General features: G+C 45.6%; 2 protein-coding genes and 2 long non-coding RNA genes across 7 annotated transcripts in view; 2 read left to right on the forward strand and 2 right to left on the reverse strand.

Annotated features, from left to right (window-relative positions):
- The window catches only part of LOC118238832, a 4,084-nt gene extending 2,162 nt beyond the window's left edge, over positions 1 to 1,922 (forward strand). Inside the window, exon 2 of the long non-coding RNA XR_004770065.1 lies at positions 1,837 to 1,922. This is a non-coding gene — a long non-coding RNA (uncharacterized LOC118238832). The remainder of the gene's footprint in view (positions 1 to 1,836) is intronic.
- Positions 1,923 to 47,508: 45,586 nt separating this feature from the next.
- On the reverse strand, positions 47,509 to 102,336 carry Lpgat1 (lysophosphatidylglycerol acyltransferase 1). Of its 3 annotated transcripts, none has more exons than XM_027416526.2 (8): positions 102,208 to 102,336; positions 100,531 to 100,795; positions 78,672 to 78,790; positions 74,281 to 74,376; positions 65,227 to 65,500; positions 62,081 to 62,207; positions 55,293 to 55,399; positions 47,509 to 53,424 (listed from the first exon to the last, which is right to left on the reverse strand). In XM_027416526.2, the coding sequence occupies exons 2-8, from the start codon at positions 100,766 to 100,768 to the stop codon at positions 53,273 to 53,275; spliced, it is 1,113 nt and encodes a 370-aa protein (XP_027272327.1). In that variant the 5' UTR covers positions 100,769 to 100,795; positions 102,208 to 102,336; the 3' UTR covers positions 47,509 to 53,272. The 3 variants fall into 3 exon arrangements, with proteins under 3 accessions (XP_027272327.1, XP_027272326.1, XP_027272328.1); XM_027416525.2 differs by lacking the exon at positions 102,208 to 102,336 and adding an exon at positions 101,815 to 102,106; XM_027416527.2 differs by lacking the exon at positions 102,208 to 102,336 and adding an exon at positions 101,815 to 101,876 and having other exon boundaries at positions 100,531 to 100,791.
- LOC118238813 lies at positions 101,353 to 151,317 on the forward strand. Of its 2 annotated transcripts, none has more exons than XR_004770008.1 (3): positions 101,353 to 101,448; positions 106,681 to 106,859; positions 150,247 to 151,317. It is a non-coding gene; the product is annotated as an uncharacterized LOC118238813 (long non-coding RNA). The 2 variants fall into 2 exon arrangements; XR_004770009.1 differs by lacking the exon at positions 150,247 to 151,317 and adding an exon at positions 145,775 to 146,207.
- A 22,989-nt stretch (positions 151,318 to 174,306) lies between these two features.
- Positions 174,307 to 224,422, reverse strand: Ints7 (integrator complex subunit 7). Its single transcript, XM_027416524.2, has 20 exons — positions 224,233 to 224,422; positions 217,292 to 217,421; positions 216,458 to 216,604; positions 212,511 to 212,648; positions 208,052 to 208,098; positions 207,233 to 207,432; positions 206,677 to 206,799; positions 198,381 to 198,498; positions 194,975 to 195,109; positions 193,580 to 193,677; positions 191,781 to 192,020; positions 187,839 to 187,976; positions 186,399 to 186,605; positions 184,166 to 184,360; positions 183,637 to 183,740; positions 182,281 to 182,349; positions 180,717 to 180,849; positions 178,634 to 178,732; positions 177,051 to 177,236; positions 174,307 to 175,628 (listed from the first exon to the last, which is right to left on the reverse strand). The coding sequence occupies exons 1-20, from the start codon at positions 224,324 to 224,326 to the stop codon at positions 175,332 to 175,334; spliced, it is 2,898 nt and encodes a 965-aa protein (XP_027272325.1). The 5' UTR covers positions 224,327 to 224,422; the 3' UTR covers positions 174,307 to 175,331.
- Positions 224,423 to 224,564: the final 142 nt, after the last annotated feature.

The following is a 224,564-nucleotide window of genomic DNA, read 5'->3' on the forward strand; positions in this document are numbered from 1 at the left end:
CGGGGGGGGGGAGACAGACACGCACACACATGGGGAGGGGAGACAGACACACACACACAGGGGGGGAGACAGACAGACAGACACCCAGGGAGAGGGGGAGAGAGAGGAGAGGAGACAGAGAGGGAATAAACCTGAGTTCCTTTTTCATGAGGAAATAGAAACTCGGGTTAACTCATTTGCTAGGCCCAACTGCCCAGAAAAGAATTGATTTTTTTTAATTTTTAAAAAGTAAAAAAAAAAATTGTAATGGCTATTCTTAATAATAACAGAGTAGACATGTGCGTTGTGGGCACAGTTACCACAGACTGTACCTCTGAACATTAGACTGAGAGACCCCCTTCAACATAGAAGAGTATCAAAACTTAAGGGCGGGGTATGGAAGCATCCATGACACACAAGGTCCACTGCCAAAACATCTGCCAAAAAAAAAAAAAAAACAAAAAAACATTGTTCCCAAATAGCCTATGTGGAGTACTAGATGCAGCTTACTGACTCCAGCTCGCCCGGCCAATGAAGCAGCCCCATTTCTACCTGGGAGAGGAGAGCTAAAGGCCCCCACCCAGGGCAGCTAGAGGTTAATGTTCGTGACCAGAAAGCTAATAATTTGGCGCACAAATGGGTCATTGTTCTTAAAATATCTGTTCATGGTTCGAGTGAAAAGAACCCAATGACCTGTTAGTAAGTATTAGAAGCCTCCTTATGTTAAAAATAAAGAATTTATTTCGTGCACTGAATTTAGTATCAACTAATTGGGATTGTCAGCCAGGAGAACTTTTAAATTAATGTTCAAGGACATGGCGTCACCTCACAGGGATAGGACGAATTTAGATCTTCAGAAGTTACATAAGGAGCTACGAATGGCCAAGGTGTGTGTATGTGTGTGTGTGTTCACGGGTGTTTGAGTTAAGCTCCTTGGCTAGCCTGCTTCACACCCAGCCCATCACCTTCTTTCTGAACACTGTGCTCTCACTCTTTGCTCCAAGCCCAGACACTTTCTCAGCTCCTCAGCACCACCCTGGCATCTGCTATTCCATTTGTCAGAAATTCCACAGGTACCCCCACCTCCATGCCTTACCCCATCATGGTTACTGTGGATTGCCAACCTGACAAGCTGTAGGATCACCTAGGAGACAAGCCTTTGGGCACACCGACAGGAGATGATTTAGATTAGGTTAGCCTCTGTGTTCGGCTATGAGGGTTTATCTTGACTGTGGTACATTAATTGAATTGAAAAGACACACCCTAAACGTGGGCAGCAACATCCCTTAGGCTTGGGTTCTTGCTCAGTTACCTTCCTACTGCTGTGAAGAGACACCATGACCAAGACAGCTTATAAAAGAAAGCATTTAAAGTGGGGGCTCAGCCAGGCAGTGGTGGCGCATGCCTTTAATCCCAGCACTCGGAAGGCAGAGGCAGGTGGATCTCTGTGAGTTCAAGACCAGCCTGGTCTACAGAGTGAGTTCCAGGACAGGCTCCAAAGCTACACAGAGAAACCCTGTCGGGCTCACAGTTTCAGAAGATGAGTCCATTATCATCATGGCAGGAAGCATGGTGGCAGGCAGGCAGGAAGGGTTGGCACTGGAGCAGTAGCCCAGAGCTTACATGTTGAGCTGACAACCAACAGGGCAAAGAGCAGGTGGGGAGAGAAGGAGACCAGGCCCACCCAAAGCCCACCCTCAGAGACTCACCCTCTCCAACAAGGCCATACCTCCTAATCGTTCCCAAAAATGTTCTACCAAGTGGGGACCAAACCTTCAAATCCAGGAGCCTATGGGGCCGTTGTCATTCAAACCACCACAGTCCTAGACTCATTTATCTTGTGTTTCCTGACTGCAGGTGCAGTGTGACCAGCTGCCTCAAGTTCCTGCTATCCCAGCTTGGTGAACTCGAATTTTGAGCCAAATAAACCCATCTTCCCCCAAGTTGCTTTTGTTGGGGAATTTTATCAAGGAAACAGGATGCCCCTCCATTATGCTTATCAAGAGGACACAACTTGTCCTACAAGATTGAATAACAGCTTTGTCATCTCTGTTCTGAGGGGCCTCATCCAAGATCTCAGAGACCACTGTGCATGCAAATCTATTGTTTCCCATCTGAACCCCAAACCACCTGTGGCCAGTATAAATCCTGGAATAGAGGAGGCTTAAAAAAAACGAAAAATTAACCAAGACCCAGTAAGGCTTCTTATGGAGACTAATGCAGAGATTTGTAGTGATCCCTGAAGTATCCAACCATCAAACACCCCCAGCTCTGAGGCTGAGCCTGCCTATCTTGGGGAAGCCATCCTGGGAGTATGGAGAGAGGCCCTAGGCAAGTGTGTGACAACAGTAATAGAGAGGGTGGTGTAGGGTTAGCATGGACAATCCTAGCCACTCCCATCACTGTGTGAGGGTGTTGTGTGGGGACTCCTCTCAGTGATAGGGGGTTTATCCAGCTAGCACAAGGCCATGAGTTCAGTCCCCAGCATGGGGGAGGGGTAGATCAAGAGAGGTCACACTGTGAAGATGTCTCTGTTTTACCTCACCTACCCAAGGCACCTCTGATTGGTCTAATATAGAGCTGAATGGCCAGTAGCTATGCAGGTGGGACTTTGGGAAGACAGAGGAACTTAGGAAAAGAATCAGAAAGGCAAAGATGCAACAGCCAGACAGAAGAAATCCATTGTAAAGTGCTGAGGGTTGGTACCAAGCCAAGTGGCAGAACATTGATTAATATAAAGGGAGTAATTTAGGTTTTAAGAGCTAGTTGAGAACAATGCTAAGACCAAGCATTCACACTTAGTAAGAAGTCTCCGTGTCATTATTCCGAAGCTAGTAGTCCAAAGAAAGACCTGCTGCAGAGAGATGAGCCTGCCCCTGCTCTGGGCAGCCCCCAGCCCCTGAGTGCTTGGGCTCACACTTTCCTTGCACAGCCCCTGAGTGCTTGGGCTCACACTTTCCTTGCACAATCTGCTGCTGCTGTCAGTTTCCATTAACAGTTGGTGCCTCTCAGGTGAGGGATCTGTGCTTGGGGCTCACAGTGCTGTTCCTGGAGGGCTCTGGGCTACTCTGCTGTGTCAGGTCCAGACTGTCTTGTCGTCCTCTTTTAAATTAGCGTCGGTTGGCTCAGTTCACTGCAGGGTCCCCAGAACCCAAGGCAGCAGCAGGCTGTCCTCCAGGAGATCCAGTGCACTGACATGGGCGGCCCACCAGAGAGCAGTACACGACCACACGAGCAGCACAGAGCCTGCAAACTCCAAGGTGGGCATTGGAGGGTGTCAGGTCAGACATTTTGTGAGTGAATCTTGTCTTGGGGATTAGTTGGGGCAGTTTGAAATCTATGACTATAGGCCAGGTGTTAGTGGTGCACGCCTTTAATCCCAGCACTCAGGAGGCAGAGGCAGGTGGATCTCTGTGAGTTCGAGGCCAGCCTGGTCTACAGAGAGAGTTCCCGGACAGGCTCCAAAGCTACACAGAGAAACCCTGTCTCAACAACAACAAACCCCTATCCCCCCAAAAAGGAAAGAAATCTATGACTATAGAAGATTTAGTAAAGATTTCTACAAAGAAAAATAAGGGGGAGTTTCTTTGTAACAATCAGAAGCTAAAAGATTAAAGGGAAAAAATGGCTGAGCCAAGAGTGGTGCAAGAAGTTGAGGATTCCAAGTTCAAGGCCAGCCTGGACAACATGGTGATACACTGTCTCAGAAACGAGAGGAGGTGCTCAGCCCACCTTCCCAGTACCTGCGGTGCCTGCCCCTCATCAGGAGGCCTCTCTACAGCAAATGGAGGCCATCACAGAAAACCATAACTAGACACAAAAGCAGAGATGAACAGATCATAGGATACGTGGATACGTCTCCTTCACCTTCACAACTCCTTCACCTGTGGCTCAGGAAACATTGAAGAAGAGGGAGCAGAAAGATTGTAGGAGTCAGAATACCAAGACGTTCCCCGTGAATCATCTCTCCTAGAAATGGCTTGTAAAGAGGAAGTGTCCAGTGGCAGTATCAGTGGACATGGTCACAGGGAAGAGAGAGAGAGTGGGCATGCTCACAGGGAAGAGAGAACGTTTCTCTGAGCACTACCTCTAGACAAAGAACTACAGGCCATTAATGGCTGCTGGGAGGAAAGTAAGCCCTTATTGGTTGTCCAGTGCAGAGGGGTCGTCCTTGCAGCCATTTACACACAAACAACAGAAAGACACTCAGAGATGGTATTTATATGTATTTGTGCATGCACATAAGTCTGTGTGTGTAAATGGAGGTTTTTTTTTGTCCCACCTACAAGTTCCCAAATTCTCTTCAGCTTAATATGAATTACAGTTGCTTGGCCAATGGTCCAGGCATATTACTGACTAGCTCTCACTCTTTCCATTAGTCTGTATTTTACCACAAGGCTCCTGGCTTGTTACCTCACTTCTTGCTTCCCCGGCAGCTACATGGCATCTCCTTGACTCTGCCTTCTTTCTCTCCCCATCTTTGTTTGAATTTCCCATCTGGCTCTATTCTGCCTGGCCATTGGCCAAATCAGCTTTATTTATCAACCAATAAAAGCATCACATTTGCAGCATTACAGCAGGCCATCATATATATATATATATATATATATAATATATATATATATATTCAAAGAAAAGGGGGCTATCAACTTGAAATTGGGGGCATGGGAAAGGGAGAAAGTGGTATAATTCTATTTCAATTCAAAATATTTTTTAAAGAGTTGGGCAGTGGTGGCACATGGGAGGCAGAAGTGAATTCGAGGCCACCAGAGTGAGTTCCAGGACAGCTGTGGCTACACAGAGACACCCTGTCTGGAAAAAGAAAATTAAGACTGTAAAACTTAAGACTGTAAAAATGGTAATTGCTCAATAAATGACCTGAGGAAAGTGTGCTGGGGAGATAAGTTGTAATGACAGTGACTGCAGGTGCTGCTAAAAGGACAGAATTGAGACTAGGGCTGAATGTGAACAGCAGCTATGGAAGACAAGATGGGAAGAACTGGGCTGGAAACCCCCCACATGCCATTAGAGCCTCACATGTGAACAGGGAGAGTTCCAGACTTGCACACAAGAACACAAGTCAAGCAGTTTAACACGGGATAACTTAGCCTTTCATAAATCATACATGTTTTGTTATCTATAATAAAACGTTTCAACAAATCCTTTGTGTGTATATGGCGGGGGGGGGGGGGGCGGTGCCCTTAGAGGTCAGAAGAGGGCTCAGATCTCCTGGAGCTGGAGGTATAGGCAGTTAAAAGAATGGAACTCTAATCCTCTTCAAGAACAGCAAAAACTCTGAACCACTGAGCCACTTTGCCAGGCCCTATTCTAAGAATATTAGTCATGTCAACTGGATACGAACATTAAAGCTAATCGCAGATGGCAAGGGCTGTTACAGTCTGAGATTGGATCTCTGCACCTCAGGTTCACATGCTGAAACCTGGCCCCAAGGTGAGGTGCCAAGAGCCTGGGCTTTGGGAGAATTGGGTCTCAAGGGCCCTGCCCTTGTGGTTGGGTTAGAGCCCTTATAAAAGAGAGTGAAGGAAAGGCTTGGCCCCTTGCACCCTGTCAGGACACATCAAAGTCATCAAGGAGGGCAGGCCCTCACCTTGATCACAGATTCCTTGGTTCAGTAACAGCTGTTATTTATGACATGACACCTTGTTTTAGCAGCCCAGAGTGTAGGCAGCAACTGATGTGTTTGCAGGAGTGTTCAAACCACCATGTGGGCGTTGTAACCCAAACCTGGGTCCTCTGGAAGTACTAGTGACTATCGAGGCATCTCTCAGCTGGGCCTGAAGAGGGCGACACTTCCATGTAGCACCATAGCACAATCTCAGCTGCCTTTAGACAATGCTTTCCAAGGCAAAGGCAAGGGAAACTTCCTGAAGCTGAAGCCTGGGGCTCTAAGCCCTGGGTTCCCCAGCCCTGAGGCCAGGTACTGGGTGGATGTCACTCCTTGCCACAGAAGCCTTGGGAATCAGAGAGAAACAAGAGTCCAGGTGTTACAGTGGCACAGGGTGATGAGTGGCCATGGGAAACTATGCCAGCTGAGGGCCTGTGGGGAGGAAGAGGCTTATGTGGTTTTCGGAGAGAATCCGAACAAAATCCAGCAATAAACCAGTTTCCTTGTTATCAGTGCCAAGAGGCCGGCGATTGCCCCCTGAGAGACCTCACCATCCTTGCTGGGCTTCTGAGCTCTTCCTCTCAGCCATACAGACCTCAGGCTTTGGCTCACCTCTGCTCCACAGCTGGACAAGACCAAAGTCAGCCACCCAGGTCTTCCTTAGGCCTGGGGGGGGGGCGGGGGAGACACACCTTCCCTGCCTACCGAGGTTCTGTGAGACACATTTTATTTCCTCTGGCTCGACTGCCCTGGCAAGCATCTCTTAAGCAAACATCCCCAGCTGGCCTGGCTTATCATCCAGCTTGGCTTGAGCTTACTTGATGGGCTCCTGAGACTGTCCTGGACCTTAACAGCTCTCCTGTCTGCCATCCTCTCCTCAGCAAAGCCAGAAGAGTGAGGCCAGGCATGAGTCTGCCTCCTCTCCTCACCCCTCTCATTTCCTCTCTCCTCTCCATCTCCCCACCCCCACCCCTCAGCTGCTTGTGTAGGTCAGAGGCTGTGGAGGGGAGGGAGCTAGAGAGCAAGGAGGCCTCTCTACCCGCCTGAAGGCCTAGTTCTTACCTTCACTGTGCTCAGGACTCCGTAGTGGAGTCCTTTTCTCTCTTTTTCTGGAAAGATCTAGAAACTCCTTGAAGGAGACCTGCCTCCCGCCAGAAAAGTTTCATTTGCTACCCCCCCCCCCGCCGCCTCTCCCTCCCTCTCCCCCTCCTCCCTCCTTTCCTCCTTCCCTCCTCTCCCTCCTCTAAAATTCTCAGCACAAAGAAACTAGAATGGAGCACAGAGAGTAACTGGGAAGGAGGCCTGTCTGTGGCACAAACCACTCAATGCCAATCTTCAAAAGCGCGATCGATTGAAACTTGACACAGTCTTTCTCTGGAGCCCAGGCTGGCCTTGAACTCACTCTGTAGTCCAAGCTGTCTTCTTGCTTGTGATCCTCACGCATCAGCCTTCCGAGTTTAGCGATTACAGATGTATAGTTCCACAGCAGGCTAAAAACATGTTCTTAGAGGCCGAAGAGTTAAGAGAGCTTGCTGTTCTTCACGAGGATCCAAGTTTGGTTCCTAAAACCTACATCAAGGGGCTCACCATCCCCTGTGACTCCAGCTCCAAGGGATCTGTTAACTTCTGAACTCTGTGGCACCCAAGTGCACATAGCATATACACACAGTCACATATACAGAGATGCACACAAATAAAAGTAAATTTTAAGTAATAAAAATGTAAAATATTTTTAACCCCTTGCACCTTTGTTTTGTGAGGTATTATAGTATATACAGAAATTTGAGGAGGTGACTGTCAAACATAGCTATTCAGGCCTCTCTAGACTGTGGCACCAAGGAGTTTCTTCTCACGGCCCTGGGCAGCCAGAGGGGAGGAGCCCAGAGAGCTGAGTCCACTTGTGACATGGTGGTGTGGCCTGCAGAGCTGCACAGCAAGAGCAGCTAAGGGCCACGGTTGAGTTATTGTTTGTTCCCATTTTCCAGGAAAGAAAAGCAAGGCTTGAAATGGTTAACTGACCCCCATGCTTCAGGCCCATATTGCCTCGAAAATGGAACAGAGAAAGCACATTCGAGACACCAATGCCAAGTGTTCCCAAGGGTTGGCTCCATGGGTTCTGAGGAAGCGCTGCTCAACGGGTGAGCTCCTCCAGAGGCTGCAGATGGGCCTGTGAGTGGGTGCGGGCAGGGGGGGGGAGGAAGAGGAGGGAGTGGGGGGATTTGCAGGTGAGGACCAGAGTCATTTGGACAAAAGTTGTAACCTCATAGCCCGCTCTGGCTTCACTGTTTACCACTGAAAAAGGGAAGCCATACAAAAAAAGAAACTGATGAACCATAGCAGTAGCAGGCCCCACCCAACAGGAAGCCAGGCAGGACTCACCTAGAGAAATGGAAACTATGCTCTGTTCACATCGTTCCTATAGACTTAAAACTCCTCAAAAACAAAGCTTGCAGGGTGCTCGCCAGGTGGCTCTGTGGGCAAACCCTTGCCTCTCAAGCCTGGCGCCCCCCGGAACCCGCCTAAAGTGCAGGAAGAGGAACTGAAATCCACAGAAGTATCCTCTAACCTCCTCACAGGAACTCCGGCATGCACTCACCCTTACACAACACCACACTCGCGTGCACATGCGTGAGTGCGCACGCGCACACACACACACACACACACACACACACACACACACACACACACGCACACACACACGCACACACATACACACACACGCATGCACTGGTACAAGATCATGTGGGATTAAGGATGCAGCTAAGTGGTAACAACATGCGTGAGGCCCTGGCCTCAATGCTGAGCACCCAAATTAAACAAAAAACATAAATGGGGCAGGGGAAGTGGAGAGAATCTACCCACAATTTCTGAGTAAACTTTATGAGCTGAAGACCAAATAGCTCTCTGATACATCTTTGCAAGTAGAGTTCTCTGGGGAGTCTCCAATGGCTAGCAATGAGTTTGAGACAAGTAGTCCCATACAGGAAAGCCTGCAGGCCTTCCCCAGGACACCTTCCCCCTGCAGGCTGGGCGAGGAAGAAAAGCTGACCTGGCTCCTGGGCTGGTCCAGGTTCAGCATCTGTAACAAGGATACCCAACCGTCAAAATAGGATTGCTAGGAAATGGAAGCGCTGGGCTGGCACTCAGCACGCCCGGACTGCAAAGCTCGAATCTCTGCTAAGGAAACGAAGGCACACTTATTTCCATCTGGTTTATAGGTCAAAAGCTTCCCTGGGCTCCACCCCCAGGGATATGATTTATTACAGCATCTCTGGATCCTACCTACCTGGGAAACCCAGGACCCCCAAGTTTTCAGACTCAAACCAGAGCAGGCCAAAGTATGGCTGCACTCCAGAGTGTGTGGTATTCCTGATGTGGTGTGCCCTTGTGGGGCAGCTGGAAAGCTTGCCTGACCTTTTGGAGTTGTACCCCCAGCACACACAGGGGGTACAAGGACAGGACAGGGATCACCAGGAGAGGCCCTTAGACATTCTCTCCAGCCACCTGGGCAGGAAGGCTAAGGTAACCTAAGTGCTGGCCTAGAACAATTGACAAGGAAATAGTGTCAAAGAAGCACAGGGGAGGTGGCTCAGTGAGAGAGCAGCTGCCTGGCTCGGGGGAGCTCCCGGCTTCTGTGACCAGCATGGGAAGAAAAAGAGTGAAGAGGAGGAAAAGGAGAAGGGAGGGAGAGGAAGCTACAGCGCATAGATGCAGGTGTGCAAATAAACTCCCAAGTGGACTGCACACGAGTGTGTCAGACGCTAATGGTCTGACAACTTGGATGGAAGAGAATGCCAAAGCCTGCTCATGTGGGAAGGCTTCTCCACGCCCTGTCTTCCCATTCAGGTCACAGCTCTCCAACTAAAAGCCCACTTTAGTCAACCATGAATTAGTACTTTGAAAGTACGCTCCCATGAGCCTAGTCTGACTGCCCTCATTGGTTTGAAAGCATGTTGAAGGAGAAGGCTTGTAGATTCAAAATACCTTTATTCAGATAAATGCCAGTCAAGCACAAGCCAGAGCGTGCCCAGAGCCAGCAAGGCAGGGAGGCCAGAGAGAAGGGGCCCCCACGTGTCTGTGGCCCCTTAAGAACCTAACACGAGTCATCCTGACCTCACCTTGACCATGTCCTGACAGGCGTGATCAAGCACACCTGTAGCCAGCCCTTAGGAGGCGTGGTTACGGTGTCTCCCTACAGCGCATGGGCTTAGTCTAGCTGCCCTGGGTGCCATGAGCATGTGTCCATGGGCTTAGTCTAGCTGCCCAGAGCACTTTGAGAGCACTTTCTCTGGACCACCAGAGTTTGAACACTTGTCCCCTCATAAGCACCCTTGAAACTTTCCCAGCTACCTGCTTCAGGGCTTCTCCTTACTGGGACATTGGTTATGCACAGTGACCAAGCAAGCATTTTGCTTTCCCCAAGACTGCTCCATATTGCCACACTAGAAGTTTGCATTCCAGGAAGCCCCTGAGGCCCAGGCAAAAGAGAGGTTCTGTTGTGTAAGCTCCTGACCCTGTCACAGGGGAGTGGTGCTGGACAGTGACCTGTGCCAGCCCTGCCATGTAGTCCTGGGAGAGCAGGCAGAGAAGGCTAACAATTGATCAATCGCACCTGCCCACCTCTGCCCTTCCTGGGATCTGAATATGTTTTGTTCCCTCTGAAAAGTTAACTGAACTCTAGGTACAAAGTATATTCTGAGGGTGGGAATTTAACCCAATGTTTGCTGGGGGCAGCAACTGTTTGGATGATGACCAAGATTTAGTGAGGTCATCAAAATGGACAGACAGACCAGAGATCACATGTCCATGCACAGACTTGCACATGAGCATGAACACACACACACACACACCTATTTTTTTCTCCACATGATACCCTGCCCTGCCTTGGAACTCTGGAAGCAAGGCAGCAGTCACTGGTTGATGGTCTTTAACTTTGTATCAGAACTAGGAGCCAAAATAACCCTTTTCTTTAAGGCTTACCCAGTGCTCCATCTGGGTTGTGGTTTCCAGATAGAGTCTTGCTATATTGTCCAGGTTGACCTTGAAGTCAGGGTCCTCCCATATCAACCTGGAGAAGCTGGGATAACAGGAACACACACCACACCAGATCTGTCCTGAAGATCTTGAGCTGGACCAAGGACCCAAACTGACGCAAAACAGATTAGCAGAAGAAATACTTGTATTAACACATGAGAGGGGAACCAGAGAGACTGCTCAGCAGTTAAGAGCAGTTGTTGCTCTTGCAGAGGACCTGGATTTGGTTCTCAGTGCCCTCATGGTGGCTCACAGACATCCATAATCCAGTTTGGATGCAGGCAAAACATTTACATACATAAAATATACATTTTTAAATGCATGGAGATCCTTGGAAGAGAGGGAAAACCAGGAAAAAAAAAAGGCCAAACAGAAGATTTTTATTGGTTCCACCAAAGATGCCAAATTGTGTTAAGTGATATGAAGGGCTGGAGAATCAGCTCCATGTGTAAGAGCACACACTGCCCTTCCAGAGGACTTGAGTTCCCTTAAGTGCGTTCACATCAGGGGGTCTGTAACTGCCTATAACTCCAGTTCCAAGGGATCTGGCATCCTCCTCCCGCCTCCACAGGTCCTCTCTCTCTCTCTCTCTCTCTCTCTCTCTCTCTCTCTCAAACACACACACACACGCACACACACACACACACACACAGAAATAAAAGTAAATCTTAACAACAACAAAGAAGAAACAACAGGACAACAGAGTCCAAGCACAGGACAGCACTTGCCTCAGGAGTCCTGGGTAGGAGGGGAGCGATGTCCCCTGCGGGCTTGGGCAGCGAGCTTCCACAGTGATAGTCATGTCTTGCTGCATGCAGAAAGAACAGTCCAGCCAGGCCTTTCTGTGAGTGGAGTTGCCCAAATGCTTCAACCTGATGTGGCCAATACATCAAGTTGGCATATCTGAGGGCAGATGGTGCTTCATCCTTTCAGCAGTGCCAGTGTTCTGGGCCCCTGTCAGAAATGCAGCTCAGGCCTGCCCTGGCAGCCCTCCGCCAAAGTCTGGCCCTCAGCGTGGTCCTGGGGAATCCCCTGCCAGTCAGCCACTCTGGAGGGGTGGCTTCCCGCCAAGGTACCCAATGTGGGCACCACCTTCTCTTGAGACACACTTCTAAGAGAGTTTTCTCCTTCAGCTTGGCCTTGCAATGCCCTGCCTGCCTTGGGACTCTGCCAGCCAGAAGGCTGCCACCACATGCAGCTCCTTCAACTTGGCCCAAAACTGTGAGCCAAAACAAACCTCCTTTCTTTCAAACTCACCCCTCTTTAACATTTGGTGTTTGGGAAGGCCAGTTGGAAGCTGTCCCGGCTGTGAGCAGACGCCAGCCTTGGTTGAGGGGATGCCCCTGGGAGCAGTGGGTTTGAAGAGCGCCAGGCAATGCAGCCATAGCTCTTCCTCACCGAGAGTACTGGGAAAGGGTCTTAGATAAGAGTGTTAGGCACGCTGCATGCTAAAGAGACAAATGGGTGGCAGGGGTACCAGCTGTAGCATTATTACCTAGAAGTTATTTTTGTGGGCAGTGGTGAAGCACACGCCTTTAATGCCAGCACTCAGGAGGCAGAGGTAGGCAAGATCTCTGAGTTTGAGACCAGCCCCATCTACAGAGTGAGTTCCAGTACAGCCAGGGCTGCACAAAGAGACCCTCTTGAATTCCTGCCTGCAACAGCTCACCTCCACTCTAGGGATAACCCTGAGCTTAGATTTGAGGGCAGGGGGTGGGGGGAACCTGGACTATGTCAGCCACCTCCTCATTTGGGGCCAATAGTGATGTCTGGGCTTCTGTAACTTGGGGAGGCCCCCTTGGGTGGGTCTGATGAACATCCAGGGACAAGACCATCAACAGAGGAGAGGACCTTGTGACCCTGGTCAGTCCAACTGGCTTTCTGTGTGATCACATGGGGTTGCCTGCATCTTCCAGGCACTGAAGGAGGAGACTGGAAATGGTTCAGAGATCTTTCAGTGGGCACACACACACACACACACACACACACACACACACACACACACACACACAGAGAGAGAGAGAGAGAGAGAGAGAGAGAGAGAGAGAGAGAGGAGAGCATGCATGATTGTCTAGGGATGTGAGGAGGGAGATTATGGATTATGAAACCCTGCAGAGGGAAAAACCCTCAGGAGCCTGGGAGTCTGCTCAGGGTCTGAATATAGAAAGGCTGACCCCATTTCTGGAGCAGTCTGAGAAAGCTGCTGTTCGTGGACAGAGATATCCCAGAAGGGGCTTTGGGATCCATGCTTGGGTTAGCTGGGAGGGTGTGTACCAAGTGCTTGTCCCTTTTCTTCCCCTCACCCACCATGAGCCCATAAAGGCAAAGCTGGAGCCCAGGGCCATGGGAGTCTCATGCTTGAAGGTCCCCCCAGACACATGGCAGAGGACACACTACAGAACTCCTCAATGTGCCCTGAGGGGTTTGCCAGAGCTTAGAGAAGGGCTAGCAGTGACCCCACATCAGGGAGGTCCCAGACTGAGAGAGTGGGGACAAGTCATGAGCCCCTCCTCCTAGCTGGGTGGTCCACCTCAGTTCTTTCCCTGGGCCATGAGTTAGCCCAGCCGGCCTCTGCGATGCTCCCCAGCTCACAAAGCCACAGTTTTCAGAGGAGTGTGTATCACTGCACACCACATGCCCTGACAGAGAACCACACAGGCCACTCTTACCAGGGGCCTGAGCCAGGCCAAAGTTGGGAAAGGCCCCTTTGCCTTCTCCCTTGATGAAGGAGCCAGGTATCCCCCCAAAAAGCAATGGGCGCAGCCTTAGGGAATGAGACTGCCACATAGCAGGTCCTACATGTCTGTCTCATCCTGTGAAGAAGCCGCTAGTTTGTTTCCTTTTTTAGCAGAAATTTTGATGTTGCCTTCACTTATCAAATGTACCGGATCCTGTCTGTGAGATGGTTCAGTAAGTTCCGGCATTGTGGCCAAGCCTGATGGCCTGAGTTCAGTTCCCAAGATCTACATGGTGGAGAGAGAGCTGAATACAGGCTAGTTCTCCTCCGACCTCCTCACATGAACTGTGGAATAAGCTTCCTCCAACCCCCACCCCACACACATACACATCTACACACAAGTATTTTATCTAATTAAGTCTACCAGGTCTCATGCTCAAGAACTGGTTTGCCTTAGTCCACTTTCGGAGGCTGTGACAGAATGCCACAGTCTGTACAAATTACTAACAACAGAGCCCTGTGGTGGTGGCGCACACCTTTAATCCCGCACTCGGGAGGCAGAGGCAGGTGGATCTCTGTGAGTTTGAGGCCAGCCTGGTCTACAGAGCTACACAGAGAAACCCTGTCTCGAACAAAAGCAAAAACAAAAATCCAAAATTACCAACAACGAAGTTCCTTTGGCTGGAGTTCTGGAGACTGGGAGGTAGGCGGCCAGGGGCCACATCTGGCCAGGACTTTTCTGCTTTTGACACTGTGGCTGAAGGGACAGGAAGGACAAGACTCCTCTAATCTGGGACTGGTGCATGACAGTAGTGAAAGCCGTACCTCATGACGTGTCTGTTAGCTCCAGCATCAGTCCTGTGGCTTCCATGTAGCTCACAAAACACCTATTATTTTTCCACTGAGAGTTAACAGGTCCCAGCTAAGCATGGTAGCTGATAACTGCAATCCCAGCACTCATGAGGCTCACCTTGAATTCCAGCCTGGGCTCCAGAGAGGGACCCTGTCTTATAATCTTAAGTGCTTGGATAGAGTCAGGGGAGCAGTAAGCTACTACCTGCCTCAGCAGTCAGGGAAAGCATCCTGGGAAGTGAGCCTTCAGTTGGGTTTTGAAGGTCAAGTAGGAGTTGTAAGAAATAAGTCAGGGGAGGAAAATGAAGGAATAGACCCAGTTTGATCTCAAAATGTTGAGAGCAGGCTTCATTGGTCTAAGAGACGGGTTCCCCAAACCCTGTCTGAGCATCTAAGGGCACAGGAGGAGAGCCGTGAGTCTGAGAGTCAGTGGGGAGGACCTGACTTTACCAGAATGTGAAAATTTGTTTTGTTTTGATAAAAAAAAAAAAAACAGTTGGGAGATAAATCCATTGCCTTTTTTTGTGACCTCAGGGATCAGGGACTGTGGTAAGGGTTGGAAATTTTTCAAAATACCATGGGTGGCAGGTTTTTTCAAGCCTCATGTACAAGGTGCCCTGCTGTGAAAAGTCCAGGCCTAGTGTGTTGACAGCCCACTGAAGACGGGCTTCCCTCTGTGGGCAGCTAGGGCAGTTCACAGATCTCAGGGGACTGAGCCAGGCTCTCTGGCTCACTATCAAGGGTGTAATCACAGAGAGGCATGGACAGGGAGAGCAGAACTTCCTTGTCCCCTCTGGAGACTTTACCCTGCTCCTGTGTTCAGACCCCAGTATGGGGCAGGTGTTGGGGTTGTCCTTCTATATATGTTTCCCTTATTGGTTGATGAATAAAGCACTGTTTGGCCAATAGAGGCAGGAAGATAGGCGGTCTAGGAGATGAGGAGAATTCTGGGAAAGATAGGCAGGCAGAGAGAGACCTTGAAGAGATGCCATGTAGCAGAGGAAGGAGTAACAGGTCAGGACCCTTCTCCTGTAAGATAAGACCATGTGGAAATACTTAGATTAATAGAAATGGGTTAATAATTAAGAGAGAGCTAGCCAATAAGAAGCCTAAGCTATTAGCCAACCGTTTATAAATTAAAATAGTGTCTGTGTGCTTATTTGGGGCTGAGAAGGGCAGCGGGACCTGGTGGGACAGGAAACTCCAGCAACAGGCAGGCTGAGGGCTCAGGTAGGCAGGTGTCAGGTTCAGGGGGTTTCCATTTACAGAGATTTATGATCCCTTCTTGGAGGTCACCGTGTGGATCTGAAAGGTTTAGTTGGAAGATAGAGGCAACCCACCTGAGATGGCCAGGGAAGGAAGGACATATGGAGAAAGGACTTGAAATGAGAGTTCCTGGCTCATTTGGCAGAGTACTTGCCTGGCATGCATGAAGCCCTCAGTCAATCTCCAGCATCACACAAACCAGGCATGGTGGCACAGACCTGAAACCCCAGCACTTGGGAGGTAGAGAAGTATAAACTATTCCAGGTCAAACAGTGAACTGGAGGCCAGCTGGGCTCCACAGACCTTGTCTCAAAGCAAAAACAAAATAAAAACCCACGAGCATCCTTAAAAACTAGAGAAATGACTCAGCAGTTAAGAGCACTGACTGCTCCTGTAGAGGACCCAGGCTCAGGTCCCAGACACAGACACCGGCTCACGACCGGCTGTAACTTAGGTTTCAGTGGATCTAACACCCTCTTCTGGCTTCTGTGGGCATTGCAGGCACACCGTAAACACCAATGCTTAGGTAGGACACTCATACATATTAAACAAACAAACAAATCCTTTTGCTAAGTGAGAAGAATAAAGGTGAAAGGAAATGAAGGAAAGGAACTTACCTGCTGCCGGAGTGACAGCAGTTGTCCAGCCTGGTGCAGGGAGACCTCCCCCAGAACCATGCTCTTCCTTCCTGTGCCTCAGGAAGGAGGTGGCGAGAGCACTGTACTCTTACCCATGATGGAAAGTTCCAGAAAAGCAAGTCTGATATTTGAGCATGGCTTCTTTCCCCGGTTGCTTTTGCTCTTGCCAGGGGTGCAGCATTCGGGAACAACAATGCAGCCACCTCCCCCAGGACTGGGCCTCCTACCTGTGGTATCAGCCTGGGGCTTCACTCTAGCCTTGTTGGCCCTCAGCTTTTCTCTCCCACTCTTAGGGGTGCCAGGGTGTGGGAGCCCACTGGCCCGGACACCTGACTTCTTTCTTCCCCGGTCTGAGGGACCACAGTCTCCAGAGATCTCCCCAGGTCCTCCCCTCACTAACGTCCAACACGTCTTCCTCCTTGATGTAAAAGTCTTGTCAACAGAAAAAGACTTATGGGAGTCCTGACCCCAGGACATGTGCCCTGACTCAGAACTGGGTTACTGCAGATGTGTTTAGTCAGATGGAGTTGCTTGACTGTTGCCTTTCTGTAGGGGAAGCTTATATTTTACCTTTATAATTGTTCATTTTGGATACTTTAAACTGTTAAGTTTTAATCCTCTTTTAGACTAAAAGGGGAATTGTATGGGAAGCTGTAGCCACGCCTACTTAGGGGCTGGCTACAGGTGTGCCTGACCACGCTTGTGAGGGCGTGGTCAGAGTGACGTAGGGTGACTGCGTTTGCTCTTTTCGGTTTCCCTTTGGGACTTGCTGTACAGACCCCTGCCATGCCGGCTGGCTAGGTCGCTCTGACCTGACTCTGTATTGGTAATTTCCCTCTATATCTTTCAGGAATGGTCACACGGAGAAGGAGCACACGTGAAGAAGGCAACATGGGGCTGAGGTAGCCGCAGGCCAGGTGTATGAAATATTTCTGTGCGGTTAAAATATACCTGACAAGCGCGACTTTAAGTATGGAAGGGCTCTTGCCTGGCTCTCGGTTTGAGAGTTCAGTCCCCCGTGGAGGGGGATGCATGGCAGCAGGAGAGCGAGGCTGCGGGGGCTTTGCATCTACAGTCAGGAACCAAAGACAGAGATGGATGTAGGTGCTCAGCTCGCCTTCACCTCTGCCCACGGAATGCTGCCCACATCCAGACTGTCTCCCACCGCCATTGAGCCAGTCTAGAGACTCTCTCTCAGACATATCTGGAGGCTTGTCTCCTGTGTGATTCAGGATTCTGCCAAGTTGATAGTCAATATTTGCCACCACAGAAGAGATGGCCCACAGAGTGCTGGAGGCTAGGGAGAAGCCTGGGATTCTCCCTCACTGTCCTTGTCAACCCTGCAGGCCCTGAGCCTCTGACTTTGAAGCCACACTGCTGTCGTGAAACCCTCCCCACTCCACCCACATTGGCAATGCTGTTAGAATAAACCCAGCAGACAGCTGAACGCGCCTCCAGCCAGATGAGCTTGAGGTTGGGACTCACAGGCCACACCTGTCACTTGCTCAGAGGGGTTGCATTTTAGAATGCAAGGGAGGGAGGGTTTCCCAGGAGCCACCACTGCATCCCAGCTCTAGTCAACCAGTCTCCCTCATCTCTTCCCAGGCACCTCCCCCTCCTCCCCCTTCTCCCCCTTTTTCCCCTCCTCCTCCTCCTCCTTTTTTTGGGGGGTGGGGGTTTGAGACAGGGTTTCTCTGTGTAGCTTTGGAGCCTATCCTGGCACTCGCTCTGGAGACCAGGCTGGCCTCAAACTCACAGAGATCCGCCTGCCTCTGCCTCCCGAGTGCTGGGATTAAAGGCGTGAGCCACCAATGCCCTGCCCCCTCCTCCTTTTCCTCTTTCTCCTCCTCTTCCTATTCTTTGGTGTTTTTTGTTTGTTTTGAGACAGGGTTTCTCTGTGTATCGAAGGCTGTCCTGGAACTCACTCTGTAGACATGGCTGGCCTAGAACTCAGAGAAACCTGCCAATCTCTGACTCCCAAGTGCTGCTCATCTCTTTTTTATATGTTCCTCTCTCTGTCCGTTTGTTTTCCCGTCCCCCTCATACATCCTGGCCACTATTCGAGGTGTTAGGCACACAGTGAGGGGACTGAAACAGACAAGAAAGAGCCTGGTTTAGAGGTGGGAACAGAGGGCATCTAGTCACTAACATAGGTGACAAGAGCTGCCATACTGGGTAGAGGTGCAGGACCATCTGTCTTATTTCCTGCTGAGCCCTGACCCTAGTGCACTTGAAAGCTGTGCTCAGTGAGGCCAGCTTGGCTCAAGTTAAGGCCAGAGTGCTGTTTAGTGTGTGTTGTCCAGGAAGCAGATTACTGAATGTGACCGTGGCTATGGATGTCCCCCTCCCCTTGAGCTCTCCCTGGCTTTGCTGGCCAGGTTTTCTGAATTAAGACCAAGAAATGACCATAGCAGAGGAGTGAGAGACCGAGGCAGTCTGCTGGAGGTTTGGGGTCCCATGTGCTGTGCAGGTCAGTGTACACAGAGGCTGGGCCCTGGAACAGCAGGCGTGCAAGGGAGCTTGTACGAGTTGCAGGCTCTGACCACATCCAGACCTGCCAAATCAGGAGCTCTGGAGCCCTGTCCAGTATTCAGTTTCTGCACCCCCTCCTGGGGAGGAAGATAGCCCTGGAGGCTGAGAACATTAGCAGTCAGAAGCACCAGTAGGGAACAAGCAGACATGATTGGGAATTAGCCCCTGGCTTACTGAGGCTTGGTTCTGTTTAATAACGGGTAAAAATAGCCCCAAATCTCAGCAATGATTTCTAAAAATTGTGGGGATGACATTTGGAAATGCAAGTCAAGTGCTGTGGCCTCGGAGCAAGAATCACAAACACCAGCTAGCGACAGGCTTTTATTTTTATTTTTTTAATGAGTGAACTTCCCTATCTACAGCATCAGGCGCTTAGGAGCTCATGGCTTCTGGGAAAATGGGACTTTGAACATGGAGCAGAACTTGTCAGGCCAAATGCTCTCTGACTCCTGGCATTCTGGACATGAGGGTTTATGGGGCAAAGGTTGTCAGGAATCTGGACTTCAACTTGGTCTAGGAGCAGTAGCCTGAGAGTTAAGTTGCACAGGCAATCGGCCACCAGGCGCCAGGAACACCATTGTCCCTGCCTTCTCTGAACAAGGAAGGGCTGAGTGGGCAAGCAGGGAGGAGAGGGACTCTAAGGGTGAGGTGAATGTCATCTGAATGCTTCCTGCTGTCTCGCTAATGGTCCCCTTAAGCATCCCAACTTGCCTGTCCAAATAAAAGATGGCTTTAAACAGTAGCAAAGCCTCTGAGCTTGAATCAGCTTGGCCATTGCTGCAGACAACTGCCCCAGCAGGTCAGACAGGCCAAGGGAGATTTGCAGACCCAGTGAGCTCATTTCCAGAACCTGTGTGTTCTGAGCAACTCCCCTGCCAGTAACTTCCAGGGGGTGGTACTGGAGGGAACCTCCCCTGTCATTGTGAGTGTGTGTGTTGGGGGGGTGAGTGGTGGGGGGGAGGGCAGTCTGCAACAGCAGTCAGTCTACCTCTCCTGCTACACAGGGACCAAGCCCAACCTTCACAGAGGATACAATATACAAGCTGTGTTTCCTCACCTCCTTCCAAGAATTCCCCCAGGCAGAGGTGGCTGAGTCACTGGCCCCTGTGTCAGAGCCAAGCTTTCCCAGGCCCAGTGTCAGAGACCCAGGCCAGTGTGGCTCCTGCATTCTAGGACGAGGCTCTGGGCAGGAAGGGATGGAGTTGTCTTCCCTAGGTCCTGGACCAACTTTCCTGGTTGGGTTTAGACAGGCTGCCCTGTGCAGTGGGCTCTGGACCCTCCCGCAGATAACCAGCAGGGCCTCCAACATATTCCCTCCAGTGCTCACCTGACCTCCGGACTAAGGCTCCCCTCGTGAGTAAGGAAGCCAGCATCCTGACAAGAGGAGTGTCAAGAGGAGGGGAAGGATAGCGTCCATTCTTGTGGAACTTTCATTTAGCCACACTTGTTCCCCGGTTCCTCTGACCAGTTCTACGTCACTGTCTGGATTCCTGGAAGCCCGCTAAAGTTCTTAGGAAGAAAGCAGGCTTCCTGAATGGTAGTCTGGCCGTGTGAACTCAGGGTGTGAACTGTGACTGTGTAGGAAGCCACCCACGTGCCAGGGCCCAGTCATAGCTAAGAATCACGGGAAGTTAGGGTGTTGGCGATGTGTCAGGTCCAGAAACTCCGGCTGTACATGTTTGGAAGAGGGTCAGATGCCACCGGGAGACAGCTCTTCCTTCCTGCGCCACGGGAAGCATTCCAGTCCCTCTCAGTCACGCCTCCGGCTGCTCCTTGCTCCACCTTCTGACATCTTCTGCAGGTCCCTGTCCCTTGCCCTCAGTCATCCCCAGGCTTCTAGGCACCCAGCCTCCCCGCCTCACTGTGACTTCCCCTTCCTTCCTTCCTTCCTTCCTTCCTTCCTTCCTTCCTTCCTTCCTCCCTCCCTCCTTCCCACAAGTATCCCCCAGCATATGTTCTCCTCTCCACAGAAAGCCAGGCGTATGTGGATGTCATGATGGACTGGTGGCCTCTACAGCTCTGTGACTTGTGCTCAGCCTCGCCAGGGAGCAGAATCCTTATTATCCGCAGGGAATGGGCTCTGCCACACGAAGCCCCGAGTCCCCACATCAATTGCCACTGTGTCTGTGTTACCTACACTCTTCCCGAATAGGCTAACCTCCTCTAGACTTATGTGCAATGCCTGCGCGGTGTAAATCTCTGTTCATGTCCAGGGAGTAATCATAAGAAAGAAGCTAGCCCAGGTGTAAACATACAGTGCAAATCAACATATAACATGTGAAAAAGAGTTTCCGTGTAGGGTGGGCTGAGTCTTTGGGTACAGACAGCCCATCACATAGTTGGGTTTTTTTGCTCTTTGGTGTCTGCCACCCAGCTCTCAAATAAACACACAGAGACTTATTCTTACTTATGAATTGTGGGCCTTAACTTGCCTTGTTTTTAGCCAGTTTTTCTCATTTGAAAAAAAAAATCCCGTTTCTCTTTAACTATGTTTTGCCTCTGGGCTTTTTAAACTTTCTTCATTCCATATATCTTTCTTTCCTTTTTGTTTGTTTGTTTGTTTTTCGAGACAGGGTTTCTCTGTGTAGCTTTGGAGCCTGTCCTGGAACTCACTCTGTAGACCAGGCTGGTCTTGAACTCACAGAGATCCACCTGCCTCTGCCTCCCGAGAGCTGGAATTAAAGACCTGTATCACCATGGCCTGGCCTTTCTTTACTTCTTACTCTGTGGCTGGCTGTATGGTTGGATGGGTGTGTGGTTGGATGGCTGTGTGGCTGGATGGCTGTGTGGCTATGTGGCTGTGTGGCTGTGTGGCTGTGTGGTTGGATGGCTGTGTGGCTGTGTGGCTGTATGGTTGGATGGCTGTTTGGCTGCGTGGCTGGATGCTGTGTGTGGCTGTGTAGCTGTGTGGCTGGATGGCTGTGTGGCTGTGTGGTTGGATGGCTGTGTGGCTGTGTGGCTGGATGGCTGTGTGGTTGGATGGCTGTGTGGCTGTGTGGCTGTGAGGCTGTGTGGCTGTGAGGCTATGTGGCTGGGTGGCTGGGCGGCTGTGTGGCTGGATGGCTGTGTGGCTGTGTAGCTGTGTGGTTGGATGGCTGTGTGGCTGTGTGGCTGTGAGGCTGTGTGGCTGGATGGCTATGTGGCTGTGTGGCTGGCGGCTGTGTGGCTGTGTGGTTGGCTGGCTGTGTGGCTGTGTGGCTGTGAGGCTGTGTGGCTGGATGGCTATGTGGCTGTGTGGCTGGGAGGCTGTGTGGCTGTGTGGCTGTGTGGCTGGATGGCTGTGTGGTTGGATGGCTGTGTGGCTGTGTGTCGGGCCCCTGGCATCCTCCTCTCCTTTTCCTTTTCTGGTCCTCTCTCTTCTCCTTCTTCTTATTTATTCTCTCTGCCTGGTGGCCCTTCCTATTTCTCTCTCCTGCCTTGCTGTTGGCCATTCAGCTCTGTATTAGACCAATCAGGTGTTTTAGGCAGGCAAAATAATAGCTTCACAGAGTTAAATAATGCAACATAAAAGACATGAGGAATGGAAACCACTGTGGGCAGAGTTTCCATATTGGAAGATGAAAAAGGATTTCCTGTAGGCATATAGGATCCACAAAAGAGTGGACACACTGGCACTGTCTACACCAAGAGTTGTTGGGTGGCTAGCAAATTGTGTATTACATTTATTTTTTCACAAGCAAACTTTTTTTTTTCAAAGGACTGACTGTAGCCCCACGGTGGAACACTTGCCTAGTGTGTGTGAGATGTGAGATCAGGAACACCACTCTCTTTTTATTCCTCATTTATAAAACAGAAATCATTGAAGTCTCCCCGCAGGAACACAGCAAGGGTGCAGTGGGTCAGATGATGCGCAAGAACATGCCATTCATGTATCTCATGTTGAGATCAGAAAGGGGTACAATCATGATGTGTTCCTGTGTAAGTAAGAGTCACCCAGGTGGTGCTGGGTTTGAAGGCTCGAAGGATTATGGAGAGCAGCTGAGGCTTTTCACTGTGTGGGAACATTAGTCCTTGTGAGTGGCTGGTGGTAAAGATACACCCAATCGCAGTGCAGACCCCAGCTGCAGTTGTGGAGAGGAGCTGGCCTGAGCCTGGAGACATGCTGTGAGTGTCATGGAAAGCTCCTGAGAGCCTAGGAGACTGTTACTTAGCCTTACACTGTTGGGCTTTGGTTTTGCAAGCTCTTGAGAGCCTAGGAGACTGTTACTTAGCCTTACACTGTTGGGCTTTGGTTTTGCTCTGATTTGAAAGTAACTGGATCCTGGTTCTTCCCTCTTAGAATTAGAAAGTAGGTAACTTATTTGCAATCATGAAGAGCCCAAACACAGAGAGTTTAGAATCTTAGAGAGACCTTAGATGCCTTAAAGATACTGGACTTTTAAAGTGTCTGAACTTTTAAAGACTATGGGACTTGAAAAGTTGGAATATTTTATTGTGACATCAATATTAATACTATGCTATCTTGGGGATGAACAAGAAGAGTCATCGCTCAGTAAGTATGTGTGTTTGTGTGTCAAGTTGAAAAGGGGACACGTGTGCTGGCTTATTTTTGTCAACTTGACACAACCTAGACATGGAGGAAGAGGGACTCCTGAGAAATGTCTCTGTGGGACTGGTCTGTAGGCAAGTCTGTGGGGCACTGCCTTGATTAATGATTGATGTGGGAGGGCCCAGATCACTGTGGACAGGGCCACGCTGCTTAAGTATCCTGAGTTGTATAAGAAAGCAGGGGGGGTGGCAGAGGAGGAAGGGAGGGAGAAGGGAACTGGGATCGTCATGTAATTCAATCTTGTTTCTAATTCAAATATATAAAAAAAAAAACAAGAGAAGGGAAGAAAAGGAAGGATGCAGAGGTCATGAGGGAGCAGAAAGGTTGAGTCAGGTGTAGATTAGAAGAAAGGACATATGACAGGTAGGATTTTAGTTGGGGGGGTGGTAGGGGAGGAAGAGAGGGAGAAGGGAACTGGGATTGTCATGTAATTCAATATTGTTTGTAATTCAAATATATAAAAAATAAAAAACTAAAAAAGAAAGAAAGAAAGAAAGAAAGAAAGAAAGAAAGAAAAGAAAGAAAGAAAGAAAGAGAGAAAGAAAGAAAGAGAGAAAGAAAGAAAGCACACTGAGCAAGTCACAAGAGCAAGCCAGTGAGCAGCCCTGCTCCACGGCATTACTTTAGTCTTACGTCCAGTTTCTGCCCTGACTTCCCCCACCAATGGAGCGTGACTTGTGTAATCTGAAATAAACCCTCTCCTCCCCAAATTGCCTTTAGTCATGGTGCTTCATCACAGCAATAGAAACTCTAAAATCCAAGGGGAGGAGACTGTTCCCTGGACCTTGTCAGCCATTTGCACTGAGAATCTGGGGGTTTTCTCAAGAGATTCTGCAGCCTTGCCCCCAACAATCCCTTCACAGATGTCTAGGAGGCAAGCCCAGAGCTTCTTCCAGAGGGTGAAGAGCCCACACACCAAAGGGCAGAGAGCAGGTGGGGGTTAGGAGGCCTTGCGGGCTGGTCAGGGGTTGCAGTCTATAGAGGCCTGGCAGGTTTTTCCAAAGCTTGATGACATGGGACTCCCTCCTTTCTAGAGAAACTTCCTGCTCTCTACCTGGACAATGTCCCTGGGGCTTGAGGACTGACTTTATCTGGAAGTTGTATCTAAGCCTGGATGTCTGATTTATCTCTAGGGTGACCCTTGGCACAGATTCCAGCTGGAGGCCTCCCCTGCTGCACATATGGTAACTAAAACTTGTGCTAGGTAGGATCCTGTCACCACATACAAAGCCTCATGATAGGACCTTGCCACTTAATGCAAATTAGGAATTGTCCCCAGGTTCTCCCAGTCCTATGTATTTCCTATACTCTGGACAAATGCTGAGCAGAGTCACCAAAGCTGTCTCCAGGAGGGCTGTCTCCGTCTTACCCAGCCCTGTTCCCTGCTTCTGCTTCCTCCACCCTTGTGGCCCAATGCAGCCAGCACCACAAGTGGGGATGGGATGGAGCCTGTGGGTCCATCCAGGCCTCTGGGTGAGTACAGATGGGGGTTCTAGAGTGGATGCAAAGGGGGTTCTAGAGCTGGGTATAGTGGGGGGTTCTGTTGCTGGGTATAGTGGGGGGTTCTGTTGCTGGGTATAGTTGGGGGTTCTGTTGCTGGGTGCAGATGAGGGTTCTGTTGCTGCCTGAGATTGGGGACCAGAGCATGTTGGTCCTAGGTCCACCCACCTCCACTGGTGTGCTGGGCCACCACACCAACGCTGGTGACTCTAGTGAGGTGTGGCTGATACAAGATAAGCGACGTGTATTTAACATGCATGCTTTCACAAGTTTTGACCTCTGAACACTTGAAGCTGGCACATGACAGAGAATCTGCGCTCCTCCCTCCATGGACCTCTCTGCGATCCCTTCCTCCTCCCCAGCCCTGACTCATAACCTCAGGACACTGATCTGCCTTTTGATACGGGAGACTCATCCTATAGCATTGATACTGGAAGGACTATCTTTTTTTTTTTTGGCTGGCATGATTATTCTGAGATTCAGCCAGGCAATGTTTGTCAGCATATTATCCCGCTGTGTTAGCCTATCCTCTCAATGAAGGTGGACATGTAGAGTTTGTTGCCATTCTGGATAAAGCCTCTCTGTGTCTGAGTCTTTGAATGGCCATGTGCCCACTTCCCTGGGACAAACCTCTCAGTGTGCAATAGCTGGGCCATCTGGTAGGTGTGACTGTTTTGGTCCCTACATATTGAAGATGGTCCAGCCGAACTGTCTACCCATGTCTATGTCTGCCTCCAGGCAGGTGTAAATCTCCCTCTCTTCCTAGGGATGGCATTACTAACTTGAAGAACATCCATAGATTGTATGTATGTGTACACACATATATTATATACATAAATAATTTATAAATACACACACACACACACACACACACACACACACACACACACACACACACACACGCATGTGGGATTTACAAGCCTGGCTTGGAGGACATAGTCTGGATAGCCCAACAATGGCTGTGTCTGAGAGCCTGGTAGTGAGAGCCCTGTAGCTGTTCAGCCCACAAGGCTGGGTTGGGCGTCTGGAGCTGGGGTCTTGAGGGATTCCTGAAGATCTGCTGGTTTACACTGTAATCCTGAAGAAATTGGGTTTATCACTGGCCACACACAGCACAGGACAGATGAAATTGCCAGTGAGAGCAAGGGCAAGCAGGCACAAAGCAAAGCCTCCTTTTATCTGGGCTGACCTCGGTCCAGATTAGGGTAGGTCTTCTTGCTGCAAGTAATCTAATGAAGAAAAGCCCTCAAAGGTGTGCAGAGCCACTTGGGTTTTAGTTGACTCCAGATGTAGCCAAACTGACAAGCCAGACGAGCCATCGTGACACAGAGACAGCTGCAACAGACTGGCTTCATTAGGATTTTCCTTGGAGTTTTCTGCCCTCACAGGCCCTCATACTGCTCTGTCCTTGGTCTTAGTTCTCCCATGATGACATCGCACAATGATGTCATCTACAAGTGTGTTGAGCAACGTCCACAGCATCACCTTCTGCGACGAAGGTGCCCACGGCCCACAGGGTAGACTGACTGAGGGTCTAAACTTCCTCGTTAAAATGTCTCTTAAGTGGATTTCTCACACTCACTGCTGAGAGAATTTTTCTTTCTTGAGATGGAGTTGTTTTTCCCACGTGCTGTATGTGAAAAATTGCTTTCCTAGGTGGGGTGGGAGAGAGGCAGGGATGCGGAGTGAGGTCAAAAGTCACTGGCTTTAGCCGGGCGTTGGTGGCGGCTTGGGAGGCAGAGGCAGGCGGATCTCTGTGAGTTCAAGGCCAGCCTGGTCTCCAGAGCGAGTGCCAGGATAGGCTCCAAAGCTACACAGAGAAACCCTGTCTCAAAAAACAAAAACAAAACAAAACAAGTCACTGGCTTTAAACGTTGTGGGTGCTGCGCGCCCCTGCCGTCACTGGCTGCTGGCTTCGACAGGGGGCTAAAGCGATGACTCAGCTGCTAAATGCTCTCATTCCCTTGCCGATGGTCCCAGTTTGGTCGTTGGCACCCTTATCTAGCAGCTCGAAATCCCTATTAACTCCCTATTAAGCTCAGGGGGTCTGATGCCTTCATCTGGCCTCCTTGGATGCGGTACTCGTGTGTACATTCTCAGTCATACACATCTGTACGGATAAACAAATAACTAGGCAAGGTGGTGTCTGCCTTTAATCTCATCGCTTGGGAGGTGGAGCCAGGCAAAGCTCTCTGTGAGATTGAGGTCAGCTAGGGCTACATAGTGAGCCCCTATCTCAAGTCAATAAATACATAATTACCAAATTTAAAAATAAAATCTTTTTGCTGATTTTAAAGGGTTAATTATTTATTATTGAGCCTGAGAATTTTTTAAAAAGATTTATTTATTTATCATGGATACAGTGTTCTGCTTACATGAATGCCTGCATTCCAGAAGAGAGCACCGGATCTCATTATAGATCGTTGTGAGCCACCATGTGGTTGCTGGGAATTGAACTCAGGACCTCTGGAAGAGCAGCCAGTGCTGTTAACCTCTGAACCATCTCTCCAGCCCAAGAATTTTAAAAAGTATATTGAAAATATAACTTCTTCATTCCACCTCTTCGTCTGTCAATTGCATTTTCATTCTTTCAGCAGTGACCCATAAAAAAGACTTTTAAGAAATTATTAAATTTATTTATTTTACATCCCAACTGCAGTTTCTTCTCCCATTTCCCCCCTCCCTCCTTTCCCTCTGCACCCCCCCCATCCATTCCTCCTCTGTTTTGGTTCAGAAAATGGACAGGTCTCCTACGAATATCAACAAAACATGGCATATCAAGTTTTGGTAAGACTAAGCACCTCCTATGTATTAAGGCTGCACAAGGTGACCCAGTACGAGGAATAGGCTCCCAAAAACTAGTAAGAGTCAGAGACAGCCCCTGCTCCTACTGTTACAAGTCCCACAAGAGGCCAAAGCTACACAAGTGTAACGTGTATGCAGAGTGCCTAGGTCAGTCCCATGAAGGCTTCCGGGCTGCGAACACCTATGAGTCCTGGTTAGTTGACTCTGTGGGTTTTCTTGTGGTGTCCATGGCCCCTCTGGCTCCTGCTTCCCTTTCTTGCCCAGAGACTTTTCATTTCAGAAGTCAGGTTGTTAAGGTTTTAAATTGCACGGCTCCTGCTTTGAGACTCTGTCCCAACAGGAAGGAACCAGGTTTTCTTGTAAGGTTCTGTGCCAGGGGACATGTAAAGTAGCAAGAGACATTCTGAGGCAGAGGCTTCTCAGAGCCTTGCCTGAGATTCACACCCATCAGTTCCTGGCACGCTGGAGGGCCCATCCCCTGGAGTCAATTGCCACCTCCTACTCCTCTGACATGGCCACCAACAGCTCTGCAAAATTTTTCATGGCTTTTTTTTGTTTTGTTTTGTTTTTCAAGACGAGGTTTCTCTGTGTAGGCTTAACTGTCCTGGAACTCGCTCCGTAGACCAGGATGGCTTCAAACTCACAGAGATCTGCCTGCCTCTGCCTCTTGAGTTTTGGGTTAAACCAGCTTTGTTTTTATACTTAGTGTTTTGTTTTGCTTTTTTTTCTTGTTTGCACGGTGGCTGATGTGGTATTCACATGGCAGCCCATGCTGGTTCTTGAGGGCGTGGTCAGGGGACGTAGGGTGACTGCGTTTGTGCTTTTGCTTTCACTTTGCTTCTTGCTGTACAGACTGCTGCCATGCCGGCTGGCTAGGTCTCTCTGTAAGTAAGGCTTTTCCCTATTAAATACCCTTATATCTCTACCTGACTCCGTATTGGTAATTTCCCACTTTATCTGGTGTCAGCTTTACACAGTGAGGTTTTGGAGAACAGATTAGGTCAGACCACAATTGTGCAGCAAGTGGAACAGAAATTGGATGATAAGCTTGGCTCTGTGTCCAATACACTAAAGACAGAGCTGTCTGATGAGATGCAGTGTATTTATGATAAGATAAACACAGAGAGATCCTCCATGTCTGAGGCCTTAGAGGCTAGGCTGTCAGAAGACCATGACCAGCTAAAGAATATCTGTAGCCAGCTAGAAACTCAGATAGGCAATGTTACTCATCAACTAGATGCAACGGTGCAAAATACCCAGCATAGGGTTGAAGAATTGGACAATGCCATTCAATCAGTTATTGAAGCATCCAAGGTAGCAGATCAGAAATTTGAGTCTAGATTTGAATGTTTGGAAGATAATTTACAGTACAAGGCTGACAGATTACATAGGTCCATACGGTCGATGGCTGAGGACTCAAAATCAGCAAATCATGACCTCGAATCTAGACTCCAATACCTAGAAGGCAGTTTCCATGCCATCCAGATGCTGCCTAAGGATGATTGTATTAAAGACCTAGAAAAATATGTAGATGAGCAGAGCAGTTAGAGCAATTTACAGATTCACTAACGTGCTTGGAATCTTTTATGATTAAGGAGATTGAAACTTTTCAAAAGGATATCATTGCTAGGCTTAAAGAACATTGGGATGCCTCAGAAGCAGAAACACTCCAATCCCAGGCACCTACTCCACCCAGGTATCGTGACTATTCTTCTAAGGTTGTTACTCGTACACCATTAGTGTACCCAGCTACCATGGTAGAAAAGCCAGCTTCTAAGAAGCACCCTCATGGATGGATGGCTTATGAATGGAAACCTATACAGCTGAAGGATCTTAAGAATATTAAAGAATCAGTTGTCACATATGGTCTCCATAGCCCATACGTAAAACAGCTATTACATTCATGGGCAACCTTTAACAGGGTGACACCCACAGATTGGGAATGATTGGTAGCAGCTGTACTTGAGAATTCATGCCAAATCCAGTGGAAGGCATTAGTAAGGGAAGAGGCAAAGCTCCTTGAGTGTCAGGGCAGAAAGGAAGGTTTTGAAGCCCCTCTGGATAAGCTTCTTGGTCAGGGTATTTATGCTGACCCACAGGTTCAGGCTGAATATGATGACGATATACTGTCTCTATGCAGGAAAGCAGCATTAAATGCCTGGGATAAGGTTCGTGAGCCAGGAGAATGCCTAGAAGCTTATACCAGAATAGAACAGGGGCCTACAGAACAGTTCCAGGATTTCTTACAAAGGTTAACTAGGGCAGTAGAATTACAGGTAACAGATCCAGAAACAAGACAATCAATTATATATACAATAGCTTATGAAAATGCAAACCCTATATGTAAAAGAACACTTTTGCCTTTAAAGATCAGATCAGCTCCACTAGAAGAATGGGTTTTGTATGCAGCCAATATTGACTATAATGTGCAAGATACTGGAGCTTGGGTAGGAGAAGCCATCTCCAAAGGTTTAAAACGGCAACAGGAAATTAAAAGGTCTAGAGGTGAGGATGTAAGGACTTGGCAAGGAGAAGCACCTTACAGAGGTCAACATAGATACCAAGAGGCTAGAGGTTACTACTACTATGAACCAGAACCTTGGGTAGGAAGAGCCTTCCCCTGGAGACCATGAAGGCTCCAGGAACCTAGATGTTTCAACTGTGGTAAAATGGGACATACTAAGAGAAATTGTAGACAAATGAATTCTAACAATGCCTCATATGGAAGGCCGCTGCCTTCTGGATTGTGCAGAAGATGTGGTAAGGGCAGACACTGGACCAATGAATGTAAATTGACCAGGGACACACAAGGAAACCCCTTAAGGTGGGGAAACCCCGAGGGGGGCCTCAAGAAGGCCCCCACATGGAGAAAGGTCGGGTCATTCCCAGTAGCAGTGGGAGACAATCTCTCACAGGAACAATAGATAGTTCTTTGCCTATTGTGAAAAATGATACTGCTCTAGATGGTAGTTTGAATAGTGATGAAGAATCAAGTGTGAATGGACAAAATGAGAAACGCATATTTTGGCAAGCTTCTATTAATGATAAAGGCCTCAGTTGAAAGTAAAAATTAATAATAAAGTTATTTCTGGCTTAGTAGACACTGGGGCGGATGTAACTATTATTACTCAAAAGTCTTGGCCTCAGAAATGGCCTCTTAGTGAGGCAAGTGTACAATTTTTAGGAATTGGAACTCTATCTAGAGTTCGACAGAGTGTTAACTCAGTGGTCTGCATTGGACCGGAAGGACAGAAAGGGATACTGAAACCATACGTGGCAGATATAGGTATAAATCTCTGGGGTCGTGATCTCTTACAGCAATGGAATACTCAGATTAATATTCCCCCAGTGTCAAATACAAATTATGTACAATCTTTAGATAGTATAAAAGATCTGGTAAGACGCTATGGAAAACGGTTACCAACCATCCCTGCTGTACAGAAACTAGGTACAAATGATGGACCTTCAGAGGAGCCAAAGGCCTTGCCATTGAAATGGCTTACAGATGAATCAGTTTGGGTAGGACAATGGCCTATGACCTCTGAGAAGCTAGAGGCTTTAGAAAAGTTAGTACAGGAATAGCTAGACCCTGGACATATAGAGGAATCTACCAGTCCTTGAAATTCTCCTGTATTTGTCATAAAAAAGAAGTCAGGTAAGTGGAGAATGCTGACAGACCTGAGAGTGATAAATAAGGTAATTCAACCAATGGGCTCTCTGCAACCTGGAATGCCATTACCTTCCTTAATACCTAAAGGATGACCTATCATAGTCATTGATCTAAAAGACTGTTTCTTCACAATACCGTTGCAGGAAAATGATAGAGAAAAATTTGCATTTACTGTACCAACTCTTAATAATTAACAGCCAGTTAGGAGATATCAGTGGAGGGTTTTGCCACAAGGAATGCTAAATAGCCCTACTTTGTGTCAACACTTTGTACAGCAACCTTTGGAAATAATTCGTAAGAAATTTTCACAATCTCTTGTTTATCATTACATGGATGATATTCTTTTATCAGATTCTAATAAGGAAACTTTGGAACGTATGTTTGAAATGGTGAAGGAAGTTCTGCCTCGTTGGGGATTACAGATTGCCCCAGAAAAGATACAAAGAGGAGATTCTATTAACTATTTAGGTTACAAGATAGACTTACAGAGAATCAGACCTCAAAAGGTACAAATTAGGAGAAATCGGTATCAAACTCTTAATTCTCTTCAGAAATTATTAGGGGAAATTTCTCAATTACAGACGATTATTGGTGTAGAAGGACATGACTTAAAGCATTTAAAAATGGCCCTTAAAGGTGATAAGGACCTAAACAGTCCGAGAATATTATCTGATGAGGCAGAAAAAGAGTTACAATGGGTAGAAAACAGAATATTGGATGCACATGTAGATCGGATAAACCTTGATTTAGACTGTATTCTGGTTATCTTGCCATCCAGAGAATACCCTTCTGGAATTCTGATGCAAAGGGAAGACACTATATTGGAATGGATATTTCTGCCACATAAACAGAATAAAAAATTAAAGACATATATAGAAAAGATTTCTGATTTGATTTTAAAGGGAAAATTAAGACTTTGTCAGCTGACTGGAAAAGATCCAGCAGAAATTATAGTACCTTTAACTAATGAAGAAATTTCTTCCTTATGGAAAGATAATGAATATTGGCAAATAGCTCTTACTGACTTTTTGTGAACAATTAGCAACAATTATCCCAAAACTGACAGAATTAAATTCATAAAAAAGACAGTCTGGATTCTTCCACGTATTGTAAGACAAACTCCTATTTCTGGAGTTCTTACCTTCTACACTGATGCCAACAAATCAGGTAAGGCAGGTTATAAAGCAGGTGAGGTAAGTAAAGTAGTTCAAAGTCCATATAAATCTGTACAGAAGGCAGAATTATATGCAATTCTCATGGTACTTAAGGATTTTACAGAACTTCTTAATATAGTTACTGATTCCCAATATGCAGAGAGAGTCGTGTTACACATTGAGACTGCAGAATTTGTTCCTGATAATACAGAATTAACTTCTCTGTTTTTATAATTACAGGAAACTATCAGAAACAGAAGTAATCCTATATACATTACACATATCAGATCCCATACAGGTCTGCCAGTCCCACTAGCACAAGGCAATGATGAAATTGATCGTTTATTAATTGGAAGTGTGCTAGAAGCCTCAGAATTTCATAAGAAACATCATGTAAATAGCAAAGGTTTGAAAAAGGACTTCTCCATCACTTGGCAACAAGCCAAGGAGATAGTGAAAAACTGTCCTACTTGTTCCTTTTATAGTCAAACTCCATTGCCAGCAGGTTGTAATCCTAAGGGCATTCGGAGAAATGAGGTTTGGCAGATGGATGTCTTTCACTTTGCAGAGTTTGGAAATTTGAAATATGTGCATCATACTATAGACACATTCTCAGGGTTCCAATGGGCTACTGCTCTTAACTCTGAAAAAGCTGATTCTGTTATTACACACCTGCTAGAGGTGATGGCAGTTATGGGTATACCTGCACAAATAAAAACTGACAATGCTCCAGCATATGTCTCTACAAAATTGGAACAATTTTTCAAATATTATAACATAAAGCATGTTACCGGTATACCACACAATCCTACAGGACAAGCAGTGGTTGAGCAATCTAATAGAACACTTAAGGAGATGCTCAACAAACAAACTTGGAAGACTAAACCCCCAAACATAGGTTGCATAATGCTTTATTAACACTAAACTTTCTTAATGCCAATGAAAAAGGACAAACAGCTGCAGAAAGACACTGGACTATGGAAAAAACTGCTGAACTCAATCAGCCGGCATACTTCAAAGATGTACTAACTTCTGAATGGAAACTAGGACATGTGTTACGTTGGAGTCGGGGTTTTGCATTGGTTTCTAAAGGAGAAGAAAAACTTTGGATACCATCAAAGTTGATCAAGATTCGAGTGGAAAAGGAAAAACCTGTCGACGAGGACAAATGACAGGTATTCTACTAAGGTATATCTTATAAACTAAATAGAAACCTCCCAAAGGAAAGGGAAGTGTTTTGCTTTTATCTTCACAGGAAAACTCATCTCCAGAAGGCAAAGGACATTGCATGGGTAGATACTTGGGAAGAAAAGGTAGCCATAACCATCAAACAAAAGGAACGTGCCATATGGTAAACTTTACAGCTGTCTCTCAGAGAACTATTTCTCTTTATTTCCTAGTCCCTATTCAATTAAACCAATGCTGGGTTTAGAGGTGGATTTGGCTTTCCTCCTCTAAAATCCAAGCACGTTATTTAACTAAACTTTAGTGTTTCTGTGTTGTATCAAGAAGCCAATTGATGTAATACAGAATAAAAGAAGAATTTGGGGACTGTCTTTGTCTCTTCTTGGATCTTTCTCTCCAGGTGTACACCCTTTCATAATTGTTATGCTCTCATGGTTGCATTCCGCAGCATGTGTACATACACAAGCAAACATTTCTCTGCTAATTGTTTATGTTTGAGTCCCACACAGCCAATGAAGACCTGCCTGACAGCAATCCCTGGACACCCTGGAAAGAAATTGGGCCACACCTTCTCGACTGCACTGGATCCAACTTGCTCCATTTCAATTGACACTCCGGCCAGAGGTTCGGGTACTGACTTCAATCAAGTTGAGGATTTCAAGCGAGATCTTCAATCAAGTGAATCCCATCTAACATGGACTGGATACAATCCATTCAAGACTTTCACTATACTAACATTTTCTTCCTACAGGACCCCACATGACTATCATCGTTCCATTTCAGCAGGAATAACTTGGAGAATGCTATGCCCCCTTTCCCCATTGTTGTCACTTAGGATAGTGTATATACCTAATTAGGAATAGCTTCCTATTGTTTATGGTTGGGATTGGAAGGAGGTGTTCAGGCTTGAACAACTCTTTCAGATGACTTTAGGGTTTAGTTAAAATAGATACTTAGGATGTGACATAAGCAGATTGTTGTATCTTCTTATATTTTACCTTTATGATTTTTAATTTTGGATACTTTAAACTGTTAAGTTTTAATCCCCTTTTAGACTAAAAGGGGAATTGTAGGGGAATCTGTAGCCACGCCTGCTTAGGGGCTGGCTACAGGTGTGCCTGACCACGCCCTCACAAGCCTTCGAGGGTGTGGTCAGGGGATGTAGGGTAACTGTGTTTGCACTTTCGCTTTCACTTTGCTTCTTGCTGTACAGACTGCTGCCACGCCGGCTGGCTAGGTCTCTCTGTAAGTGAGGCTTTTCCCTATTAAATACCCTTATATTTCTACCTGATTCTGTATTGGTAATTTCCCACTATAGGTTCTGAACTCTCTGTCACTCCTGCTTTAACCCCCCCTTCTGCCTGGGTCACGGGGATGCACCTGCAGGCCCAGCCACAGTTTTGCCTTTGCAGTCAACATTTTTCCTTTGTTTTGTGTTTGGCTGTTTATTTATGTGAGACAGGGGCTAGCAATGTAGCCCACAGCTGACCTTGAATTTATGGTTCTCCTGCCTGCCTCCTAAGGGTCAGGGTTACAGGCATATGCTACTACCCTGATTATGTTCAGGTTTCGACCCATTTTGAGTTTGTTTTGTGTATGTCAAAAGCTGTGGAAGAGTGTGTATTTGTCTGCGAGTGTGTCCCCTGCCCCTGCCCAGTCACCCACAGCCTTCTGTACTGAATTGCACTTGAACCTTTGTAAACACTGGGTTGTACATTGTCACATTCATCTCCTGTAGCCACTGAGACACATTTCCACAAACGTGGTAACCTAAGAAACAGGCCTAGTTTCTTTCCTAGTTTTGGAGCCAGAAGTGTGATCCCAAAGAAGGCTCTCCAGGTTCCTAGAGGAGATGCCACCAGCTCTGGCTGTGTCTCTGTGGAGGGGACCCTGCCCTCTCTGGCTGTGCCCCTGCCTCTAGGGTTGGCCCCTATGGTTTACCAGAGTCTGCCTTTGAGCAGCTGAGCAGATCTCAGGCCCTTTTCCATGACAAGTGTACGTTTCATGAAGACAGAAGCCATATCTTACTCATCTGCTTCTTAACCCAGGGTGGCTTGGGAGATACATGGCTGGTATGAGGATGGACAAACAGAAGAGGACTCACCACCACTCTTGCTGGGAAAGACTTTGTCACATCATGCAGTGTTGAAAGGGATGAAAGCAAGATGTGGTGTACACTTAACATAACTCCAGCTCGGTGGAGGTGGACACTGGATCCCTGCAGCTCTCTGGCCAGCTAACCTAACCTGTGGGCAAACTCCATGCCAACAGAGACTGTATTTCAACAACAACAACAAAAAAGGTAGATGGTATTTCTTAGCTGGCTTCTGGCCTCTGCATGTATGAACATGCAATCTCACAGGTGAAAAGATCACACACACACACAGAGTTCTTCAATGATATGTGGCCTATGAGTAAGGAAAGATAAAATTTGGACAGCAGAATGCGTACTTCAGTGCTGGACAAAGCCAGGGAGGTAGTTACCCTTGGTCCAATGACCAGTGCACTAAGCTGACGTCATTGAGCTCTGGACCTTAACACTGGAGAGTAAACGTTCAATACGCTTGCTAGAGTCCAGAGCATGAACACAATACCAGGTCGTATGTGCAGGGACCACTTGGGCAAATACGGGAGTTATCATAGGCGGCCATGCCCATGCAGATGTACAATTGTGCAAGTACGAAGACTTGTATAGTTGCACCTCAGGCCTGGTGGGTACACCTGAGAAGACCACACACACACACACACACTTTTGCAACATAGCTAGCTCTCTGTAACAGTGTAAGTCAAAAGTCAGGTGGCTGGAAGCCTGAGCAAATATGTGAGCTACTTCCAGATAAACAAAATCAAAGGAAGCCGGGAAACTGACTGAAAGCCTCTGGTCTCACCTCCTCCCACCTCTCTTCCAGATAGTAGCCCAGGACTTAAGGTGACAGGCAAGCAAGACCCTTGTAGCCACTGTTTTTTATAGCAACTGCAGGGTGCAGTGAAGACACTGAGCAGGCATCAAGATAGTTCCTAGAATGTTTTGCAAAGCTCTGCACTGGAGTATAGGGAGGTCTCAGGGGGGTGGGTACTAGTCCTGGGCCAGGTCCCAGTAGCAGCCTCCTGCTCAGTGTTTATGTCTTGCCTGGACCTTGTTATCATTGCTATCAATTACAGTGACAGGATATGTGTGTGGATACCTCTCTCTCTCTCTTTCTCTCTCTCTCTCTCTCTCTCTCTCTCTCTCTCTGTGTGTGTGTGTGTGTGTGTGTGTGTGTGTGTGTGTGTGTGTTCTGTCTACCCAGGAGCTTCCTGAGGGCAGGGTCAGGCCTCCCGCAGCAGACTAAATATCTTTCTAGATTTCTCTGCTGTGTTTCTATCCATGGGTCATCCCTTCCTCTCTGCAGATCTTTTGGGAACCCCTGGACAGGGCTTTCCAAAATGGGCTGCGATGAACCTCTAGACTCCAGGTTTCAATCTGTGGCAAGCTCTGAGTCCTGCTCAATCCCAGCTATAGCACCCAAGCGTCAAGTCCTCTCGGGTTTCCGGTGTAACAGACTCACTGGGGAATTGGTGAGAACCTGTGATTTCCTCAATAATTCATACCCGTGCTCCTCCCCCTGCAGCATCACATGGCCCTGAACAATGGGAGTGAACATTATCCTGAGGTAACTCTATCTCCTGGGTCGGTTTGAATGATCTCAAGAGTTACCTTGGACTCTGGCCAGCACCCTTGGAGAGCCAACCTAGCTGAAGGCCAATGACCTGGAAGGCCAAGTTAGCTGGCAATGGGTTCCACTGGGGAGAGCTGGAGGATAAACAAGCAAAGGAAACCGGAGGTCTGGGAGCTGTGGATATAGTGGCCTGTGTAGCCATCCACCAGCTCGAGGGGTGCTGGATGAGGCAAGCTCAGGTGTCCCTCCCTCCACTGTGTCTCTGGTCCTGTCTACACAGGGGCCTCTGTTGGTATTTCCTGTTACTTTTCCTTCTATGGGCGCTGCTTGCCCTATCCCACAATCTGGGCTCTCTTGCCCTTTAACCCCTTCTGTCTCCACATGCTGTTCTCTCAGAACACACTTAGGCTTTGATTCTGAAGGTAAGTCCCTGTTTGTCCCTCCAGTCACCACTGTACTTCTGTCTTTCCCTCCGGGGAGAAGGCGCTGGAGAGGCACCTGGTTCACAATTTGTTCCCTCATCTCCCACTGTCCATGGCCTTGACTGGTGATATATGGACCCAAAACACCCCACCAAAGGCAAACTGGGAGCCCACTGCTCATAAAGAGCTGGTGCACACCTTCTCTGGGCCAAGTGTGCTCTAGTCCAGTGATGGGAACAAGGGAGCAGGAGCTCAGCTCTGGACCATAAGGGACACAGACCCATAGTTTCTAGTGTGGCTACAACAGAGATGTGACAGGTACGAGAGGAACCAAGGATAGCATCCAACTGGGAAAGGAGGCAGTGCTGGTGAGCGAAGGCTTCCTGGAGGCTCTGGGTTAGGAGGAGCATTAGAGGGTGTATAGGAGGAGGGAAAAAGCAGCTGGGATTTAGGGCAATGGGACGTTCTTCTAGTGTCATTTCTGTTACTGTGATAAAATACCCTGACCAAGCAACTTTGGGAGAGAAAGGGTTTATTTGGGGTTACACATCCAGGTCACACAGTCCCTCATCGAGGGAAGTCAAGGTAGGAACTCAAGGAAGGAACCTGAAGAACGGCCTGCTTGCTACTCCACATGGCATTGCCTCTCCCCAACGAAACGCCCTTCACAGACAAGGTGACAACACGAACCATGAGGAGACGCTGGCTGGCTTATGCTCACCTACCTTATACAGTGTGGAAGCACCTGCCTGGAGAATGTGCCACCCACGGTGGGCTGGGCCCTTCTACCTCAGTTAACAGTCAAGATAATCCCTGCCCTCAGACACACTCACATTCTGAGAGGCAGTTTCTTGACTAAATTCTCTTTCCAGATAATTCTTGGTTTTGTCCAGTTGACAGTTAAGGCTAACTAACAAGGATAAAAAAATTTTTTTTGAGTCAATTTCTCAATATAGCTCAGGCTGGCCTTGAACTCACTATGACCTCTGGTCCTCCTGCCTCCACCTCCCCAGGGCTGGGATTGCAAGCTTTTGTTGCCATAGCTAGTTTGTTGCCTCAACAGACACAAGTCTCCCAGTATCTTCATATGACTCCATCCTGTGTTCAGGACTCTTCATCCAATGACCAATGTCCTAAGAAGAGAGGACACAGAGAGACTTGGGAAGAAAGGTACCTGAAGGTGAGGTAGAGAGTAGCACAGCGGGACCTCTGTGAGCCACCAGAAGCAAGGGGAGAAGAGCCAGCTTGCTAACACCATGATGTAGGACTTCTGGCTTCCCAATCTGTGTTGATATATTTCTTTTCTTTTCTTTCTTTCTTTCTTTCTTTCTTTCTTTCTTTCTTTCTTTCTTTTTATTTTTGAAGACAAGGTTTTTCTGTGTAGCTTTGGAGCCTATCCTGGCACTCACTCTGGAGACCAGGCTGGCCTTGAACTCACAGAGATCCACCTGCCTCTGCCTCCCAAGTGCTGGGATTAAAGGCGTGCGCCATCAACGCCTGGCATGTTGATACATTTCTATTGTTTGAAGCAGCCCTGTTTGGATCAATTGACTATGGAAGCCCCAGGAGATAAATATATTAGGTAAGATGAGATTTTTTAAAAAAAATACCCAGCACAGCAATGACACGGAACTAACATTGTGCCAGGATCTATCTGTCCCCATTATGTTCTTGTACTTAGGAATGCTAGGCTGCACCCCTCCACACAGGATCACTGGGGAGGCATTTTAGACAGCAAAATCACAGCGCGAAGAGTCCAACCGACGGTCACCCATCTCTGTGCATGTGTGTTCTGAAGCCCCGAGGTCCTCGGTGAACACACGGCTGGAAGTCAACAAGAGCTCCATACTTGCTGTAGCTACTACTGTGCTTTGGGGGCTTGACTCTTCCGCTGCCGTTGTTCCTAGCATGCCGATAGTGTTCTGTGTGCTGGCTCTGCCTCTACACATTCCGAGCAAGTGCAGCTTTTTAGTGGTTGAGCTTGAATCAAAGATCAAGTGGTCACAGTCAGTGCACCACCGTGTCCTGTCTTCCTGGGCATGGCTACCGCTAGTGCAATGTGCCATGTTATCCTACTGTCCTTGCCCCTGTCTAAGAGGATCACAGCGGGCAATGAAAGCCCACCATCTCTAGTCCCCGTCCTTGGACCAGCAACAGCTTTGGTCTCCTCAGTGGCTGTACAACCGCTCTAACAACAATCTTACATGGGAGAAATAACATAGTTGGGAACATGAAGCAGGTGTCACGAAGCTTGGGTGATTCACAACGAGGCCTGGCCTTGGAGGTGGCAGGCTACTTGAGAGAAGCTGGGTTCCTGTCAGATTCCTAGAACAGGGCTGCTGGTGCTGTGGGGCTCCTCCTCCACGGCTCAAGGCCAGTCACGGTCAGCCTAGGCTCCATAGTGAATTCTAGGCTAGCTTCTGCTACAACAAGCATCTCTCTCTCTCTCTCTCTCTCTCTCTCTCTCTCTCTCTCTCCCTCTCTCTCTCTTACACACACACACACACACACACACTCACTCACGCACGCGTGTGTGAGCAAGCGGAAAGGGGCTCAACCTTTCTCAGGAACCCACTCCCACAGTGACTAAGCCCTGTGACCAGCATTTACCCCTTTCAAGGGCAGCTCCCTCCCGACCCCATCACAGGTCCCACTTCTCCACATTGTTAATCTGGATGTTAATTGTTAATTTTCCAGTGTGCAGACTGGAGGGCAGGGGGGCTTCCCTACCGAGTCCCCTGGCTAAGTATTCATTCTCTGACTCTCAGATGTCCTAGAAAACATCTCAGCATCTCATCTTAGACCCAAGCCTACACTAGGCCTGGTGGACGGGTAGATGATGCCAAATCCAGTGAGAAAGATTATTCTTCTGATGAGTACCTTATGTTACTGTGACCATTGGATTCACCCTTGTGTACACACATTCCTGCCTAGATGACCCCCTGAGAACCCAGCAGGCAGGCAGACAACAGGCATAATAACTCCTTCTACCAGATAAGTCACAAGTTCAGAAAAAAGCAAGCATCTTCCCGGGGACTTGGAGCTCCTACGACGTGGACCTGAAGGAGAGTTTCTGGCTGTGACTCGGGTCAAGTGTCTTGACCAGTCACAATCAGCTTAGCAGGTCAGACTCCAGACAGTTTGCCAATCTAACAAGCTCCAAGAAACAAAGCGTGGATGTTCCGGGAGGAGAGCCGTGTGTGTGTGTGTGTGTGTGTGTGTGTGTGTGTGTGTGTGTGTGTGTGTGTGTGAGAGAGAGAGAGAGAGAGAGAGAGAGAGAGAGAGAGAGAGAGAGAAAGAGAGAGAGAGAAAGTGGAGGTCTGCACTTCAAGTTGATTTAGCTAGATGCTCCTCTTGTAGGCCTTGCTTCATCCATGCAGTGAACCTGCAAATGTGGAGGCTGGCATCTAGGATACTGGGTTGTGTCCCAGCGTGCCTGTCTCCTTAGCTCTGGTCATTTCCTCCCAGATAATGGATGCTCACAGGCTGGCTCCTCTGCTGGCTGTTCAGCTCTGGGCTGGGCAACTTGCCAACCAGTTCCTCAGAACAATGCCAGAAGCAACCAGGGCATAGGAAGCGTTTTCTAGGAAATGTGGCCCAAAGGAGAAAGTCTTAAGGAGGGAGAGCTTGGCGCTTGCTGTGTGAGCAGGCTGCTGAGAGCAGGCCAGGCACTGAGAGGAGCCTGAGGGAAGAGTGCTTCAGAAGAGCTGATCTTCTGCCAACTCGAAGTTCTGGATCCTTCCCCTCAGTTCCTCTCCTTCTTTAGGAAGTCTCCAAGGGTGACCCCTCCCCCAGCCCTTCATCCCAGTGAGGACTTGATTAGGAGCTAGACAGATTCAAGACAGGCAGACAGATGGATAAAAAAAGATGGCGCTGGGGGGTGGTGGCACATGCCTGTAGTTCCAGCACCTGGGTGGAAGAGGCAGGTGGATCTCCGATTTTGAGGCCAGTCTGGTCTGCAAAATGAGTTCCAGGACAGCCAGGGCTACACAGAGAAACCGTCTCGAAAGCAAGCAAGAAGGCATATTTCAAGCTTCCTCTTCTTCCTGACCCGAGATGAAGGCCTGGCAGGCCTTTTCTCCCACCAGCAGGCCCCACCCTCGATTCAAGCTGACTGCTGAATGGTCAGTATGTTCAAGGCTAATCCTGAACACATTTACAAGGAGCAGTGGACACATTAGCTTCTCTTCTTTTGCTTAAGCTGATTGCCCAAAATGAGGGGAAGTCCCAAGGCACCCAACACCCTAGCTTTCTAGGGGAAAATAGACCTCATCCCCTCTGCCCTGGGGGTCTTTCTGTGCACTTTGCTCTCTCTGTCTCTCACCCCCTTCTCTCTCTGTGTGTGCCTTGTTCTCTATGTGTGTGAGTGCTTGTGAGCTTCTTCACCTGTGACAAACTTTGTTACTTGTTGCTACCTGCTGTGTATGAGGTTTTTCCTGCCTTTTAATTGGCAGGGAAAATGAACCCAAGACCCCTAGATAGTAACAATGTCATCTGTGCTGTCCTCAGCAGCTGTCAAGGCCACATAGCCTGCCCGTTTTCTCTCTTTTCAGTAAACACATTAGGTATGCAACAGCTCGCTGGTCCCACCCAACTGCTCAGCTCTTCAGCTTCTGTGTTGGCCCTCGTAATGCAGGGATGGGAGAGAGGAACCACGGGTCTTGTCCTCTCCCCCACATTCTGTGGGGGGCTAAACCCAGGACACCCAGAAGCCCTGGTATAGGCGTGTGGTCCGCCATATCCCATGCGACTCACCTTGGGCAGCTTCCCACCTCAGACATATGGGCTTTGGACCTTGAAGCTGCTGCCATGCCAGGGGAACCATTTGTACCCATCTGGGGGCAGTCAGAAGCTGGCTGGGTGCCCTGTGTCTTGGGGCAGTTCTTGGGCCTTTACAGTTGAGCATTTTGTTCTTGCCCCTTCTGTCCTGGGGGCACCTAATTCATTGCATGGAGGAGCATCAGAGAGCAAACATTGAGGTCTCCTCAAGTGACCACCAAGCCCTCCTCTTGCCTCCCCGGAGCCTGGGCGCCACACTTCAGGGGTCCGACTCCTCACCCAGGCACCGGATTTCCTCCTTATTGGTCCTTATTGTGGGGCTGACATCTATACATCTATATTCTTTTTAATTAATTTTTTATACAATACATTTTGGTCATGTTTTCCCCTCCCAACCTTCCCCAGATTCTCTCTGTCTCCATGTTCTCTACCCAACTTCATGTTCTCTTTCTCAAATAAATAAAATCAATGAAAGTCAAAACAAAACCCCAACAAGACAAAAAAAAAAATGACAAAATGAAACAAAAATCCCACCCCCCCAAACTCAACAATGTTGAGTTTGCTTTGTGTTGGTTAAATCTGGGCATGGGGTCTGCCCTGGAGTAGGTTTGATATATCTACTGACACTCCATCAGAGAAAACGGATTTCCCCTTTGCTAGAGGGTTTCAGTTGCAAATAGCTTCTAGGCCAGTGTGTGTGTGTGTGTGTGTGTGTGTGTGTGTGTGTGTGTGTCTGTGTCTGTGTCTGTGTGTCTCTCTGTGTATGTGTGTGTCTCTGTGTGTGTGTCTCTGTGTGTGTGTGTGTCTGTGTGTGTCTCTGTGTGTGTGTGTGTGTGTGTGTGTGTGTGTGTCTACATAGCCTCTTAATGCTGGTACCCTGAGGACTGACATTTTGAGAGTGTGACCTCCATTTGCTTTAGTGTTCTGAACATTGCCATAACTCTTAACGCTTTGAACCAGGACCTTGGCAATTTTACTTTGCGCTGGGTCACACTGATGATGGCTGTTCCTGGTGGGCTCAGCTGGGAGAGGACACTACAGTGATGAGAGCAAGGGTTCGGCTGAGCTCACTGCTCCTCCCTCCCTAGAGAGCAACAGAAAAGCCAGCACAGTGGAGGCTTTTATCAGGCACCCAGTGACAAGGTTATGAGGACAGTGGGGGCAGGGAATAGGAACAGCTCTTCCCATCCTCCCCAGCTGGAGTCTCCCACCCATGCTCACCCTGGCACCAACTTGCCCGGCCTCTGGGTGATATCTTCCAGTGACAAGAGAGTGCCTGTCCCTGTGGACTCCATTCAAGTGCTCTTTGAGTGTTCTCTCCTCTAAGAAGCACGGTGGGCCTTCTCAGAACCATCAAACCTGCCAGAGCAGCCTTCTTCTCTCTGAAGCCGCCCTGGGCTTCTCACCTCATCTGGAAGTTTTCACTGGGCACAAAGGAAGTCATTTCTACTTTCTTGTGCTCAACTCTCTCCTCCCCCACTCCCCCACTCCCAAGTGCCTTTTTCTCGGATGTCCCAAGATGAAAGGAGTCCAAGTGGATTTTCCCTGTATGTGTAGACATCTGTATAAAGATGGAAGAACCAAGCTGGGTCCCGGAGTCTCCCTCAACCATTGCCCAAGGGCATAAATGCAGAAACTACAAAGTAAAAGCAACAGCAACTGCTCCAAACAGCCAGTCAGCAACATCAGTCACAGAAGGCAAGGGGGCTGTGGTGGCTGTGAAAAATGGCAGGCAAAGTAAAGGGCACAGAAGCTTCAAGGACCATGGGGTGTTTACCGCAGACCCACACTAGAGGGAACAGGGTCAACCAAAACATGAGCTCTACACCATTGCACTTGTGAGAGCCACTGGAAAGGCCAGTTCTTCATCCTGCTGTCCAGCACCGGCCGCCCAGTATCACCCTCCCCCAGTAAACATCAGCCAGACCCACCCCTGCACTGCCCTCAGAACTGAGCACCCAGCATAGCACTAAATAGTGGAAAGTGTCAAATCTCAAGGCAGGCTCAGGAACTTTTGGAACTAGACAGAATGGTTCTCAGGACTTCACTGACCTCTTTGAAGCTTTAAGGGCTCTGAATGCCACACTTACCATTCTAAGAGCTACAGAGAGGGGCCATGGCAGGAGAACAGCTTCCAAACACCAGAAATCATATTTCTTTCCCTTCTGATAAATAGTTCAAGGTCTGTACCACAGGTGACATCATGTCTCAGAAGCAAAAGCAGGTTTCTGTTAAGAGTATGTCATGTCTTCTGCCCAGCAGATCCGGTTTCCTTCTTATACTGCCGTCTCCCTGCCTTCCTAATTGCTTCTCCAACCTCAAAGCTCTTTCCTGCATTGGATAGTCTGTGTGGGGTCAGCGGTTTGTCTGTTAGAAACTCAAGGAACTCAAGGCTCTGGAAAATACTCCAGTGGACATCCATAGCCTTTGTGCATGAGAGAGGACATGTGGAGAGATGGGACACCTCGGACAGAAAGGCTTCACATCCTCCATTGAGCCTAACTGGGGCAGAACACACTCCCGACCGAGCCTTCAATACAGAGCACACCCATCCTATGGGTGTCCTGCACGATGTCTCATTAAACTGAAAATCATTCCTTGACCATTACCTATGTGACACATAAGGAGAGAGGCTGAAAAGAAAAATCGGTCAACGGGCAGAGTTGGGGTTCAACTCCAAGGTGGAGCCTCATATCCTGGCCCTCTTCTGTGGGCCCTGACTGTGATGGAAGGACACATGACACCAGGTGCTACTAGTTGCTCTCTGCCTGTTTCAGACCTAGAATTCTGAACAGAAGTATTATGGGATCAGAGTCTATTCCCTTCAGCGTGAAATGAAGGCATTCTCTCCCTCTACCACTGAACACAGCAAAACATGTCACCTCCACATGGAAAATGGCAAAGCCACAGACTTCAAACACTTTTTAGGTTAATGGTGTCTGTGCCAGAGCTAAGAAATCATCCTTTAGGGTTTGTAGCTATCATGCTCACTTCAAAATTGAGGAAAATGAAACTGCAGAGCTTTGAAATCCACCAGCCTTTCAACATGTGTACTTAATCCTCAGCATTCTGTACAAAAGAGAATTCTGTACTTAAAATTATGTTTGTCTGTGTAGGCTAGTGTAGGTACTACTGGGTTCAGAAGAACATATCTAATTCCCTGGCCTGGGAGACACAGGCGGCTGTGAGCTGCCCAACAAGGGTGCTGGGAATTGAACTTGGGTCCTCTGCAAGAACAGTATGTACTCTTAACTGCTGTAGCCATCTCTCCAGCTCTGACATTTTCTTATTTACTAAAACCAGAGGCTCCCACAGAAACCAACTTTCGATCTGGGGACCGAGAAACTGTTAGGTTCTCAGCTCTCTAAGCAGCTGGCGATGGTTGAAACTACACAAGGAAACCCACCGTCCCCAAAGAAGGAAATTCCAAAGTTCTCAGGAACTCTGAAACCTCAAAGGCCAGTGTGCTGTGTGCCGACCAGTGCCGCAAACCATGCAGACCGATCAACAAAATCTCTCTTCTGAGCTGAGTCTTACTCTAGCCTAGGTTGGTCTCCAACTCACCACTCTGTAATCCGGTCTAGGCTTGAACGTTCCCTCTTCCAGCTTCCGCCACCACCTGAGTTCCTAGGATTACAGATGCCCCACAATGTTTGGCAAAAACAATCTTTTTATTCTGCGGTTCTCAGGACTGAATCCAGGACTTGTGCATGCTAGGCACGAGCCAAAACCTCTTTGCTAAGTGCTCATTCATTTGGTTAGCATGACTTACACAAATGAGTGGCAGCATAACCTCTAAGTATTTGGGAACTCAAAGCATTTCCAACTGATATTGCTGGCAAATTTGCAAGCGTGAGAACTCTTCCACACCTAACTGATATCCCTTATTCAAGCAGCTGAGGAATGTTGTACGCTATGGCTCATTTTCAAAGATGACTTCTGACTCCTTCCATTCAGTATGGGAAGGTAATTTTTAGAACCTCCCATCCTGAACCTACACTAACTTTAACCAGAGAATATAGTGGTGAAAGTGATGTGGTGTTGTTCCTGAGATGGTCTTGTTGGCCTCTACTTGTGCTTTTGGAAGCCCCGACTTCCCATTGCCATTGTCTCACATTGGAAAATTCACAAGGTATCCAAGACAGATTCAAATCCTGGTGCCGCCCTTTGTCCTTACTGGAACACGCACATACCAGGGTAGACAAGAAGCTTTATTGTGGACTTAGATACTTTGGTTATAGCAAGGGCTTGAGTCGTCAGCATTGTGAACCGTCCCTTTGTTGGAACTCCTAATGACTTAAGCATGCCTTTGTCCTGTTTGGGGGACAGTCACCTAGAATGGGAGGTAGGTGTACATGAATGGCAGGCAGTCTTTAGGTTAGAGGTGATATGGAGGTTGACTTTCTAGTACTAACCTTCATTACAGTCCATGTATCTGGAGTGTGCACAGCTGCTGTGGACAGAGCACCTGGCCTTCCTTTTGTCACCCACTATCTGGGGTTCCTCTTCTCAGCACCACAATTCTTCTGATTGCTCTTTTTTTGGGGGTACCTATTTTCTGTATCCTCAACTGACTGCCAGCTGGTCCTGATACAGTATTACCTAATAGAAAATTGCAGATAAGACTTGGTGGTTTTGGGGCCCAAAGTGAAACAGAGGAATACAAGCCAGAAACTGGTAACTTGAGGGTATCATACTCAGTCCCATGTTTTCTCATTACTACCACGCAGGGCTGGACGGACGGCTCAGTGGTTAAGAGCACTGACTGGCTTCTCTTTCAGAGGACCCAGGTTTAATTCCTACCACCCAGATGGCAACTTAAAACTGTCTATAACTCCCGTACCAGGGGACCAGATGCCTCCTCTGGCCTCAGGGGCCACCATGTAGGGACATGGCACACAGTCAAACCTGCAGGTAAAAAAACACCCACACATAAAAATAAGAAATCCCCTGCTTCAACCAAACAAGTGCCTATCTCTACCCCCTAGAGCGTCTTCTGGGAGTGAGAACCACGGCAACTCCTTGGTTTCAGTTTCTTCCTTGTACACTGGCTTCATCTACCCACTGAGCACTGGCGGTCAGCCAGCCTCTCCCTACACCCCGGTTGCATTTGCAGGTTTGTTTCTGTGCATCCTGAACTGTGGGCCTTTAGGCTTTAAGTTAAGAACAAGGTCACCCGACTCCTGAGAGGTAAAAATTTATTGATTTCTATGACATCAGCATGTTATGATACGGTCACACCTGCTCATACAGCTGACTCCTCAGACCAAAAGAGGATTTGGTTTTTCCTTTTAAAAATACATTTTTCACCAGCAAGAAACAATTTTTAAAACAAACATTTTCATATTAAGTGGGAATTAAAAACAATGGCTTTTCCCCAACTCATGGGGAACAGGGCTGGTCAGCAACAGATCTCAAAGAGCCTCTAATCTGCTTTCAGGCCTCAGTCCCCCAGTCTGTTGTCTTCCACATAAAGTACTTCAGAGGGGAAATAAAACTGCTGCCCCACCCAACCAGCAGCCTAAATCCAGGAAAAGAAGAGGTAGACTGAACCATACGATTTAACTTATTTGGTAGGATTGTGCGAGACATTTTCATACATTAAAAGTTTTCATTGGGGTCAAAGGTATTTTACAAACAAGACACTAAACCATCAATGTTCTTAATGTTAAAAAACAAACAAACCGGTTTTTTTTTTTTGGTTTTTTTTTTTGGTGGGGATAGGCATACCACATTTACTCAGCTCTGAGAAACAAGGAGAGCTGGCCGCCGCTGTGCTTCCTGAAAACCTTGCTGTCCCCAGACTCCTCACAATCAGAAGCTACTTGGTCATGTTGATTTCGGAACTTTTCCCCACACTTTAAAACCTGCAAGTGTCAAGGATAGGATTTTTCTTGGACCAATAAGTAAATCAATTCTATGAATTTTATTCAATGTTAATAAATCAAATCAAAACATAAAAGGACCAGGACAGTGGTGTGATGAAGGTAGCTCAGACTTGCCTCCAAGAGCTTATCATTTAATTTGCTTTTGTTTTTGGTTTTTTTGAGACAGGGTTTCTCTGTGTAACAGCCCTGGCTGTCCTGGAACTCACTCTGTAGACCAGGCTGGCCTTGAACTCACATAGATCTGCCTGCCTCTGCCTCCTGAGTGCTGGGATTAAAGGTGTGAGCCACACCACCTCCTGGCTTCTGATCATTTCATTTTAGGGTGCTGATATAATTAAAAATAAATTATCTAAACTCCCAATTAATGCTGAAGCTACAAGGAGGCTAAGAGTTTAGCAATGAGCCATACACTAGACTAAATGATAGTGTGTGTGGAGATAGATGGTTAGTGTATCAGGACATATTGCCATCAATCAAATCATGGTTGATATTCAGGTTGGCTCTAAGGGTTCAATACAATGACAATCATATTATAAAAATCAATTATTTACATTTTATCATTTGCTAATTGCTTAAAATATCTGCTATCAGTAAAATTTATCACATATGTATGTGCACTTACATACATAATTCTTTCCAAGAGAGAGGACTGCTCAACATTTGCCAGAACACACCACATGGTAAGACTGGAGGAAGGCAAATCTTTTAAGTCCTGGGAGGAGCCGGATGGTTTTCTCACAGGCCAGGCCATTGGATGCTGAGCTCCAGGCATAAGCCGCAGCAGCAGGCGCTGAGCAACTCCAGGACAGCACAGACACCCACCCTACTATTAAGAATTAAAAGCATTGTTTTGGGGAAAAAAATTCAACTTTATTTTCTCTACATTAAAAAAAAAATAGAACCAGCTATTAATTTTTGCTGAGAAAATGCTTCTTTTGGTATTCACAATATTTAAATTTCTGAAAAGGTGATCTGGCAAAATCATCCAATGCATTCAGAAACCAGATCCACGTGTGACCAGCCCTTTACAAAAGTGAATGACAGTTACCACAGCCTTTACAGTCATTCTTAAAACACACATAGTGACATGCAGATCACAAAGAAAGCTCAACAAGCTGAAGTAAACATTACAGCATCATGAAAACAAAAATCCATCTGTAGAAAATAAATACAACTTTGTAATAATTGTAAAGAAAAAGAAAGCACTTAATAAAAAATAATGGCAGTTGGATGTATAACTGTCTCATTACCGAATCACAAAGGTTACTGTAAAGTGCATGGACTCCTTACATGTAAAGAGTTTGTACACCACAGTCGTGTTCAACAGTTTACATAATAAAAATAAAGTCATCCAAAGCGTTTGCATACTTTGCAACTATACATTTTTTTGCTCTTTAGACTTTTAAAAAAATATTACATGTAAAAATCCTCAGATGGAATTTCTGCAGAAAGCCCCAGATTGTATCTTTCACCTGACCATGGCCATAGTCCCCACCAGCTCAGAACCCGCAGCATACTCTCAGAGCCCACTTTGTAACTACTGAGGGCTGGTGCAGCACGGCCGCCAGACAGCACCAACCAGTGACGGCTTCAGGGTATGCCAGGCTCCTTTGTGATCCAGAAATTTCCAACTTGGGTGGTTTTGGTCCCAAACACATTAGTCTCTCCCCATCATGACGTGTGCTAGCATGACTGTGACTCAGAGCTCCTCTGATCCTCCTGCCTGCAGACAGAAGGCTTACATGACTTGCAGGACAAAATCCCATAGAAGACACCGTTATTATCCACCCTTTGTGGACCAGCACTGATACACTTTTTGTACTGGTAACTCTGGAGGGAAATCCTGTGTTCACTATTGTGCAGGGACTTCACAGAAAAGGATGAAAAACCGGAAAAATATCAGCTAACCCCTCCTGTTCAGTAGTGCAAACAAAACATAAACGGGATACAGAAGACCACCTACAATCAAAGACTACTTTCTGTGACTACACCCAGGACCTAAGTTGATAAAGAGTCTTTAGTCTACAGATTGTCAAAACACATCACTAAGACAAGTTAATGAGAAGGGAGCCACACCCATGGCCATGAATGAAGCGGCATGCCCACCACTGATCCAAACAGTGGCATTACGACCACATCAGAGGCCCACCCTGGTGACTGAAGACTCCTTCTCTGGAACAATTCCCGCTGCACCAACTGTCTTGTTCAGGGATGCCTTTCCAGCCCCTGGGGTGTGCTGGCTTTGGTGTATCCTCTTCCTGCTGGTTGTCAGAAATTCCTACACAAAATTTAATTTTTGGCTTCCTATGATTTAATACTGGATTAGCTACCCTGTAATTGACTACCTATTCAGCAATCCCTAGTTTCTTGCTGTAAGAATTTAAGAGTTGTCATACCAAAAACTCATACATGACAGATCTGAATCCACAGCTACCCTTTTCATACTTTATTAAATCCTCATCTAACTTGTCTATCTTCCAGCCTCACCCCACTCTGGCCTTCCTTCGCTTCCATTGCTTACAGGCTTCTCTGCTGTGTGCACATTTCTGAAGTTGGGCAGGGTGAACTGCTGCTTGGTCTACCCTGTGGTCTAAGGACTATAGCAGTGAGTCGCCCAGCCTGTCTGCAGGAAGCCAGGCAGCCCAGCTGAAAGCAAAAAGCTGCAGCTCTAAAGAATGTTGGTGTAAACTGGCATGGCTGTAATCTCTTTGCCCGACTTAACACATTAGCTTCCTTTATCCCACTTTATATACTAAGTACAAACGGGGAATTTTATTCAGTTCTCTACAGTGGCATATTTCGGCTTTCCCAGATTGCCATAAAGAACCCCTACTCTCTCTTCACACTCCCTAGTACAAGCAGGTGGACTCCAGTTACTGATAGGGAAGCTCTGTCAATACTCTCAAACATATTTTGCACACAGAAGACATGCTGAAAGAACTGAAGAGTGTAGGACAGATCAAGTATATGTCTATTTACAGCTCATGTCTATTATCAAAAGTTAGGTCACAGATCTATAGTTATTTGTCACTCTGGAGACTTGGAAATGAAACTGCATTTGAAAGTAACACATCTTAGGGGGTGGCTTTGACAGGTACAGTATACTCAACGGTCATCTTCCTTTGGAGCACAGCGGCGGTACAAGTAGGCCAGAGTCACGTTTCTGTCTGCACGGAACTGGCTGGCTTTGCGATGATGAAATGGTCTGCTAGCCAGGACTGCATGCTATACTGGACAGTGAACAACTCCTCCCCTAGATGACAACTAATGTCTCAATTCAATCTATCCTGCACCAGAAGAGTCTTTCCTGCCTCAAGCAGAAGCACCAAATGGCACCTCTCTGCTTTCTTCACCTATTCACTGTCCCTGCAAACCAGAGTAAAATGCTTAGGTTCCAAGACAGCCGTTTTCATAACAACTGCTACCAAACCCAATGTCTTCTGCAGCTTAACAGCAGGGGTGTGGGACTAGTGAGGTCTTTCAAGTAACATGTCATTCTCTTCCACACATGCTCTGGGTTTGCTAAACATGAAGCTGCTGTGGGCTTTTATTTGGTGTTGGTCAACCTTTCCTCTACAACTAGGGAAAATCCACATCTTTTCCTCTTTTGGTTTATTTGAAAGCAGAAAACATTAGTCTTTAATTTTTGTTTTACAGCCTATTTCTCAGAATTATTATTTGTGCTGTTAGTAACAATGGGGGAATCTACAGTGGTCATGCCACAAAAAACTACTGCTGACATATTCAAGTTTGGGAATTTTACCATCCTAAACCAAACCCACGCTCTGTCCCAACACTGGTGCAGTGCCTGCACTTCTTACACAGTTTGGCTCTCCTATGAGGTAAGTATATGAACACAATGACAAAAATTTAAAAGTTTTCTAGAAATGAACAAAAACTTGCTTGACTTTGTCCTCTTCAAAAACAACTGGAAGAAGCTAGGAAGTGTATTGAGCTGCTGTCTCCTGGTCCTGCCACCCTGAGAAGGGCATTTACTTGACATAATGACAAAACAAAATGATGTCTGCACAGATTCTGGGGGCCACAGGAGGTCTTGCCAATACTGCAAGCCAATGTCTGGTTCTACCTTTTATTTCCTAATAAGCTAGTCTATTTCCCTTAAACTGGCCATTTAAATGGTTTACATTAATTTGCTTTAACTACCCCCAAATACATTTGGTGCTACTATGTCAGACTGGGGGAGGTGCCCAATGCAGGTGGTGCTGGAGCACATCACGGGCAAGCGCAGACAGGAAGCCTCCTGGGAGCCTGCCCATGGTGAGGCTGCCCATGGTGAGCCTGCCCATGGTGAGGCTGCCCTTGGCTTCAGGCTACGTTGCTAGCCTTTGCTATATTTGCATCTGATAAAAGTGCATTTTATAAAATACAATTATCATTCTATGATGTGCCTTCTATACAAAAAGAGAAAGTGGGTGTCCCCTCCCCGACAGAAGGGAGTGCACTAGCACATGTAAACACGTTACGGGCTGAGCTGGCCTTTCCAGGGACACAGTGCTGCAGGTGCACAGTGGACACTGCTCCTCACGGAGTGCCAGTGCCGCACCTCAGTCAGGGGTGGGGACTGCAGCTTGCTAGGTAAGGAGGCCACTCCTCAGGCCCGCACGCCAGCTCTCCAAGGTGACCAGTACCTCAGCATGGTGGTGGGCACATCAATACTGTGACACTCTGCCCTTGTAAAGAGGAACACAGCTTCTGGACGGGCATGACCAAGGGCATCTGGTGGTGACAGTTTCTTTCGGAGTCTTCTGGGATGATTTTATGACTTCCTCTTCTCCCAGTGTGATGCTTGCATAAACATATGGTAGAGTGTATCTCTTTAAAATACGAAAGTTCTTAAAATATATTAGCACATCATTGTATTACTGATCCTCTTTGTAGCAGAGTTTTAAAATATCCCAAAGGGGATAAACAGTAATCCATCCATCTGAATTTCCTTTGCTTTTTATATATTTTGATTTGTATATCTAGATTTGCACATGTAAAATAATGCACATGTATGAAGTCTGAAATCCTATGTGGCAAGTCCCAGTCAGTTCCTAAAACAGGCAATGGTAAAAATACTGAAAGACGTGGAACCACAGATAGCCTGACAGAAACGCGAAGGACTGAATGAGGAATATCCACGTGTTACTGAGGGTCATCTCCCTGGAAACAGCTTCCTTGTGGCCCTGGGCAGGAGGAAAGGCTCCTAGAAGACAAGATAGAAAGTGATGTGTTTCCCTGCAGTAGGGGTCTCCTGAAATAAAGCTGAGTGCTCACCCACAGTTAAGGTTTTCTGTGAATTGCCCTACTTTGCAGAGATTTCCTCTAACACACAACTGTGAAGCTACCCAGCCTGTCCAGCAACCCACCAGGTGACTGACTCAGGCATCAGCATCCATCCCAGATCAGAAGCAATGCCCACCCTTCTGCCGTCCTGTCTCCCAGTCTCCAATGGTCTATTTGCTTTCCTTCTGTAGGTCTACCTACTGTCCGCCTCTACTGCAATCAAACCGGTGACAACAGGCACTCAGACTGCCTGGCTCCCTACTGGACAGCTAGCTACATTTCCACAGTGGTCAGACATAGGATCTATGAAACTGACATCTAATAATTTCTGAAGTAGCATATATATATGCCACAAAAGTAGTTATATAACACTGACATTCTCAAATTACAGTAAGGCTAACAAAACATATCTTCACAGTAAGAAAGAGAATACAAAGTAAACATGTCTAAATTTTTTTCTGGAAAGGAAAGCTAGTGGCTTTGGTGCAGTGCGACCAGGGTCACTTGCCACTCTTGCATTCCAGTCTTTGTCCTTGCTGGTAACCCCAGAGTAAGCCGGCTCATAAGGGATTTGCTGCTCACAAGCAGCTCACAGGGGCGGTTTTCAGTCTCAAGGTCTGGTATGCAAGCGGCCTTTTTCAAGAGGCTTTTCAGCCATCGCTGCTACAATTTCAGCAATATCAGGAGGCAAGAGAGGGATGGTGAGAAGTTAAGGCCTATCGTCTTGGGTTGCCTGCTGAGCCTTCAATTAACCCTGCCCTGCCTGCCCTGCACACCTTCTCTTGCTCTCCAGGCACTAACTACCTCTGTGCTGTCAGGGCCAGCTTCATTGTAGCTCTTACAGACCTTAGAATACTGAGAATATAAGAGGTAAGAACGGGCTCCTATCCCCCCGCCCCAAGGAGAAATAACTGACTCTGTACCTTTAAAATAGTAAACTATAACCTTTCTTGTTAAAAAAAAAAAAAAAGACAACCCTGACTCTTGTGCTTCCTACTGAGAGAAGGACACCTCTGCTGCAACCACTTTCTGCTTTGACAGCAGCCCAAAGCAACGGGCCGAGTGACTGTGAACTAACACCATTTGAGAGAATAAACGTCTCCTTGAAAGGAGGGAAAAGCACGTAAAAGTGCAGTTTCAAATGACTACAACATATATTAAGAAAGCAAGTACAATGCCAGAGCATGATGTCATTTCATCCCCATCCAGTAACTACACATGTTCCTGAAGCTGCCTGTGTTCCTATACACTTGAGTTATGTCACTATGTGACATGTTCATCGCTCCATTCTGTACACGGCTGGTGAGAGAACCTAAACACATCAACAGAAACTTTATTTCCATAAATTCTAAGTTGAAATTCTTACATACAGAATGACTTTGGTTTTTAATCTAAACAACTGAAAAGGGGCTGGAGAGAGCTCAGAGGTCAAGAGCATCTGCAGCTCCTCAGAGGACCTGAGCTCTGTTCCCAGCACCCGCATCACGTGGCCCACATCACCCCTAGCTCCAGCTGCAGGGATTCTGAAGCCCCAGGCCTCCTCCAGCAGCTGTACCCATGCACATGCACACACACTCACAAGCTCTCTCTCTCTCTCTCTCTCTCTCTCTCTCTCTCTCTCTCTCTCTCTCTTGTGTGTGCGTGCATGTGTGACCCCTACACATAATTAGAAATAACAAAATGAAATATTTTAACGATAAAAATAAGTAATGGAAACGGTTTGTCTCCTCTAAAGCACATGCTTAGCGTCTTTGACAATTTCAGAAGCGTGTATAAGATGCTGTGTACCTGTCTTATAGAAGTGTGACAAGAGGTCCTCCTTTTCAATAAACCGCTGGTAGAGCCAGCTGGTGAGGTCATCCGTCTCCAGGGGCACATCTTTAATTGGAAAAATCCTATTAAGATTTAGAAAAATAAAAAGAACTACTTAATTCAGAAATGGAAACCACTCAGAACCCTAACTTAGCTGTATTAAAGAATCACCCACGCACACATACACACGGAAATACACACACACACACACACACACACACACACAAGATTTAAATGCTAGGAAAAGAATGTACCTTAGCAATGTTGCTCTATGAGAAATTAAGAACCAGACAAGCTATGTTAAACTCATGGTTTTTCAACCAAGTATATCAAAATACTGGTTTTATGAACAGAGAAGAAATTTTAAATATTTATTTGTTTTATTTTATGTGTAGAGTGTTTTGCTAACATGTCTGTCAGAAGAGGCCATGGGGTGCCTGGAATTGGAATTACGGACAGCTGTAAGCTATCGTGTGAGCGCTGGATATCAAACCTGGATCCTCTCAAGCACAGTCAGTCATTCTTACTCTTTAGCCTTCTCCTCCTAGTTTGTGACACTGGAGATGAAACCCAAGGCCGTGACTGTGCTAACTCATCACCGCAGCATTCAATACACCTCTAGACGTCATGGACTTTGCAGGTTATATAGTCTGTTCAGTGACTGGGTGTATACTCTGGAAATGAGCTGTTTCTCTGGGGTTTCCAGATGTGTTAGTCAGGGTTTCTATTGCTGTGAAGGAACACCATGACCACAGCAACTCTTATAAAGAAAACATGTAATTTTCCTTACAGTTCAGAGGGTCAGGCCATTATTGTTATGGTGGGAAACATGGCGGCATGCAGGCAGACACAGTGCTGGCTACATCTTGCAGGCAACAGGAAGTCCACTGAGTCACTGGGCAGTATCCTGAGCATAGGAGACCTCAAAGCCCGCCCCCACAGTGACACACTTCCTCTAACAAGGCCATATCCACTCTAACAAAGCCACACCTCCTAATACCACTCCCTATGAGCTTATGGGGGCCAAATACACCCAAACTACCATATCAGGTATATTCCATATGGGGGAAGGTTGAGATATAGGGTCTTACTTTGTGGCTCTGACTGGGCTGGAGCTTGCTTTGAAGACCTGGCTGGCCTTGAGCTCACAGAGATCCAACTGTCTCTACCCCTGAATGCTGGGATTAAAAGCAGTCTCACAAAGTGTCATTGCTATTCAGTCTTTTTTCTTTGTACTTTCATTATGTAGTCCTGGCTGGAGGAGAACTCACTTTATAGACCAGGCTGGCCTCTTAACTCCCAGAGACCCACCTGCCTCTGGCTCCCTAGTGCTGTAATTAAAGGTGTGCATCACCATACCTGACAGTATTCAACATGTTTGTTGTTAGGACATATTAATTATACATAGTAATGGGTCTCACTGTGCATTTCCATGACACACAGCATCTTTGACCACACCCCCTCTGATCCCACTGATTCTCCCTCCTCTTCCCAAGCACTGCCTTCTACTCTCATGTCTTCATCTCTACTTCCATCCACTTTCTGCCTGTCTGAGCAGCCTCACGAGTTGCAGGAGCATAGGGTGCGGGTTTGTTTATAGGCACACAGGCACCTTACCAGTGGCTACAGTACTGAAGAGAATGTCTCTCCCTTTCCCATCAGCCATTAACTGTGAATAAATCCTCAGGGAGAGTGGGACCTTTAGAGCTTAATGTGGTTTTATTGAAGATATCATCCTGAAATATAAAAAGTCCTAGGGCTTGTGTTTTAGTCAATTATTGGTTGATCAGAGCTCTCACTGGTGATCATCATCTAATCTGAGCCAGCATGGACACAGGGTCTATAATCTCAGCACTTGGGAGGCAGAGGCAGAAGGACCAGGAATTCAAGAGTCAGTTCTGGGCTAGCCTGCGCTACGTGAAGATTTATTTGTTTTGTTCATGTGAGTGCTTTGACTGCAGGTATGAATGTATAGCATGTGTGCACCCTGAGCCTATGGAAGTCAGAAGAGGGCATTCTAGAACTGGGGTTAGGGATGATTGTGAGCCACATGTGCTACCCAGGTCTTTTATCTAAATTTTAATTTAACTTACCCTCAAAAATTGAGGAAAACCTATAAAATATGTATCAGAAAAGACAGCTGTCTGCAGCGGTACTAAGGTTGTCACTGATGCACTGTCAATTCAGCTCAGCAGAGGTATGTTTTGACACTGCATTGTATTCTGTTATAAATCAGTTGGAAAAAATGAAAGACTCATAAAATAAACAGGCTGTAAAACAGTAAGTGTGATCATGGACTGTACAGAGGAGAAGAGGAAATGGCAGAAATGGAAGGAGAATAATCTGGAAATTACAGTTTTCACACACTTAATAATATTTAAGTGACAGTAAAAGAAACAGTTGGAAGAGGTTATATCTGACAGCAGGGGTCTGGGAAGGGAGAGGATGGAGGTTTGTTGTCTGCTTTAACTTTTGAAAACTAAGCTTGTGCTACCTAGACAAATCATTTTTTTTTACTGGTCTGAATCTTACTCTTCTAGACAGTACTCAAGCAGTAGCTTCTCCATGTCCTTTTGCCACGAGCAAATGCTCACTCCCTCATCCACACTCAGCCAACAGTCTTCAAAGTAAAATGCTTACATATTTGGCTGGCTTGCTTTTCTCATCCCTCTGTTAGATCATTAGCTTCATAAAGTCAGGAGGGGCTGTTTATCTCAGAACCACCCTCTGTGATTAATTTCTTCCATATAGTTGACATAACTGAATTGAGGAGTGAATCATGTGGTTTGTTGGCTCACATTTTATAGTCTTCATGGCTTAAAACTTCAAATGTATTAACTTGCATGTAAAGACTGCGGTCTGCTAAGCTAAGCCTTGTGTAATTCCATATAGTGCTCTAAGATAGGATTTTATGGATTAGGGAAAATACTTTTTATTTAAAAGTACATTCTAGATTGCTGATAATAAGACTTTCATTGCTTAAAAATGAGGTGCTTTTTCCTCACTTGGGTAGCTATTGGGACTGTAAAGGCTTATATATCTCATAGGTCTAAGAACTCCCAAGAACTCCTCTTATTTGGCTCGAGAGAATTGGTACTCAGTGCATTTGATCCCTTGCTGTATTAGAGGATTACTCATTTCAACATTTTAATCCTGTGGTAACCTAACAACCAGAGTAAAGGAGTAGACTGCTCTTGAGAGTGGGCATTTGGTCTGCCCTCCTGGCTGTGTTCTAGTCAGGAGGACATCCAGGCAGCTCTGGGCAGACGGTGGGATAAAGATCCAGTGCAAGCACTGCCCTGATCCCCATTTAACCCAACAATCAACACTATTCCTTCAAGAATTCATTTGCTAAACCCAAACTCCTCCTTTTAACTCAGTCTTATAGTCAATGTTTGCTTTCTGCACATAAAGATATAAAGACTACTTAAGATCTTCTTTGACCTTATGGTTCCTGCTAAAGCATCCTTAATTAGGCCTGATTTTAAGTTAACAAAAATTAAATTAATCTTATATGACATAGTACATACTAGAAATGTTAGCTGGTGTGAGTCAACAAGTTTTTTTTTTTATGTCTTTTCCAAAGAATATTTATTCCATGATAATCACCCAACGTATGGCCTTTCTAGAATAGAACACACTTTGTAATTGATTTGTGCTGGGTCTTAAGGACAATGGGTAGAATTTAGATCGGGAGAGATGGAAAGGGTATGTGATGAGCATCTTGTGTAATGGTGACTGAGAACAGCAGGACTGTGAAATAGAGCACACATAACAAGCATTAAGTAATCTACAACAGAACACAAAGGGAAGTTGTGAGAAATAAAGTTGGAATAAGATAATGGTGTACCCAGAGCTGCCTGCACATTCTCATGACTGGAACACCACAGGAGGGCAGACCCAAGAGCAGTCTCCTTCTTTACTCTGGTTGTTAGCTTGCCACGGGATTAAAATACTCAGTTCCCTTTTGTCACTGTGATAAGGCATCTTAAAGATGCTTTTCAACGTCCACTTCCAGGCCATGCTCCACCACTGAGGGAAGTCAGGGAAGAACTCAAGGCAGGAACCTGAGACAAGACTGCTTGTTATCTCAGACACCATTACCTCCAACCAGGGGATAAACTCATAGCCAAGGAAACTTTTTGCTAGCTAGCTCACTCTCTGGCTCACACTCTACTGGCTTTCTTATACATTCCGGCCTAGCTACCTCAGGGATGACGATATCTACAGTGGGCACCCTTCTCTCCACAGTGTCAGTCATCAGTCACGACAATCCTCCACAGACACTCCCACAGGTAATCTAATCTAGGCAGTTCCTCAGCTGAGTACCCTCTTCCCAGGTGACTCTATGTTGTGTCAGGTTGATAATAAAAATTAACCAGCACATGTGCCTTAAAAGTTAGGCCGACTATTTATATCGCTAAGTAATGAAAAGCCCCATTCAAACAGAATTATCCTCTAATAATCAGGGAATTGGCTCGAATAACTGATATCCAAAATAGAGCAAGCTTTGTGATGTGGTTAACCTAACGGCTCAGGCTTCCTGTGTCAGTGCTGCCCGCATTAGTCTTCACTGTACTGGTCGGTCCTTCACATATCAGTCAGTCATTACCAGCTGGTCTAGAAATCCAGGAGCTCGTACTTCCGTGAAAGATAACAAGGGACAGAGTAGATTAATTTTTCCAAGAACCACTCTTAAGCTTCTCCTTCAGGCCATAACATAACTGGCATTACAACCTCCTCACTCCTTCTTTGAGCCACTGAAAGAACAGTGTGAAGACAGGCTCCTGCAGCTTCCTAACGGGGTGGCTAAGGCTGCAACTGGCTAAATGGTAGCATGTTTGCAGCATTTGCTTTATTTATTTATTTATTTATTTTGGCCTTTTTTGCTAGAGAATTCTTTTCCATTATATTAAATTTTGAGGGCAAACAAGGTAGAAATAGCATTTTCTTGAGGTGAGAAAGTGATGTAAATATTTGGCTGCTACTGTAAGGCAGAAGCAAACATTTTAAAATGTAATACTAATGCTGTAATACTAATGCTGTAATACTAATACTAATGCTGCAGAATCATTTCAAGAAGAATTATGTTATCTGAAAGGTAAAGCTCACACTAAATGGCAGTCTGTGTTGTTTGTGTATAATGAGTATTACCCCACAGTCTACACTGACCTGGACCTCACTGTACCCAGGCTGCCCTTGAGCTAGGGATAGTCCTCCTGCCTCAGTTTCTGGAGAGCTGGGTTACAGGCATGAGCCACCACACTTAGCTAATGAGAGCCTTCTGGGAAGCTATTTTCTACTTGGGGGCTGTACAGACAGCTCATGGTTAAGAGCACATCTGCTTTTGCAGAGGACCTGAGTTTGGGTCCCAGCATCCATGAAGGGGAAGCTCATAACTTCCTGTACCTCCAGTTCCAGAGGAACTGATGTCCTTTCTGGCCTCTATGGGTACCTACACACAAGTGGAATACACACAGGGAGATATACATAAATAAAAATAGTATCTTAGTCACTGTTTAATAAAAAAGGAAAAAGAAATCTTGGTCAGTCAGGCAGTAGTGGCACATGCCTTTAATCCCAGCACTCAGGAGGCAGAGGCAGGTGGATCTCTGTGTGTTTGAGGCCAGCCTGATCTACAGAGCAAGTTCTATGATAGCCAAGGCTACACGGTGAAACCCTGTCTCAAAAGACTGAACAAACAAACAAACAAAAATCTCTTTGTTCAGGGCTGAGGATATAGCTCAGGAGTAGAGTGATGACTTAGCACAGTCATCATATTATAGTTGGAAAATTTAAGTTTCAAATTTTTCCATCTGTATTTGAACAATACTGAGGCAATAGTCTAAAGCACGTATGCAAATACATCAGCTGTTGATAGTATGGATTTTGAGCAGTTTTCCTCTTGTTCTGAGGGACCTTTGTGGTAGCTGTGCTCTTCCTGAGGCTGGATTCCTTACATGTCTCTATCTGTTGACATGTGTTGAAGTCTCTGACAAGCGAAGTTAAATGGCTTATAAAGTGGCCAAATCTATATATGGATCATTAATGCCAAGCAAACATCTTCATGAATTTATATGAAACTCCCTCAAAAAGTTTATATAAAAGAATCTTAAGAAGCTAGCACAAAATAGCCACTGAATATTTTTGCTGTTATTTATGCAATGGACATCAGCATAATAAGATAAATTTAAAACGTAGGGGCTGGAGAGACATCTACTCTTGCAGAGGACCTGGATTCCACTCTCAACACCCACACTGGGTGCAGCTCACAACCTCTGACAGACACACCTCTGACCTATCTCAGCACCTGCACTCGTGCACATACACAAAAAATTTAAAAATAAATTTTAAAAATTTATAGGTACAAAAAAATAAAAATTTATAGGTACAATATACCTGAGTTATTAAGAAAGACATTCAGAAATATGATTAATGATTTTACAGAAATTTTGTTTCTGTTCATGTAGGTCTACTTAGCCCCTGTGAGTACATTTATCCTTGATACTCACTCTACAGCACTGCTACTTAAGAATGTCAGGCAACTGAGTAATCACAGCGCCGTGGAACGCTGGTTTTGGAAATCTTTATCATCAGTGAAAATAACTACTTCAAATGAATTTTCATATTAAAAATTTGGCATTAGAATGATTTTTCATTTCTTATAAACATGGCCATGTGAATATTTCTACTGTGTGGTTTAGTTAAAACACTCAAAGTGTCCTGAGGTAGCTCTGTTAGACACACTGAGTTACGGTACTGACCTGTAATGGACATGAGTGACTGTTGGTTTCCTGTACCCAAGGATCCAGGTCTGAATATCTACTGGCTCAGCATTGGGATAAGCTATGGTTGTGTCTATTATCCACTGGAGGCCTCCTGGTTTGCACCCTGAAAATGAAGCAAAGGTGACTTGAGTTGGGAGGGGCTTTCTGTCTGTGCAGTACAGAGCTCACAAATGGCTGGGGCTGTGAGAACAAGGTAGACTCCGCCCCTGCTGCTCTACACTGCATTCAGCATAGAACTAAGGTGCTCTTACTACAGAGCAGACTACATCCAAACAAATAACACAACTCTAAACATACCTCATTCAAATCTTAAGTGAATTATGCACAAGCAAGGTCTTATTACATATTGTCACTCCTACACAGATCAGTCTTCAAGAAGGTAAAACATATATCATAAAAATGAAAAGCAGACTTCCAAACCAAATCAATAAATGTAAACAAAAGTCATGATTTATAACACTAGCACTTAGGGGGCATGAACAAATACAGAAAATGGAGATAAAATCGAGCATTTTTACACAACAAAGCACTTCAACAGGAGCGGCCACGGTCAGTAGAGGAGATGGAAAGTTCCATTCAGTCGGGGCCTTCGCACTGTTCTCTCCTCACCAATGAATACAAAGCTGAGCAAGAACAGAGGGGCTCTCACAGAGAGCATTGGCTGCCAGGGCTTGAAGTGTAATTATCTGTTCTATGAGTGAAGTATCTAGTTCCATCATCTTCCAGCCCAAGTCTACATTGTATGAGGAGTCAATAATGCGTTACTTTTCCTTCTTAGAAATTAAAACCAGCTTTAAATAACTTAAAAGGTTTTAGAGCAACATTCTGAAGGAGGGACAATTTGTAAGAAGGGACATTTTCCTCTGAGCATGGTGACACATACCTGTAACCCCAGAACTTGGAAGATCATGGCAGGACAGGAGGGTGAGTGGTTCAAGGCCAGCTGAGTTACATAATTTTGCACCAAAAACCAAAGCAAAGCAAAGCAAAAATAATCAAAACTAAATGAACTAAAGGACAGAGAGACGTGTAGAGGGAGATGTGACAAAAAAAAAATGTGCTAACAATTTAGAGTGCACTTGGCAGCTCATGGACAGTCACTGCAAGGTCTCTGAACTTTATGTTTGGAAAGGAAGTGTAAAAAGCCCAGCAGTGTTCAGTTCAGGATGAGTTATCACACAATATGCAAGCAAAAGATCCTGTTGCCGTTAAAGGTCACTAGGCAGAAGAGAATTCTGACATGTGCCTGGTGCACACATTACAAACACAAAAGTAGAGTTTATGTCCACAGAGGATAAAATACTAATGCATACGAACACCAAAGAAAACACTGAAAAATATCAAAACAGAAAAAAACAGTACAATACTTCTCAGGCATTCTGGTGACTTAAAGTTTAAATATAAAAGTAAGGATAAATAATAAACTCCTTTAGTCTCTTTTTTAATTGCCAGGCAACTGTTAGCACAATTGTCCTTCCTTTGAGGTCCAGATCACCACTGGGCACTGCCTGGCTGGACTGTGCAAACAGCAGCCTTTTTAGTGGCCTATGGAAGACCTTTGCTTCCAGCTTGGCCCGACTGACATCGCCACAGTGTCTCTGCAGCAGTGAAGCTACTCTGAACTTTCCTTTTCTATTAAAAGACTCTTTCAATTTGCCTTTTTAGTAGATGATGGAAGATTAACAAAGCCGACTGCCAAGTAGCCACTCAGAAAAAGCAAACGAAAGGGAAGGCGCTGTGTAATTTCATGGGCATTATTTCTACATATGTACTGTACAGAATCTGAAATGTTTCTGACAGCCAATTATCTCAGCACTGATTTAAATAATACTAAAAGAATTTAAAAAATGCCATCAAAGAAACTGACCTTGCGAGTCTCTTTGAGCTGATTATCTAGAAAGATTTTGTAATAGAAGTGGCTTGGATGAAGCTGCTCTTGCTACTACTGTAAGCACAGCTTCCGTGAAACTTCATGGTTTGCTGGCCCATTCCCAGGGAGCTGTATCACTGAGCACTGCTTACTCTTTCCTGGCTTTTAAAACGGTATGTGTTCATTATTTTAGATCTCTGAAGAATGAGCCACACTGTTACAGCTCATGGGATGATCTCTGCTAACACGGTGGTGTCTTTCCTGTCACTCCTTTCCTGCTGTCTGACAGTTTAGTTCAGAGTTCACCTTATTTTCACAAAACTTGTATGTTGTCCCTCCCCGCCCTAAAGTACTGTATTTGGCCAGCAACCCCAACTCTCCATATGCACTATGTGTCTGTGTTATAGACATGTGAGAGTCTGCTTACCCAGTCTTCCTCTGTCTGGTTTACTATAAATAAAACTCTGACTTTTCATCACCTATATTCAGATTATGATTATTTCTTTTTGACGCAGTCTCATTTTGCAGCCTAGGCAGACCTAGAATTTACTACATTGGCCTTGAATCTGAGGCGATCCTCCTCCTCCTCCGACTTACCAGTACTAGAGTCACTGGCATGAGCCAATAAGCCTGACTTAGATTGTTTATTCCTTTGGATAATTATGTAGTAGGATGATTGAGTCATTTATTAATACCTTAGGGATCTTAATAAATACTGACAAGCTACATTAACTATGTTGCCTATAAAAGCAAACAATACCTTCTAAATTTAATAAATAAAAAGTAACTTGCATCATTAGTGTTAGAAATCATCCTGAGTGACAACAGGCAGGCAGGAAAGACATGGCTGACTTCGTGCTTGTCCTTATTTTAGTGCATTATTGTGAGCATCGACTGCTTCAAAGAGAAACATGAAGAGATAATAACTTCATCCTCTCCTGACTGTTAATTCCAATTGTCAAAAGTTATTTAAAAAGAATTGGAACAGACATGTGGTGCAGGACCTTCAACTAGCACTCAAAAGGCAGAGGCAGGTGGATCTCTTATGTTTGAGACCTCCCTGGTTTACAGTGTTTCAGGACAGCTCAAGACTACGTAAAGACGTAAAGACGCCCTGTCTCAAAACAAAAACAAACAAACAAAAAACCCAAACAACAACAACAACAAACAACCAAAAAACAAAAACAAAAAAAGGATTGGAACTGTAGAAAACACTTCAGTCAAACAAGGCAAGAAAGGCTACAGCACTTACTTAAACCTCTAGCGTCTCCTCCTGCTGGGCTTCCATTTTCCTGCCGAGCAACAAGGGCATTCAGGATAATGTTTGTTGCCCCAAACCTTGGCAAAGTGACATGTGTAAGAAATGGCAAGTTATTTTTCTTGGCAAATGCCTGGCTTGTTTCTCTCCTCTTCCTGAGGAAGCCCCCTTCAGGAAATAGAACAATCCACTTTCGATCTCTGCTCCTGTAATTCTGTTCTAGGTGCTTCTTGAGAACCAGCAGCTGTTGGTCACGGTAGGATCTTCCCTAGAGGACACACACACAGGCACAGTTGAAATTAAAACACCCCAGGATTAAACACAAACAACTGCTTCAAAGTTGAAATCCAACCATAGGACAGAACAGTGGTTTCCCCTAGGCATTTCTTTTTTTAATTGTAGTGGTAAGTGAAGGGACTACTCAAACTTATACAAAGGAACTTCTTCCTGGAGAAAAAGCATCTCACCAGTTTGGTGGCCACATAGTATGTGTCTACTATTTGCCACATACAATCCCACCACCAGAAACAGGGCATAAACAGGAGGTCCCATGACAAAGTGATGAGTGTGGAGTGTGAACCCCAGTGGTGATGTGTTTGAGGAAGAAAAGAATATTAAGGATGGAAAGCACCAGGAGCCATGCAAGCAAATAACCAACACATCACATGAGGATGGAAAGCACCAGGAGCCATGCAAGCAAATAACCAACACATAACACGAGCTAAAAAGACACACAAGGGATGGCAGAGGACTCTAGGTGACAAGAGCAAAAAAGGATCAGGCCCAAGGTGGGGACATGCTTGATATGTTGGGGCCTGGTGTGGAGGCACACATCTCTAATCCCAGCACTGGTAGGCAGAGTCAGGTGATCTCCATGAGTTCAAGACTCTCCTGGTTTACGTAGTGAGTTTCAAACCAGGACTTCTGAGTAAAACCATGCCTCAAAAACAAAGAGGCCAGGCAGTGGTGGCACATCTGGGATTAAAGGCAGAGGCAGGAGGATTTCTGTGAGTTCAAGGCCAGCGTGGGCTATAGAGTGAGTTCCAGGACAGCCAAGGCTACACAGAGAAACCCTGTCTCAAACCCCCTCCTTCCCCAAAAAACAAGGAAGAGCAGTGCCCTAGCCAGTGTGGAGGAGACAGCAGTGGTAGGTGACAGAATTAGAGGAGACAAACAGAAAGGGCTTCATTCATGGTGGCAGATTTTACTGCCTTTTTTTTTAAACATTTTTTTATTAATTTATTCTCTACATTCCAATCCCAGTCCCCCGCCCCCTTCTCTCCTCCTGCTTCCTCCCGTCCCACCTCCCATCTGCTCCTTGGAGTCGGTGAGGCCTCCACTAGGAAGTCTACTAAGTCTGTCCCATCATCTAGTTGAGGCAGGACCAAGGCACCTCCCCATCCCCACACACCCATTTCTAGGCTGAACAGGGATCACTCCATATAGAATGGTTCCACTAAGTCAGTTTGTGCATTACAGTTAGATCTTGGACCCACTGCCAGTGGCCTCATACATTGTCCCAGGCACACCATTGTCACCTATATTAAGGAAGTCTAGTTTAGTCTTAGGCAGGTTCCCCATTTGTCAGACCTGAGTCAGTGATCTCTCACTAGCTCAGGTCAGCTGATTCAGGGGGTTTCACATCAGGTCTTGACTCCTTTGTTGATACTGTCACTCCTCCCTCACTTCAATTGTACTCCAGGAGCTTGGCCCATTGGTTAGTTGTGGATTTCTGCATCTGCTTCCATCTGTTTCTAGAAGAGGGTTCTAGCTTCTCTGGGGTTATGGATTGTAGGCTGGGTCTTTTTGCTTCATGTCTGGTATCCACTTATGAGTGAGTACATAGTACATTTGTTGTTCTGGTTTTGGGTTACCTCACTCAGGATATTTTCTAATTCTGTCCATTTGCCTGAGAATTTTAGGATGTCACTGTTTCTTACCGCTGAGTAGTACTCCATTGTGTAAATACACCACATTTTCTTTATCAATTCTTCAGTTGAAGGGCATCTAGTTTGGTTCCAAGATCTGGCTATTACAAACACAGTTGAGTAAATGCCTTTGTGGTGTGACTGTGCCTTCTTAGGGTATATGCCCAACAGTGGTATTGCAGGGTCTTGTGGTAGGTTGATCCCTTCTGAGAAACCGCCATACTGATTTCCACAGTGGCTGTACAAGTTCACACTCACACTAGCAGTGGAGAAGTGTTCCCCTTTCTCCACATCCTCTCCAGCATAAGCTACCATTAGAGTTTTTGATGTTGGCCATTCTGACAGGTGTAAGATGGAACCTCAGAGTGGTTTTGATTTGCATTTCCCTGATGACTAAGGATGTTGAGCATTTCGTTAAGTGTCTTTCCACCATTTGAGATTATTCTGTTGAGAGTTCTCTGTTTAGATCTGTAACCCATTTTTATTGGATTATTTGGTAGTTTGACATCTAGTTTCTTGAGTTTTTTGTGTATTTTGGAGATCAGCCCTCTGCCAGATGTGGGGTTGGTGAAGATCTTCTCCCATTCTGTAGGGAGCCACAGTCTTGTTGACTGTGTCCTTTGCTTTACCGAAGTTTCTCAGTTTCAGGAGGTCCCATTTATTGATTGTTGCTCTCAGTGTCTGTGATACTGGTGTTGTATTTAGAAAGTAGTGTCCTGTGCCAATGCTTTCAAGGGTATTTCCCATTTTCTCTTCTGTGAGATTCAGTGTAGACGTATTTATATAGAGATCTTTGATCCATTTGGACTTCAGTTTTGTGCATGGTGATAGATATGGATCTATTTGTAGTCTTCTACATGTTGAGAGCCAGTTATACCAGCACCATTTGTTGAACATATTTTCTTTTTTCCATTTTATATTTTTATCTTCTTTGTGAAAAATCAGGTGTTCATAGGTGTGTGGGTTATTATCAGGGTCTTCGATTTGATTCCACAGGTCCACCTGTCCTTTTATGCCAATACCAAGCTGTTTTCAGGATTATGGCTCTATAATAGAGCTTGAAGTCAGGGATGGCGATGACCCTAGATGATCCTTTATTGTACAGGATTGTTTTGGCTATCCTGGGCTTTTTGTTTTTCCATTTGGAGTTGAACATTGTTCTTTCCAGGTCTGTGGAGAATTGTGCTGGCATTTTGATGGGGATTGCATTCAATCTGTTGATTACTTTTGGCAGGATTGCCACCTATCCAAGAGTATGGGAGATCTTTCCATTTTCTGCGATCTTGATGGGGAATGTCCTTCTGTGTATATGTTTATCTTATTGGTTGTTGAATAAAGTACTGTTGGCCAATAGGAAAAGAAGATAGATGGGACTAGGAGTCAAGGAGGATTCTGGGAAATGTAGTAAAGAAGTCTTGCGATACAAGCAGGAAATGACATAGCAGACAGACTCATATATAAGCAAGGGCAAGAGGGAAGTCGTTCCTTTTCTCTCTTACTCCTGCTCTCTGCTCTGCAGTTGCCATGTGACCTGGGAAGAGAACACCAGAGGAAGGCGTCCTCCATAAGGTAAGTCTTATGATTATGGATGATAATTAAGACTGAGCAAGCAAGTAAGAACTCCTAGGGATTGCCCAGCAGCATTGTGCCTAATATAAGTCTCTCTGTGTTACTTGGGACCTTAACGTGATGGCGGGCAGACCTCGGGCGGCCTGGCAGAAAGCGCCCATGTGGCGGCAGGGCTCCGGTGCCTTGGCGGAAAGACTTACTGTCTTTCTTTAAAAACTTGTCATATTGGTCTTTCACTTGTTTGGTTAGAGTTACCCCAATATATTTTATGTTGTTTGTGGCTACTGTGGTATTTCTTTCTCAGCCCATTTATTATCTGTATATAGGAGGGCTACTGATTTTTTTTTTTTTTTTTTTTTTTAGTTAATCTTGTATCCTGCTACATTACTGAAGGTGTTTATCAGTTGTAGGAGTCCCCTGGTAGAATTTTTTTGGGATCACTGATGCATACTATAATACTAAATAGAGAGAGTCTGACTTCTTCTTTTCCAATTTGTACCTCCTTGATCTCCTTTTGTTGTCTTATTGCTCTAGCTAGAACTTCAAGTACTATACTGAATAGGTATGGAGAGAGTATGCAGACTTGTCTTGTTCCTGATCTCAGTGGGATCGATTTGAGTTTCTTTCCATTTAGTTTGATGTTGACTGTTGGGTGATTGTATACTGCCTTTTTGTTTAGGTATGTTCCTTGTATCCCTATTCTCTCCAAGACCTTTATGATGAAGGGATGCTGAATTTTGTCCAAAGCCTTTTCAGTATCTAATGAGATGATCATGTGTTTTTTTTCTTTCAGTTTGTTTATATGGTGGATTACATTGATGGATTTTTGTTATGTTGAAACATCCCTGCACCTCTAGGATGAATTCTACTTGGTGGATGATATGTTCTTGGATTCAGTTTGCCAGTATTTTATTATTGAGTATTTTTGCATCTATGTTCATGAGGGAAACTGGTCTGTAATTCTCTTTCTTAGCTGTGTCTTTGTGTGGTTTGGGTATCAGGGTAACTGTAGCCTCGTAAAAAAGTTTGGCAATATTCCTTCTGTTTCTATTGTGTGCAATAATTTGAAAAGTATTGGCATTAGTTCTTTGAACATGTGGTAGAATTCTGTTCTGAAACCACCTGGGCCTGGGCTTTTTTTGGTTGGGAGACTATTGATAACTGTTGGAAATTTTCTTAAAAGTAGCCTAGTAGCAAAGTCCCAAGTGAAAGGTTCAGGCATTATGCTGGCCTAGCTTAGGCCTGCCCACTCAGTTCAATGACTTACACGGGCAAGCACTGCCACCTGACATCTTGCTTTTTATTTCTTCTTTCACTTGTTGGGTACATTTCCTGAAGGTCAGGCATGGGATCCCACTCCAGGAGCGGTGCTTTTTTACTTTTTCAGTTCGGACCGCTGGGTCCTTTTTCGGTTTCGGGACAGCTGTGTCCCCTTCGGGGCTAGGCCCCTGGCAACTCCCACGGGCAGACGTGCATCCGGAGAGGAGCTTTTTGCCGGTTTTCCACTTGCCTCACCCATGGGAAATGCATAGAGGAACCTTTCTGGTTTCATCCAACAAGCAGGTAAACAGACAAAAGCGGCTTGCGGTCCCCCCGCCGTTTTGGTCATGTGACCTACCTGTAGGCACACACAGCTCCAGCGGCCTTATGCCAGCAAACCTGTCTGCTGGATTTTTGATTTCTGCCAGATCTTTTTGCTTTTTATTTTATTTTTTGTCTGTGATTTCTTCTTTCACTGGCTCTGTTGTTCATGGCTTGTTTACTAAATACTATGCCTTTCCAGGGCCCTCAGCTCTCTCCCTTTAAATCTCCTGTCTGTTTGCTACAATGTACGGATCAGAGATTGCATTCTAGTTCCCCTTTACTGTTATCCAGTCCTGCTTGTCTCTGTACCTGTAATTTAATTTTATACTTATCTAGCTTTATATACAGTTTAAATTAAACTATACTAAGTCTCATATTTCTAAATTGCTATATATCTTTAAATGATGGTAAACATTTAAAGTCATAAAGTTCTAATCTACCTTTACTTAAAATATAACCCAAGTCTATACAACTTAAATTTAACTCATGTATCTTTAAATGATTATAAAAGTTTAAAATCATAAAAGTTTCAAATTAACAAAATATTTATACCACTCAGTCTATCCTGTAAGCCGTTTACAAAGGTACAGCTTTTATTACAAAAAGGTATTTTTTTCTTTAACTAAAGACAAACTTAACTGCTGAGAAAGCTAAACTAGACAGCCCTCAAATGCTCAGAGATCTAGAGAATATGGCATTTAAAATGTTTTGTTAAAAAGCTTTTTATAACAGAGAGATAGGCCAGTTGCTGGCCCCACCCCATTTCCTCCGAGAACACTGATGGGCACTGAAGAAGCTTCATCTCGAGTCAGTGACAACGCTAGTTACTGAGCAACCCTGCCCTTCACCTCGACTACTACAAAGTATTCAAGACCTTGGACAAGAGGACAACGGAATCGACTTTCCCGGCGTTGCTTGGGCCAACGGTAGGCGAGTCTTCCCAAAGTCTCTAATCCACAGGTCACAAGTTATCAGCAAGAAGGCAGGTGTCCTGCAGCCCACTACTATGGATGGAGGACCTTGGGGATGGCTGTCCATGCAGCCTGCTGGCAAGTCTCTGTTATTCTTTAACCATTGATTAAGGTAAAATCTTATCCTTCTCAAGAACTCTGATGCTTTTGACGACTGATAGTCTTGCCAGCTTAAAGCAAAACAGATTCCAGTAACAGGTATTTTAGGGTTTATCTATGTAAAGATAGGAAAGTCTAAGATGTAGTTACTGAGAATGTAGTTATGAAGGCCTGAGGATAAAAAGGCTTAAATGATGATAAAATGAGTCAAGACATTAAAAAAGGATAAAATATGTTCCTGACTTCTGTATTTCTCATGCTACTGTTCATAATAAAGTTCACCAATACCACTACATGATCATAACTACAAGGTCAAGATTAAGATGCTTTTCATTGTCCTAAAAAAAAAAATCTGTCTGGTTTTAAAATGGTAATGCTTTTAGCCAAGTTGCTTCTAACATGAATATACTCCTAATGTGTCTAATACTTATGTTTCCACAAACTCTAAGGATTCTTGTAAGTTCCAGGGAGCCGAATCAGATCCAAACAGGTCAGATTCACTCCAGGTAATATTCAACCTTTCCCCGGTCCCAAATTCCCTTCACTCATCTTGGGACTCCTCGGGAACCCCTCCCTCATCTTACAATCTTCCCCTCAAGTGACAGGACCTAAGAAAAAATTTTTTTCTAAACTCAACCTTGTCTTCTGCTCTGTCAACATCTTGCCTGGTCTAAGAGGTGCCAGGGAGTTCCATACAGCCTGGACTGCAATGAAACAACCAGCTACTCCAGGAAGTGGCAGCACCCCAACCTTCTCGGGTCCCCCAAAGATGGTCAACGCCCCCCACGTCAGCAGGAAGCAGTCTTAAGAATTCGACGCCCTTATTCCTTAACCTGCCATGTCTAAACACCCCACCTTTTTTTAATAATAAGTAGAGGTGGAAATGAAAGGTTCAGGCATTATGCTGGCCTGCCCGTTACCCGGTGGAATCCACTCAGGCAGAACCCTGGTCAGCCCAAGGTTCCATGGGAACTAAGTCTGCACGCAGGTGCAGAGGACCCCTTTAAAAGATAGGCCCCTGCCCATTACGCTCTCTGTTTCTCTGTCCCGCTCTGTTCCTCTGTCCCGTTCTCTGTCCCACTCTCTGTGCTACTCTGTCCCCCACCTATGCTCTCGCTCTGTCTCTCTATGGTGACCGGCCATGGCGGTCAGCCATTTACCCTGTTCCTCTTCTTAGACTCCCCATTCTGCCAGGCCTTATAATAAACTTATAGTCTTATCAGTATTTCTCTTTTCTTCTTTTTAAACAAAACAATAACACCAAGCAAAATTAAAAAAAAAATTAACAATTTTTTTCTTTCTTTTGAGGAGGGTCACATATGCTCCAGACGGACCTTGAATTTGCTACATAGAATCACCTTGAATTCCCTGTCCTTCCATGTGTTTCTCTAAGTGCTAGGATCACAGGCTGCACTAACACATTTCACTAAAATAACACCTTTTCTATATCATTCGTTCCCATGCTATAGAATCTTTACTGCTAATCTGAGGGGAAAATGTTGCTTTTGGAAAAGATTTTGGAGGACATACTTGTTAATTTTTAATCTCCCAGAGCACACTCAGAAATTAGACTCTTGATGCTTGAGGCTCACAATTAACATCAATTGTTACATTCCTCTGACTTCACCGTGTAAGGGGGTAAGGGGACTGGCTGCTGAGCATTCTGCTGCTTGCTTCTTTGCATTCTACTTACTTCTGGTCCATGTCTTAATTTGTGGTTCCTCAGAACAGGATTCATTTTATCTATCAGGTGTTCATTAAGGATTTATGTGCATGGGACCATATAATCAAAAGTAGAGTTGTTAAGTACACAAACACAGAGGTATCATGGCCTTGCTATCCATAGACATGCTCACATATGATATTTCCCTGCTTTGAGAGAAATAAGTGTGTGATGCTAATGTGGATGAGAAGAAATGCCTCATTTCAAGGCATGCTGACTTGGGAAGAGGTCATGGTTCTCTTGCCTACATCAAATTCCTCCTCCAGCTTACAGCCCATCTCACCTCTCCTCCATTCAATCAATCCATACACCAAGTATTATATTCTCCTCTAAGCATTTTCTGGATTTACAGAAATCTGATGTACTCACTTGTCTTACTATGAATTCCCTCAACATTTCCTATTATTGGTCATTATTGTTATTATATTTATTTATTAATAATCTTCAGCCAGGTGGGACAGATCAGCACTCAATAGGCAAGTGGATTTCTGAGTTTGAGGCCAGCCTGGTCTACAGAGTGAGTTTCAGGACAGCCAGAAGTGTTACATAGAGAAAGCCTGTCTTTTTTTTTTTTTTTTTTTTTTTTTTGGTTTTTCGAGACAGGGTTTCTCTGTGTAGCTTTGAAGCCTATCCTGGCACTCGCTCTGGAGACCATGCTGGCATTGAACTCACAGAGATCCACCTGCCTCTGCCTCCCGAGTGCTGGGATTAAAGGTGTGCACCACCAAAGCCCGAGAAAGCCTGTCTTGAAAAAAACGAAAAAAGAAAAAAAAAAAATTACCCTCCAGTACCACACAACAGGATATTACAAATAACAATAATAGTAGAAGGTAGATAATGACAGTGTGCTCATGGTAAGATGCTGGTAGGTACTGTTTTGAGTGCTTTACATGTTTAAGTTTGCTTAATCCCCACAACTATTTGAGGGAGATTATCTATTGTTTTGATGTGAAATTAAGTTAATAATCTGAAGATCCGAGGTGTGGCGGGTGCTTGATCATGCACATACAAAGTCAGACTGAAATGAGTGTTTACACAACAAAGATTCACAGAAAGAGCCCCCAAGACTTGAGGACAGGGTCTACTTAGCCCAACCAGCTTGTCATGTTGCTTTTTCATAGCCAACACTCAGTCCCAGCATCTTCACACTGAAAGAGAAATTTTCACCACTCACCTGTCTTATAAAGAAGTCCCCATGAATCAGGGAAACAATTCCAAAGTTTGTATACTTGAAAATATGATCCATCAGCCACATCATCTGAGCCACAACCTGAAATATTAAATGCAAGATGTAGTTAATTCAGTGCTGGTGATAACAAACTTGTAGAATCCAGCCAAGTCTCTCCGGGCGTTGGTGGCGCACACCTTTAATCCCAGCACTTGGGAGGCCAGCCTGATCTACAGAGTGAGTTCCAGGACAGGCTCCAAAGCAATACAGAGAAACCCTGTTTTGAAATCTTCCCCCCAAAAAGAATCTAGCCAAGTCTCCATATTTTCAATATGATCATCCAAGCATATTTTTAATTACTGACTAAATATAGTTTTTAATTTCTTATAAATTTTGCAATTACATCATTTTTATCCCCCAACTCCTCCTTACTCCCTCTCAATTTCATGACTTCTCCTCTAGTTATTATTACAAATATATGTAAATGAGTTCTTAATTGATGTAAGTAATACAAACCCAGAGTCAGATACAGAGGAAAATGCTGAGAGATCAGAGCAAAAGAGCAAACCACAGCCATACCTTAGCCTCCTTAGCATCTCCTCAGGCAGGAGAGTGAGCTCCTGTTTCTCCCTGCTTATATCCTAGTTCTGCCCAGCCACCTCACTTTCTGTCTGTCTGTACAGACCTCAGACCTCTATCTATGGTTAGCTAGTGGCAAGCTCCATTCTCCAACCCTCAGAAAGGCCTTATTTGTACAAGCAAGCTATCACCACATTGGAATGTAAAAATTAGTTAAAAAATAAAAAAATAAAAAAGATATCACCACATATATACACATACAATTATATATATATATATATATATATATATATACACACACACACACACACACACACACACACACACACACACACACACACATATATATATATATATATATATATATATATATATATATATATCCGGTCTGCTAGGCCCATTTAGTGTTGTAAATATTTTAAATCTAATGATATTTCTACAAATTCACCACAGTTACCAATACAGTTTACATGAAAAATTATAGGTCTCGGGCTGGAGAGATGGCTTAGAGGTTAAGAGCACTGGCTGCTCTTCCAGAGGTCCTGAGTTCAATTCCCAGCAAATACATGGTGGCTCACGGCCATCTATAATGGGATCTGGTGCTCTCTTTTGGTCTGCAGGCATACATGCAGGCAGAATACTATACATTATAAATAAATAAATCTTTAAAAAAATTATTGGTCTTGATTACTAGTGATAGAACACTAAGTCATAAGTTTACATAAAAAAATGAAACTAAAGTTAGGTGGTGGTGGTATATGCTTTTAATAAGAGCACTCAGGAGAGGCAGAGGCAGGAGGACCTCTAAGTTCCAGGCCTGCCTGTTTCCAGGACGGCCAGGGCTACACAGAGAAACCCTGTCTTGAAAAACAAAAGACAATAAAGGTCCAAAGAAAATATTATATCTCCTGCCTTAATTTTTCATCACCTTTACTAGATTGACTTGCTTTAAAAAGTAAAAGTGCATACTTATAAAAGAATAGGACTGAGGAGATGGCTCATTTGGTAAAATGTCTGCCATTTGTGGTGGTCTGAGTTAGAACAGCCCCCACAGGCTCATATATTTGAATGCTTAGTCACCAGAAAGTGGCACTATTTGAAAGGATTAGAAGGATTAAGAGGTGTGGCCTTATCAGAGGGAGTGTGACACTGGGGGTGGCTTCTGAAGTTTCAAAAGCCCATGCCAGGCCCAGATGCTCTCTCTATGCTTATGGTTCAGGGTACGACTCCCAGCTCCAGCTCCAGCACCTGACTGCAGGCCACCATGCTTCACCCCCAATGATGATAATGGACTAAACCTCTGAAACTATAAGCAAGTCCAAATTAGATGCTTTCTCTTATAAAAGTTGCCTTGGTTGTGGTGTCTCTTTATAGCAATAGAACAGTGACTAAGACACCATGCAAGCATGAAGACTTGAGTGTGGTTCTCAGCACTCATGTAAAAGCCAAGTGTGGAAGGTGCTTATAATCCCAGTGCTGGGAGTACAGACAAGAAGATCCCTAGGGCGCGCGCACACACACACACACACACACACACACACACACACATGCATGTGGAGGTCAGAGGATAATTTTTAGGTGTTAGCTCTCTCCTCCTGTCATGTGGGTTCTGGGGATTGAACGTAGATCGTCAGGTGTGGTGTCGTGAAAGAAATGATCCTCATAGAGAGTGGAACTATTAGGAGGTGTGGTTTTGTTAAATGGGTGTGGCCTTGTTGGAGGAAGTGTGTCACTGTGGGGGGTGGGCTGTGAAGTCTCCAATGCTCAAGCTACACTCAGTATGGCACACAGTTGCTTTCGCTGCCTGTAGATCAAAATACAGAGCTCTCAGCTTCTTCTCCAGCAATACGTCTACCTGCACTCTGCCACGAAGACAATGGACTAAGCCAGCCCCAATTAAATGCTTTTCTTTAGAAGAGCTGCCATGGTCATGGTGTCTCTTCACAGCAATAGAAACCCCAAGACATCAGGCTTGGCAGCAAATGTCTTTACTCACTGAACCATCTCATCAGCCCCAAGAGGTAATTTTAAATGGGTATATAATTTGACATTCTACCTTTGAATGACCATGGAGTAAATAATCAATCAAATAAATATTTCTACTTGTCAATATAAATATATTAATTAATTAATTAATGCTCACAAGGCAAAAGGGAACAAATTAAAACCCCAAGGGTAGAAAAATTCTCTCTTATGAAATCAGTTTTAAAATGTGTCTAGATTTCAAATTATTTGATAATATCAGAGAATTATACAAGATTACTTAGGACAGGCTGGAGAGATGGCTTAGTGGCTAAGAGCGTTGCTGCTCTTGTAGAGATTCCTGCGCCCTCATAGGATGACTCATGGCTATCTCTAATTCTAGCCCCAGGGGACCAGACACCCTCTTCTGGCATCCAAAGGCACCAACACACACGGGACATACATAGACACATAAATGTACACATAGTAAAACATTACTCAGGACAGGCAATTAAATCTAACCAAATTAACTCAAATCATACAAAAGCAAACAAAACAACCCCCATGACTACCTAACACTAAGCTAATATCCAGTTATCATCCTCAACAAACTGGAATGGGACACAGGCACATCTTATACTGATTATTTGCGTCATTCTTTGAGACTTAAGACAACTTAAGCACACTGCATGCTTTCAAAGTAATTGTTATAAATGTAATTACCATTATCAGTGAGACTAAAAAATGTTGGCTAATTGGTTATTTGCCTTTACAGAAAGCCAAATAGGGTTCTCCCCCCAAACACACACACACACACACACACACACACACACACACACACACACACACACACACACAATTTTACATTATGAATTTAAAGGACAATGCATTTTGTTGTAAGAACAAATGCATCTACACAGTAGCAGTGTTTCTTTAAGAATCTGAGAATATGATTATAGGGAAGGATTAAATTTATTTCACATTCCAGCAAGATGATATCCTTGCTTTCCAGATTAGAAAAACAGATTATATAATACCTAAACTTACTTTCTTTTGATTTTACCTCATTTTCACACCTTATCTGGTGATTCAAAACTCTTTAAACCTTATGCTGATTCTGACCTTACCTCAGGTTTTGCCAAAACCATTTTACTAGAGGCAGCCTAACTAAATTCTGCCTAACCTTGAAGGCCACTCTGCAAAGTGGCCTATGTCTACCAGGTACATGGTGAAGTCATCCTCAAATATACACTTTTCATTTTACAATTATATACTGTTGTAATCTCATCTCCCACCTGATAAGGGACTGCTGGCTCCTGGAGAGAGAGAGAGAGATGGAGTCTTACTTGTTTGTTGTTTTGTTCTGTTTTGGGACAGGGTCTCTTTACATAGACCTGGCTGCCCTGAAACTCATCATGTAGACCAGGCTGGTCTTAAACTCACAGAGATCCACCTGCCTCTGCTTCCCTATTGCTAAAACTAAAGGCGTACACCACCACATCTGTTGTTGAGTCCTTTACTTCTTACACTTATTCATCATAACTGTTAAGCAATCAATGAACCTCTATTATTGGTTTATGTAGTTTAGGGCCAAATACAAACTCCAATAATTTATATACTATTAATTTAGTTTTCTAGGAATATAATTTCCCAAGTAATAATTCTTTGAATGATAAAGGCCAAACATACTTTAAATGTACTTGATTTGTTGATTAATTTTAATTATTAATGTAAGTAATACAACCGTTCAAACACTGGTTTATCAACACTAGACATTATCCTTGTTATTTATCTTTTAAGACTTTAAATTCCCTTCCTGGGGTGGCTGAAAACTCTATTTTCCATATTAAACTCACCGGCCCTTTGTCCTGTAGGCACATCATCAATGTACACACATCTCCTGTGGCCTGGTGGTTCACCAGCATCACTGCTTCGTCATTAGAAATTGCTTTAATATCTTCCCCCCATTCCATCACTGTAAGAACAAAACATTTCAAATCGTCATTTTCAAGATTTTCATGTGACTAAAAATCTCTTATTAGGAAAAAATGGTATACTTTAATGATGTCTTTTGAAAGTTTGGAACTGGGCTGATTTTCTATGTAAGTCACAATGTTGACATCATTTTAGAGTCCCAAAATATCCATTAAAATATAAAATATTTTTTACTCATTACTACATTATCCAGAAGTTAAAATTATAGGTATGCTTATTACAACTTAGATGTTTACCATCAGGCAAATAGATAAGAAAATTGTGATAAGCCTACAGTGGTGGCACATGTCTTTATTCCCAGCACTCAGGAGGCAGAAACAGGTGGATCTCTGTGAGTTTGAGGCCAGCCTGGTCTACAGAGTGAGTGCCAGGAGAGCCAGGACTACACAGAGAAACCCTGCCTTGGAAAACCAGGAAGAAAGAAAAAAGAAGAAAAGGAAAGAAAGAAAGAAAGAAAGAAAGAAAGAAAGAAAGAAAGAAAGAAAGAAAGAAAATAGGAAAAAAAAATTATGAGAAGTAAACATTCATGGAAAAAATTCAGAGTACGTCTACTTACTCTAAATTATACTACCAACTGTGATATATGGTATATCCATTTTAGTTATCTTGTAAGCTCTCACTCAGAGCCTGCATCTCTAGGGCAGATGACAGAAACTAAAACATGTCATTTTTGTGGCTGGTCACAGAGACACTAATCTTCCTCACCTTTCTGGTGCCTTCCTTGTCTGGTAGACAATAGGCACTTGAGAAGAAATCTTGGCACATATCTAGAGGAAGGAATGTGCACAGACAAACCTCGACAGGTTTACTACCCATCTTGTCAACATCTGGTATGCAATAAAGTCTCTTCAGAGTTGCAAAAGGACTCAGCATGAGAGATGGACATAGGTAAATTCTTGGAGGGCTCTATGAGCTTTCCTCCAGACCTTGCCCTGTGTATCTTTTCATTTGTATCCTTTGTAGTGTTCTATGCAATAAACTGGTAAATGTGTTTGCCTGAGTTCTGTGACTCACATGAGCAAATTAACTGACCCCCAAGAAGATGGTTGTAGGACCCTGATTTTGAGCAACCAGTCAGAAACACAGGTTAAAAACACAGGTTAAAAAAAGTATGACAGGGACCTATAGGGGCAAGCAATCTTGGGGATTAACTGATTACTTGACCCACGAGATCTGATGCTATCTCCAAGTAAAGGGCATTGAAACTTGAATTAGGGAACCCCAGCTGGCTTCCACTGTAGACCTGCTTTCTTGCTTAGTGTGTGAAAGGAAAAAAACCCCACCTATCAGGCATTAAAGGTGATTAGTGTTAAAAGAATACAGCAGAAAAGACCAAGCTAAAGATGTTTTATGGCTCTGGGAATGGATCTCAGGCTTTCTGTATGTTAGGGAGTGCACTGAGCTATATTCCCCAGCTCCTTGGGTTTGAGAAATAAAATTGTGTGTTACTTAACACATTGAATTCCAGACTTATTAACACAAGTTATCATTAGATGATTCCTAGACTCTTTCATTTTTACTGTACCAGAAACTATATGAATATTTTTAAAGATTTATTTAATTATTATGTATACAATATTCTGCTTCCATGTATATCTGCACACCAGAAGAGGGCACCAGATCTCATAATGGATGGTTGTGAGCCACCGTTGCTGGGAACTGAACGCAGGACCTCTGTAAGAGCAGCCAGTGCTCTTAACCTCTGAGCCATCTTTCCAGCCCTGAATATTTCAAAACTATATGTTTTCATTTTTAAGGAAGAAAACGAGTTAGATTAGTTTAAAACATCTGGGTGGGAAACTACTGCATCAAAACTACTTTGTACATTATCAGGAAGAGCAGGTTCACAGAAAGAGAAGCAATTGAATAAAATTTTCAAAAAAAATGGTGTTGGTTAAACTTGATAGCTACAGCAGGAGTTCGAAACTAGGTCCTTATTGCTCACCCTACACAAAACAAATGTTTAGTGGGATTATTTAGGACCATCATCTAGACCATTCAAAAAAAATTTTTTAAAAAGAAAGTTCTTTTGTATAAAATGGAATTATTTAATAGAAACAAACTGTTCTGTTTCATTTTAGATTTTGCTACAATTTTTAAAGGACTGGCCTATTTAACCTAACTTACCAAATTTGGGAAGTCTTCATGTATTTGGGGGCTTTTGTTGTTGTTTTACTGATAAGTCCTTTGTGTCAATCATGACAGTTTCCTTTTTGTTCCTGACATAGGTGACTTAAATTTGTTCTTCATTAGCTTTATTCCAAGTTAGTTTTGTAAAATGTGTTGACCTCTACCAAAAGTCACTCTTTTTTCTTGATTTTTCTGTTTTTTCATGTCATCAATGTAGTTCATTTCTGCTATTTCACCTCTGTGCATTCTTTGGTATTATATCACTCTATAATTTATATTCATCTAAAAATCTTTCAACTGGATTAAAAAACATTTCTAAAAAATTTTGCCTTCTATGTTTTCCTATACACGTTTTAGTCAAGTTTAACACAGTATAACTTACAACAAGAAATAATTTCTCTCTAATGTACATCTTGTACCTCTCCATAACCACTACACTGAGACAGGGAACAGCCCCACAGCCCCCAAAATAAAAGCATCCACCACCCACCCCACTCCCAGGCTTGCCTTTAATTTTCTATGCCCTCAAAGATGACCTTGAAACATTCATCTTCCTACTCCCACCTCTCGGGCTAGGATTATAGGCATGTGTCACAAGCCCAGTTTACACAGTGTTTTTTGCGTCTAGGCTTCCTGCATGGTAACAATTGTACTAAATTGCCAGAAAATAAATACGTCATGTAGTATTTCTCTGCTTTGCCACCAGATGATAACATGCACTGAGTCTCTGACGTTAAAAAACTTTAAACTAGAAAAAAATTATAGGCATATATGATATGTGGAGTATTAGTTAAAGTCATGTTACATTCTCTTACGCTGTAGAATTATTTGTTTAATGATGCAAAGATGTTGCATTCTTTTATATTGCATTTGGGTTTTTTGTTTGTTTGTTTGTTTGTTTGCAAGACAGGGTTTCTCTGTGTAGCTTTGGAGCCTATCCTGGCATTCATTCTGTAAACAAGGCTGGCCTTGAATTCATAGAGATCACCCGCCTCTGCCTCCCGGGTGCTGGGAGTAAAGGTGTGCACCACCACTGCCCGACCTGTTGCATTTTCGTAACTCTGTGAAGCTGTTACTTTATCTGTTTATATAACAGAAAAAAGAAAGCATCTTCAACAAATGGTGCTAGCATAACTGTATGTTGGCATGTAGAAGACTGCAAATAGATCCATATCTATTGCCATGCACAAAACTCAAGTCCAAATGGATCAAAGATCTTCACCAACCCCACATCTGACAGAGGGCTGATCTCCAAAATACACAAAGAACTCAAGAAACTAGACATCAAACTACCAAATAATCCAATAAAAATGGGTTACAGATCTAAACAGAGAACTCTCAACAGAACAATCTCAAATGGTGGAAAGACACTTAACGAAATGCTCAACATCCTTAGTCATCAGAGAAATGCAAATCAAAACAACTCTGAGGTTCCATCTTACTCTGGTCAGAATGGCCAACATCAAAAACTCTAATGACAGCTTATGCTGGAGAGTATGTAGAGAAAGGGTAACACTCCTCCACTACTGATGGGAGTGTGAGCTTGTATAGCTGCTTTGGAAATCAGTATGGCGGTTTCTCAGAAAATTGGGAATCAATCTACCTCAAGACCCAGTAAAGCCACTTTTGGGCATCTACCCAAGGGAGGCACACTCACACCACATGGCATTTGCTCAGCCATGATCATAGAGGCGTTATTTATAATAGCCAGAAACTCTTAAATATCTAATAGTAATATGGGTCACTTATTGATAGAAAAGTTCTTTGAAATGTTTTTTGTGTGACAGTTTTGTCCTTGTATGAACATAGAGTAAACTTGGGTAAACCCGTATCCCCTAAGTCAGTGGCCACAGCATTAGGAAGATTAAGAGTTTTTATGAAAGTTAAAGAACAGAGATGATAACAAAGGAAGGCTTCTGAGAAGACAGAAAGGGAATGGAGTCCACACAAAGGAACTGGCTGAAAGGAGAGGTGCTCCACACTGCAGCGGCACAGACTGAAGAGGGCTTGGGAGCAGGCCTGAGTTAGGAGCCACTCAAAGCCAACAGCTAAAAGGAACACCAGGGGAGATGAGATGAGGGTTGTGGGAAGAAGGGAGAATACAACTTCTGAATTAGACAAGTTAGGGAAGCCTAAAAAAGAGCAGAAGGCAAAATGTGAGCAGTCACACCAGCTAAACACCCAAGAGATCCAAACAAAGTCATAGTTGCGGTTAATGCAGTTTCTGGTTTGAGGCTTTGGCTACATTCCCAAAATTTCAAATATGGAAAAGGGAAAGAACATAGTTAGAATATGACCAAATAAAGAGCAAAGCATAGGGCTGGAGAGATGGCTCAGAGGTTAAGAGCACCGGAGGCTCTTCCAGAGGTCCTGAGTTCAATTCCCAGCAATCACATGGTGGCTCACAACCATCTGTAATGAGATCTGATGCCCTCTTCTGGCCTGCAGACATACATGGAGACAGAACACTGTACATAATAAATAGAAGGAAGAAGGAGGAGGAGGAGCAGAAGAAGGAGGAGGAAGAGGAGGAGGAGGAGGAGGAGGAGGAGGAGGAGGAGGCATGGTGGTGCAAGGCCTTTAAACCTAGCACTTGGGAGGCTGTGTTCTAATACATATCAGCAAATTTTCCTATTTGGAATGGCTTCCATCCATATTCTCTCAATGTCTAAAAGAGTCCTAAAAGACATTCAAGTCACATATTAATCTTAGTTACACCTAAGGATCAGACACAGTACACAAGCATCATAAATCTGACTAAAACTTAGGTCTATTGACCCCTCAAACCAAAGCAAAGACCACTAACTGTTTAGCTAAAGCTGAAGTATGCTGTTGCTTATTGTATAATGGGATTCCCACAAAGACCAGCTTCAACCTTTGAACTCTACCACCCCACTGGGTATGCTACTTAGCTTCCCCACTGCTCAGTATGTACCGTGTGGATGTGACCTCTTCTCAGACCTGTCAATAGCGAGTAAGAAGCCAGTGTAAGCACTTGCTGAAAGGTTGGGCACACCAAGCACTCAATCACAGTAAGTTTCTCCTCTTACTGGAGCTATTACCAGTCATTTACCACTTAGGTTACTCACCTAACTTCAAGATGGAAATTTTTTTTTCTTTTAAACGAAAGTCTTAACAGAAGACTATCAGTTCCTGACAATATCAGAAAAAGTGATGCAAAGAGCAAACTGTAATTTGAAAAATCTATCACAAGAAGAAAATGTCATTTCAAGACTAATTCTAAGAGGATGAACATGACAGAGACAAGTGAGATCACATAGCTGAAACACACCACCTGCACAGCACTGAACAAACCTAGAGTTCATGGGATATGTACAAGGACCTCCAAGACATGTGGTCCCTGGGAACTGTAAACAGTGAGTCTATGAACAGGTTCTGCAGGACGTTCCCCCCTCTTCCTCTTGTCCAGGGTAACTCCCGGACTCTGTAGATGCTACCTTATGTGGCTAAACAAGTGATCATTCAAGAGTCTTAAAGAAGGGTTTATCCTGTATCATCCAGTTACACTGGTCCTTTTAAGAAATAGGGAAGCAGGTGTATGGTGCTGCACACCTTTCAATCCAAGCTTTCAATTGGGTGCCAGAGGCAGGTGGATTTCTATGAGTTCAAGGCCAGCCAGGTCTATGTAGAGAGACCATGTCTCAAAAAACAAAAACAAAACAAAACAAAACAAAAATACTTTTATAAAAGGAGGACAGAGGGTAAGGAGGGAGCTAGGAAATACCCTAGTGAGGAAAGCACTTGCCTCATAAGCATAAACCTGAATCTGATCCCCAGAAGCCACATAAAGATACCAGGTAGGCTGATCCATGCTTATAAGCCCCATGCTGGGGAGGGGAGAAAATAGGATTCTGGGCCTTGTTGGCCAGCCTGTCTTTGTACCATGTGTGCCTGAGGCCCTAGAAGAGGGTTAGATTACAGACAGTTATAAGCTGCTGTGTGGGTGCTGGGGATTGAACCCTATTCCTCTGGAAGAGCAGCCAGTGCTCCTAATTGCTGAGTTATCGTTCCAGCCCTAAAAGATTTTGTTAAGGAGCCACATATACCAAGGAAGCATTAACAAACATTTTCAAGGTCATTATTTAATGTGCCACAGAGTCCTGACCCTCTCTGTACACTGCAGACTCAGGCCAAAGGTCAGGAGCCACAGCTACAGAGACTATGCCAAAGAGGTTCAGAAAACAGGTGACAGTGGGAGCTGCAGAGTGGGGAAAGAAAGAGTGCTGTGGCCAGAAGAACACACTAGGTAGTGAGAGACTGTACCTGAGGGGGTGCGGGCGCCACCAAGGCCCAACACTTAGTGCTCTCCATGTACAGGTATTCTCTCAGTCAGCTGTCCTTCATTAAGGACAGTAGTGTCGAAGTGCATAACTGTGTAAGTAAATGAACCTGTTCTACCAGGTATAACCCAGAGTGGGTAGGAATATAGAATTTTCCATTTTAAAAATGAGGGGGAAAAGAGAACGAGAGAGGCTAATGGAGTCTTCTCCTGACCCCAACTGTCACCCCCCATTCCCTCTCAGCCAAACGTGTTTCCATTCCATCTCTCCCCACCCCTCACTCATCTCCAACACCGTCCAATCTACTTTCCAGTTCTACCACCTCAAGGAAACTGTTCTTGCCAAACGCAATAAAAGCTGTCAGGGCTCATCTTACACACAGAAACTGCAGATGCATTCACAGCTCCCAACCCTGTGGCCCTGTACTCACCCCTTCTCCTGCTGTTCTAGGCACAAACACATCCTAAGACATGGTCTCAGGCCCTTTTTCCCTCGGTACTTAAAAGTTCCCTAGGTCAGTGGTTCTCAACGTGTGGGCCACGGCCCTTTTCACAGGGGTCACATATCAGACATTTATATCACAATTCATAACAGTAGCAAAATTATAGTTATGAAGTAGCTAGGAAAATAACGATGGTTGGAGTCACCACTGCACAAGGAATTGTACTAAGGATCACACCATTAGGAAGGTTGGAGCCACTGCCCTAGGTGAGCTGATCCAGCTCCACAAGTTTAAATAACACTGACAAGTCCCCAAACCTCCCTAGCTGGCCCCGATTTCTTCTGGCGTTCCACATGCACCCCACATCCGTGCACCCCCCCACACACACACACCCACATCCGTGCACCCCACACACACACACACACACCCACATCCGTGCACCCCACATCTATGCACCCCACACGCACACGCCCCACACGCACACACCCCACACCCCACATGCACACACCCCACACACACACACCCCACACGCACACGCACCCCACACGCACACGCCCCACAGCACACGCCCCACACCACACGCACACACGCCCCACACGCACACGCCCCAACGCACACGCCCCACACGCACACGCCCCACACCCCACACGCACACGCCCCACACCCCCACACCCCACACGCAAACACCCCCACATGCACACACCCCACATGCACACACCCCACACGCACACACCCCACACGCACACACCCCACACGCACACCACCACACCCCACCGCACACGCCCACACGCACACACCCCACACCCCACACGCACACGCCCCACACCCCCACACCCCACACGCACACACCCACACGCACACACCCCACACGCGCACACACCCCCACACCCCACACCCCACACGCACACGCCCACACGCACACGCCCCACACCCCCACGCCCCACACGCACACACCCCCACGCCCCACACGCACACGCCCCCACGCCCCACACGCACACGCCCCACCACACGCACACGCCCCACACGCACACGCCCCACACGCACACGCCCCACACGCACACGCCCCATACGATCTATGCACCACTCCACTGGATGTGCTTCCTCGGTCTTCCTCTCAGTTTCGCCTCCTGCGAGTCCCCACCTACACACACACACACACACACACACACACACACACACACACACAGCTGTCCCACGAGAAACCTCACAGGCACCCCTGTACCTCATCCTCTGTGTTGAGACCTCGGTGTTCTGACCATTCCCTCCTATAAAGCTCCTCAGTTAGTTCACCAGTTTCCAACTCCACTGCCATCACCCATCAACTGTCACTTCCATTTGGGCATGGCAGAGTCTTTTGGAAAGCCCTGCATCCTCCCACACTCTCCTGTCTTGAATCCATTCCTACAACCATGGCATAGTGTATCAATTCATCACTCCCTGAAATCCTTCTAGAAAAATTTACAAACTTGTAAGCACTTGAAGGCCTCCAAGAGTCTGGCTTCCCCAGCTTCCCACCCGCCACTGCCCACACTCCCCACTCCACAGTGCAGCCAGTCTGGTCCCCTGTCTCCAACACAAGCCTCTCTGCTGTTGCACACATCCTTCCTCCTGCCTTCAATGTTCTGGCATCTACTTACGTATTCCACAGAAATTCTATCCCACCAATACAGTCTGTGACACTGTCCAGATAAAAATCTCAATGCTACTTTCTCAAGAAAGTCATTCCTTTTGACACCACCAAGTCTCAGATTATGTCCTCTAGGATATACTCACAGAGCCTCTGCTTTTCTCTAGGGCCCTTTTCATAGCTGTGATTAACTGGTTATTTTTTAACTGTTGTGTCTTCCACACTAATGTGTAAACTTAAGGGCAAGAGTTGCTTCTGTAGTTCTGCTTCTGGTTAACTGAAGTATGTCAACCCAGGACATGGTTTCTGTGCTTAAAAACTCATCTAGAGAAAGGCTCAGGGCTACACTGGGATCCTGAACACTCAGTGCAGTCTCCAGTCGGCTAATAAATACTGGCTTCAACCCGTGTCCAAGTAGTCTTATTTGGTGGGTACCTCACAAAAGTAGCACTGTTTCAAAAACCAAACCAAAACAGCAACAAAACAACTATTTAACATTCTGAACTTAACCACACAGCTTCAACAATCAAGGCAGAGTGGCACATACTGAGTGTAGAACCACAGAACATAACTGAGAATCCAAAAATTAATCATACCCCTATGGTCAACTCAGTTTTCACACGACACCACTACCGTTCATCCTACAGGGCAAACAAATAGTCTCAGAAAATGATGACAGGGCAACCAGATAATGAGGTTTGGGGAGTTGCCATGCAGGCATGAAGACAGGAATTCAGGTACCCCAGCACCCACAGGAAAGGCAGGTAGGCGTGGCGCCCACCTGTAACTCTAGCACTCTTGGGAGTTGGAGTCAGGGGAATTGCTGGGACAAGCTGAATAGCTAGACTTATTGAGTAATTGAGTTCCATGTTCAACAGCTGACTCTACTTCAGTAAATAAAGTAAAACAAAAAAAAGCAAGAAGACACCTAAAGTCAACCTCTGACCTGCATAAGCACCCCCCACATACAAACACCCAATCAATGACGCATGCATGCATACCACACATATATAGTCAAGATAGACAGTAAAAAAAGTTCCCTTACCTCATTGCATATAGAAAAATTAACTCAAAATGGATCACAAAACTAAATATAAAAGCTAAATTCTTTACAGAAAAAATTAGTATAAATTTTCATGACCTTTAACTGGGTAACAATATGAAAAACACAGTAAAGCAATGTAGAAACTAAAGTATCCAAGTATATATATATATATTATATATATTATATATATATGTACGTACACACACACACACACACACACACACACACTTGTTGTTGTTGTTTTGATACAAGATCTCATTGCTCTGGTCTGGAACTTGCTATGTAGACCAGGCTGGCTCACAGAGATGTCTGCTTCTGCCTCCCATGTGCTGGGATTAAGGGTGTGTGGTCACTACACCTAGCACAAGAAACTTTATAACCTGTATTAGTCAGTTTTGCATTAATATAACAACATGCCAGAGGCAGGCTAACTTTATAAAGAAAATGTTCACCATTTTGGAGGCTGGAGATCTGAATGGCATTGTACAGGCAGGCTCTCCACCTTCCTGTGCCACCTCCTGGCAGACTGCAATAGCAGGAGCAAGTGATCACCTCAGCAAATAGGAATGTGAGAGAGACTGGGTGGAGCCAGCCTCAGGCTTTCAAAATAACCCTTTCAAGAGAATGACCAGTCTCACAATAAATATCAGCTTCTTCCCGGGGCTTGCCCAGACTTACCCATGCCTCCCCCCACCCATCTCTTAAAGACCACACTGTCTCCAACACCAACCCTAGGACCCAGGCCTCAAACAACACCCAAACCAAAGCAAAATTTTACCTTCAAAAGATAAGCAACCTAACTTAAAAACAAAACAAAAAACAGGCAGAAGATAGGAAGGGAGATTTCTCCAGAGAAGAAACACAAATGGCCACCAGTACATGGAAATATCATTAGTCAGTAAGAAATGCAATTCTAAACCACAGGAGACCTCCACTTCATATCCACCTGAATGGTGAGGATTAAAACCAAAACAAACAACAAAACTCCAGAAAATAAGTGTAAGCAAGGAGGAAAGAAACTGGAGCCTCTACATTGCTGATGAAAATACAGAATGGCAGAGCTGTTATGAAAAACATTTTGGCAGTTCCTTAAAAGTTAAACATAGAATTATCATATGACCCAGAAATTTGACTCCTAGGTACAGAGAATTGAAAGCAATGTCAATACAAAACTTGCACCTGAATGTTCACAGTAGTATTATTTGGAATAACCAAACCATGGAAACAAGCCAAACATTTACCACCTAGTAAATACATAACAGGATGTTGCCCATCTGTACTATGGAGTATTACTCGGCTATACAAAGGCGTAAGGACTGGCACATGTTATCACACAGGTGGACATGAGAACAGCATGTTAAGTATAAGAAGTTAGATGACACAGATCATGCATCATATGACTCCATTATGAAGTGTTCCAAATAGGGAAATCCATAGAGACACAACATAGATTAATGACTGTTACGAGGGGGCAGGAATGGTGAGTAAGAGCTAATGGGTTTGGAATTTTTCTTTGTGAGTTATGAAATGTTCTGGAGTTAGACGATGGTTGTGAATAAGTGACCATGTGATTATACTGGCATCACTGGCCTTAGTTACTGTTCTACTGCTGTGGAGAGACACCATGACCAAGACAACTTACAAAACAAGGCATTTAACTGGGGGCTTGCTCCCAGTTTCAGAGGGTTAGGCTTAAATCTGATCCGAAAGATGGAGGCAGAGATGGAGTGAGAATGAGACTGTGCCTGGCGTGGACTTCTGAAACCCCCTCCAACAAGGACACACCTCCTCATCCTTCCTAAACTGTCCACCAACTGGGAACCAAACATTCAAATACATGAGCCTATGGGGGCCATTCTCATTCAAAATACCATACCACTGAATCACATACTTTAAAATGATGAATTTTATGGCATGTGAATTATACGCCAATTTACAATATTTATATGTTTAACACCAACACGACACATGTATGTTTTTGTCTTTGGAGTAAAAAACATCTTGTTTGGTGAGAGGTTCTATCTCACTACATAGTCCAGTCTTGCCTTAAACACATAATCCTCATGGCTTCCACCTCTTGAGTTTTACCTTCCTAGAAACATCTGGATGTATTTAAATTACAATATTTTGTTCCCTAATATAATAATTTGTTCCCTAATCAAATAATATAAGCTTCTACTTACAACATTAGCAGACTTCTAACCAGCGCACGGCTTTAATCCCAGCACTCGGGAAGCAGAGGCAGGCGGATCTCTGTGAGTTCAAGGTCAACCTGGTCTACAAGAGTGAGTGCCAGGACAGTTACAAAGCTACACAGAGAAACCTTCTGGAAAAAACAAAACAACAAAGCAAGTTTCTAACCATACCAAGTATGTCTGCACATGTGTGAACACCTGTGTGGGGTACACATGCACATGGATGAACATGTGTGTGCCCAAGACTTCCTTGGTGATACTCCACCTTACAGATTGAGGCAGGGTCTCTCACTGAGGCCTGACCTCACCTTTTGGCTAGTGTGGCTAACTAACCAGCTCATTTAGGGATCCTCTGCATCCATGTACCTGCTTGTGTGGGAAGTGCTCTTCCCACTGAATCATCTCCCCAGGCCCTTCATCAGGTTGTTAGTGGTTAATGAAGTTTTTGAAGTCTAGGAAAGTATTTGATAGCAGAGTCTGATTAAGTCTACTAAACCTTGGCAGGAAATGTAACATAACTAACCTTTTATTCATCTCATCTTCACTGGCCTTGCCGGCCACACAGGGTCCTGTGAGCGCTCAGCCCTAAACTGACATCTATACCAACCCTCAGTCTCAGGGAGCATCACAGGGAAAGGTTGGAAAGAATGCAGGGGCCTGGACATGAGGAAGAGTGCCTTGCAGTGAGTGGTGCACAGCATATGGCATGGCCATGGCACTCACTCACGAGCTCACAGCAGTTGTGGCTCCCTGCACAAGGCCAAGCCAGTCGGCCTTCCATCCTGTGCAGTGGATGAGGGACTGGGCCCTACTCCTAGCCAAGCTAACTGACGCCAATGGCCGTTGGGAGGGGATTGGTCATTGTCCTCAATGGTGTCGCCACTGGAAAGTTACCAGCAAACTTCTGCTCCTGCAAACAACCCTCAGCCGCTCGCTCCACAAAAAGAAGACATGAAAGTCAAAGGGGATTTGCTGGGAGGAAGGTGTCATTCAAAGGAATAGGACAGGGTGATGGAAATCAAAAGACATTACATATGCATAAAATTGGTCAAAGAGGAAATTCTTATTTAAAACTAAAATAAAAAGAAACAGTGAAGAGAATTTTGTTTGCTTGGTTAGTTTGGTTTTTCGAGACAGGGTTTCTCTGAGTAGCCCTGGCTATCTGGGAACTCGCTCTGTAGACTAAAGTGGCCTTGAACTCAGAGATCCTCTGGCCTCTGCCTCCTGAGTGCTGGGATCAAAGGCTTGCACCACCACGTCCTGAGAAATCACTAAGTTTTGTTGATCTAGATGTCACTCAACTGGAGGGGTGCCTGAGTACATAAGAGCACTGGCAGTGCCTCAGACCTCCCAGATTCAATTCCCAGCACCCGCATGAAGGCTCACCACCATCTAACTCCAGTTCCTGGGAACCTGACACCCTATTTGTGTGTGTGTGTAAGAAAAGAGAGAAGGAAGGAAGGAAGGAAGGAAGGAAGGAAGGAAGTTAGCAATGCACTTCCTGAGGAAGGGGGGTTGGCTCTGTTCTGTAAGGGCCATGTCAGTCCAGTCACAGCTGCAAGGGAATGAGTGTAAAGTCCATAATTGGCCATATAAGGCTCCCCAGCCTCAATCTGACTTAGAGGGAAATCAGCTTTAACAGCAGTGCAGACAAACACCTCCAGGTGCTGTATGTGCAACGTGAAGAAGAAATCTAGAAATCTATCTGGTTTCATCCAAACCTTCTACAACAGCAACTCCAGAAAGTCCAAGCAATTACATTCTATCGCATAAAAAAGTGCCTGCCATTGCACTAACTGAGAAAAACTATAGAAATGAGCAACCAAATACAACTATCAAAGAACATTCAACAGGGTAATTATAACACAGAAAGTAAAACTTGTGACTAAATATTCTTGCATGAATTTGCAAGACTCAATAAAAAAAAACTACTACTATGAATAAAACTACAAAAAAATAACAACAAACAAAGCAAAAACAAAAAACAAGAATTCAAGGGAGGATGTCCAGGTTGCAGGAGTAAGGACTGCATGGGCTGGCAGAATTCAGGGAAGACACAGAAAAACTTAAATCATAGAAACGAAGGAGAAATATAAAGGAAGACAAAGAAAAGACATTGCAGAAAACAGACATTAAAGACAGAAACAAACAAATGAAGAAGTGTTGGAATCAAAGGGGAACGCTGACTGTGAGATCAGGAGTCTAAGGTCACTCTCGGATCCATACGGAGTCCAAAGCCAGCCTGGGCTACATGAGATTCTGCTCAGTAATAACAACAAAAAAGAGTTAGAGGAAAAGGACTTAGGAGATAGCACAATGGGTAAGGGCACTTGCTGCCCAAACTGACCGCCTGAGTTTGATCCCCAGGACTCATGTAGTAAAAGGAAAGAACCAATTCCTTCAGACTGTTTTCTGACCTTCACACACACACTATAGCACACACATGTGTGCACACACAAATATAATATAAAATTAAAGATAATTAAGTAGAAAATAATTAATGTAGAAGACATACAAAAAGAGCTTGCAGAAAACCAAAACAATGAAATGCAATGGACACTTAAAGATAAAAATTTGAAATACAATATCTGAATCTAGCCAGGGCACATGCCTTTAATCACAGAACCTGGGAGGCAGAGGCAGGCAGAGCTCTGTGATTTTGTGGCCAGCCTGGTCTACATAGTGAGTTCCAAGCCAGTCAGAGCTACATGGTGAGACCCTGTCTGGAGGGGGGGAGGGATCGGATCTATAAAGATCACACATGTATCAGGAGTTCAACAACCATGTAATATATACTAGTAAAGTTACTGCATATCAAAGATAAGTAGAGAATCCATTGAGCATATAAACCAAAAGGAAAAAAAATCACTAATAATGAGAGAAAATTCAAGTTAATGTCCAATGCCTCTGCAGTACCATTTAATGGTAGAGGCATTTGTACAATATGTGTACAAGACATATTGAAGTATAAGCCAAGGATTTTATAACTTGGTAAAGCTGTCCTTTAAGGGCAGAGCAATAAAAAGGAATTCATTAAAATGTTATAAGAAAATACCCATATTTTGTTCTCATGACCCCTCATTGAGAAACAACAGGTTGGTCATAACCACTGGAAATGCCTGAAGTCTAAAGTAGTTAAGAGTTCAGTGTACTGGTCTGTTTATTTTAAAAATATTTACATGTATACAATGATATTTAGGGGGAAAGAGGCCTATTTCTAAACAGGAAAGTCATTTGTTATTCATATATTCCTTATACACATAGCCTGAAGATAAGAAGGTAGTTTTTTTGGGGGGGGCGGGTTTCAAGACAGGGTTTCTCTGTGTAGCTCTTGCAATCCTGGACCTCACTTTGTAGGCCAGGCTGCCCTCGAACTCAGAGATCCTCCTGCCTCTGCCTCCCAAGTGCTGGGATTAAAGGTGTGCACCACCACAGCCTGGCAAGAAGGTAGCTTTAAACAGTGTTTTTAGTTGCCAGACTTTGAACAAGGCCATATGAGGTCAGATGAAAAACTTTCTTCTGTGGCATCATGTGTAAAGTTTTGAGTCTTAGAACATTTTGGATTTTGGATTTTTAGATATGGAAAGCTCAGTCTGTACTAATGGATGAGTTTCCATCAACCAAGGGACAACGGGAAAAATTCCCCAAACAGCTGGAAGACCATTACAGTAAATTAAGTGAAAAGACAAAACAGAGGGGCTGGAGAGAGAGCTCAGAGGTTAAGAGCACTGGCTGCTCTTCCAGAGGAACTGAGTTCAATTCCCAGCAACCACATGAGGCTCATTACCATCTGTAATGAGATCTGGTGCAGGAATACATGCAGGCAGAACACTGTAAACATAATAAATAAATGAACCTTTAAAAAAAAGACAAAGACAGATAAAGATAAGATTGGTAAAATAGAATAAACTACAGGCCATAACACTATATAAAAGCCAATAACCAATTGGTAAGGAGAAAATTCAAGAGGGATTCCTGAATGTCACAGCCCTGAAGCTCATGAGTCAAAGTGAATATAAACACACATAAGAGCACAAATGTATATCCCGTTGTGCAGAAAAATGACTAAAACCCAATGATGGAGATGGGAAAGGAGAAGAAAGGAGGACTGAAAAGAACTTTACCTTTCTTCGTCAGGGTTATTAATAGAAACTAAAAGTATGATGTAAAGAAATAAGACAAAAATATAAAGCCTCTTAAACATCTGAACAACAACAAAAATCATAAAACACAGAGGAAGTGTGATTTTATAAATTTCTAATATATTATAAAGTAGCAATATTTTGGCTTTTTACAGAAATCTATAGTTGTGGCTTTGCTTTCAGACGTTAAGACTTATTTTGGAGAGCTCACACCTCTGAAACCAAGGGCACAGAGGATAGTAAACTAAGAAACACTCTAGGAACATGATCTTAAGATCAATATTGGCTCTTTGAATATAAAAATAAACTGTGGCAAACATCAATTCAGCTAATGCTTCAAGGGAAGTAACTGTAAGGTCTTAATTTCTACTTCAACATCAATAACAAAAGGAGAGGGGATAATAATAGCACCTAACTGGGGGCTGGAGAGATGGCTCAGAGGTTAAGAGTACTGACTGCTCTTTCAGAGGACCTGGGTTCAATTCCCAGCACCCACATGGCAGTTCACAACTGTCTGTAATTCCAGTTCCAGAGGACCCAACACCCATGGCAAAACACCAATGCATATAAAATAAAAATTAATAAATTAATAATAATAATATCACCAAACTAATACAACTGCTGTCAGTTTGAAATGACTAAATAGGAAAGTTGGTGAAATCAAATGGCAAACTTATTAAATGGGAATGCTCAGGATTATTCAGCTTAGGTTTCACTAAGTGTTAACTAATACTGTTTTGTTGCCACAAAAATAGCAAACTTCAACCTGACAAATTATTCAAATATTTTAAATGTATTCTAAGTGCTGATGATAGAATTAGGGGAAAAACGTACAGAGAAAGCTTTCTCTAACAGGGCAGCGGTAAAACCCCAAACCAGGAAACTGAGTCGTCCCCCGCACCCCTCGTTCCCTAAGTACGTCCTGCAGGCCCCTCACTGCTCACTGCCACTGCCACTCATCAGGCAGTGGGCCATCCCCATGAGACCATCATTCAGTACATGTCCTCTTTGCTACATTATCTCCCTACCAGTGCTGCTGAGCCATCCTGAAAGCCACCAATTATGCCTGATGCATCTAAACACTTCCAGGGCACTTGTTCCTACACACAGGTACAAGCTCTATAAAAACATTAAATGTGGACTGGGCGGGCAGTGGTGGTACACATCTTTGATCCCAGCACTCGGGAGGCAGAGGCAGGCAGACCTACATGGTGAGTTCCAGGCCAGCCAAAGCTACAGAGCAAGACACTGTTTAAAAACAAACATCTTAAATGAAAATACTAATTTCATATGATCTGGTTTGTTGTAGCCTGTAGCCCCCCTTGATAGCAGAAAGGCAATCAGTAAAGAAAATTTTGTCTTCAAAAAAAAAGGAAAGAGGTTACTCAAGAAAGAGAGAGCTGATCGGGGGTGGGGGTGGGGCGGGTGGAGTGGGATGGAGGAGATGTAATTCTAGGCTAGAGGGCTTCAAATCGCATGCTCCTGGCCCTAGCTTCCATCTCCTAAGAAAACAAAAGCCAGCCACCATCGAGTGGCTTAAATCTATAATCCCAGCAGTTGGGAGGTAGAGACAATAGAGTCAGAAGTTTAAGGCCAACCTCACCTACACAGTGAATTAGGCTAGCCTGGAACACGAGACCCTATCTCAAACATACATACAAACACACTTACCAAGCACCCCACAAACATTAGGCAATGAGCCAGGCTCTAGGACTATAACAAAGACCCTGTGGGTAAAACACAAGTAAGCATCTTACCCCACTAGTGAGGTGAGGCAGATCATCACCACTGACTCAAGAGTTCTGAGCTCATTCCCACCAGAAGAATGCTGTTCAGGTACTACCTGCACTCACAGTGAAATAATAAAATTAAATTAAAATAATAACAACAAAATACCCCACATGTTCTTAGCACAAAGATGAATACACAGAGCCATGGAAGCCTGGCTCAGGAGGAAACTATGCATGACCTGCATCAGCTTTCCCTAAAGCCAACACAGGTAAACATCCATCTAAGCAAAGCCAGCCTGGCAGCCAGACTCTGGCCCAAACACTCTCGGTCCTTTGTAGAAATTCTGGAGCTTCCACTTACAGTGAGTATATTTAAACTGTTTAATGTACTGAGACGTTAATTAAATGTGTCTGGATAATGATGACTTTACTAAAGTAAGTGAATGAAAGTCAAAACAAACTACTTTAAAAAAGCATATTTTGTTTTTATATTTACTCTGTCTCTGAAATTTGCCACAATCTTCACTTAAATTAAGAGGAGGGATATGCTGCCTTACAGGTCCAAGCAATGCACACAGAAGACCACTGGTTAAGCTGGTATCATATTCAGACTGCCTTCAAAGTATCAAGGCAAAAATAGCATGACGCTTGTCCCCAGTATGAAATGTCTATACATCAGTTGAGCTAGTGTCAGCAATGTTCATCACTCCCTTTTACCAAGTGAGCCTGCATGAACCCCATGGTTTTTAAAGTCCTTTCAACAGAAGTGCTCATCTGACAGGACAGAGTCAGAAACAGGTGGACAGAGCAGAAAGTGCCCTTTCTATCTTTTCTGTCTATAAGTCATTCTCCATCTCTGCCTGGGAAGACAAACTAAATACAAAATTCTGGGAAGCCAGGCTTGGTGGTTTATGCTTGTAACCCAGCTTGCATTTGAGAGGTTGTAGCTGGAGGATGGCCATGAGCTCAAGGCCAGCTTGGGCTACAAATAGTGAGTTCCAGGGTTACATGTCAACATGAGACCCTGTCTCAAAATACAATCAACAATTAACAATAAAGGTTCTTGAGCTTATGGGTCTTATCATTCCTCATCCAAGAATCACAGGTGTGTTTGAAGGGCTCATTTTGTTAGCCTCTTCACAGAACTGAAATAGATCTTCCTGTATATCCCAAAGGAACCTGTTTATTGACACATGCTGCAAGTACTCTACCATATATCCAGCCCAAAAATTTGTCAGATCGAGAGAAAGATGTTCTCCTGATGAAAAATAAAATGCAATTTTCCTAAGGAAAGGAAAAAAGCCATAAGGACTATGCATTGGCTCTGTCAAGTGGATTTTCTGTGATGACAGAGTGTGTTGTATCTGTACTTTTCAGTTCAGGAGCCCCTAACCACCCTGTACTGAGAGCTGAGATGTATGTGTAGCCAAGCTGAATCTCAATTTTATGTTGGTTTAAGTATTCACATGCAGCTAGCTGCCACCTTGTAGGGCAGGGCTAGCTACATCATCGGCACACTCCTCAGATGGGCAATCATCTTGCCTTACACTAAAATGCCACAATTTGAAAATTTGTTATTCTCAACCAGGGTTCACTTCTCAGCTTTCTAACTCATATTTAAAGCTTCCTTCTGAGTGGGTTTTCAACAAAAATTTGGCAAGTTTTATTCTGAAACATGAACACACTAGACTTGCTGGTATGGTCATAGCAGGAGAGTCAGGAGAACAAACAGAGTAGCTTAAAGAAGCTGACCTGCACTGGAATTGACGAGCAGGTGCACTAAGAAAAGGATCTCCAAAAAACCAGACAGGTTCGTGGGTTTCAGGGGAGGGAATCACACGTGGTGAAGGGTTCGTTTTATGATGTTTACCTCTTCATGGAGGTTCAATAAATCTCCCTGGACACTAACAAGGGACCTTGTTTGTTTGTTTGTTTGTTTGTTTGTAGTACCAGAAATTTATGCAAGTTAGGCAAGTGTTCTAATACCAAGCTACTGAGGAGATCTGAGAATTCCTTTGACATTGTTCAATTTTCCATCTGTGAAACTTAAGCATAGAGAAAGGAAAACAAAATGCCTACTGTCCTCTTGATAAAAAGAGAAGAAACGAGATACATAATGCAAAGAAAGAAATTCACAGGCTCCTGTGTAGGTTAGCCTTTTTAAGCCTTACTCGGGCTTTCAACAAAAGTCATTCCTACTTTGGTGGACTTCTTAGCTGTTCTGTTATGATCAGATTGTGACCAGACTCTTCATAATCAAGTATTCTGCTCATAAAAAAAAACTCGATGAAAATATGAAAACTAAAATCTGACGAGAAACTGATCAACTTGCCAACATTCAGGAGCCTGAAGAAGAGCAAATGTTTCAAAGACACTTAAATACAGAGGTCACACCATGACCATTAAGCTGGAAAGCAAAGAAACTCATAGTTCTGTAGTCAGTAAAGAAGACGCCCCAAGAAGCTTTGCTTAAACACACTGGAGGCAGGTACAGAAATCCCAGCACTCAGGAAGCTGAGTTTAGGGATGGCCTCGGATATAGACACACAATCTAGTCTCAGGAAAAAACAAAACAGGACACTGCTGCCGCCAAGCTCGGCCCATAGGTGACTAACTTCAGTGGCAGCATGGCATCGTTCATGCGCTCAAGGTCATCAGGCTGACACAAATATGTATTATATACAAGTACAAATAGTTCAGTTATTTCGTTATTTTTAAGTAGAAAGATAGCTGCTTCTAAATGCCTATAAGCTCATTTAAAACAAGCAAACTTAAGTATGCTGTGCAAACAATAAATCCCAATAAACAGCATATTTGGAAAAGCCAACTACATTAAGCAAAGGCACTTTTAACACAGCGATGGAATTAAGATGAGACTCAGCATTACAGCAGGAGCTTCGTTTTCTCTATCACTACTATCGCTACCAGGCACTGAGAAGGGTGAGGTGCTAACCACTGCATCCCAAAACGTTGGAATCTCAACAGCTCATTACAAAGAAGCAACACATATACTATTCCAGGGGCTCACAGGATAGTAGAGGGAAAAAGCCTTCATCGGGGGCAACAGAGAACATTTTCTCACATATCAGACCCCTGTGCGCTGTCAGTCCTTATCTGGTGTGCATGGGTAAAGCCTGTAGATGCAAGCTCTGCAGGCAAGAGGGAGAGTTCTGACCCTTCCTGGACCCTCCGCTCTTCTTAGCCGTGACCTGCAGCACAGTAGCTGAGGAACCTGGCCACCAGCTTTGAATGTCCATATAATGTCACAAGAGCTAGGAACCTCACCTCCTCTGTACTATTTTAATCTTAAAGAAGAAATATCAATGAAAGAAACAATCAAAAGGGGGCAAAAGGATACAGAATTTGGGCAGAAATGGAGGTTCTCAAAATGTATAAAGTTTATAGGTAGAAAATAAACACAACTCATTTAGTCCTCTAAAAGCCCACTTGAGCATAGTGTTACTCCTTCTCCCCAAGAGGCAGTCTAAAAGCAAACAGAGAAACCCACTTAAAGACAGGCAGGGCAAATTAACACACATAGAAATTTTTTAAATTTTAATAATGTCAGATTTGTGAGATAAAATATAAATTCTAGAAAACAAAAGAAATACACTTATCAGAAATGGGGGGGGGGGCTTGGCTTAAAGTTGTTACTCAGAGAAGTATCATATTACATGAAAAAAACCTAAAAAACTGTCTTAGCAGAAAGATGGCCCCTGGGCTTTCCTCAATTTCTATGCATATGGACCGAGTGTGTTACATCGGCACTCTGTAAGCCCTCAAAGTCCTGCATAACGCGTTCCTATCCCTCTGCGATAGCTCTTGCAGCCAATTCTTAATAAGTCAATGTCAATCACGTTAAAAAATACACTATCTGAGGAAGCTACCGACAATATTTAATTATAGGAGTATACTTCTGAAAACACCAGGCGTCCTGGCTCAGGTTCAGATGAGAAATTCAACAAGACTTTTTGTTGTTGTTCCCCGTAGCCAAAGCAGTCTCAACCCAATATACATACATACATACATACATACATACATACATTCAATCATGGCTCCTGACTTTTGCGTAGCATTGCACCTGGGCTCATACGCACTAAACGCTTACCTGTGTACCCAGCATACCAGCCCCAGGAAGCCACCATTCCTAAAAGCCATTTGTACATGAGTCCTTCGATGTACCAGAAGCGCTTACTGTCCAGCACTCGGAGGGGCTGCAGGAGGATCACATAGCAGATGTAAGATGGGATGGCAACCAGGTTGTTGGCGACCATGAAGGCAAATCTCATCAGGGCTTTCGCTACCACCCAGCCCAGCCACGGAGCTTCTTCCACGGTCACAGCCATTCTCACATTGGCGTCGGTCCTGTCTTTCTGGGGACGAAAGGGAAAATCATTCCAAAGGCAAAATGGATGCAGCACATCTACAGCGGTTAGCAGCGCAGCCGTCTGCTCCCGCACACAAATAATGGAAAACTCCTCGAGGGTCTAGGCTCTCCCTCCCGGTGCAGCGCCCGCCCGCCCGCCCGTCCGCCCGGTGCGGCGATCTCGAGGTCAAATTCCAAAGGGGGACAGAAAGAGGGGGACAGGGAGCAGGAGGAGGAGCCGCACAAGGTCAAGGGAGCTGCTCCGCGGGCCCGGGACGCGGCGGAATATATTTAGCCACCACCGAGCCGTCCCGCTAACCCGGGGCGGCCCCGCACCGCACCGCGTCCCTCTGCGGTCTGCACTCGGCGACCCGACCCGGACCTGCTGCCCGGAGCTCCTGCTCGTCCGGCCATGCCTTCGCCGGGGCCCCGGGGCTCGCCCGCGGCGGCGGCGGCCGGGGGTGTGCTTCCCCTCGTCTCTAAGGGGCGAGGAGAGGAGAGGGGCCCAGGAAGGAGGAGGACGCTGAGAGGAAGCAGCGCGAGGGGGAGGGGAGGGGAGGGAGCGGGACCCAGAAGGTGAAGCCCAGGGGCGAGGGATGCGGAGGACGCCCGGCCGCCCGCGACGCCCAGCTGAGGCTCCGGCAGCAGCGGTTTCGCCAGGTGAGGAGGGGGGCGGCCTCGGGGTCGCCGCAGCGGGGTCTCCTCAGCCGGGGCTCCCCTCAGTCAGCTCCCCTCAGCCGGGTCCCCTTAGCAGACTCCCCTCAACTGAGTCTTCTCAGCCTGGTCCCTCCTCAGTCAGCTCCCCTCAGCTCCCCTTAGCCCCCCTTAGCCGAGTCTCCCCTCAACCGAGTCTCCCCTCAGCTCCCCTCAGCCGAGGCTCTCCACAGTCAACTCCCCTCAGCCGAGGCTTTCCTCAGTCAGCTCCCCTCAGCCGGCTCCCCTCAGCCGGGTCTCTCCAGCGAGCTCCCCTCAGCCGGGGCTCCCCTCAGCCCGCTCCCCTCAGCCGAGTCTCTCCAGCGAGCTCACCTCAGTGGGCGCGGGCGGCGAGCGGCGACAGGGCCGAGGGCCAGCGGTGGCGGCGGCGGCGGGAGTCCCCGGCCCGGGGGTCGCGGTCATGGACACGGCGGCGGCGGCGGCGGCCCAGGCGGCCCGAGGCGCGGGCGAGCGGGCGCGCGGGCGCCCTAGTCCCCTCGCGGCTGCCTGCGGACAGAGGCGCGGCGGGGACTCAGAGGCCGGACCTGTCACCGGGGCGGGTCCCGGGGAGGCGGGCGATGCCCCGCGCCCCCGCCTCCTCCCCGGGGCCTACCGCGCCCTCGGCCCTCGGGACGCCGCCGCCTCCTTCGCAGGCCACGCGACCAACGGCACCTTCCCCGCCCCAGCTCCTCCCGGGCCCGGCCCGGCCGCCGCGCCCCGGGTTACCTCGGGCAGGCCGGGGCCGGGCCCGGGCTGCGGGAGCCGGAAGAATGCATGGCCAGCGGAAGGAGGCGGCGGCGGCGGCGGCGGCGGCGGCCTCCGCGCTCCAGGTCCCGGGCGGCGTGGAGCCTCGGTCCCCAGGGCCCGGCGGCTGCGTGCGCCCGGCCGGCGGGGAGGGGTGGCGGGAGGAAGCGGCGGCGGCGCCCCCGAGCGCCCTCTAACGAAGGCGTGGCGCCGCCCGCCCGCCCGCTCCACCGGCCCCCGGGGCCGCCGTTCAGGGCGCCCTGGCCGCCCGGCCTAGGCCCGGACTTGGCCGAGCGAGCCCCGCGCCGGGCCGAAGGCTGCCCGGAAAGGTCTGGAAGGAAGGCCGGCCCTCCCTCGGAGCGCGCGGGCCCGCTTCTCGGACCCCCTCAGCCCAAAGGGCCGCGCTGCCTGGCTGGGGCTCCTTCGCCGCCCGCCCGGGCTGGCTCGCTGTCTCCTTTTCATTCCTAAAGAAACGCGCTTGCGCTCAGGACTTTGCTTCTGAGCCTCCCCAAGGTATTACGGTCTGGCGTTTTAAATCAATTCTTTTAAGTGCCAGAAGTCCTGTTTCTGGAAAGCACCTGGAACCTGAATGACAAGATTGTTCAATCCCGCTACACGCAGACAGACAGACAGACAGACAGACAGACAGACAGACACACACACACACACACACACACACACCACACACACACACAAACACACAGTAGGTGACACCACCCACTGAGAACCCAGGGGTCAGCACAGAGAAACTGAACTGGGTTGATCTAGGAAGAAATAAACAATTAGCCATGTGCCTGATACGGAATACAATGGCCATAGGAACTGCTAGCCAGGCCAGGCCTGGTCTCCACTAAGACATTAGCTGAGTTGGGTTCAAAGGCTGGACGCCATAAGGAAAACGGCCAGATGGCGTGCCTAAAGTTCTGTTTTAAAACAAACCAAACCACCCAAACCAAGAGTCCTTACAGCCCTGGTGTCTCTTGTTGGGAGTGGTAGCTCATGTCTGTAATCTTGGCACTTGAGGGACTGAGTCAGGAGGTTGGCCATGAGCTGGAGGCTAGCCTGGGATACAGAGTGAGTTCCCACACAAGTTCCCAAACACTCTAGGTTACAGAGAGAGACCCTGTTTATAATAAATAAAGTCTTGTGAATGGGGCAGCAGTTTGTTTCTTCTTAAGACCAGGCCTTGCGTTCTGTGTCCAGGCTGATATGGAATTTACAACATAGCTCAGGCTGGCCTCCAGCACACAGCAATCCTCCTGCCTCCCCAGTGTTGGAATTATAGGTTTGAACCACAGTGCCCAGTTAGGATGACAATTTTCACCTCTTTAAGGAACTGCCATATTTGAAGGAGTATCATTCATTTTACCTACTTTGAAAATGAACAACCCAGTGTGGTACGAATCTGTAATCCCAGCCCTAGAGGCTACGGCAGGAGAACCTGGAGTCCTGGGCCAGCCAGGGCTACATAATCAGACTTGTCCTAAAAAAAGAATTCAAACCGAAAAAATGTTCATGCTTCATCAACCTTCCTCCCTTCTCCTTCCCTCTTTGACCCAGAAATGAAAGTAAGAAAATCTGCCTTCTGTCAAATGGAATTTTTCTTTAATTCCCATTCTGCACAGAACCCGTGTGGAATATTTATCCTTCCTATGTGTGTTTAGCCTTTATAGCTGCTCCTATCATTTATCTGTTTCACAAATACACGTTTCTCTACAGGCATGCTAGGGATGTAGCTCGCTTGTGTTTTACAGCTCAGAGTATGATTAAAGCACAACAGCCGGGCGTTGGTGGCGCGCGCTTTTAATCCCAGCACTCCAGAGGCAGAGGCAGGCGGATCTCTGTGAGTTCGAGGCCAGCCTGGTCTACAGAGCGAGTTCGAGGACAGCCAGGGCTACACACAGAGAAACCCTGTGTGTGGTGGGGGTGGAGGTGAGGGTGGGGGGATAAAAAGAAGGAGGAGGAAGAGGAAGCACAACAACAATAAAGGCCTGACTAAGTGCTAGAAAAGTTAGATGTGGATATACTCATTCAATTCCTGTCCTCCCTTTGTTAATTTCGGCACCAAGACACTGGACCTTTAAATAAACCTAAGGAGAGAATTGTAATAACTTGTGCTGAAGATGACTGTTCAAATTGTGTCATTATATTCTTAAGGGAGATAGGTGAGGAACGTATTTCCAGAATCGGATGTAAATTCTTTCAAGGGTTCCGCTTGTTCCACCCCAGTCGTCTTTCCCGAGTGCTGTGGTACCCACAGACACTGATAACTAACAGTAAGATAGATTTACACCTGCTTCCTAGATGGCAGAGCGTCTGTCTGAACACTGGATTCACTAGCACTTGGGATGGTTAGCACTCGATAGCCAAGCAGTGGAGCTCAAGCTTCGGTTTTCAAGGCATCATCTGGGACATTTCACCACAATAAGAAACCAGATACAGAGAAGAATACTGCAACGCTAGATGCTGGGGACCTGTGTTTTCCCAGTATTATAGGAATGTTAGGCATGGTTGAACACACCTTTAACCCTAGTGCTCAGAGGCAAAGGCAGTGGCTGGGGGGTCTCTGTGAGTCAGAGGGTAGCCTGGACTATGTAGTGAGTTCTAAGACAGCCAAGGGAGAGAGAGAGAGAGAGAGAGAGAGAGAGAGAGAGAGAGAGAGAGAGAGAGAGAGAGAGAGAGGCCCTACCTCAAATAGAATCAATCACCCTAACAAACGCTATTCTAGGAGATTCTGAGGCTGATAGTTTATAGACTTTAGGAAACCTGAATCTTACAAGTACCCCGAGATGATCCCAACCTTTTCTAGACCCTTTTCATTGCAGGTTATTATCAGATCACATCTATTCTGTCTGTATTAGTCCACAATGGTGGCCACACAAAATGCCACACTGCTGCCTAAATAACAGACACTTGTTCTCATCTCCTGGAGGCTAAAGCCAAAGATCATGGCATGGACAGGTGTGGTTTCTTCTGGCCTGCCTCCTTGCCCTCTGGTCCCACAGTCATCTCTCTGGTCTGTCTGCATCTGCTTCCTCTCTCTACCTAGGTGCAGATCTCCTCTATTACTGTTGGTTTACATTATTGAGAGACAGGGTCTCTACAGGTAACCCAGCAAGCCAGCCTTCAACTCATTATTTGGCCCAGATTATGCCCTACCAGAGTACCCGACTTCCAAATGCTGAGGTTAGAGGCATGTGCCACCACACCCAGACTAACTTCTCATAAGATAACCAGTCTGATTGGATTGGGGCTCACACTAATGGCTGCATTAGAAAACGGTTGTCTCTTTAAAGGCCCTAGGTCTATTCGTATTCTGAAGAAATCAGGAATTGAGTTTCACTGCATGCATTTTTGGGCACAGTTGGGCCACACCATCCTATTCTTTCCCCTGCAGAAACTGTCATCTTGTTGTGCAAAGGACCCAGAAGCCGCCATCTCCCTGCTCATCTCAGACATTTCTGCTAAGTAGCTTCAACCCCTGGATGATTTCTTTGTTTGTTGTTTAGTGTGGGCTTTCTGGGTTTGGACCCAGGACCTCACACCTGCCCAGCAGGCTCTTTACAATTCCAGCTATACTCCTAGCTTGCCCTTAAACTTTCCTTGAAATTCAGCAAACCATGCAACACACCATGCTGCAAGTACAAATATGCCAAGGATATATGGAAGGTGCTTATTTAGCTTTTTGACTGCAGAATCTCATTCAGCTAAGATAATTAAACCCCTATAAAGCACGAGAAATAGTCTTTGGCCTGACTCCAGGAAGCCATTTTAAATGGTGTTTATACCTATTTCTTGTACTTCAAAGTTCATTTTAGTTATACATGTTGGATTCATTTATTTCCACCTTGAATATAATACCTTCTTCTTGCCAGCAAGCTCTTTGCCTTGCCACCTTTAACACCATGGGTAACTTGCTGAGGGTTTCCTGTGGTTTGTTTGCACTAGTCTACCACATACAAATGAGCATAAATTCCCAGAATGATCCTAACAGGAAGATCAGAATGGCTGTACAAGGCTTCTTCAGTGACAACTAGCTTCCAGCTCCGGGTTCTTCCACCTTAGAACTGTCTTTATCAAAACACAAACCTCAATTCCAAAATTGCAGAGCCTTCATGTACAATCCCAATAGGGAAAAGAGGAAACACACCCCACCTTACCGTGACAGTGTCAGTTTCCATCTGAACCTCATAGCGCGGTGGGAAAATGCAATAACTTCCATTGCTTGGAGTCTCCACACATTTGAAAACAGTCTAACCTAATACCTGAGAAGGATAAATTCCACCCACATGATCCACATACGCACAACAAATTAGGTTATAACTAGAGAGGGGCCCCTTGGGCAGAAGATTACCCCTGGGTCCTCTCTTTTTTTCCTAGTGGCAATTATAAAAACATTTTACCTACCTGTGCTGGTTTCTACAGTGAGGCTCCAATGAACTATTTCCTCTCTAGGGGGAACCCACCAGCAGTTTTGTGCTTGTGCAGTGACTTGGCACAGGCCCTGGATCGCTAGGAAACGGCAGTGGCAACCTACAGTCAGCCACCCCAGAGGATCTGGATTGCTGTCAGCTTCCACCTCAGACCGGACGGAAAGATATCCATAGTCATTTCACATAAAACCTCTAGACAAGGTGGGTCACACCCTCAAGTCTTGACTGCAGTGTTTCAACCTGGTTGTCCCTAAACAATATTATGACATAAACAGGGCTGTCTTCCCTGGGCTCCTTTCCTGTCTATTTGGTTTCCCTTTGCTTCTCAGGCTTAAACTGTCTCTGGGGTCCTAGGGACCCCATCTAAGACAACAGTCCCACCAACGGCCAGCATCCTCAACTAGGATCTTCTGCCCAGCCACACCCTCTCTGTCCTGCCTGCTTCTGGCTGTGAAAGTGGTCCCTATGTCTACAGCATTACTGTTTTCTAAAGGACCTCCTACAACCCCAAAGCTGCAGCCCATTCCTCCTGGTGGCTTCTTAGGGGCTACAATGGGTAAGGTATTCCAGGAAAAAAAAATGCAGCAAGATCTTTCTCCTCCAGAACCCACAAAATTACATAGTATACCTGTGAATAAGACAAATGCAGATTTAAAATTGTATTTTCCTGAGGCAAGAAACAAGAGAGCAATGTGTTTGTTAAATCATAATCGCCCCAGCACCGACTGAGCACACTCAACAGACAGTCCTAGTCACTTTCACAGTGCTGTGTGTGCGCTCCTTCTTTCAATATATTTTGTTTGTTATTGTGCAAATGATGGGGTGAGGGCCTGAAGGCCACAGCGCGTGTGCCAAGGTCAGAGGACAACTCTGTGGAGCTGTCTTTTTCTTCCACTGTAAGAGGGCTCCAGGGATTAAACTCAGGCTTGCCCAATAAGCCACTTCACTGGCCCTCATTCTTTCAATGTTTATTTCCTTGGCTATTTATTTTTGCTGAGGTAACTTCTCAAATGTCCAAACCTCTGGAATGCCTGGGATTATAGGTGTATGTCACCATACCCTGCATTCATCCTTCCAGTCCTCATCACAACTTTGTAAGGCTTATTGCTACCCACATTTTACAAATGGGGAGATTAAGCAATTTGCCCTAGGTCACTTAGCAAGTGGAGGAGTCTGAACTGAATTCTCAGTGCCCTGCCTACAAGGGAGTGCTCCCGACCACAAGCTGCAGTGCTCCTCTGGAAACTGCTGGCAGGAACTCTCTCTTCTCTCTCTCTCTCTCTCTCTCTCTCTCTCTCTCTCTCTCTCTCTCTCTCTCTCTCTCGTGTGTGTGTGTGTGTGTGTGTGTGTGTGCGCGCGCGCGCGCAAGCGCACTTGCTTGCTTATGTGTAATATGAATGTATATGGGTGTTCTTACTAGAATGGACACTTATAGAGGCCAGAGAGACATTAAGATGGATTTCTTTTTCTTTTTTTTTTTAATTTTATTTATTTATTATATATACAGTCTTGTGCCTGCATGCCAGCAGAGGGCACCAGATCTCATTCAAGGTAGTTGTGAGCCATCCTGTGGTTGCTGGGAATTGAACTCAGGACCTCTGGAAGAGCAGTCAGTGCTCTTAACCTCTGAGCCATCTCTGCAGCCCCCAAGATGGATTTCTTAATCACTCTCCACCTTGTTTTTGACACAGGGTCTCTCACTGAACCTGAAGTTTATCTTTTTGACTAGAATGGCAAGCAAATGAGCACTGGGATACACCTGTCTCCACCCTAAATTGGGGTTAAAAACGTGCCCCCCCCCCAGCAGTTTAGGTGAATACTGATGCTAGCACAACAAACACTTCACCCTTGTGCCATCTCTCCAGCCGTGGCCTTACTTCTTTTCATTCTTTTCTTCTGCTGGCCTCTGGCTCTGACCCTCATGGTACTCGCCATAGTGGGAGGGAGGGAGGGGATGGAGTTTGTGACTTTGCACTTACAAGCTCATATTCCCCTCCCCTCCGTCTATGAGTCCCATCCACCCTTGTGGTCCAGCTAAGATGTCACAGCGCCATCTCCACACCCTGCCTCACTGGAGTTCAGTGCCTCTTCCTTGGGCCTAGGTGTTGTTACTCTGCTGGCTACATTGGAAAATCTGGGCCCTTTACACTTCAGCTTCTCCATGAGAATTCCATACCTTTTTACTGATGTTCTTCTGCTATTGTTTCCCAGCTACTTCGGTACCTTTTATGGCAGTTGTTCTCAGCCCGAGGCCCCACAGGGGTCCCATATCAGATATTTACATTATAATTTACAACAGTAGCAAAATTACAGTTGTGAAGTAGCAATGAAGATAATTCTATGGTTGGGGGGGGGTCAGCACAACCTGAGGAACTGTGTTAAAGGGTCAAAGCTTTAGGAAGATTGAGAACCACTGTTGTATGTGAATAAGAAATAGATTGTTTTAAATTCAGTGTTTATTTAGTTTATTTGAACTATTTTGTCCACTTTTTAGTATTAGCAGTTGGGTATATTAAACAATGACTTCCAGTCTATGGCCAGGAGCAGTCATGATGCTCAGACATCTTTAGAAGTTTATCTCAACCTCTGACAATCTAGTGTGAGCATTTCCAGTGAGCACTGAGAAGGCAGGTGGCTGAAGGCCACTGCCAGTTTCTACTTTAAGTCTCCTTACTCCACAAGCAGCCCCTTCATTTGATGGGTGTGTCCCTGTAGCTCTGCTTTTAAAACCCCACTTGGGATGCCATCCTCCTTCCTGACTGCATTTTAAATACAGAGAAAGCCTGTCTCCTCGTCAGGACCCAGGTCCTTCCCCTAATCAGCTACTGCATTCCCACGAAGTGCCAGTTTTTTCTCAGTTCACTGTTTGCTCACACTTTCCTTCCGAGTGTTTCGTGTACCCTACAGCTACAACAAACCCGTCACCTATAATCCTAACATGTTTGAGGTGTTGCAAGTGCACAATGTCTGAGTTAGGGTGTCAGCTGCTGTGATAAACACCATGGCTGTGGGCGTTTGAATAGGAATGGCCCCCATAGACTCGTGTGTGTGTGTGAATGCTTGGCCCATAGGGAGTGGCACTGCTAGGAGGTGGGTGTGGCCTTGTTGGAGGAAGTGTGTCACTGTGGAGGCGGGGTTTGAGGTCTCCTGTGCTCAAGCTAGATCTAGTGTGGCAGTCTCCTGCTGCTGCCTGCAGATCAAAATGTAGAACTCTCAGCTCCTTCTGCAGCACCGTGTCTGCCTGCAGGCCACCATGCTTCGAGACATGAGATAGTGAACTAAAGCTCAGAAACCGTAAGCCAGCCCCAACTAAATGTTTTCCTTTATAAGAGTTGCCGTGGTCATGGCCATGGTGTCTCTTCACAGCAACAGGCACCCTAAAACAATGGCCAAAAGCAACTTGGGGAAGAAAGGGATTTCATGAAGGGAAGTCATTGCTGGAACCCAAGGCAGGAGTCTAGAAACTGAAACAGAGACCATGAGGAATGATGTTTCCTCACTTATTCAGCCTGCTTTGCTATCACACCCTGGACCATGCCCACCACACAGCGGGCTACCCTCCCACCAATCATCAATAAAGAAAATGCCCCCATAGACTTGCCTGTAGGCAGTCTGGATGGAGGATCCCCTCCCCAAATAACTCTACCTTACTCAAGGTGACAAAAAGCTAACCAGGACACAGACTTCATAGCTCTACTCAGGCTGAAAACAGATTCCAGCTTCCTCGTCTTTGTTTTAGTTGTTTTTTTGTTGTTGTTGTTGTTTTGTTTTGTTTTTGTTTGTTTTGTTTTGTTTTGTCTGAGACAGGATTTTACTATATAAGCTCAACTGACTCTAACCATAACTGCCCAAGCTGCCTCTAGCGGGCAACAGTGTTCCTGCCTTTGCTTCCCCAGTGCTGGGGATCATAAGGGAACATCACCACATCTGGCTCAGCGCCCCCATATTGCACTCTTTAGGTAATTCACTTTTTAAAATGTTTCCCATGTATTACTTGTATATTTTATTTGTCTGTATGTGCCCGTGTATGTGCAGGTCAGAGAACAGCTAAGGGAGTCAGTTCTCCCTTCTTTCACGTGGGTCTGAGAGATGGAGCTCCATCATTGGATTTGATGGCAAGTGCCCTTATCCTCTGAGTTATCTTTTGGACCTAGACAGAAAATTCACTTTTTTAATTAAAAACTTTAAGTCAGCATACAAAACATTGGGTTTCATTAAGATATTTTATTTATTTATTATGTTTTGGTTTTTCGAGACGGGGTTTCTCTGTGTAGCTTTGGAGCCTATCCTGGAACTCGCTCTTGTAGACCAGGCTGGTCTCGAACTCAGAGATCTGCCTGCCTCTGCTTCCCGAGTGCAGGGATTAAAGGCATTCATACCACTGCCTGGCATGGTATTATAAAACATTTGTGTCATTATCCTTTTCAGCTTGTCCCCCGCCTCAGTCGCCCCTCCTTCTTCTCTAGCTCCCTTTGCTAGTGTGAGTCCTCCTCCACGTGGTCACACTATTTCTTATCCTCTTTCCCCACCTGGCTTCTCTGTCTCCTGGCTCTTCAGTGCTTTGATCCATCAGGTCATTCTTCTCTTCTGTCCTATACTCCATCTTCCTGCTTAAAGCCAAATCTTGCCTGGTCTCTCTAGCCCCTGGGAAGGCTGGCTTTTGTCAAGTTCCTGGGCTTCTCTTGAGTTTGTTCAGAGTCACCTAAATTCCAACTTGGCAATGTCCCTGAACTCTGGCCACAGAAGTTTCCAAAGCAGACTTCTTTCTATAAATAGTTCCTTGACTGGATTTGAACTAATTTATGCTCTCCTCATTTCCCTTACTTCGACCTGCCCTCCCCTGAAAGACCTCAGAATGTCCCATCTCAGGTTTCCTCTCACAGCAGCAAGTCCTTAGCATAAATGAACTGCTAGCTTCTGCGGCCCTTTATTTACATGTATCCTGGGTCTCCAAGTTTATCACAAAAACATCCCAGACCACCTTTAGTCTGGTATTCAAGTGTTAGGATTTAGTGATACTCAATGATAGAAATAAATTCTAAACTAAAGGAATGCACACAGTAGTAACCCAGGCTCACCTGGAACTCTTTTTATTTTGATTTTTTGAGACAGGGTCTCACTCTGTAGACCAGGCTGGCCTTGGACTCACAGAGTTCCACCACCTCTGCCCCTGAGTGCTGATATTAAAGGCATGTGCCACCAAGCTCAGCTGGTCTGAACTCTTGATTCCCCTGCCTCCACCTCTCCACTACTAAGACGGCAAGCCTCCATTACCATACCTGGTTCATATAATAATCCCATTTATGAATGGAGAATTCAGATGTAGAGACATTAGGGACTAGATCATCACAGAATGTATCAGAATTGGACCGTGTGGTCTTAAAGTGACCAACACATCCCACTTTACTCTCACCTTTCACAGTTTTAGCACTGAAAGTCTCAATTCAGGAAATGGTGACCTCATATGGCCTTAGTTAAGCCAACTACTGCTGTGATGAAACATCATGACCAAAAGCAACTTGGGGAGGAGACCATGGTGGTGGTGGTGAGGGAGCTGCTTACTGTCTGGTCCCTGGTGGCTTCCTCAGCCTGCTCCCTCCCTCCCTCCCGCCCTCCCTCCCTCCCTCCCGCCCTCCCTTCCTTTCTTCACTCTCTCTCTCTCTCTCTCTCTCTCTCTCTCTCTCTCTCTCTCTCACACACACACACACACACACACACACACACACACACACACATACATCCCGGCTACAGTTTCCCCTTCCTCCTCTCCTCCCAGTCTGTCCTCCCCTATCCCAACTCTGTTCCCATCTCCCAAATCCACTCCTCCTCCGCTTCTGTTCAGGAAAGAACAGGTCTCTCATCGACATTAACAAAACATGAATATCAAGTTGCAGTAAGTCTAAGCACCGCCCCATGTACTAAAGCTGGACCAGGCGACCCAGTAAGAGGAAACGGTTCCCCAAACCAGTAAAAGAGTCAGAGACAGCCCCTGCTCCCACTGCTAGGAGTCCCACAAGAAGCCAAGCTACACAACTGTAACATATACACAGAGTGCCTTCAGGCCAGTCTTTGCAGGCTCCCTGGTTGTCAGTTCAGTCTCTGTGAGCCCCTATGAGCCCCGGTTAGTTGATTCTGTGGGTATCCTTGTGGTGTCCTTGACCACTCTGTCAGTCTGCTTTCTGATAGAACCCAGGACAGCCAGCCCACAGATGGCACCATCCATAATAGGCTGGGCCCTTCCCCACCAATCGCTAATTAAGAAAATGCCTTACAGTTGGATCTTACGGAGGCATTTTCTTCGTTTAGGTTCTCTCCTCTCAGATACCCCCAGCTCATGTCAAGTTGACATAAACTATCCAGCACATGGCCACCTGATTCCTGGGGTGTTTGTGCAGCTCCTTAACAGGTTACAGACGTTCAGCCTTTCTCTATACTCCTGCCGTCTCCCACACTGCATCTGCTGTCTGATGACCTGATATGGCTAACAAGCAACTTGGGGCTGATAGAGGTGTTTAAAGTCTCCTCTGGAGCCGTTACTGACCCTATCTGGTTTACACTCCCTGCAATCCAAGCCCTGTGTCGTGCGATGCTGCTTCCTCTGAGGTTCTCATTCTGGTCCTGCCTCAGCCCTGTCCAAGGTGTGTTTATCATGTTAGGGACTGAGCCTGTGGAGAGGCTGTCATCATAACTATCACTTCACATTGAATTTCCCCAGAGCTTTGCAGACAGCAAATCTCATTTGCACACATACAATTTTGTTGGATACTAATGGTGCCTCCCCAGGTTGGTAAGTGTCTACTGGTGAAAAGAAGAAATCTAAGGAAAGATAACTCTATATAAATGGTTTGCTCTTGAAATGTCTTGTGAAAATAGTTTAGGAAACATATTTTCAAATACTTTATTTCTCTTAAGCCTTCTTTTCAAAACATCAACTAAAGTAGAGATCTAAATTATTTAAATCAGCCACTAGCAGCCCCAAAACCTGGAGAAGGCACCAGTTGGAATTGAGGGGTCCTAGGTTAGCTCCTATTTTTAAGTGCTAAGAATTAAAACTCTGGGTAAAAGAGAGATCTTAAAAGTATGGAATTCAAACTGGGCATTGGTGGCACATGCCTTTAATCCCAGCACTTGGGAGGCAGAGGCAGAGGATCTCTATGAGTTCGAGACCAGCCTGGTCTACAACAGCTAGTTCCAGAACAGTCTCCAAAGCCACAGAGAAACCCTGTCTTGAAAAACAAAGCAAAACAAAAGTATGGAATTCAAGTGTGGACTTTTAAAAAATACTTATTTATACAGAAAATATGTCACTGTGTAGACCAGGCTGGCCTCACACTCAGAGATTCACTTGCCTCTGTTTCCTAGGTGCTAGAACACATCACCACACCAGACACTTATTTTTAAAGTTTTAAGTGTGTGTGTGTGTGTGTGTGTGTGTGTGTGTGTGTGTGTGTGTATCTCTGTCTGTCTGTCTCTCATTTGCACGTACCCTCAGAGGCCAGAGGATTCCATAGAGCTGGAATTACATGTGATTGTGAGTCACCATTGTGGGTGCTGAGAACCAAATGAGCAGTAGGCACTCTTAGCCACTGAGCCGCTTTGCAGCCCCAAGTAAGTTATTTTTAAAGCTTAGAACCACTTTATTCAGATCATGATAGTTTAGGTTCTTGTATCAAATGTTGGTAGTTTTAGTTTCTTTTCTTCTATTAGAAGGCTCTCCCAAAAATTGAATACCCCATGTCTGGTTCTTAGACATCTTGTACCGTAAGAACCACCTGTGGTTCTTTCCTGACTGAGACTTTGTGCTTATATGGATATCTGGGAACATCTTCTAAGCCCTGATTCTGGGCCCCAATTCCAGAGGTTCTGATTCTGAGGGTCTAGGACAGGCTGAGGAGCTACAGTTTTTAAAAGTATCTTCCTGTGATTGGAGGAGGGTGACATGGCGTCGCCACTTGTCTTCCACCATGGAGTCACTTGGGGAGCATGGAAGTGTAGACCTTCCAGCTGCACTGCAGGTCTCCTGGGCCAGGACCTGCAGTTTGAGATGACTCCCAAGTGATCCCCGTGTGCCTAAGGTTGTCAGTTCACAAACTGGGACCAAGTGAGAGGCGAATAGCTAACCCAGAGGAAGCCTCTTTCGTGGAGCTTGTGACAAGCACTGGATAAATATTGTTAGATGAGTGTATTTTTGTGTGAGAGGGAGTGTAGCGGTCCCACAGTGTGAACTAAGTTGTGTTGACAGAATCTCCTGAACAAATAGACCGGCAAGCGGTAAAAGAGGCAAGTCTGCTTTACACATTAACCAGGAAGCACTTAGTAGGTGTTTGCTATGTATCTAGACTTCACTTCTCCCATTCCAACAGGGGACAGAAAGCTAATGAAATGCCCCTCTCTGTGGCTACCTGATGTTTGCAGCTGCATTAAAGGTGTGCTCCACCAGGTCTGGCCTACAACTGGATTTCAAGGAAGAAGCTAACTGGATCAGTCCAAGGAGCCTCTGTGGAGGAGAAGGGGTGATCTTGATTTGTCTGAGAGAGTGAAAAAGGCCCCAGTGTGGCAAAGTTTAATGTGACCAGGGCTAGATAACTGGAAGGTTATGTAGGATGCAGCTGAGTTGTAAATAGGTTTGAAAATTCACAGTACAGTAATAGAGGCTTGATGAGGGTTAACAGCAACCAGCTGTTTTCAGCAACATCCAGTCTTCTTTTTTCTTGAAATAAGAAAACAAAACAAAAACCTTGGGTTATGAAATCCTGTCTCATAAATAAATAAATAAACCTTGGGCTCATAGCTTATAAAAACACAGACTTCAGACTAGAGAAATGGCTCAGAGGTTAAAAGCATTGGCTGCTCTTCCAGAGAACCTGGGTTCAATTCCCAGCAACCACAGGGCAGCTCATAGCTGTCTGTAACTCCAGTTCCAAGGGACCTAACACCTTCACACAGACATACAGGCAAGCAAAACACCAATGCACATAAAAAATAAAAAGGAATCATCAACAAAAAATTAAAACAAAACAAAACACAGACTATGTTTGGGGCCTCTTCGGTGGTGAGGTGGGATACTGTGACAGTGTCTCTGTCCCTGAGGTATCAGCAGACAAGCTGTAACTTCTCTAAGGTAGCTCTAAAGCAGGGAGACATGCCTCTGTTCACACCTTTCCTTCCTGTTAATGAAGCAGGAACTGTAAGGTCAGTGTGAAGGCAAGACAAAGGGACAAGCTATTCATGTGCTCACAGGCTTCAGTCAGGAGAAGGCCAACAGAGAGACTCTCCAGTCCTGGACCTGCTTAGTGTGGTGTAGTTATAGTGAAGAGGGGGAGTGCGTGAGAAAGCTACTAAAATCTTCCTTTTGGGGTCTTTGGTTGGCCATTGCTAAGTGTAGTTAGGGGATATGGTAACTGATAGGGGAGAATGTCAGGTGACTGATAAGCATCTCCCCTGGCCAGCTATTACAGGGGATCAATAGGGCAGGAGGGCAAGAATCTGGAAAAACAAGTTGCTTTAGTTCTGGGAACTAAGTTACTCTAGTTTCAGGAATTATCATAGTTTAGCCAACACAGGGAAGCTTTACAAGATGGCATGGTCGTAGCTGACAGGTTGAGCATGATTGGGGTCCAGGTAGGCATCTTGGACTTAAAGGTGGAAGTTACAAACTAAGGAAGAAAATTATACATATCTTGTTCCTAATGATCAGGTACCTAACTCACGTACTTCAAGTGAGAGAGACCATGAATGATATGTAATTTACTTAAGCCATTATTGCTGCATTTGGGGCATTTCTGCCATGCACAGGCAAATATAATTCCAACTGATAAAACAAGTCATTAGATATTGCTATAGTTTATAGTACATGTTCCCCAAAGGTCCCTAACCTGTAGCATTATGGGGGAAGTGATGCTGCCTCCGAGGAGGCCCTTGAATTGAAGGGGTGTGCTTTTTCCTTATTGTCTCTTTTTTTGGAGGGGGGGGGTTTCGAGACAGGGTTTCTCTGTGGGTTTGGAGGCTGCCCTGGAACTCACTCTGTAGACCAGGCTGGCCTCAAACTCAGAGATCCGCCAGACTCTGCCTCCTGAATGCTGGGATTGAAGGTGTGCCCCACCATCGCCAGGCTCCTTATTGTCTCTTAAGAGTCCTGTCTTGATCACGCAATGAGTGATTTTTCCCACCTTCAGCTTGTCATTACCTCACCACAGTAACAAGACTGTGGGCCAAAATCTTCAGAACTTCAAAGCAAAACCAACCTTTTCTCTCTGCAAGTTGGCTTACCTGGGTTCAGTATCAAAAGTTAACAAGCACCCTGGGTCTGTCTGCTACAAGCCCTACGGCCCTAGTGTGTTATTAATCTCACTAAATCCTTGTCTGCTGTTGTGGGACAAGTGAGGAGTGAGCGATCTTGTTTATAGTTTATATGCAGTGTTCACACAGTGAATGGCATTGGGAGTGGAGCCAACAGAGACGTTAATCTAGCCCCTCATACTCCAGGCAACTCTAGGACTTATATCCACAATGACAAACAAGAGCATGCATGGCTCTCACACTGAATTGACAGGAGACGGACATGTTGCTAAGTGGTATCACATAAAAAAGTCATGTAGAGTTCATGGCCTGGTGTGCTGGCTAGTTTTATGTCAACTTGACACAAGTTAGAATAATTTGACAAGAGGAAGCCTCATTGAGAAAATGTCCCCATTGTATTGTCCTGGGGTGCATGTTCTTGATTGATGCTTGTTGTGGGAGGGCTCAGATGACTGCGAACAATGTCACCCTGAACTGTTTGTCTTGAATGCTATGAGACAGCCGGCTGAGACAGCCCTGAGGAGCCAGTGAGTAAGCAGCACACCTCACTCCGGGCTCCTGCCTTGAATTCCTGCTCTGACCTCCCTGGATCTAGATGAAATAAGCCCTCTCCTCCACAAGTTGCTTTTGGTCATGGCATTTTGTCACAGCAATAGAAATCCTTACCAAGACACTTGGTTTAGATATTAAACTATTGATGAGTAATTATGTAATGACAAATTAAATAAATGCCCTCACGAGAAAGGGCAGTATGTTCCGAGCTCTATCAGGGATCTAACTACTGGGGTGGAATGAAGCCAGCTCACAGAGGATGAAGCCGAGTGAAGGGAGACAGAATGTACACTTCTTCCACTAGACCCGAGTTGTGAGAGCGAGCAAGAACAGCCTGGAGGGGAAGCAAGTGGCATGCCCTGGAGGCCCGTAAGACCAGTAGGAGGGCTGTATTCCAAGCATGATAGGGAACTTGAGCCAGACTTTGGGCAGAATCCTAGGGTGGACAGCATCTTGCTGTGGAACCAGTGCTAGCCTCCAGCGTTAAACCCGATCCTGTGGGTTTTACTCTGAGTGCTGAGATTCTAACTGTGTCTGTTACCACATCTGCAGGTCTGTCCCATCACTTCACTCCTCCTCTCTGTTCCTAGTGTCCCCTCCCCCACAACTGTGTAGAAAACTGATAGCATGAAGGCAGTAGTGCAATTAGTAAGACATAAGACTGTTTAGGTTTTCTAGGAGCATCCAGCCGAGAGAATGAGAGAACACAGGAGCTCGTGCTGGGATGGGGACAGTGGAGCTGAGAAGGTGGACTTGGTAGAAATTTGGGAGGTAAAAGTGGGAGGACATGATAAGAGGTGGGAAAAACCACTCCCAAGGCCACATGGAGTAACTGAAGCACGAGGATGAAGTCTGCAGTCACCACACAGGGTATTATTGTGATCATCAAAACACAAGGGTGATTCCAGGCAAATCATAAACTATCCTAGTGCCCAGGCTTAAGAGACAAAGGCCATAAAGGAAATAATTATGGTTGTCTAACGGCTGCCTTGGGCAAGGGTCATTTAAACCACCTCAGATCAGTGTGTCCCAGAAGGAAAATGATCTTTATAGCCTCACCCTACACCTAACCCAAGCGGATCACTGGAAACGAGGCCAAGAGCTCTCTCACCTGGATCCACTCCAGCGCCATTCCTCCCACCAGAAAGTGTTTCAGTGGTTTCTATGAGTTACTCAACTGAGTTTTATTATTGTGAGAACTATGCTTCACACTAATTGCTTGTTTCTGTCATGCTTCAGAACTCATGTATTGAAGATAGTTACAGAAATTATCGCCTACTTAGCATTGTCACTGGTGTTTGTGATCACTTTAATATCCTTTGTAGAACAGTCCACTTTCTTAGTTAAGTGAATTCTAGGACAGCTAGGGCTACACAGAGAAACACTGTCTTGGGAAAAAAACCAAAAGGTGCATGCAATCCCTTTGTGCCTTGCTTTTCTCCGGTTATATTTAATCTAAAGTCTCTCATAAGCTTTCAGGAACTTTCAGTGTGTGTGTGTGTGTGTGTGTGTGTGTGTGTGTGTGTGTGTGTTTTGTTTTTGACCAATAAACTACAAGCAGACTAGCAATAAAGTACAAGGATGGAGAGAAGACTAAGGAGGGAGAAAGGGCAGGTCTAGGGGTGTAAATATGGTAAAAATATATGACATACTTTAAAGAAATTGTCTTTATGAAACCCAGCACTGCACAGTGAGCACATGCTGAGAAAATTTTAAAGTATATATATTGTAAAATAATACTTAGTATATATTACTATTTTTATTGTCAGAGTACCTAGTTACACCCTGTAGCATTTAATGTTTTTAACCTTAATTCATTGATTTTGTTCTAAAATACTACAATTGAATACAGAAAGGCCTGGATTTGACAAGGGTAAGTTCAGGTGCCTGGGAGTCAAATGCGTACAGGAGAGGGGAAGGTGTGCAGGCCTGCCTGTGCTCTCTGCCTGTGCCTTAGGGTTAGTTTTCTTTGACAGGCTTTCACTCTGTAGACCAGGCTTCCCATACATAATCCTCCTGCCTCAACCCCCCTAGTTGTGGAATTATAAGCATGTGCCACTGTACCCAGCTTTTCCACTTTTTTTATAGCAATAAATACTGCTTTCTTACCTGAGGATAATTGATTTAGTAAAAATCCAACAACAAAACACCCTAAGTGCTGCCTCAGTGTCTAAAAGCAGATTTAGAACCCACACATGGACAACGCAGAGTCCTCTAGGAGCTGGTTGCTGCCATAATTGCTTTGATCATGGGGCTCAGCTCTGTTGCCAGCCTCTGACCACAGCTTCCGTCTCTTCCACCTCTGCTACTTTGAGCCTTGCTTCCTTCTCTTCTACCTTCATTTCCCCTGGCCTTCTCTCACCTCTCTTGCCGCTTTAATTAATCGTATTGTCCCCCACAATGCAGTGTCCTCTTCTTGATACTTATGTTGTACCTCGCCAGCAGAATTGTACCAACATGAAGCTCTTGGGTCAAACTGAGAAAGTCTCACAGTGTGACACAAATGTGTTATACTCCAGGCTCAACCAGCATTCTGAGTCACTTGGAAATCCTTGTATAGCTCTCTGACCAGCTTTTCACTCCATGCGTCTCACGTCAAATTAATGTCTTCTTGACACCCCCAACTTACAATGATTTGGCTTAGAAATTTTACAGTGTTGCAGAAGTTGCTATGGCTAAAACAAATATTAGGATTAAAATGGCAGGAATGCTGAAGAAGATAAAAGTTGTGTAGCTGGGTATGAAGATAGCCAATGACCAGTTAAGAGGAGGGGCAACGCTCTAGGGAAAAATAACAACCCAGGGTGGATAGGGTCTGGCCAACTCCCGTGAAGTCCTACCCCACCCCCAAGAGCACTGTCTCAACCGTATGAGCAATTACATATTTATACATGTTCTCACATCTAATGCATCTAATGGTCATAGACTGAATTGTGTGTAAGGACTTTTTGTTTGTTTGTCTTGTTGTTGTTGTTATTTTGGATTTTGAGACAGGGTTTCTCTGTTTAGCCTTGGCTGTCCTGGAACTCTCTCTATAGATCAGGCTGGCCTCGAACTCACAGAGAAATACCTGCCTCTGCCTCCCAAGTTCTGGGATTAAAGGTATGCTCCATCACCACCTCCTGGGGGAAGGATATTTTCTAAGAAAGCCTGTGTCTATTCCAGGAAGGAGACCACCCTAGATTGCTTGAAAAGAAATGGTAGAGCAAGATTTGTCAGACTAGAAGACAGAGGCAGACCAAGCCATCCTTTTGACTTTAACGCTCTCCTCAGTGGCTGGATGACTTAGCATTTTTCTTTTTCTTTTTTTTCTTTTCTTTTCTTTTTTTTTTTTTTTTTTTGAGACAGGGTTTCTCAGTGGCCTTGGAGGCTGTCCTGGGACTCGCTCTTGTAGACCAGGCTGGTCTCAAACTCACAGAGATCGGACTGCCTCTGCCTCCCGAATGCTGGGATTAAAGGCGTGTGCCACCACCGTCGGGCGATTTAGCTTTTGTTTACTTGACTGCTTGGAATACACCTTCACCACTTGTGTACACGTGTGAATTCTTCTGTCTGGAGTACAAAAACATTACTTCAGGGATGCTCCACTGGAATGCTGAAGGGAGCATCTTCTTAGCCATGACACAGGGTTGTGCGTTAGGTGGAAATGCTTCTAGTTCTGAGTCTGGTTTGTCCTAGATAAGTGGTATGCAGTATGATGCTCTTGACGCTGGCAGTCTGTGCACCCCTAGCCAACCACAGATTTTTTAATGCCAAAGCCACAGAGTTCTACAGGTGAGGTGTAGTTTTAATGTATGGATTGATCTGCATCTGTTCTTTAAACCCCAGTCTTCCTAACCTCAAGTAGGATCTCATTGCATCCGTCTTTATATGGTTCTCCTCAACTAGAGAAGTGATAGTTCTTGTTTCTCAAGATACTTTAAACCATTTGTGTTTCTATATAAAATCCATTAGATTGCTGGGTATGGTGGCACATGATTCTAATTCTAGCACTTTGATGGGGTGAGGCAGGAGGCTTACAAAAAGTTGAAGGCTAGCCTGGGATACTTGGCGAATTCCAGGCTAACAAGTAATACAAGCAAGACCCTGTCTCAAAGAAAGAGGAGGAGGAGTAGAAAGAAAAAAAAATAGATACACTATCAAATTTCTAGGTAGTAAAGAATAGCTACTGAACAGCTGAGAGAAAAAGAGGAAAAGACCCAGTCCTGAAATATATATACATATATGTACATATTTCATAAATATATATAGTACATTATACATATATCATACAGATGTACCAATATGTGACATAGTTACATATATTGTAATATATAAAAACCAAATATACATAGAAGTATGTACAACATATATCTCAGTCTTATTGAGTATGATTCACATAGCACATGATTCCCTCATCTAAAGTATATAAAACATGCTTTTTCAGTGCATTCATGGAGTTGTGCAATTATCGCCACAATCAGTTTTAAAAGTATTTTTATCAACCCAACAAAACCTTGAATCCATTAGTGATCATTCATTATCTTTCCTTGAGTTCCTTCACTAGGGGGGAGTTGCTATTTTCTGTCTCTGAAGACTGATGTATTTTAGACATATGAAATAAATTGAATCATAGAATTTACAGCCTTTTGTGTTTGGTGCCTTTCACTTCACCTTGGAATATCACCTGCTTGTACTGTTAAATATTTCATTGTCTGGCTATACAATGCCGTGTGAATCGGTTAATCAACTGGTAGATGTTTGGGTTGTGTCTACCTTACAGCTGTTACAAAACATTCCTCTGGACATCAGTGAACTAGTTGTTTGTGAGCTTGTGTCTCCAATACTTTTAAATGTGTACCTAGGTGTGAAATTGTGGGTCACAGGCTAACTCAGTGTTTAACCTATTGAGAGCATTTTTCAAGACAGAGTGTGGCTGGACTCTTTAACACCCCCAGCTAAGTGCGGTGACTTAGACTCTCCACACTCTTATGTCCTTTCTCTTATCACAGGCATCTATGGTGATGACAAACTTTAACTGTCAACTTGATTGATTAAGACAAGCCTCAGGGAGTTTCAGAACATGGGGGCATTTTGGTGAGGTGGTTACAGTAGGAGGTGGGGCCTGGCGGTAGCAGTAGATCACTTAGGGAAGTGTGCTGGGCTCTGTCTTCCCAGGGCCCCTTCCTGTGTTTGCTGTGTTGGCTTCTGTTCACTGTGATGTAAGTTGTTCCGCCATGCTTCCCTACCGTGGTGGATGGGGCCTCCAAAGCCGTGAATGGAAGGAGAGTTCTTGCTCCTGTTTTGTCACAGTGAGGCAGAGTGACTAACACACCTTGCTAGTGGGTGTGAAACGGTAGGGTCCTTCTTCTGATTTGCATCCTCTCATGGTTAATGAAGAGCACCCTTTCATGTGCCCATTGTCAGTTCCCATATTGTCTTTGGCAAAATGTCCATTCAGAATATTTTTTCTGTCTTTAGCTACATATTAGAAACATTTCCCCCATTTTTCACCTTTTCATGGTATATCAAAAAAACTTTTTTTTTTTTTTTTTTTTTTGAAACAGGGTTTCTCTGTCCTGGAACTCACTTTATAGACCAGGTTGGCCTCAGACTCAGAAATCTGCCTGCCTCTGCCTCTGCCTCCAAAGTACTGGAATTAAAGGCATGTGCCACCCTACTCTGTGATTTCTAGACATTTTCTTTTTATGCTGTTGTTAATATAATTATTTACCCAGTTATGTATTTATTTATTTATTTATATATTTATTGGTTTTTCGAGACAGGATTTCTCCGTGGCTTTGGAGGCTGTCCTGGAAGTAGCTCTTGTAGACCAGGCTGGTCTTGAACTCACAGAGATCCGCCTGCCTCTGCCTCCCGAGTGCTGGGACTAAAGGCGTGCACCACCACCGCCCGGCTTACCCAGTTATTTATAATTGACTTTTAAAATATTAATCTTTTATGCTCCAACTTTGCCGAACTCAGCTATAATTTCTAATAATTTCTCTCAAGATGTTTTCCATATCAAATGGTGTTAAATGTACCCTGGAGGCTCTTGAGAATGATGACAGCTGCCCTGGGGTGGGTGGGGGCATGTGCAGAGTTGCACTAGAGGTGGCCCTTTCGAAACAGTGTGGTTTCTTGCTGTAAGCTGTTGACTGCCCTCTTTAGAAACCTGAGTTGGCTGAGTCCTGGGACTGGGGAAGAGCAAATGTTTAGAACATTTGCTTAATGCACAGGTTTGTTCCCCAGCAAAGCAGAGAGCACAGGCAGGTGGCCAGCACAGGGAGTGATCTTTCAAGGGAAATCATTGCTAATTTCTTACATTATCTCTCACCTGGATACAAATGAAAATTTTTTGCTTTTTACTTAAAGCTTGCACTCAGCAGTCAGGGTAAACACAGATTACAAGTCTAACAATTCTGCAGCTCTAATAACCAGTACTGATGTGCTTCACTAGGAAGGCAGCCTCTGAAGCAAAAGATCTGGACCTTGGAAACTGGAAGAAATCAGCCCATCTCTCTCCCAACTCGCTCACAACCTTCTATAACTCCCCTTGCAAAAGAGGGATCCAATGCCCTCTTTTGGTTTCTGCAGGCACCAGGTACAGACATGGTGTACAAGCATACATGCAAGATAAACACTCATGCACATAAAATGTAAAAATAGACAAATAAAATCGCAGTAGAGACATTAATGAGACCAGTGCTTACCCAGCTTACTTCTCAGGGTTACTGTTGAGAACACAGTGAGCTGCAGCTTTAGGCTGTCTATGTGGACTGGTTGTCTCTGCAGATGCCTCACAAGACTGGCGTTTCCTGCAGGACTAGCTGAGTTGTACCTTAGGGCAAAGCCTTAGCTACAGTCAAGTAATTTCCTTGTTTTTATCAGGGACAGTTCTTTTCCTCATTTAAAACACTTTTGTGTTCCGTCTCTGAGAGATGACCCTCTGGTGCTCAGGGTAGGGCCGTCTTGGGTGAGAGTACATACAGACCTCACGCAGCTTGGTCCTGAAGCTGAAGAGGATCAAAAGGTCTGTGATGGGGAAAATCTTAGTCGAGGGGCTGGAGGGATGGCTCTGCAGTTGCGGACACTTGGCTCTTGCAGAGCATACAGGCTCTATCCAGCATCCAGATGGAGGCTCACAACCATCTGTAAGTCCAGTGCCAGGAAGCCAGTGCCCTATTCTGGCTGCTACAGGCACCAGGCATATGCATGGTGTACAGACATGCACGCAAGGCAAACACTCATACACGGAAAATAATGCAAAAACAAGCAAAATCACAGTAGAGCTCGGGAGGGAAAGACAGATGGCAGCCTTATCTTCATCACAGAGCCAAGGTTCTGTCACCAGGGTAACTATTAGCAGGAGGACCCACCCTGATCAGGATGCTCAGCACATCAGCTGCTCCACTACCCGCTTGCTTAATATGTATCTCAAGATGGATGTTACCAGCTAAGCAGCATAGCAGTTTTTGACAACCAAAGCCAGTCCCATTGGCACACAGCTTCATAGAGAGGTTCAGGGTCATCTTGCCAAGAGTAGACCCCAGAGTCAGTCTGTCCTTGAATTCCTACCCTTGCTCTGGCCTTTATTCACTAGGAATTGGCTGGTTTTTAAATCTTCCTGTTCCCATGTTCCCATATCTGTAAGGAGGACATAATTACAGAAATTATTGTGAGAACTGAGTAAGTAAGTACAAGATGCACTTTAACCTGTCATGGTGAACTTCAAAGCAGTCACTTGATTGAAAAAACATATAAGCCACTAAAATAAAGCATAAGCATAGTTTCAAGTCCTTTCTACTGTGTGTGTGACACACACACACACACACACACACACACACACACACACACACAGAGAGAGAGAGAGAGAGAGAGAGAGAGAGAGAGAGAGAGGAGAGAGAGAGAGAGAGGGGAGAGAGAGAGAGATTGTTTGTTTGTTTGTTGAGACAGAGTGTCTTCTGTGTAGCCCTGGCTGTCCTGGAATTAGCTCTGTAGACCAGGCTGGCCTTGAATCCACAGAGATCTGCCTGCCTCTGCCTCCTGGGTGCTGGGATTAAAGGTGTGTGCCACCTAGCCGGAGATATATTTTTAATGAAAGTTCCTAGACTTTCCTCCAGGTTTTTGCTGTGCCGAGTATTGAACCCAGGGCCTGTGTGTCAAGCACTCTGCCACTGAATTCCTGCCCCCAGGCTCTTCCCATATAGAATTTCTTATTCAATAGTGAGTGCTTTCAATTTTTTTTTATATAATATCACATTCTAGAAAAATTGCAAAGGGAGTACAAATTAGGGGTATTAATTATTACTTTATCAGTCTTTTTTCTGTATCTTTCTGTATAATTTGAGAATATATTGTACATCATATCTTTATACCTTAAAAACTTCAGTGTTTCCTAAGAATAAGGATAATCTCTCTAAATAACTACTGTTAAGTTATTCAGGAAATTTAACACTAATACAGTACTTTTATGTCATGCACAATACATAATTATCAATAGATTCAATAATGCCTTTTGTAGCCCCTCTCTTCCCCGTATGGGATCCAGTCCAGGTACGAGAATTACCTCTAGAGAGTGACATCCTTTTGTCTCCCACATTCTAGAACAATGCCTCAGCCTATCTTTGTCCCTTTTATGACATTGACATTTAAAAAAAAAAAAAGAATATGCCGGGGGATGGAGAGATGGCTCAGAGGTTAAGAGCACTGGCTGCTCTTCCAGAGGTCCTGAGTTCAATTCCCAGCACCCACATGGTGGCTCACAACCATCCGTTATGAGATCTGGTGCCCTCTTCTGGTGTGCAGATATACATGGAAGCAGAATGTTGTAAACATAATAAATAAATTAAGAAAAAAAAAAGAATATTCCGGGCAGTGGTGGCACACACCTTTAATCCCAGTACTCAGGAGGCAGAGGCAGGAAGATTTCTGAGTTTGAAGCCAGCCTGGTCTACAGAGTGAGTTCCAGGACAGTCAGGACTGTTACATAGAGAAACCCTGTCTCAAAAAAAAAAAAAAATCAAAACAAAACAAGAATACAAGCCATTCTTTTATAGCCGATCCCTTAGTGCAGGTTGCATTGATGTCTTGTGACTGGATTTTGGTCGTGTGGTTTTGGCTGGAATCCTATGTCAATGCTGTGTCCTTTTCAGAGTGTCATCTCTAGGGCCATAGCTGCTTGCTTCTTAGTGCTGAGGTGGACCACACTTCAGCAGATACCTGGCTACTTTGAGAAACATTGGACTAGACATGTTGTGACCTGTGAGGTCTCAGAATTCTCGGGAACCGTCTGGTTATGTGCTGGTTTGTGAGGTTGCCTACCCTCCTGCTGCCTAAGTGCTTCAGAAGGTGATCACATGACGTCATCCATCTGTGAATTGGATCATGTGACATAAACCCAGCTATACTGTTCATGGTATTTCAAAGTTAGCAGGGGCAAGGTGGTTTGTTTCTTACAACATTGTTACAGGGAAACATAAGCTTCCTTTTGGGTGCTTGGAATGGCTCAACAGTTTTTGTCCTATGCTTAAAAAATATCCATGAACTATAATTGATGATTTGCTTTATTATTTAAATTTCCATAAAAAGGTTCTAGGCACAGTCCTGGTACACCTTTTACATGACAGGCTGTACAGCTCTCTCATCATTTATTCATTTATTTGTCCATTCATAGAAGCCACCACCATGGAATTCTAGCTCCCTTCCAGTCTCTGTGTTGTGCATTCTCTCACAACATCCAGGGACTTTCTGTGTCTGCTGCTCTATAGATGAGTAAACCAAATCAAATGTCTTCCTTGACACCAAACAACTGATAAAACGAGGACCTAACTCAGTGCTTGATTAGCTAGAAATAATTATCTCTGGATATCATCGAAAAGCTTTGAGAGTAGGGGCGGAGGATTGAAGTCCTTAGTTTCAGAACACTGGCTTAGAGCACCTGGCAACACTCACATGCTTGAAGGCAGCTTGAAGGTGAAGGGAAGCTCAGTCTTACAAAAGGGCTGGGAAACTTCAAGAACTTTCAGCCCTTCAGGAGGAAACCCCAAATAATTTCATAATAGATTTCTTTGAAATCACTGAAAATAAAGGTAAAATCCTTACATTCCCTCTTCCATTTCTCACTCTCCTGTCCTTGGACTACCATTTTCATGCTTTTATATTCCAAATAATGTCACTGAAATATAAATAAATGTATAAATAGTAGCAAAATACAGCATTAGACAACTTGACATTGTCATTAAACAGGTGTTTTGAATTCTAGCTCTTCTGTTTTCATTGCTTCATATAGGGTTTCTCAGACAAACCTCCTGACCCCTTTTCACCCAAGGAATTTTGATGTAACCCAGGTCTAGGGGTATAATAATGGGATATACATCAAACATTTACTATTTATAGTAAATCATAGAGAATGTATTTTAAATAATTATTTGGCATGCATATAATTTTATCATTTACTGAAGCCAAAAGCAGCTCTACCTACAGAATTAGATGTGTTTATCTATTTGTTAGTTATTTTTCGTGGTACCGGTATTAAATTCAGGGCCTCATGTATGAGAGGCAAGCGCTCTACCACTAAGCTCTTTTACTTTTTGAGACAAGGTCTCACTAAGTTGCCTTGCCCTCATTCTGTACTCAAAGGAAGTCATGAATCTGTGATCTTCCTGCCTCAATCTCCCAAGTAGCTAGAGTTACAAGCCTGCTCCACTGACCAAACTTGTGCTTGTTTTACATTGACCTAATATTTTATCTTACAAGGACACAGAGGATCTTTATTTTTTTTCCGAGTTGATTGATATTTGTTTTTTTTTTTGTCATCAATTCCGAGGATACTGCTTTTTACATAAATATATAGTACAAAAATAGCAGAAGTGTATTTAGGTCCATTTCAGAAATTGTTGGAAACTTGGTTCTAAATCTGAGCCAAAATGAATTAAATGAATTTGACTCAGAAACTCCAAAAAGAAATCTGAAACTCCAGATTTCTTTTTAAATAAATCAAACGTTCTAACACAATACAATACAAAGATAAACTAACTTTATACATTCTAACAAATGAAAGTAGGAAAATACTAAAAGTCTTGGTTTTTCTATAATTAAATCATTGTTTCTTTAAGAGCCAAAAACTTTACATTTGGAGTAAAAACACATACAGTAGACTCAAGGATGTCACATGTTCACAGTGCAGAGTGCACACAAAGTGCTTTGAGAGCAAGAGCTGCAGTAAAGCTCCAGCAGGCCACAGAGACAAGTACTCCAGAAACACCTCAGTTTCATTATTTTTGATTTTCAGTTAGTTTGGGGGTATTGCATGGTCAGGAACCTTTCACTGTTGAAATTTTTTGTGGTCCCCACATTAGTTATATGAGATCCCATAAGTTTAAGAAACTTTGGTCTAATGTAGAATGTTCAAACTCATCTCTAAATACATGTGGTTTCATGAATATTTGTGATGACAAATAGCATATGGTAATCATATACTATTTCTTATATAGCAATGTGTTAGATGGTATCAATTTCTGCAATGTACTTCCCGAATGAAACCATTTGGGCTGATGATGTGTTCTTAGGAAAAGTGGGATTGAATGGAGAACAGCTCCAACTTCTGAGATAAGCGTTGTGGAAAAATTCCCTAACAAGCAGGTCAAGGGGCTTGGAGTTTGCACTAAGACCCTTTCGACTTGAACATCAGAATCTCAAAATGGGCCTGAAGTTACACCCTATTGCTTTTTAAACATTTTAAACTTTTAACAGCTGTATGGTAGGAAGGAGAGATTATTACTATTTCAAAGCAGGTGATATATTAAAATCTAATTTATATACATTCCCATATCTATATTATCTTTACTTAAATTTTCTTTCTTGCGTTTGCTTCTGTGATACTATGGATTGAGCTTGGGGACTCACTTATGCTAGGCAAGTGTTCCACCTTTCTACTACATCTTGAGCCCTAAACTTAATTGTTTTACTGGTTTGGGGGTGGGGGTATGTGGTTGTTTTTTGACAGGCTGGCTATGTAGCCCAGGCTGGCCTTGAATTCACTAGTTTCCTGCCCTCCCAAGTTCTGGCATCACAGGCATTGCCACTGTCTAGTCAGGGCTCTACTGCCGAGAAGAGACACCGTGATCAAGACAACTCTTATAAAGGAAACATTTAGCTGGGGGCTGCTTACTGTTTCAGAGGATTAGTTTATTATCATCGCGGCAGGGAGCATGGTGGCTGCAGGAGGAGACACCTGGAGCGGTAGCTGAGAACTTTACATCCTGATCCACTGTGCATGTTGGGGGTGGGATGGGTGGATGGAGGCAGAGGCAGACACTCCGGGCCTGCGGTGGGCTTTTGAAAGTTTGAAAACCCACCCCAAATGACACACTTCTTCCAGCAAGGCCACACCTCCCCCAACAAGGTCACACCTCCTAATCCTTCCCTGACAGCTCAACTGGGGACTAAGCAGGTGACTATATGAGCCTGTGGGGCTGTTCTCATTCAAACCACCACAGCCACTATGCCCCATTCCTAAACTTATTAAGATTAAATAATTTTTAAAATTATTTGTGTGTGTGTGTGTGTGTGTGTGTGTGTGTGTGTGTGTGTGTGTGTGTGTGTGTGTCCTGGTGCCCAGAGAGGCTAGAAGATAGCATTGGATCCCCTGAGACTACAGCTATTGCTGGTCGTGAGCACCTAGCATGGGTGCTGTGCATAAAACTGATTCTTTTCAAGAGCAGACGGCGCTCTTAACTCCAAGTCTCCTCTCTGGTCCTTTAAAACAACTTTAAGGTCCCAGCAAATATGGGGTGAAGTTGAAGTTGGGGGTTCCGGGTACTAAAACCTCGTATGCATATGAATAAGTAAACTTTCCCACACGGGAGTGGCACTTCTGTTAGCACAGGTTAGCCTACACATCATTGTTACCATGCCCGTAGTTTACATTAGACTCCATTCTCCATGTCATCATGCATTCTAAGTTTGGACATGTGTAATGACATGTGCCCACTGTGATCATGTCACTCGGTAGCTTTACTAAAATCCCTCGGCACTCTCCCTAGCCATGCTTCCTTCCCAATCCAGCCCCAGAGACTGCTGATTTTTTTCTGTCTTTAAAGTTTTGTCTTTTCCAAAATGTTGTAGTAGGAATCATATAGTGTGTAGCTGGTATAGATTTTCTTTTTTAAAAACATAATAATATGCCTTTAAATTCCTGCTGTGTGTTTTCATGGTCAATAGCTCATTTCTTTTCAGTGGTGATTAATATTTCATTGTTTAAATATGGCACAATTTATTTATTCACATATTGAAAGACATCTTGGTTGATTCCAAGTTTTGGCAATTATGAGTAAGGCTGCTATTAATATCTATGGGCAGGTTATTTGGGGGGAGGCATAAACTTTGAATTACTTTAGTTAATACCAAGGAGCTTATTTGCTGGATTTCATGGTAAGGATATGTTTTGTTTCATAAGAAATGGCCAGACTATCTTCTAATAGGATATCTAATTTATACTTCCTCCAGTAACGAGTTCCTGTTACTCCACACTCCCATGCATTGGGTATTACCAGGGTTTGGGATAATGGCCATTCTGAAACTGGAGTGACAGTGTGAATTTCTAGTTGTCTAATAACAATTTTGTATGCGTACTCTCTATATGTACGTCCTCTTGGATAAGGTTGGCACCAGGTCTTCTGCTCTGTTTTCTCTTTATTACTTAGTTATGTATTTGATAATTATTATTTAATAACACAGTTTTTTCACAAGATGATATCGTGCATAAATAACTAACCAAATTAAGGTATAATCTTTTATACTTCCCATCAATAGCTTCAAAGAAACTCAGAGGGGGCATTAACTAAAACCCACTAAAGGTAAACGTTATTTCCATTGTAATACCTAGTAAATCCAGAATTCATGTCTTTGGGGGTGGCATTTCCATGGCAGCTGCAGTGTGGCTGCCATGGTGCTGACTGTCATTGCTCTCCTCATGAGTAAGGACCCTGTCTTCACTTCACAGACATCTGCTGCTCTTTTGCTAGTCAGGCTGTTACTTTCTTATTTGAAGATCTTTCATGCTTTGAACAACTATAAAGAGAACACATTAGTCACAAATGCTTTCTACAGACATTTTCTGCAAATGTCTTCTCATTTTATAACATCTATATGAAAGCAGATGTTTTAATTTTAATTATTTATTTGTTTCATAAATTATGTCTTTGATGTTGTGCCTAAAAATTCTTTACCAAACCCGAGGTCATCTATATTTCTACCTATGTGTTTTTTGTTCTTGTTATTTTGTTGGTGTTGTTTTGTTTTGTTTTGTTTGCTTGGTTTTCGAGACAGGGTTTCTCTGTGTAGCTATGGAGCCTATCCTAGCATTCACTCTGTAGACCAGGCTGGCCTCGAACTCTCAGAGATCTGCCTGCCTCTGCCTCCCAAGTGCTGAGATTAAAGGCATGCGCCACCCCCACCCGGCTTACCTATACATTTCACAGTGTATGGTGTGGTGTAGATCAACTCTAGGACCTCACACATGCTAGGCAAGCACTCTGCTACTTAAACTCTGTTCATAACCCCTACATTGCCATTTTTAAAACTATGACCAGCAGACCAGAAATCTGGAAGTTCTTGCATTTTGTTCTACTTTTGAGTCTGTAGTTTGACCTTCATAAACCCTTCCTAGAGAGAGACTCCCAAGTGGTTTATAAATGGGATACATCAACATTGTCATGCTTTTATGTATCAGCATAGACTAGTGAACAAGCCTCTTTTTCAAGGGGGTTTACTATGGGAAATAGTTAACTCTCCTGGCATATTTGAAGTCAAATATAACTTCTGAAAACTCAACTAAGCTGGGCATAGTGGTGCATACTCGTAATCCCTGTACCCAGGAAGCTGAGGCAGAGGGACCACAAGTTCAAGGTCGGCCTGACCTAAAAATTGAGTCCCTGTCTCTAAAGCAACAACAAAAACAACGCAAAATGGGGGGAGTCATCAACCTTTGGGTTATAAAAACAGAATCATTGTATATTTGCATACAAATAATACACTTAGATATTTCTGCTAGCCAGGACATTTAGCATATAGTCTTATTTTAGAAACTGGAGTGTGAGAAATAGTATAAAATTTAAATCATGTTATTACAGCTTCAAAAATAAGGGGGACTACAAAGGAAGGGAAGGAACACAGCAGAAGAAAGAACCCTTGGTCAGCAGATAGAGACCCAGGTGTAAGGAGACCAAGCACTCTGAAAGGGTGCTGCTGAGAGAACGTGAAAGAAGGTGGGTGTCACTGATGCTAATGGTGGCTCAAGAGCAGGGAATGGACCCTGGGGGGGGGAGAAACAGCCGCAGATGTGAATCAACTTTCATGACCATGATCAAGGGCATGGCTGTTATTGAACAAAGAGCTTCCAAGTCACTGAATGTCCTGCATCTGTGTAAGAGGCTTGCAGCAAGAATGCCCTGAATTAGAATAATGGCAAAGACCATGACCTAGAGAACATAAGGGAAATGAAAAGCAATCCAAATAGACATGCCGAGGACCAGGGGGAAAGAATCCAATGGAGTTCTTCCAAATAGATTTCTTAATTTTAAAAGCGCAGATATCTCAAAAGGGAGAAAAGGATGTGTAGAACATTAGCAAGAAGACAGTGTGTGACATCCAGGACTAGCACAATGGTAAGGGCCCCAGAATAACAGTCACTGTGATACTAAAGCCTATTCATCATACACCATGATGAGCAGAATGCTAAGTGGTAACCCTCGGCATTATCACAGCTGACCCTCACAGCACTGTGAGGTTGCAACCATCTCCTGCCATTCTGTGATGAGGACACTGAGGGCTTGTAATTTACCCTGGTTACTCAGTCTTGCACATACAGGGCTACAACTTCAACTCCAGGCTGTCTGAGTCCAGAGTTGGAGCAAATTCATAGCATCAAGAATAATCACTATTTCATAAATATCACTAATGTGTCAGGGATTTGATACACTTTATCTTTAGAGCTCACTGCAACCTTGTCCTGTAGCAATTATAGATATTTATGGGATATTGCTGTATGAATTATTAACGGCATGCTGATGGAAAGTCACATTCAGAGATATGGAAAGTTGATATTGAATTCCCTCAAAAGCAGCCATCATCAGCATCTCACTTTTGCTTTCTGAAAGAGTGGGCAGTAAAGAATGGTCACATGTGGAAATCAAAGCCAGACAAGGCTGGCTCTGGCCAGTTTGTGCTCAAATCCCAATACCTTTGGGAAAACATCAACTGGAAAGATTTAAGGGGGTACACAACTATCCAAAAAGGTCCCAGACTCCACGAAACTGGTTGGATCCTGCTGTGTCCCGTGGGATGGGAGGTAGCTCAGTGGAGTAGATGAGTAGACGTCCCCTCCCCTGAGGGAACCGTGCTCACTTAGTGTGGGAGGAAGCCTGGATCTGCAGTCCCAATGCAGGAGGTGAGCAGAAACTGATGGGACGGGCTTTCCTGGAGTCAGCTGCTGCCATCAGCACAAGGAAACAGGGGCAGGGTTATCCTGGGAAAGTGCAGCATGGTGGACTGATGTCCATTGTGTGTGTGTGGGTGGTTACTAAGGATTGAACCTAGGGCCTTGTGCGTGCTGAGCAAGCTCTCTACCACTGAGCTGGATCACTCCCTCTTGGGTATTCATTCTTGATCCCTTGTGCATTGCCAGCCTCCTAGGACAGGAGAGGCATTACATCGTGAGTACATTGTGCTCCAGGAGCTTCTCTCTAAATTCATTCAATAGAATATTTGCCACTTTGACCACCAAAGGCAGTGCCGTCTAATGAAACTGTGGCTTCTTGTGCTGGCTGAGTGCCTCTGTGTGTCTGACCATCTCCTTGGGGCAGAAAACCTAGCAACGGGTACAACACAGGACTAAGATGGAATGATGACAGGAGGTGGGAGCACAACTAAGGAGGTGTGGCAAAAGAATGATGATTGACTCTTGTGAATTTACCCTGTCACATTCAATAAAGGGTATACAAATTAAACCAGATGAAACAAATAATTTTAAATGTCTATGACAAGCAATGAGATTGCAGCAATAATAAAAGTCTCCCAATTAAAAAAAAAAAAGTCCAGCACTAGAAAGATAGACAGCAGAATTCTACCAGAACTTCAAAGAACAACTAACACCAATACTCTTCTAATTATCTCATAAAATAGAAAAGGGGCAAAGGCCTCCAAATTCTTTTTATGAATCCAGTATTACTGTGATACCAAAACCAGATAAATATACAATAAAAAGGAAATTAGAGATTGATTTCCCTAATGAACACAGATACAAAAATTCTCTGAAAAATGCTTGAAAACATAATTCAGAATCACATGAAAAAGATCATCCATTGTGACCAAATTAGCTGCATTCCAGAGATGTACAATATATATACATAATTAATAAATGTAATTAATTACATGAATGGACTCAGAGATAGTTTAAGTTATAAGAACTAGTTAGAAACAAGACTAAGCTATGGGCTGAGCTTTCATAATTAATAATAAGTCTCTGTGTTATGATTTGGGAGCTGGCTGGTGGGGCAGAGGACTTGATGCACAGTGCTGGACAGAGGGACCCATGACAAACTTCTAATGAGTGGAAAACAGACAATGGCTTGGACAAAGCTGGGTGAGTTTTACAGATCATGCTGTGCCTTACTCTGGGTTATTTCTTGTTGAGGAAACCATGCTTTCAGGCTGTGTCTTGCCCTGGCAGACTCCATTTTGTAAGCAGCATTTGATTCCATGTTAAGTGCAGATGACGAGGCAGGGGGATTGTACATCTTACTGTGCACGGAGACACCACCACAGCCTGTCCTATCCTGCTCGTGAGCACAGCCTAATAAATAACTGATGCATAAAAGTAAAACAGGGCCAACTATAAACTTAACTAAAATAGGCCGGGTGGTGGTGGATCAGAGTGCAGGCCCAAGAACCTGTCAAACACACCAGAGCAGGGAGGGATGCAACACCCTCCTCTGGGCCCAATGGGAAGAAAGACTCCCAATGCTGTGACAATGATGGTTCTGCTGAACTGTAATCTGACCACCCGGTGTGTGCATGCCTGTGTGTGTACACGTGTGTGTGTGTGTGTGTGTGTGTGTGTGTGTGTGTGTGTGTGTGTGTGTGAAGTGACAGAGAATTCCTGATTGTCCCCTGGGCATCAAGACAGCTTCGTGCCCATTGGTTGGTGCACACTGTCACATTACCATCTGTTTGTCCCGACTGGTCCTGTACCTTGCCAACAGAGGTGCTGAGCCTTTGCGGTACAGCCTGGCCCCGAGACCCTCTCTTACCTCAACACTGCAGTAATTCAGCATCTGCATCAGCTTTCCGCTCTGCCAGGAAGGCCTCCTTGAACTTGAACTCTTGAACTTGCTGTAGCTTCTTTAGGCCTTTTGTAGCCATTCTATAGCCTGCATATAAACATACAGAGAGACAGAATTATGGTATGATGTATACCATGTGCTCTGAGAGCTAGTGGTTAAGATTGGGATAAAAGAACCTATATTTGCCAGTGGCCAGCTATCCCTAGGTAAATTGCAGACAATGAGACCAACAGAGGTGAATTTTTTTTGTTTTCTGAGAATAGGAAGATACAAATGTGTCACAATTTCTCTTCTTCCCAGGGATGTGCTTGCTTCCTTTACATCCAGTATAATGTGGAGGGTCTTCTCATCTCTACCGTGCAGAACTCCCACAAGACACACAAGGAGCACAAACCGCATGCAGCCTAGGGAATTACCTTGCACATTGTTTTCTGGAGAGATACTCTTTTGTTGTTTTTTATCAGAGACAGGGTTTCTCTGAGTAGCCCTGGCTGTCCTAGAACTCACTCTGTAGTCCAAGCTGGCCTCAAACTCATGTAGATCCTCCTGCCTCTGCCTCCCAAGTGCTGGGATTAAAGGACGTGTGCCACCCTGCCTGGCCATACTTTGTATTTTTAAAACTAGGTTTTGTGGCTCAGGCTGGGCTCAACTTTCTGCTTCCTGAAGGTATTGATCCATAGTCCAGAGAGGTGTGGTCTAAGGCACCCAGGCAACAATTTCTCATGCCTCTGCAGGAGTCTCAGAAGGTCTGTCTAATGAAGTCTTCCCTTGTTTAGCTCAATGACATCTTCAGCTAAGTGATTATTATGGCTGTTCCTGTAGCCTAATTGGGGCTATTTTTCTGCTCTAATAGTCTCTGTCAAGAACCCGTGTTATTGTAGTTCCAGACTGTCCCCATGGACTGGAGTTTTGCTCTCTTCCCAGTCTTTGGTTCAGCTTGGTCAGCTTTGCCATGACCGTGCATGGTGTCTTCCTCAACCACTTCCTGCCCAGGGAGGCTGCCAGAGAACATTTGTTCCAACTGCGTTACAGATTATACAGATCCAGGATGTTACGGTTTTTAGTTGGATCGTTTGTGAACATTTACTTTTGTATCCTCAGAGTCTGGTGTCTGTCTCAGAAACGTCTCAGTGAGTGAGTGAGCAGGCAGGATGGTATCCTTTGCCCCTCGCCTGCGCCAGGACTATAAAACCGCACAGGCTCGTGGCTCTGGGCGGCAAGCAGAGCCTGTCCTCTTTCTTTCCACATGGGAAGCATCAACTAGAGAGCTTGCCTCTTCCTCAGAAGAGAGACATCCTTTGTCTCTCCTCTACTTTTTTCTCTTTAAAATGTAAACACTATCATGCTTCAGCGGACAGAGAAAGGCTCAAGCTGGATCAGTCCATTGTGTTTGAGCCACACGTCCATGTTACCTACTGAACAGTACTTCCGTTACCCAGGGGAACTCTCTCTCCCACCTGTGGGGTTTCATCAGCCTGTTCCCAGGAAGGTGTGATACCTGTGTCCCAAGTCCAGCCACTTTGCACTCTGAGGATCTCAATCCTGCATTTCCTAGCAAGGTTTCTGAATTGACAGTTGCCACGTCACAGCACAGTCCTAGGTATTCAATATTCATCAGGTGACACTCCCACTTTGCATGTCCAGGAGACCGTCATTTTCATCTGTAAAGAGGCTTTGCATGCCTCTGCCCTGATTTATGAATAGCACATCAGGATGGCCCACTGCCCTACTCAACGGACCTTCGGTAAAGCTTCCTTTAACATATTCATGGCTGTCTATTTCAGCTCTTGGGCTGGGCCTGCGTCATAAGGTCAGTACCTACCTCACAGGGAGCCAGGTTTGATCCATGCCCTTCACTTGCTCCCTGGTTTCTGGTTGCCATGGTTTGCCCATCAAGTTATGTGTGTTTAAAGCTTGGTACCCATGTGACAGTGTAAGAAGTAGTGGGACCTTCAAGAGGTGGAGCCTAGTGAGAAGTTCTGAAGTCATTGTGGTCATGCTTCCCGGAGGAATCAACATTCTCATGGAGCTTTCTTGACAGCAAGAGATCTTATGAAAGTCCAAACTTGACCCTGGAACCTGGCTTCCTGTCTTGTCCTGTGATCTGCCTCTTCCACCACCCACTCACTGTGGGGATGCCTTCCTGCCGAGGCCCTCACAGAGCTGAACCAATGCAGGCACCATGCTCTTGAGCCTCCAGAGCTCTGAGATAAACACACAACTTTTTCTTTATAGAACAACCCAGCCTCTGGTATTTTATTATAGTGAAGAAAACAGGCTGGAGATGTAGATCACTTGTCTAGCATGCATGAGGCCCTGGGTTCAGTCTCTAACACCACAAAGGAAAAGAAGGAAGGGAGAGAGAGACAGAGACAGAGAGACAGAGAACACTGTGGAAATGTGTGCTCAGTAGAGTGATCGAAATGCCCTTGTAGAAGAGTAGAAGAAGAGCCCGGCGTTGGTGGCGCACGCCTTTAATCCCAGCACTCGGGAGGCAGAGCCAGGCGGATCTCTGTGAGTTCCAGACCAGCCTGGTCTACAAAGTGAGTTCCAGGGCAACCAGGGCGACATAGAGAAACCCTCTCTTGAAAAACTAAAAATCAAACAAGCAACAACAACAGAAGGATGGAAGATTTCCTTACTGGGGTAGCCTGGGATGTTTCCTTTGGGAGAAGATGGGTGGAGCAGGTCTAGGTCTAAGGATGAGTAGGTGCAGCCCGATGAAGGTGAGAGGATGCAAACATGGACTCAGCACTGTCCAGCCAGTGAGGACCCTCTGTGGGCTAGGCACATGCTGACGAGATGGCAGTGAACAAAACCCAAAGCCTTGACCTCACTGAGCTTCTTCCCACCCACAGGAAAGACAGACAACAAACTGTGGAGACATTAGAGGACGATCGTGCTTTGTAGAGAAAAGACAAACCACGGAAAGGGACTCGGGCACACCTTCTGAAGAAAAGTCATTTTAAGTGAGAATGGCACCAAAGAGCACTCTGTTAGCACAGTAGGAACCTAGCTTGAGCCAACCATACACACCATGGTTATGTTGCCATTTCAAAACCACATTTTAAATTTATCTATGTGGTGACATGTATGTGTGCATGCGCATGCATGTCATGGCACCCATGTGGAGTTGAGAGAGCAACTTTAGGCGGCCAGTTCCTTCTTTCTACCATGGGAGTCATGGGGACTGGGCTCAGCTCATCCGGTTTGGTGGCAAGCACCTTCACCTACTAAATCATTTTGCCAGCCACTACTGCCGTTTTGGGCATCAGGTGACCCTGGCACATGTTCCAATCCCTGTAGGATAAACACAGTGGTTGACAGAGCCAAGTATCTCATACAGACGCAGGAAAGCCGGGGCACAGTCCAACTGGTCACAATCCACCTTTGTCCAGCTCAGTGTGGTGTAAATCCCTTCTTCCCTCCTCCAGGTATGGGCACCATGCTGTGTGCTGCTGAACACCCACTTCCTGCTTAAGTCTCTGCTGCTTGTATTCTGCGCAGCGTGGGCCCGTCTGCCTTTCTTTAGAGGGGTGGCGCCGTCCCTTTCAGGTGGCTGTGATACACCGAGTCTTTCCAAACCATGTGCCAATCTCGTTCATCTTCATCACATCTTATTTCTGAAGTCTGATATTTCTCTTAGGGCATTTCATTATTAGAACAGCCCTGTGATGAGGTAAGAAATGGAGTGTGCCGTGCCCCGCTGCTCCCTTTAGCAGCTCTCTAGGCTTTCGTGCTATACAGTAAGCTCTATCACTTAACCACAGGATTGCGTTTCCCACAGGGGTGAGTGAAGGCCAGGAGTGGGAGATGAGAATGTAGATAGAATCCTTCTGAGGGCTGAGAGTAAGCGTCTGCTCCAGGTCTCCTTCCTCAGCTGGCAGGTGGCCATCCTGTCCCTGTGTCATCATGTGGCAGTGGCTTTCCCTCTGTGCGCGGTTGTCTTTAGTCTCCCTTATTCTAGAAAGACACCCATCATTAAGATCAGGGCTTGCTTGCATGGCTCCATTTTAAACTCCATCTTAATGTCTGTCACTTGCCTGCCTCATCTAAGGTCATGTCTCCAAATGGGGTCCTATTCTGAGGTAGTCAAGACTTAAGTGTGAACCTGGGGGGGGGGCACAATGAAGCCCTAAGAAACCTCCCGTTACCTTGAACTTTAGGTTTCTCAGCTTCTGCTGGCTGGCTCACCCAGGCTAGCCAGGTAGATGGCCCACCCCACGCACCAATGGCTTTTTTTTTTTTTGAAGATTTTATTTATTTATTATGTATACAGTGTTCTGCCTGCATGTATATCTGCACACCAGAAGAGGACACCAGATCTCATAACGGATGGTTGTGAGCCACCATGTGGTTGCTGGGAATTGAGCTCAGGACCTATGGAAGAGCAGTCAGTTCTCTTAACCTCTGAGCCATCTCTCCAGCCCCCCACCAATGGCTTTCAAAGCCCACTCACTATTTGAGAATCTCTGTAGAAACAAAGGGTTTTCACAGAAGGTCTGCCCAACTCCTTTGGGAAGATAAATATTTTGATATTTCAGAACAGACTCCACAGGTCTAGGTTGGATTAGAACAGGATCTGTCACGTCTTGGAAGCTGCTTAACCCTGAAAAGATCTGTCTGAGGATGAGCAAAAACTAAGAGAGCAGTTAAAGCAGAAACCAAGAAACAGCAAAATGAACAAGAGAGAAGGGAAAACATTAGGAGGAATACAAACCCAAGGAGACAGAGGGTTAAAGGAAGAAGGGAAATGAGGTCAGAGAGATGCCGATTACCTCAGGTCACCTTAGAAATTACACCTGTGCTCTGGAGACTTGGTAATACATTTATATTGAAGTGTTATACGATGGGAAGTGTTGTTTTCAAAGGTAAAAATGCCCAGGCCCAGTGCCCTTTGAGTATTTCAAGTCTTTTGTGAGTTGTCAATCTCGGTGTTCATCGCTCTGAAGTGCTGTTTTTCTTTTTCTTTTTCTTTTTTGAGGGGGGGGGGCATGTTTCGAGACAGGGTTTCTCTGTGGCTTTGGAGGCTGTCCTGGAACTAGCTCTTGTAGACCAGGCTGGTCTCGAACTCACAGAGATCCGCCTGCCTCTGCCTCCCAAGTGCTGGAGTTAAAGGTGTGCACCACTACCACCTGGCTTTGTTTTTGTTTCTTAATTAGCAAGTATGAAAACCTTCTAAGACACAGTAACTTCTGTAATAACCCATCTGGCTGGAATGCTCAGTTAGTCCTTGAGGTCCTGGAGTAACTCTTAGAGTGGAAAGCAAGTGGCAAGCATCTCTGGTTCTCAGGTCTTGTGTCTTGTCTAAAATTCCCGAGAATGATTTAGCTGTGTGCCAGCACCTTCTACCTCAGGGCCATGTGATCTAGAAACTGACTTGGAAAAAGCAAATCTCCCCTGTACTTATTTGAGCGCAACTATTTGCAGACTACATCTCCTATATGCTGGTCAAACTACATCTCCTATATGCTGGTCATGTTTTCTCCACTGTGACAGAAGACGTAAGAGCAAGCCAGCATAGAGGAGGAAGGCTCCTTCTGGCTTACATTTCCACAAGTTACAGTCTATGGTTGTGTGGCTCTATTGGTTCTGGACCTGTGGTAAGTGTAGAGGACAGGACAGGAGCACCCCAAAACCTGACCTCCTAAGAGCCCAACACACTACGAACCCATCGGTAGATTATTCCATGAATGAGGTTAGAGCTCCTAAGAACCAATCACTTCCCCCAAACAGTCTGAATCCAGACTGTACCATCTTCACTTTTATGTACCTCCAAGAACTATTTAATGACAACTTGCTAAGTGAAATTCATAAGCAAAAATCAAGGTGGAACAAATTTTGAGGATTCTGGTTTAGCATCCTACCAGGAAGTCTGACCCACGCCACCACAGCAGCCTGGCTGGTCTCTGTTGTCAGGGTGCATGCTTCCTCATCAGCATGTCGTGAGTTGGTCAGGGTCTCAGACTGCTGTCATTCTTGCTTTCACTTATGATTCGCTGCTAATTTAGCACCATTGTAACAAGGTAGTTGAGATCTGTGACTAGTGGTGTGTGTTTAACTGTTTAACTGTTCCTTTGACATGTAACTTACTTTTTTCTTTCTTTCTTTTCTTTTTGTTTTGGTTTTTCCACGCAGGGTTTATCTATGTGGCCCCAACTGTCCTGGTACCAGCTCTGTAAACCAGGTTGATTGGCCTGTGTCTCCCCAGTTTGGGGAGGTGTGCACCATGGTGCCTGGCTTTGTAGCTGTCTTGTAATTGTACCTATAGACAATTATGCATTTCAGTGGGATCATAGCCAAGTGTGCCTTGATGGCTAAGGCACATGCACACCTGAGCTTTCCAAATATGCTTTACACAGACCCCTCAATAGTAACTCTCAGTAAGTTGCTCACTTGTTCGTAAGAAAGGGAGCAGTAGGCCCCCTCGTTTATTTTTTCCCAACTTGAAAGCAGTGTGAGAGTAAGAGAAAGAAAGGGTTGGAAACCAAGATTAAACAACAGAGTGTGCTGCACACCTTTGCACGTGGCTTGCAAATGACATGTGCAAATTAATTTCTCTCAGCAAATATTTGGGTATTAAAAATATGTATTTACTTTTTTCCCAAATCCTACTCAGCTGCCGACTGGCTGTAGCTGTATCAGGAAGCAGTAGGATCCAATGAACAAGTAGATCAGTGACTGGGGATAGGCAGGGGTGAGGCAGCTGCTCTTGGGAGCAAAGGTTTCAGGGCAACTGCAGATCCGAGCAGACAGCACTGGGCTCTGCAGGAGTGGGGGATGCAGCTATTTCTGCTGAAGGCTGTGGAAGCTGCTTGGTATACAATGGCAAGTCCCTGACAGCCTGACATGCCTTTGAAAGACTGGCTACTTTGCGCTTTCCTTTGGCATTCAAGGAAACAGGAATACCCCCAAATTGGGCTGGGGTGAATACGGTACAATTTGGTATAAAATAACTCTCTCCAGTGGAGCCTACTGAATTTTACTTGGATCTGTGACAGCATTGTGCTGCCTTGACACTACCAGGCTCTAGATTTCCTTGCAAGCTGTGCTTCTCTGGGGTAGGACCAGGGCAACCCATCTTTTGAGAGGCAGCTTGGAAGAGGAACTTGCTGCAGAACTTGAAGGTCAGAGGGGTCTGCTATGAATTCTTGCTACTCTATGCTGCCTGTGTCGGTCTGTGCCTCAAGTGCCCCATAGGATTGTTGGGAGGACGGAAGGAGTCCACAAGGACTCCAGGTATTGAGAACTCAACTTAAATAAGCTTTCTTACACACTCCGCACACTAATTGGCTCACTGAAGTAGTTCTAACCATATGCAAACATTACGACAATCCAGAAGAGAAGTAAAGATGCCAGGTCCAGACAGGCAGACACACACACCCACATACACTTTCATCTCTTACAGCAAATGGGCAACCTCTATACAAGGTGTGGCAATTGCTGCAGATAGTTTAACTTCTCTTTAGCAACCTAGAGGGAAAGAAGGCTTCTCTTTTCTGGTATTGGTAAATACAAGGCCAAGAAGGAGCAGATTGGCCATCTCTGTGAGAGGAGAAGGGCTGTTGCCCTGGAGTCATTTAGATAGGGAAAGGAAATTCTCCAAGGGAAAGAGTATGTAAATGCTATCACAGAAATAAGCATTGGAGAGTTGAATTGGAGAGTTGTGTGCTTGGGCACACAAAATGCTACTGTCCTTTCAGTGCCTGGGGTGCCGAGTGCAAGGCGGGGTGCTTGGGACCAAAGTCAACAGCCAACTGGGTCACCTTTCCTTCCTTCTTTCGACAGCCTCCAGTGCCACCGTTCTCAGGGCCTTCGACCTCCGCCCTTAGTGTCTGTGTCCCAGGCACGCCCAGAGTCGATTCTGAAACTGCTGGGGAACTCCAGCCCAAGAGGCTGAAAGGACCCCACCTGGGGACTGCATTAGGGAAGGAGAGCAAGTGGTTTGGTTCTGATAGAAGAAGGACTTACAAGGAAGTCAGTAAGCTGTGGTAGTTAAGAAGGGAAAGCACACGGAGAAGCCATCCTAAGACCTTCTCTGCCGGAGCTCCAAGAACCCCGGCCATCAGCTTGACTAGCCACGCAGAGGGACCCCACAGATTTGCTCTGTAGAGCTTTCTCTGAGCTGGTGACACAGAGAAGCATTCTAGGGTGGGGCTTACAGTGGGGTCAGGCTCCTCTGAACCCCCCTCAGTGCAGTGGGAACCATAATACTCCATGGAAAAGGGAGAAGGTAAGAGCCGGGCAAGGATTTGTACTGAGTCCTTGTTTTTTGTATTTTCCCTTCGTTTTAAAGTGTGTTCCATCTAGTAAGGCTGGAGGGCAGGCCCAAGAGAAAGTCAACAATGGACAAGGAGCCCCTTTCGTGTAGTGACGTTTGCAACAGAGACCTGGATGTGGAGTCTAAGATCTGAACTTGATGCCTCAAACAATCCTTTCCTCTTGTGTGGTCATCATTAAACCACTTAACCCTATTAGTGCCTCAATTGCCTCACCTGAAGAAAAAAAAAAACCAGAGAGTCAACAATAACTTACAGGGTTGTTGTCAGACTTGTCAATGCACATTGTCACCTGTGCACATTGTCACCAGTGAACATTGTCACCAGAGTACAATGTCACCAGTGCACATTGTCACCAATGAACATTGTCACCTGTGCACATTGTCACCTGTGCACATTGTCACCCGTGCACATTGTCACCAGTGAACATTGTCACCAGAGTACATTGTCACCAGTGCACATTGTCACCTGTGTACATTGTCACCCGTGCACATTGTCACCAGTGCACATTTTCACCAGTGAACATTGACACCAGTGCACATTGTCACCAGAGTACATTGTCACCAGTGCACATTGTCATCAGTGCACATCAGAAGTCATCACTTCTGACTAGCTACAGGGTATACTGTTAAGAACTCAGAGTCTGAAATTGGACAGAGTTGAGTTTGGTCCCTAATTTTTGAACTGAGAATAGATACATTTATAAAGGAGATACAAGGGATTTGATTTACACTATAGGAAGGGTGGGGCGGGTGCAGGATGGCAGAAGTGACTGGTGTGAGTACAGGAGAGTTGGAGCTGGATGTCGGGCACAGGCAGGGTGTGTGTGGTTACCACACTAATTTGCCTGTTTCTCAAGCAACCCTCAATTTGCATGGCTTTAGGATGCATGGATTTCAGTTCCCATGGTTTAGTTAATAATGAAGCAACCCCATGGCACAGTGTTGTGTCACCATTTCAGCCTCTGGAACATGTCAACTTGAGCAACTAACTGCACCAGGTAAACATGGCTCTTCCATGTACAGACTACTGCGTAAATACCAGATGCACACCGTGATATCAGCTGTCATTACCTCCTGCTCAGTCTGCTGTGCAGATGATGATGGATCTCTATCCTCCTGTTAGTTCACACACACAGGAAACCTGCCATGTTGACCCTTTGTCTCCTCATGATGAATCCATGTGACATTTGACAGAAACAGATCATCTAAAAGGTGTAATCAGTCTTCTGAAAACAGCAGTGTGCTAAAGCAAGGGAAAGTGTCATGTGAGAAGAGAATTGTAGCCCAGCGTAAGCGGCTGTGGAATGCAGGCCTTGCCACAGGCCGAGACTTAATAGGGGAAAGCATTTTGTTTCACAGGGTGAAGCTCCCAGAGGAAGAGACACCAAAGTGAAACCTCACATTCATTACAGGCATCCCTGGTGATAATTCACAGTGCCCCAAGTGTAAGGATGAGATGTTTCCAAACTCAGGAGTGTGAGGAAGGGAAAAACACTCGCTCTGTGTCACTAAGCAAGACCGCACTATTCAAACGACTTTGGAGAAGTTTTGTTTGTTTTGTTTTTAACAAATAAAGCTGTTTCCTTTCAGGGTTTATAACATTTTAAACTATAATGAATTAAGTTAGCACTAGGTTTTGAACTATTCTCTCTGTCTTCCAGTACTTTTATTACCAGCACTAGAAGAATGTTTACTCTTTGAGCAAGAAGAAAAATGAAGAGTTAAGAAGCAATGTGTCCTACAGATCATGACTATGGACCAAGCTTTTGGTTTCAGCATGGCTGGCTCCAGCCATCTTTACAATCTTCTTCTCCTGTGGAGAGTAAAGAATCCCCATCACTGAAATCCTCAATACTAGTCTTGTTTGTTTTTTTTTCTAAGTTCCATTCAACCCCCTTCCTATAAGAATCGTCTGACCTTCCTGTCACCTGACAGAGAGAGATAGTCATTGCATCCTGTGCACTTGTGAAGAGTCAGCCAGTTAGCGCCTGCCACACACTCAGTGGGGTGAATGACAGACAGAACATTGGATGAACATGGGTACGCTGTTTGGAGCCATGAGGAGATGGTAGTCAGAGGGTGATTCTTTGCTAGTTTGGGTTTTTTTTTTTTTTTTTTTTTTTTGAGACAGCTTTGGAGGCTGTCCTGGAACTAGTTCTTGTAGACCAGGCTAGTCTAGAATTCAGAGATCCACCTGCCTCTGCCTCCCCAGTGCTGGGATTAAAGGTGCCACCACCACCACCCGGCAGAGGGTGATTCTTATATGTCCTTAAAATGCTGCCCTAAGCTCAGAACAGCTCTCTGAAGTGTAGGTCATGTCTGCTTGGTGTCCTGCTACCTAAGTCAAACGCATGGATGTGTGTCAGAGTTTCTTAACCTTTTTTTTTTTTCATTAGCACTCCTGACTCCAGAGATCTTATTTAGATACTGCTCTGTAACCACATTCCTATGAAAAAAATCAAATTTATTTATTTTTATTTAATGTGCATTGGTGTTTTGCCATGGGTGTTAGTTCCCCTGAAACTGCAGTCACAGATAGCTGTGAGCCACCATGTGGGTGCTGGGAATTGAACCCCGATCCTCTGGAAGAGCAGCCATTGCTCTTAACCTCTAAGCCATCTCTCTAGCCCTCCTATGAAATATTAACACTACAGATAAACTGCAAGTTTGTTCACAGACTCTATATGTATTTGTGTTTTGCACATTGTCTTGTCACTGTCCATTACTATGAGGAGACACCAGGACCAAGGCAACTCTTACAAAAGAAAGCATTTAATTGGGGGCTGGCTTACGGTTTCAGAGACTTGAAATTTTAGTTCATTGTCATCATGGCAGGGAGCATGGCAGCATGCATGGAGCTGCAGCAGTAGCCCAGAGCTACATCCTGGTCGGCAGGCTGAAAGAGCCACCCAGTGACACTTCCTTCAACAAGGCCACACCCACTCCAGTAAGACCATATTTCCTAACCCTTTCAAACAGTGCCACTTTGTGGTGAATAAGCATTCAAATATTCAAGCCCAAAGAGGCCATTCTCACTCAAACCACCAAGCACATGAAGAGAGTGAATCCTCTCCCATCACTATTCTGCCCCCGGGAGGATGACACTGTGACAGAGAACACAGCAAGCAGGAGGCGTCAAACAGGTGGCCCTTGTCAGGGCGATCTCACCACCAAACCTCTCGTCTCCCACGCCCACTGCTCTGCCCTTGCCTGCTCCCATCTCAACCCATCACAGACCTCTCCTCCCCAAGAGAACTCTGACTTTGTTACTGTTGGTTTGTTGTCTTCCACACGGTCATGAACCTCGCTGAGCCAAGCAGACAGTCTCATTCCCTTTGCTGGTGGCGTGCTAGTGACTGACTGTGGACGGGTGTGTACTACAGTTACAGGCAGGGAGATGTGATCTGCTGGGTTTCTTCATGAATAAAAGAAACACATGACAGAGTGGCCAGCCTTTTCCCAGTGGGTGTTGTCAGCCCATTGTGGGCTGGCTGGAACTTGAACTCTGGCAGCTGTTTTTGTTGTTGTTGTTGTTTGTTTGTTTGTTTGTTTTGCCCACCGGAAGAACAGCTTTAAGAAGTAAGCAGCTGAAGATGCAGAGCAGATGAGGTGACCAAGTTCTTGAAGACCTGGAGCCCTTGGCACGCCTGTTGCATGGTGGCATTTTTCATTATGGTTTTAGCCTGCTGAGTGAGTGTTTCCAGGTACTTGTAACCAAAAGAACCCAGGTGACATAAGAAAAAAAGGCTTTGTACAGCAAACGAATTTTGAGCAGACATATGATCAGCGGACTGCTGCATTTTGGAGCTGATGACTGGGAACTGGCTTCCTCTAAGCCTGGACCAGCTTATCCAAGCCCATTTCTCCAGAATCCAGGCTCTATAGCGCCAGGCTTGAATCACACTGACAGGCTGAATACCCTTGGTAAATAACTTTTTTGTGTATCTATTTCCTTTTTAATAAGGCTGATAGAAATATTGATACCAAAGTAGGGCACACCACTACACACCTGTAATCCTAGTACCTGGGAAGTAGTGGGAAGATGATGAGGAGTTCAAAGCCACCCTCAACATCTATGTCTTTCAAAACTCCATCTGTTGGCTATCTGTAATGACTCATGTCCTTAACCCCAACACCTAGAAGGCAGAGGTCTGGTCTACAGAGGGAGTTCCAGGACAGCTGGGGCTGGCTACACTCTGCCTTCTGTGATCTACCAAATCCATCTGTGATAGCCCAGCAACTTGATCCCTTGGTTATTGTAAATGGGCCCAGCCATGCCCAGGTTTCTACATGGGTGTCAGAGATCTGAACTCAGGTCCCTGCACCTGCACATCAAGCATTTTATCCACTGAACCATGGTCCTCATGATTTTGTTTTGAGACAAGTTCTCGTGTAACCCAAGCTGGCCTTGAACTCCTGATTCTCCTGCTTCTCCCTCCTGAGTGCTAGGCAAATAGGTATATTATCCCCACATCACAGTCTTTTCTTTTTCCTAATAATCAGAGTCCTACGAGAACTACAACAATTCCTGCCTAAGATGATGTCCCCAGTAACTGTGACCGTCTTGCACTACACTCTAACCACTAGACTCTACCACTCTTGACAAACCTCCTGAACATGAACTCCTGGGGGACAAAACACCTCCAAACTACAGCATTCAGTTCAAGGCAGGGATGCACAAGGCAGAAGTGGCTAGATGTTTTTGGATAAAAGATATCTGTTCTCTTTCGTAAGTACTGGTGTCGAGGCGCTGCTAGGGCACAGTGACAGAAGCCAGCCTAAAGAGGAGACCAACACACAGAAGGGAGACATCCCAGGACCCCCTGAAGTTATTCAGTACAGAGGCCTCCCCACTACTGCCCCACCATTTACAGAGGCCACAAGACCTGAGGGCCCAGTTTTCTCTCTAACGTCTTCCATTCTGCCTCCACCACAGTCAAGAAATGCCTGCTGGGTTGATTAGGCCATGGGTCTGGTACAGTTCTTTCCTGATTCTCTGGCTTTCCCTTGCAGAGTTTCTCTGCTTGCAAGTCAACACAGGTCCCCATCTTCTCCCTGTTTACCCACTCCAGTTCCGAGTCTCTAGTCAGGGTGGAAACAGCTCCCTGAGTGACAGGAATGCTCTCATCTGCCAATTAGATTGGTGAACCTTGGTACATCTTAACATTCCTTTCCCCAGACTTTGGACTGCCAATTAGAATGATCCCATGGAGTTTGAAGTTTATTACTTCCTGGTGATAAGTTTGTAATCACCTTAATCAATAAACTGTGATTTACACATAGTGTGGGTCATTGCTGTTAAGTATTTTCATGCAAATACTTGAGATGAAAAGTGTCAACCTGGAATGGAATGATGAAGGGATGATGCCACTGCCCACAAGTTTCCACTGATTGTATTCTTTTCTGAATGGGGATTAAGAGCTTTGTTCATCCCTTCTTCCCTCCCCTCCTGTCTCTCTCCCATCCTGGCTCCGCCTCCTGACTTTTTATGCAATGTAGTTTCACTAATCATAGTATCACCAAGTACAATAGGCTCCTTGAATGTATTCCTCCTGTCTGAAATGTGTTTGACCAGCATTACCCCAGTCCTATCCCAGCAATGACACCATTTTCCTCCATTTCTATGGGTTTAGCTTGCTTAAATTCCACGTCTAAATGAGGTCATGTGCCAGCTTTGTTTCCATACCTTCTAATGTCTCTGACTTGTCTTCCAGACTTATTTGTCTTGTCACAAGTGGCAGGTTTTCCTTCTGTGTAAAGGCTTAATAGCATCCATTTTTCTGTACATACCATACTCTTTATCTAATAGTACTGTCTCTTGGCTTGGGTATCATCTGCTTTGTCTGATTTCTCTTGCCACTGTTTGATCTTTTATGACTTTCTTAGTCATAGTCAATAGGGCCAGTCTGGCATTTACCCTATTGCAGACATCTGTAGGTAACCTTGATCTTGGAAACTCTTTGATATGAAAGTATTACCCAACTACATTGTCCCTATCCTGTGTCTGGAACCAAGCAGATGCACTTTCATAGGCCACGTGTGAACTGCTGACAGGGTTTAAGGGTTTAAGACTGGTGGTTTTGATGAAACTATTTATAGGGCTAATCAGATTGTGTGGCGGCACTCTTCCCAGGGACCAGACCGTGAGAAGACAAGCCACAGAGAAGAAAGTGATAGGAAGTGATGCAACAGCTGCTCTCTACAAAAGCTTCGAATGACACAAAAGAGAAAATTTAAGTGGCCAATAAACAGCATGAAAAGATATTGGGCTCAAATTGATAATATGATGTAAATTTAGTCCCAGCTGTGTACCAGTGGACAGCCACAGACTGGAAAAATCAAAACATCTGGAGATAAGGCTGAAACCAAGGCAGACAGATGCACCATGAGAAGAGGAGGAGCTGGTGAGGCTGGCATTCTGAAGGAAGTAGCTCATGATTCGTCTTTGCAACAGCATTTCTGAGTCATCTTCCATATTGTAAGAGTAAGTCTGATTGCTCTGACAGAGTCTCATCAACAGTCCCACACCTTAAGAAGTCCACTTCTTTCTCATGGGATCATCCAAGATAAGCCTTCCAGGCCTTGAGGTGCTCAGTCATACCTAATTACAGAGGGAACCACAGTTCTTCCATCTTGTGGTTCCTCCACGTAGTCAAGGCTGAGTCACCTCCACAGCTGAGTCCCAGTGTGTGGGGAGGGGAAGAAGACTGGGGAGGAGGCACAGGCAGGAGGATGTAGCCAAGAGGTAACACTCATATCCTTGCACATTCCATGAGTGGAAGTTCACTGGTCCAGCCATATCTAACTGCAGGGAAGGGGGTGATGGATCAGTCAGAGCCAGATTGTTCCCCAGTGTCTTTCTAATTGGTTAATCTGCAGGCTGGGGGTTGGGCACAGCTTTGTGCCTGCTGGGCAAGTACTCTGCCAATGAACTACACCCCCAGCTGTTTCTCCTTATTTTGAGACAGGGTCCCACTAGGTTGGCCAGGTTGGCCTTATGCTATGATCTTCCTTCCCCAAATCCCTGGTATCCAGGATCACAGGCCTGGGCCACTAGGTCCTATTCACCCCCAACTTTTCTGTCTCATGTTTCAAGTTCTTTTGCAGCTCTGCAAATAGGTGAGACTTTGTCACCAGAAGCTCAGAGCTAGACAGACAACCAGAAATATAACAGAAGAAATTCTGTCATGTGCTTTATCTATAAAAATGCAAGCAACTTCATATATTTTAAATGATTAAACCAATGTATTTATTTTCATTTTAAATTTTGGATGTATTGTCTATGTGTTTATTATCCACTGAGTCAAGGTGAAGGGGTCATTTTATTTCTCTTTTGTTTTATTTTATGTTTTTTGGCGGGGTGCCATGCAGCTCAGGTTAGCCTCAAACTCAATGTGTAGATGAGTCTGTCTCAAATCCCTGACACTCCTGCCTCAGCCTCTCAAGAGTTGAGACTATTGTTATGTACCATCACAGTCGGCATTCACAAGGCTTTATAGAGGTGTAACTGACCAATAAGAATTAGATATATTTTAGACGTCTATTTTAAATGAGGGGAGTTTCATTTGGGATTATGGTCTAGAAGGTGTGGTCTGTGTGGCAAGGAAAGCAGGGAGCAGGGTGATCTGGCGACCGGAGCCCGAGGAGGCAGGTTACGGTGCGGGACGGTGGATAGACACAGAGGGCTCCCCATTTGTGTCTACATCAGACATGCTCATCATGTCAGCCAGACACTAAACACAGCTGCCTTCTCACCAGAGCTCGCTAGCTCACTTCCCCTGCCTCCTCTCTCTTACTCCCTCTCCCTCTCTCTTCTTCTCCCTCCCTCCTCCCCTCCAATACTGAACTACTGCCCAGGCGGTAGTGGCGCTCGCCTTTAATCCCAGCACTTGGGAGGCAGAGGCAGGTGGATCTCTGAGTTTGAAGCCAGCCTGGTCTACAGAGCGACTTCCAGGACAGCCAGGGGTACACAGAGAAACCCTGTCTCGAAAAACCAAAACCAAACAAACAAAAAAACCCGAACTACTTTCTTTGAGAATCTCAAGTGTGACAGACGTCTCCTGTAAACACTCATCATGTAGTCAGTCAGTATCATTTTGGCATCACCTGCCCTTCCTGACTCTAGCCCCTGGTATTCATCCTTCTACTTCTAAGTCCGAGTATTGGGCGAAAGCCTGGAGATTTAACTAAAAGACAAGACGTCCAGCCCCTTGTGATATGTGCGTCTGTCTTGTTTGCCGGGAGGGAGCAGCCTTATATGCAGACTTACAGCACATTGGAAGAGCCCCAGGTGTATAAGAGCTCATGTTTTTTATGCCGGGGGCAAGGCTGGGACTGTAATGCAGGACTAGAGAACAGGATGCACCCGTGGTTATTGGCTGACAAGCAACTCACAGAGACCCCGTGGGGGCTGGGGGCCCACATCTCCCAACACCACCACACCTGCCAATTTCCTCCTTTGTAAGTCTGAATAATATTCCATCAATTTCACATCTTGGTGAATGGATGGGAGATCTCCATTGTTTAATTGAGAAATTAAACAATCCACAGCAAATCAGACATGAGCGAGGGAGTTGTTTAGGGAGGGTTATTACTAGTTTAGAATATATAAAGTTTCTTAGTTATGCTTGTTAGTGGACAGGAAGAAGAGAACAGAGGGGACGGGGAAAGAAAGACGAGCTATTGACTTAGCATGGGCACTTACATGTAACTCCGCTCCCTGCGAATTCTTTTCCTACACATTTGTTCCCCTCCAGGAACCATCCTGACTCACCTGAAGAAGGTGATGTGGCCCAGGATGGTGGCAGGGCTGTTGCTGCCCAGACAGCCCAGCAGCCTGAAAGCACCGCAGTGTGGGTTTGCCTGGGAACGTGGTGGGTGGTGTTTCTGGAAGGATCCTGAGTGCTGTGGGACTAAACAGACCTGCAGGGCTCCTCTCTATGGCCTTTCCTCTCAGAATTTCCTTCTCCCTCAATCCTCCATAGCCTTGTGTTGGTGCCAGAGCCCAGCAGCAATGCCTTGTGGAAAGGAAAAGCAGCCTGTAGCCTCAGAGACAGCAAGTGGGGGTGTATGTCCCCTAGGGAGGTCACCACAACACCAAGTGCACCTGTTGCCTCACTGGCCAGGACACTGGTGAGATCCCAGAAGCCACTTCAGGCCTTGTTTGCTCTTCTCAGCAAGTAAAAAAGTCCAGGAATGTGTCTTAGAGGACTTCCTATGTGCAGCTGCCTCTCTCTGATGTTTGAGCAAATTCCTTTCTGGATTGTCCAAGCCAAAGGTCATTTGAGTCAAATCTGAAGCCCAGTGTTGAACTATGTCCACTGATAGGAGGTGGTGACCACAGGCCACAGGAGAGAAGGGACAAGGGCAGGGCAGAAAAGTAATTCCCATTTGAGAAATTCCCTGCTGGAGAAAGAGTACAAGGAGGTGTGCTATTTAAAGCTTTGTAAGACCAAAACAACACACTCTCTCTCTGTCTCTGTCTCTGTCTCTGTCTCTCTCTCTCTCTCTCTCTCTCTCATACACAGTGTCACACATGAATACATACTTACACACATATGCGTACATGCACACTTAGACACTGTCACACATACCTAAGAATGGCTGCCCAGTGTTGTCAGCCTGGTGCTAGTTGGTTTCAAAAGAAAGGCCTTTGTTTCATAGTCTTTCACATAAGGAAAGCAAAAGATACAACTACTGTAAAAGAAATGTTAGGGGCTGGGGAGATGGCTAAATGGACAAAGGCACTTGCCATGAAGCCTGAGGAGTCTGATCTCTGAGCCACACATAAGATAGAGCGAGAGAAACAGGAAAGCTATCCTCTGGTCTCCACAAGCATGCCATGTACTGTGCGCCTTACCGCCACATTGCTCAAACACATAATAAATAAAAATTTAAAATGTAATGAGGGAAAAGGGGCTGGAGACATGACCCAGTGGGCAAAGTACTTGCAGCAAAAATCAGAGCTCCTGAATTCAGATCTCCAGCACCAATGTAAAAGCTGAGCTTGGCAACAGGTGTCTAAAGGTGGGTCCTGCAGGTTCACTGACCCGACAATCTGACCCAAAGTGTGAGCTTTGGGCTCAGTGAGAGACTCTTTCAAAAACTAAGAAGCAACAGGATAAGATCAATCTTTGGTTTCCACATGCATGTCCACAGTGTGTGCATCTGTGCCCACACCTGTGCCCACACCTGTGTCCACACATACACCCACACCTGTGTCCACACATACACCCACACCTGTGCCCACACCTGTGTCTACACATACACCCACACCTGTGCCCACACCTGCATCCCCACCTGTGCCCACAACATACACCCACAACCATGCATACACTCACTCCCCACAAATATTACTAAAGAAAACCAGCATAGTCAAAACTGTGTCAGACTGGAGAAACTGTAAAGAAAATCGAGTTGAGAAGGAAAGGAGTTGGTTTAACCATTCGTTTGTTTGCTCAGTCATTCATTCCACAGAAGTCTATTAGGAACAACCATGCTATCTATGATAGTAGGGACCACAGACATAGGACACAGGTGTCCAGGCTCTCTGATAGACATGGGAACAGACTCCTGAGCAAACGAAAAGTAGGACTACAACATGAGGGCTCTCCCAGACATTGGTACATGGTTCTTGGTGATACTGGCCAGCTGGAGAGCCCATGGACAGAGGTCAGGAGGAGGCGTAGAAGAGGATGGTGAGGCGACTCTGACTGCAGGGCAGTAAAGGGGACTGCGGTGTGGAAGGCAGGCCTGGGGTCACTGCCAGAGTCTGAGCCCCAGCTATGCAAGGAACTGCATCTGTGGCCATGTGGAGGAGAGATAATGGGGGACATCACAAGCAAATCCCAGCACCCCTCAGCACAGCTCTGGGTCCGAAGCTGCACTGGAGAGGCAAGGAGAGCAGCTTCCCTCACTCCCCAAAGCCTCCACAGGGCAGACAGGAAGGAGTTGAGGGCCCTGAGATGTTTTTTTCCACCAAACACAGAAGCCTCTCCTTCCTGAACAGAAGTTAGACACTGTTAGTGAGAGTTTGGGTACAATCCAGTCACACAGGCTCTGCTATGTCAAAGAGCCAATGAATGTAAAGATGCAGGGTTGCCTCTTAATGTCAGGGGGGCAGGATTCCAGAAACAATGGAAACCAGGGCAGTGGGCAGCTCACCAGTGCCAGCAAAGATGCCTCTCCCAGTCTCAGCTCCTCTCTGGGCATCTGCTCCTTTTCCTCACCTCTCCCCACCTCGGTCACAGTACAGCAAGCTACACCTCCCACCATTTCCACAAGACAGCTCCCACGCCATGAAAAGCCTCTCTTTGAACACACTTCATAGGTGATCTCTGACCCAGTTGAGGGCAAGAGTTCGTGCTGAACGGAGAGCTGCTAGGAACTACCACTGTGGGCAAGGTGCAGTGGCTAAGGTGACAGCCATCAGCCACAGCTCTTCCTATCTCTGGACCCTGGTCCCGGGAGAGAAGTCCCTGCTGTGCTGGTCCTTCAACTGATAAGCAAATACATACGTCAGTAAGTTCTTTCTCATGTGGAGATGATTGCAGTTATTACAGTCATCAATAAAGATACAATGTGATTTATTTTTAGGAAAGCTCAACTCATAAGACTGGCTCACAGCTCTCATCCCCCAGACAAGCTGTGCACAGAAGCAGGGTGTGGGGCGACCCCTTCCTCCCATCACTCCACTTCTCACCTCTTAAAATCTAAAGCTCACACTCCCACCTTCTTCCCAAACTACTCTTTGCTGTCAGGAAACTGCTGTTCACTCTTTGGGGCATCCATCCATAGTAATGACTAGATCTAGGAAGGTTACGTCTTGTGCTAGTTTTCTTTCCATTGTTGTAATAAAACACTGTGACTAAAAGCAACTTAGAAAGAGAGAGGGTTTATCTGCTTACATTTCCAGGTCATAGTCCACCAGTGAGGGAAGTCAGGGCAGGAGCCATGGAGGAATGCTGCTTGCTGGCTCACTCTCTGGCTCGGTCATAGGCTCATGCTCAACTAGCTTTCTGAGACAGCTTAAGACCACCTATGGATGGTGCTGCCCACAGTGGGCTGGGCCCTCCTGCATAATTAATAGGGTAATCTCCCCTATAGGTGCTCACAGGCCAACCTGATCTTGGCAGTTCCTCAACCACAGCTGTCTTGTCAGATGACTGTAGGCTGTGGCAAGTCAGCAAAGCTAAGTAGGACACATCCATATGGTGAGGATATATCTGTGCTCTCAAACTGTAAGGCTATGAACACCCAGGATATCGCTGTGTGGCTAGAGTTCTCCCAAGGACATTTGTAATTCATTAGCTCTTCACAAGAAGGGCAATATCCATCATCAAAGGAATACGAAGAACTCATTTACCTCAGGTCACTGCCTTTGTGTTTTATCTCTACTCCCACATAAGCCAACGTGATGTATCCTGGGCTTTGGAAGGAACTTGGCATGCTATTTGGGCCAGTGACCTCCTCGGGGTGGGGTCCTGCTCTCCCAGATCTCTGAGACATGGGTCTTCCAGTGACCTGCAAGCTGTGGGAAGTATGCTCCAGCGTTGATTTATAATTTAGATTATGATTTATAATTTCTTTGTATGAAGAGTCTCAGACACGCTTCCCCTGCCATGTTGCTGCCTTTCAGTAGAGCCCATGTCTATGTCCTGCAGCAGCCCTTCTTGAGGTGGAACAGGCATACATTCATTGTATCAAGCCTCTTTGTCTCAGCTGTCCTTGGAACCTTCTCCATAGGAAACAGTTTACAGAACCTTTTCTGTTCCACTTGTGTCTGGCAGGTCCTGTCACCCTTTGTGACTCTCGGCATTCAGAATCCAGCCCTGCATGAGGTGTGGTCTGAAGTGAGCAGTCAGAGGCAGGACTGTGGCTGTTTCCTTTCTGTCTCTCTTTTAGATATAATACTCCAACCTCTCTTTCTCTTAGGTTCACTTATCTATTGTATTTGCATGTGTGTTCTTTCTCTCTCATTCACTCTATTCTGGTAGAACTATCACTTAAGTTAAAAAAAAACTTATATTGTTTTTTGTTGTTGTTTTGGTTTTTCATTTTTCAAGAGGGTTTCTCTGTGTAACAGCCCTGGCTGTTCTAGAACTCGCTCTAGACCAGGCTGGCCTGGAACTCACAGCAATCTACCTGCCTCTGCCTCCCAAGAGTTTTTAATCTTCTTGTAATCTTTCAAAATAAGAAGATCAGTAGGCTAAGCATGGACACTCAGGAAACAGAAGGATAATTGCAAGTTCAAGACCAGACAGGTCTAAGGAGTGAGTTCTAAGCCACCCAGGACTACTTAGGGGTACTTTATCTAAAAAAATGAACAAGCAAAAAAATAAAAAGGGAGGGAAAGTTACTTATTTTCCTTGTAATGGATGTACTATTTATTCAGTTAGTAGTATATCAAAGATTTTCTTCATGTAGACACAACCCTACATACACGTCTACAGAAGTAGTATCAAGTTGTGATTGGTGACAGCAATATGCTTTACCACCCCTGAAAATGGAAGGTGAAACATGCTTTCAACCCATGGAATGTTTATACAGAGCTTAGTATGTGTTCAGCATGTACTATGTATGTTTTCACATGAACACTTGACCTTGACTGTATGAAACCTAAGATGTAGGGGAGTAATTTGACTGGTGAGTAAGTGATGGGCGGGTATTTTAACCTAGGCAGTTCATTAGAATCTAGAATCTATGTTCTAAACCACAACATCCCAGTGACTCTGCTGACTTCTCTATTAGGAACCCATAAACAGGCTGGTGAGCTGGCTCAGCAGTTAAGAGCACTGGTTGTTCTTACGCAGGTCCCAGATTCAGTTCCCAGCACCCACGTGGCAGCTAACAACTGTCTGTAGCTACAGTTCCAGGGGACCCAGTGCTGTCATCTGGCTTCTGTGCACACTGAATGCACATGGTACTCAGGTATACATGAAGGCAAAATAACCAGACACATAAAATAAATTTAAAGAATTTTTTAAAACCATAAACAGCTTTCATTGTCAATAAATATCAATCTAGCCAGGCATAATGGTCCATTCCTATAATCCTAGCATTCTGTAGGAGGATTTCAAATTTGAGGCTAGCCTGGGCTACATAGCGAGACTGTTTCTACAACAGTAAGGATGCTGAAATTGTTCGTATTTCAAGTAGTATCATGCTGTTCCCTTTGGGGATTACCTTTAGGGGATATGTGTTTTGTTAGTGTTATCAATGGACAAAGGTTTGGACAGTAGTCACTTAGGAGCGGGCCCCACTGGGGGGGTCTACATGTCACCGGGGTCAGCTTCAAACTCATGATCAACCTGCCCCCGGCTCCCAAGTGCTATGATTACATCTGAATGCTGCCACACCTGTCTGACAGTCTGCACTGTGGTCTGTCACTGTGGTCACCAAATGCCCTAGGCTGAAGACTGGTCACATATAGAATAACCTCGATCCTTGCACAAGAACAGGTTTTCAGGGCTTTGCCTCAGACCCTCAAGTAGTAAATCCCTGGAATAGGCCCAGAATCTGTCTTCTGTCTTCTGTGTGGTTCAGATGATAGGCTGGGGACCCAAACTCTGAATTCCATTCCTTCTCATCCACATTGGCAGCTCCAGTAAACCCTGCATGCTAAGCTATAGAACCCTCTGGAAGACATTTGGGAATCACTGGCCCAGTCATCTGCCAGCGGGTGTCTGTTGCCCTGGTGTACTGACATGTCCCCTTCTTCACACTGAATCCTTCATTCCTGCACCTGTGTGGAGGGAGGTATGTGCTGCTGGCTTCCAAAGAGTTGTCCTATGAGGCTCATCTGAGACCTTTGTGGCCTCTCAGTGGAACTCAATCCTTCCGCTGTCCCTCTAGTCCCTTTTAACAGCCCCAAGGGCATGCCTAACACTTCCTGCCCTCAATTTCCATGATTGTTTTCTAGGGACTGACCACAGTGGCCTTTGACTTGGATTGAATTGATAGCACGACCTTGTGGGATCTTTCCTACTGTGGTGGTTTGAAAGAGCATGGCTCCCAAAGGGAGTGGCACTATTAGGAGGTGTGACCTTGTTGGAGGAAGTGAGTCACTCTAGGGGTGGGCTTTGAGGTCTCTGCTCAAGCTTCCCCCCTGCAGGTCTATCAGTCGATTTCCTGTTGCCCACAAGGTGTAGGACTCTCAGCCAGGCTGGCAAGGCCAATGGTGGTGCTTCATTCACTTAGGGCACTAGTGGCCATGACTACTGGACTTAGAGTGGTGGGAAATTGGAGAGAAAATCTCCAGGCTGACGAGGAAAAGAAATGAGGCAAATGCAAAGGATTGAGGCAAATCAAATTGCCTACCCATCCAAGGTACCTCAAAAGCTGCTAGCCCAAGGTCAAACCAATCATCAGAGATGTCACTTCCTGTTGTTTCTCTTCCCTAACACACACCTCTTCTTCCTGCATGCTGAGGTTTGATTAGATTCCATCTCATGCCTTTTATCATTTAACCTCTGAGAAATCTCCCTGGCTCCTTTCTGCTCCAGTAAAACAATCCAGTTGTGCCCTGGAAGATTGACTGATCATACTTCAACTCTCTGGCGTGGTCTGTGAGCCCGACTGTTAATTTATTCCATGGGGATAACCTGGGAGAGTCCTGGTCTTCCTTCTTAATAACTGAGCAGCCAGAGCAAATCTCTCCAGGTCTCTTAGAGATTGCGGCCTCTCATCTCACCTGTTAGGAGTTTTCCTTCTCATGTGACAGCTCTGTGTGTTGTGCCCAAATTCTGAACCCCAAGATCACCAGAGACCCGTTTCCATGCAAAAGCAGAGAGTCCTTTTTGGGTGGGGGGAGGGTTTGAGGCAGAGTTTCTCTGTGGCTTTGGAGGCTGTCCTGGAACTAATTCTTGTAGACCAGGCTGGTCTCGAACTCACAGAGATCCACCTGCCTCTGCTTCCTGAGTGCTGGGATTAAAGGTGTGAGCCACCAACGCCCGGCCTAGCAAAGAGTCTTTTATTGATTAATGAGTTAACTGCATTAACTCGGGTTTTCTGTCCTTCCAACATGGCTGGCCCGAGCAAGACCCAGAGGGACTGCAGGGCAGGGAATTTATTGGGGTAGAGCAAGGAGAGTGTCTGGGGTCCACAACAGCCTCAGGATTGGTGCACTTCTGGGCTTGGGTGACCTAACCTGTGTTGATTGGCCAACTGGTTGCTATGGCCACTAGGCCCTCCCAGGGCGGTTGCTATGCTCTGTATGCCACTGTTACCGTAAAGCACATCCAGAGCCCACCAGCTAACTTCTGATTGGTTCCTTGCCACATGGAGGCTATCTGGCTTCCTAGGGATTAAGGCAAGGTTGGAAGCTCAGCACATGTTGCTGAGTCAGGGGCCTTTGTCTTGCTGGGTCTTCTCTGCAGCCTGACATGGCTGCCAAAGCAGGGGGCTGGGTGAGGGGCTGCTCCCTTCATGTGGACTAGCAATTGTTACCTGAAAATTGCTGTGGTCGTAACATTTTGGGGACATTTTCTTCCTTGGGAGAAATTCCTTTCTCTTCCAAATTGTTCTGAGGAGGCTGCTGATCACAGTACCCTGGTTCCTTCCTTCCTGGGTGTGTAGGAAGAGCATCCATGATAACTGTTAGACCCCCGGAAAACTCAGGTATCCAGGGTCCCAGGCCACGACTGCGGTCACCCCAATCACCAGGCAGATTCGAGAGCTTGCTGCAAACTGCATGAGGCTTTATTGTAATTTAACGAGCTAACCCCATTTCACCCACCCGCCAAGGCAGATGGCTAGCAAAAGACAGCTCGAACCTGCTGCATACCGATCTTGTAGGGCAGCGTAAGGGGAGTGTCTAGGGGTACGCATAGGCTCACGATTGGTATGCCTCCAGGCTTGGAGGGCTTGCCCTGTGTTGATTGGTCAACTGGTTGTTATGGTCCATAGGCCTTCCCAGGGTGGTTGCTATGCTTTGTGCGTCATTGCTGTGCGCTTGTCCGTAAAGCACACCCAGGGTCGTAAAGCATAGCACCACCAGCTAACTTCTGATTGTTTCCTTGTCACGAGGCAGGCATCTGACTTTCTAGTGTCTAGGACAAGGTCATAGAAGCACGTGTTCGGCCGTTATGGCTGCCAAAAGGGAAGCTGGTCCCTTCAATAACCATACTAGCATCCTACTCCCCTGGCCCACAATTGGCCTGGGAATTCAGCCAAGGGTCAATGCTAAAGGGAGGGAAAAAAATCAAGTTTTTGGTTTTTTTCCTCAGCACAAAATTTGACCACAAAGAGTCACCTTGAGAGACCCTGGGAAGGTAAGGCACTGCCTAGAGAAAAGAAATAAGCTAGTGAGCTGTAAATCCCAGCACTCAGGCAGCTGAGGCAGGAGGATTGCTGTAAGCTGGAGGTCAGCCTGGGCTATATAATGAAGCATTGTCTTAAGAGAGAAGAAACTATAAGAGCAAAAGGGAACAGAAAGAGACAAATATGGACCTAAGGGAAGATGTTGTGTGCGCTGAGGCACTCATGTCTTGGCTGTCCTGAGATTTTCACCAATCCTTCTGTGTTTGATCTACTCCAGAAGCCCCCAGTTGTCTTGCAGTCTGCCTGTCTCTCCTTCTCCCCATTGCCCTGCTTTTAGTTTTTCTACCAACTTAGGATATATATGTTTTTTGAGACAGGGTTTCTCTGTGGCTTTGGAACCTACTCTGGCTCTCGCTCTGGAGACCAGGCTGGTCTGGAACTCACAGAGATCCACCTTGCTCTGCCTCCCGAGTGCTGGGATTAAAGGCGTGCTCCACCAACGCCCAGCTCAAAAATATATTTTGACAATTTATTTACTCTTACTCTATGTGCATTGGTGTTTTGCTTGCATATATGTCTGTATGAAGGTGTCAGGTCTCTGGGAACTGGAGTTACAGACAGTTGTGAACTGCCATGTGGGTGCCGGGAATTGAACCCAGGTCCTCTAGAAAAGCAGCCAGTTCTCTTAACTGCTGAGCCATCTCTCCAGCCACAACCTAGATTCTTAATAAACAGAACCAACACCCTACTCCCAACAGCCTCCCTCTGTACAGCATACTTGACTAAAAAGGCCTCAGAAACAAACAAAATCAGCAAAACCCCTCCAGGCCCTTATCCCTCAACATTGACTCTGTCTCCATCTTGCCTTCATCAGCATGGGATTGTTCTGTCACCTCTGTTGTGCTGGACTCCATTATATGGAACTGAGGCTGGGGTTACAGCTGTCTGAAGACGAAGGGGCATGTGATGTGGGGAGCAGCAGGAAGCCAGGCCTGGCAGGCCTGGGTTACTAGGTGAAAGATCTATTCTTGACTGCCAGTCTGATCCTGCTCATTAACAGTGACCCCACAGCCAGCCCAGATGCCTTTTGGAGCCCCCAGTGGCACAGGGCATGCCCTTCCCAGGGAGGCCTGTGAGGGCAGCCTGCCCTGCCTTAATGTTGCCAAATGTTCACCCAGGCCAGGCTGGGCATGGTGACTCATCTTTATGACTCTCCAGCTCGATTTTCAGACCTTTGCATCCCTGGCTTCTGCTCATGGCACCATCTATTTCTTGTGCTAAATCCCTTCCTCCTGACACCTGGCTGGCGCACAGGTTCTGCTCCCACGGATCAGTGCTGACTGATTCAGATGGAACTGGCTGGGTCCTGCTGGGGAGCTTCCTCCTCATCTCTTTTCTGCGGGCACCAGGCCTTCTGTATCCACTGTCCCTTCTTACCAGCTGCCTCCCCTCCAGAGCCGGAAAGCACATCTGGAGTCCCACCAGCTAACTTCTGATTGGTTCCTTGCCACCAGGAGGGTATCTGACCTCCTAGTGACTGGGGCAGGCTCAGCAAGGTCAGAAATGTGCGGAGTCAGAGGCCTACATGTCTTTCCTGCATCCTGTCATGGCTGCTAAAGCAGGGGGGCTGGTTCCTTCACTCAAACTCATTAAGAAAGACCCTGAACTCCTGACTTCCTGTCTGGACTACCTCAGTACAGAGGCTTTACCCCCTGAGCCACCACTCCAGTTTATGCAGCACTGGGGCTCAAACCCAGACCTTTGTGCACCCTAGACACATACTCTACCCTCTCAGCTCCCCTCCAGATGCTGTGTTCTTCTCTGGTTTTATGCGTGAGTCTATGTGTGTGTGTGTGCACACGTGTGTGTGGGTATGTGTGTGAAAGTGTCAGTGCTTGTGTGTGCCTCTATGAGTGTTTGGGTATGTGCCTGTGTGTACGTGATTATGAGTGCTCGAATATAGACCAGAAGAGGGAGCTGGGTCCCTTAGAGCTGCAGTTACAGGTGGTTGTGAGCTGCCTGATGTGGGTGCTGGAAACCAAATTCAAGTCCTCTAGAAGAGCACAAGTGCGCTTGTTTTTGTTTTTTAAGTGAAGAAAGATTTAGGGGTGCAGCTCAATGATAGTGCCAGAGCTTAGTTGTCTGGGGCTCTGGGTTGTGGCCCCAGCTCCGGAACAAGGAAATCAAAGAGAGCTGAGGGTGAAGAGGTGACTCCACTCTTCTCCCTGTTTGATTTTAATGCCTTTTCTTGGCCCAGCCCTCCTCCACGCCTGAGGTGTCCATCTCAGGCAGTGCCCTCTCCCAGACCCTCTGACAATGGACACTGTGAGAGGTATCTTAGAATGGTACCATTTGGAGAGGGTGCTGAGGGAAGCCCACGACTGCTTTAATCACCTCATCACTGAGTGGAAATCCTTCAGAGCCCCGGCAACTGTGCGGCACTAAAGAGGACTACACTGGGGTAGACATCACAGGAGCATATGGAGGGCATAGAAGACTGGGGAAAAGGGGCCAGGAACCAGTGGGTCATGTGACCCAGCCCACGGTGGTGAGCTCGTGGGATGACCCACATCCCACAGGCCTTCCATAGAGGTCTTCAGTCCATGAGGCGTTTCTTGGGGAATCCATTAGTCATCTGCTTGTCCCTAAAATGACTCCTGAAGGTCTGGGTGATGGATCTGGAGAAAAGGGAAAGGCTTAGGAAAGATTAGCAGTGTCATACTCAGAGTAGCCAGGCGGTGCCCTCCTCCATGCCCCAGCATGGCTCTCCTGTCTGTCCATCCTCTCAGGCTGCCTGACCCTGAAGACAGCTGTGAGGTGTTGACAGAGGTGTGGCTGAGGGCTGTGGGCTTCAAATGCCTTCCCTACTGATGTCATCCCAGAAGGAGGCTGGACCGAGGAGAAAGGGAAGCCCCAGACACACCGAACAGTTGTCTGCAAGCCTGTTTTGGCCTGTGGGCTCTGCTGAGTGCCCGTCTACATGAAAGGGCCCTGGCATGCTGCGGTTTCCACTTGTGTTTCAGGCTGTTCGTGATAAGAAACACACTATGCTTTTCTCATGCCTGTGCCGTATCTTAAGAAGTAAACAGCTGAAGTGAGTCCATTTCTTACTGCAGGCTAATACAAATTAAATCTTCTCAATGTTTTCTTTACTTCAGCAATATATGTACCACTAAGAGTTACATTGTTACTACTATTTTTAAAAAATTATTATTATTCATTTTACTTATTTTCTAAAACAGGGTCTCTACATATCCCTGGCTGTTACGGAAACAATATGTACATCAGACTGGCCTCAAACTCAGAGCTCTGCATGCCTTGCCTTCTGAGTGCTGGGGTTAAAGGCGTGTGCCACTGCGCTCCACATTTAAATTTTTAAGTGTGCGTTTTGCCTGCATGGATGTCTGTGTACCACATGTGTCTGGTGCCTACTATGACCAGAAGAGGGCATAAGGCTGGGGTTCTAAGTGGCTGTGAGCTGCTGTGTGGGCTGGGAATCTAACCTGGGTCTTCTGGGGCTCTAAGCAGCTGTGAGCTGCTGTGGGCTGGGAATCTAACCTGGGTCTTCTGGGGCTCTAAGCGGCTGTGAGCTGCTGTGTGGGCTGGGAATCTAACCTGGGTCTTCTGGGGCTCTAAGCGGCTGTGAGCTGCTGTGGACTGGGAATCGAACCTGGGTCTTCTGGGGCTCTAAGCGGCTGTGAGCTGCTGTGGGCTGAGAATTGAACCTGGGTCTTCCGGGAAAGCAACACGTGCAGCCTGGCTACATCAATATGTACAGACCCTCCTGGTCTCCCCCTTCTGTCCCCATACATGAAAAGAGAAAGCTTTGAAGGTATGAAGCCAGGTGCAGTGGTACATGTCTGTAATTCCAGTCTTCAAGGCTGAGGCAGGAGGGCCATGAGTGTGAGGCCAGACGGCTCTGCAGAGTGAGTTCCAGGATGGTCAGGGCTACATATCCAGACCCTTACTTTAAAAAACCAAAACCAGGGCTGGAGAGATGGCTCAGCAGTTAAGACAACTGGCTGCTCTTCCAAAGGTCCTGAGTTCAATTCTCAGCAACCACATGGTGGCTCACAACCATCCGTTATGAGATCTGGTGCCCTCTGCTGGCATGCAGGCATACATGCAAGCCAAACACTGTACACATAATAAATAAATAAATATTAAAAAAAAAACCAAAACCAACCAACTAACCAGCCATACAAACAAGACTTTGTACTGTTTCCAATTAGTTTTTTGCTGTTGTTTTGTTTTTTTAAGTCTTGATTTCTCTATGTAGCCCTGGCTGTCTGGAACTCATTATGTAGACCAGGCTGGCCTTGAATTTACAGCAATTTGCTTGTAACTGCCTCCTGAGTGCTAGGATTAAAGGCATGAGCTACCATGCCTGGCTTTGTTCCCAATTTTTATATCAATATCTCGGTTTTCTTTTTCTTTTTTTCAAGACAGGGTTTCTCTGTGTAGCTTTGGAGCCTGGCATTTCTTTTTTAATTTAAAATTTTTATGTGCATTGGTGTGAGCGTGTCAGATCCTCTGGACCTGGAGTTACAGACAGTTGTGAGCTGCCATGTGGGTGCTGGGAATCGAACCTGGGTCTTCTGGAAGAGCAGTCAATGCTCTTAACCACGGAGCCATCTCTCCACCTCCCTGGTTTTCTTATCTGGTTGTTATTTTAGGAAAATATCTTAGAAGTATAACTGTTATAAGATTGTTTACACAAAGCCACTCTTCCCGCTAGAAAACATAAGCCTCTCCTCCAGGACTGGAAGTTTTTGTTTTTTGTTATTCAAGGCAGGGTTTCTCTATGTAACCCTGGCTGTCCTAGAACTCATATTGTAGATCGGCTCACCTTTAATCCACCTGCCTCTGCCTCCAGAGTGTTGGAACTAAAGGTGTGCACCACCATACCTGGCCAGGACTGGAATTTTTAAAATAACTCAAAAATTGTTTTCACTAAGTAATTAGTTAATATTTTTACCTTATATAATAAAACATACATACAGACACAAACAAGAACAATAAGACACCTGTAAAGCCACCAGCCAACTTAGCATCAGAAGCCACTGTGGTTTCTCCAGCTCCATCTGCCCTTCTCAGATCCACCTTCCTGAACTGGGTCTCCCCAGCCCCTCCCTTTTCTTTGGATACATTTAACAAACAATGAGTGGCTTAGTGCTCTATTGTTTCCTCTTTATAAAAACAGAACTTAACATGTTTTAGTATAACTTGCCTTTAAAAAGATTAGCATTTATAATTGAGTTCATTCATAATTAAAAATTAATTTGTCATCTAAATTTGAACTTTTATTGTGTGTGCCTGCGTGCGCGCGCACGTGTGTGTATGTGTGTGTGTGTGTGTGTGTGCGCGTGTGTGCCTGCGTGTGTGCGTGTGTGTGTGTATGTGTGTGTATGTGTGTGTGTGTGTGTATATGTGTGTGTGTGCGCGCGCGCGCGCGCGCGTGTGTGTGTGCGCGCGCGCGTGTGCCTGTGTGTGCGTGTGCGCGCGTGTGTGTGCGTGTGCGTGTGCGTGTGTGTGTGTGTGTGCCTGCGTGTGTGTGCGCGTGCGCGTGTGCGTGTGGGGGGGCATGCGGCGCACTCATGCTCTCTGTTCATTAACCATTTTTGTATTCAGCCTCTTTTTCTGTTGGGTTGTATGTCTATTGTTGAGTTTTGTTGTTGTTTTGTTTTATTTTTTGAGACAGGGACTCCCTAGGTAGCCCATGCTAGACTGGACATCACTATGTTTTCAGGCTGGACTTGAACTCAAGAGTGTCTTTTCTTAGCCTCCAAGTGCTGGAATTATAGTTTTGTGCTGCCAATCCAGCTTGATCTGTGATGAACACTGTAAATCTATTCCCCTGTATTTTCTGTTGATTGTGTCGATTTTCTTACAATTTCTGTCCTACCTGCTGTGAGCGCCATGCTTGGAGACATGCACAGTGGCTGCGTTCATGCAGTCCAGGATGATGTGACCATTGGAGTAAATTTTATTTTACACTCTCGGGTTGCCGAGCAGCATGGGAACTCATCTGCTGTGCAGATTGCAGAGACAAACATGGTGGAGGCTTCCTCTACCTGGAGATGTTTTCATACTGCAGAGAATGGAAAATGGATGGAGTTGCGGTGTAGCCAATTCTTTGCTACTTCTAGAAAAAAAAAAAAAAAAAAAAAAAGGGTGAAGTCACACTTGTCCTCTCCAGAAGCTGTGTCACCACTGAGAACACTGACAACCCAGCCCCCAGGAACACAGAGTGAACTCTCAGGCAGGGCCTGGTGTGGCTCCCTCCCCCGGGGTTGCTGATTGCTCAGACTTTTACAATTCTCAAGCCTCTTTCCAAGGAGCTTTTGTGGTTTAAATCAATGTGCTTCTGGGAATCAGCCCTTATTATTTCCTCGTTCACATTAATTGCCTCACTTATACCACAGTGACACAATGCCCTTTGTCCTGCAGCACAATTCAGGTCCTTTCAGGGATTCCTGAGGGCTTTCTAATTAGGACCCGCCACCTCAGGACAGAGGAGGTACTGAAATCTACAGGCAGCCACAGAGCTGCTCTTTGGTCACAGAGGAAACAAGCCCAAATCCAGCTGCTTGCAGCTGGCTACATTGCCTCTAGACTGCCAGGTCCACAGCAGGGGACGATGTGACCCTGTGGTCCTGCTTAGGGGTCACTTGCTATTGACATGAGGACTAAGCAGAGAAATACCAGAAGATGGTTGGGCAATAATAGCTCTCACATTATAGTCAGTGTAGGGGCCTGGCATGGAGGACCAGAAGCTCCATTAATGCTAGCCCATTGGAATCTGACCCCTAACTAAGTAATTAAGTATCATCAACAGCCCTGTTATATGCCAGGCACCATACTGGATAAGAATGCAAAGCCATCTCCCAGCACCTCTTCAGGGGATAGTCTAGTCTGGGAAAGGGCACGGGGACATGGGGGCTGGAGGCACCAGCTTTGGGGGCACTGGGGATGGCTACAGTGTTCTGGCTTGTGGGGTGGGGATGGGAGTGAGAAGGGGCACGGAGAGCCAGAGGAGTCTGTCCCTAGTGACAGGAAAGAGTGACAGCCACCACTCTGTTAGTGAGGCCAACCTCAAAGGCCAGGCCATCTGACTAGTTTGGGGCAGGAGTGAGAGAAGCAGGTTATGGAGGACACAGAGAAGTGACAGGACAGACAACCTGGCCTTTTCTGGGCTGGAAGGAGAGTTGATGCTCACACGATGTCTACGATGCTATTTCCTGCAGTGTGGATTATACACAGATGGTGTCCAGGGTGTAGTGTGGCTGCTTTGCTGGTGTCTAAGTGTGCAGGATCTTCAAAGATCTTTTTTTTCCCCCAAAGATCTGTGGGCAGAATCCCCTGACCCCAAATTGTAACAGGCTGGGACAAAACAGAGAGTTGTTTATTGAAGGAGGCTAGATGCAGGGTGGGGGGGGTAGAGTGGGGTAGGGTGCTGTGGGCAGCCCCTCTCAGGGTCCATCTCATGGAAACTTGCACTAAGTGAGGAACTGCCTCCTAGCCCTCACCCTCCTTAGCTGTCGGGTCCTCCCCAACCCCCCATTCTTCCCCTCCCTTCCCCCCAGGGCTGCTTCTCTGTGCATCTTCTCTGGGTCTTTCCTTCCCTTCTGGGTCACAGCCCTAGCCACTTGCTCTAAGGGTAGGCAGTCTCTTGGGGTGATTTACATTTGTGTCTGTAGAGCAGATACCCGGAGGGTGGGTGCTTGGTGGGAAGACCACACAGTCTCCCAGGCTGTTCTGGGTCAGATGAAGCCTCCATGTGAGAGGATGGAGCCAGTCATCGTTTATTCCTCCTGAGGAACCTTGGGAAGCTCTTTTGGTGCCCAGACAGACCTGTCCTAAGGCCCTTCAAGACATGATCTTTAGTATAGACCATCTTCATAGCTCTCCAAGCTGTTCCTCACCCTCAACCGGTTTCTCTGCAGAAACCATCTCCTCCTTTCATGTGTCTGGAAGGGACAGCTAACTCTCTAGAATGTCATGAGATAGGGGTTATTACGATGTCAGCAATGCAGGATAGACTGAGCCATGAGGATTGTGTCTGTAGATAGAAGCCTGAGTTAGCTGGCTGTGCTGCTGAAGCCTCTATTGCCCCTGGCCCTGCCTGCAGTTTTACCCACAGTTAAGCCTGAAGGATGGAAATAGCTCCCTCCCAAGTTGGAGAGTACACATTCCGCTCCACCTCTGGATCCTCAAAGGCCCAGCACATCCTTCTCACAAGGCAGAGCTGCCCCCAACACCAGGGTTTGAGGCAGTTGATGTTTCTTTCCAGGAAGCTGCCTGGACCACCAGGCCACATGGGGAAGGTGACTCAAGGTGAAGATTAGCCAGACACCAGGGTGTCTGCATGGCACCTAGCACGTGAGTCTTCACAGTGCTGTAAGGCAGGGTCGTTACTAGCTCCATGTGACAGATGACGCCAAGAGTCTGAGGTGTGAGAAGGGAGACTCCAACATGTGCCAGGGGCAGAGGACATCAGAGGACATCCATGTCATGTGCCAAGTATCCAAGACTCCATGTTCAAGCTCACCCCCTTGAGCAGCTAACTATACAGACGTCTGGGTAGGATACTGGTCACAGAGGCCCACAAGAGAGCTTGTCTGGAGGATTTAGCTGAGGGTATTCCTGGGGTCTAGAGAGGCCAGTGGGATTTTCACCATGGGACAGCTGGAGATAGGAGAACCCAGGCTCTGTAGGAATTTCCCATCTCCCCCAGACACAGCTCTGAGGCATGTTAAGACTCTACCAATGGCTTAGACTGGATCGAAAGGAAGCCTGAGTGACATGAGGAAAGGTGGGAGCGAAGTGCACCTCCTCAGAGGGCTGAACTTCAGCACAGGGATCAGCAGACCCATCCAGGAGAGGAAGCTGGCTTACAAAGCTGTCAAGGCCAGGGCGGCTTCTCATTAGCACCTGGCTCACACTCTGGGTGAGAAACAGGAAGTGCCATGGCCCTAAACACCAGGACTTGTCCAGCACTGTACTTCCAGCGCCCGGCACTGGGTACATGTTCAGGAGTAATGAATTCAACACTGTGGTCTTGCTGGCCAAGCTTTGGGCACGATCGAGCTGAGCTCACAAACTTCTGCCTAAGCAGCAGAGTTGGGATGGCAGTGAGTAACTTTCCCTGCCGGGCAGGAGAGGTGGGGCAGTGCTGACGGCAGACTCGTGAGCCCAGATGCCATCCTTCCCTGACAGTGCAATCCTAGCCAGGGCTAATACACTCGAGCATCCCATGGGACACAGTAAACACTGACAGATCTGATGATGCCCACGTGATCCTGTGATTACAGTCACCCAGCAGCCTGGCAAGAGCAGCAGACATCTTGCATCAGGAGAAGGGCTCCCAGCTGTCTCTCAGGAACACACTTTCCAAGTGCTGCAAAAGGAGGGAATGTTAGCAACGGCAGGCTTCCTAATGACCCGTGACCATCTCCTGCTACACACAAGGTACTATTAAGATTTTAGAAAAGGGCCGGAGAGAAGGCTCAATGGTTAGGAACTGACTGCTTTTCTGAAAGATCTGAATTCAGTTCCCAGTACCCACACTGAGGAAGTACCATTCTGCCGTCTGCAATTCCAGTTCCGGGGTCCCAATGCCCCTTCCGGCCTCTGTGGCACACATGGAATAATAAAGAGTTGCAGAAGTGGCACCGCTGCACTCTCCACAGTCGCCATGGTTACGCATTCTCTACCAATGCGTCTTCAGCATTCTTCCAGGCCCAGCTTCTTCAGTGATCCCCATCCCCGGTGTCTGCCCTTGCTGACAAGTGAGAACAGGAGGGGCACAAACGTTAGCATCTCACTCTCACCACTCAGGCCACCCATCCCCCAGGCATGCTGACAGATACAATGCCTGTGCTCGGTGGGTGGCAGGCACCTCAGATACAGCAGCCCATTTACCTTCCAGGATGCTGAGAAATCAAAGACCTTGACACTGGAGTCCCTTGACAATTCTCACTCTACTACAGACCCCATACACCTTTTGTTCTTGACCCTGTCAACACTGACTGTCAAAGAAGCCTCAGCAAAACTCACAAGTAAATCAGGCAGAGTGGTGCACACCTTTAATCCCAGCACTTGCCAGGCTGAGGCAAGTGGCTCTCTGAGTTGGAGGCCAGCCTGGTCTACAGAGCAAGTTCTGCGACAGCCAGGGTTACACAGAAAGACCCTGTCTCAAATTCAAAACAAACAACAATAAACCTTACAAGCGAAATCACTGAGAAAGCCGAGGAGGGCTGGCGTCGTTCTTGTTTGCACGCCACTCCTGGTCCTCTCTGGAAGTGTCCCTGATTTTCCCAACTCGTACTGTTATAACTTCACTGAATCAAGAGTAGCAATAACCCCACAAGACCTACCTGGACATAGCAAGAAAGTATTTTTAGTCTATGTTTGCCAGAAAGGTACACAAAGCTTGACTGGAAGACAAGCTCTGTGAGGAAGACATTCCTCACACTTTATTCCACCAAGTGTCAGTCTTTACTGAGGAGGCCAATTATTTCTTGCACAACAAACTTGTCCACATGAAAGAGAATTGTTCTGGGGAGATAAACAAATAGGCAGGGGCAAATGAAGGACAAATCTAGACTGAAAACTGTTTTGTAGCTGGAGGTTTTTTAGTTTTGAGAAGACTTTTCTGTGTATGAGTGTTTCTTGCCTGTACAGACACATATGAACCAAACACATGTGATGCCCAGAGTCCAGAAGAGAATGCCAGATCCCCTAGAGCCGGGGTGATGGACAGCTAAGTCACCATGCAGTTCTGGGAGCTGAACCCAGGTCCTTTACAAGAGCAGCTAGTACTCTTACGTCCTGCAGCCCAGCTGTAACCAAGTTTTTTAAAAAGTAAATCTGTCACAACACTTAGGATTTTTTTTTTTTTACTAGTTTCTGGAAGCCCAGGTTACAGGACTTGGTGCTGAGGGCAAAGAGGTTAGCTGCCCTGTTTCAACTCCAGTTACAATTCAAAGCTCAGCTGCTTGCAGCACCAGCTGCTACCACAGGATGAGGACCTGGGTCCAGCAGAGCCCATGGAACACACAGCTCTGATTCGAAAGCTCTGTGTTCATAGGCAGGAAACAGGGAGAGAGTGACCTGTTACAGGAGGGCTGTTGGCAGGAAGTTCAAGCCACTTTGAAGACCTATGAACTTCTCAGGACATCCTAACACACATTATTAATGCCTGTGTGTAGGTAGGCAGCCTGTGGGCATTTTCTTAGTCATTGATGGGGGAGGGCCCAGCCTATTGTGGGTGATGTCATCCCTGGCTGGTGGTCCTGGGTTCTTTAGAAAGCAGGCTGAACAAGCCATAAGGAGTAAGCCAGTAAGCAGCTCCCTTCCATGACGGGCTCCAATTCCTACCTGCCCTGTTTTGAGTTACAACCTTGGCTTTCCTAAATGGACTGTGATTCAGGATAAGTAAGCCAAATAAACCCTTTCCTCTCCAGTTGCTTTCAGTCATGGTGTTTCATCACAGCAATAGTAATCCAGTGCTTAGCTTTTTGCCAGGCCACAAACTTAGGTAAAAGAAGTTTGAATGTGGGCAGTGTGGCCACAAAGACTATTCCCTCACGGTCACGAGGCTACACAATACTCACAAAGTGCTAGGAAAAAGCAGGGCTGTCTGTTGAGAGGTCAGTCATCGTTCTTCACAGCCTGCACTGCCAGACTGGGAATTTTTTTTAATTCTTTTCGTCCATCACTGTGGAACTGTAAACACACCCTGCACACTGCACTGAACATAAAGGCAGGTTTTCCCACTCTTGGGTTTACTTGACACACAGAGTCCAGTCGGATTCAGTTACTTCTGCTCTCTGAACTATCAGGACCTGCTGTTATTTTCATTGTTTTCCAACTTTGTATGGGGTACAGGAAATACAACTATCAAAACTTCTTTGTTTTTTCAAGACAGTTTCTCTGTGTAGCCCTGGCTGTCATGAAACTCTCTATGTAGACCAGGCTGGCCCCCAACTCACAGAGATCCCCCTGCCTCTGTCCCCCTTCTCTCCATGCTGGGACTAAAGGTGTGTGCCACCATGCCCAGCCTATCCTTTTTACTTTTAAGCAGCCTGTATTACTGAGTGAATTTCAGGTCTCTAGCATTATTTCATGGCGGAATTCTCCAGAAAGAGAACAAATCTAATAGGCCACCATTTTCTTTTGCGACCTCCCCAAATTGTATGTTATTAAAAGAGGTTTTGAGGTCAGGCATGGTGGCACACACCTTTAATGGAAGTACTCCGGAGGCAGAGGCAGGCAGGTCTGAGTTCAAGGCCAGCCTGGTCTATGTAGTGAGTTCCAGGACAACCAGAAATACATAGAGAAACCCTGTCTCAAAAAACAAAAACAGAACAGAACAAAACAAAGGAAGTCTGTTTTTCCCCCTGAGAACCAAGTCAGGCTCCCCTTAGTTGCTTCTCTGTCACTGAAGATATTATTTCCCCAACTTTTTCATCTTCTGTTTCCAGTCACCTGATAAACTGAATTAGACGGGAGAAATTTAGCCTAATTCAGTTATTTTGTAGAGACTAAAGTCTGACTCTATAGAGAAAGACGCAGCAACTCACTGTAGAACCAAAAGTGGAACACTGACTCAGCTCTTTCTACATCCAGCAAAGGACAGCAGGCTCCACACAGGTCTTCCCTGGCACTCTGGAAGTTGTCCCCAGACGCTGACCAAGTACAGACTGTGCACTGTGTGCACCTTGGTGGCTCAGGGAGATGTCACTTACAGTGGAAACTGCAGACTGGCACGTGCTGTGAGAAGCAGAATTTGCTGTTTTATTTGGGGCAACATCGTGACCGCAGGGAACCCAAGCTGCCAATCACTTCTCAGCCCCAGACAGGAAAAACAAACAAACAAACAAACAAACAAACAAACAACCCCAAACAGTATTTAACAAAACAACTCAAGTCTTCTTATTAGGAGATTTATTTACATAGGGAAATCCAGGGCTCATGCCCTCAGTAGCTGCATTGCACCCTACCCACTGACCTCACACACTGCTAACAGCAGTGCCCAGGTCACCCTGTCTCCTAACTGTAGTCTCCAAGCACTGAGCAATTACAGAAAGGACAGTTAAGCCATACCTGGTATAAAGGTAAAGCATGTTGTCATAGTTTTCAATCAGGACTGAAACAGAATAGGGCTTTTCTGGCTAACAGTAAATCTCTGTTCCCTGAGCATCCTGGCCACACAGAGTCCATACCTTGTTCAGAAGGAACAATATATCCTTTAAATCAAAGACAAAGACATTATATGTGAGCCACTTTCACTTCTAGAAACAATGTAAAAAGTCTACATTATAGTTACACATCACACAAAAAACAAACACACTATTCATTTCCAACTTTTCTATATAGCTGTTAGATGCTAAATAGAAATTAAATTTTAGATCGATTAAAGACCAAATCAATAAACTAACACTGCTTTAGTGCAGGAGACAGACAAGAGGTGGTAACAATGCAATAGGATGCTGGAACTGTGGACCACAGGCTCCTACAGTCCACAGATTTTCTAGTCCCTTCGAAGGCCTCATTTTCCAGCCTTGGATGAACTCTGCATGCACTGGACAGGACTTCCCACTGCCTACCTCAGAACTCCAGGTCTGAGCTGGTCAGCACAATAATTCTGGTAGAGACACAGTCCTATCTGCCAATGATCTGTGACTATTGGCAGAAAAGCTTACCAACCAGAAAGAATACAACTAAAATGTTAAGTGTGAGGCAGAAGGCTAGGTTTAAGAAATGAAAAAGGTGTAATCTTCTGGCTGAGAGTCAGGTAATTTTTTAAAACAATCTCCAGAATGCCACATTACAGATACTAGTGAGTGACGGATCTCACACTGACATTTACTTAACACACACACGGAGATACAGAATCTTCTCGCAGTCTGATGGCTGTGTAGTGTGGGAATGTGCAGTGTGCTTGTAGCACACTTAAAACCTGGTGTAGGCACTTCGAGGCTGCGGCTGTGGCTGCGGCTGTAAAGGCTGCTGGGCTTGCTGCTGCTGTAGGCGAATTTGCTGGGAATAGGGGTCCTCCAGGGATTTGACAAACATGGTAGTTCTGGGGCCAGTTTTCCACACGATGCCATTGGCATCTCTCACTGACGACTCCACTGTAATGCTGTGTGTTCCAAGGACAGCAAAGTTCAACAGAAACTGGGTGCTGAAGTAATCATTGTGCGGCTCAACCCTCTGCTCCATCTCATTGGTTATGCTATCAATGGGAATCTGGAACACAAGAATTGTTAAATACCAACAAGAGCTGCCTTTCCAGTGTTCTCTAGGAGCCAGGCAGGCCCTGTCAAGGGAAAAGCTACACGAACTCTCATTACAATTTCCAGCAACATCTGAGACCACTCAACCATAACCAGTGTTCTAAACACAGTCCATATAGCCCTTTGTTCATCAGTCCCCAAGTATTTACAGAGTGGTTAAGGACACCATGTTCTGTGTCATCAATCAAAAGACAGAGAGTACAGCCTGAGAGGACATCATCAAAGAAAATGAAGTGACGATGGTGACCAGCTTCTTAGCATAGAATCATGATGAGAATGACATACACACAACATATACTTGCTAGTGCGTGCGTGTGTGCATGTATGTGTAGGAGGCTAGAGGCTGGGCACACGTACGTGTGTGAGTGCATGTGTGTTTGTGTGAGTGTGTGTGTGTGTGTGTGTGTGTGTGTGTGTGTGTGTATGCATGTGTGCGTGCGTGCGTGGGGGGGGGTTGGAGGCCAGAGGTCAATGCTGGATGTTTTCCCTCCATCACGCTCCACCTTTATTCTTTGAGACTGGGTATCAGTGGACTTGGATCTCATGCGTTTGGCCAGGGCAGCTGGCCAGTGAGTATCAGGCATCCACTCAGGGATGGGTGGTGGGTGTGATACAAATTCAGGTCCTCATGATGGCAAGCAGGCACTTTACCCACTGAGCATCCTCTCTAGCCATGCAATGCTCCTTTTAAACCTTCACCTTATTTATTGTTACATAGACGTAGTTCAAATATGCCAGAGTAACCTGGCACATTCTGGATTAAATCACCACAGCATGGGGAAAAAATGTCTAAGCAAAGAGACAGTGGTGCTGCACGAAACATGCAATTGATGTTGGTGGCACCCTGGTCAGAGGCACACGGCCACACAGCACAAGGCCTGAGTGATGCTGGCCCACACTGACCTCATGACCTCGTCCCTGGGACTGAGGTGTGGCACCTGCACTGTACACTACACGTCACGGCAGGCAGCAGCACTCCTCCATGGGGAGTGGAGCCCTGAGATGGCTCCAGGGGAGCTGGATTTTAGGAAGAAGGCTTCAGGAAAGGAAGCAGGCATGGGGCGGTGAGCTCTCTGAGTTGCCGGGGACAAGGTGGGGTGGGAAACCTGATCACGGGCACATGGTCACATAGCTCGTGCTGTGTAGACCTCAGATGGGTTCCATACAGCACTAAGAGTCACAGAATTCATGCTTTCATCTCTGCTGGAATGCTTTGCCCAGCAGAGAAAAGAGAAACATCGACTAACAGTCTCCACAGGCCTCAGCTGTACTGTTGTTATGACCCTGACCTGTGTGGAGGTGAAGATGACAGAACCGAGGGGAGCCCCACGTGGGGCCAGTAGGCTGCACTCGGCTTCTTCCTCATGTGACTTACCTTGAAATCTTGGCTGGATTTACTCTGCAGTGTGGAAGAAACACTCAGACACACAGACTGAATTCTTCGGAAGAGTCCTGGTTTAGAGCCATGCTGAACAACACCTTCTACCTTCAAGGCCAGCTGCTGGTTATTCTGTACAGCAATGGGCTCTGCTGGGTTCCGGGGAGACGGCGACAGAGCAAGCTGGGATGGGACAGTAGAGTGAGTGCTGACAACCCAAACCAAGTTTCCTCAACAACCTGGCTGCGCTCACCACAGGGAGCAGAGGACACACTGTGGGACTGTCCCTGGCAGCAAGCTAGCCCAGGACCTCACTGTGCTGGCCCCACCCTGCAGACAGACCTGTGCTATTTGAGGGAAGCAGGCAAAGGCACTGTCTCCTGGGGAGGCTTCCTGCTGAGGGAGGGGGAGCATGCAATGAACTACTCCCTCAAGTGAAATTCTATGCATAAATTTTCATGTCTACTGGATATGTCTTTGCTTCTAGGAAAAGAAATTTTTTTGTGTGTGTGAAATTCTCTTAAGTAATTTAAAATAGATTAATTCAAATGCAAACAAACTTAAAATTCTAAGATAATTCACATAACAAAGTCATTATGGCATTAAAAAGAAGTCAGTTTCCACAATGAACCCAAAAACAATTGGGGGTGTTAGGGATGGATCCTGAGGCCTCAAGGCTGTTAACTGAGTAACATTTTTAACTTGTAGCTTTTCTTTTGCAGTGCACTGCAAATCCCAGATGCACCGCAACTGTAGGAAGCTCAATCTGGCTGAGGGTGAAGGTAACGGGAGTTTTCTGATGTTACTGAGCCTCTGAACTTGTCACCGACTGTGCAGACAGCTTGTCTTAGGACTGCTCCCCTCCTAATAATTAAGGTCTTTTTGAGCCGTTAGTTGCAACCAAAAGCATTAAGTGGATGCAAAAGTTGATCGGCAGGCAGAATCCAAGCTATCTCTTTCAGGGAACAATCTCCTCCATTATCAACAATTCAAAAATAGCTTTTGAATTCTGAGTGAGTTAAGGATTTCAATACACTACCTCTCTCGGGAGGTTAGCTCCCCAGACTTGTCCTTCAAAGGCAAGAGTGCCCTGAAGGTTCGACTGGTGGTGTTGCCCTGGGCCTGATGCAGTCAGAGCTGGGTCTGCTCTCACACAGACTCAGCTCAAGACCCTGGTAGGCAACTGCAATAGATTTACAAGAACTCTTTTCTGGAGGTAAGAGACAACGGATGGACTCCTGTTACCCAAATGCCTCTTACAGTAACTTTCAAGTACTGTTTCCTTCCTCAAATCATCCGATGAAAGGGGGAGAGGCAGCCAACTAAGTTTTTATCTATGCCTAAGTGAAGACACTAAACCTCAGCTATGTCCCATTAAATCTTCAGAAACTAGCTAGCTGGTTTTTACTACATTTTGTGCAAGTCTGTGTTTGGGTGTGGTTGCCATGGCACACACGTGGAGGTCAAGGACAACTTTGGAGTCATTCTCTATTCTAGCGTGTAGGCCTTGGGGATTGAACTCAGGTGTTACCAGCTCCACTTAGCTGGTTTTTAAACCTTAAGTTTTCTTCCTGCCTTACCTTGATGCTGGTAGACTGCAGTTTCTGGAAAAAGTATCTCTGAAACGAAAGAGGAACTTTCAGCAAGGCGATGATGGCATTGCAGAGGCATGCCGTGTGCTGTGGGAGAGAGGGAGAGAGGGAGAGAGTCAGCTGCAAAGAAACCTGCAAACTTACCAGCAGATACCATGTTCAGGGCAGAGCTTTGGAAACACATGCTTACACACGAACTCAATCACTCATGTCCAGAGACGTAATCAGTGGGCTGGAGAGATGTCCAAGTGGTTAGAAGCGCTGGCTGCTTCTACAGAGAACCTGGTTTCAATTCCCTGCATACATGGCAGGTCACAACCATCTGTAACTCCAGACCCAGGGGATCTGACATCCTTCTCCAGCACACAAGTAACAGGCACACATGTAGTACAGAAACACACACACACACAAAGTAAATAAAATTTTTTAAAAAGGGAGTTGCAATCATAAATTTCTACTTTATTTTCTTAATTTTTTTTAATTAGACTTACTAGTTTTATTTTTTTTTCTGTGTTTTCTACCCCTGTGCCATGACAGAATCACATGGAACCTTCTAAGAAGTGCTTTCCCCTGTCTTATGACAGGATTATGCTGATAAGCCTACCAGAGGTAGGTGGGCAGTAGTGGTGCACGCCTTTAATCCTAGCACTCAGGAGGCAAAGGCAGGCAGATCTCTGTGATTTCGAGGTCAGCCTGGTCTACAGAGTGAGTTCCCAGGACAGCAAGGGCTACACAGAGAAACCCTGTCTTGAAAAACCAAAGAAAAACAAAAAAGAATTAAAAACAACAACAACAAAAAACCCACCAGAGACTTAAAGTATTGTAAGCCCAAGTTGCATGTTTAAATGCCCAGACACTTATTTTAGCCACTATTTGGGCAAAACCAGCCATCGACCACAAACTTCTTTTTTTTTTTTTTCCTTTTGTTTTTCCAGACAGGGTTTCTCTGTGTAGCTTTGGAGCCTGTCCTGGCACTCGCTCTGGAGACCAGGCTGGCCTCGAACTCACAGAGATCCACCTGCCTCTGCCTCCCGAGTGCTGGGATTAAAGGCGTGCGCCATCAATGCTGGGCTACAAACCTCTTTTACAATGAAGCAGTGAGCGTTTACCCAGTGTCAATGCATTTACTCAATGCAGCACTGACTATGCGGTGGGTGGCGAACCCTCGGCAACATTCCCTGCCCGAGTCTCTGTGAGGCTCGAAGCTCTACCGCTGGGACCACTGTCCGGGACCCAGCTTCCACCTTAACTCTGCCGCCAGGCCTCCATTCTAACTCTGGTACCACTGTCTATGGCCACAGGCCTCCACTCCAGATTTAGTCAACTGTCTTTGGGGGTGGTCAGGGAGGGATGACTAGATACTGATGTAGTTTTTAAAAAGCCCCCAAAGTGATTCTGGTTGGGAAAGAGTTAAGAATTATAACTTCAGACTGACGTTTACAAAGAGTAAAACAGGTCTGCATACAGGGAAGTCAGATGTGATAAAAATGATTTGATTTGTTAGTGTGGCCATGAAGCCAAGAGATGGGTTAAGGGCTGTCACAGATGGGCTCCTTTAGCCCTTATCACTGACGTCTGTGGTGGGCAAGTGCGTAAGATGCACTCAATAGTGGACTGTGAAAGCAGCCACAGCTCGCTCTTCTACTTCAGAATGGCTCCTCTACCTGCACAGAAGTCCATCCACAGGCACAGAATGCAGGCTTGGCTAATCTCCTTGTGTGACACTTCTAATTAGCATGTTCTTTACAATTAGGTTTTAAGGGGGCTGGAGAGATGGCTCAGCGGTTAAGAGCACTGCCTGCTCTTCCAAAGGTAAGGAATTCAATTCCCAGCAACCACATGGTGGCTCACAACCATCTGTAATGAGATCTGGTGCCCTCTGCTGGCATACAGACATACATGCAAGCACAACACTGTACACGTAATAAATAAATAAATAAATGTTAAAAAAACCAAAATAATTAGGTTTTAATAAAACAAAGAACAAAAAATAAAGTGCCAGAGATGTATTTTCTTAAAAAAAAATTCACTTCCTCAATGACAAAAACTTAGCAAAACAAATGCCACTTACCATGTAGGAAACAGGGGCGTATTTCCGGTTGAGCGACTCCACCTCTTCTAGGACATGGCTGTACACGGCCATCATTCTTCTCTCATACTCACTGTCAGCGTGAGCAGTTCCCGTGGAGCCATACTCCTGGAAGCTAGAGCAGAGACCAGCAGCACAGTTAACCCTTCAATACCCCTTCCACGTGTCTGCCCAACATGGTCTACATTGCCACTTCACCTTTTAGCAACTGAAGTGATTTCCAATCACAGATAAGGAAACTGAGACTTGGTAAGGCTAATCTGTCTACAGTTGTACAACTGACAAGTTGGAATTTAAACCCAAATCTGACTATAAATGATGTAACTCTTAACTACTCCCATGAAGGTCTTTAAATCTGTCACCATATGGGAAAAAGACACTTGAGAAGGGGCCAGAGAGTAACATACATATGACACCATATAAATAACAGAGAATACAGACAAGGGCAGGCCTACAGATCACTAGGTCAGCATGCCATCCAACTCGGAAGATGGCTGAGGAAGCTGTGTCAGCACAAAGCCAGGAGATGAAAAGCACAGACTGAGCAGGGATTTCTGGGATAGAGAACTCCAGGAAAGCTTAGCCTAGGCTCCTTCTTGTCCCCTCCTCTGAAAACATTTCTAATAGAGTTAAGGAGCAAAACTCTCAACTCCTAAATAAACTTGAAGAGGGATATCTGGAAGTGTGTGCAGTGTAGGCAATTAACACCGGGCTCACACTCATTCCTTCAAATCCTTCTAGAGCTACTACCAATGTGTATGGTAGTTCCGCTAGACACTGCATGCCAGCTGTCCATTTCATCCTCATTGCCTTGGGACTTCATCTGTAGTCACATCCGCCTGACTCCAGGGCTCTGCTCTACACTTGAAATTTTATTAAGACAAGAAATAAAAGTATCACAATGGATGCAAAAAGTGGACTGACACAAGTGGTGAGCCAAGCTTGCAATGTATCTCAGGCTTAAATGCAGAGTGAAAGTAAATTCTCAGCAGAGTGCTGCTCTCAGTCTACTTTAGTGAACACACCATGTCAGTAACTAGCTACTGGGGGAGGAAAAGGGATTTTTAAGGAAGCAGATGAGGAGCATCTTTGGTTTGGGGAAGCCAGATATTAAAAAGCTCAACTGTGAGAGGGTGGGGAAATGGCTCAGTGGTTAAGAGCATTGTGTGCTCTTCCAGAAGACTGGGGTTCAATTCCCAGCACCCATACAGCAGCTCACAGCTGTCTGTAACTCCAGTTCCAGGGGATTCTACACCTTCACACAGACACACATGTAGGCGGTACACACACATACACACCAACTCTGAGTTATTAACTCAATTTCCCAGCACAATACATCCAAATAACCTTTCCTCAGTTGTCTTTCTAGGTCAATGCTGTCAATGCAGAGGAAGAGACTCCTCTCCAGCCTTCTGTCCTAGCCCTGTGACCCTAGGCTACCAGGAAGAGCTCTTGGGCTTTCCTTTCTTTTCTTTCCAAAACACTATTGCAATCATCAGGTAACAATGCATTTGAAATTTTATAAAGCAAGCATCATTCAACTCACCTTGCTGACTCTGGGTCCAAGACCAGGGCTTCTATGGCATGGGCTATCAATAAGCAGCTCTGCTGCTGTCTGCAGCACTGTTAAGTCACACAGGAGGCACAGAGACCCACCACACACTTCTACGTTATCTACTGCACGATAGGGTACATGCTGTCTACACCAGCAATTTAAACCTCGCAGGGCTTTCCAGAGCCCAATAAGGGACCCCACCCCCACCCCAAGGGACTGACTGAACCCAGAGCCTTGTACACGCTACACAAAATGACTTTCAAAAGAGCCAGAGTGGTGGCACACACCGTTGATCCCAGTAATGCTCAGGAAAAAGAAGCAGATGGATCTCTGTGAGTTTGAGGCCTGCCTGGTCTATATAGCAAATTCCAGGATAGGCAGGGATACATAGAGACCCCTGTCTTAAAAAAATGTTGTTGTTTTTTTTTTTTGGGGGGGGGGAGGTCAGGGGCAAGGTCTCACTAAGTTGCCTAGGAGGGCCTTGAACTTAACAATCCTCCTGCCTCAGCTTCCCAAACTAGGGCCACAGGTATGCCCTTTCATGCCCAACTGAAACTGCAGATTTTTCACCTCAGATAAAGAAACAATGATACAGGAAAGGAAGGAGGGAGGAGAGGGGAGGGAAGAAGGAAGAGAGTGAGAAGAAAAGGAAGGGAGGGGTTTTCATTTGGAAGGTTCCTGAGCTGTGTGTGACTCAAGCGGTCTGCCACCCCCACTGTGTTTGAGTGTGTGTGTAAACACTCGCCCGTGAGCACTCACTTGTATGGCAGAGCACCCTCAATCAAAACTCCAAGAACTACTAACACCTAAGTCTGACAATTTCAGAATAGCTTTTCCCCCTCTTTCCAATAAGACTGGAAGTTGATAATTAGAAAACGTGGATGGCTTTATGAGCGCTAACGGAACAGATTTGGTGGTGACTTTCATAACAAAGCGGACAGACTAGGGTTGTCAGCCAAGTGAGCACAGGCTCCTGACTGGTGGGACCTGGGCTTGATTAGCACATTTTTTAGAAAGGCCTTGCAGGTTTGCTAGCTGGTTTGCACCTCCTGGCTGAAGCAATCCGCACAAATCAGTCTCCTTAATCTTGGGGACAACAGGCTTGTGTCACTTGTGGGTACCACTCAGGGCTGTGGCAGTTTTTTCCTGAAGGTAAACAAGGTCAGCAGGAAGTTAACCCCTTTTAATAGACTGACTTTAGTTTAATACTAAAGTTATTTTGCTCTTACTAAATTTCAAAGGAAGAAATCATTAATTATAATTAATATAAGGACTATCAATCTGTATTTCTGATTGAGCAAATTTACTCCACATTTCAGAGAGCACTTCCCCAGCAGCAGAGGATACAGTTCCACGTTCCTCAGAGTTGCTGAGTCGGCGTCAAAGGATGTCTGATAGAGGTCTCGGTACCGGGAAGCAAGGCTTCGGAATTCTTCCATGGATTGCTTCATCTACAGAGAGGGGAAACATAAAAAGTAAAGCACAGAAAACTCATCCTCAGTAACAGTTCAAATAAAAATTGAATTATTTTCATAGCTTTATTACATAAAATCAACAAAGATGGCAAATGAAACTATAAATGTTCAGTGTGTAATGATTTACTAATGATGTCTAGAAACAAGACACTTGCATTTTAGTTTCTTCAAGTTTCACTAAGATAACTAATACTATTGTAGACATTCCCAACTTGTTAATGTCATTCCATTCTCTTTTGTATAATACACAGTACCAAGTCTTTAAATAACTTATCATCCTATTCTGCCACACAGATGAGTTAGGTATTTGACACATACCATTGGTTTTAATTTGCACAACCTTTCATCTTTAATCTCTGAAGTCTAAATAACATACACAATGGACAGGAATTAAGACATGCCTGATTGGAGATTCGGCCACATCTCTGAAGATCATTTCCTAAGGTCATGGCAATTGTGGTGGCGATTGCAGGGGGAGGGCTTGTCTTTAGGCTGTTACAAGTACAAATAAGTTGCGAGAAGGCTTGGAGAAGATCAATCCTGAGTTTTACAAACTCACACTGAAAACTTAAAGGATTCAGTGGCGTGCTGGCAGCCTGGAATAAAGAAAGACATTTAATACAAAGTAACCCGCCACTATAGATTCAACCAAGCCAAATTTAAAAATGCACTTGAATGGAACACTAACAGACTGTTTCCTGTCTTTTCCCTAAAACGTCACAGGACAGCACAACAGCATCTCAATTATCCACACACCATTTACACTGTGCTAGGATTGCAAATAACCTGGAGATGATTTACAGCACAAGGGGGCATGCACAGTGTATACGAAAAAGCTGCGCCTTTTAAGGATTTGGACATCTGTGACTGTCTGAGTGTCTTGGAATCTGCCTTCCCGGAAGCCATGGGAGGACGGCATAGGTCACAGTTTATGCACAAGTCAGGGTGAACACTACACTACAATGAGAGCGACGTAACAACATCAGAAAAACTCACCCTCAGTAGCATTGCCTGAAAGCCTTGCTGACATTCAGAGGTTGCTCACTGCCTGCTCTTAGCACACAGCTTGCTAAATTATCACTAAAACATCACCTCTGGAGGTTCAAAGACTTTATCATCTTCCCAAATCTTACCACTCTCCAACCTTTCCAATCTGCAGCTTCTGTCACCAAAACCATTAACAGTGTGCTGAAAAGTTGGGCATTGAGGAACAGGAGGTAAAGGCAGCAGAAGCATGCTTCTAGATGGCCCCTCTGCCTCAAGGCTGCCTTCTAGTCCACCAGAGTGGCTTATCACACACTGGCGTTCAGGAGATGAAGCACAAGAGGAAGTCTGCAAGAGACAGAGAGCAGCCACAGAGTGGGGAGTGGCTAAGTCCCAGAGAGCTACCACAGCTGCCCACTGCTTAGCAACCGTCCTTGTGGAGAACCCAGCAGTATGTTTTCAATAAGAGGACATAGTAGAAATGTGCCAGTTTCACAGGAAATGGAGGCACGGCAAGTGCGCCCTCTACAGGTGGCTGTTTCCAGCACACGGATGTGGTTCCTTAAGGAAATGAGGCATTTCCACCTGCCTGAGCTGCACACACTGTCCTCAGTGAAGCCCTCTTGCTTACAACGACAAACAGGGCCTGTTCAGCTGCCCCTGCACCCTGTGAGGGAGCACACTGAGGGGACCCCTTCTCCAGCTGAGGGGACCCCTGAGGCACTGTGTGCGGTGGAGAAATGAAAACTCTCCTCAATGTTTGACTGTGCTGGCTTTTTCAGCCCTGCCATATTCTGTTATCATTACAAAACAGCTCATGTTGAGATACTACACAAACTCTTTCAATTGTTTTTAATGTCTTAGGTTTGATTTGCTCTTGTAGGAAGATGGAAGGAAATCCTCTATTTCCTGTCTCTTTAGCTGCTACTTGCAAATTAAAAAATCAACTTATTAATGGGCTCATCTGAGAGCTGGTTCAGCAGTCAACAGCACTGGCTGCCCTTCCTTCCAGAGGACCTGGTCCACATGGCAGCTCACAACCTCCGGTAGCCCCGGTTCTAGGGGACCTGGACACTCTCTTTGAGCTTCCTTAAGTAAGCATGAGATCCCACAGGCATGCATGCACCAAAACACATGAAATAAAAACAAATCTAATTAAAAATGGTATTTCTAATTAGTGTGTGTAGGCCATGTATGTGTAAGATACCCATGGAGGAGTGAAGAGGGCTTCAGACGCCCTGGAGCTAGGATTACAGACAGTCAGGCAGCTGTGTCACCCGACGTGGGTCCTATGGCAGGTGTTCTTAACTGCTGGGTCATCTCTCTAACCCCTCCTACTATCTTCACCTTATCATCTGCTATCAAGAGACAGGTGCACACGTAATCGTACATAACTGAAGCACAAAAAGCCCTGGCACTGACATTCTAACATGCATCTAAAGCCAAAGGAGAGGCCAGGCGCAGTGATGAGAGAACTCTGGCCATGCTGGGAAGATCTTACTGATGACCTGAGGTGGCAGCCTTGACAGCTGCTGTGATGAGCTTGTTTGTGGCAGTGTTAACAGGTCACAGTGCCCAAAGAAGAACCCAAAGCAGAAAGGACCATACCCATACCCATCACCACCATCACCAGGAGGGGTGGGAACTCACTGTTAAGGAGGCGATCCCCTTGTGGTAGAATTTCAAAGACTCAGCAATGCAAGAAAGTGCTGAACTGAAGCTCTCCTCCTGCAGCCCAGTCAGACACTGCTCGGCGTGAGAGAACTCCTTCAGACTATTCAGCCAGAAGTAGAAGTGCTCTGAAGCCACCTGAGTCAGCAAACTCTGGTACAGCTCTCGGGCCATGTCATGGTTGCCCTAAGAAAGGAGGAGGCCAGGAGTGAGGCTCTACATTCCAAACTGTTACTACAGCAAGAAGACAGACCCAGAACAAGCCCGAATATCACGTCATATTACATAATTCCCTGAGACAGTCTAAATAGTTCTTTAGAGAAAATATGCCCAGCTGCTTTTATAACATAAGGCCTCACATTCTTTACTAAAACAGTTCCAATGAGAAAATAAATGGAGTGAATTGTAACTCAAGTCTAGAATGTTAGTCTAAAATACAAAAAAATTCAGTACTTTTTGCAGTCATTTTGTAGGAGCTGTTTAGGGAAGTGCAGGGAACTCCAGGCTTAGAGTTACCTGGTGGAGGGGGAATGGCATTCCGTGACTTGGAGGTAGGGACACTTAAGACCCTGCTGTGCCAGCACACCATGCCATTACACTCAGCAGTGCAGTCACGGGTGACAGCAGGAAACAGCACCCGCTTCAACCACCGAGCTGCACTCCTCACTCTGTTCTCTGCACTCAGCCCCAGGTTTCTGGACCAACTACACTTTGTATTTCTTTAAAAAAAAAAAAAAAAAAAAATTCTATGATCAGGTTGGAGAAAGAATGGTAGAAAAAAATTCGTGCTGATAAGTAAGACCAGAAATAGCAAGGGGAGTGGCCCTGGGTACCACAACCTACCACAAAGTAAACTGATTCTAACCATCTCCAGACAGTGCATCACCACAGACTTACTGTACCGACAAGCACCAATCAACAGACCACTGCTCATGAGGAGAGCTGAGTTAGTCCTTGGGCACCCTAAGAGCCCACGAGTAACATACACCTTCTGAGAACAGCCCCACGGGCTCCTGTGTTTGAATGTTTGGTCCCTAGGGAGCAAAACTGCTTGAAGAGATTATAAGGGGTAGGAGGTGTGCCTTGTTGGAAGACACCAGTTACTGGGATTGGGTTCTGAGGGCTCAGTGTCTCTCTGCCTGCCGCCTGTGGATGATAGAAAGTTCTCAGCTGCTTCTTCAGTACCTTCCTGCCTGCAGCCACACCGCCCCGAAGCTGTAAGCAAGCCCCCAGTTAAATGCTCTCTTTTGTAAGAGTTGCCGTGCTCATGGTGTCTCTTCACAGCAGCAGAACCGTGATGCAGACAGCTTCCATGTTGACTATGGTAATGACTACATCATTTAAGGTGCATACTCTGACATCCCAGCATGCGCAATTACTCCAGCATACACCTAGCTGACATCCCAGCGTACACCATACCATCCTGGAAGCCTGCCTGGCGATCCGGTACACAGTCCAGCCACTGGAGACGCTGTCAAGCTGCTGCTTGATTACAGCCTTTACTTCCGAAGACAGGGCTTTCTGGCTGGCCACAAAAATCACAGTAGCCAAGCTCACCTAACAGACAAGTAAAAAAGACATGTAATTTTACTCAAACACAAAGACAAAAATTAGAGATCACCAAACTTAGGGCCAGTGAGATGGCTCAGCAGGTGAGCCATGCCCGCTGACAAGTCCTATACAGTAGAAGGGGAGAACTGAAGTCTGAGAGTGGCCCTGGGACCGCCACACCTGTGCCTGCACGCCCACACCAAGTAACTGAGCAAGCATGACAAAAAGGAACAAAACGGGTTTTCTGTCGACATTATTTCATTTATCATTTTTAAGTCATTAAGCAACTTATTCCATTAACTCAGAACACTGTCAGTACAGCAAGTAATTAGAAAAAATGCTCATAAGTGAGAACAAATAAATTATGATTCCATCACACATACATGTGATGTCAGTGAAATGCACATCAATCACATAGAACTACTAGCAAGGCAGGCAAACTGTGGGAGCTGAATTGTAGCATAACATTTACACAGAGCTATGCATATATCATTTAGGGTACACACTGGGTTATCCAAGCACAGCACACAAAGCTAGCTGCTTCCCCCGTGAGGAGGAGGAGTTAACCTTGACTGATGACTGTTAGGAATCCCCATGTGTGCTAGATGGTTTATGTCAACTCGAAACAGGCTACAGTCACCTGAGAGGAGGGAACAACACTTGAGAAAATGCTGCCATAAGATGGGTCTGTAGGGTTATTTTCTCAATCAGTGAATGATGGGGGAGGTCCCAGACCATTGTGGGCAGGGCCATCCCAAGGCTGGTGGTGCTGGGTTCTATAAGAAAGCAGGCTGAGCAAGTCATGAGGAGCAAGTCAGTAAGCAGCTCCCCCCAATGGCTTCTGTGTCGGCTCCTGCCTCAGGTTCCTGCTCTGTTTGAGTTCCTGCCCTGACTTCCTTCCCTGATGAACAGTAATAAGGAAGTATAAGCCAAATAAACCCTTTCCTCTCCACCTTCCTTTTTGGTCATGGTGACTCATTTCAGCAACAGGAGCCCTAACTACGACACCATGGAATCACATCTCAAGGAGAATCTATAAAGGTGTTCCTACAACAGCTCCAATGAAGCTGCAGGTCTCATCTGAATATGGACAACGCTGTCTCATGGGCTGGGATCCCGAACCAAACAATGAAGGTCAACAAGCGGGGCAAGCATGTGCTATGTGCTTGCCCTCTCTGGCCCCTGTAGACACACGTGTGCTATGTGCTCGCCCTCTCTGGCCCCTGTAGACAAGCATGTACTATGTGGCTCGCCCTCTCTGGCCCCTGTAGACAAGCATGTGCTATGTGCTCGCCCTCTCTGGCCCCTGTAGACACCCATGTGCAATGTGCTCACCCTCTCTGGCCCCTGTAGACAAGCGTGTGCTATGTGCTCGCCCTCTCTGGCCCCTGTAGACAAGCATGTGCTATGTGCTCGCCCTCTCTTGCCCCTGTAGACAAGCATGTGCTATGTGCTCGCCCTCTCTGGCCCCTGTAGACACGTGTGTGCTATGTGGCTTGCCCTCTCTGGCCCCTGTAGACAAGCGTGTGCTATGTGCTCGCCCTCTCTGGCCCCTGTAGACAAGCATGTGCTATGTGGCTCGCCCTCTCTGGCCCCTGTAGACAAGCATGTGCTATGTGCTCGCCCTCTCTTGCCCCTGTAGACAAGCATGTGCTATGTGCTCGCCCTCTCTGGCCCCTGTAAACACGTGTGTGCTATGTGCTCGCCCTCTCTGGCCCCTGTAGACAAGCATGTGCTATGTGCTCGCCCTCTCTGGCCCCTGTAGACAAGCGTGTGCTATGTGCTCGCCCTCTCTGGCCCCTGTAGACAAGCATGTGCTATGTGCTCGCCCTCTCTGGCCCCTGTAGACAAGCATGTGCTATGTGCTCGCCCTCTCTGGCCCCTGTAGACAAGCATGTGCTATGTGCTTGCCCTCTCTGGCCCCTGTAGACACACGTGTGCTATGTGCTCGCCCTCTCTGGCCCCTGTAGACAAGCATGTACTATGTGGCTCGCCCTCTCTGGCCCCTGTAGACAAGCATGTGCTATGTGCTCGCCCTCTCTGGCCCCTGTAGACACCCGTGTGCAATGTGCTCGCCCTCTCTGGCCCCTGTAGACAAGCGTGTGCTATGTGCTCGCCCTCTCTGGCCCCTGTAGACAAGCATGTGCTATGTGGCTTGCCCTCTCTGGCCCCTGTAGACACCCGTGTGCAATGTGCTCGCCCTCTCTGGCCCCTGTAGACAAGCATGTGCTATGTGGCTCGCCCTCTCTGGCCCCTGTAGACAAGCGTGTACTATATGCTCGCCCTCTCTGGCCCCTGTAGACAAGTGTGTGCTATGTGCTCGCCCTCTCTGGCCCCCCTGTAGCCATGCCCTCCCCACCATGAAGACTACACAGCTTCTCAAATGTGAGAGACCCTCTCCCTTAAGCTGCTTTTGCCAGATATTCTGTCACAGCAAAAGAAAAGTAACTAAGACAGGCTGAAGGAGGGGTAGATTTTAACTATATAATAATATGGCTTTCTTTTCTTTTGAGATAGGGTCTCTATATAGCCTGGTGTGTCCTAGAATTCACTACGTAGACCAGTCTGTCTTTGCTCTCCATCCCTAGTGATGGTATTTCAGGCGGGCACCACCATGCCTGGCCTAGCATTGTTTTCTTCAGTTAAGTTACACACACATATGTTTTACTGTATTCTTATTAGATTAAAAAACAACAACTCATATTCTGCTAATAGTGATAATCAAAAAGATAGAGATCATTCAATGATCATGCCACTTCAATAAGTAACAAATTTGGCTAAGACATTCTACAGAGAAACCTTGGAACACTCAGCCTTAAATGGGGTGTCTCTATCAAATCCCTCCCCTTAGGGCTCAGGGAACACTTGGGAGAGGGGCAGAAGTGTAAGAGCCAGAGGGGATAGAGCACACCAGGGAAACAAGGCCGTCTAAATCAGCACAGTCAAAGCTCCTACAAACTCAGAGACTGAGGACGTGCACACGCGCACACCCACCCACAGGCGCGCGCGCGCGCGCGCGCGCACACACACACACACACACACACACACGCACACACACAGAGGAACTCATGGGTCTACACCATGCCTTCTACATATATATCATGGCTTCCAGTTTAGTGCTTTTATGGGATCCCTGAGTGTTTGAACAAGTGGGGCTCTGATTCTTACATCTTCTCTTGGGCTCTTTTGCTTCTATTTGTTTGTCTTGTCCAACTCCAATGTGGTAGTTTTTATCCTATCCTATCCTATCCCTTAGAAGCCTGTTTCTTTTCTAATGAGACAGAAAGGGAGTGCATTCGGATGGGAGGGGAGGTGGGGAAGGACCTGGGAAGAGTGGAGAGAGGGGAAAACATAAACAGTACATTATGTGAGGGAAAAATCCAAACAAACAAACCTGGCTAAATATGCTTCTCTGTGTCAGTGACCCCTGCTGGGGTCATACACTGAGATCTCAGGGGCAACCACTTGTGAAGTGGGTGTCAATCCTTTAGGCAGCCCTCCACAGAGGCTTGAGTAAGTCATTTTGTTCTGCTTTCCCCCATGCCCCACCTCAGAGCTTTCATGAACTGTACAACACTCAGCCTTGGAGACTGCCACTGCTTCTGGTCTTTCTAAGCCTCCTCTATCTTGGTATCAAGACATGAAAACCTGAACTGAGTGACAAGCAGCTATAGAAGTCCTGTAATGGAAAACTAATCTGGTTGAGTTTATGTTCATTACTGAATTTTAAACATTTTCTAAGTTTATAATAGTATTATTTTTGTTCTTAAGTTCCCAGTATTTACAGCAGGCTTAAAAGCAGTTCTTTACCAGAAGTTCCTGTTGCTTGTCCGTGGCTGATCGTCCAATCACCTTGTACAGCTCCACAAGGTCACCAAGCATCCCATCACCCAGTACTGGCAGCTGCATGGCAATGGCTGCCAGGCAGTGGCACATGAGGACCCGGGCTGTGTCCTGAGAGCTGTGCAGCTGAGTCAGAAGAGTGTCAACCACTGACCGGCTCAAATGGGGCCTGCCCTTGGCCAGCTTCACCATGCAGTTGAGAGCAATCTGCACACCAGAGAGACAACACACTGGTTATGGGCTGAGCTATTAGGAGAGCGACTGCCTAGCACAACGAAGGTATTTCATGCTTGATTCCAGTAGTGGTCTCGCCTTACATTTTATGAACCTTAAATATATTTTTAATGGTTTTTGTATGTTTTGTTTTTTTTCACTTTTTTTTTCTTTGAACTCATTATGTAGGCCAGGCTGATCTCAGACCTACAGAGATCTGCCTGCTTCTGCCTCGTGTTTGCTCAGATTTAAGGTGTGTGCCATCTTGCCTGGAAATTTTTATCTTAAAAGTACAAAAACTGCCAGGAGTTGGTGGTGTATGCCTTTAATCCCAGCTCTCGGGAGGCAGAGACAGGAGGATCTCTGTGAGTTCGAGGCCAGCCTGGGCTCCAGAGCAAGTGCCAGGATAGGCTCCAAAGCTACACAGAGAAACCCTGTCTCGAAAAAAAAAAAAAAAAAAAAAAAAAGAAAGAAAAAAAAGAAAAAGAAAAAGAAAATAGGTCATGTTAACTATCCACCTAAATAAAACAAAAAAAACCTATAGTACATTTAAGTGTGCACATGAACATACATACATAGTTTAAATGAAAACTTCTCAACTTGGCTGACAATACACTCCCAAGAGCCAAAGACAATCTAACAAACCCCATCACCAGGTGCAAGAAGCCCTCTTTTGAGCTGTTGGTCAGGACTGTCCACAAGACTCACAAAATGACCTTGGCTGCATCCCAGAAGTGGAGGGTGAGCCCCTAGAGTGAAGACACCATGCATTTCCAAAGCAACTTAATACACAGAGAGCTCACAACAAAATGCACCAAGTCTAGACTTCTATTTTCTCTTCCTTTTGGGATATTACCAGATTTCGAGCTGGGCATGGTAATTGTAATTCCAACACTCTGGAGGGCAGAGATGGGAGAACTGTTCCAAACTCAAGGTAACCTTGGGCTTCACAGTAAGTTCCAGGCCACCATGAGCTACAGAGTAACTTTGTTTTTTCAAGAAGGGGTTTCTCTGTGTAGCCCTGGCTGTCCTGGAACTCACTTTGTAAGCCAGGCTGGCTTTGAACTCAGAGATCTGTCTGCCTCAGCCTCCTCCTGAGTGCTGGGATCATAGGTGTGTGCCACCACTGGCTGACAGTGATATTTTTAAAGTAAAGGTCAAAGGCAAATTTTTCCCCCAAGGATGGTTTCTCTGTAGCATTGGAGCCTGTCCTAGATCTGACTCTGGAGACCAGGCTGGTTTCCAAGTCACAGAGACTCACCTGCCTCTGCTTCCCGAGTGTGGGGAGTAAAGGTGTGTGCCACCACCGCCAGATTGGCCAAAGGCAAATGTTTAAGCCAGGGAATGACAAACAACTGCCTATGGGCTAAGTCTAGGCCCCCACTAATACTAGAGCAGTGACATCCTCTCCTCCAGCCTTCACTGTGCCATGATCTTGTGCCCCATCACAGGATGACTGAGGAGCTACGGCAGAGCAGATGGCCTGCAGCCCAGGGACTACTCCCCGGTGAAGCTATGGAAACAGGCAGTATATTAAGTGATGCCGTCTTCACCTTCACAGTGGATTGAGCACCTGGACTGTCATCTTGACTACAAAGCACCAGAAGGGATTCCAGGCCAAAGACAGCATCTTGTTCCAATGACAAGAGATCTGGAAGGAAACATTAAGTTTTAGGGTGACCAGGAGAGGATTAACACATACAAACAGAAAGAGACAGACAGACAGACAGAAACATGCAACAAATCTAACAAAGGAAACGAAGATGTAATTCTAACTTTCTTGGAGAGGGGAATGAATGATCAAAATATGAATACCCTAACTTTATAAAAGCACATGCAATATTGTTTCAAAAATGTAAAGGTTAGCTTCAGACACCTTCTTTAACTCCACCACATTAATGAAGATTATAAAATATTCACATGAAATCAACAGGTAAAGTCATGAAGTTATACATAAAGAGAAACTGAAATACCGCTGCCAATTCAGCTAAGAAAAACACTAGGAGCAGAAACCTGTGCCACATCAGACACAGACAATGCAGGTGCATTTTCAGTTGGTCTAACAGACTTCAGCTTCTCATCAAAGTCAGCCCGTCTTACAAAGTACTGGCCCTAAGAAGCAAGCTCTGTGTCTTGCAGATGCAGCACTGCACTGCCAAATATCTGAAGGTCCCTGGGGCTGTAAACATCACAGGTAACTTAGGTCACTGAGAACATACTGTAGTTTCCGAAACCACATGCAAGAAAAGCCTTTTACTAGGATCAAGTATTCAAGTCAATCAAATGTTTAAGAATGTTTACAAGTTACTGGAGGACCTTGGCAAACGGTATGAACAAACACTGGGACTCAGGGCATGGTACTGAGGCAGCAGGAGAAGGAGTGTTGAGCTTGTGGCCCCCATAAACGTCAACACTAGCACTGAGACAGATCAACTGTTCAAACTGCACTTCCCATTCATGAATGGAGTCATGAATTTCTAGTCTTACAGTTAAAATGATGTCAGAAAGATAATAAAATATATCCTCCTTGTTTGTGCAAGTCCACTCAACGTTATATGTACCTAGAGATGAGTTCTATGAAAATGCAATCGCGTTCCTGAGAGCTCAACCACCACTAGCAAACCACCACTTGCTACCTGGATAACCTGAGTAATTTTGCAGTTGCTGTGTTGGTGAATACAATATCTTATGTAGGTGGTCCCTGTCCCCAGCACGCCACACGCCACAGTGAACAGAGGGAGGAAGCAGGCAATGACCTGTAAGACATCTCAACCCACAAGAGCTCACACAAATAAGGCTGCCTAAGACACTTGCATTAGAACACTGTAGATGGAAATAACTGCAGATCAGTGCATACAGCCTAAAAACAATGGACTGAACAACCCAACCACAGAGCTCCGCCCAAGCTGTACTCAGTAGCCATACAAACTATTTCCGAGTGCACTTACCTTTTTCTTGACAAGACACAGTTATGTTAGTTAGCACTCTTACGCCATGAGCTGCGATGCCCCTGTTGCTATGGTAACAGCACTCTTGGGCTAATTTGACTAAATCTGAGGATCTGGGGGAAGAACCTACATTTCCTAAAAGAGATTTAAAAAGCAACACAGATTACAATTCATTCGTATGGTTCCAGAAAGCAGTTAGCTTGGAGGTTCAATTTTATGTTTTATGAGAAAATTTCTAGTAAGCAGCAAGTTAGCAGTGTTTTCTACCTTGACTCCATTAATAATACAACACTACCATTTCCTTTTCCTTGGTGGGGGTAAAGTAGAAGTGTGTCATCCACTTTTCAATGATTGTATTTTAAAATCAATACAGGACTTTCCCCATAAAGACATTAATGAAAATTGACCAAGAAACAGCATAGAAGCCAAGACAACTACAGGCTGCATCTCAGGAGCTGATGGCTTCTCATCCAAGTGAATAACCCCGTTGTCACCTTCCTGACAGATAAAGCAAGGCCAAAGAACACACTGCTTGCCTTTCCTTGCTCCAAATTGCTGGTTTTCCCTCAGAAGGCTAACATGAGAACCCACAACCACACAGTTGTCTAGCGTGCAGGGATGCTATAAGTCAATGCTGCTTTTACAGAAGAAACCTGTTCAGAGACTTTCAGTGGCCATCCATTGTCATGGTCATAAAGCTAGCTAACTGCATTAACTCTTCTACAGTGTCTCTTAGAATCAGAGTTCAAAGTCTGTGATGGAAGTCTTGCTCGACAGATACTTTATAAGGTTGAAGCTCTTGGTTACAAGTGGGTGAGTCGCAACAAGATTCAGACCTCTTGTGCCATTTTCGTTCCTCTTATGACTGTTGTCCACTTCAAACTGCCTCTCACACCAAGAACACCTTACTTCTTTTTTTTTTTTTTTTGAGACAGGGTTTCTCTGTGTAGCTTTGGAGTCTATCCTGGCACTCTCTCTGTAGACCAGGTAGACCAGACTGGCCGCGAACTCACAGAGATCCGCCTGCCTCTGCCTCCCAAGTGCTGGGATTAAAGGCGTGCGCCACCATCACCCGGCAAGACCTTACTTCTTGAGCATGAAGTTGACACTGTTGAAAATTACAACAGGCATGAGCCAAGACAGTTCCAGACATGTATGACGTATAACCACGTTCTGACAAGATGTGACATTACTAGTTAGGTAAAATCCTTGTGTTTGAAGATGGACAAAATATGACAAAGCTGAAAATACACAGCCAGTTTTTTTTTTTTTTCTGAATTATGGAAAATAAACCCCTAGGATGTAGCCATTCTTTTTCTTGCTCATGTGATGTTTTATAACTTGGTATTTTTTTCCTCTGTTAAAATTTACTATAAGAAAATTTGTGGGGGAGAGGAGCAGAAAAGTCCAGAGGAAACAGAAATTCCTCTAAGTCTCATAAGCCAGCATAAACTACCGTGGATATTTTAGAACATCCCTTTATGCATATCGGTGCAACCTGAAATCTTATATACCACAGGGTATACAGACAATGGCCCTCATCACGCTTTTAAGGCATAAGGCTTTAAATTTTTATTTTATTTACCTATTTTTGGTTTTCTGAGACATTGTCTCTTTATTTCTGGCTTTCCTGAACTCACTGAAATTCCCGACTCTGCCTCCCAAGTGCTGGTGATTATTAAAATTTATTTATGCCTGGTGATTTTTAAAATTTAAATATAATTCATTTGAAATAGTCTCCTAAGACAAAATCACAGGGTTCTAGAGGCAAGGATGCTAGCTGTCAGCTAAAAATCTAAGAGTAACTGATTTGAAAAGAATAATTAGTCATGCCTTAATCCCAGCACATGGGAGGCAGAGGCAGATAGATCTCTGAGTCTGAGACCAGCCTGGTCTACAGAGTGAGTTCCAGGACAGCCAGGGATACACAGAGAGACCCTGTCTTGAAAAACCAAAGAAAAACAAAAGAAAAGAATAATTTATTGGAAACACAGTGGGTAGCTGATGCACCGTTTATACAGAAAGTTATGACAATCTCTCCCATCCTGTGTGATTTTTTTTTCTGTTTCCTTTTTATAAAGGGTCACTTATTTTTTCACACTTAGCTGGGCTTGGCCATATGACAACAAATGAAACAGAATGGCTTTTACTGGCAGTGCCAAGCTCCTGAGAACAAGCGCTTGCCAGCTCCCTGAGAGTCAGAGGAGAAAGACACCTCAGGCACCAGCAGTTCTCAAAGGGTGGGTCGCAATCCCTTTGGGGGTTGAGTGACCCTTTTACAGGGGTCACATGTCAGACATTCTGCATCTCAGGTATTTACATTATGATCCATAACAGTTCTGAAGTAGCAACAAAGTAATTTTATGGTTGGGGGTCACCACAGCATAAAGAGCTGTGTTAAGGGTCACAGCATTAGGAAGGTTGAGAACCACTGCTCTAGACCATTACCATCAATGAGGTGACCTTTGACCACCCAGTTCTGTCAAGTCTCCAGAGGACTGTGGTCATGAGTGACTCTGGAGACACCAGGACCACTAGTGGAATCCAATTATAACCATTGAATGATGGAAGAAGAGCCACCGACTCTTACACACCTTGTTATACAGAATAGGTAACAGATAGCTCGAAGCTCACAGGATTAGTAGAAGGACTGCAACACTAAGGTCAGAATATGGATGCAGAGGCCCAAGAACAGCCAAGATCAAAACCCCCAGACCCATATGCAACCCACCCAACACACTGTGGCCTTATTGGTTCTAGGTCACAGTTCATATAGACACCCAGGGACCCACTATGACACACAGCCACCATGGCAGTTCTTTCCAGAAACCCAATGTCTCACGGTCACTGTCTATCACTACAATGGAGTCTCCCACTCTCCCAATTATTACTGGTTCCCAATTCAGTCTGTTGTGGGAACCTTTAGTGCAGACCACATACGGACCCGCACGGTAAGGAGGAAGTAGAATACCAAGAGTGCCATAGAAACATCATGCTTCCTACTTCCCATCAAGACACAGGGCAGAAATTCCCTTTATCCAGGAGACTCATTCCACTTAGTCATGAAAGGAACAAGAAAGTATACTTTGGACTTACTTAATTCCGTTCAAATTAACTGATTAGAAAAGGTAGCAACAGAGATGCAACAAAACTCTCATTAAAAGAACAAAAAAACCTTAGCCTTAAGTCTACTGGATAAGCAATCCCTTCCAGGTACTGACAAGGGCAGCTCTGATCCCAGCACACGCTTGCTTCTGTTACCATTGGTGCCAGTTAAGATGCCACCCTCAAGCAACCTTCCAACACACGACAGGTTCCCGAGGGGAAGCCTTCCCTGCTCACAGCTCACAGAGGAATCTGAGACAGGAGCACAGACAAAGGAGCCCTCACACTACCTCTGCTGTACCTGGAGCTGCACTGAAGTAATGTTTGATGGCGATGGTGCCTGACAGCGTGGACAGGACAGACAGCATCCCTAGTTTCAAGCTGTCGTAAGGAGTCTGGAGGGCACATTCACAGAGCGCCTGAAATGCAAAGGAGAAACGGACATCAAATTTAACACATCAACACAATTCTTATTTCTACACTCTCAAATGTACATCAAATTCCTTAGAGGACCCTCTGAAGATATGATAACCAGGCATAATGCAGTGCTCTTACAACAGAAAAAAGAACACGGGTAAAAACCAGAGACAGCACAGTGTGGTAGCAAGGATAACTTGATGGTATTAGTTCATTTATCTTTTCCTCTTTCTTTCTTATTACATCTTCCCAGTGCTGAGGTTAAACTCAGGGTCCAGTATATTCTAAGCAAGTGTTCTACTATTGAGCTCTGACTCCCACTCCATACTGGCCAATTCCTAACAAATGAGCTGTACTAATGTGAGTTACTGACAAGGGGAACTGGGTATGGGTGCTATCTTCTCAGTCATTCATGGAAAACGTGGCCTCTGGTTGTCTGGTCCTTACTCTGCCGACAGCAGCAGCCTGAGGTACTGCACAAACACGTCACAGGTCTTTTTTCACTGCAGGGTACCTGGGGCATGTGCCCAGAGCACAAGGATTCTACTTCATTCTGGGTAATGTGTGCTGTATCACAGGATGACTGTCTTGTTAAATTAAACTAATTCCTAAATTTCGCAAAATAAGCAAAACTTACAAAGAAAAATTAAAATAAAAATTTTGGAAATCATAAATGTAGTGCTATCCCAATAAAATCATTAATAGGATTTAGAACATCTAATTACAAATATTACATGGCCCTAGATCTTATTATATAGAGCAGTCTGGCCTTGAACTCACAGGGATCTGCTTGCCTTTGCCTCCTGGGTGCTGAGATTAAAGGTATGTGCTACTACTTCGGCATGGAAAATTTTTTTTTTTAAATCCAGAAAAATTCTGGCAAGAAATAGATGCAAATACATACTAGAATTTAAAAAATGCTAGTAACATTTCAAATCAGATGAATAATTTAATAAACTCAAAGGAACAACTGGCCAATCATCTGGATAAAATTAAATTCTTTTCTAATTGTTAACAAAAATTATTAAGAGTCAATGTGATACCAGGTGGTGTTGGCGCACGCCTTTAATCCCAGCACTTGGGAGGCAGAGGCAGGAAGACCTTCTTTGAGTTTAAGACCAGCCTGGTGCACACAGTGAGGTCCAGGAAAGCCAGGGCTACATAGAAATCCCTTAAAAAATAAAATCAACAAAGAAAGTCAATCGGGCGTGTGCTGAAGACACAGCTCCTCGGTTGGTAGTGTACATGCTCAGCACTCATCAGACCCAGGGTCCATCCCTAGCAGTACAGTCACTCGCGGGCGTGGTGGCGTGCACCTGTGATCCCTGCACTTGGGAAGTGGAGGCAGGAGGATTGGAAGTGCCAATCAGCCTAGTCCTTTTTATATCTAGTCCTTTTTAGAATAGCCTGGGTTATGTGAGAGACTGTTTTGACCCCTCCCACTAACAGAACAAGAAAACAAAAAAGGTCAATATGGAAAAACAAGAAGTAAAAATATAATTGACAAAATTACATCACATGAGATCAATAACAGGCCAGGCAGAGCGCATGAGGTTCCTGCTAATAATAAAACCCAAGGGAAATTAGTATAGACGTACCTTAAACTAATGTTTACTAGAAATGATTCCAACTGCTTCCAGTGAGGCTGGAACACAAAGGAAACACACACAGCTGGGAAGACCTCACCACTGTCTGGTAACAGGAATGTCCCCAAGGTGGACTATTCCTGTGTCTGAAGCGCCAGAGCGCGCACACGGTATATTCTCACATGTATGAGACAGACGGGCACAGCTCCTTGCATGCCAGTGGAGACATTTACACATTACCAGTCACCACCTCTGCAGAGGAAACCCATGGGAAGAGAAAAAGAACTGTGCGCCTCACTCACTGTCCAGCTTGAACTCTGGGAAATTACTATGTTCATGGATCCATTTTCAACCAAAAGAAAAACCTACTTAAAACAACAGCATCAAAAGCACTAGCTGGGAAGAGGAGCATGGGACCAGGAAGACTGGGCAGACTGCTGTAAGTGGGAGGAGCCTGTCAAGGCGTGCAACAGTGCAAAAGCTATGCCAGAAGGCGCCGTGCTCACCACACCTAAGAGAGGTGGTAACTGGACCAACACTTAGAGAGGAAGGACGGGGTCAGACCTCAGAGAGCGGAAAGAGTTTGGCAATGAAATTTAAACACAACAAGAGAGCTAGAGAAGGCAATAGATGGCAATAGATGGCAAAGAAGAGACCCCGGCAGGCAGTGAGATGGCTGACCTGCAGGTTCAGGACTGAGATGAGAGGTACCTGGGGCTGTTGGGAGGGGGATGCTTGGAGTTGAATCCAGCCCTGTGTGTGGCCACACACACTCAACACTGACTACATTAGAAAATAGGATGGGAATGAAAGATCCGATTAATATTAAAAAATTTCAAAGGTCAGATATTGAGTCCATTTATGTAGACTAAACAGTCTATGGGGAAGAGGAGAAACAATTTTAGAGGACGCACAGAGGCAGGAGACATGAAATCCAAGAAGCAGCAGCCATTAGACACTGGGAGTGTAAGACGTACTTACTAGGCCACATCACCATTCCGGTGAGTCTGTTTGACTGCCATCTGAGTCACAGAAATCTCTGAATTTCAACATCTTTACCTACAATGTGAGTCAATATTCACAAAGAACTGTCGGTTTTTACATAAAATATCTGTGGAAAATGCAGCATATTAAACACTGGTGGCCACTGGGCAAGGAGCTGTGTGGATAGCAGAAGCACATTGCTGGACACCTTCTGTAGTTTAGGAATTTTGCCACGAGCACATTAGCAATAGAAAAACTAAATCAGGGCTGGAATGTCGCTCAGTGGTAGAGTGCTTGACGACCACATATGAATACCACAAAATAAATAAATAAAATTAGAATTCAGAATAAAAGTAGATTGACATCTAATGTCTGTAGGATTGAAGCCAGTGTTCTACAACCTGAGAAACTATGATGTCAAAATTCACACAGGCTGACCTCAGCAGGCTGGACAGCCAGACACACTGGTATTGGGACCCGTCAGAACCACAGAACCTCGTACTGGACAAGGGGTGCAGGTGCAGAGGAAGCACAGGTCACAGAACGGAAGAGTGTGTGGCCATAACAGCTAAGTGTCAGGAAGCTGTGTCAAATGCACTAAAGAGCTAAAGCGACGAAGGCAGGAAAAGATGATTTAGTATTTCGAACACTCGTGGCTTTTTAAATTTCTTAACAAAAGTAACAGGGAAACAGATCTAAATGCAAATATGTAACAGAGAGGAAGTGATTTACAAATACTGTTTTTGAAGTTCAAATGAAAACTTTTAAAAGTGATCACTGCTTAAAACTATAGCTTTTATTTATTTATTCAAGTACTTAGACCACTTCTACTCATTTATTTTTTTATTGCCTAAACTGTCCTGCCCTGTACTCAACAGCTGTAGGTTAGGACTAATGTGCTATCGACTGGTGCCAGAGAGGATACAGACTACAGCTTTGTATCCAAGTTCTGCTTTAAGGTTGTCTGTGTATACAAGACATTTAACCTTTTGTAACTATTAACATGACAAGTGAGGCTTTTTTAAAAAAGATTTATTTATTATAATTCTCACCAGGATCATTTTTAATATCCACAGAAGGGTCAAACAAACCTCTTTCAATGGAGTCTCTCTCTTATTTGCCCTATCGCCTTCCTCCTGATTATCTGGTCTGAATCCCCTCTATTTCGGCTCAACTCCCTGCTCCAGCAGAGGCCCTCGTGGAATTGCTGTTTTTTGCCTCAGTCTCTAAATACAGGTTTCTTCTATCCTGACTGGGACTGGCCACCAGGGATGTGTTCCAGAAACTTTATAAAAAGATCATAGTCAGAGTCAGCGAGATGGCTTAGGAAGTAAGGGCACTTGCCACCAAGACTGATCACCTGAGTTCAATCCCCAGAGCCCACACAGTGGAAGGAGGTAACCTAATCCCTGCAAGCTGGCCCCAACCTCCACATTCCTGCCGTGGCATATGAGCTTCCCGCCCTGGCCCAACAAATAAACACATATTTTTAAAAGTTTACATTTCTTTCCTTTTTCTTTAAGTTTTTTTTTTTTTTTGAGACAGCGTTTCTCTGTGTCCCTCTAACTGTCCTGCCACTCGCTCTGTAGACCAGGCTAGCTTCAAGCTCACAGAGATCCTCCTGCATCTGCCTCCCAAGTGCTGGGATTAAAGGCGTGTGCTACCAATGTCCAGCAAGGTTACATTTCTTATAATCCCATTTATATAGTCTATATAAAAAACTGTTTCAACTTTACTGTTATGTGCACATGTATGTGTGTGTGACGGTAAGATGGGCACGCCATGCACACATGTGGAGGTGAGAGGTCAACCTGGTAGTCTGTTCTCTCCTTCCTGGTAGTCTGTTCTCTCCTTCTTCCTTATGTGAGTTCTAGGGATTGAACTCAGGCTGTCAGGGATACAAGTCAACTCCTGTATGCACTGGGGCAGAAATCAAATTGGGTATTACCAGGGTTTGGAGAAAGATTGGCTGGCTACATACACAGATGTGAGGAAGCTTTGGGGTGAGGAAAATGTCCTGTGTTTTAGGTTGTGGCAGTGGTTAGAGAAATGAGTACGTGTATAAATTCATCAAATTGTGGACCCAGAAAGCATTGTATAAATAAGTTATACCACAATAAGTTTTGAAAATGCATTTCAAATTAATGGCAATGATAACATTACACAACATAATTTATGGGATATGGTCAATACTCAAAACAGGAAATTAATAGCTTTAAGTGTTTTCATTATTAAGCAAGAAGGATGAAAATAAAAAACTTAAAAAGCGGGGCTGGAGAGATGGCTCAGAGGTTAAGAGCACTGGCTGTTCTTCCAGAGGTCCTAAGTTCAATTTTAGCAACCACATGGTGGCTCACAACCATCTGTAATGAGATCTGGTGCCCTCTTCTGGGCATGCAGGCATATATGGAGGCAGAATGTATTCATAATAAATAAATAAATCTTAAAAAAAATACTTAAAAAACAAAAACAAAAACAAGAACAAAAAAACTTGAAAAGCACAAGAAAGCCAAGTTCCTTGCAAGTGAGTTGAGCCCAGTACAGGACACTGGGTGTGTATACTAAACCCATCCTCAGCACTGTCAAAATAAACCAACCAGGAAGAAAGGAGGCAACAGGAGGGTATACACTGATGGACAATATTAAGAACAAAGTGTACTATAAACTGAACATAATGAGCTTCAGAGACGACTTACAAGGAGGCAGAAGATACCCCAGCAATGACCAGAGTAATGGGACATGGTCTCAGAATGCTTCCTCCATAGTCTCAGACTACGGCACATCAGCCATGTCCTCAGGGAACAGAAGACTTGTGAGACTGTTTCCAGCTGCCACAGAGCATGGAAAGAAAAAGCACCCAGTTCACTTTAATAAGACTGTGTAGCCCCAACTCTAAAGTCTACCAACGTCCAGGAAAAGGAAAGGCCCCAAATTACCTTACCCATCACACAGCTCTTCAGACAGCCTGAGAAACACATCTATCTGCCTATAGCCAGGCGCTGGTGGTGTACACCTTTCATCCCAGAAGAGACAGAGGCAGGTGGATCTCTGAGTTCAAGGCCACCCTGGTACAAAGTGAGTTCTAGGACAGCCGGGACTACACAGAGAAACCCTGTCTCAAAACAGCCCACCACAGCCCCAGAAAGAAAAGAAAGAAAGAAGAGAGGGAAGGAAGCAGGGAGGGAGGTAAGGCAGACAGAGTCAGACATCACAGCACATGGCTGCTGCCAAATCTCTCCACTCCTGTGAACCCTCTGCGTCTGGTGCAGCTATGTTTCTGTTTCTGCAAACCTCTCTCGTTCTCATCCACATGCAATCATTAACTAAGATGAATTAACAGGGCTGGTGAGATGCTCAGTGGTTAGACACTTCCCCTCAAGCCACCATGGTGACTAGAGCTCAATACCTGGAACCCTCGTGGTGGAAGGACAGAATCAACTCCCATAAGCTACTATCCTCTGACCTCCACGTGCACACACACGCACACGCTCCCAAAGAGACGAACAGACAGGAAAATAAATGAGGAAAATCTGTGTCAGTTTTGTGTTTTCATGTCTGCTGTTTTTGTTAATTGTGTAAGTGTCTCTCTCTGTCCTTACTGCCCATGCACGTGGCATGCGTGGGTCAGGGGTCTTCTCTTGCTGCCCTGAGCATGTTGCGTGCGGGACTGGAGTTCCTCTGTCATGTGCCATGGGTTAGAGTCTGCTGTGGCAGAGTCCCCTGTCTCCAAGCACATGGTGAGGCTGCTGCTGTGGACTCCAACCTGGCTGGTGCAGGTGAGTCTATCTCTCCATCCTCACCTGCCCGTCTATGTGGCATGCAAAGTGGGGCTCTCTCTGCCCCAACTGCCATCCTGCCGCGGATCCTAGCATGTGGCAGGAGTTTCCCTGCCCTGAGCACATGGCTTGCAAGGCTACCATTTGCCGAGCCTTCTCTGTGCTCCACACATGTGGTATGCAGAATTTTGGGGCACATCCTTGCCTGACCTTGCCTTGGTCACTAGGAGGTCAGATGCCTGCCTCGTGGCAAAGAACCAATCAGAAGTTAGTTGGTGGTGTTATGCTTTACGTCTCTGGGTGTGCTTTACGGACAAGTGCACAGCAATGACGGGCAGAGCATAGCAATGGCCCTGGGGGTGGGGGGGTGGGGCTATGGGCCATAACCACCAATTGGCCAATCAACACAGGGCAAGCCACCCAAGCCTGGAGGCACACCAATCTTCCCCTTACACTGCGCTATAAGATCTCTATGCAGTGGCTTCTCGCCGTCTTTCTTAGCCATCCACCATGGTGGATGGATGAAAGTTCCGAGCTAACATGGGGTTAGCTTGTTAAACAGCCTTGTGCTGTTTGCATCAAGTTTCCGCCTCCAAATGGTGATTGGGGTCTTCGCAGTCATGGACCGAGATCCTGGGGGTCTGAGCCTCTTGGGGGGGGGGTCTTTCAATCACACTGGCCATGTCATATCCAAAACATCTCAGAGAATTACTTTTCCCTTCAGGAAACGAGACTCAAGTTTACTGATCCTAATGGCAACTCCATTTATGGAAGGCAAAAATCTAAAGCAGTGGTTCTCAACCTTCCCAACACTGCGACCCTTTAATACACTTCCTCATGTTGTGGTGACCCCCAACCATAAAGTAATTTTTGTTGTTACTTTATCAGTATAATTTGCTGTTTATGATAGTAATATAAATATCTGTGTTTTATCAGTATAATTTGCTGTTTATGATAGTAATATAAATACCTGTGTTTTCTGATGTTCTCAGGCGACCTCTGTGAAAGGGTCATTTGACCCCCACCCCCCCCAAAAAGGGATTGTGACTTACAGGTTGAGAACTGTCCTAGCACTTCCTTTTTTTCTTTTAAAAATATATATCATTGTGGGAGAAGAGGTAGGTGATGAAGAATGTCTTTCTGTATATATGCTTCTCTTACTGGTTGATGAATAAAACACTGATTGGCCAGTAGCCAGGCAGGAAGTACAGGCAGGGCTACCAGACAAGGAGGATTCTGGGGAGAGGACTCAGAGTAAGCTGCCAGAGAGATGCCATGTAGCTACCAGGAAGATAGGACACCGGGCATTCCCGGTAAGAAAAGGTCGTGTAGAAATACGTAGATTAATAGTTATAGGTTAATAATTAAGAGAGAGCTAGCCAATAAGAAGCCATTGGCCAAACAGTTTATAATTAATATAAGCCTCTGTGCTCTTATTTGTGACCAGGCGGAAAAGAAACTCTGTCTACAGGCAGGGGCTGCAGAGATGGCTCGCAGTTAAGAGTAACTTGCAGGGGACCTGTACTTGGTTCCGCACACTGGATGGTTCACAACCTCCTGTGTGTCCAGCTCCAGAAGGATCTGATGCCTTCTGGTCAAGGATGCCATCTGCACTCATGAGAACACATATTCAGATGCCAAATAAGCAAGACAATGTCTGATAACAGAGGGATTAAAGTATGCACGGCAAGATACAAGTTCACTAGGATTTTGTTCCGGTTTGAGTCTCTGGAGGTTTCATTTGTTGAAATGTAAACCAGACTGTGAAGTATTAGGGGCAATGGTGCCACCCTGGCTGGGGTAGCAGTATCTCTTTTCCTTAAGTACCACGTACCTGCATATTCTCCTTACTCCAGGTGTGTGGTGTCTTACTGGCAAGCAGCTTCAGATCCTGAACAGCGAGCCTCTTCACTGCTCTCCTGGGGTCACTCTTCAAATACTGCAGCAGCAGCTGGATCTACAGAACAGCAAAGTCACTGTGAACAGTGCATTCCCAAGACTGTCCTGGGGCCAGTGCTGCTTAATGAGACCTTCAGACTACAGGAGAAGACTCCCTTCAGATCCGAGCTACGGACTAAGGTTTGGACCCCTTTCTCCTGATGCACAAATGGTACGTTTGGCATGTAAGGCTCTACCAGAGGACCTGGCATTTCAGACCAACATCCTTTCTTTCCCACCAACAACACATCCTCCCACATACTGCCTACTTCCTGATGCTTCCTGTCCTTGGGGCTCACAAGACCAGTACTGTAAATATAGAGAAAAGAGAAACCCAACTGACCCTTATCAAAGAGACCATAACACGATTAAAACCAGGGTTACTTCTTATTTTTTATCACAAACTAAATATGCACATTTACAAATAGGCAGTAAAAGACAATGGAGATTACCTGTTTGGGTGTGTCAACCAGAGAGGAGGCTGCCAGCAGAGTGAAGGTGTGCAGAGACACAATGACCATTCTGGTGGAGGGGTAGGATGTGACCAGCTGCTGTAAGAGCTGGCGAGCACTGGAGGCCAGGATGGCGTCATGGTGCATGTGTTGCAGAATGGGGATGAGCTGCAGTTTCAGGTCCACTGGGGTGGCCAAGCCTGAACATGACAGACTGCTATATAACAAGGGTCTTATTAATTAGCAAACTTTCACTCAAAAACAATGAGTACAGCCGGGCTCACTCCTCAGCTGTGTGACTTTGAGCGGATCTCCACTGTGTGGAAAGAGCTAACCCAGAGCTGCCTTTAACAGATGCTGTAAAGATCACACAGATGAACACACGCACTTTGTTTCCTTCAGGTGAGACCAAGTCGTGATACAGAACTGGGACCTGATTTAGTCGCAAGTGGAAACCCTGAGGGAGGTAATCAAGCAGAGGTCCTTGCTCTGGGTTCTTCTGGCAAAGAATGTTACCCCTCTCTGCATGCCACGCCCTTTCCTTCCTTCTGGTCTCACTTCCTACCAGTTCTCTCTGCAGCACTTGACACGTCCTGTCTATGGCTCACTCGGATCCTGACTGGAACTCAGGCTACATGACAGAAAGGGCCTGGCTACATTTCTGTACCGTAAGCACCTCAGGCACTTTTAGCACATAGAAGATACTTGGTATTATTTTAAATACTGACTGGCACACAGTAAACACCTAACAAGCATGAACAACCATTATGAACAAAACTCCTATTAAGTCTCTTCACATTAACAAATAAAGGTACATACCTTGAATCATTTCACTGATTTTGTTACATATTCCTACAGCAAAATCCCTTTGGAAAGAGAAAATTGAAACAATTGGCAACATTGAAAACCAAAAAATTAAATGTGATTAAGTTTTATAAGTGCAAAGAACACAATTATCACAGAAACAATACTCCAAAATCATAACTAAGACTGCAGGCTCTGGCAGCATCTGCCAGTCCTGCATGGAGGGAGAGATGCAGACCTGTGGACGCTGCTTCCATCTGAGTCTTAGTAGCTCTGTCTAAAAGAACCAAGGCCACTACTACCACAAGCAGTAGGATTTACCTTAACACACAAGCTGTACTACATAAATAATAAATAGCCAGTCCCTAGCGCTGAAGTAGCTGAGATGCACTAGGAAATACAGATAGACTCTTCAAACACCAAACTACTTAGCTTCCTGATGCTAACAGAAATATCACCCAATACCAAAAGCTTAATACAGGTCAAGCTTTTGGGATACATGTTATATAATATGGGAGAAGATATAATCAAACTTGGCTTATACAGCCAAACTAAGTGATGTGCCAGGCATGAAGCACAATTTGCAGTTCAATGCAAGTCTAAATAAAGTTTTCCCTACTGCTAAGGTAAATTCTGCTGAATTCAAACCAACAGACAAGTTCTCTACACAATAGACAAGAGAGGCTTCATCTCTTGGTAGCTAATGCAATGTGTGCTTTCTTCTGTTTTCCAGAATTTCCTTTGTTATTTTGTGGTGCTGGGAATCAAACCCAGGACTTTGTACACACTGAGCAAGGTGTCTTCCACTCAGCTGCATCCTCAATCCTAGAAGTATCTTGGGTGATGAGTATGATATCTGGCTCAGTGTGCTGAATTCAAGTATACCTCTATTATCTTAGATTCCCCATCCTAACCTACATAGCCTTGCTATGTGCCAATCCCTCAGGATTTTGATATCATGAAGCTTTCCCTCTGTCAAAGCAAAAACACACCAAGGTGTACAGCACTATCACTCAAGGCTGCTGCCATCCCCCTAGAAGGAGGGACAGGCCCGGCCATGGCAACCTTACCTGAGTATCTAGCCACCACTCCCAAACAGTTGTATGCAATTCTGTCCTAACTGCAAGCAGGAAGGGGCTAGAGTGTATGCAGGAGGGGACTCTGTTATCCACACTGGATGAAGACTTTTCAGTGTCGCCCCTGTGGGGACACCACACTCCTGTAGAGTCCTCACCACGCTATGTAAGAAGTCAAGTAAGTAAGTGGCTCCTCAGGGAAGCTCTGGTGAAATGGAACTCAGGATTGTCTTTAGGAGAGGCAAATGGTGCCTAGTCTCACTAGGGAGAAACTTCTTGCAGTATACTTTGCCTTGCTTTGTGGTAAAAACTGTTTGGCCTATGGGAGGCCCAGGCATTACCGGTGAGCCAAGACTACATGGAGATACACAGATTAATAAAAATGGGTTAAAAATGAAGAGAGCTAGCCAATAAGAACCCTGAGCCATGGGCCAAACAGTTTCTAATTAATAAAGCCTGTGTATATATTTGTGACTAAACGGCTGCAGGATCCGGCGGGATAGAAACCTCCCTCTACAGGTGGTGGTGATCCACACCTTTAATCCTAGTGCTCAGGAGGCAGAGGAGGTGGATCTCTGTGAGTTCACACCCAGAGTCCTAGAAACTGGAGCTGAGGCAAGACAGTCCTAAGTTTGAGGTCAGCCAGGGCTACACAGTGAGATGCTGTCGCAGAGGCCCACACTGCCCACACTCTCAGCAAAAGAAAGAGTACAAAGAAGCCTCCTCTTCAGCACTTAGCTTTGGCCATTTGCCATCTCTTTAGAAGTCCCAACCAACAGACCTGCTCAAGCAGCCCACGGTGGCCACTGCCACAGAACCAGTTGCTAGTGTTCAGAAGAATAGCTACATATGGTGGACTGCTGGAACATGGTCCAGGAATGGAGCTGTGTGAGAATTCTGAGAATTCCAAGAAAATAAGACGTGAGTCTTGTGACCTCAGTGTCTTCAAAGCATGCACTTGTTCTGCAATGTGCTTCCATGCTCCTCCCAGGTGAAGCAGACAGGAATTGAGACTACTTCAAATTACTCATTATTGCTTGCTGTTGTTCTTCAATTAAATGCCTAAACTACCCTTTATCTGCCTTTATGGAAAAACATGCTTTCCCAAGTATGACTGATTCTTGTGGCTGAATACAGTTTGAACTCACGGGACTTTACTCAGGTGGCCTTCCTTAACCTTCAGCATATCAAGTGTGAGGAGCTCCAAATAAAGTTGTTTAATGCGTGAGACTTAGTTGATCTCATTTATCAGCTCCATTCTCCCAGGTCCCACCCATTCTAGAGCAGCGACTGTGGATATTAAGTAACTACAGTAAAGTTTTAAAAAATCTGGTTTAAGCCCTCTGTGCCCAAAAAATGCAGAATAGGAGCCTGCTGACTTTTCTTTTTTGGTCTAATAATAAATTCTCTGTGTAATATTGAAACTGCTGAGACTAAAGGGAGTCATCTGATGTTCTGGCTCAGTTGTACACCCACCCTGTCCCCATCAAATCAGGTCTGACAGGCAGGGCAGACACTCCTGCATCAAAACAGTGGGCTCATGCCCTTTCTGATGAAGCCAGGCTCTTTAGCTAGGGACTAGAACAGGACACCACCTGTAACTATGCTCACCTCATTCCTAAAAGCACCTGAGCTGGCCAATTCCTCCTCCTGAGCCAGGACAAGCTCTACCATACATGGTCTTGACCCTCTTAGGGCAAGGAGGATGCAGCTACAGTAGCACAGATGAAGTCAGTCCCCCTCCTCCTCTTCTCCAGACTCTGCAGCTCTGGATGGCCTGGAACCTGCCATGTAGCCCAGGCTGGCCTTGCACTCACAGAGTTCCATCTGCCTCTGCCTTCTGAGTGCTGGGATTAAAGGTGTGTACATCTATGCCCGGTCAGATAAAATAGTAAGATATCATCTTGCTAGTCACTCTGATTTCAGCAAGACCTAGAACTGACAGAAACAGTACAGAGCCACCAATGTTGGTGGAGATACAAGATCTCAAGAAAAGATAAAAAACTGGTCTAAAAATTACGTATTTTCTTTATTTACACTCTGATACATAAGTGCTTCAGGATTTCCTATTAGACTAATCTGGTATTATATAATGCAGACACAAGTATATCTTACCGAGGACAGTGTTATACAGTAACTTCCTCTGAACTGAACCATTCTGTCCTTAAGACTACTTAAGACTCACAAAATCTACAACGCTCAGGAGGCACAGAACTGACAAGTGTCAAGAAGTTCCTGAAACTCAGAAAATTCATAAGCACACATCAAGGTCATACAAGCAGAACTTGCTGGATCTCCTACTGGCTCAGAATGCTAAGGGTTGCAGCTCTCCTGAGTCATCATCATCCATGCTTGGGGTTGCAGCAGCTGAGGCCCCTATGATCTTGTAAGAAATCCTTCACTCATGCACTTACACACAACCCCAATGAGCTCCTCAGTGAAACATTTTTTGTTTGTCACCAGTGTCTTAAATGGGGTGAATAAATGCTCACCTAAAAATGATCCTCATAAATAAATTTAATCACTAAATTGTCTACTTACCCAAATAGACAGATGAACTTAGAAAACTGCTTTTGGAGACCCTGGATGTACACAGTTACTATGGCAGCATTAATCAGATGGTGACTGTCACAGCACAGTTCCTGTGCCATACAAGCTCTTGCTGTATCAGTAACTCCCTCTCAGTAACAAAAAAGATGGGGCAGGAGGTTGGTCAGCAGTTCAAAGTGTTTGCTGCTCAGTTCCAAAGGAACTGAGTCTGGTTCCCAGCATCCACGCTGAACAGCTCAGAATCATCTGAACTCCAACTCAAGGTAGCCAGCCTCTCCTACACACACACACACACACACACCCACACACACACACACACACCAGCCTCTCCTACACACACACACACACACACACACACACACACACACACACACACACACTCTCTCTCTCTCTCTCTCTCTCTCTCTCTCTCTCTCTCTCTCTCTCTCTCTCTCTCTCTCTCACACACACACACACACACAGATAACAGTGTAGCATACAACATCCTGAATATGTCAGCCAGTTTTATTCCAAGTAACTCTCTTTGGCAGATTGTGCAGAGTCTCAGGCTAAACCGCTGAGCAGTAGAAGACAATCAGAAACTAGCAATTTTGGATCACGGATGTGTTTGTGGAAGGCTCTTCAGTAGACATCAAAGCTATCAATGGCAGCTTCCCAAACCAGCCTACGAGGACCTTGTCTTTTTGGGACCAATATTTGTATTTTCTTCTCCTAACATGGTTTAAGACTTCTTGGAAAATACTCTCATCATTTACATGTTTCCATGTTCCTTAATGACTACAGGTATTGATTAGTTATTCTTTCAAAAATTCCCCTGGGAGCAAAATTACTAAAAGGCCCAGGCTTACTTCGACTGTGCAGAGAAGTTCGCAGCTGCAAAAACAGCAGCTTCCACTTCTACGTTATCGTGGGAATCCAAACTCTGTCGGATACTGTGATGGGCATTCTTCCTCTCAGGGATGATTGACGCCAGACTTCCCAACATGCTACAGAAACAGAGAAACCCAAGATAGAAACATAGTGAAGCAAATGAAGGCATGCTAGATTAGCAACTCAAAAAGCTTAGGTCATTCTATAAACTTCAGGTTAAGAATAGTTAACTTTAGGAATCCAGCATGACTCAAATCCAAGCACACCATAGTACATTAGGAATATTAAAATAGCTCACTTAGCATAAGTTAAATTTCCTCTCCCTTTCCCACCTCCTTCCCTCCTTTCTTCCTGACCCAGGGACTGAACTCAGAGCTGTGGACCTGCACTGCCCTCTGACCCAAAGAAGAATGTGAAGTACATCTCAGGTTTTAGAGCCCAGAAAAGAGCCTTTCTGAGTGATTATAGCATCTCAGTATCAATTTCCCAGCGTTGCATAAGGAAGTCCACTTTAACAAAGTATTAAGAACACAATGTATCTGCCATCAAGCAGAATCACAGAGCACAACAGACTTCCCAGCTTCTTTATTCCACATCAATAAACACCAGCATGATGCTTTTTTAATCTACCACATCAGGAGAAGATTTTTCCAGAAGTGGAGGATGCCCCCTGCAGTCAAGCCAGTATCTGCACAGTGAGGAAAGTAAAGCAAAGAAAACACAGGGGCCAGAGACAGCTCTGTAGGGAGACACCGTAACCATGCCTCCAAAGGGCTGGCTACAGGTGTGCCTGTCAGGTCGTGGTCAAGGTGAGGTCAGGATGATGCGTATTAAATTCTTAAGTGGCTGCAGGCACATGGGAGCCCCTCTCTCTGGCCTGGCTGCCTTGCTGCCCTGGCTCGCTCTGGCTTGCGTTTGGCTGGTATTTATCTGAATAAAGATATCTTACATATGGACTACGGATCAGCTTTCGCTATACAGCTCAGTGGGGACCTCCGCCACGCCTGCCAACCTGAATTCAGTCTGCAGCACCCACTTGGTGGAAGAAAAAATTGAATCCTGAAATCTATCTTCTGTCACTACACTAAATTGTAAGCCAGGCAGTCTTAGCCACACCTTTAATCCCAGCACCTGGGAGGCTGAGGCAGGCAGATCTCTGAGTTCAAGACCAGCCTGGTCTACAGAGTGAGTTCCAGGATAGCTAGGGCTGTTACACAGAAAAACCTGTCTCGAAAAAAACAAACACACAAACCCCCAAACAAACAAACAACCCTCTCCCAAATGCCATTCACATGGTGTTATTTATATCAAAAACCATGTTGTGGCAGTCCATCAGTGTGCTGGGACAGGAACAAGTCTCTGTACCTGAAGTTCTCTCAGGCCGACCAGACCATAGCTCCTGAATTAGGAGTTCAAAACTCGAACATAATCTTTTTAGAATTATAAAAATGATTTCTTTTCTTATCTAAAAATGTTTATCGAGTGTGTGTGTGTGTGTGTGTGTGTGTGTGTGTGTGTGTGTGTTCCACAGCACACACATGGAGGCCAGAGGGCAAGCTATCAAATCTTCCCACCATGTGGGTTCCTGAGACTGAACTCAGGTTGTCCATCAGGCTTGGTAGCAAGTGCCTTTACCTGATGAGCTATCTTGCTGGACCTACTTTTTTTCTTTTTAAAAGCAGAGCACTTTGAGAACCTTACCATACAAACTGAAAGACAATGCACAGCAGTGAGCTGCTGTGAGCAGTCACAGCTTGGTTAACTGGTTTCCCACTGCCCACGGCGTCAAAGTATCTTTCTCTTAAGCATACAGCATTTGATGTATACATAAAGAAAAAAGTAATGCTGAAACATAAACTAATAAACACAAAAATGAAAATGATTTTGCTCCTAGCTTTTGGCATCTGGAAGAGTTCTTTATTTTGTATGTGATACATAAAATAGTCTGGTATGAAAAAGGACTGGCATGCAGGATACCAAAAGACAAACAAACCCCAAACCACCAAACCTGCAATCTATAATAAAACAGTGACATCACAAAACCCTAAACACTCTTAACAAAGGAGAATGGACAAAATCAGGAGCAGAGACTTTATGACTGGCCAAAGGCACATGACCCAGTGCTCCAGACCACTACATCAGGGCAACAGAAACTTAACCCACCACACACCTTTAGAGTGGCTAAGAGCTAGAACACAAACAAATAAATATGACCTATGACCTGTGATTTTTAACTCAGAGGGGTGTGTACTTATCAGAAGAGGAAGCATGTTCACAAAAAAACCTTATACAAGAATGTTCAGGGGGTGCATGCCTTTAATCTCAGCACTTGGGAGGCAGAGGCAGGTGGATCTCTGTGAGTTCGAGACCAGCCTGGTCTACAGAGCAAGTTTCAGGACAACTACACAGAGAAACCCTGTCTTGGAAAAAAATGTTCGTGGGAGATAGCTCAAGTGGCAGAGTGATTATCTAGAATACCTGAATCCCAGGGTTTGCGGGGGGGGGGGGGGCAAAGCATAATCAGCAGAGTTGTGCATGCCTATAACCCCAGCATGGAGACAGGCAGGAGGACCAGAAGTGCACACTTGTCTTTGCTACAAAGCCACCTTTGACATGAAGACAGTTTGGGATGCATGAGGCTCTTTCTGTAAACAAAAAGAAAGAATGCTGGTAGCAGCTCTTTAAGAACATGGACTGGATGGGGCTGGAGAGATGGCTCAGAAGTTAAGAGCACTGATTGCTCCTTCAGAGGTCCTGAGTTCAATTCCCAGCAACCACATGGCGGCTCACAACCATCCGTTATGAGATCTGGTGCCCCCTTTGAGATCTGGTACCCTCTTCCGGTGAGCAGATATATACATGGAAGCAGCATGTTGTATAAATAAAATCTTAAAAAAAAAAAAAAAAAGAACATGGACAGGTAACAATGTAGGTGTTCTTCAAGAGGACAGACTGCCAAACTAGGTTATAGCTACACAATGCTAAACTACTCAGCACCAAAAAGGCACAAATCTGGAACAGTGCACACCTGTAACTCCATGGAAGGCTGAGACAGGATTAGGAGTCCCAGGTGAGCCTGGGTTACACAGGGAGAATCAGCCAGCTTGCCAGCACCCCAACAGGAAGTAAAGGCATGTGCCACCATCACTCAGCAAGCTGGATAGTTTCTTAAAGGTAATACTCAAGAACATTTTTTTTTCTGGTCTCATATAGTTCAGGCTGGTCTTAAACTGATTGTGTAGCTAAAAAGACCCTGAACCTCCTGCCTCAGTTTCCCAAGTGAGGGGATTACAGCTGTACACTACCACGCCCAGTTTCATGAAGCTCCACGAAGCTGGGAATTGAACCAGAGCTTCAGTACGGCCGGGTAAGCACTCTTACCAAAACAGCTGATCTCCAGTCCCAAGAACTGACTTTAAAATATCCCATGATGTTCAGCTTAATCAAAAGGCAAAGGAATGACAAAGCAACTAATTCTGAACAAGAAAGTACCAATGCCTGACCCAGAGAAAGGAAAACTCCTTGAAGGGAAAGCCAGAAAGGAAACTGATAATTTCATTAACCGAGTTGCAAAAACTCCTCCCAAATTGTGTGATTATACAAGCAGAGTTGAAAGTGAATAATGACAGGCACGGTGGCATTGACAAGGAACCCCAGCTACTTGGGAGGCTAACATATAAGGATCCCAAGTCAGTGCCTGCATGGGGAACTTCAAAAGTTCAGAAGAGCCAAGGCTGTTCTGAAGCCCACCTCATTCTTGGATTGGAGCTCCTACATAGTAGGATGTTTGAGACACAGCAAGGCAGTTTACAACCAAAATAGCATTATAGATGTTAGCCTGGATTGACAGATAAGGATGATTGCCAATTGTCTGTAGTCTTAGTGAAAAACAAGCCCCTTTCGCTACATGACAGTGACACAGTACCGAAGAGTGATAGCTCTTGCCACAGGGTCATTACTGTGAATCACTGAGAACACCCTCTTCACAAATTCGTCCACGTTTAGAATCTTCTCCAGGTGCTTCTCACTTTGCTGGGTCACTTTGAGAACACACAGTCTCAGGAAGTTGTTTCTAGAAAATAATGGAGAAAGAAATTAACTCACTAAAGAAATTTCTTATGTTACAGGGTCAGAGCAGTACCATCTCCAAACGCTTTTCCTGCTGTCATTATCTGTCTCAACGCTAAGCCGCTTAACTGTATGCGGTGCATCCCGAGCACGGGCAGCTGAAATATCTGTAGCACTGCTGTAAGATGCCTAATGGCCAGGCCACATCACGGCCACACCCAGGGCATCGAGTGACCCCCCCCCCACTACTTTCCTCCCTCAGGTCTGCCCTGACAAATATATGGGCACATGACTGTATAGAGGGGAGGAGAAACAAGTGGGTGAGGTAAGAGTGGGGCAGAAATGAGAAATGGGCATTTAGTCAGTGCTTACAGGGTTCAAAAACTGCAAACATGCATCTCATGTTGCAAATCACTAAATGAAATCAGGAATTTCTTAAAACAATTTGAAAAAAAAAAAAAAAAACCCTACAGATTCTAACAAGATATACATACAGTAGTAGACAAGGTTGTTGTTTTAATTTCTTGTTGTTCCCTAAGGAAACAATTCCTCTCTGAACCTTACTTTTCATTTCTGCTAGAAATGTCACGAAATCATACACCCGTGTGGTGCAATGCAATGCGCCCACCAGGAGCACCTACGTGGCCAGAAGCCCTAATGGCCAGAGAAAGACAGTATAGAGCCGACTTACCCGACTCTGAAAACATCAGCTAACTTGAGGAATGCTGAGTTGATGAGAATAGGGAATGGGTACTTCTGGAAGAGCCTAGGAAAGCGGACAACTGCTTCACACTGTTCCCCGAGTTTGCCAGACCTCAGACCTATTGAGAAATCACAGGAGGAGCTCATTACAAACTTGTAGCAGGCAGAAGCATTAAACCCTGCCTCACACAGTTACAAGAGAGCAGTTAGTCAACAGCTGAGAGAAGCACCTCTCTGACTCCTGTTCAAAACTAAAAATGGAAGGCTGGGCAAGATGGAACACGCCCACAAACCCGACTCTCTGGAGGCCGAGGCAGGAAGATTGCAGTTCAAACAAAATAAAACAGTTAACAATAAAAAGGGCACACAAAACCATTATTTGGAGTCTGGGCATGGTGACACATACCTGAGATCACAACACATGGGAGATAGAGGCAAAAGAATCAATTCAAGGCAAGGTGGTGCTAGTGCACACCTTTAACCCCAGCACTCAGGAGGCAGAGGTAGGAGAATCTCTGTGAGTTCGAGACCAGACTGGTCTACAAGAGCTAGTTCCAGGACAGCCTCCAAAGCCACAGAGAAATCCTGTCTCACCCCCCCCCCTCAAAAAAAAGAACCAGTTCAAGGCCATCCTCTGCTAAGTTTGAGGCCAGCCTGGGCTACATAAGACTGTCTCAAAACAAAGTAAAATACAAATAAGTGCTTAATATAAAACTGCCCCAAATGTAAAACAAAATAGCTCCCAAACAAACACTTTAGTATTTTCACAAACTAACACTCTCTTTTTTAATTTAGCTTTTTTTTTTTTTATTTCCTGTGTACAAGTAAGTCAAGTACATGTGAGTGGCTGCAGAGGCCAGAAGACGACATTGGATCTCTGGGGCTGGAGTTATAGGTGGTTGTGAGCCTCCCAACTTGGGTGCTAACAACCTAATTCAGGTCCTCTGGAAAAGTAGCAAGTGCTTTTAACTGCTGAGCCATCTCTTGAACTGATTCTCTTAGACACACAGTAATGAAAAAGAAATAACCTTTAAAATGCTTTAAGTTGACTAAACCAATTCAGGAATATAAAATATCAATGAATTTAAAAGAACTGAAGTCAGACAGTCTTGGTAGTATACACCTATAGTCCTAGATACTCAGGCTGAGGCAAGAGGCTCACAGTTAAAGGCTAACCTGAGCTACAGAGCATGTGCAAGGCCAGCTGAAGCAACTTAGTAAAATGCTGCCTCAAAAAAGGGGGCGAGGGACTGAGGACATAGTTCAGTGGTAGAGCACTTTCGGGGCACTCTCAGAGCCCCAGGTACAATACCTGGTACTACAAAAAAAATACAACAAGCAAGCAAAAGATACACATAATTTATGCTCTTCATCACAATGAAATTGAATTATCAATCAGAAAGAGAACAATATCTAGAAACTTTCCAAGTATTTGGTAATCAAACAATGTATTGCCAAGTAACCCACCACAAGGGAAAGAACAACTCAAAAGAAGAAAATTTATTTTCAACTGAATGAAAATGCCAATGCAGTTTGTGGGTCATGGGTGACGTAGAATTTCAAGGAACAATTACAATATCAAATACTCATGTTCGGAAAGAAGAGACTCCAATCAATAATCTATAACCTAACAAATGTGTTGTGTGATATTTTGTGTTCTGACAAATAAAGCTTTCTTGGAGTCAGAGGGCAGAGTTAGCCACTAGTTAACCATAGAGATCTGGAGGTCTGTACAGAGCGGAGACAGGAAGCGATAAGGTGGGACGGAGAGGGGATCCAGGCCCCAAAACTTTTGGTTGGAGGAACCAAAGAGGCAGGAAGCAACTGTGACTGCTGCTCCGCTTCTCTGATCTTTTTATTGGTAAGATTAATTAGATTTACGCATCACAAATGTACCAATATAGCTGAGGAGCTCTGAATAAAAGTGACCCCCCATAAGCACATGTTTGAATGCTTGGTCTCCAGCTCGTGGAAAGATCGGGAGGAAGTGTGCACTGGGGTGGGCTTTGGGGTTGACCCAACCTTTCCCTCTGCCTGCTATCTGTGGATATGGATGTAACGCTCTCAGCTCCTGCTCCAGTGCCATCTATACCTGTCTGCTTCCTGCCATGACAACAATGGCCTATCCCTCAAGAACTATAATCAAGCCTCCAATTAAATGCTTTTTTTAAAGTAAGAGTTGCCTTGGTCACGGTGTCTCTAACAGCAATAGAACAGTGACTAAACTCAATGTGGAAAGAACAACCTGATTTTAACACTGATTCTAGAAATATTAAAAACACCTAAGGAGGGGGGAAACGAATCTTGACCTTGGCCTGCACTATACAAACAAACAGTAACAAAAATCTGATGCTAAACAAACCTAAAACATAAGCCCTATAATTACAAACTTTTTGAGTTTACTTCTTTGCATTTGTGCATAGGGTGGTTTGCCAGCATGTGTTTATGTAGCATGTGCTCACAGTGCCTGCCCACAGAGGCCATGAGAAGGCATCAGAGTGTGAGCTGCATGTAGGTGCTGGGAACTGAACCAGGGTCCTCTGAAAGAGCAGTCAGTGCTCTTAACTGTTGAGCCACCTTTCAAGCCCCATAAACTCTTTTTAAAACAACATTTGTGGCTGCTCTTGGCTACTAAATCTGAGTATTAGGCGAAAGCCTGGAGATTTGGATGAACCACAAGACTCCTGGTCCACTTCTGAGAGAATGTCTCTCCTTTATTGAGGCACAGCCTTATATACAAACTTACAAAAACCCCAGGTCAAAGGGTTCACAACAGGATATTGATGCCAGTGGGGTGAGGTCAGGAAAACAGGAGGTACCTGTGGTTATGCTGGAAAACAACTCTTAGAGACCCCATGGGAACTGGGTGCCAACAAACATAAATGTCAGATAACCACATGTTGGAATTTCTTAGCTGAAATCAGCAAAAGCTACCTGGTTGGCTATGCAGTTAACCTTCTAAACGTTTTTTAAGACTAAACTTCTTGGTTTTGGATTGTTGGGGCATAGACTTGTTTTTCAACCCTGTCTGTCCTAGAACTCACTATGGATGATCTCAAACTGCAAGTGACTATCCTACTCTGCCTCCCTGGGCCCTGGAGTTAGAATATGTCACCACACTTGGCATTTAAGAGTACCAAACTTCCAAGAATACCTAACACCACACTGTCAAACTAACTGGATGAGGGCGTGGTGTTGCTAAGAAACAAGAGAGAGATGCTACTACAGTGAGCTATGGCACAGGAACTGTGTACACTTGTGAGCTTTTTCTCCTCAAATCTCCAGATGCTAAATAGAAGCAGGTGTCTGACTGGCAGGGCCTAAATAAGTCAGATGCTATTCTTGAAAGACAAACTTAAGTTTTCACTTCCACCTTTGTGAGAAGGGACTCATATGGGCCACTCTTCAAGCATAAGAAAATGATTCATGAGACAGAAACCACTAACACAACTAACATTCACTTAAAACACCACAATTGGAGCATTACCATGAACAAACATTTCAGAAAATCATTGTCTACAGTTTCTTTAGCTGAGATGACCATGATTCAAAATTGAATCACTAACATGATCTCATTTCATATATTCATTTTTTCAAGGTGCTTATGCTGTAACAGGAGTAAAAATACAAACCCAAGCACCACCACACGGGGCTAGGATAGAGTAAAGCAGCACACATTGGGAACAAGACCCCAGCACCACAAAGAAATGCACCAAGTACAACCACAAAACAGAAGGCAACCCGCCACCTACAGCTTAGTAAATGGTAACAACAAAGGCCACTTCACAATGAAAACACAGAAACAGAAACTGCAGTCAAGTTATAACGTAATTACTAATTATCCTTTCCCAAAACTCCAGAAACCATTGCAAATGAGCACGCTAACATATGATAATGTAGTGTGTATGTGTGACGGCACCGGTTTAGAACAAATAAGAACTTTTGAGACTGAAGAGATCAAAGTCATAGAAAAGTGAGGCTGTGATTTCAGTAAGTGCAGAAAAGGGACCTCAGGATTTCTGATTAGATGATCTAGTCCAGCAGCAGAAGCAGCTGACCGAGACTGCGGGCTCAGTGGTGAACCAGTTACTGAACCTAGCCTTTGCCCAGTTCTACATAACTTTAAAGGATCTCTTGTCAATGCGGTAGACTCAACTTAGTCTGGTAGTAAACATTACCAAGAAAAATATCCCAAATCTGGATGGTTCACAAGTCTATTCCCCTCTCCCACCCCGACAGGGTTTCTCTGTTTAACAACTCTAGCTGTCCCAGAACTCACAGAGATCTGCCTGCCTATGGGTGTGTGTGTGGGGATTAGAGGCCTGCACTCCCATACCAGGCTGCTCACCTGTCTCCTCGTAAACCCACCCACTATGACATGGAGTCAGTCACCTGGCATATATTCAGCGGCTGAAGCCATTCTCTCAGGGCCGTGGAGTTACATCTCGCTAACCCTAACACCAACTACGTTCATGACAACATGGGCAGTACAGTCTTTTTCACAGGGAAATCCTAGTGAGTGGGTTCTGCCCTGACTCTCACCCAGTTCTCAGGGTTTAGTTAGCCCTCCATGAGGATTTTCACCTGCCTCTCCAGAAGCAACCCATCCTCTACAACCCCTCCCTTCCCCACTTCCTCCTCATCCTTTCCAAAGCCAACAGGTTGGGTGATGTCACTTAACCTGTCTCTGTTGGAAAGGAGATCTGGCTTGTTTTCATCTGGACAACTTCCAATCAGCTGAGGGAGAAAGTCCTTGGTCTGATAAGAATCTACATCATGGAAAGCTATACTTACTAGAGTAATATGTGAGACTCTGCCCTTAGCAATGTCTCCCGGGCCCAGAAGTGCCCGTCTGTGTCATGCTGCTCTGCTCCTGGCTTGGACACTGGACCTCTCTGAACTTGAGGCTCACCTGTGAAACTTGCACCATTTACTTTTTACATGTATGTATTTCAACTCTTCTTTTCAGGATTTTTATTTTCAATTATGTGTATGTGGGGGGGCAGGAGTATATGTGCAGATTCCCTGGAGTCACAGGCACAGGAGAGGTATGTGATGTGAGAGCTGAGAACTGAACTCTGGTCCCCTGCAAAAGCAGTGTGGCCTCTTAAAGGCCAAGTCACCCCTACAGCCACAGCAATCTTCCTGAAGTTGTAAATCCTATTTTTTTATTATTATTGTGCGCACATGCGTACGCATGCGTGCGTGCGTGCGTGCGTGCGTGCGTGCGTGCGTGCGTGTATGTGTGTGAATGCAGGCACAGGAGTACCACAGGTAGAAGACAACTTGCAGGAGTCAGTTCTCTTCTTCCACGAGGGTGGGTGGGGGGTGGAGGAGTGGGGGGATGGGGGGGTGGTCCAAGGATCTCAGGTGTCAGGCTTGCACAGCAAGCCCTTTTATCTGGTAAACCCTCTCACTGGCCCACACTGCATACTTTTTGGAGGTGACTCTAGATATCTCTTCTTTTTTTTCCCTATGCCCCCTTCCTGACCTGTCCTAAAACATTATATACTTGTAGCATGGGACAATATTAGGTACACTGGGGTGATAGAAAGTACCTTTGAGAAGGAAATTATTATACAATATTTAAAGAATAAAGTTCCTAGTGTAACTTTATATTTTAGAGGCAAAAGGACCTATAGCTTGTTAAGATTAAAAACCAATTTTTGTTTGAAGAATATGTATACCCACTCCGATGTTGTGTCTTTTTCTTTTTTGTACATCAAAAGAAAGTAAAGGCTTTCTTTTAAGAATGAGAAAAGAAAAAATAAAAGAGGAGGAACAATGCCCGGTATGGTGGAGCACGCCTTTAGTCTCAGTGCTTGGGAGGCAGAGGCAGGTGGATCTCTGTGTCTGTGAGTTCAAGGTCAGCCAGGTCTACAGAGTGAGTTCAAGGACAGCCAGGGCTGTCTCTGGAAAAAGAAGAGTCTAAGAATGAGCCACCCAAGTGGCTCAATTAGTAAAGTCCTTGACACTGAATGTAATTCTAGGCCTCGGGAAGCTGAGGAGTGAGGATCAAAAGTTGAAAGTCATCCTTGGCCACAGAGTTCGAGGCCAGCCTGGACTTCATGAGACCCTGTTGTAAAGTGCCTTAAGGTTCAACAGGCATGTTCAAGTCACGGAGCAGCTAAGGGACCGGAGTGGGCTTGAAGGCAGATCTGAAGACTGACTAGTCCAGTCCCCCACTGGCTACCGTTAGGCCGGAAGCATCTATGGGCTGTGAAAACCTTTCAGCACAAGGACACAAAGGCTTCACATTAACACTTGAGTTCCTTGTGGATAACTATCTGCCCTTGCCTCCCTTATGCATGTCTGGACACAGCATCTTTTGCACACCACCGTCATGCAGTGTTTGCAATAAATAGTGCTGCCAGTCCGGACCTACTGTGCCCACTGTGCAGACAGAGCCGGGCTGGGTGACAAAGCCGCTGTCCACAATCACGTCAGCAGAACTGGAATGGGTAACTAACTGCTAACCCCCAAGTTTGTTCTCCTGGCTAACCCGTGGCGGCAGAGAACTGGTGCGCCCGGCCGAGCGGGAGTCGCCGTTAGCCGCTGTAAAATGCTCACGAAATCTGCTGGCTGCCTTGAGGAAGACCTCATCTCCGCCGAACGATTCGAAAAACAAAATAATAATAATCTCAAAGACCCATCACTTTTAGTCAGGATCTCACCGACTGTTTGGGAAACGGGGAGGAGAGACTGCGTCCCCGGAGGGGGGGGGGCAAGAGCGCCCCGGCCTGGCCGGCACGCGTGGCTGGCACCGCCGCGCAAGGCCCACGCTGCAGCTGGGCAGAGCGCCGGCACCCGGGCTGGCAGCGGCGCCTCCCGCCCAGCGCCTCGGCGCATGCGCCTCGGGGGCGCCTCCGGCGGCGGCCACGGGGTGGCGCCACCTCCCTCCCCGGCCGCCCGGCGCGCTCCTCCCGATACCTTTGTCCAGCTCCATGAGGGCGGAGTTGGCGTCCAGCTCCTGTTCGCCGTAGCCGGCATCGGCCAGGAAAGACTTGCTTGAGTTCGACGCCATGACCGGGACAGCCGCTGCGGGACGCCCCCCGCCTCGTCACAAAGCTCGCAAACCCTCCCCGGGCGCCGCCATCTTCCCCCCGCCGCCGTCGCCGCGCGCTCTCGCGGACTTTTTTTTTTTTTTTTTTTCTCCTCCCCTCCGCGCGCTGCCAAGCGCTGTGCGCATGCGCCCGGCCGCCCCGCGGTTCGCCGGCGCCTCCGCGGGGGCCCGCCCCACCGCGCAGGCGCTCAGGGAGCTC

This window comes from Cricetulus griseus, chromosome 5 (genome assembly GCF_003668045.3).
Source record: "Cricetulus griseus strain 17A/GY chromosome 5, alternate assembly CriGri-PICRH-1.0, whole genome shotgun sequence".
Taxonomy (NCBI): Eukaryota; Metazoa; Chordata; class Mammalia; order Rodentia; family Cricetidae; genus Cricetulus; species Cricetulus griseus.

Excerpts from the sequence above, each read along its gene's own strand:
- Lpgat1 (XM_027416525.2), bottom strand. The coding sequence starts at position 101,904 with ATGACCGCGACCCCCGGGCCGGGGACTCCCGCCGCCGCCGCCACCGCT. Across the intron at positions 62,208-65,226 it reads AGGAGACGCTAGAGGTTTAA|GGTGCAAACCAGGAGGCCTC; the intron begins GTAAGTGCTGTA and ends CTTCATTTTCAG. Across the intron at positions 53,425-55,292 it reads GTCACACTTCTATAAGACAG|GAGCCTTTCCTCCTGCCCAG; the intron begins GTACACAGCATC and ends CTTGTCTTCTAG.
- Ints7 (XM_027416524.2), bottom strand. The coding sequence starts at position 224,326 with ATGGCGTCGAACTCAAGCAAGTCTTTCCTGGCCGATGCCGGCTACGGC. Across the intron at positions 216,605-217,291 it reads GCTGATGTTTTCAGAGTCGG|AAACAACTTCCTGAGACTGT; the intron begins GTAAGTCGGCTC and ends ATTATTTTCTAG. Across the intron at positions 187,977-191,780 it reads ACAAGCAACAGGAACTTCTG|GTGAGCTTGGCTACTGTGAT; the intron begins GTAAAGAACTGC and ends CTTGTCTGTTAG.